This window comes from Aphidius gifuensis, linkage group LG3 (genome assembly GCF_014905175.1).
Source record: "Aphidius gifuensis isolate YNYX2018 linkage group LG3, ASM1490517v1, whole genome shotgun sequence".
NCBI lineage: Eukaryota > Metazoa > Arthropoda > Insecta > Hymenoptera > Braconidae > Aphidius > Aphidius gifuensis.
In genome coordinates, this window is record NC_057790.1 from 20,668,194 (window position 1) to 20,905,816 (window position 237,623).

General features: G+C 24.3%; 13 protein-coding genes across 38 annotated transcripts in view; 11 read left to right on the forward strand and 2 right to left on the reverse strand.

The window, feature by feature from the left end:
* The window catches only part of LOC122852683 (E3 ubiquitin-protein ligase MARCHF3-like), a 138,150-nt gene extending 130,655 nt beyond the window's left edge, over positions 1-7,495 (reverse strand). The window contains exon 1 of the mRNA XM_044152606.1: positions 7,380-7,495. The gene's annotated coding sequence lies outside the window, so the exon portion shown is untranslated. The remainder of the gene's footprint in view (positions 1-7,379) is intronic.
* LOC122852679 (maternal protein exuperantia) lies at positions 3,035-6,357 on the forward strand. 2 transcript variants are annotated; one of them, XM_044152602.1, is made up of 5 exons: positions 3,035-3,166; positions 4,569-4,875; positions 4,963-5,241; positions 5,336-5,665; positions 5,742-6,357. In XM_044152602.1, the coding sequence occupies exons 2-5, from the start codon at positions 4,585-4,587 to the stop codon at positions 6,039-6,041; spliced, it is 1,200 nt and encodes a 399-aa protein (XP_044008537.1). In that variant the 5' UTR covers positions 3,035-3,166; positions 4,569-4,584; the 3' UTR covers positions 6,042-6,357. The 2 variants fall into 2 exon arrangements, with proteins under 2 accessions (XP_044008537.1, XP_044008538.1); XM_044152603.1 differs by lacking the exon at positions 3,035-3,166 and adding an exon at positions 3,845-4,047.
* A 373-nt stretch (positions 7,496-7,868) lies between the features above and the next one.
* LOC122852678 (indole-3-acetaldehyde oxidase-like) lies at positions 7,869-12,927 on the forward strand. The gene is made up of 13 exons (XM_044152601.1): positions 7,869-7,970; positions 8,191-8,228; positions 8,568-8,620; positions 9,166-9,346; positions 9,643-9,774; positions 9,844-10,000; positions 10,302-10,506; positions 10,596-10,816; positions 11,265-11,367; positions 11,501-11,628; positions 12,089-12,211; positions 12,542-12,709; positions 12,793-12,927. Exons 1-13 carry the CDS (start codon positions 7,956-7,958, stop codon positions 12,811-12,813), a joined length of 1,545 nt encoding a protein of 514 aa, XP_044008536.1. The 5' UTR covers positions 7,869-7,955; the 3' UTR covers positions 12,814-12,927.
* LOC122851031 (xanthine dehydrogenase/oxidase-like) lies at positions 12,870-16,951 on the forward strand. The gene is made up of 15 exons (XM_044150080.1): positions 12,870-12,897; positions 12,948-13,063; positions 13,144-13,248; positions 13,337-13,429; positions 14,272-14,284; positions 14,346-14,651; positions 14,726-14,919; positions 15,029-15,187; positions 15,265-15,393; positions 15,488-15,618; positions 15,696-15,870; positions 16,149-16,223; positions 16,497-16,593; positions 16,671-16,781; positions 16,875-16,951. Exons 1-15 carry the CDS (start codon positions 12,870-12,872, stop codon positions 16,949-16,951), a joined length of 1,809 nt encoding a protein of 602 aa, XP_044006015.1.
* A 166-nt stretch (positions 16,952-17,117) lies between these two features.
* LOC122852677 (DENN domain-containing protein Crag) lies at positions 17,118-24,471 on the forward strand. Its single transcript, XM_044152600.1, is given in 13 exon segments — positions 17,118-17,642; positions 18,313-18,830; positions 18,896-20,029; positions 20,032-21,386; positions 21,447-21,702; positions 21,772-21,919; positions 22,016-22,219; positions 22,286-22,510; positions 22,722-22,817; positions 22,948-23,439; positions 23,510-23,920; positions 24,005-24,177; positions 24,289-24,471. Coding segments are annotated over 12 exon segments (4,965 nt in total). The 5' UTR covers positions 17,118-17,642; positions 18,313-18,496; the 3' UTR covers positions 24,426-24,471.
* A 2,202-nt stretch (positions 24,472-26,673) lies between these two features.
* On the forward strand, positions 26,674-95,576 carry LOC122852684 (plasma membrane calcium-transporting ATPase 3). Of its 22 annotated transcripts, none has more exons than XR_006373845.1 (16): positions 26,689-27,739; positions 47,489-47,652; positions 62,139-62,422; positions 62,519-62,725; positions 62,807-63,033; positions 63,115-63,250; positions 63,337-63,471; positions 64,449-64,484; positions 65,571-65,959; positions 66,078-67,608; positions 67,669-67,877; positions 68,039-68,190; positions 71,127-71,259; positions 74,077-74,145; positions 76,210-76,297; positions 91,674-91,784. XR_006373845.1 is itself a non-coding variant. In XM_044152617.1 (15 exons), exons 3-15 carry the CDS (start codon positions 62,266-62,268, stop codon positions 91,893-91,895), a joined length of 3,603 nt encoding a protein of 1,200 aa, XP_044008552.1. In that variant the 5' UTR covers positions 26,689-27,739; positions 47,489-47,652; positions 62,139-62,265; the 3' UTR covers positions 91,896-95,576. The 22 variants fall into 22 exon arrangements, 14 of the variants coding, with proteins under 14 accessions (XP_044008550.1, XP_044008552.1, XP_044008551.1 ...); XR_006373844.1 differs by lacking the exon at positions 91,674-91,784 and adding an exon at positions 79,152-79,218; XR_006373846.1 differs by lacking the exon at positions 91,674-91,784 and adding an exon at positions 77,908-77,927.
* A 6,937-nt stretch (positions 95,577-102,513) lies between these two features.
* LOC122852685 (ubiquitin carboxyl-terminal hydrolase 22) lies at positions 102,514-105,526 on the forward strand. Of its 3 annotated transcripts, none has more exons than XM_044152626.1 (6): positions 102,514-103,338; positions 103,894-104,026; positions 104,101-104,316; positions 104,390-105,145; positions 105,222-105,380; positions 105,457-105,526. In XM_044152626.1, exons 1-5 carry the CDS (start codon positions 103,219-103,221, stop codon positions 105,338-105,340), a joined length of 1,344 nt encoding a protein of 447 aa, XP_044008561.1. In that variant the 5' UTR covers positions 102,514-103,218; the 3' UTR covers positions 105,341-105,380; positions 105,457-105,526. The 3 variants fall into 3 exon arrangements, with proteins under 3 accessions (XP_044008561.1, XP_044008559.1, XP_044008558.1); XM_044152624.1 differs by having other exon boundaries at positions 102,515-103,338; positions 104,390-105,151; XM_044152623.1 differs by having other exon boundaries at positions 102,516-103,338; positions 104,390-105,380.
* A 1,079-nt stretch (positions 105,527-106,605) lies between these two features.
* Positions 106,606-107,693, forward strand: LOC122851032. The gene is made up of 3 exons (XM_044150081.1): positions 106,606-106,947; positions 107,019-107,407; positions 107,480-107,693. Exons 1-3 carry the CDS (start codon positions 106,663-106,665, stop codon positions 107,691-107,693), a joined length of 888 nt encoding a protein of 295 aa, XP_044006016.1. The 5' UTR covers positions 106,606-106,662.
* A 35-nt stretch (positions 107,694-107,728) lies between these two features.
* LOC122852686 lies at positions 107,729-108,686 on the forward strand. Of its 2 annotated transcripts, XM_044152627.1 has the most exons (4): positions 107,729-107,944; positions 108,009-108,221; positions 108,322-108,510; positions 108,577-108,686. In XM_044152627.1, the coding sequence occupies exons 2-4, from the start codon at positions 108,051-108,053 to the stop codon at positions 108,646-108,648; spliced, it is 432 nt and encodes a 143-aa protein (XP_044008562.1). In that variant the 5' UTR covers positions 107,729-107,944; positions 108,009-108,050; the 3' UTR covers positions 108,649-108,686. The 2 variants fall into 2 exon arrangements, with proteins under 2 accessions (XP_044008562.1, XP_044008563.1); XM_044152628.1 differs by lacking the exon at positions 107,729-107,944 and having other exon boundaries at positions 107,977-108,221.
* A 40-nt stretch (positions 108,687-108,726) lies between these two features.
* Positions 108,727-109,683, forward strand: LOC122852688 (adenylate kinase isoenzyme 6). The gene is made up of 3 exons (XM_044152630.1): positions 108,727-109,028; positions 109,092-109,243; positions 109,311-109,683. Exons 1-3 carry the CDS (start codon positions 108,986-108,988, stop codon positions 109,650-109,652), a joined length of 537 nt encoding a protein of 178 aa, XP_044008565.1. The 5' UTR covers positions 108,727-108,985; the 3' UTR covers positions 109,653-109,683.
* A 13-nt stretch (positions 109,684-109,696) lies between these two features.
* LOC122852687 (iron-sulfur cluster co-chaperone protein HscB) lies at positions 109,697-110,567 on the reverse strand. The gene is made up of 3 exons (XM_044152629.1): positions 110,237-110,567; positions 109,918-110,174; positions 109,697-109,848 (listed from the first exon to the last, which is right to left on the reverse strand). The coding sequence occupies exons 1-3, from the start codon at positions 110,525-110,527 to the stop codon at positions 109,719-109,721; spliced, it is 678 nt and encodes a 225-aa protein (XP_044008564.1). The 5' UTR covers positions 110,528-110,567; the 3' UTR covers positions 109,697-109,718.
* A 2,767-nt stretch (positions 110,568-113,334) lies between these two features.
* Positions 113,335-227,429, forward strand: LOC122851033 (rhomboid-related protein 3). Its single transcript, XM_044150082.1, has 10 exons — positions 113,335-113,487; positions 115,045-115,264; positions 115,351-115,374; positions 115,450-115,614; positions 191,215-191,327; positions 200,999-201,116; positions 216,785-216,927; positions 218,874-218,986; positions 227,176-227,335; positions 227,408-227,429. The coding sequence occupies exons 2-10, from the start codon at positions 115,088-115,090 to the stop codon at positions 227,427-227,429; spliced, it is 1,035 nt and encodes a 344-aa protein (XP_044006017.1). The 5' UTR covers positions 113,335-113,487; positions 115,045-115,087.
* LOC122852689 (lysophosphatidylserine lipase ABHD12-like) lies at positions 174,686-176,511 on the forward strand. Its single transcript, XM_044152631.1, has 7 exons — positions 174,686-174,837; positions 174,930-175,048; positions 175,195-175,300; positions 175,421-175,759; positions 175,868-176,147; positions 176,212-176,339; positions 176,409-176,511. Exons 1-7 carry the CDS (start codon positions 174,755-174,757, stop codon positions 176,452-176,454), a joined length of 1,101 nt encoding a protein of 366 aa, XP_044008566.1. The 5' UTR covers positions 174,686-174,754; the 3' UTR covers positions 176,455-176,511.
* Positions 227,430-237,623: the final 10,194 nt, after the last annotated feature.

Genomic DNA, 237,623 nt, shown 5'->3' on the forward strand with positions numbered 1-237,623 from the left:
TGCATATAAATGGCCTATAAAATCGTGCAAAATTTTCATTTTAAATTTATAAATTTTCAACAAATCTACGTGTCACTGAATAGAAATGTACAATCATTAATTATTCACTCACTCTTATTCATGTTAATCACATACGCATAAATATAAACAAATATATTTATTCATCTAATTACATTGTATTTTATTTCATTATCATTGAGAAATTATCATGAGTGATATACTCATACAAATCCTATACCATCCCTATATATAATCATGAAAAATATAAATAAATAAAAAAAATCCTAATCTTTTTTTTGTTTTTTTTTTTAACTAGATTAAAAAAAAATAAAATAACTTTACAAAAATATAACGACCTAATTTACAGAAAAGCCGTTTTTGCCCATTAAAATTCCCACAAGAATAATAAAAGCTTCTAGTTATTTCGAAGAATAAAATATTGTTCGTGCCTGCGGCAATTTTTTTTTTTTATAAAAAAAATAATAGCGAATAAAAAAAAAAGGTACTATTGCATCTACCATTGGTAATTATTGCCGAAAGGCATCAACATATAGTGAAAATAATTTCACTTTAAAACAACAAATCAAAATGAATTAGATCATAATTTCTACGAATTAATATCATTAACTAATTCTAGCCAAGCGAAAGATAAAAAGAAAAACAATTAAATCTAAAATGATTTGGTTGAAAAAATATTTACACTATTTTTATTACTAATTTTCAAACTCATATCTGTAATTGAACAATGACCTACATTTTGATAAACAAGATAATAAATCAATAAACACATGCAAGTAGACAAATATTTATCTACACATAAACATATTTATTTATAAATAAATACGACATACACAATTATAACGAGTTAGTGAGTACTGAGTATAAATTTTACAAAGTGTTTGAAATATACGTCATATTCTCGGAATCGTGTCAATTTGATTAATTGTTAATTAATGCCATCAATTATCACATGTATAAATAATTCATTTTAATAATAATAGTTATCATACTTTCGTAATCATATAGCTATTATTTTTTATTTTAAACAGTTGTCATTATTAATAATTGTTTCATGAAATTGGAAAAGAAAATAACTGCTTTTTTTATTTTTTATATAATAATTAGGTACTGATTTGGTTGTTTAACAATAAATAAATATCAGCAATGCTTGGCCCACAAAGAGAATTTTTTTTTAAATAGTCGTAGACTGTCTCTACTTGTTTGAAAAATTTTAGGAATATCTATCGATGCGTGTTTTCGTAAGAGAATTATTTTAAAAAAATACATTTCTTTTTTTCGCGATAAATAATGACCACGATAGTTATTAAAAGTACAGATTTTGTTATTAATAATAAATATATATATCAGCAATGTACCACATTGTGAATCAATTAAGTTAAAGTTTTGCGTTATCAATCTTGCAATGGATTAGTCTCTGTAATAAATATTGATTGTCATGTGGTATAGACTGTGTGATTAAAGACGAGAAGATATAACGATATATATATACCTTGTTGGAATATAGGAAAGGGACTAAATTAGGACAGAGAAATTTTGGTCCCGTGTGACCGAGGCTCAGGTTCATCTACACCCCTTAAGTAAGACAAACGATGCTTTCTCATGCTGCTTTGGCTTAGTTTTAAAATCATGCATCTTATTTTTTCCGTAAAGTTATTTTATTAAAAAAAATTTGTTAAATTGTTTTTTTTTTTTTATTCAAAGTTTTAACGTCAATTTATAAAATATAGATTTAAAAAAATAATTATAATAATAGCCTTGTAGATTTATTTATCTTTTTTGTGTGTGTGGTAAATAAAATTGAAAAATATTCTTTTAAGAAGTTATTTAAAATAAAAAAAAAAAGGACAGAATAAATTAAGAAGATATTTTTTTTCAACTCACAGAAATTTATTGTAGGTTTTATATATGTACTTTGAAAAAATTCATGAGCAGATTCTAGGGCTTTTCATGTATATGAGAGGATATTATGAAAACTGTCTAATGTTAAGTAGTACAGAGAGCCTTGTTGAAAATTTATATAATAAAAAAAAATATTATATAAAAATAAAATCTACTAACATAATAATATTGACTGTAATTTTGTTTTTTAATTATATATTTTTGATAAATAACATTCTGTCAGATTTAAAAACTACCGAGAGGAATAATAATTTTTAATAATAAAATATCATTTGACATACGTGTTCTTTATCATTTGATTTAAAACAAAAAAGCCAAAAACAAAATTCATTTTATAAAACGTTTGTGATACACAATAATATTAATTTCTATAAAAAAAAAAAAAAAAAAAAAAAGATGATATTTGAATGAGATTGCGGATTAAATATATTATGAAATTAAATTTGATATTTAATTAAATTTATATTTGATGACAGTTAAATAAACAGTTCTTTCAAAATAAATCAAATGTTAAAACTCAATGGGATTCTGATGAGTGAATATATCAAATAATAAAATGTTTATTTCTTTTTTTGATAGAGAAAATATGAGCTGTGCTTTTTCGATAAATAATTAATGAGCATTGATTATAATTATTATCTCCATTAACAGCTATATTTTTTATACTAACAAAATACTTTGTGATCTATTATATATCTATATATAGTTATGTATTAATTTTCATACGCATGTAAAATTATAAAAGTTCTCTCATTAAATACGCATATAAGTATTCAAATATTATTCACTCAATGTGCATACTCAAGTTTTTTGAATGAATTAAAATTTCAAAAGTACATACTGAATTTAATTTAATAATTTTTTTACTATATTATTAATAAGTAGGGGATTTAAAAAATGATATAGCAATGTAAAATAAATTATTTTTAATATTTATAATTGCCATTTTGCTAATTTTCAATGTAGAATTTTGTTAAAACAATTGAATCATTTTTTTATTTGACCCTTGATTAAATAAATAGAAATGAAAATTTATATAAAAACAAACAAACATCTTGTTTGTAATAAAATAAAAGAAATACCAAGTCTTTGACTGCCAGATTGTTTTTTTTTTAGTGCTTAGAGAAAAAAATACGTCAGTTTCAAAAGCTAGAAGTGAATTTGTGTCAAGAAAATAATACTCGTTTTATTTTTCAAATACACAAAGTAATAAAAAAACTCAAGAAAAATCTTATCAAGATTCAAGGTAAAAAAATTAATAATAATACATAACTAAATATGAAAAATTTTAAATAAAATTAATTGATAATTTTGTTTAAAAAATAAAATAAAAAATTTTATTAACAAATGTGGTTGGAAAATGACCGCAGCATGTTAATGGCTTTTTGTAAAAGCTTCATAAATGCTTTAACAACATGTAATAGGTAATGGCTTTTTAATGCAATATCCAACACAAATAATCAGTATTACTATTAAACGAAGATAATTTTATCCCTAATATTTATAATATTAATCACGTATTCTAAAAATAATAAAATAATCAACACTTTTCTCAATGAAAATTTTCATCGTTTTTAAAAAAGAAAAAATATCCGCCAAATATATATATTTTTAGTAGTGCCATCTACTTTCTGTATCATAAACTTGAAAATAATTAAAATTGCAAATACAAGCTTTTAAATATTTACAATCTCAACAATTCAACAAAAATAAATCAAATTGTTATTAACAAATAAAAATTATCACGATTTTCAGAGAAGCCGTGTTATATTTTACAAAAAAAAAAAAAAATAATAATAATAATTTAAATAAAGTTATCAACGAGCCAATGAGAAATTGACCAATAGGTAATTTTGAGTCAAAATATTCACGAATGTTAGTATAGTATTTTTATTTTTTTTTTCCCTTGCTTTGTCTTGCTTAGTTGCTTTGTCGGTTGGTGCCACACGCTGCCAACATCTTGCTGCTGTGATACGTAAATCCTTTGTTATCGTGTCCCTGGTTATAATTTAATTTTTATTTTTTCTTTATCAAACTACATTTGTTTGCTATCAAAGTTACGAGACAAATAAAGCGTACTTATCAACTTGTGTTCGACGAGTCACGACACCCTGGAGATCAATTTTGGTAAGTTGCATGAAGTGAAAATTTGTGGTATTACTTGGGGTGATATCGGCCTACTTTTAAATTAAATGTAGCCACATGTGTATTTATTATTATTATACGTTTGAGAAGAAAAAATAATAAAAATATAATAATAAATCAAATTTGCTAAATGTGATTTGATAACATCATCATCATCATCATCATCATAAAAAGAAAAGAAAAAAATAAAAAATGTCACTGAACTTTCGAGACTGATAATATTTTTGAATTATTATTTTTTTTCATTTTTAGTTTTAAAATGTAAATAACCTCGACATTTTCAGTATCTCTCGGTTTGTTTTTTTTTTTCATTTATTTTTATTTTTAATATCGTCAACAACACTTGAGTATTGTATTGTATTTTGTTGAAATGCATTATTATTTTTATTATTTTATTTAGCTCAGGGGCTTGTTTATGATGGGTCAAACAATTTTGTCTTATCTCTTGCATAAAAATTTCCAACTTTATTTTGATTAATATTTGTTTTTAATTTTATTTACAGAATATAAATTTAAATAATGGTATCTTCAATTATCAATGATGATGTTGATGAAACAATCAACATAAATGCATCAAAAATGGAGAAACTTGCACCAGGTAATTATGAAATTGTTGCCTGGGACATGGACACAAGTGGTAAAAGATTGTATGATGAAATTTGTCATATTGCTGGATATACACCAAGTACAACATTTCAACAATACATTTTGCCTTTTAATTATATGAATTATCCAGCTACCAAACGACACAATCTCAAAGTCATCACAAAAGGATATTATCGTATGTTAAAAAATGTAAAAACTCATCAGGTAAAAACAACAAACAAACTAATCTATTATCTAAATAATATTTTACATATTTCAAGTCTTAAATAAATGTAAATATAATTATTCCAGATATTAAAAACAAAGAGTACAATATTAGCATTAAAAGATTTCCTCACATGGTTGGTAAAAGTCAAGGGTGAATCAGATGGAATAATTCTTATTCATCATGAAGCAAGAAAAATTAATCCTGCAATTTTGATGAATACATTGACAAAATACAATCTTCTTGATGAATTTTGTCACATTGTCAAGGGTTTTGCTAATGGATTTGATATTACCAAAGCTAAATGTGACAATACCATTCGTTATTATTCAGTTCGTATATTGTCACGTGTTCTTCTCAATGAGGTAAAAAAAAAAAAAATAATCAAAATAATGAAATTTGTTTATTTGTTGTTAGTGTTTAATAATATTTATGTTATTAATTTTATTTTTGTATCAGAAAAAAGATACAAGCAGTGCTGATGTACGTGCAAGTATGTCGTATCGTATTCTTCATCATTTATCAAATGGAGAAGTAATTTGTCAATCAGAAATTATTGGTAATGATGTTGGTAAAACAAAAAAGAGAATATTTAAATTTATCAGTGAATTTATTCAACCAATTGATAATGAAAAAAATTCATTTGAAAGTCTCAAAGTAATTTTGGATCGTCAATTTAGTTTGAAGCCAATTTTCATCAATGAAAATACAACACGACGTGAACGTCGAAATATAACACCACTTCGTCGTTTACTTGCAGAGTCAAAAATTGATTATCAATTATTACAGGTAAAAAAAAATTTATATATTTTAATAATTAAATATTTATCTAGTTATATTTGTTTTGTTGTTTTGGTATTTTTAGAAAGCATGGAATGACAATGGACAAGTAAAAGGAGTTCGAGAATTGATTGAAAAAAATTTACTTGGACATGATGAAGAAAAAATAAATAATATATCGAAAATTATTGAGATATATTTTACGAGTGAAAAATTAAAAGGTGCAATTGAGACATTAACAAGTGAGATTACAAAGAAAGATAAAAAAAATGATGAAGCATTGGAAAAAATACTTAAGAAAATGTCAGGTTTGGCAATTGTTGATTCGCCAAAAGAAAGTGGAAACAAGATGTCAATTGATACTGGTAAACAAGAAATTATTTAAATAAGAAAAAATTAATATTCATCATCAAGATGACATTTCTTTTTTTCAATTAAGTAATAATTCTTCTTCTTTAAAATTTGATCAGCTAACAGTGAAAAAAAATTTATTAATTCTATATTATTTTTCTAATTTAAAAAAATAGAAAATGTTTTTTGCCTTACGTTATTATTTTTGTTTGTTAAATTTATTTTGATTTATCCAAAATTAAAATCAGTTAGCTTGAGTGATAAATCAATAAGTAAAAAAATAAATATGCTGGCATAAAAAATATTGTTGTTAAACTAAAAATTAAATAAAAATATCAGTTAAATTCTAATCAATTGATTTTATCACTATCATTCTAAATAACCTTACGCTTTTTTGTTATCTCTCTATAAATAAAAAAAACATGGAATTGTTTTTTTTTTATTTATTTATAAACTTGTATTTTTGCATATAGGTACAGTAATAATAAAAAATAAAACAAAAAAAAAAATGAACGTTATCAAACACAGCTCTAGGTGTACTCGACAATCAGAGACATTTATAAAAAAAATTCATATTTTCAAGAGATAACTGGTTGTTGTCAATCATAAACGACGCTTTTAACAAAGAAAATCAAATTGATAACGTTTTTTTTATTTTTTTAGTTGTGAAAATATTTACAATCTGTGATAAAAAAATTTTAAAAAAAAAACTAATTTTATCATCTCCATGGAAAAAAAAAAAAAAAAAAATAGTTTTATCAGCGAGTGATATAAACATTAAATAAATAATTATTTATTTATCTAAATAAACAAGTACGTCATTCGATTGTTAAAATAAATCCAATTAAAAAAAAAAAATAAATAGAATAAAAAAAAAAATTAGTTGGAGCAATAATCAATATGGCAGATGCTCAAAAAAAAAAAAAAAATTGGTAAATTTTTTTTTCTTAAATTATGATTAATTTATTAAATAATTATTTATATAAAAAACTACGCCATTTGATTGTTAAAATAATATATCCATTTGAGAAAAAAAAAAAAAAAATAGAATAAAAAAAAACCAAAAGTTGGAGTAATATAAAAAATAGCAAATGTTCAAAAAAATATTGGTAAATTTTTTTAGTCAATTTTTGTTTAAATTACATTTAATTTATTAAATAATTATTTATAAAAAATAACTACGCCATTTGATTGTTAAAATAATATATCCAATTAACAGAAAAAAAAAAAAAAAAATAGAATAAAAAAACAAATTATAAATTGGAGCAATAATCAAAATGGCAGATGTTAAAAAATTGGCAAATTTTTTTAGCCAATTTTTTGTTGCAAAATTATAATTAAATTATTAAGTTATCAATTAAATTTTTATTACCATTTAAGCGGGGACGTCTTCCTCTTCATTATCACATATAACAATCAATTACGTAATCAAAATAAACACACGATATTATTATTTTTAATTTTACTCGCGCCGCGCCGAACTTTTTCATACCGAGCGGATTAAGTGCAAAAAAACATGTGGCGCCTCACTTAATTTTGCGTTCACTTTGGTACAACACAATTGGCAATTTTAAAATGGCGGAAATATTTAGCCAAGTTTTCATTGGGCTGAATAAAAAATTAAAACTTATAAAAATAATATCACCAATCATACAAATTATAATTATTAATTAATTCTAAATAATCATTATCATGATTTGGCATAAAAAACAATGTCTTTCCTAAATATGACATTAAAAAAGAAAATAAAAAAAATGTAAACAAATAAAAAAAGTTGATAAACCAGATACAAGTAAAAAAAAAAAAAAAAAAAAGTAAAAAAACGACAAGGCCGTGTGGAAGGGACTTGTTATTATTATGTCTTGAACTTGTTTTGTGTCATTTTGTATCATGTCGACAGACTTAGTTACAGCACTTCTTTATTCAACTTCATACTTGTCTCATAACTATGTCATATAACTGTGTAAATAAAATTCAATTTAATCTCTAAAAAAAAAAAAGTATCCTGCGTTTTTTTTTTGCTTGTTGGGTGTTTATTTTTTTGTGAATTTTAATAATACAACAAACTGTTTTATTTATTTGTTGAAGCTGTTTTTAAATTGCAAATAAATTATTTATAAATATTCTTAGTGCATATAAATTTACAGTTATTATTTATTTATTAATAATTAATATTATTTCAGAAATTAAAAATGGATCATCATAGAAATCAAGATTCTCAGTGAGTAAACAATTTCATTTACAGTTAATACCAATTCGTATACATTAATATCTCTCATATTTCTAACAATTCATAGTTCAACTAAAATACCAGTATAATTTGCTTGATTTATCAACATTAAACCACCAAAATATAACAAACATTTGAACCACTAACTAACACATATCAAAACATAAAAAAAATATTATAAAACTCAATAAAACATGTTTTACTTTTGTTTATTTCATTTAAAAAATTTTTTAATCAACAATAAAATAAAAATGATACATTTAAGATAAAAAAACAAAGTATAAACTTTTAAAATGTTCATTAATTTTTAATAATTATTATTTTTTACAGTGATCCAAGTAAAAATACAATTGAATTTACTATCAACGATGTGGTTTATAAAGGTGAGTTATTAAAAATATTTAACAAAAAAAAAAAGCTAATAATTGAATTAAAAAAAATACAAGATAATATTAAAGCATAAAAATGATATTGCATTTTTGATGCACGTAATAAATGTTCATGTAGTTATTACTCTGTGTGAAATTCATGAGATAACGAGTTACGTGAGTAAAGACTACATTGGCAAAGAAAAAAAAAAATGTAGTATTAAATTACTCATCAATTTGTTGTTGAATTTTTATTTTTTGATTCATTAGTACAATATATCTTATTACAACAAATAAAATACATTACGAGGATCATTTATATCTATTTATCGATAAGATAATAGTTGAAAAAAAATATAATTACATTTTTTTTATTTTTATTTGATGATGTACTAATTGAATTATCTAACTTTAAATTGAATTTATTTCTATTATTATAATTAAAATAAATTATTTAATTAAAAAAAATTACTTGACAATAAATTAACATGTAGAATTTAAAAAATTATATTTAAATCAACAAAACAAATTAATTTATTTTGTTTTTTTTTAAATTTCAGTTGACGATAATTTAACACCACAAACATCACTCAATGTATTCATACGTGATCACGCGAATTTACGTGGTACAAAAGCAATGTGCCATGAGGGTGGATGTGGTGCATGTATTATTACAGCAAATATTAACGATGAAATTTTGGCGGTTAACTCATGTCTTGTACCTGTTATTATTTGCAATGGGTAAAGATCTTGTCACTAAAATGACAATACAATTTTCCTTAATACATTTTAAAATAATTTTCCTTACCGAAATTTACTCAAGGAAATAATTGACCAAAACTTTGGCAAGTTAATTGAGTACTGAACATTTACGATCAATTAAATTTACACTTTTAATTTGCCAACTTTAATTTTCAATTTTATTTAATTCTTTGATTCATTATAATTTTTCTCACGTTGTATTTTATTATTTTTTTTTTTATCTTTGCTTTATTTTCTTTCATTTATTTTTTAATTTAAAAAAAAAAAAAAAACAGATGGAAAATCACAACGATTGAAGGCTTGGGAAATAAAAAAAAAGGTTACCACAAAATTCAAGCTGTACTTGCTGAAATGAATGGATCACAGTGTGGATTTTGTTCACCTGGTATGGTTATGAATATGTACAGGTTTGTTAAACTTTAAAATTATTATTAATTATTGAAAAAAAGAAATAAAAAATTAAATTTAATAAATAGTCTGTTCCAGAAAAACAATTTAACAATGAAAGAAGTAGAAAATTCATTTGGTGGTAATATATGTCGTTGTACTGGTTATCGTTCAATATTGGATGGATTTAAAGGTCTTGCAATTGATGCTGAGCCTGATCTTGCTAAAAAAATTCAAGATATTGAGGTAATTTTCTTCATCATATTATTTACTTGATGTCAGAGTAAATTTTATATATATCTATAAAATATTATTAAAGTGGATTAAAATATTCACTGCATTGGTAATGAAAGAAAATATAAATCCGATTAAATTTACCAAAGAAAAAGGTAAAATTTTCTACATTGAAATAGATTATTTTATTAATTACTCTTATTTCAAGATGATAAATATATATAAAATGATTTTAAAAAAATTTTAATCCTATCGAAATATTAATTATTTATCATGTTGTCATCGATTGCATTTTCAAAGTTTATTTCAACAGGAACTGTACGAGCTTAAAAAATGTCCAAAGACTGACAAAGCTTGTAATAATAAATGCAAAAAGCTTAAATCACATAAAAAAAGTATTAACATGAAGTTTGGTAATACTAAATTCTACAAAACAACGAGTATTAATGAATTATTTTCAATTTTTAATGAAAATAAAAACTTGAGTTATATTTTAAATGGAGGAAATACTGCACATGGTATATAAACACAAATATTATTTAAATAATGAAAATCTTTTCTTTTATCTATCAAAAAATATAGTAACAATGTCTTGATATATTTACAGGTGTTTATCGAATAGAAAAACCAAATATGTATATTGACATCAATGACATAAATGATTTACATAATATTAAAAAAACCAATTCAAGTTTGACTCTTGGTGGTAATGTCACACTGACAATTGCCAAAAAGACTTTTATAAAATTTTCAAAGGATCAAGGCTTTCAACATCTTCAACATATGGCCAATCATGTTGACCTCATTGCAAGTGTACCTGTTCGTAATGTGAGTACATTTAAAATGTTTATATCATTTATTATTTAATATTTTTTAATTCAACCATTTTGCAAGCTCAAAAATAAATCATAAAAATTAATTAAAACTTTTTTTGTTTAACTTTAGTAAAATTATTATTGAATTTTTTTAGCTTGTTTTTATATTAATATTTTTATTAAATATGTTTTTTACATTTTAAAAATTAATTTTCATATTTTAATACATGAATAAATACTTATTTTCATAAAAATTCAATTATAAAAAAATTGTTTGTTAACAGAAGGAAAAACTATTTATATATATTCTTTGATATTCATTTTGTTGAAATAAAATTTATGAAAAATATTATTAAATACACAATATCGTGTTACACATTTGTTTGACATATATAAAATAATGGTAAAGTTGTTAACGAAATAAATGTAAACTAGCTCACATTGTGGTTGGTCAATTTTAGATTGGGACTTTGGCTGGAAATCTGATGATAAAGCACAAACACCACGAGTTCCCGTCGGATCTGTTTCTGATGCTAGAAACCGCTGGGGCAGAGCTACATATCCGTAAAATTTTTTATTTTTTTTCTACTCTTATTATCCTCTATTTTTTTTTTTTTTTCTTTTATTCTTTGATTATTCTAAAATATAATTATACTTTATTTTATTTTTTTTTTATTATTATTTTTAATTAAAACAGTAAATTCACCGTTGGAAAAAAATACTTTTAATTTAATTGATTTTTTAAAAATTAATATGAAACATAAAATAATATACAGCATTGTCATACCGGCATTAAAATCTGAGCATGAATATAGATCTTACAAGGTAAGTTATAGGATAGACAAGATTAATGTAATTATAGCTATGCGTATATGGTAAATGCAAAGCTTGGTATAACAGATGACCACAAATCAGTGTCTATATGGCGACAGTAATTACCTCTATTAACGATTTAATTTTTATTGCTAAATCCACAATATCTCAAAACAATAAATTAATTTCCATCAACATATATAATTAATATTCACAATAATAATTAATTTTAATATAATATTTTTTTAATAAACAAGCTAATGCTATTGTTTAAAAATTTATGGTAATTATTTATTGATTTTTTTTAAAGTAAAGTATTTAAAACCCTATTGCTTTTTACATACTGCCTCTTGCTATTTATTTATTTTAATAATTTTATTTAGCTTTTTTTGCATTTAAGAAGGAAATTCACACAATCTTTAAACTATAATTTTAAAAATAAAAAATTATAATTTATTTAAAATATATTTAGATAATGCCAAGATCACAAAATGCTCATGCCCATGTAAATGCTGGATTTCTTGTTAAATTAAATAACGAAGGTGTACTACTGGAGCGACCAAATTTAATATTCGGCGGTATTAAACATGACTTCGTAAGTATATACACACGATGAGTAGCAAAATTTCAATTGAATATAATTTTTAATTTAAATTTAAACGTATTTTTTTTTTTTGACCTCTCGTTTTTTGCTGTATTTTAATATCATATCTGTTTGTTGTGTACATTTGAAAAATATTAATAAAATACAGAGTGAAATACAAACGTATATATGTTTAAATTTATATTGCTAAAATAAAAAAAAATAGTGAATTTTATCGTTTGAAGATAAAACCTCGGTACACCTGGTCCACTATGAGCGAAACAATAAAATTGCTTAAAAGCATTAGTAATTTTATTTTTATTGTTTTTTAACTTTTTTCAGCAACATGCATTGGCAACTGAAATTTTTTTAACTGGCAAATGTATATTTGATGAAAATGTATTTAAAGAAGCAATAAAAGTGCTTGATTCTGAATTGAAACCTGATCATATTTTACCAGATTATTCACCCAAATTCAGAATGACTCTAGCAGAAGGATTATTTTACAAGGTAAACCAAACTACCCACAAAATAAAATCAATAAATTAAATAATAATAATAATGATTTATTTTAAATTAAAGTTTGTTCTCAGTTTAAAACCAAATTTATTTGATGAAAAATATCGTAGTGGTGGTTATTTATTGGAACGTGATATATCATCTGGAAAACATGATTATGATACAGATAAAAATATTTGGCCAGTTAACAAACCTCTTCCAAAAATTGAATCAATTTATCAAACATCAGGTGAAGCACAATATGTCAATGATTTACCATCACAACCAAATGAAGTTTTTTGTGCTTTTGTATATACTGAATATGCAAATGGTAAAATTGATAATATTGATGCAAAAAATGCACTGGTTCGTATAAACAATATTTAATTTAATTGAATTTTATATATATTATTTATGATGAATAAATAAATTTATTGTATCAACAGGAAATGAAAGGAGTCATTGCTTTTTTAACTGCAAAAGATGTACCGGGTAAAAATCTTGCAATTGATTCAAAAAATAAAGAAATGTTGATGAACTATGATGAAAAGGTAAGGAAATTTAAAAACTTTTTTTTACATTAAATAAATGTACTTTTACTTATTTATTTTTATGTTTCTTTGTTTTTTTTTTTTTAAGCTATTTGCTGAAAAAGATATTGAATATGCTGGCCAACCAATTGGAATTATTGTAGCAGAAACACATGAACTTGCAAATGAAGCTGTTAAAAAAGTAATTGTAAAATATTCAGATGTACTAAAAAAAAAACCAATAATAAGCATAAAAGATGTCATTGAATCGGGTGATAAAAGTAGAATAATAGAAGCAGCAAATTTTCCATCAAAAAAACAAGGTAAATATGATAAATGTAATCGAAAAAAAAGGAAAAAAAAATTAAATTTCATTGATTTTCAATAATTAATTATAAAATTAAATCAGGTAATAATGTACAACAAGTTATCAAGGGTGAATTTGAATGTGGCAGCCAGTATCATTATACAATGGAAACACAGTGTTGTGTTTGCATTCCAACAGAGGATGGAATGGACGTATATCCGGCGTCTCAGTGGGTAGACCTCACGCAAGTTTCGATAGCAAGCTGTCTTGGAATTCTAAACAACAGGTATATATTACATTGTTTTCAACAAACAATAAACATAAATATAGCCAAAAGCAACATTAACCATACAGCAAACTATATTTAACATACATATTAATAACCACAATATTAATCACTCATTTGCATGAAATTTGAAACTTGACCATGTACATTTTATAATAAAATTTTGATATTACAGCTAATAATAATAATAACAATTTAAAGTTCAATTGTTATTTAATTTATTTGATATTTATTATAAAATCTTTAATTACTATTTTGATTTTATACAAGAAATATTAATGAGATAAAAATTTACGAATAAATATACATATTGGCAAAATTTAGTTGATAATTTTCCATGTCATTTTGTACCATCTGGTGTGTATTACAAGTACAACGACAACTATTACCAAAATACTCTTAACAAGCAATTATTATCAATCAATATATTGATTTTATTTCATCATTACAGAATCAACATTTATGTACGAAGATTAGGGGGAGGATATGGAGCAAAGATTACACGTAATATTCATATTTCTACAGCATGTGCACTTGCTTGTTATATATTAAATCGACCAACACGTTTTATTATGTCGATAGAGAGTAATATGATGTGTATAGGAAAAAGATTTTCTGCAAAACAAGAATATAATGTTGGAGTTGATTCAAATGGTATAATACAATATTTAAATGCTAAAAATTGGCATAATGGTGGTGCAACATGGAATGATGGTGTTTCTGATGGTACAATTATGCATTATTATTCATGTTACAATAATGATACATGGAATTGTATTGGTTATCAAACGAAAACTGATATTCCACCAAACACATTTGCTCGTGCACCAGGTAAATTATTATTGTTAAATAATATTTTATTTTTTACTATAATAAAAAATAAATTTATACGTGAAACTTTGTAGGTTCAACTGAGGGTATCGCTATGATTGAAAATATAATGGATCATATATCGCGTATTGTTAAAATTGATCCAGTTGAAGTACGTCTCAACAACATGAATTCAATAGACAAAGAAGCACTAAGTACGATGATAGCAGATCTAAAAGTATCATCAAACTATGAAACTCGTCTACATGATATTAAACTTTTCAACAATGTAAGATAAAACAATGTGCTTGTTGTTGTTTTTTTGTTTTGATATAATGTTTGATAGCTTCAAATTTTATATTGATTTATGAACGTAATAAAAAAATAAAATTTTTCAGAATAATAGATGGAAAAAACGTGGTATTTCATTGATACCAATGAAGTATCCACTTGGACTTTGGGGACAATTTAATGCTTTTGTCTCAATATATGCACGTGATGGTACTGTTTCAATTACACATGGAGGAATCGAATGTGGTCAAGGTATACATACCAAGGTATATAAAATAATAACAATTTATAATATAAAATTTTATGATTACTTTGATATTATAATTTTTAAAAAATATTACAGGTTGCTCAGGTTGCAGCATATACACTTGGTATTGATCTTGACATGGTCAATGTCAAGCCAACAAATAATATGACATCTCCAAATAATTCTGTTACTGGTGGATCAATCACTTCAGAATCATCTTGCCATGTAATTTTTTTTATTATTCAATTAATTAATTATTTTTAATAGCTTAATTGGCAAGTATTAAATTTATCTATTTATATTTTTATTTTTACATAAGGCAACAATGATTGCATGTAAAGAAATACTATCAAGATTAACACCAATTAGAGAAAAATTAAATAATCCAACGTGGAAAGAATTAATATTTGCAGCTTATGAAGAAAATATTGATTTATCAGCAAAATGCATGTATGTAATTTTTATTGATAGATAGATACTTTTAACTAAGTTGTTTCATTCGATAATTAACATTTGAATATTCACAGGTTGCCCAATGATCCACATAAAGGCTATCCAATTTATGGTGCAACTGTAACCGAAGTTGAATTGGACATATTGACAGGCCAACACTTGATTAGACGAGTTGATTTATTAGAGGACACTGGAACAAGTTTAAATCCGGATATTGACCTTGGCCAAGTTGAGGGAGCTTTTTGTATGGTAATAATAAAAATAATATAAATAAAAAAATTATTAGTTATTAAAATCAATAATATACAAATATTGTTTAATTAATTTTTTTTTTTTTTTTTACTATTTTATTTTACAATTAATTATGAATTATTGCAAAATCAATAATACATATGAAAAAAAATAAAGCTTATTATTTTTCTTTTATAATAATAATGATAATAACAATGGAAATTTATTTATTAATTTATTATTATTCTCTTATTTTTCTTTTTATTAAAAGCTGTATTTTTTTATATTTATTTCAGGGTATTGGATATTGGACTTCGGAAGATATTATTTATGATCCAAAAACTGGTCTTTTAACAAACAATCGTACTTGGGTTTGTATATTTTGTTTATAAATAATAACATAAGGATTTTATATTTATTATGCTTGCCTTTTATATAAGCTTTTTTGAAAAAAAAACTAATAACTCGAAAAAGCATATTCTAATTATTTAAAAGAATATTTTAAAAATAATAAAAAACTTTTTTTTATATACAAAAAAATAGAATGTATATAATATCTAAAAGTTTTTATATATTTTTATGACATAATGATAATGAAAGATTAAATAAAAAATATATATGTATTTTACATTGTTGGTTTTCAGAATTATAAACCACCTGGGGCAAAAGATATTCCCGTCGATTTTCGTGTATCATTTCGTCGTAATGCACCAAACCCTTTGGGTGTACTTCGTTCAAAAGGTAATAAATTAATTAGTGTAAAAAAATATATAGTTATAATAAAGTTTGTAATAAATTTGAAAAATAATTTTTGCCAGCAACTGGCGAACCACCACTCTGCATGAGCTACAGTGTTGTCTTGGCAATTCGACATGCACTAGATTCAGCTCGTGATGATGCTGAAAATACCGACTCTTGGTATAACTTGGGTAGGTTACTTTATATCCAAATAAATCAATCAATTTATAAATTACAAATTTTTTTGAATGCATTTACTTATCCATTATTTTATTGCATTGCAGATGGTCCAGTAACAACCGAAAAAATTCTATTATCAAGTCTCACAACAAAGGACAATATGATATTAAAAAAAATATAACTAAAATTAATATACAATATATGACATTAAGAATACTACAACTAAAATTAATATACAATTATTGATTATTATTAATTACTGCATATGGATATATGGTGTATAATTTAATGGGAATAAAACTGGTAATGAGAGGGTCAAATCGTTATACTAATTTGCACTGTTTTTGTTAGAATTCGAATTTTCTATTCAAATTTTTCGAAAAAAAAAATTAATTAGATAATAGAATTAGCAAATGGGTTCAATGAGATATGAAAAATAAAAAAAGTGCGATTCATAGATTTAATTATGATGAATAAAATGATTGCAATAAAGATACATCGGAATATAAACTTGATGAATTATCATTTAAATTTTTACTAATGTAATTTTAGTACATGCCTTGGATATAGATTTTTAAACAGTCATGATGATTGACAATGAAAACCTACAGATTAAATGAACATTGACTTATTTTTTTTATGATCAACAATGATCAACATTAAAGCGGTAATAGACATCACTAACTACCCACCTGACACAAGCACACTGCGTAGTACATACAACAATAATAAAAACAATAAAAATGATAATAAATAATAATTATAATAATAACGTTAATTTATATATATGTATTAAAGTTCTGGCGCCGTCTACCATTTTGGTCACTCAGGAAAAACATGGCCGTCCAAGAGAAACATACGGTTTTTTCAATGTATTATTTTTTTTAACGTTACTGTTGATTTAAACAGTGTGTGGTTTTTAGTGATAATAAATAAATTGTGTAACCAAGTCAAGGAAACATTTTTTTAAATACTATTAAATTTCAAAGTATTGTTAATACTTGTTAGTTTTAATTGTGGAATTTATATTGTGTTTGACATCTAACCTATAACTTGTGAACTAATCATATTTTTTATTTTTTTTTTTTTTTGCTCATATTTTTTGTGTTGATTATTTACTGAGTCACAAATAACTTTCTATTCAATTCTTGCTTATTTATAATAATATACATAAAAAAAGAAAATAAAAAAACAGTTAATTGAATCTCTCGTTTAGTAGTTAATTGATATTGATAATATTTCATTTATTGGCTGTCAGTTTTTTTGACGTTTTAATCCACACAGTGCCTCTCATTAATATATACACACAATTGTCCAGCTTTATTTTACAATAATAATAATTTACTTAATGTTTTTTTACGTCTTAATAAATAAATAAAGTTTTCAATATAATATTAAATTAATTATTTAAAAATATACCTATATTATTTTTTTTTATTTGGTTACCAACTATTCAGGTTTGTCATTCAATAATTTATTCATTGTTAAACGTCATACTATTATGCATCATGAATTAAAAAAAAAATATATTTTATTTTACAGATTTCTCATATAAACACAAGTGCTCTTTAATATTTTAAAATAAAATGAAAAAAAAAAAACAATAACAAGTGTATTTAGACCATGTGTTTAGTGAACGAATAAATATATACTGTGAATATTATAAATTAAAAAATAAATAAGGTTATAAACAATTGAGATTGAATAGTAATAATTAAAAAAATTCATGACAATGGATGAAAGACGTGTTGCAGACTATTTTGTAGTTGCTGGTTTACCTGAACAAAATGATGATTCAGATTGTAATGATGAATCATCAAGTAAACTTGAAGACTGGTGTCAAGAGGGTACACATCTCAAGGACATGAATATACAAGCACCAATAACTGATTTAGCAATAATATTTCCAACATTGGGTGAAACATGTCCAGATGGTTATACACTATTGGAATATACTGTTAGTGGTTTTCCAGCAAATTTAAATCATGGAAGTATAAGAACAAATGAATGTTATATATGTTATCGAAGAAGTAGAGATAAACCACCTCTTGTTGATATTGGTAAGTATATTTAAAAAATAAATTAAATAATAATATTGTAATATATATAATTGTAAAAATTACAGGTATAATATTTGATGGTAAAGAAAGAATAATGAAAGATGCACAAATGATAAAAACAACACCAAATGGTCATATTGCAAATATAAATAATTCAACAGCATGTACATTTGTAACATATCGTCGTGCAAATGAAAAAATGCCATGTAATTCATTAGTTGTTACTGATATTTGTTTAATATTAACAAATAAAGGTGAAACAGCACCACAAGCATTTTGCACAATTAAAAAAAATTTAAATAAAGGTATGCTTGGTAGTAGTGTTTTTTTGTGCTATAAAAAATCAATGAATCGTACAAATTTAATATCATTTAAACCATCAATATTATATAAATATCCAATGACAGACTATAATACATTTGGTTTTCCAAATTCAGTTGCTATGTTTTGTTTACCAATGGGTGCAACTGTTGAATGTTGGCCAAAAATTGCTAGTAAACCAAAACCAGTTTTTTCAACATTTGTATTAACAGTTGATGATGCAGCACAAAAAATATATGGTTCAGCAATAACATTTTATGAAGAAATAATACCAGATAATAATAATAATTTAAATGATGATGATGATGACCATGATGATAAACAACATATTGATATTGATAATAAAAAAAATATTGAAGATAATGATGATGTTAATTGTGTTAAAGTTAATGATGATGATGATGCTGATGCTGATAATATAACTGAAAATAAACCACAAGTTAAAATGAAGTTATTTAAAAAATTTGGTATATTAAAAAAATTAAATTCTGCACAATTAGAAAAATTACAATATAATGATCCAGAAAGTCAATCATTAAATATTAGTAAATCAATATGTATATTATCACATTGGCCATTTTTTGATACATTTCAAAAATTTTTAGAATTTTTACATAGTTTGGTTGATGGTGAAGAACAAGAAATACCAATTGAAAAATATATATCATATTTTTTATGTGATATACCATTTCCAAGTCCACAAAGACCAAGAATACTTGTACAATTAAGTGAAACAGATAGATTAATATTAACACAACCAGAAGATTTAGCATTACCACGTTCTGGTGCTAGTTTTCGTCAATTATTATTTAATCTTGGTCCTGATAATTGTTTATTAATATTACATTACCACGTTCAGTTACGTCCTGATTTGCTGAATTTGTTCGAGCTGATGTATTAACAGCTGTTAGTGAAGCAATATCAATGATTTTATTTCCATTTAAATGGCAATGTCCATATGTACCACTTTGTCCACTTGGTCTTGCTGAAGTATTACATGCACCATTACCATTTTTAATTGGTGTTGATTCAAGATTTTTTGATTTATATGATCCACCATCAGATGTTAATTGTGTTAATTTAGATACAAATGATATTACATTATGTGAAGATAAAAAATATTTAAATATTAAATTATTACCTAAAAAACCAGCAAAATTATTAAAAAATCAATTGGAACATATTTATTATAAATTACATTCAATTAAAATACAACCAACACAATTATCATCAGATAAAAATGATGATAATAATACAACTAGTCTTGATAATGAATTACAACAACAAAAATCTAAATTACAAAATAAACATAAATCACAACGTGAAAAAAATCATGAAATTAGTCCAGATATTGAATTTCAACAAAAACGTAAACAACAAGGTTTTGAACTTGAAATACAAGATTCATTTTTACGTTTTATGGCAACAATATTAAAAGGTTATCGTTCATATTTATTACCAATAACAAAAGCACCAACTGTTGGTGCAACTGATCCAACAAGTTTATTTAATATACAAGCATTTTTAAGATCACGTGATAAAGCTAATGCTAAATTTTATAGTATGCTTGTTAGAACACAAATGTTTATTAGATTTATTGAAGAACGTAGTTTTGTATCTGATATGGATATGGCTGGTTTAGCATTTTTTGATGAATGTACTGAACGTATTGATGATGAAAATGTTACATTTTTAAAACTTGATGAATCACAACACAGTGAAAGAACTGTATTTATATTACCACCAGAACCAGAACAAAATCAACAGCCAATTATTTATAATACATTTAAATTAAATACTGAATTAATGAAACCACTTAAAAATAAGAATTTTAGAAATTCATCATTAAGTGCATTTAGTATTGTACCTGGTAGTCCAATGGCAAGAAGAACAAAACAAGAAATTGAATATGCTCAAAAAAGAGCACGTAAACAAGTAGGATTACCAGCAAGATGGGGAAAATATATGTTGAGTACATGTCACAGTTTGTGGTTTCTTCATTTACCAGCAATGTTACAAGTATCAAATCAACCAGCAGTTATTCTTCATCAATCATATGAGCTTCTTGTTAAAATGCAAAAACTTAAACTTGATCCAATGGAAGAGGTTTGTTACAGAGCTATGATGCAACTATGTGGTGTTTATGGTCAACCAGTATTAGCTGTAAAATTATTATTTCATATGAAACGTAGTGGTGTACAACCAAATGCCTTGACCTATGGATTTTATAATAAGGTAATTTAATCATAATTATTAATATTTATTAAATATATAATAATAATTTTATATAAATAGGCTGTTCTTGAAGCTACATGGCCATCTGATATGACAAATTCAAGTCAATTAATGTGGAATAAACTTCGTAATGTTATTGTTGGTGCTGCATTATTTAAAAAAGCAGGAAAAAAAATTGCAAGACGAAGATTAAGTTCAAATTCTGAAGTACTTAGTATTAATCGTTTTAAAAATACTGATTTAGAACATTTAGCTACATCAAGATCAAGTCTTGATAGTACACATTCACAAGATGCTGATACCATTAGTGGTGATTGTAAGTATTTCGAAATTTTAACATTAAAATTGTAATATAATTATTTATTTTTTTCTATTTTTTTCGTAGCATTAAAAGGTCGATCTATTCCTGATTTAGCAACATTTAATTTATTAGATATAAAACCAAAAATGTTACGTCAAGATAGTATTGTTAAAGATACAGCAATGCTTGATTTATTACAATCTGGACTTGATGATTCACCAGATGATTCAAGGTAGCTAAATTTTTTGTAAATAAAATCTTAACTATTTTTTTTATTTCGTTATTTATTTTTCGTTTTTTTTTTTTTTCGTTGATAATTTGATAAAAGATTGACACGTTGTCTTGAATCTCCATTAAAAAGTCCAGTAAGAACTCCAGTTACTGAAAATGATCCATTGGGTGCATTGATGAATGATGACACTCCAGTTGTATCACCATCTGATGAAAATGATTCAAATTGCTCAACAAGTACTCTGACTATTGTTAATAATACTGTTGGTGAAAGACCTGGTGGACCAGTTTTATTTAGAAGGTATACTTATCAATTTATAAAATCACAATGACATTTTGTTGATAAATATTTAATTTTTATAAATAGCAATGTCATGCCAAGAAGTGCAACATTTCATCAGGCAGTTGATGAAATTCCTCCAACTGTTAGCAGTCAATTGCAAAGAAGTGAAACAATGCCTCATTCAGTTGCTCAAACTGGTGATCAAGAAAAAGAACGTGATAAAACTGAATTTAGTAGTCTTTGGACAAATAAAGACAGTGTCACATCTAGCTTATCAAGTCTAGGCTCAAGTCTTAAGCTGAGTTTTGGGTGAGATATTATTATCATTAATTTTTTTATTAGTTTGTTGTTATTGCATTTTTTTATTTATTTATAATTTAGTAGACACTAATTTATTGTAATTTTCTTTTTTTTTTTTATATTCAATTGTGTGTGAATTGTGTTGTTGTTGTCGTTGTTGTTGTTGTTGTTGTTTTTTTTTGTTATTTTTTTGTTTGTTTGATTGCACGTTAATATGTAGACGATATTCAACTGGACGTCTTGCATTTAATAAAAATAAGGATTTAGTTTCATCCAATGTTTTTATTGAATCACTTAGTTTCTCAAATTACATCAGGTGTGTATTTAAAATTAAATTTTTTTCTTTTATTGAATTAGCTATGAGATTTAATTTTTAAAATTTTGAAAAATTAAAAAAAAAAAGTACTTTATAAAATAATAAATTAAACATAATTTTATAATTTTAGCTCTTCAAGTTTAACTAGTAAAAAATCAAATGAAATAATACTTGGTGGAATAAATAGTTTAAAATCAGCAGCAACAAGTGTTGCTAAAAAATTTGATGAAATAAAAGAAGCAATATCAGCAACAAGTACACCAGTTAAATTAAAAGAACGTGATCAACGTCTTGGACAATCACATGAATCACTTGATTCATTAACAGATGGATCACAACAAGATCGAAATGATTTTTCAAGTGATTTAACTCCTGATAAATTAAATACATTATATGACATTACTGAATGTATGTATCCAAAAGGTTCACGTGAATTTGAAGAACGTGTTGCTGTTGAACTTGTTCTATCAACTGCAAGTAGATGTCATAATTGTTATACAGTACTTTATGATGAAGAAATAATGGCTGGTTGGCAACCAGAAGAATCAAATTTAAATACAATTTGTCCATTTTGTGATAAACCATTTGTTCCATCATTGACTGTAACAATACTTGATTACAGGTAAGTTTTTAATTTTAAATTGATATTTTTTATTTGAATATTTATTTATATATTTTATTTAAATTCATAGATGTGATGAGGGTGATAAAATCAATGACCCATTGACTGGTGCACTGGTTGAGCTTCTTGATCAACCAAAAGAACTCTCTGAGCCAATTACTTTACCTTATTTAAATCCCATTGTACTTAGAAAAGAATTAGAATCAGTTTTGAGTGCAGAAGGTGATGTTTGTCTTACAAAACATCAATTTATTCAAAATCATGATATTATTTATTGGAATTTAATATGGTTTTATGAAAGAATAAATTTAAGTAGTCATTTACCAGAACTTTGGTTAAATAATGATAAAATTATGGAATCACATAATAATTTATGTTTAGTTGGTGTACGTACAATGTGGGATAATGAAAATTTATATAAAAATCATTTACCAATGTATTTACAATGGAAACAACAAGATAATAGTATTGAAGAAAGAACGTTAGTAAAAAAAATTAATTTAGTCTATTTATTATGTAATTTTATGTTAGTTGATATCTGATTGTTGAATAATTTATATTACAGATTGATGCAGAGTGTTATTTCAAATGTTCGTCATAATAGTTTATCAGAACCAATTAAAAGAGTGGCCTTAGAGAGAAATAATATTGTTCGTGTTAAAGAAGCACCATTTTCAATTTATCGTGATATTTTATTCTTGGCTTTTACTGTACTTGGAAGTGGCAATATCAATCTTGGTAATATATTTATTATTATTATTCAAAAACTAGATGATAAACAAAAAAAAAACAGAACATTATATATTCATTTGAAGTATATTTTTTTAATTTATTATAATATATACACAGGTGTATTTGATCGTCAATATACAACCGCTCTGGAGGGATTAACGGATAATGATGATAAATTATTATGTTGTACTGATGCACCACCATCTGCAATGACGTTATATTGTAGACAATATTTTAAACAATTGAGTATATAATAATTTTTAATTAATAATAATAATAATAATGCAGGGCAAATAAATTTGTTAACTAATTCAAGTGAGTTAGTATTTTTGAAAAAAAAAATTAATAATTATATTTACAACATTTTAAATGTTGATAAATATATATTTATTTTTTTGTTAAATATTATTGCCATATAATTTTCATTAATAAACAATATAAATTATAATAAAATAATAATTGTTGCTTAAAAAATTAAATACACTGTAAGTTAGTTTAAAAAAGAAAGAAAAAAAAAAAAACAAAAATGAGGTATTAGTTATTACGTGCAATAAGATAAGAATTATTAAGAAGAGAAATAGAAAAAAAAAAAAAATGTACAATATATTTTGGATTATTGCAGATAAATTTTTGTTTTGGTTTTTTTTTTTTTTTTTCATTTACCCTTATTTTGTGTTATTATGTGAATTTTTTTATAGTTAAATGAGAGGTTGAAGTTTATGATATTGTTATTTGATGCACAAGTGGGAATTGATTGTCTTCAAGGTTATCAAATATATTTATTTTTAAATTTATTGATGATATTTAAAATAATACTTTTATTTAAATTTTAAAAATAACATTAATAGTTATATACTTCCGTAAATTTTATTATTCAAGAATTTTAAAACAATGGCTTATGATGTAATTTTTCATTTCAATTTTCCAACATCATACATATTTTGTGTAAAAAAAAACAAATTACCTAGACAATTAACGTATAAACAATTATTTAAGTTACATAATTGAATATTTAATGAATAATGATGCTGATGATAAAAGAAAAAAAAAAAAAAAAAGGGAAAAAGTCAATCAATAGTCAAACATTTGATAAACTTTATCAGTCGCCAGATTATTTATTTATTATGTCAAGGTTTTTATTTTTTTTAAATATATTAAAGAAAAAAAGAAGATATTTGGAAAATTAAAAAAAATATTTGCCGTAGATATATTTTTTTTTTATATATAAAAATCTTAAATTCGTTTTTTATTTTCTTATCTTTGCTATGCCAGCAAAACCGCAGCTTCACAATCACTTTGCTCCCATGAACTTGATTTTGTTTGTTTATTCATACGATAATGATAAAGAGGTGAATTTTTATTTTTTTTTTTTCTCCACAAGATATTAATATATAATTTATTTATTTAATATATAATTATTATTAGTCTTTATGTATTTAAATTCATTCATGATCAAATAGTTTTAGCTTGAATAACAGTATTTTTCTTATCTCCACACAATTTACTAGCATATAATTTTGATGTCTTACTAATATAAAGAAATTTTCTTATAATATTGTAAAAAAAAAAAATACATACATGGTAAAAATTAAACATTTTTATGGCGATCAGAGAGAGAGTTACATAATCACAGTGTCATGCTGTTTTCTAGCGTGGATTAGCCCAGGCTGTCGCGCGTGAAATCGGGGTCGAGGTGGGATTTCGTCGATATGAAGATTTGCAAAATGCACAGAAATGTGTAGAAATAGAACAAATGCCAAAGAATTTTTTTCAAATGACATACGTGATGACTTTCATCACAAATCTTTCAACCGATGAAAAAAAAAATTATAAATTATAATTCCCCTCTTAAATTATAAAAATAATAATGCTCTTTTTTTTTTTAATTATTAAAAAACTAGCAATATAATAATAATAAGAATGAAAAATAATACATTAGTCTTGTGTCATTATAAGGGTCAATAAATGTGGTTTTAACAAGAGCGCTTGGGCAAGAAAATAATTTTTTAGAGCTTGTAAGTTTTGGGTCTTTATTGTGCCTAGTAGAGAAGGGCATATATATATATACTGAAAAAATAAAAAAAGCTTTCGACTTTAAAAAGGGCGTTAAGGGTAAAAAAAATAAAGAGATAGAGAGGGTATGATTGGGGGGTAGTTACAGCAACGCCATCTGTTAGTTTCAATTGTTTATTACATACGTTGAGCTTTTTTCAATGTGATCACTGAGCAGCCCCGCCTCGTTTGCTCGAAGCTTTTGTAGACCAAGAGTATTTCCATGTTCCACCTTTTGTATTTTCCCCAGCTTTTTCTCCCTCTCTCTTTCTCTCTATCTCTCCCTCTTCTATATATATGTATATCTATATTTTTCACTGGGTATATGAAAATTTATCTCTCTCTTACGCGTGCGCTTGTACTTGGTTATTTGCAATTTTTTTCTTTTTCTATTTTACCTCCTTCCCAAGCCCCCGTTTTCGTCATGACGTTCGCCGCGCCAACCTCAGCAGTATCTATTCTCAATGAGGAGAGTGCGCACGAGGCAAGAGGGAGAGCGCGGACCGGGTTCGTGGCGGTGATCGTATTTTAATAAAATAGAAAAAAATAAAAAAAAAAAAAACAAAATTTAAATAAAAAAAAAATTAATTTTTTTCTCGTCTCTACCTCCGAGAGATATAAAATATCTATATATACATATTTCTCATGTTGTTACATGCATCAAATTATTGTCTTTCTATTTGATAAATTTGTGCGTGTTTTTACAATTAAAAATTAAATAATAATAATAATAGTAATATGAAAATAAATTTATAAATAAATGGGAAAATAATGTAAAGGATAAAAAAGGATAACGAGGACAACAACGATCACGGTTATATATGAATACGGTCAACGACAATTAAAAATTTCGATAAAGAAAAAAAAAAATATAAAGAGTGTGTTTGTGTTAATGTAAAATATAACTCCAAGTGATTTTGTCAGTGTGTTTAATTATTGATTTGTGAATTTAAATAAAATTAAGTTTTAGAATAATAAGGATCAAGAGATTAAGACAATTTTGGGGCAACGTTGATAAGTGCCAAGTTATTTTCTCGTCCCGGTGGAAAAAATATCTCGGGGGAGTGGGCGCTGGCGCGTGTGTGACCGGGTTAACCAAAAGGGTAGAAATTTATAAAATATATAAATAGACTACTTTATTCTATATAAAATAATATTTATTAATTGTGTTTCTTTTTTTTTTTTTTTTTTTTTTCTTTAGTTATTTAATTTGTTATTAAGATTTTAATTGATTCGAAACAAAAATTTTGAAATAGTGAATATTTTAATTTGCTACATTTAGAATACGAAAAAAAAAACAAAAAAAAATATGTCTCGTTAAGCTATTGTTATTTGGATAATTATTAAATTTTTTTTTTATTTTATTTTTTTGATGTAAATTACATGATTTTTCATCTGAGACCGGCGCAAAAGCAAGTTACGCCAACGGCGACGACGACGGCAGTCGATGAAAGTGCAAAACGATTACGACCATATATACTTGGAAGTTTAACTAGCAACGCCTGGATATTGTAACGTGAGTAAATTGCCAATGAATTTACAGCTCATTTTTATTTTATCTATAAAAGAAAAAAAAAAAAAAAAAAGTTTTTTATCTATATATACACAAGCAAAGAGTACACATTCTTTTATTATTATGATATCAATTTTATTATGATGACTTGACATGAAATTAAAAAATATTCTATAATAATATGAGCAGTTATTATGACAAAAAAAAAAAAAAAACCGTCATTTTTTTTATTATAATAATGGGTAGGATAAAACGAAAAAAAAAAAAAAGAGTAATACATATATATCTCTTGTAAAAATGAGACGACTAAATATCCGCTGCCCACATGACTGATTTTTCGCGTGCGCGAGAATATCCCCACTTGAATTTTCTCATACATTGAATGTGATTGGAATTTTCATCTACACAGTCAATGTGTGTAATAATATATATTATATATAAATTTTATATATGTATTTATTGCAAGACTTGTGCTGCCACTGCATTGAGTTGAATTGAGTTTATCTTGTCTGATCACGCTCTGACTATTTTCCCTGATTTTAGCCTATATCTATAATATAATAAATTTAATATGATAATGTCAAAATTTATATATATCAAAAAGAAAAGAAAATTATATTATACATATATGTCTATCTAGTTATTTTAATATACATATATTTATTTATAAAGGATGTGCCAGCTCTCTCTTAGTTCCCGTTTTGCCGTTTCGTGCTTATCCCGATCAATACCCCACCGACCACCAAGCAAAATGTTGTATGCCCTTTGCTTTTACCACTAAATATACATACACATATACACATATAATACTTTTCCCCTCAAACCACTTATTGATAATTAGATAATCCCCCAAACTTTAAAAAAAAAAAGCTTTTAAAATAGTTGAATAATTATTTATTAAATACAAATAATACTAATACAAATACTAATACAATACTCTTGAAAATCGGTCATTGATACACATAACAACTTTCAAACTCAATATCAATATAAACTTCCTCTTTTTACATATACATATATACTTGTCTACGAATAAACTTGCTTATAAAATTTATATAAAAAAAAAAAAAAAGTAAAGAAAATTAGTAATAACGCTATATGGTATTAACTACCAAATGCGATAAGCCACACGCAATTCCTCAGAAATATAAACCTACTACTCATTTTAAAAGCTTTTTTTTTTTTGTTCCCATTTTTTAGTCTCTTTGTTAATTCTCTTGATGATGGTTTGTTATTATTATTTGGCTTATCATTTTTTTTTTTTTATAATATAAATTTTATTATTCATCGCGTGGCATTGACTTTGAATTTTCCTCAAGAGGAAATAAAAAAAAAAAAAAGGTATATCGACAATTTTGCTGTTGCTGCTTGAAAAGCAAAGTCGGTAGTCATAAATTTTTGCCCTTTTGCCATTTTTTTTTTTCTTTCACGGTAAACATATATACACAAAGACGAAAATCGAATGAGGAAAATAAAGAAAATAGGGATGAGAACAGACACGTGTGTTGTACAATATCTATGTATATATAAATATGTATATACATGTAAATATGTGAGTGTGTGTGTCATTAATGAGTCGGACAACTTCAAACGAATATATATGCGAGAGAGAAATGTACGTTGGGGAAAGCAATCATTTCACGATTCACACACTAATACACATAAATTGTCCTTGATAAAATATCCTCTTTTCACCCCCTGACCATCCACCTCCCACACATATAAACACTCATACAAATAAATATATAAATGTTGGATATTTTTTGATATAAAAGATCCACTCAGTAGGCGTGTCTTGAACAATCAATTTATTTCGAAAAGCTATCCGAGTATGAAAAATCGTTTGGGCCCATAACAATATAATAAATGTATAAATTTATTTATAATACATATTTGTCGTTTTTTTTTTTCTATTTTTAGATTTATTGTATTATAATGATTTTTATATGAAAATAAATTAATGATAATAGTATTATAATACTTTTAAAATTTATTATAATAAATAATTTAAATATTAAAAAATAAAAAGCAATTTGTAGATAAAAATTAATTAATTAATTGATTCATTAATTTGTTAATTATTAATCTATATTTTTTTTTATCATAGAGATTAAACTAATACTGCCAACTTTTGATACTTTTTATTCCTCCAATGCTTATCTTTCTATATTTTTTTCTCGAATACTTTAACAAACAAACGTTTATAAATTGTATAATAAACTGTCTAAGCATTTTTTCTAAGCAATCTATACATATACTCTAGATACTTTATTCATCACAGTAGTTTGACTTTACATACCAGACTGTATTTATATTTGCTGTTGGAAATATTTTTGTTAATGCGGTCAGAGTGAAAAAAAAAAAAAGGAAAAAAAATTGATAAATAAAAATAATAGCAGACATAAATACAATAGTTACGGGAATAGTTTATCGTGACCGTTGAAACAATCGATTTGTCGTGAAATTATTAAAATAAAAATTAATGTTTGGATATTTTATTTGTGTAGATATTTATTGTATATTAACTGATGAAAAAATTAAGCTTTATTTTTTCTTAGTTTTCAGATATATTTTTATACCTTAATTATCATTTAAAATTCTATCTAAATGATTATTTTTGTTAAAATTGCCACTAAGTTTAATGTGTATTATTTTGTCTCATTAAAAACAGATTAAAAAAAATAAAATAATATAAACTTATAAAAAAATAGACTTCTCTTTACCAGGGGGTAGTTTGACCACAATTTTTTTTTTGTCTTTGTAAGATAAAACTTTCACATATGTTTTTTTAAATAGCTATCTATACATATTAAATGTTTCCTAAATCGTTGAGACAATGAAACAATGTTATAAAGTCTTACAACGTTTTTTTTTTGTTATAAATTTTTTATTATAATTAACTTTCTCTTTGCATTTTTTATACTCAATTTATTTTCAATATATATTAACTTCGTAAATATATATATATTATTAACAACTCAACAAACTTATATATCGTCAATCATAATATTAAATATACATACTTTGTCATTTGACTATACACGCAATTTGTTAATATATTTTTAATGAATTCTTTTTATTACATTTTTTTTTTTATTTTATTTTTATGTTTGATAAGTGAATAAGTCATTGTTTTCTTATTTTTTTTTTTTATTATTTTTCTTTTTTTTAGAATATAAATTAATAATAATAATAATAATACTATTATATGAATTACAAAAGGGTGACTTGATGAAGGGTAGATATTTCATAAGTATTGAATTTTTTTAATTATTTATCAAGCTATGTATATCGTTATATTTAATAACACAAAATATTTATGAATATTGTAACTTATCATTTTTATTAAATTTTTTTTTTTTCATTTTTTTTTAAGCTATTTAATATTATTATTCAATTCAATTAATAATTAGTTATTTTTAGATATTATCAAGATAATTGCTTCTTTAAATATTTAAAAAATAAAAATGTATATTTAATATTATTCATTCTGGATTTTATTGACGTAACAAGTACTCTTGTTAAAACCTCGACTTAAATATTTTTTTTTTTTTTTTTCTTCTGGTTTTCAATGCCGGTGATTTGTATTTGCCTTTCGGCTAATGCACCGACATGCGGTTGTGGTTTATATACATGTATATAAAATTACAACTTAAATTCACTTTTACTTTGTGGTAAATGATTTGTACATGCGGACAATGACAAACTAGCTAAAAAAAATATTATGACAGGCAAAAAATTTATTCCAATTGTTATAAAAATAATAAAACACATTGTTTACATAAATAAAGTTTGTTGTATAACTGACAAAGAAGGGGCTACTATACAATTTTCTCTAAATTTTCATTTTAGAAAGTTCCAAGTATTTTTTTATACTCAATTTTTCAATGTTTTACATTAATTACAAGTATTTGCGAATTGCAATAAAAAAATCAAGGAAGATAAGCCGGTTTTTGTTGATGGAATTTTTTCGTTCTTAACAAAATAAGAGCTTATCTCCATGGCTACAGAATTTTGAAAGAAAAAAAAAGCCTAAATACGTGAACTTTGGCTCATCTTGGATTAATTTTTATAAGAAGCAATAAGTCTTCTTTGTAATAATTTTTGTTTATGCTTAAAACACGTTTCGCCGGTACCTAAATTTAGAGCTTTTTTTATGCTCAAGCTTTTTTGTTGAATTGTTGATAAAGTAATGAAATAATAATATAAATATATATTATAAAAAAAAATAAAATAATACCTTTGTATCAAGTGTTAGATATATTTTTATTTTTTTTCTGCCATTTGCAGATATTGGATTAATTTAAAGCTACGCGTCAGAGGGCGCTATCCTCGGTTCTAATTAGCTATTGCCCCTTCGCGCCCCATTTCCGAGGCCATCGTGGTTGAAAATAGAATAAAAATTCTCACGGTCGTCGTTAACGAAGGACAGGTGATTCATATATATTTTTTTTTTCTAAATTTTTTTTCATATACATTTTAGATATATATATTTTTTTTAATTTATGGTTTAATTTATTTATTTTCATTTTTTACACAAATTTTTTGACAGGACTATCAGTTTCATCGTGTATATAATTTTTCTTTAATATTATTATATTTTTTTTTTCTGTAATTCTACTTGTATTACGTGACCCTCGTCTTCTCAAGAGTGTCAGGCGATCTAGGACAAAGAAAAGGACAAAAGAAAATATATAGTATTAATAATCATAAATGAAAAAAAAATAGGGTTGAAAAAATAAAATAATATAAAATTAAAAAAGAAAAAAAAAACAATCAGCAACAATGTGTCCAGTTGAAAACACGAAAAATATTTAATAATATTACCTTATGACCTCTGGTATATTGATGTTTCATGATAACGAGGACCAAATAATTTTATTATCTTGATAAAAAACTTTTTATTATTATTGTTATTATATAAATATTATTATATTTTTTTTTTCAAGCTTACTTTTGAAATAAAATAAAAATATAAAACTTCGATCACTTTAATAGCAAAGTGATCTTTCCAAGTTTTTATGTCACTTGGGAATTTTAACTTTTGGCTTGGCAATTCTATGGCTTTTATATTTTTCATTTGTTAAAAAAATTATACATATTATCATTTGAAAATATTTGTTTTGTCTTGAAGTTTCGTGAATTATAATAGAAAAAAATTAAATAGTACTACTACTGTCTGAAGAGTCTGGATCGATGGATTCTTTTGGTTCGAGTTAAAATGGATGTAGGTCAGAGGTTCGCGTGGAGTGATCAACACACTATACTTACGTTTGTATATATGTTTATATTGCTAGTATTTTAGTTAGTATGAGAAATAGAGGATCAAGAAAAAATTATCTAGAACTGCAAAAAAAAGAAATCATAAACATAAAATCATAGTAAATAAAAAAAAAAAAATAATAGTAATAACATAATAATAAAATAGTATTAGTTAATTATTTAATCATTCATATATGTCTTTGTTTTTTATCATTCTGAATAATAACAAATATATACATTATATATACAAATCAAAAATCTGAATCAAAATAAAAAATAAATCATAATAACAATAATAAAATAGTAATAGTACCAGTAGAAATAAATTCAATTGTCAATGATCAAACAAATGATATACGAAATTTATAGTCAAAACAAACAATGAATATATATCTACAAAGTTTGTATCCAGTGACCGTTGTATAATACGACACAGTCTCGACAATATCATGTACAAGCATAAAACAAGTTTGTGTATATTTTCTGGTTATATATATTAAAACTACACAGTGTGACGTCAAAATCGATCTAGAGCAAAATAAAATAGGCCATTGGACCAAACAACAAATGCTAAAATTACACCCTAGAGTATTTTTACAGAGGGTTGAAAAAAAAAATATACATATACAAAAGTCATGTTGTCAAAACATAAAAATTTTCTTATAATATAACTAAAATATATTTATTATGGAAATGACTTTTATACTTTTTGTATATGATTTATATGAAAATAAAAAAAAAAATCTAAAATACATATATATTAACTAAATAAACAAACACATATAAAAAAAAATAATAATAATAATAAATAGAAAAAAAAGATAAAAATATAAAAATCACTTGACGTTAATGGTATTATAGAACCGCGCCCCTGACCCATATTATTGTACAGGGGATATACACCCAGAAAAAAAAAAAATAAAATAAATGATGGATAGAATGAGGGTTTGTGAGATGGTTGAAAAAAAAGAACAAAAAATGTATAGAAAAACATTGCAAATATTTCTTTTTTTTCTATATATGTTAAAGTAGCTTAACACGGGGGTGGAAGGTTGGAAGGTGGAAGTAGTGATTGTATATATATGGGCGAGGCGAGGTGCGCTTATACTACTTGCTCGTTTTCATTCGTTCTATTCGGGTCGAACTTCGTTTTCTAGTACGATCGGCTTGGCGACGGGATCGATGAGCTGTATTAAACATTTTTTTTTTTTGTTTTTTATACATTTCTAAACAAAATTTGATTGTTGAGCTTTTTAGATTAATCTATTGATTGTTTTTATTCATACGGAAAATTTATTTAATATATATATCTAAAACAAATAAGAAATTAATGATAGAGCTTTTTTTAAATATTGATGGAATATATCGTTGGTTTTTTTCTGGGCTATGATAAGCTCATATGCCGATGCCACGTGCGCCCCTTTATATATTGTACATGCGCGTGAGGCTGGCTATCGAGCGAGAGTTAATTATGGAAATATGTATCAACATCGCGAGAAAAAAAAAATAAATAAATAAAAAAAGCACACAGTATATACCTACATGTATTATTATTTTATTTTTATACTGAACACAAAAGAGTGTGACTATGTGTTCAGGTGTCGAAGTGTAAAACTCATAAAATAATGAAAAAATTTAAAAAAAAAAAATAAAAAAGCTTTGTTTTTTTTGTATAACGATATTTATTATTATTATTTAATTTTTTTTTGAGCTTTCGTTTAAAGTCTTGGGTAGTTTATGACCTTGAGTAATATTAATAAAATTTTTAAAAATATAAAATTTAATTATAATATAAAAATTAATAAATTTAAAAATTGATTATAAAGCTTTTTGTTTATGCTTAGTAGATTATTTTTGATAAATTGCTTTTATCAATTATTATTAATAATATTAAAATTTTTTTTTTGTTTTATTTTATTAATATATACCATACACCCCTGGTAAAATGAAAATGACTTCTAGGCTCGTCGACAGTGACGATATGATGACGTCAGACACGACGCAGTCGTTACGAGCTTGCGCCAACTCTTATCACCCTTCGTTATTCGGCCATCGCGACTATTACGTCATCGTTATAAAATGCGCGCGCATTAACTTAGAGATTTTTCCGATATAAAATAGTCAAATAATATATATATTTTGAACAAGAAAAAAATAAAATACTTGTAGATATTAAAGTAGCTCTAAAAAAATATTAATATTTTAATGAAAATATAGAAATTACTTTTGATTTGTTTCTTTTCTATTTAAAAAATACTCGTAATTATTTTACTGTCCTAATTTAACTAAAAATACCCAACTAATATAATTTACAAAAATATTTTTTAAAAAATTAATTGAAATTTCTCTTGAACATTTAATTTTCTTGGTTTTTTTTTAACGTGAATAATTTAAGAAAGTATTTGTTATTATCCTTTAAGAATTGGTTTTTTTTTTCATATATATATTTTTGTTCATCCCCTTGATATATTGTTGGCACAACTAGTCAGCAAAAAAAAACATGAAAAATATTGACAAGAGTAGAATTAAAAAAAAAAACAGTTCATTGCCCAAAGAAAAATCAATAAAATTTCATTGCTACATGAAATTTTTCAAGTGTGAATAAAGTTCACAAGTACAAGTAATAAACAAAAGTGTTTACAATTTTTGTTTAACAAGAAACTTGTATATTTTTCTGGATAATTTAAGAAATTTTTACCTGCATATAATTTAGGTTTTTAATGAAACTTTATTTTTCTTTCTATTGCCTTGTGTTTATTACTCTGACGTAAATGAGCATATATAAATTGTCATATAATAATATTGTGATAATTTTCTTAGACATGTCTCGGTATACTTCGGCGCCAATAGAATAATCACTTATCCATTTCGATGGAGCCGTCTCAATCTATTGTTTGTATGCGTGTATTCAAGACTGTGTGTACAAATTCATCTCGCATCCAAACAACTCTATTTTTCTAACGTAAAAAATGCATTTCGAAATAATCGATAACCACATACTCTTAGACAGAAAAATAGTAACTCGATATTTTATTTAAAAAAATACTAATAATGTATTTTAAGTGAGTTTCAAATGTTATATATTTTATATTACTTTATTTACATTGTGATTTTTTTCAAACAGAAACACAAAGCGTACGTAAAAATAACAAAATTATATTTACAAAATAAAACAATCTTAAAAGCAACTAGTCAAAATAATGTGGATAATGTAAATTTGACAATTTATGTTTATATTTTCATTAATACATATTACCTTATCTTTATTTTGTGTGTCATACACACACACATTAAATTTAATAGAGAAAAAAAAAATGTCATTGTTAAAACAAGAGTTTACTCATCGTAGAAAAAAAAATGTTTTTTTTTTCCTTTTATATATGATTCATAAGCAAGTTGATGCAGATGATAAATATATTCATAAATAAATAAACTTGTCAAGGTTTTTTTATAGATAATATAATAAAAAAAAAAAATTAATTATTTATTTTACAGTTTTTTTTATAAATAAACAAATATTGATTTTTAATTGAATAGTTTATTAAAAATAACAATAAAATAAACGAAAAAAATATTTATTTAAATAATACATTTATTGTTTTACATTAAAACTTATTTCTATATATAATTTTTATTCAACTTTATCTGTTTTATTTTTAAACTTCTCATATTTATTCAATTTTTTATATAAAAATAATTCATAAACGAAAAAAAAAACATTTATAAAACATTTTCAATAAATTATTAACATTGAAATTGTTAATTAATTAATTTATTTATTTATTTATTTTTTTTTTCATTTTCAAATTAATTATTTAAAACTACTCATTTATATTTTTACTTAAATTGACATACAGAGGATAAAAAATGACATGAGTCATAGCCCACAATAAAAAATCATCAATTTTTTAATTTTCTAACAAGATAATTGAATTTTATAATAAATATTAAATAAAATTTAGAAGTCAAAATATGTTTATTTTTCTTCTCAATAATTAAACTTATGTATAGCTTAAAAAAAAAAATATTCATACGAATGGTTTTGCATGTAAAAAAATAATCATTTATCAGTTGACCTAATCAAATTCACAATTCAGCTCTTCTATTCAAATTAAAAAAAAGAAAAAAAAGGGTTGAACACTTGGATAGATTTGCGTGTCAAAGTAAATTGCGGTCAAAACCAAAAAGTTGAAAAAAATAAAAAACAATAAAATATTGTTTCTATCAAAAGTTATTTAAAATAAATTTATTTATCAAACAATGATCCAACAATCGTTGTCTAATTTTCATCGATGAATATAAAACAATATATATTATATACAAAACTTAAACTAGTACGATCGTAAAGGTGTGATAAAAGCTACCACTTAAAATCCTCATAGTCATCAACAATGATTAATCTATTGTCTTGTCAAAGTATAATGTCATCATTGTCATTCAATTGTCTTCATCTATCGTAAATCTGCATCTTCTCGTTTAAGCTCACTCATCGTAGTTTATCATTAAACTTTCAATTAAATTTTTGTCTTCAACAAAAGTACATCCCTTATATTTTAATATCAAAGATTAAATTATTATTATAATATATATTTCTGGACTATTTGTATGTTGGCATGAGTGAGAAAACGGGGTCAAAGCTTTTCTCCCACTTGAAAATACTCAAAGATATATAACTAAATAAAGCGTCGTTGGAAAGTTGGTTAGTACTGCTGCTGCCGATGCAGTATTGCTATAGGCTTGCGCTCATGTCACTTTAAGACATATATATATTATTTTATATATATTATAATATATTATAACTACTACAGGGTTACAACTCAACAGTACAGCTGTTGTGTTTGATTGAGGTGAAAGAGCGACGAACCGTTATACAAAATGCTAAAGAAAAAAAAAATAAATAAGAAAAAAAAACAGATTGCAAATGTATTAGAGCGAAATAAATAAATGACAATAAGGCCAAGAACAAGACAATAAAAATTCTAATATAAAAATAAAAAGATATTATTATTATAATAAATAAATAATAACAAATTTACATGACGTTTTTATAATGGTAGCTTTAATAGAACTAAAAATATTTAAAATCTTCAAAGAATATTCTTTTTATTTTTTGATTTATATTTAAATTTTTTAAACTTTTTTTTCCTTGGATTATTAAAATAAATACAATAAGACCTTTGTACCTATGAACAAAATTAAACTTCCTAGAAATTCATCAATAAATTTTTATTATAATTTTAAATTGCATCAATGTTTTTTGTTGTAATAATTTTTTTATAAAACTGTCTTTTAAATATTGAATAAATTCTTTTTTAAAATAAATTCGATTTGATAATAAATCATAGATCAAAAGCCGAGAAAGAATGTTTTTTTTTTTTCTTTTTAAATTTAACCTGAGGCTGGTTAAATTTTATCATTTTATTCTACTTGAGTTTTTTATATTTTTATCATTGCCATAAAGCCATTTACTTTGATGAGTTTTTTTCTTATTTTTTTTTGCTTTTCTAAGTTTACGGAGTGACGAACAAGTAATCAGCAAATATTCAAGTTACCCACATGGTTAGTTTTGCTTACCTTGTCACATATAAATCAACCAATAATCACAGCTATTTTTTTTTTTTTTTTATTATTTTTCTTTCTAATATTATTTTTTTTATATATATTTGTATTTTTTTTTTTATATTCAGCTCTCTTGGGAGTCTCTAAAAATTCTTCACACGCCTGCTCATCTATTTTTACTAAAATACACGTGGGGGACGTTTCAATATACATGTTAAAATTTTGACTAGATTTAACTCAATACGATTATAATAATAAATAAATTTAAATTAAAAAAAAAATTGTATGAATATTAATATAAATAATTTAATGTTAAGTGTTATAAAAATAAAATTTATGATTATTTTATTATCGCTTTATTATTATTAGTAATGTTTTTTTTTTTATATATTTTTTTTTCTCATTTTTATTAGTTGTGATGAATGCATTTTTATATGTATAAATATAATGTTCGGCTGTTGCGCCGACGACCAGCCAGGAGACTGGCATGTTAAGTCTAATTTTAACTACTTGTGGAACACAGTGTGACTGGTATTTTTGAAGCATGCTGTATTAACAAAAAAAATAATAATAATATATATTTAGTAATAATAATATTAAAAATATACAAAATTTAATTTCAAAAACAAAAAAAAAAAAAAAAATTAACATAGAATAACAAATATAATTTTTATTTTCAAAATAAAGCTTGACTACTTGTTCTACTTAAAATATAGCATTAAAAAAAAAATATATATAAATATTATTCTTTAAGTATATTTAAAAAAAAAAATAAAATAAAAATTTATTTAATGATTTTCATTTATAATAATAAATTTTCATAAATTATTCTATTTTTATTTTTTATATGAATCTGATAAGAGACATAGATGTTACTTGCGGTTCAATGAAAATATAAAATATACTTGATAATAAAATGATGAATAAAGTTTTTAAATTTATTCTCTTAAAATATATATGTATATTTTTTGATTTTTTTTTTTTTTATTATTATTCTTCGTGTCAAACATACTCGCACTGGGATTCGCTCACAGTTGTAGTTTTGTACATGAGAGAATCCATCCGAGGACGACTTATTTTCGTTTACCTCCGTTATATCAATGTATTTAAATTGAGCTTTGCCTAGACTCTCGGTTTTCTTTTTGACTTCACTTGTATGTTGGCAACAAACTACACGCAAGTTTATCTAGAAAACTTCTTGGCAAGATTTTTTTTTTTCTTTTTTACCTTCAATTATATTATATTATGTGTATATATGACAAAATCATGCAGACACATATTGCATCATGATCTTCACTCTATCATGATCATCAAAAAACACCCGGATATTTTTTTTTTTTCACAAATACACATTCTTTTTCATTTTTACATAAATTTCTTTTTCATCTTATATATTGTTACGTCTTGGTATATTTTCAATTAATAATCAATAATAAATAATAATTTAATAAATTCAATAGATGTCGAACAAGCAATAAAATTTTTCTTTTCTTTTATTTTTTATTTTCACACGGAATTAAATTCAAATTTCGCATTTTTATAAAACAATTTATTTTTATAATTTTTATATAAATTTTGGTAAGCAGTTTACAAAGTCACCTCTGCAACGCGAGACGCCACATCCGTTGAAGTTGCTAAATTATTATTTATTAAATTGTTTAAACAATTTGAATATACTACTACCACTATGGGAACCATTGTATCTGATTGGTTCAAAAAGAAATGGTACCACTTTTCATCCCTACCTAATAACTAAATTTTTATGGGAATAATTTTATTTTTAATATTAAGGAGCGTCACTCTTGCGACAACTTTTCGTTCTATTCAAATCATTGAAACTAATTTAAAATTTAAAATTAAAATTAAAATTAAATCAATTACATCTGATAAAAATTAAATAAAATCAATTGAACTTTTACGTTTTAAATAAATAACATTTTTCGAGTGAATTTAAACTAATTAATTCTTGTGATAAATTATTATTTCCTGTGTTATTTAACCTTCCCTAATCCTATATAAAAATTATTGACTGTGACATTTCTCCGGGGTGTTGTTTTCTGTGCTTCGAGTTTATTTTACCGTTTGGATTATTCGAGACTACAAACATCAACAGGCGACCATCCAGATTGACACGCTCTCAACAATTGTTTCGGATTATTCTTACATCAAGGTACATCTACAATCATACACATTCCCTCCTAACCCGTTACCCTGTAGGGAATAACAAAATAAGAGGATTTTTAATTTTAACGTGAAATACCAAGTTGATTTATTTTAATTATTCTATGATTATTTGGTTATTTAATTTTGATTTTACATATTCTTTCTTTTTCTTGTTATTTCATAGTTAAATTTTAATTTTTCAACTTGGTACGTAACAAAATTGGTGTCAGAAGTGGGATTTTAGTAATGTGTAACGTAGATTTTTAAACTCAGTGCGGATTAAATTTTTTTTTGAGGTATAAAATATTTTGGGGTACACTATACACTTACATAATTTTTTTTTACATAAAGAAAATAAAAATATTCATATATATGTCTATAAATTTTATTAAATTTTTTTTTTCTTCGTCGCAGGAGTCACTAATTTTTTTATCAATATAAATATGTCTCTTTTATATTTTTACTTTTTACATGAACAAACAAACTTGAATTTTATATTAAATTGCGTCAAATTTTATATGCATTAATTTTTAAAAAAATATTTTATCGAATTGAATTTTTTTATCATTTCTTTTGTCCGTCGGAAATAATTCTGAGCGAAAATGTCATCATATCGGTCGGGGTCGGGATCGCCTTTCTCTCATATTTATGAAGTAATAGAACTACACGCTGAAGCAATGCTGGGGAGAAAAGTAGATGCGGAAAATATAAAAACGTTAATTACTGAATTACAAATATGTGCAAATGATTTTGTCCAAATTATTCCTACCCTTGGGGAGGTCGATTTAGAAAAAAATATTGATGGGATCGAATATTCAAATACTAAAGAAACTATTGAAAAATTAAAACAACATGTAGAATGTGGAGATCAAATGGTGAATATTACTGGTAAATTGAAAGTCGCGTCTGATCGTTTAATTTCTAATAATGATATTTTATATAAGGAAAATTTAAATTTAACGAAAAAATGGTGTGTTGAAAAAAAGAGAGTGATTGAATTAATTCAGGAAAATAAAATTTTAAGCGATAGAAATAGTACTTTGAATGAGGAAAAGAATGAGTGTCGTCAGCAAATTGAGAGATTAGAGAATGACCGTGAAACATTTAATTTTTATATGTCAAGTGAGAGAGAGAATGTTTTGAGTGAGACAATTAATCAGCTGCAACGTGAGAACGAGACCTTGAAAAAAGAATTGCAAATTAAAAATGACTGTCTTATTTCATTTACGGAAAATTTTAATCAAAAAAGTGGAGACAATTTTATTCCAGATTTTATTAATAATAATCGTGTAAATTCTAATTTAAAAATTGAACGCCCAAATTCACAATTAAATGGACCAATACATTCTGTAATAAATCATAACAATCAAACAGTAAAAATATTAGAGCCAGTTGAAACAAATATAGTCGGTAAATGTTCCTTACGAGACGCTCTAGACGTAATTCCTAATTATGACGGAAAAACAAATTCTATTCGCGGATTTATTAATAGTTGTCGATCAGCCTTAAAACTTCTAGATCCACAATGGACACAAGCTTTTATGCTTTCTATCAAAAATAAAATTACAGATCCTAAAATCAGTCTAATTGCTAACACAGAATTTTCATCTCTTGACGAGCTAGAAAGATTGCTCCGTACAGTTACATACACGGGAAAAAGTTTTGAGTCAGTTTGGAATGAATTATCTATCGTATTAATGAATGACAATGAGAATGTGGATGAGTATGGAAGTAGAGTACTAAAATTATATAATGATTTAATTGATTGTAATGAGGGTAACAATGATGGTTTTGGAACAATGAGTAAATCTAAAATTGAGGAAAAAAGTATACGTCAATTTATTAAAGGGTTATTGCCTGCGGTATGTTTGAGAGTTGAATGTAAAAATATAGACACTACAGATATTTTGAAAGTGTGGAAAGTTACTAAAAAAGTTTATAATGAATATATTGACAGTTTAAAGCTTAGAAAATTAAAAGAAATTAAAACCGTGCAAGCAAATAAAATCGAGAACCCGTCGGAAGTAGTCGTTGAATCAAATAATAATTTTTCGTGTAATTTTTCAAATCAAAGATACCATAATAATTTTTCAAAAAATAATAATAATAATTTTAATAACAATTTTAGTAATTATGAAGTAAACGAACCCATCGTTTTAAGTCAAAATATTAATTTAAATACGCAAAAAAATTCAAATGTAAATTTACCCGAGATCTTTGGTTCGAATCCAGTCGAGAACAATAATAATAATAATAATAATAATAATTCATACTATAATTCATATGAAAATTCAACAAATGATTATTTACAAAATTCCTACAATGATAATTATGATTTTTATAATTTTAATAATTCTTATGCGCCAATAAATGATTCAATTGATAATAAAAATTTAAATAAAAATGTTTATAATGATAATGGCTTTATGTCATATGATATTAATCAAGATGAAAAAGATTATAATAAAACAAATAATAATTTAGTTTGTGGTTTTTGCCAAAGACCAAATCATGATATGAATCATTGTTTTAAATTACAAAATGCTCAGAGAAAATGTCTTGAACGCCAAGCTCAAAAAAACGGGGATGGGCCGGTGGACCTAGAGGGAGGAAAACAAAAATGGCCAATACCTCAATCAGATCAAATAATACAGTCAAATTAATTTTAAAATCAGACGTAAATGAAATATATAATTCTATTACTGAAACTGAAAATAAATTAAATAAATTTGAAAATAATAATAATATAATTAATCCAATTCCATCAACGTCGAAAGATACTGTTGATAGTTATTATGAACCTATCGTGCGAACTGAAAAAGTAAAATTTAATACTAAACTTGATAATAAAGAAAATAATAATATTAATGAAATAAAAAGAGTAAATTTTATGGATGAAATATCTATATCGGAAGACTCATCGAATAATAATAATAATACTGAATTAAATGAAAATAAAGATTTAAATATTGCTACGCGAAGAATAAATATTACTATTGCAAAAGAAGTTAACGAAGAAATTAAATTTATTGAAGAAACTAATAATGAACGTAATCAAACAAAGATTTTCCGCGATAATGACGAAATATTTTTGTTTAATAATTTAAGTGATAATAAAAATAATGATGATCTAAATGATGAATATAATAATGAGTCTGATATTGACAAAGATTTTATTGATGATAATTTTAATGACGATTTTGTGTCGAAAAATAATGAAACTAGTTGTCTAAGTAATAATGAAATAAATGACGAAGTTACTGTCAAAAATAATAAAAATATATGCGTACACGCGAATAAAATCGAGAAAAATGTTAATAATGATTACGTTGATAAAAAAGTTTAATAATGATAAAATAATTTTGAAGTTAATGATAAAAAATAAATTGCGAAGATAATAATAATATTGAGTGTAATAATTAAACCGTATGGAAAAACCGATGATGTGTTAAATGAAATTGATTTAAATAAAATTAATGAAAATAATAAAAAGAATAAAATAAAAAATAATATGAGTCTGAAGAAATTAGATATTAAAGCGAATGAGTCCCAAGATGACCTAATGAAAACATATGATGAAAAATTAAAGTCAGATATAATGAAGTTTAAAAATAAAGTAATTGACAAAGGTAAATCAGAAATTAATATTGTAGAAAAATTTAAGGGGGATCGTAGACCGGATAGGGCGAGATTAAAATCGAATCTAAAATATTATAAACCTGGTAAAAATTTGTTGAAGGAAAAATTGCTAATAATTAATACACGAAAGAAATATAGATAAAAAAAATATAAAGAAAATAAAAAAAATAATTACAAAAAAATTTATAAACAAAAAAATTACTAATAATCGAAATAATTATTCCTAATAAAATTGAAAAATAAAATTTTATATATATATATGAATTGATAAATTTTTTTTTTACACAAAAACAAATACATACACACATATAAAATATATTTTTTTTTTATTGGGAAATACTAAAATCAGAAACAAAAGTATAAATAAATTTTTTTTTAATAACAAATTTGTTTTAATAACGGTGATAAAAATAAAATGGATTAAAATCGAATACTATTTTTATAAACTCAAATCTAATAATAAAATTTTTTTTTTGGAAAATAAATAAATATATAAAAAATTAAAGGGTAACAATCCTGATCCTGATTTCCCTTAATCCTAAAATAAATAAATAAAGTGCAGTTCATGGGGACCGGAAGATTTTATTGTGTTATAAATGGCAACGCCGCAATATTGCATTGAAGTAAATGGTAGCTGTCAGAAAATTAAAAAGAGAGAGCAGTGAAAGAAGAAAGCAATATCAAGTGATCAACATGCATGAGAAAAGAAATTGAGGGGAGAGGAGAGACAATACAAGCAGAGGCAACAGATTACAATGCAAGGACATCGTGGAGTACATCGAAGAAGAGGAATAAAATAAGTTATATTTTATAAATTTTTTTTTTATCTTTTACATTTTTTAACTGTTTATTTTAAATAATATAAATTTTTTTTTATGGGAAAATTAGTTAATTTTTGAACTTAGTATGGGGAAATTGAATAAATATTTTTTTACTTTTTGAAAATATTAACAATATTAAATTAAATCTAATTTTAACATTACATTTACTACAAAATAAATAAAGTTTACTGCAAAAAAAAATATATGAAAATTTACTAAAAAGAATAGTAAAATTTTACAAAGAAATTATGAAATTTTATAAAATCTTACAAAATTTTTTAAGAAAAGAATACAAAAAAAAATACAATAAAAACTCGTAAAAACAAAAACAAAATTATTAAATTTCACTTTGAATTTTTAATTACAATTTTCAATATTATAAAAAGGGGAATATTCGATAATTAATCAAAAATACAATATTTTAATAAATAATATTAATTAAAAATTATAAACAAAAAAGTAAACAAAACATAAAAAAAAATAATAAAAAACAATGATATAAAAATTTACAAAAAAATACAAAAAAAAAACAAACAGAAATATTATAATAATAAAAATTTTTAGCTTCAAAATTTGTAAGGGATTTTTCACGCACGCGTCGGTGGTTAATTAATTCCGTGTGGGCGGCTGATACACCAATAAATAATTCAATTTGAAATGAAAATAAAAATCAAAAAAAATAATAATAATAATCAATATAACAAAAAAAAAATCAAAAAAAAATAACAATAAAATTCATTCTACATCGCTGAAAAACCTTAGATAAGAAAAATATTAATAATCAATAAATTCTCAATAATTAAAGATAAAAACAATACTTCTTTTAAACAATAAACAAAAAAAAATAATAATAAATTTAATATTAAATAATTTTCAAGGTAAGATAAAAGAATGAAAGCTCAACAATATCACACGGAAATGAAACTTGAATAAAATAAAAAGTAGGTCACGCTCGACTCGCACGGAGTAATTCTAGCCGTCGATCGTCCGTAAGAGGTCTCGAATAGGAAGTAGAAAATTTTTTTTTTGGATTAATTTAATTTTTTTTTGGGGATTTAATATTTATAATTTTAAGTAAACGAAATGTAACAACGATTGATAAATTTTTCTTTTTTTTTATTCGCTGCTGTCGTTTTGCAGACAGACAACGACCTTTTTTGGGGGGGAATTGTTACGTCTTGGTATATTTTCAATTAATAATCAATAATAAATAATAATTTAATAAATTCAATAGATGCAGAGCAAGCAATAAAATTTTTCTTTTTTTATTTTTTTATTTTCACACGGAATTAAATTCAAATTTTGCGTTTTTATAAAACAAATTATTTTTTTCTTTTGCAAATTTTGGTAAGCAGTTTTCAAAGTCACCTGCAACGCGAGACGCCACATCCGTTGAAGTTGCTAAATAATTATTTATTAAATTGTTTAAACAATTTGAATATGCTGACTACCATGGGAACCATTGTATTTTATTGGTTCAAAATGGTACCACTTTTCATCCTACCTAATAATTAAATTTTTATGGGAATAATTTTATTTTTAATATTAAGGAGCGTCACTCTTGCGACAACTTTCGTTCTATTCAAATCATTGAAACTAAATTAAAAATTAAAAATTAAAATTAAAAATTAAATCAATTACATCTGATAAAATTAAATAAAATCAATTGAACTTTTACGTTTTAAATAAATAACATTTTCGAGTGAATTTAAATTAATTATTCTTGTGATAAATTATTATTTCCTGTGTTATTTAACCTTCCTAATCCTATATAAAAATTATTGACTGTGACATTTCTCCGGGGTGTTGTTTTCTGTGCTTCGAGTTTATTTTACCGTTTGGATTATTCAGACTACAAACATCAACAGGCGACCATCCAGATTGACACGCTCTCAACAATTGTTTCGGATTATTCTTACATCAAGGTACATCTACAATCATACATTCCCTCTAACCCGTTACCCTGTAGGGAATAACAAAATAAGAGGATTTTTAATTTTAACGTGAAATACCAAGTTGATTTATTTTAATTATTCTATGATTATTTGGTTATTTAATTTTGATTTTACATATTCTTTCTTTTTCTTGTTATTTCATAGTTAAATTTTAATTTTTCAACTTGGTACGTAACAATATTTTTTTTAAATTAAATTTAACTATGCATTGTATTAAAAAAAAATACATACATTTTTTAGATTTTCTATTTATATGCAAAAATATATTAAATAAAATTTATATATATATTTTTAATATTAATATATAAAATAATTTTTAAAAAATCATTTTTTTTCTCTTACATTTATTACAGATAAAATTGGGCAGTCGTCATTTGGCAAAGTGAAGGAAAAATAATAAATAAAATTTACGATTATCAATAATCTTTATGAAAGTTGTATAAAAAAATTTTGAAAACGCTACAAATAACGGATGCAAGCTGAAGAATATGCATTAGCTAAAACTCCCGATTGTCAGGTAAATACAGTAGGTAATTTTATACGAACAATATTATAAAATCTAGCTATACATAAATTAATAAAGAATTTAAAGTTGACATGCCAAGTTGAGTAAATATAGTCGTCACCTAAATATAAACAAACTTTACACACAACAAAAAAAAATAGAAACGAAGGGGGTAAGATAATAGAGGGGATAAATTTAGTATTATAACACAACTTTGTAAAGTCAAAAAAAAAAAAAAAAAATTAAGTTCATGTAAAAATATTTATATAGACGCATTTGTCTGGGCTTGCGCGCAATATTATTACGGACATAAAATATACACCAACATTATTATAAAATTGACTCTGACATATATGCACATATGTGTGAATAAAATAATAGTGCATGTATTATATCACGTGAACACGTGCCGATGAAAAGTATACCGATTCATTCAACTAAAACTTGAGTAATCAAACAAAATAATATTATTTATATTTTTCTATCCCTTTTGTATATAATTATCTTATTTTATTTATTTTCTTTTCATCTTGTTCGATTTATAAACTCGGCCTACATTCCAACTTGACTTCGATCGTCAATTTTATTAAGTAATAAAAATAATAATGAATAAAATATTATTGATAAATAATAATATAAAGTAAAGCAAAGTTTATAAAGGTGAAAAGTTATCATTTTATATTTAATTTAAAAATTATTTTAAAACATTATTAATAAATATAATTAAAAATTTAATTTGTAATATTTTTAATAATTTATAAATCAAATTAATTTTTGAGTATATAAATAGGTGGTGTAATTATTTTTAAAAGTAATAAAAATTAAAAATTTAACATTGAGTATTTTGTGAGCATAGTTGACTATCTTCTTACTCGTATTTTTTACCTGAAGCTATACTTGCTAAAATAGAGAGCTTATCTTTGAAATGAAAAAAAAAAACTTAGATTGTGAGCATATCATTTTTGATTTTTTATTTTAAGAATATTATTTTGAATACCAATGAATACTTGCTCGAGGCATATTGTCATGAATTTGTTCTCCAAGTTCACCAAGATATCCTGTTGAAAAAAAATATATAAATTTACCTGGAGCATATCTCTTAGGTATAATTTCAAACTTTTTTGAAAAAAAAAATAAAAAACATGAAGCTGAGAGCAATCGATGATGGCGAGAAGTAAAGTTTCACATCGACCTGGCCAATTTTTCTGGAACCTATGTAGGTCCTACTCCTCTTTTTTATCAGGCTATCTTTATAATTTAATTTTTTTTTTTTCTTTGCTTGCCTTTTTGGCATTTCAACCCTTATAGATTCTTTTTTTATTTTTTTTTTTATTTTATTTCACTCGTCGACACAACTGGTGAAACTCTGAGTCTGTCGTAATGGCCGAGTTACAGAACACCTCATTGTTCTGATGATTCAAGGTCAAACATCACTGTGTTCCAGATATTTTTTTTTTTTTTTTTTTTTTTTTTATATATAATTTTCATTTACTTTTTGTTCAAGTTTTAAAACCTTTTAACAAATCATCAAAACTTGATTGAAATTATAATCAAAAAAAAGAACATAAATAAAGTATTTTTTCTTTTTTTCTTTTTTGTATTAATGTTTATAAGATTTATATATATACTTATACTGTTTAATATATCTGTGGTCATCAAAATAGATAGGTAGTTATATCAAGATAAGATAAAAAAATAAAATAAAAGAGGGAAAAAGCGCAGTGGGTTGGCAAAACTGGTCGCGATGACGAGGTGCAGTATTCGATCAATACCGAACACATTTACCGTTGTCGTCCACCTTATTCAACTCCCATTTCCTGATACTAAATTTTTTTTTTTTTTTTATAAATATAAAGTTAGTTAAATATTTGTTTTATTTGTTGGAAATAAATCATTATCACCAAAATAGATAGACTGAATAAAATTAAGTTAAAGAATCATAAAAAATTCATGATAGTTTTGTCTCTATCTCATATAGTCTTCATAAAAATAAAATAAAAAAATAGAAATGCTTTTTGATTTTTATTATTTAATTTTACAATCAATATTTTTTTATCTAAATTGAGATTACTGTAAATTCACAATGAAAGGATTTTTTTTAACAATGAAAATTTTAGCTGTTTGATTGTAAAACATATTGATTATAAAAATTATTGAATAAAAAAAAAATTAAATTTGGCCGATAAGAGTATAAATAAACTTGAATGCGTCGACCCGGATCATTTACATCATCACTAAAAATTTACCAACTCGAACAAGCCATATATCGTTGCTTCGAATGTATCAACTCCCAAGTCGCCGTTATTCTCACTTTAAACGCACAATCAACGTTGGATGGATTTTAAACGACGCCAAAAATAATTTGCCTCGGCAAGCTCTCAACCACCAATACATATATAAAAAACATACAAATAATGTTTACTAGTCTAACAGCCAGGCGCTCACCCACAGAGCAGCCATTAGAAAATTTTTTTTTTTAAAAACATTTACTATACAAAAAAATAAAAGCAAGATTTGGAAAAAAAAAGTAACAAAAAAATATTAACTAACTTTTGAAATTTCCATTAAAGAACTTTATTTTTATTTTATTATAAAAATATTTATAAAATATAAAAACTAATTACGATTAGTTCATAATAATATTTGCCAAATTAATAACTTATATTTATGTTATAAGCTATGTAATATATTTTTTTATTTATGTTATAATTTGTGGTATTAGTTACTTTGGTACGTAAACTATTTATTCACCCAAAAAGAATAACAGTTTTCAAGGTGGGATAATTTAGCAAGGCAGTTTGTGTATTCTATTTTTAAATTAGTTTTTCCTCTCTCCCAGTATAACATAATTATATATATGATGATACCAAATAATAATCGCACAAGTAGCCAAAGTAGACACGTCTAATTCGCCAGATGTAATAAGTTAAACCCAGAAGAAAATTCTCATTGTCATTATTTATATATATATAAAACGAGGCACGTGTAAACATTTATGAAAATTATTATTTTTTTTATCCTTTAAAAATGTTTTTTTAATGTTTAATAAAAATATCATAAAAAAATATTATATAAAAATTGCTAAACTTGATTTTCATTTAATTTTTGCATGATAAAATATTTTTTAAGAATTTATTTATCAATTTTAAGAAAAATAAATATTATAGTACACATAAATATACAGTTGACTGTGTAACTTGATTAATATAATTAAGTATATGATATACCAATAAATAAATTTTAATTAATTTAATTAAATAATTTTATAGCAAATATATAACATGGAAAATTTAAATGTTTAGTTATTAAAATAATTTATAGCAAGGATATAAATGAAGATAGATTAGAAAAAAAAAATAGAGATAATAGATGAGAGAATAGAAAACAAAAAATATATATAAATAAATAATAAAATGAGAAATACATGTACGATCACGAGGGCGATTTGCGATATAGGTCTTCGAATCGTCTACGTGGCGCCTACGATTCGCCGATCGATAAAGCGACCAACCCACCCAGACACTTTTTCTCGCAAGTGAACCACGCCATTCTTCTCTCTCTACATCTGTATTACAAATTTCATTATTTTAAATATATTTAAATAAATATAAAAGAGTTGAAAAAAAAAACATAAAGTATACATCAGCTCTATTATAATTTTTTTTTAGATTTTTTTGTAAGTTTTTATGTCAATTTGTTGGATAATTTTTTTGTTATCTATTAATTTTTTTATTTATTATGGTTTTACTGTTTTTGTAATAAATAAATAAGTATCTATACATTTTATTTTTATATATTTTATAGCGATAATAATCTCGTCAACTGTCCAAATGATAAATAAATTTTCATACATGAAATAAAATTTTAGAGCCCTCAATTTTCTCTTACTGACTCATGACGTTCTACTTTGTAGAAAACTAATTTTTCTCTATCACAAAATTCACACAGTTAAAATAGATAAAATAAACAGCAAGAAAAAAAAAAAAATATTAACGAGATAATAAATGAAAGATAAAAAAAAATATATAAATGCAAATAAAATATACTAAAAATGTTAAACTGTTTTTTAATAAATGCATAATAGACACATGGTTAAATTGAAATTTGGTAATATAAATGAAACATAATTTTCGTATATCTATGAGACAATAAATTCTGTCAATCAACAACTTCCGATAGAAGAAGAAGAAGAAGAAATGAAAACATATGCATCAATATTGCCAAGTCGACTTGACATGTAACATTTTAATTGAATTTCCGTTTTTTTTTTTCATTTGATTATTTTAACAATTTAAATAAATAAATAGAAACAATACAATCACATATTTATAATTATATTATAAAAAAACAATACCAAAAATAATAAAAAAAAAAATACAACTATTATCTGGAATATTATTAAATAATTTTAATGTCTACAATGAGGTTTGTAGACATATGTATGATGAACCACAGATTCAGTTTCCGTTCATACGATCCAATCAAATACGTTGAAAGCCCATACGACTTCACTTCAATTTCAACTGACCGGAACTTAGGGGGGAACACTGGGAGGAATATAATTCAGGGGTTTTACTGATAGAAAAAAAGAGAGGGGGATGATAATATTGGGGTGGGAAAGGATATATTTATAAAGGCAAATATAGATTACACATAAAACCACTGATTTTATGTCTGCCTATATTTTTTTTTATTATTTCAAAAATACAAGATATATTATGTTCAATGTTTGTATAAATAAATTATACATGACAACTGTTTTTATTAATAGAATAAAATTTTTTGTAAAAAATAAATAATTAATAAATTTTTAAAATAAAAATTTGTTTTAATAAATAATTAATATGTTGAATAAATATTTATTTCTTTTTTTTATTAAATTTTTTCATTGAATTTTATTTTTCATTTATTAATTTAAATAATCGATATTTGTTATTCTAATTTTAATTGGTGTTGGAAAATTTAAAATTTGTAAATTTGCCAAAAGATAAAAAAAAAAAAAATTAAGATTTAAATGTAATTGGTCTCAGGTTCTTGAGTAGAAAATTTAAAATATTTATTTATTTTATTTTTTTCATTAAATCAGATAAAATTGCTGAATTATTCCAATGTGGATAAAAAAAAATATAGTCAAACAATAGAATAAAAATAAATATAAAAAAAGAGAAAAACTGTTGATAAAAATATATGTAAAAAATAAATGTATATTTTAGTGACAATTTTTATTTTCACTTTGTACACATATAAATCTTATGTGATACTGTGAAATGAAATATTTATGAATATGTTTTTTTATTTTTATATATTTTTTTGTAGATGTGTACAGGTGGATTGTGTACAGATGTATTTATATGCTAGTCTGGTTTGTCTGTCATTTCTTTTGATATTGGAATTCATGATATGAGTGATAGTAGTGTCATCAAACTCACCATGATCCCCCATTCAAAAGAAATTTTTTTTTTCATCATCACACATACAAAAAAAAATAAAAAAAAAGCTTGTAGCTTTTCGTTGAAAAAATAATGTATTCAAATTTCATTTATTCACAGTCTATTTTTATAAATAAAAAAATATTCAAGGTATATTGCTTAAAAATTTATAAAACTATTTTAGTTTTTTTTTTTTTTTATTTTCATAAAAATATTTAATCTCTATTTTTTAAAATCATTTTATAATAATAATTATATAATCGGATTATTTTTAAATCAATTGAGTTAATTATTTAATTTAAGCCAAATAAAAAAATCCTAAAATTTACTACTCTCTTTATTTTCTTGTCTCATTCTTGTTTGGTTTTTTATTTTTTTCAATGAATGGTTCAACTAGAGTGTGCGAGTTGATACCAGAAATTCCCCGATCAAATAAAACGGTTCTCGTATGCTGGTCCCACACAATTCAGTCACAATTTTAAGTTACTGAATTAACGGAAACAATGACATCACTATAATAAATGAAATTTTATTTAAAGAATTTATAAAAAAAATATATGTAATTATTATGGTAGTAAAAAATTTCAAAGTTAATAACAGGAAATAAATTATGTATCTTGATTATCAAGTTGATTATTATTTAGATTACATAGACGTCATTTAGAAAAAAAATTTTTAAGTTCAATTCAACTCGACCATTAAATCAATACAATCGCATAATAAAAACGTATCTAAAAATGGAACGATTATAAAATAAATTTGCGATAAAAAAACACTCGAGACTCGATAAATTGTGAGTCGATGAACTCGATATATAAATTATTTCTTTTCAATCAAAATAAAAGTTCAAAATGACTAAATAATAAATTATTAATGTTAATTAATATTAAATTATATTTAAAAAGTTAATAATAAATTTAAAAAAAAAATATATATATATATTATTAAAAAAAATATAAATAGTACATTTAAAAATTTATTTTTAAATTAATAGTAAAGTAATATAAAGACTAAAATTTATGTCTAAATAATAAAGAGACAAAAAAAAAAACTCATCAATTTTATATGATCAAATAAAATTTTTAATGAACCAGGAAGAGTCTAATTTTGATTGCCTGTTAGACTCTTGAAATTTATTTTCGTTGATTTTTTTTTGTCACAGTATTTATTGTAAACGATTTCGAGAGGTCGACACTCGAAACTCCCGGGTCCTTGTATTTATCGTCATAGTCGTTGTCGTTTTTTTTTTTTCGATCGAAATGAACTGCAAGCGCGTGCGCATAGTTGTTAGCTTTTATATATAAAAGTCCATCTCTCAGTGGTATTTTTTATATTTTTTACAATCATATATATATAAAATACAAAGATGTATAATGAAATTTTATATTGGTAAATCTTGCACAGCATCTATTTCATCAAGTACACCGACACATTCAAAATCAATTGAATGATTATTGCAATGTATGCGCCGGGTATACATGTGAGCAACATTACTATTTGAATAGTTTATCTATAGTATCTGATGTCCGATCGACAACGACGACTTTGTGAAGGACAAGGTGAAAAAACTCCTCGAAATCAAGAGAGATAAAAGTCGATGCTTACTATACCACTCAGTTTTTTGAAGGGTGAGATTTTTTGGCTTACGTAGTTGTCATCTATAATTTATGTGGTTACGATAAGCCCACGATCAATGTTTTTTTTTCCGCATACTTGAATCAAGTCAAAAAGTATTTATTGACAATTTTTTTCACGTTTATTATTTTTATATTTTATCCCTGTACTTTATACAATCAAAATTGGTTATCTAGGACCACACACTGTGGTGGCTTTTACTCAAGTCTGCCTCTTCTTATTTTCTGGATTGTAATTATAATTTTAATACAAGTCTCATTTCTATTAATTATGAGACTTCGTTAGATATATAATCTATAATGCTTTCACGATAATGAAGATTGACTGGGATTGATTAGGATGATGTCGTGTTTGGTGCTTCGAGCTTCTAGTCTCTTGTGTACATTACTTATATGATTGATCAACATTATATATTATTTATTATATATATAGATTAATATTAAATACAACAGCTCACAATTTATATCGTATCTTAAATCATTTATCTTAAACATACAATTTTTATTATTTTTTTTTTAATTGTGAGGAGTTTGTAAATGACAAAATAAGCCAGAGTTTCCATAAGAGATAACTGAAAAATTCACACGTTTATTGACATCCTATTGTTGCCATAATTTTGGCAAATTACTTGTTTATTTTTTGCTTTTACTAATTAGGTTTAATGAATGTGTGAGAAAAATTAAACGAATATTTTTATAATATGTAATAATATTATCATTAGGGGTAATATATTTTTCTTTAGTATTTTTTAATGCACAAGTGAATGATGAATCAAAATAAAAAAGTTATGAAAGTCTATTTCAATCAAAATACATAAATGTGGAAAAAAAAATTAATTTATTTTAAAAGTATCTTATATAACAGGTGTAATTTCAAAGACCAAAAGGCACATTACAGAAATAAAAACTCTAGGGACTTGTTATATCAACTTAAACTTGACTTAAACTTTTCTTTTAAATTTTTTTTTTTTTTTGTTATTTATATACATTGTTTCAAGTGCCGCAAAACTCTTGAGAAATAAATCATAACGTAACGAAAAAAATAAAATGAATGAAAAAAGATTTGAATATAATAAAAGTAGACTTGAAAAATTTCTCCCTCAGTGGTTTTTATTATGAAAATTTATAAATTAATTTTAACACTATTAATTTTTTGTGCTTTAATTATTTTTATTTAAATTAAAATCAATAGAAATAAAACCACACGACGTCCAATATCTTTATATATATTTTATATGAAATTCATGAACAATAAAAAGTTAGTGATTACCACCTCCTAGAGTTATATCGTCGTATTGGCGTCAACCCTTATTTTTTTTATCTTTTCACCACCTATTGTTTTCATGATACAAATGTGTTAATACACAAGTCTCATTGCACATTATAAACATAAACCCCGTTGTGTATTTATACTGTGCAATATTTTTAAACTTTCATTATTATCTAAAATCACAAAAACTATTTTTTTCAATTTATTTAAAAGAGTTAAATGGAATTTTTTTACTCGTCAATGGTATTTAAATGAATAAAGTTTTTAAATGATTTGACAAGATGATTTAGTACTCAACCAAGCAAATTACCAAAAAAGATGAAGAAAATAATAATTCTTAATATTAATTGGTTTTTTTAACATGGTGCTAAAAAAGGTTTTAGCATGTATAGAGCAATATCAGCAAGACAGGAAGAGCAAGTAGCTTGTGAAGTAATGGCTCGTGGATAATAAAAAAATAAGAAAATATGTGAGCGAATGAGGAGAATTTAAAGAGAGAAGAGAGGTAAAATAAGAATAAAAATATAGAAGTGGATGATATACGAATGAGAGGGTGGTGTGGTTGGTTGTCAGGAGGGAAAGACGAAAGCTGCGAAAGCTTCAAAAAGGGTAGTACAAGGGCGATATTGAAGCGCATGCGTTTGAGCCCTGGCCTTCCTGGCAGGCGCTCAAACGTAATGCCAGTCCTACTCAGGCCGTAGTGAAATAAACATCATTTTATATATATATATATTTTATGTTATAAAATTATCCAAGGAAGCAACCATCATCTACCACCCCCTTTCGAGCAACCGAATATAAAAATAAAAAAACTAAAAAAAAAAAAAAGAAATCAATAAATATACATTATTCAAAATGATTAATTAATTAAATTTTAAGTGTTATAAAAATATAACTTATAAAAAATGCATATACAAATTAAAAGATCAAAATATATTGTTATTAATAAATTAAAGTGGATTCAAAAAATTAAGCAATAGTAAAAAATGATTTTACGTATAGTTTGTAAAAACTAGTGTGTGATGTGTTAAAAAAAAAAAAAAATTAAAAAAATAATATAATAAAAGTGGGCCACAGTGGTAAACTTAAGTTTTAATTTTTTTTTTTTTTTTCCTCCTATTTTACTTGATTTTAAATTGTTATCAATGATTTATTATTTTAATAAAGTGTAACTATATTTATTAAGTAATTAAAAATTGTGTTGAAATTAAAAAAAAAAAAAAAAAAGTGGACAAGCATTAGTGAAATATAAAAATCTGGGCACCTCAAAAAAAAAAAATAAATTATGTTTTATGTAGTTATTAAAAATATTATTTACTTGTAGTGAAAATGAAATTAAATTGAAATTTGTTTATTAGTAAAAACTAGATAAAAAAATAATAGTTAATTAACATTATGTAAAAAGTGGTTATTGTGTTTTTAAATTTGTTGGTTTATTTATCATTGTTAAAAAAAAATTTACTTCATTAATATAATAAAATTAAGTGATCTTACACTAAATGCTTCGATCACGATACAAAACGTGAAAGTTAAGACGAGGAAAAACGGAGGGTGGAAGTGGGTGAAACCGGCGAGGTGGAATTGGCGGCGAAAGAAGAGAAAAAGATACGACACGGGTGGAAACATAAAAAATTGGTGTGTTTATATAATTTATTTATTTACTATTTAAAATTTACTACATATAGGAAGTATCCTTTTTTTTTTTACAATATGTAAAATATTTATTGTAAGAAAAAAAAATAGCTGGCGACGGTGAGAATATTATTCGAGGAGGGAGATTAGAAAGAGGAGGGTTGTCTCATTTTAAACAACTCACAGCGAGAGCAAAAGTTCCGGGAGTAAAAATAGAATCATCAGAGACATTTGAAAGACGTTAGAAATTTGATGATAAAAAAAAAATATATTATTTTCGGAGTGTAACAAAACATCAGTGTCAGGCAGTATATATATACTTTTTAGCAACGAATAATTTGACACGTACATGATGCTTTACATCCTCATATATAACATACAATTTTTTTACATTTTACCTACAATGTAATTATTATTTTACCTCGTTAAATAAATTACACAATTCTATTTTTTTTTTACAAATAAATTTTTAAAAAAAGTTACTTTAAAAATACTAATGAAAAATTATTAAATTTTTTATTTATTATAAAATATTTTCATATAAAAATTTAATTTATATTTATTGTTTTTGTAATTTATAATTTTTTCTATCTAACAAGTATTCATGGATTTCACGTTTGCCTGGGCTAAAGCTTTTTTCTAAAATATAAAGCGATATTTTAGGATTGCTTGATGAGCCAGTCACCACGACATACACCAGACCTCGTGGTACATATGATAATAATGACGATGACGTGTGTATCTCCCCGTTTTTGTCAGTGAAAAAAAAAAAAAAACAAATTTATACGAAAAGAGGAAGAGATGACGTGTTATATTTTTCACTATGTGCATCACTGTCTTGCCAACTTCTCGTCCTACACATTATTATAATGTTGATTTTTTATTATAACATAAAATTTTTTTGCATGACGATACTTTTCATCACTCACTTGAAACACTCAGTAAATGTCTTATATCCACATTTTTTGAATACTAAATTTTCTAATTATTTAAAAAATCATTTATCCATAAATAAATATAAATATTTCAACTTACAATATACGATAATCAATATTAATTAATTAAAATATACATAAAACAACTTTGTTATTATTAATATTTAAAAATATAAATGATTGTTTTATTATGACATTTATAAGATGATTCATAGTAATTAATCGATGGCCTTGCATATGCACACACACACTTTGTATTTTATTATTTAAATTTTATAAACATGTAATATTTAATTTTATATACAAATACCAATATGAATACTAAGTAAAATAATAATTGCATTATAATAATAGTAGCTTTGTGTATACTTATTGACGTATAAACATATACTGATTGATAATTTTTTATCTTGTTGGTTGAATAAATTTATAGAGGTAATTAATTTCAATGTTGGTTGATATATCAGGGTGAACACGGCAAACCTCGACAACGTTTGAGACATGTTTTGTGGGTTGATAAGAGATGGGTGAAAAGGGGAATAGTGATAGAGCTGAGGAAAAGAGCCAATGAGGTATATGACATACATGACATCAGTGATTATATCGTGTAAATCTTGTGACCACTTATGAGGTATCATTTAGAGGCCCATCAAAATCATGCTTAATTTAGTAACAATGCTGTCCATCTTAGCAATAGATTCACAATCCTTTAACCCCTATAAATATTTGTCTAATTTTATTATCAAATTATTATTGATATTCTATCATTATTTATAAATATAAATATTTTTCAATGTTAAATTAAAAGTTTAATAATAATTATAATATGTAAATGTAGTTGTGTATCTATACAAATCATATAATTATTTTCAGTTATTTTGCGTGCATTTAAAATTGTTGTGTAGTGGGTATAAAAATTAAAGACTCATTAGTCATTATTTTTTGAGTTATGTACATTCAAGAGTGTAACAATAATGATGAACAAGGAGTTAAATAAAAATTGACAGGTGGGTGGGTGGGTGAGTGGGAGCAAGGGAGATTGATCTCCGGAAAGATAGTTTTCCCTCGCCTGCCTTCTCTTCCTCCTCCTTCTTCAACACTATATAATCATTAAATACATATCGATGCAAAATAGTTTCTATTACACGTGATTTAATTTCTAAATATCAATAAACTCTCAAATTAAATAAATTACATTTAAATTTTTAAATTCATAGATTATTTATAAAAATTTTTTTTTTTTTATTGATTTGATGTATATCTATTTTTTTTTTTTTCATATATGTTTAGGTGAGGTTTTTTTTTTTTTTATTATTATTATTAGATTTAAAATGATTTCAGAGTCGATATGATGGTATTTGCTTCGTGCGTCACACTTCTGTTGTAGTCATCAGTTCTCCTTCTCCAATTTATCCAATAATTTTTCCTTTTTTTTTTTTTTCCTGTCATTTTTTTTCTTCAGTGTGCCCTTTCTATTTCCACTCCAACTAAACGAAATTCTAGTAGTCAAAAAATATTATTGTCAAGTGTTGAAAATTATTTTAATAAATAAAATTCTCATTGTGGAAACGCTAAAATTGAAGGTAATTATTTTAATGTCTCTCGTGGGAAGATATTATTTTTTTAAATTAATATTAACTCTATTATTATTCTTATAAATATATATATATTTTAAGCATTGTAATTGCTATTTATTCGAGTCAAGCAAACGTCATCCAATTGTGGCCCAGGGTCACCGGTTTTATACCCGGCTATAACACCCCAGCAATTTCATCAAACTCGAGAATTTTATCAGTGTGTTACCACGAATCTGGAATTAAAAAAAAAACATTTACCAACAATATAAAGAGTTTTTTTAACTCTATAAATTTATTAATAATTTAAAAAAATATTAACCATCAAAATATTCTATAATTTTATTATATCGAAAAACAAACAACAATATTTTATTGACAATAATTAAATTTATGAATTAAAACAACAATAAAACTTTTGTTTAAATAAATAATAATAATCAAATAATATTAATAAAAATATTAAGTATTTAAACAATAAATTTCGGTTACAAATTTATTATTCAATTCCTAAATTTACATTTTATTTATTTATTATTTTCTATTAATTATTTAAACCTTATTTTCAAATGTAAAAGATATTAATCATTCAAAAAAAAAAAAAAAACCAAAACTATCTAATCTAAAAAAAAAGAACACAACGTACATGATAAAATAATCAAGTTTTTTTTTTGAAATTTATCTATTGATAATGTTAGTCATAACTGGCTAGTTTGACGTATGTTATTAATCATTTTTATTTTATCTAAAAATAGAAACAACAAAAATGACAAATAAATATATATTTTCGTTAATGAAGCCATGTAAAATATAAAAAAATTTAAAATTTTCAAAAAAAATTTATCACCAGATAATAATAAATCATAAATGACTAACCTGATGACTCTTTTCATGATTTTTTGATCTTAAAATAAAAAAAACAATCATAAAAAAAATAAATATATTAAATATATTTTTTTCGTCCATTTCTTTGGAGTAATGTCTCTTGACCCAGTGACGTATTTGTAGTTCTTCCCCGCTCAACCAGATGGCAATAGAGATAGGTCATGCGTGTTGGTGTTAGCGTCAATGTAGGAGAAAGGGACACTCGGGGTGAGGAGGGTTTTTGTGTGTAGTTTCATTGGATTTGTCGTTGTTGTCGCATGAATAAATACCTGCACATAAATAAAAAAAAAACAAGGAGAGACAGGCCATTACGTGTATGTATTAAAAAAAAAAAACTAAATAATAAAAAGATTTATTAAATTAATTTAATTATAAATCAGATATATTATAGTTCATCGCATATGTGTGTTAATATACAAATAAATTGTATAATTGTGTGTGATTGCGAACTTGAATTATCAAATTGCCGGTAAAAAAAAAAAAAACACATGCAAAAATATCATTTTATTTACTTGTGTGATTCATCATTTATTATTTAAACATTTTCTTTTTTTTTTCTAAATTTATAAACTTGATTTTGATTATTGTTATTATTTATTTTGAAACAATTGTTATTATTATTTTAGACTTTCACTTGAGGTAAACAATAATAGATATGACCGTTATATTTATGTGTTGTTATTATTATTATTGTTATTATTGACAAGGGTGTGAATAATTATCTGAGCGTTGAACCGTTTATGAATCACTTGAGTGTATATTTTTTTTTATTTTTAATTTTTTGTCATTCATATTTGGTGATGATGATTATTATTTTTTGATTATTAAATATATTTTTGTAGGTATTGATTAGATAGAATTATTGTATAGTTAAATTGACAATTGTTGTTAATTTTTCAATTCATTGAAAGTTTATTTTTTTTTTAATTTTTATATTTTTCAAAGTATACATAACCTGTAAATGACCACGCAGACACAGAGAGATATATAAATTTGATAACGGTTATGCCGGTTTGTTAAACGTTAGAATATTGACCTAGAAAATATTTATTAACAAGAAAATCAAATAATAATTTGATGATAAATTATCATGATTTTTATTATTTAAAATATTAATAATTGTATTTGTTTGTTTATAGCTGGTGGAACTCTGACCTTTTGGAGCTCAAAGGAGTGCCTAAATTGGGCATTAATTGAAGTTTAAAAAAAATAAAATAAAATTCATATTGACTTGGTGCAATTAGAATTTAAAAAAAACGAAAGGAGATGGCGACGATAGATGGGCGGCCTGCCCAATATGGCATCACCTTAAAACAACTTCGAGAGCTTATGGAACATCGTGGTCGTGAAGGTGTTGGTAAAATTCAGGGCTATGGTGGTGTACAGGAAATATGTAAAAAATTATATACCTCACCCAGTGATGGTAAGGCTTTTTTAAAAATTTATTTAATAGATCTATAAGCAACTATTCATCACAACATTAATGAACATTAAATAAAATGATTTATAAATATTTTAGGCCTCAGTGGGTCATCAGCGGATATGGAACACAGGCGTGAAACATTTGGATCAAATTCAATACCTCCAAAACCACCAAAAACATTTGTACAATTAGTGTGGGAAGCTATACAAGATGTTACTTTAATCATTCTTATAATTGCAGCTGTTGTTTCATTAGGTCTTAGTCTTTATAAACCTCCAGCAAGTGAACATAATGAAAGTGGTGGTATGTTATGTTGTTGATATGTTTTACAATAATATTTTTAAATGATTGAACTAGCTAAATATGTATTTATTTTTAATTTAGCTCATTTGGATGAAGATGAAACAAAATATGGCTGGATTGAGGGTCTTGCTATTTTAGTTTCTGTTATTGTTGTTGTATTAGTAACAGCATTCAATGATTATTCAAAAGAAAGACAATTTCGTGGTCTTCAAAATAGGATAGAAGGAGAACATAAATTTTCAGTTATTCGACAAGGAGAAGTTAAACAAATATCTGTATCTGATATTGTTGTTGGTGATATTTGTCAGGTATATAATTAATTGAAATTAATAATATATTGTTTTTATATAGTACATGTTTTTTAAAATATAATTGTTATATTTTTACAGGTCAAATATGGTGACTTGTTGCCAGCAGATGGTATTCTCATACAGAGTAACGATCTCAAGGTTGATGAATCCAGTTTGACTGGTGAATCAGATCATGTCAAAAAAGGAGAAGCTTTTGATCCCATGGTGTTATCTGGTATGTTTATTATTATTACTTTTAATTGCATAATGATTTTTTTATTCAATATGTATTTGACTAATGATATTTATGATATTATTTAGGTACTCATGTGATGGAAGGCTCTGGAAAAATGTTAGTTGCTGCTGTTGGTGTTAATTCACAAGCTGGTATTATTTTCACTTTATTGGGTGCTGCTGTTGATCAACAAGAACAGGAAATTAAAAAAATGAAAAAAGGTATGTAATAAGACTTTATTGACAGGTAAATTTTTTATTATTTTTATCAGGTTTGATGATATTTATTTACTACTCACTGAAAATAATTGAATCCAATTTTTTCATAATTATATAAAAATTTATAAGCGTTTTTTATTCTCAGTGAGCAATATTGCTAGTTAATTTATTTATAATATGATTTTTATAAATCATTTTATTGAAGAAACATACATTTTATTAATGGTTGCATGGATGTTTTTTTTTTTATTTGAAAAATATTTAATAATTGACTCACAAATTGTTTGATTATTACAACAATTGTCGCATGATTTATTATAACTAGAGTTTTTGTTTATTATTTTTTTTTTTTTCAACAATATCACGTGAATTTTTTTGAGAAATAATTATATAATAGATCATTGCCTGTTTGTCTAATTTCACCAATTTTTATAAATTGTTTATTTAAATCTGGAAGACAAAATTGAATGATTTTCCTTTAATTTCCTTGATTAATTCCAGTCAATACAATTATTATTTTATATATTTAGACACATTATGTTTTTATATATTTGCACAAACATTATTTTTATTATTTTATACAAAAATCATTGTGACAAAAATTATTATTCTAATTTTTTTTTTGACAAAAAATATATCAACATGAAGTCTTTCATTTGATTAAAATTTCAAAACAGTTTAGAAGATACTCGTTGATATTAATTATAGCTTTTTTTTTTTTTTTACTTTACAATAACTTAATCGGACAATTTAATTATCTTCTAGGCTGTTAATCAAAATTAATCATTCTATAAATATTGGTTTTTTGTTAAGCTATATTAAATTTTGCTAAATTAATTTTTAAATATAAATTTTACATAACAACATGCAATGTTGTAAATGAAACAAAATATGAAAAAATATATAACAAAACGTTGGAAACAATTAATTCAAAACAACGTCGCTAATTGATTTTTTTTGCATGTGTTTTTATTGTCTAGAGGCTAAAAAGCAGAGGAAGAAGAAATCTCTATCAGGTGATTGAATAAAATTTTTTTTATATATTTTTTTTCAAATAATAATAATTATTTCTTCTTTTTGACTCTTTAAATAATATGAGGAAAAATAATTTTCTATTTTAATTATTATATTTTTTTTTTTTCTATATATTTTATTTTATTTACAATTTCAAAAACCAGTTTGGTTTATTCTTTCTTTCACCTGAATAATAATATGGGCATAGTATATTTATTTTTCAATCAACTTTCTTTTATACGGTTATATTAGAAAAAATAAATAAATAATCAATGACAAGCTTATTAGCTTCTTACGTGATGAAAAAATAAATAAAAATTGTCTCTTCAATGTAGTATGTCTAGGTCATTAAATGACCATCAATTTATTGAAATACAATTTATTTAATTAATAGTCAAACAAAACCAATTTATTATAAAACCACACATGTATGGCAAATTCATTTATTCACATTATTACATTATTATTAATTTATTGCAACAATCCATTTCTCCTTGCCCAACTCTTTTTAATTTTATAAATATTTTACTTGCCATTGAATGTAATTCATAAGTCATAATTAGTGGTTTCTTGTTTTTCTTTTTTTCTTTGCACAATAACATTGATAAAATTTTACCCCATTTTATATAGATTTAAAAAAAAAAAATTAATCAAATTCCTAATATGCATCTGATTGAATTCCTGTTTGCTCATAGATGATGCCATGTTTTAGTTGATTTAAAAAATTAAATATCATATCTAACATTATTTGTCTAATAATATTTTTCTTTTTATACAAAAATTAATTTAATTATAAGCTAAAATAACTATAAAATTATTACTTTAAGTTTCTTTATTTTCTTTTTTTTTTCAATTAATAATTTTCCTCATAAATTTTTTTTTTTTATATTTTATTTATTTCTTTTAATAAAATCATTCAATTACAATATTTTTTTTTTTCATAAATGAAAGTTTAAAAAAAATAAAAAATATTGTAATTAAAAATGATTTTATCTAGTTTTAATAATAATGATGATAAACAAAAACAAATATTTATTTTTTTTTGTGTGTTAAATTAAAAAAAAAAAAAATGAATAAACCAAAAAAAGGTGAAGAAGCTGGTGAAATAACAAGCAACAGTCATGGAGGAAGTGGTGTACAACATGAATTTACGGATAATCATCGTGGACAATCTGAAGGTGGTGGTGGTGGTGGTGGACATAGTGATGAAAAAAAAGAAAAAAGTGTATTACAAGCAAAATTAACAAAACTTGCAATACAAATTGGCTATGCTGGTTCAATGATAGCATTTTTAACAGTTATTGTTTTAATTGTACATTTTGTTATAAAAACATTTGTATTGGAAAAAAAACAATTCGATCCAGTTTATGTCAATGATTTTGTTAAGTTCTTCATTATTGGTGTAACAGTGCTTGTTGTTGCTGTACCAGAAGGTCTTCCTCTAGCTGTTACTCTGTCACTTGCTTATTCAGTCAAGGTTAATATAAATTACTTGAGTTATTTTTCATATAAATGTATAGATAAATATAGGTATATTTTTTATTAATTATTATTGTTTTATATTTATGTTTTTTTTTTTTTTTTAAAATCTATAGAAAATGATGAAAGATAACAATTTAGTACGACATTTGGATGCTTGTGAAACAATGGGTAATGCAACAGCAATTTGTTCTGATAAAACAGGCACATTAACAACAAATCGTATGACTGTTGTACAAACATATTTATGTGAAAAATTAAGTAAAACAGTACCACCATTCTCTGATGTACCAAATAATATTGGAAACTTATTAATTCAGGCAATATCTGTTAATTCATCATATACATCGAGAATAATGCCAGGACAAGATCCATCTGAATTACCAATGCAAGTTGGTAATAAAACTGAATGTGCCTTACTTGGACTTGTATTGGCATTTGGCCAAAATTATCAAACAATAAGAGATGATATACCTGAAGAAACATTTACACGTGTTTATACATTTAACAGTGTACGTAAAAGTATGTCAACAGTTATACCAAAACAAGGTGGTGGTTATAGATTATTTACAAAAGGTGCATCTGAAATAATAATGAAAAGATGTGCATTTATTTATGGACGTGATGGACATTTGGAAAAATTTACACGTGATATGCAAGATCGTTTAGTTAAAAATGTTATTGAACCAATGGCATGTGATGGTTTACGTACAATATCAATAGCATATCGTGATTTTGTACCAGGTAAAGCTGAAATAAATCAAGTACATTGTGATGGTGAACCAAATTGGGATGATGAAGAAAATATTGTTGCTAATTTAACATGTCTTGGTATTGTTGGTATTGAAGATCCAGTTAGACCAGAAGTACCAGATGCAATACGTAAATGTCAAAAAGCTGGTATAACAGTACGTATGGTTACTGGTGATAATATTAATACAGCACGTTCAATTGCTGTTAAATGTGGTATATTAAAACCAAATGATGAATTTCTTATTCTTGAGGGTAAAGAATTTAATAGACGTGTTAGAGATGCTAATGGTGAAGTACAACAACATTTACTTGATAAAGTATGGCCAAAATTACGTGTACTTGCACGTTCATCACCAACAGATAAATATACACTTGTTAAAGGTATGATTGATAGTAATGTAACAGCAAGTCGTGAAGTTGTTGCTGTTACTGGTGATGGTACAAATGATGGTCCAGCATTAAAAAAGGCTGATGTTGGTTTTGCAATGGGTATTGCTGGTACTGATGTTGCAAAAGAAGCTTCCGATATAATATTAACTGATGATAATTTTTCATCAATTGTCAAGGCTGTTATGTGGGGAAGAAATGTTTATGATAGTATTGCCAAATTTTTACAATTTCAATTGACAGTTAATGTTGTTGCTGTTATTGTTGCATTTTTTGGTGCATGTATTATACAAGATTCACCATTAAAAGCTGTACAAATGTTGTGGGTTAATTTAATTATGGATACATTAGCATCACTTGCATTAGCAACTGAATTACCAACACCTGATTTATTATTACGTAAACCACATGGACGTACGAAACCACTTATATCAAGGACAATGATGAAAAATATACTTGGTCAAGCAGTATATCAATTGACTGTTATTTTTGGTCTTCTTTTTGTTGGTAAGTTTTATATTTTATAATATTATATTTTTATTTTTATTAATTTACATTATTTATTAGGTGACAAATTTCTTGATATCCCAACTGGTGTTAAATCAACATCAAAAATACCAAATCAACATTTTACAATAATATTCAATACATTCGTTATGATGACTATGTTTAACGAATTGAATGCCCGTAAAATTCATGGTCAACGTAATGTCTTCCAGGGAGTATTCACAAATCCTATCTTCTATACAATTTGGATTGGAACATGCTTATCACAAGTAAGACATTTTTTTTATTTATATTTATTTTCATTTGATTTGTTTTCTTGATAATTTAAATTTTATTTATATTCAACAGTTATTCAACTAATAACTATCAGTCAATAATTAATTATATCATATATTATCATTTAATTTAATATTTAATTTATTTCATTAAGGTTGTCATCATTCAATTTGGTGGAATGGCATTCAGCACAGCACCATTGAGTGTAGAACAATGGTTATGGTGTATCTTCTTTGGAGTTGGTACATTGCTGTGGGGACAAATTGTTACAACTTTTCCAACGAGAAGTATTCCCAAAATACTTTCGTAAGTAAATTTATTTTATTACTATAATTATAATCCCCATAGTATGTTGATTGTTATCATTAGAAATACATATTGATGCGTACATATTTTTTTTTATTCGTAATCATTTTGCCAAATCAGCATATTGGTTTTTTTTTTTTCGAAACTTTTCTAATGATTTATTTCAGGAAAATTTTTACAGTTTATTATTTTTATTTATTTATTTTTCATTTCATCAGTAGTTACTGGTATTTTTTTTAAAATCAATAAATCATTAATGAGCATTGATTGATGGTAAAATAAATAAGTAATGATAAAAATAATAAATAAAAGTATTTAAACTGTTTGTTAATGTGTCGAAATATGAAAATTAGTCACTCATAGCTTTCGTATTTCCCTCTTTTAGTACCTCGTAGTAGAAAAAATAAATAAATATAGGCCTAATGCATGATAGATTTATCTTAAAACCACGCTAACTAATCATTTTCCCAAAGTAATATATTTATAAAAAAAAAAATTGGGTTTTTTTTTAGTGACAATTTAGGACTGTCTTGTCATTCCTTGGTCTGTTTTCACAATATTTCTATTCCTTATATAAATTTTGTGTTAAATTGGAGCCCAGCTATTTTATTCTGATGATGATAAAAATAAATTCATGTAAATCCCCTTCTTCTTTACGTTATCTTGAGATACACACATAAATATAAAACCTAAAAGCATCAGCATAAAATATATGAGCTCCATTTTTCAAATCACCCTCAATTTCCCTTTTTTTTTTTTACTTTTTCATTCCATTCCTTTGGTGCCTGAACGTTTTAGTTAACACTGAATGTTGCATGTATACATCCATTCAAACGAAAAATAAAAAAAGAAAAGAAAATTGATATAATAATAATAAAAATAAAATTCATATATACTACGTACTTGTTTGTATATTTTTTTTTAAATACTGACGTCACGTCATGTCAGTATTCTGAACCGCACAATCGAACTAGAACAAGTATATAATGCGGCAAAAAAAAGTAAAAAAAATAATAAATATAATAAAACAAGATTAAATATACATACATATATAAATCTGTATGCAAAAAAAAAAAAAAAAAAAAAAATGCAGTTATTTGTTTTATTGAATAATCGTGATGCTTTCCAAGTGAAAACTGAATGTTTTGAGGCATCAAACGTGCGCGTTATTGAATTTAAAAAATAGAAAAAAAAAGGCACAATCATGGTGAATCTCATTTATTGATTTGAAACAAAGTTAACTTTACCCTTGTCTCGTGCGATTTCTATTATTTTTGTTATTATTATTTATTTTTTTCAATTTATTTTCCCCTATTTTTTACGTATGAGAAACAATTTATTATCATTTTATAATCATTATTTTTCACCCCTACTCGTGGTTATTTTTTTTTTTTTATTTAAACAAAAAATATTAATGTTTCTTCAAGAGATTAATCTTTTATGTATGTATTAGCGAGACAATAAATATGATACTCGATCTTCCGAGGAAATTAACAAAATGTTGGAGTGTAACTGCTACCGTATTATTAATGACAATTTTTTTTTCTTTTTTTTTTTACAATCGAAATCATTGTACTGAATGAGTCAACATTATTGATTTAATGTGTGTTCATAACTTGTTGAATTTATCGATAATGAATATATTGACAAGACAAGACATTGACCAGTGTCTTTTAATTTTCCTCTTCTAACTTAATCTTCCCCTCAATTAATCCTTAATGATCCATGATTTTTCTTTTTATTTTCTTCTCAAATTGGCTATTTCTCAATTGAAAAATGTGGAAAAAATAATATATGTATAATTAATAAATCAAACGACAAGTACTTAGGAAAATTCTTATTAAAAAAACTAATCGTTAATTAATAATAATTAAAATACGGTGATGGGTAGTTTTATAAATCTTTTTTTCTAATTGATAATCATTGACTGGATAAAAAAAAATATCATTTCAATGATGACAAGTTAATAATTAATGCTTATTTATTATTTAATAATTTATTTTTTTTTCAGTAGAAGTTGCTAGCAACATGTAATAAATCAAATGCCATCCCCAAAAAAAATACTAACTCAGGATATTTAAAAGAATAATTTTAATCGCATGAATAATTAGTGAAAAAAAAAACAAATTAAACTAACAAATTTTTTCGTATTGTCTTTTGTGTTCGTTTTTTTCTTAAATTTAAAAATAACATTAAATAATTAATATTGATACACTAATAAACACTCTAATATACTTGATGATAAATCAGCAACATAAGCAATCATAAACACGTTAAGCTTTTTTTTTTTTATAATTAATATTAATTTATAAACGTATTATGAATCGGATAAATTAATTTAGTTATAATTACCCTTTTCCTTCCCAATCATTCATCAAATCAATATCAATATCATCTCATTCATTCAATCGATTTGATCATAAATATATTATTGACATTGCTCATAACATAACATATATTATCTCGAAAACGTGTCGACCAACATTTGTCCAATCGTTTTATTTAACTAATCTATATTTATTTAGTTTTTTTAATTTCTAATTTTTTTCTATCAAATTGTATTATTGTCTTGGTTTTATTTTTTTCTTCTATCCATTTTTTGTGTTTGTAATATTAACAGTATTCCTTGACTAACATTTTTTGTTTTTTTTTTTTAAATAACATTAATTATATTAACAAAAAAAAATAATAATAATAAGTCGAGTCAACTATAGGCTTACTAATAATGAGGAAAACGAAAGGGGGAAATATATTAATTGAGTGCAGTACATAGAGAAAAACCGGATATATTTTTTTTGTTTTTTTTTTTTTAATAACTAAAATAATTATTACGAAATGAATAAAAAAAAAAAAAACAAAAATTCAAAATCAACAAAGATTTGAGTTAACACAGCAATCGAGTTATGAAGAAGTGGTTTAATGTTTTTTAAAAACAGATGGGGTCGCGGCCAGCCGGATGATATCGGTGCTATCAATCTAGGAGACGAGAAATTCGACCCAGACTCGGATAAAAAGCCGCGCGCAGGACAAATTCTATGGATCCGTGGTCTGACACGGCTACAGACTCAGGTAACTATCCTCATCTCACTCTCATAATCATCACTCAAAATTAACATTATCAGTTCCTATCACAAATGGTACATACACCATGAGTCTTAATTAGAAAAAGAAAAAGTTTTTTTTTTTATTCCAGCAAAAAACAAAAGAGAAAAAAATCATAATTTATATAATTAATTATTGAATAATACAATAATTAATTTAATTAATTAATTTTTTTATCTTTTGTTTATTTTATTTTATTTTTTTAATTAATAACTTTTTCTTTTTGGGAAAATTCAATGTAGAGTACGCGTTTTACGATTTATTTATAATCGATATAACAAAATGCGTACATTTCCAATTAAACCACTTACTATCCCTTATTTTATTTTATTTTTTTATCTTTTCAGTTTTGTCCTATTTATAAGTGCGTGGATTTTACAATAATTTTATTAATAAAATTTCAACAATGATAATTGTAATTATCATATTTATAAAATTATTTTATGATATTTAAAAAAATATCCACGCACTTGTATTACCTATTATTACATCGCGTATATACAATTAGTCAATAAATTTTTATTTCAATATAAATACGATATTATTTAGGTCAGTGGCACTTACAATTCCATCATTCCATCATCCATATTTATGCGGTTAGAAACAAAAAATTATAAATCAATAATAGTAATTTAATTTTTTATTTAATTAAAAAATAATTACACTATAACTTTTTATAATTAAAATAATAATTCAATTATTGACAATATAAAATTTGATTTTGAAAAAAACCAGAAGGGAGATGATCCTGCGGAAAGTTCGGTTTTTATATCGTGAATTTAGTATATTGTTTTTTGTTTATTTTATTTTTATAAATTCAATAATTACTTTGTTAATTACGTGGGTAAATTAGCAATATCCAAGACCTTTTTTTTTTTTATCATTGATAAACAAAACATGATACCATTTTGGTCCTTCATAAACCTCAATGATCAAAATCATCACAATATTTATTCCTTTATTGAAACAATAACGCAAAAAATATAAAATCCATTATACTCCAAATCAATTTCAATTCAATTCACAATTTTTTTTAATTACTTTTATTTAAAAAAAAATTAAAAGTAAAACAAATATATTAAATTTTTAATTTGTTTTTATTTGTTTTTTTTTTATTTTAATTTACTTTTGACACATTTTTAATTGAGAATAATTAATAAAAAAATACGTAAAATATTTTTTTTTTTTTTTTTTGATAATAACATTTGACATGAAATAAAATCAATCTATTTTATATGAAATATAAAAAAATACAAATCGGTGACCTATTTTTTATAACGTATGATATTTTTTTTATTTATTTTATTTGAAAAAAAAAAAAAAAAAAAAAATGACGTATGTAGTAGCCCCAGTTAGTGATTGTACAGATTTATTTATACCCCGTAGTATAAAATAAAAATAATTTCAATATAAATCATAGATAAAAAAAAAAAAAGTATATAAATTCGTAAAAATAATAATAATTAATAAATCAAATAATTTTTTTGATTTGTTGGTTTTTAAAAAAAACAAATTGATTCATTGTGACCAAGTTTATTTTAAATAAAATGGTCCACGCAGTCCTCGGTATTAATAATCAATGAAAATCATCATCAAATGACTTGACATGATAAAAAATTTTAAAAACTATCATTTAACAATCATTAGAATATTTATTTATTTATTTATTTTCCTTATATTCAAATTATAATCGTGATAATGTTACAATTTTTTAACTTGACTATTTTATACACTAAGTGATGTCTCTATCAATCACCAACTATTTGTCTATTGTCTATTTTTTTTATCTATTTTTTTTTTTCAATTATATAAATCTTTAGTAAATGTCTTTCTTATCTTTATCATTCTGTTTTTACACAAAAATTTTTTATAAACACAACAAAAACTGTGCGTTTGCGCAAGCACCATTACACATCTCTGTTAAATATTTTTTTTTTATCACTCTCTTTCTCTCTCCCTCCCTCTATATTACTATTATTATTTTTTTAAATCTCATAGTTAATGCAGTTTTCCCTCGTTATTATCAGCCAGCAGCCATTGCACAATAACGAAAAAAAAAAAACCAAAAAAATTAAATACAATATTACATAAAAAATAATAGTAAAACGCGAAAACACATACAACAAACGAAAAAATTAAATATTGTTAAAAAATCGTTAAATTTGTAACAATAATTATTAGGTAAAACCGTATACATCGTTTGGCACAAAAAACAAATAAATAATAGTAATAAAATTCATTGTTTGTTTATAAACAAATTTAAAAAAAAAAAAAAAAAAATATCACATGAACATGAAATTGAATTTAATCTAGTGGTTCATCTCTTTGATATATCAAAGATGACCAACATGTTGTGACTTTCGATTAACTTGCCAGATAAATTTATAATTTGATCATTTATCGATTTATCTGTCAAGCAAGTATAGACGTAATTTATATCATGCGCACTGTTTCATAGCAAACAAATCATTACAATAACGTTATATATAATTAAACGAAAAATGTGTTCTCACTCATCTTTGGTACACAAATTTTTTTTTTTTTTTATTAATCCTTGTCTTACAATTATATCTGTATACAATCACGTATTTTTTTTTCTCACTATCGTCAATGATGAGGTATAAATTATTTTAATAATTAATAATAATTAGGGGATTTTTTTTTGTTCATTATCTTTTTTTAAAAAAAAAATAATTGAATCGTTGTCATTTTGAGGATTAATCACTAATGATTATAAAAATTAAAAGTAATCAATGTAAAACTGAATGTGTAACCTACTTTCAGACGAGCAATAGATCTTTGGTGCAGAATGTATCGGTGACAAGCAGATCCCCCTCTCAGGATTACTATATGGTTAGTTCCTCAAAAACCATTATCCGCATTGTTTGACCGTCTTTCATAATATGATTGTTTTTTAAATATTTTTTTTATATTGATTTATGCCTCAATATTATTTTCATATTTTATTTTGCCAGTTTATTTTTTCTTTTACAATTTTATTTTTATTATTTATTACCGTGTGGTTTTGACATTCCACGTGTTTTTTTTTTTTTTCTAATTTTTTATTACCTTTTTCTTTTTTGAAAAAATTTATATTACAAATTCTTAACTAGTCATTTTTTTTTTTCAACTTTGAGTGCCAATAGCACGGAATTTTGTTGTATTGATTTTTCAATTTTTTATTCTCGTTGAATGCTACAATTCGATGCAAAATGATTTTTTTTTTTTTTTTTTTAAATTTATGATTTATTAATTAAAATGTCAATTTAAAATATAAATCCTTTTTTTTAATTTTTTTATTATTTTCGCTCGAGACAATGTAAATTATTTAATATAAAAAAAAAATTTTCGTTTTATTTAAATATTTTTTTGAGTATTTAATTTTCATTAAAAAAAATTAAAAATTTTATTATTTGTTGGCTAGAATTGTGCTTCAACGTGATTAACAATTTTATAATTTTCATAAATAATAAATTATGACAAAAATTAAAAAAAAAAAACAATTTAATTTTTTTGCTATTCAAGTAATGCCGCATGTATGCTCCAAGTGCATTGCTGCAATTTAAAAGAGAAAAAAAAAAAAAAAAAAAAAGGTACGGCTAGTACGTGTGTTTTCTGTTTTTGATGGTATTAATTATCATCAATAAATTATTACAAATCAATGTCCGCTTTCTATCGTAACTTATTATTTAATATAATTTTTTTTCTTCTATTTTCAATTTTTATTAATTTTCAAATTTTATTTATATTTATTTCATGCCTAAGCAACTTGAATATTATCCCATAATCGTTAACACAAATTTTGGTGTTGCTCAAATTGTCAATGATTTCATAATTTTTATAATTGAAAAAAAATAATAATAAGATACGATAAATATTATGTCGCGTGTACGTATGTGCAAATGCACGTAAAATGTCATTTTTATTTTTTTTTTATTTAATTGTTGTTGTGTTTATTTTTTAATTAATTGATTTTTTTTTTTTTAAATCAGCAATATTTTACAAACGTGCATACGTACATGTTTTATGTGTGTGCAAGTGTGCGTGTTATCGTAATTTTGTGTGCTATTTAATAATGATAAGAAAAATAAGAAAAAAAAATATATCTTCGTATTTTTTTTTGAAGGCTCATACAATGGTCAATATTAAACCATTAACTCAACAATTAATTAAACAAATATTTTTTTTATCTATTTTTTTTTAACTGGAAAAGTAAGTTGATCATTTCAAATTTTTCAAATCATTTTTCATGCCTTGTTTTTTCTTTATTATTTTAACTATTTTATTTTTTAAAATTAAAAAAAAAAACGAAATTATGTGTAATGCAAAAATCATCTATTTTAATGAAAAATAATTGTTTATTTTTTAAATTTTAATTTTGTTACTTTATATTTTCGCCTTTTCAATCGAAAAAAAAAATACCAATTAAAAGATATGATTCTTTTTATTTCGTAAATCGATTGCAATATCAAAAGGATATATCAAAAGCTTTCACTGTTAAAAAAAAAAAAAAAAATATAACAAAGAACATATTGTTCAAGTTTATTTATTTTTTTTTATTCCGTTTCAATTTTATTTTCTATGCTTTTTTCAACTTTTTCAATAAAATTTACAAATGAATAAACTCAATTTTGCTGATATACAATCTATGAAGAGAAACGTACGAAAAGGCAAAGTAATAAAATCAAAAAAATCATTAAAATTGAATATTGATAAACGTAAAATGAAAAATAGCTGTGATATATATTACAGGGTTTCGATGTTTATGGCAACAAAATAATCAAGAAAAAATAAAGACAATTTATAGATATACATATATATTGTTAATAAAAATATATATATATATCCATTCATAAGAAAATTATTAATAGAATAAAAAAAAAACAACGACTGATGGTATAATTTATGATTTGTTAGCCAGCGGAACCCATTCGGGAGACCGAGGTATAACAGTGCGGCAGTTAAACCGGCCGCCGCTACACTATTCCTGTCGGAGTACAAACAAGTACGTAGTTCACGTAGAACGCATAATCTTAATGATTTTTAAAAATTAATAAGCGTTCAAAAATAATAAATGGCATACGTATCGGACGAAGCAAATAAAGCTCTATCAATTAACAAAAAAAACAAAAATTTACATCAATCAACTAATTACCAATTTAATTCTATTCAAATAAGATATTGAAAATTATTTTAAAAATATAAATTACAGCATCTTGTACGTATGCCATTTATTCACGATTTGCATTTGGAATTTTGATGGAATTTGTTCGAATGATAACCGTGCATCGTTGAAAATGAAGTTGTGATAATAATGACATGTGTTTTATATATTTTTTTTTTAGCTGAGTTCAATTTTTTATATCGTGATTAAAAAAAAAAAAAAAAAAGAAAAATGTTATAGTAATAACTCGTTGCACCGATGTACTAAATATTTTTATTTTTTTTATAAATATTTATATATTTTTTTTTTTTGGATTGCGAGGGTGGAGTAATCGGTGGATGTATTAATTAATTTTTTATAACAAATTAAATAAGATAACTGTTGATGATTTTAGCAGTATTAAAAAAATAAAAAAAAACGTCTACCAGCCACCCCCGCATAGTAGTTATTAAATTTAGCTGTATGGTTTTAAGTGTGTGCTGCGTGTTATAATACTGTATGACGTAATATACACATTTATACGATTTTTACAAATTCAACAACGATAACAATTATTATGTTTGTATATATTATTATACAGTATGGCAAATACGTTTCATAATACTTTTACACTCACCATCAATTTACTTGAATTATTTTTAAATTTTTTTTTAAAATTATAAATCACATTTAGTTAATTATTTAAATTATACAGAAACACGTGCATTTATTATTCACTAATTAAACACATTAAATTATTATTTAAAAAAATATATATACCTATATTTTTTTTTTATATTACTAATATGACACTCTGTCATGCACTTTTAACTCTATTTTAATTTTCAAATATTTTCAACTTTTTTTCAACTTGAATTTTCTTGATTTTCCTCAATACGACTTTTTAATAATTTTTAAAATTTCATAACATCAACACAAATAATTATAAATAACAACTAACGTGTGATTTTTCATTTTTTTTTTTTGTTTGGCTGTTTTAACGTGTTTTTTTTTTTTTAAATTCAAATTCAGTTAATTGAAATTATTTTTATTGTTTGCAATTTTATTTATTATATGCTTTAAAGTGTTTCAAGCATTTTTATTTTTAAATATCGTTTTTATAAACGCATTGCAATGTTTAGAATTAATTTTATAATTGTTGGCACATTATTTATTATCGTCGTAATTATATTTTTAAATCAATGTGACAGGTAAAAAAAATTTTGCCAAATTAAAACCAATATAGAATTAAAAATTGGTATATATTTAAAAAAAAAAAAATATAATACTGCACAAATTTAAATAATAAAATATAAAGTTTAAAATTACAACACGTTACAATACGTGACAATTTTAAGAATGTATATGTTGAAAGCTTTATGCATTTATATTTATTTGGCACTTGTTTAAATATTTATCATGCAACATCAAAAATAGACTAAATATAATTGAAATATTTTTTTTATTTCAAGGTAAATACGGAACATTAATATTGCACACACGCGTGACTTGAAAAAGATGAAAAAAAAAAAAACAATAAGCTTATAAATAAAAACAAAAACAACCCCAAATGATTCGGCTACATAATCCTTAATTATTTTGGCTGATTCACTCGCGTAGTAGTAATTAACTGTAATTAATATTTTTTTGGTTAACAAAAAAAAGGAAATTATTGTTCAGCACGAAGCCATGAAAATGATTTTTTTTTTATAATTATTATCCTCGCTATTATTCAGTTATATCTGTTTTTTTTTTCTTTCTAATTTTACATATTTCAATGTTTCACTCATTTCAATGTGATGTCTGTTAACAGTCATGCAAATATCTTTCTAAAAAAATTAAAATAATAATTACAGTGATCAATGCAATACTTGACTTGTATTATTCATTTATTTTTATTTTTTTTTGACTTTTAAAAATTTATTTATTGAAGTCATTCAATGCTATTTTCACTATCGTCCTCCTCTCTGTCTCTGTCTGACTTTACATTGCCATTGATTCTCATCCTGTTGTAAATTTGTCAATTTCCGTTTAACACTTGCTGATTAATCAAAAAAAAAAATAGCTCAGGAAATACATTTTGAACGGTTTTAATTCGAAGGACTGTCGCGGACCATTCGTATAATCAACTTGAATTTATATTATCTCAATTTTATATTTGTGATGAGATTCAGTCAGTTTTTGACAAGAGAGGAAGGAATCTAAAAAATAAATTTAACAAAAAATAATAATGACAATAATTGTCATATATTATACAAAAATTATCTGCTAAAAATAAATTTTGAAAAATATATTAAATAATAATATTATCATTAATGAAAATTATTATTCTCGTATTTTTTTTTCTATCAAATACGACTCTTTGAATTAATAATAACAATAATAAAAAAAAAACAACCGTGTCCACATCATGTATCACCTCATCTAAAATAACAGTAGGTAAATAAAAAATTCATATCGTTCGTCAAGAAATTTTTTTTCCTTGTGTAAAAGATGGAATGAAAAGAAAGATGAATAAATTGCCAAATAACAACAAATGAAAAGATAAAAAAATAAAATAAATAAAGGGAAAGTAAGGGATAAAAATATACTTATATATATAATTTTTTTTTTTTTTTTTGTTTTGAATAAAAAAAGAAAAAGTGTCTTGTGTGTGTTATCGTTGGCTTGAGCCACTTCGTCTCCTTATAGAACGCCATATTCCCTATTTTTACAGCTTCGAGTAATCAGAGCATTCAAATCTACACTGGAAGATTTGGAGGAACGTCGTTCTGTACATAGTTTACACAGTTTACACAGTATGAGAAGTTCACGAAGTCATACTGGTCCCAGGCCACTATCTGATTTTACATTTATTGATGAAGATTCATCAAATCCAATGATCAACGCATTAAAATATGGTAGACATCATCAAACAACAGAACAGGATTATGATAATAAAACAACAAATTTATCATCAAACAACAGTCCAGCATCACCATTATTGCTGAATGTACCTGGTTCTGGAACCTCACATAATAATCATCATCGTTATGCAAATAATAATCGTAACTCGTCCAATAATGCCTTAGAAAATTTATCCTCAAATACAAATAATGCATCGAGCAGAAATTCCAATTCTGCCATACCAAGTTCACCATCATTGGGTCCAAATGATCGTTTATTAACACCTGATATGCCCAAATTGGTTCATGAAACCAGTATTTAATATGTTGGCTGTACTTTTACATAATTTTTTTTTTTTTTTTTTTTAATTCGCATGTTCTTTTATATCATCATCATCATACAATTTACAAAAAGAAATATAAGAAAGAACAAAAAAGATACAAAAGAACAAATATAATATATTCACTTCAGTTCATCTTTCAAATATCTCTATTTTTTCTCTGTGTATTTAAATGTTTTATGTCTGCATTTTTTTAAAAAATCAATACATGAGAATATTATTTCTCACTGCTCATTCCATTGACTTGTTTGGTATTTCTTCTATTGTGTGAAGGTGATTGGTGCTTTGTGGATTGAACAAATCTTTGAAATAAATATATATAAAGAAAAAAATAATTGAATGATTTAATTAATTCTTTACTATTTATTGTTGTTTTTTTTTTTTTTTATCTAATAAATTCAATTCAACACCTTATCTTTTTCACTTTCTCTCTTCTCTTGTACTTATGTCGAATTGTTCACGACAAAATTTATTTCTCTGTATTTGTTTAAACTCTTATAATCCATTTGTATATTTTTTGTTTTTCCTTGAATCAATCTGTGACAAATTAAATGGTGCTAAACGGACATTAAAATACTCTTCAATAAATTTTATAAATTAAAATAATTAGCTTCTTGTTACAATCCATGGGACCAGAATATAAACAATATTTCTTCATCTTTATTTTCTACATCATCCTTTTTTTTTTTTTTTGATTAAGTACTTAATTCAAATTTCAATAACACTGTCTTGAAATATTGACAGTGTTTTTTGTTTCATCATTAATATTCTTTTACAATGAATCATTGTGAAAATATTATCGAGAGACAATATACAACATGACTAACAATTTGAAAATTATATATTATTATCATTTTTTTTTTTTTATTAAAATAAATTTAAATTAACCAAAAGAATCATGATAAAATTGATAATACTATCTAACATAATTCTCGTTCGAAATAGCCTATTGTCTATTTTTTTTTTTCTTACATAATAATCTGTTAACATTATCTGTCTGCATGGTCTGTCTGCTTGTATGTCTGTTAATCCCTTCATTCACCCTGGTAAATTTTACATGCATTTACAACAAAAACAAAAAGACTAATTATATAAAAACACAAATCAATTGAAAAATTATTTAAAAAAATTAAATTTGTTTGTTTTTATTCACTATTTTTCTTATAATAATATATATCCTTTTTTAGAAATTAAAATACACAATCATTGAAATTATTATTAATAATATATGCGCATAAAAATAATGTACTTATATATATTAATTTTTTCATCTTCCAAAAACGTCATAAATTAATAATAATCAGCAAATATAAAAAAATTAAATAGTCTTTTAAAGAGACTTATCTAACAAATACTCATTATTTTCAATAATTTTGTGTACTTCATTTGTATGTTTGTATTTTTATTTTTTTTTGAATTATAATTGTTCATTTATTGACCGAAAATGGAACTGCTCGATACGCATTTGCAGACAAATTATGAGGACTTTATGGCTATTAAATAAAAACGAGAATAACTGATTTTAGTAAATCGAAAATAAAAGAAAATTAAATCATGTTTAATTCTTTATGCACTTTTTTTTTTTTAGTTTTTTTTTTGATTAATTAATACTTTCATTATTTTTATTATTATGTTTATTATTGTATTGCCAATCAATTAGTTATTTAATTAATACTATGAATTTATTATTATTGTTTATCATTTTAATTAATTTTTATTTTTTTTTTCTTACACTTTATTATTGAAGCACATTGTCTTATGATTCGTTCAAGATCAACATATACATTTCTGTAAAAAAAAAATGGAAAAAAAAAAAACATTGTAAGAATAATGCGTATGGAATATTTCTAGTTAATTTTAATTTGTATTGTTTGCTTATTTTACATTTTGTTTGTCTTTTGTTTTTGAATTACATAAATATTATTTCAACGAGACTATGTTAGCATTAAGATTTGTGAAAATTATCTTTATTTTCCTTCTTTTTTGTATCATTTTTTTTTTGTTTTTTCGCGTGTTTTATTATTATTATTTTTAGCTAAGGAAATACTGACACATACACAATCACAAACAGGTGCATCTTGAATTTATTTGACATTATTTTATATTTAAAATTGCAGCATACTCTAAACGCGTTCCCATTTTCTAGGCCTAATTTTATTTTATATTATCTTTTTTTTTTTTTCTTAATTATTTTTTTCTTTTTTTGTGTATTAAAGATGTAGTTACTCAAGAGCAAAAATTGGACTTGTTCCATTTTGAATACTTGCCAAAGACAGAAGATTGTTTTAATATTTAAAAAAAAAAAAAATATTATAATGATGGTTTTTCATTAGAAATCTATAGTATAAATAAAAATTCATAAAGAAAGTGGAAACGCGTTGGTATCGAATGCCAAATTTATTATTACTATTATTTAATGTCTAGTTAAAAATAATTGAAAATAAATAAGACCAAATAACTGGAGGAAACGTAAGAAAAATAATAAAAATAAAATTTAATATACAAAAAAATAATAAAATATATATAAAGTTATCTCGTTGTTGTTCGAGACATACGTTTATAATTAATTTTTTAAATATTATCTCTTATTGCACAATTGAAAATAAAATGTACTTATAAGTTTAATTTAAAATTTTCCAAGATCACTGTGTTCATAGCGGCACACACGACGTCTTAGCAAAAAATTTAAAAAATCTTGAAAATATTGAATTTTTTTATATTGAGATATGAAAATCATTTGATAATCAAAAACGAGAGGTAATTAAATTTTTTTTTTTGTTTTCTTTATTCATTGATAATTGTTAAGTGATTAGATTCTTTTTTCTACTTTTTTTTTGTCAATAAAATAATAGATGATATAAAATCAAATAAATATTAAATTTATAATTTTTTTTTTTGATGGTTTTTTTGTTTTCTATTTAAAGTTCATTATTTATTATTAATACATGTTTATTTGTGACTCATAATCATGAGTTTATTAAAAAAATAAAAAAACAAAAATACGAATTATTATTATTATTATTTTAGTTAACTGTTATTAGTCCGAATATCTATTACTGCCACTGTTACGTTAATGTCCGAAATACCATTAAATAAAAATCAATATATTTATTATAATAGTAATGATAATAATGATGCTATTAAAATAATAACTTATATTAAATAAAATTACACGTATTTTGGTCTGATAATAATTTCATAAATTTTTGCGTTGATAATAATTAAATAATAATAATAATTAAGAGTTGTATTTATAATTTATAGCATGTTGATAACGTACACCCTCTTGCTGATAAATAATAACATTTTTTCAATAAATAAATTTTAAAAATAATACAATGTTATTCTTTACAAATATAAATATAATATAAAAACAATTTTTCTTTATTTTTATTTTTTCATCCTAATGAATTCCCAATAGTTAAATAATGTATATAAATTAACTTTTTTTAAAAATGCATTTATTTTCAATATTAGCTTCAAATATAACAATATTATTAACAAGAAAAAAATGAAGATAGCATTTCAATAAATTACGAAAATGGAAAAATTAAAAAAACTTATTATTAATTTAAATAAACCAATAAAAATTGTTAGAAGAAAAAAATTATTATTTAATTGTTTTCTTTTCTTTTTTTTTCATGTTTAATTGAGAATTATTTTTCTTTGATAGTAAAATCCAAATATAAATACATTTACAGAAATTAAAATGAATTATTATTGCGAATTAAATATTAATATTAAAGATAAAATTAAAATGCAAAAACGGGTTGAGTAATTTCATTAAATAATTATTACTAATTTCTTTCAATGAATCGTTATGAAAAATAATGATAATAATTGTTCGTTACAAAATTTAATAATAAAATATAATTAGTGAAAAAGTTGATAATGTTTTTCATTGTTTTTCTTTCGTCGCCATGAAATTTAATGATAAAATAATATATTTATAAATTAAGCATGAAATAAAAAAAAAAAAATGAACAAATTGACATAAAAAAAAATAACTGTTTAACGGTATAATATTACGTAATAAAAAATATCGTTAGGTTGTTATTGAACTAGCAAATATCTAGGCTACAAACTATTGATTTAAAATAAAAATGGTACATATAAAATTTAAGACACGTTATTGTAATGTTATACGACAAAAAAAAAAAAAAAAAAAAAAAAAAAAACAAGAAAAATCGAAAGCAATCACAAATATAGAAACTAATAAATAATTTAAATAAAAATTATAATAATTAAATGAAAAATTTTAAAGTTAATAACAATAATCAAAGAAAAAAAATAAAATATGTATATAAATACTAAATAATAAACATATACAAGATAAATTAGATCGAAAAAAAAAAAATAACGTTTTATTTAAATTAAATAAATTTGTGTCAAGCTTTTTTCGGTTTATTCAAATTATTCTGCACCCTCTTTGCTAATTAATTAAGTATTAATAATGAGAAAAAATTCATCTGATCGAAAATAAAATTATAATAATTCAACAATAGTATTAGGTATTATTTATAATATTTTTATAGGGGCATGAGAGTAAAATGGACACCTCAAAAATGAAATTATATTTATATATTTTTTGCAATGATCATTAATAATCATTAGAAGATTATTTATTTATTTTTTTTTGTCGTTTCTAATTGTGTGTCCATTTAGCCCCAGCTTTATATTTTACTCTACGTTCCTATCGAGGGCTGCTTTTAAAATAATTATGAATCAATGATTAAATTATAAAAACGCTATTATTATCTAGTAATACAATGAGAATAGAAAAAGATAAATTCATTTCTCATAATAATCTCATTCTCAAAAAAGCTCCACACACCAGACAATAAAAGGGGTAGAGAAAAAGAGTGGATGAATACTTGCTCGGCCTCAGACTGAACCTTGACGATTCATTGATCGGCCATAGCCTGTTTATTATTAATAATATCGACAGAATGAAAGTAAAAAAAAGAAAAAAAAAAAAAGAACATATACGCGTCCGGCTTGACGAAACATTTATTCTACAAATAGATTCTAAAAAAAAAAATAATTAATATCATCGCACATGTGTGTAAGCTTTTGCCCATTTAACAATTTTATTTTTTGATTGTTTAAATTATTTCTAATTGTTTTATATTTATTTTAATTCTCTGTGATCCTTCTCACTATTCCTTTTACAAAAAAAAAAAAAAAACACACTGATTGCTTTCATCTCTATTATAATACCAATTTAATTTAATTCATTACCTTAAAACCTACACTGTATGCCAATCTGACACTTAATCATCCTAAGCGTTTTGTTTAACTCAATATTTTAATAACTAATTACCAATTTATTTTTGTATGTATGCTCAAGTCAAATTATAAAAAAAAATTTGTCATAAAATATCGTTTATTAATTAAATATATAACTAATTGTTTTATTTTTTTTATTACTATTATTCTAATAATAATAACATGTATATATTTATAAAAAAAAATATTAATTATTTGATCGTTCGTTCGTACGCTCATTCTAACGTGGACACTCCCTTCTTTTTACACTTCAACTATATTTACGCTATTATATTATTATCATTATTCATTTTACTCCATAATATGATAACCCTTGTAATTTTTCATATTATTATACATATATATATATATGTGTGTATATTTATAATACGTATTTACAAATATTTGAAAGAAAAATGTATCTATAAAGGTACTAGTTTATTCTACAGAAGGGTACATCATCTGTTGGCCTATTTACTTGGCGTGCACTACGTGGATAGTTCATTTGTCCAACATATTATACGAACTCTCATGAGACCTCTTTTACATCTCTCTGGGTTCATTTGAAAGACGATACTATGGCTCGTATGAACGCTCTAGTTCAGGCAATTTATCCTTGATAAAAAAAAGAAAAAAGAAAAAACATTTTAAAAGAAATATTGGATCGTGGGAAGATAAAAAAGTATGGGTTTAGGTCGCCAGATCGATGGATTTTACATATATAGAATTTTTATTTTCTCACTATCTTGTGATACGATTTATACGGTATATTTACAATTTAAGAATTGAGGAATGTTGATTAGTTATAATTACATTCGTAGAAATACCTCTTCAAATTTTCGATTCGTCGAGTAATTTGGAAAAATGAAATTAAACATTTGTATTAGGGAAATATAATGATTAAAGAGGTATTTCATAGTGTTTGTAACTTACCTCCTCTAAGTTATAATCTCTTATTAATTCTATTATTTTCTAAAATTTTTGCAAGAAAAAATAAACATTTGTATTAGGGAAATATAATGATCAAAGAGGTATTTCATAGTGTTTGTAACTTACCTCCTCTAAGTTATGATCTCTTATTAATTCTATTATTTTTTAAAATTTTTGCAAGAAAAAATAAACATTTGTATTAGGGAAATATGATGATCAAAGAAGTATTTCATAGTGTTTGTAACTTACCTCCTCTAAGTTATGATCTCTTATTAATTCTATTATTTTTTAAAATTTTTGCAAGAAAAAATAAACATTTGTATTAAAGAAATATAATGATCAAAGAGGTATTTCGTAGTGTTTGTAACTTACCTCCTCTAAGTTATGATCTCTTATTCATTCTATTATTTTCTAAAATTTTTGCAAGAAAAAATAAACATTTGTATTAGGGAAATATGATGATCAAAGAGGTATTTCATAGTGTTTGTAACTTACCTCCTCTAAGTTATGATCTCTTATTAATTCTATTATTTTCTAAAATTTTTGCAAGAAAAAATAAACATTTGTATGAGGGAAATATGATGATCAAAGAGGTATTTCATAGTGTTTGTAACTTACCTCCTCTAAGTTATGATCTCTTATTAATTCTATTATTTTTTAAAATTTTTGCAAGAAAAAATAAACATTTGTATTAGGGAAATATAATGATCAAAGAGGTATTTCGTAGTGTTTGTAACTTACCTCCTCTAAGTTATGATCTCTTATTAATTCTATTATGTTCTAAAATTTTTGCAAGAAAAAATAAACATTTGTATTAGGGAAATATGATGATCAAAGAGGTATTCCATAGTGTTTGTAACTTACCTCCTCTAAGTTATGATCTCTTATTAATTCTATTATTTTCTAAAATTTTTGCAAGAAAAAATAAACATTTGTATTAGGGAAATATGATGATCAAAGAGGTATTTCATAGTGTTTGTAACTTACCTCCTCTAAGTTATGATCTCTTATTAATTCTATTATTTTCTAAAATTTTTGCAAGAAAAAATAAACATTTGTATTAGGGAAATATGATGATCAAAGAGGTATTTCATAGTGTTTGTAACTTACCTCCTCTAAGTTATGATCTCTTATTAATTCTATTATGTTCTAAAATTTTTGCAAGAAAAAATAAACATTTGTATTAGGGAAATATAATGATCAAAGAGGTATTTCATAGTGTTTGTAACTTACCTCCTCTAAGTTATGATCTCTTATTAATTCTATTATTTTTTAAAATTTTTGCAAGAAAAAATAAACATTTGTATTAGGGAAATATAATGATCAAAGAGGTATTTCATAGTGTTTGTAACTTACCTTCTCTAAGTTATGATATCTTATTAATTCTATTATTTTTCAAAATTTTTGCAAGAAAAAATAAACATTTGTATTAGGGAAATATAATGATCAAAGAGGTATTTCATAGTGTTTGTAACTTACCTCCTCTAAGTTATGATCTCTTATTAATTCTATTATTTTCTAAAATTTTTGCAAGAAAAAATAAACATTTGTATTATAGGGAGTAATATTCGAATAAACATTTGTAAGAGGTATTTCGTGTGTTTCGTTAAATTACTATTATATTTTTGCTATTTTTTAGAAATGGCCGAATAATTTCTCAAGGAAATTGCCGAATCGTATTAAGTATATAGGATCACTAAACAGGTACTTTTTCAACATCCATCAATCTGGTATATTTATAAATAATGTTCTGTTAGAATGAAATACATAAAACTAAACCTATATTTTAGCTTCGAGTACTTATTGGTAACGTTAATTATAGCATATTGATCAATGCAATAATCAAATATTGGTTTATACAGTATTTTATCTATGCACATATATATATAAATCCAAAAAACCGAATTTAAAAAAAAACAAACATTAACTAATATTTTCATACTTAAATGTACCATTTTATCTTTTTTTATTTTATCTATCAAATTAACTATATTTTTTTTTTTTTTTGTTTATTCTAATTATTCATTATATATGATTTGAAGTTTTTCATTTCAATTTATTTTATTGTTGATATGTTGCTTCTTATTAAAAATATTAATTATTGTTTTTTTTTTTCAAAGATATTCTCATCTATGTAACTATTTTTATTATCATTTTATATTTAGTTTACTCTCTATATATATTTATAATCTAATTCTTATATTTTGTATTATTTTCAGATATTATTATTATTCTTTTTATTATTTCTAATCACAACTTATATTATTATTATTTAATCTCTTGCTCATGCCACATCCTGTTGTAACCATTATATTACCCTTTACTCTTGAAGGTGATAGGTGGCGAGTTGCAGGAACGTTTGATACCGGTACCCTACAGCAAGAGCTCGACAGACCAAGCTGTAAGCGCTCCTCTCTTGCTCTCTTCTACTACTACTTCTGTTTCTTCTTCTTCATTTTAATATTTAAACAATCATCATCATCATCATCGTCATCATCGTCATCATTTTAAAGTATCTTAACTGTCTTTAAATTGTTTTTTATTCACGCTTTTTATTTATATATTTTTTTTATACATCTGAAACACTGCTCAGCTAATCATCAGTTTGGTTTTTCTCTTTTTTATTTTCATCTTTTCATATCACTTGTTTGTTTAAAAAATTTTTTTATTCTGTTGATAATTTAGTTTGTTCAACTTGTCATCACTATGTTCTATTTTATATTTTTATTTTCTCTTGTTTTCTTATCGTGCTCTTATCACTCTGTGTTTATTTATAAACAATTTTTTTTTTTCTTTCTTTTTCATACTTTCTGTATTCTATTGTTGTATTATGCCATTCACACATTTTACCTCTGGCTTTAATTTTTCTTTTTTTTTTTTTTTGTAGAAAACTTGTTATATTTGTCCCTTAGGAAAAAAAACACATACACATACATGTTATTAGTTTTTATATTTTTTTTAACAATGCTTTAACTTCGTGCTGATTTTAAAAATACTAAATATTATTAATTTCAAATTTTTGCAATTATAAATTTAATTACTTTTTTTTTAAAAAAATAATTTTAATTGTAAAAAATAAATTTTTTTATATTCATATTAAAATGATTTTAGTGCTTGCTGCTTATGTGTTTAATATATATTAGTTTAAAAATAGTTACAAATTTTTTTTCTTTTATTATAATAAAATTGTTCGTTAAAATAAAAACGAATTTTACTGGGATAAAGAAAAATTCAGAAACAAAGCAGTCCTCGTGAGTTTTTCGATAATAAATAATTAGTAATTACTATCGAAATCAATAAAAACAATAGATAGGAATTTTATTTATTATTTTTTTATTAACGTTATTTAAATTACCTATTTTATTTTTTTTGTATTTTTTTTTTATGCATTTTATAAATGTCAGTTTTAACGAGACGCTCGTCAATAAACAAGATTACATTGCCAAGATATTAAATGGCTTCTGGAAAAATGTCTACATGCCACCTTGTCACATGCAATAAATCAATTACCATATCTAAAAATATACTTTGCATTCACCTACATGCATGATATAAATATATTTATTTATATTTATCATTCTTGTATGCATCCTGTCAAATTAATTTAAAAAAAAGAAAGTACATATATATATTTCTAAATAACCCAGCACTTTTGCTGAATTATAATTGACGGATGCTTTGCCAGATAAGACAACAAATAATTTTACTTAAAAAAAAAAAGCTCAAAAAGTAACTTAACAATTAACATCGTAAGTAAGTATTAAAAAAATAAAAGAAAAATGTTTTTCATTCGAAAAAATCCTATTTTAATTACATTCTAGTTGCTGAATATTCACAAATTATGATGATAATAATTTTTCAATTTTTTAATGAATAAATTATCATCAAAATTGCGTGATATAAGTACTTGGCTTTCAGCTTACTTTTTATATATTTTGACATTTTATAATGTAATAGTTTTTATAAATATTTTCTATATATTTATTTAGTGTCTATTATGATATTTTATATACAAAAATCAATTAATAATAAGGTGATGGTGGTGGTGGTGATGGTGATGGTAATGATCGTGATTATCATGATGATATTGACGATGATGATTTTTTAACTATTAACAAAATTTTATAGCTTTATTCACCAGCTTATAATTATAAAATTTTAAAATTAATTATTATTGTTATAATGTTAAGTCCAACAATGCATGTTGCATCCTTTATTTTGTGAAAACAAACCAAATGCTTGTTAGTTAAAAATTGTTGAATATATGTTTGTTATATAATTACTAATTAAAAAAGAGCTTAATTTTTTTTTTATATATTTTAAGTCTAGATGCTTTTGTTTTTATTAATATTAAAAAAATTTCCGGCTGCTTTATTTTATGCTTCTGTTAACAATATGCTGATTGGAATGAATTTTTGGTTTATTAATGATGATATTATAAAATGCTTTTGATGTTTTAAAAATGAAATTTATATATTGATAAATAATTGAAAATTAAAATCATGAAAAATGTTTTATGTATTTCATTTTTTTCAAAGTTAATATTAACATTATTTTCACTATTTTTAGTTGTTAATTCAAACTAGAAGTGTTTATTTTGTCGATAATTAAAATTTCTATGTAAATTTAATATTGAAATGTGATCGTTACTCGGAGTTTGTTCATGAAAAATGCTGTTAGCTTTAAAAATATGTCAAGTAAATTTATTAATCAAGTAAATATTTAAAAAGTTGAATATAAAGACTTCTGAATATAAATGTTTAAATTTGTTGTTTAATTTTCAAATTAGTTATACTTCAATATATAAATTTAATAACTAATTTAATGTTTATTTTAAAAATTGAAATTTTCAGGTTTTTTTTTTTTTATTCGTATTACTGTGAGATAAATATTTCATTTATTTTTTATTTTAATATTTTTCAACGGTAACTCGTAAATTCCGGTAATGGCTTGAATAATTTTATATTTTTTTTAAATTCATATTTTTATTACCTTTACTGAACCGTGAATCATGCATGAAACTTTCGCGATTCGCATAAATTTTGTGTCTCTAATTTTCTATGTTTTATGTATGTGTTTTTAAATTTATGTACACACCAACACACAATTCCACATTGTCAACGTGAAATAACTTGATGAAAAAAATATTCTCAATTTACTTTTGTTACTCATACATATAATTTTTAATAATCTCACACTATTTCGCGTTAATTTACATAACAATATCTTTTATTTTTTTTCGTTTTCAAATTTTTTATTATAAAAAAAAAAGCAATACTCGAAAAAATTATTACATCAAAAACGAGACTACATTGTTATAATATTTCTTCGGGTGTGTAGTTTTTGCATGACCAGTAGCATGGAAACCGAAAAAAAAAAAATACAAAAATACTTTACAAAAACTTACTGTACAAAAATTTAAAAAGAAATAAAAAATCCATACGAATAAATATTTTATTTTTTTTATTTTTTGATATACTTAATGTATCGTGGAATAATGTGTTTAAAAAAATCAACAATGTTAATGAGGTGAGCTTTTTTTTTTTTTTTTTCTTTTCTGCACCCTTATCACAGTGTTCCTATTTAATCCCACCATGGCCTGCTTCATAAACCAATTCGTTGCTCGTTGCAATGTACTTTAATAATCCGAAAAAAAAAAAAAAAGGAATGGGCTTTTTCTGGGATATATTTGTTTAAAAAAAAAAAAATAAAAAAAGCATATATATATTATATAAACAAAAATATATATATGTAATATTTATGTTGTTGATTAATATAAATGAACAGACTAATCTTATCTTAATTATATTTCAGATCCGTGTAGTGAACGCATTTCGGCAGGGCCTAGACTCACGTTATGGCGAACAAAGCACCTTGGCATTTGCAGAGGTACTCCGAAAGCAATCATCACTTAGTAAACGACATTCACAAACAAGCAGCATTGATTACGCGGACAACTTGCCAGATGATTTAACTGTTCCTGAAATTGATGTTGAAAGACTTTCTAGTCATAGTCACACAGAGACTGCAGTCTAATGTTATTTATCAGTCAACTCATATTACGAGTTTATTTCAGCAACAACCAACAACAACAACATCATTAACAATAACAACAACAGCGTACAAATAAAATTAATTAAAAAAATATATTAATAATAATGAATCAACAACTCAATCAAGAGTTATTAAACTATTAGTGAACAACATTGACACAACGATTGCAACACAAATAATCATCGTCATCATTATCAACCTCATCATCATCATCATCATCATCTTCATAATTTGTGTTTTGCTTATAATGTGAAAAAATTAAAAAAAAATTATTAATTAATATAATTATAATATTAATAATATATAAAATTAAAGTGCAGTTGTTTTATGCCAGATGCAATGCTGTTTGTTCTTATATTGTGCGCGGAAACTTTATTTAATATAAAATTTAAAAAAAAATAAAAAAAAGAAAAATAATAAATATATAAATTAAATAAATTATATATTATATATAAATATAGATATAATGTTAACGGATAATTATGCAAAAAAAAATTCTCAACGGGTGTGCGGAAAATTGCGGATGATAAATAATTTTTTTTTGTGCGGTGGTCCTTTGATTAATAATTAAAAAATTAAAACCAAAGAATAAAAATTTTAAAAAGTTACAAAAATATAAATATTATTATTAGCTCTGTATCTGTCTCTCATTTTTTTTTCTCTCGTGAAGGAAATATGAACAAATGATTAAGGATAGATAAAATTTAAAAAAAAATAAATTTGATTAATAATAATGGGTATGTACAGAATGATATATATTTGTTGGATGAGAAAAGGGAAAGGGAGGCGGAAGAGGCCCACCGGATCAATTTGAAAATATAAAAAAAAAAAAATTACGAATCAATCGTACATTAACACATCAACACTCGCGTTTTTATAAAAATAAATTTTTTAAACAATGTGTGATTCGTTTTTTTTTTTTTTAACACACACCTGAAGATCGTTTCTCAAATTCCGAAAAAAAAAACAAATAATTATTATTAAATAATAATAAATTAATTAATTTAAAAAAAAAAAAAAAACGCACCACTGCCTTCCCAATTTTGCCATATTGTTGTCATGATTTTTATTTTATTTTATATATTTTAAAATATTGTTAAACGTAAATTTATATGAAAAGAAAAAAAACACAAAAAAAAAAAACTCCTCCAAATTTCATAATTATACTAGTCGGATATATTTTAATTTATCAATATTAATTGTCATTATTATTATTGTTTTTTTATTAATAAATTAACTTGGTATATTTTCTTTGTTTCAAAATTTTCACAGCTCATTGTTTTCTTTTTTTTTTCATTTCAAACACAATGTTGTTTATATCGTTAATTTATTCGATAGTTTATGACTCGTTAGATATTAAAAGCACGCGATTTTATATACTCGAAATGAAAAAAAAAAATGATAAATTAAATATATTTACATCGCGAAATCTTGTTAATTAAAAATTCAGTAATTTGCCATACATCTCGGCGTGTCTCCTTCCGCCAAATAATCTCTTTCTCTTTCACTCTCTCGCTATTGATCTACACATTATTATAAAAAACATATATATATATCTTTCAATCGCTTCTTATATCTTTCCCTCGATTCTCGTTTGTTAAACTAAAAAAAATTCAAAAGAGTATAATGAAATAAATTGGAAAAATAAAAATTATATCCACCTGCCTATATATATCGTCGCGAGATCGAAGCTACACCGTTACGTGACTTAAGGAATATCTAGTCATTTAGTTTGTATCAAATGTACTTCCGCGAATAACTTTGCACTGGGGGTGCCTTACCGCGAATGAAAAAATAAATAAATAAATTGTCTCTATAATTAAACATAGATAAAACAAAATGAAAGAAATAAAAAATTAATATATTCCGTCATTAGTGGGGAAGGGGCGGGGGGAATAATTAATAAAACAATGACGAAATAAAATGAACTTTAAACAAAATAATAAAAAAATAATAATAATAAATAAAATACCAAAAAAAAAAAAAAGGAAAAAACATTTAATTATAACGGCGTGTCTACTCGTTAATTGTATTGTAATACATTCAGTAAATAAATGAAATTTAAAAAAAATTATAATTATAAATATAATAATGATGAAAAAATGATTTATTCGCCGCCGGACCGCTGTTAATATTACGCTTAGGATAATATAAATCCAAAAATATTGTACAAGTCCAAGCGTCACGGCGACGTTATAATTCGTATGATTGGTGATTTAAATATTAATTCATTTATTATAATAGAATTGTGTCCGAGTAACTCTAGTGTGAACAACAAAAAAAATATATATATTAAAAAATTGCAAGTAAAATAAATAATAACAATTCATATTATTATTAATTTAAAATTACTCATACACAAACAAAAAAAAATCACGTGTATATACTTGCGATTAAAATATATGAAAAAAAAATAAAAAATGTAAACGAGAAGTTTAAACATCTACACATACATATTATTACACATTATTACACGAGGTATCTAGAATTTAAGAACAATCTGATGTGAAATAATAAATAATAATAAAATAAATAAACAAAAATTTAAAAAAAAAAACATGATCGAAAATTGTTAAATGAACGTAATTATGAATTTAAATATGGTACTGGATACCTTGGATTATAAGCGAGTGTGTGAAAGACAAAAGTAGAAAAAATAATAATAATAATTTATAATAATAATAGTTATAATAATAATAATTTTAAAAATATTATAAAACCGCGTGCTAAGCGCGCGGATGCGGCGAGGGTGCGAGGAGTAAGTAGTTATATTGATCCCACTCGAGATTTAAAAAAAAAAAAAAAAACATTTTGTTATTATTCAAATAATAAACAATACTAAATAGTAATATTAATAATAATAATATAATAAATAGAATCAAATTAAATCATTGAATAACATACAAGACAACATTGCTTGGTGTCAAAGACACTCAGTCATTATATATACTTTACAATATTAAATATCTAAATTAAATAAAAATAATTCATGGGATTATATAAATATATAAATAAATAATATAAATAAATTTTAAAATTCAGATCACGCATTTGTCATGTGTCACTAAGTTTTTAGTAAAAAATAAAAGTAATAAAAATTGTCGCGTCCTCGTTGCGCCTCGCTATCTTGTTATACGACTTTAGTCGAATTAGTTTCTCGTGTGAAACTCTTAAAAAAAAAAAAATAATAATAAATTAAATGATATTAAGATAAATGATAATTTAAGAAGAAAAAAAATTATGAAAATTAATTTAATGATAAATATTATAAAAATTAAAAAAGAGAAAAAAATAATAAATATTTAAAAAAAAAAATTTAAAAAAAAAAAACAAAAACATTAGATATTTTAACTTTTAACGATGGCCATTTAAAATAGTGGAATTTAATCGTGTGAAATTTAAATTGGAAAAATATAAAAATTAGATTAACAAAAAAATAAATAAAATGAATTTTTAAAAATTATTATAAATTTGTGGAGTAAATCTGCATCAAAATAAATGATTATAAAAAAAAAAATTTATCCGGTTATAAATATTTAAAACTTCCTTATTTTCTGAGGGGGTAACTACTTAAACTGCCGGGATGATATGCATGCGATTAATTAAATAATTTATATAGTTATATGAAAAATAAAAAAATTGTAACTAAAAAAAAAAAAAAAATAAAAGCAAAAAAAAAAACCAATAACATACACGATTGTTCAACATTTCGATTTACCCATTGTTTACAGAAAATTTAAAAAACAAAATAAATTAAGTCATTAAATTTAGGAAGACAAATGAAAAAAAAAATAATTATCATTATTAATGAATGTTATTGAATGCATTGTGTGTGAGTATAAATAAATTATATAAAAAAAAAACTAAAATAATTTGTAGATCACTCTGGATATATCCACGTTGAAATTATCATATATAAATACAATAATTACTATATTATTATATTCGCCAAAAATCAACGAATTGATCGTTTAATTTGATCGTCAGATCGAGCTTCGTCCCTTTTTTTTTTTTTTTTGCTATTATAAATAATCATTATGAAAGCGCAACTTGGCCTGTTCAATTTCAAGTTCGAAGAATGAAAAATAATAAAAGATTTATAAATCAAGTATAAAAGAAAGGATAAATAAAAAAAAAATGAAAAAAAAAAAACAAATTACTAATAATAATAATAATAATAATACTAATATTAAAAATAATAAAAACAAACATAAAAATAAACATAATAAAAAACATAATAATAATTATAATATAAATAATAATAATTAATAATTAATAATAATAATAATAATGTCCAATTTTCAACCAGGTGTTGAAAAAAAAAACATTGACATAATTGTTACAATTGAAATAACGTCAAGTATATAGTTAATTATTTAATAAAAAAAAAAAAAAAAAAAAAAATTAAAAAACGATACGTCATCGTTAACGTGTTATTCACTGATGTTATTGTTATATTTCGTATATTTAAATTATTGATATTATTAAATATAATTCATCGTCGTTCATCGATACCATCCGCTTCCTAATATTTTATCACCCATTTTAATCTTTAGCGCACTCAATTGCAAAATTAATTTTATACTTGCATGCACGAGTCGACATGCTAATATCCAGCTGGTCGAACGAACGAACTGGCAAATATTATAAATAAAATTTAAATAAATAAATAATTAAGAAAATATATTTAAAAAATTATCTCAACAATGGAAAAGATTAAATATCATAATAGTTAGATTGAATGAATTAAATTTATTTATTTTTATGTTTAAAAAAAATTAGCACTGGGGAATTGAGGGATGTTTTTTTTTTTTTCAATAAAAATTAATTCCGCCCGAGATACTTGTCACTCGGTTCCTCGGGTATTATTATACTAAAATTACTATTGAAAAAAAATAAAAATAAAACATTTTAAAAAGGAATAAAAAATATAAATATATGAATATGTCTTATTATTTTTTTGCTGTCGGACAGTAAGTACTCCTTCGAAATGAAATAATAAATTAAAATAATAAAAGGATCACTCGCCGGAAATATAAATTCAATGGATTTAAAAAAATATATATAAATTTGGCGAGAAGAAAAAAAGCCATTGTTTCATCAAGATAAATAAGAAATATATTATTCACCATTATGTGTCTTGTGACTCGGTGATCGAACTAGTAAATTATTATCGAAAACAAAAATAAAAAAATTGTTAAAGAATTAAAAAAATGAAGATATGAAGTTATTAAAAAAAAAAAGAATTAATTAACAAAACAGATAAAATAAATTACTACAATGTAAGTATTTATATTATGTAAGATGAAAAAAAGAAAAATAATGATAAAAAATATATTAATTCAATTATTAATAAGATGATCCATCACTTGAAAATTAAAGCGTGATTATACAAATAATAATCACAGCTGCTTCTGTTGTTATATACTAATAATTACTTGTGACTATTTCCACTGCTTAAAATATTTAAATACCATTAGAATGATTAATTATAAAAATATTCTATACTTCGCAATATACATTACTTTATATATTATAAAATTAAAAAGATAATAATAATAAAAAGAAGATAAAAATAATTAAAAGAGTGCTGTTAAAATTTTACCAATGTAAACATAAAACATGAAGAAAAACACAAAAAAATATATTAAAATTTAATTCAATTTTTAATAAATAAAAATTGTTTTAATAATAAACTCTCGAGCATCATAAAACGATGTAATATATATCATAAATTTTCGTCAGGTTAATTTAATAACTATTGAATGAAAAAATAAATCTGTCTCTTCTATCGGTTATTTCCGATATATAAATAATATTTATATAAATTTGTAGAATTCGTTCGTTCGGTCGCTGATTGTTTTATTACGTTGACAATTAAATTAATTGAATTTAAAAAAAAAAATAATAGAAAAACACAAATTCATATAGCAATAGTTTCGTCTGTCTCGCCGCGGTTGGGACCAAATGTCTGCTATATTACTATTATTTATTATTTTTCTTTATTTTGTTTTTATTTTCATTTTTTATTAACATTTTAATATTCAATAATTAATTGTAACAATATTTCATCTATTCATCTAAAAAGTGTATCCATTAATTTAATAATAACATTATGAAGATGACCGATAAATAATAATAATTAAAAAATGATAATAAAATATAAAATTTGAAATGAATAAGATACACCTGACATATTGACATCTGACATCACTGATGCTTCCATCATCTCGAGATTGTTACGGATAACAATAAAATGAATAAACGAAAAAATTATAAAAATAAGAGTAATTAAATCAACAAGAAAGATTTCAAATATGAAAAAAAAAAATAAAATACAAACAAAATAAAACATTCTATTTTCACTGTATCCTGAAAATCTGTACTTCATCCCAAAAAAAAAAACAAAAATTCATTATTGATTAAGTAGGAATTATTAATATTCGATTCACCAGAGGTGAGCTGTGCTAATAGCCATATGAAATACTTGATAACAATGATAATTTAATAAATAAAAGAGTTATTAAAAAAATAAATAAAAAAATAGAAAAAAATTTATTAATGCATTAAACAAAATAATTGTGTACAAATATATAATTTTTTTGGATATTGAATCATTGATTGAAACATTTAATTTAGCATTATTTTAAATAAACAATTATATTATATGTATACATATTTAATGTATATGTATATTATAAATATATATCTTTGAACAGAAAAAAAATAACAGGGATATATTATTATAATGTAAATAATTTATTTATTTATTTTTGTTTATACCAGTTATTAAATTATGTTGACATTTTGCTTATTTATTTTATTTTTTTGATTATTATTTATTGGCTGCATGTCTGTCCGATTGCCAATCCATCTAATGTATAAAAAAATATCGTAGAAATTATCTATTGTCCCTTCTTGACAGTAACTTTCTTCTTTATATGAAAAAAAAATTTTTTTTTTGATCTAAAATTATTAATTATCATCAGGACAGCTAATGAATTTTAAAACAATTTTTTGTAATATAAAATAATGCAGTTTAAAGATTTGAAGTATAAATTTTACTTTTATTTTTTTTCAATGTAATTATGTTAAATGAAAAATAGCAAATTCCCTGAGCGTCTGACTATTCGTTGAGCTCTTCTCCTTACAGCATATAATTTCGTAAGAAAAAAATCTAAATTAATTGTTTTTATTTTTCAGTGGTTTTATAAAAATTAACTAACCTCATATTTAATAATAAAAATGATTATTAAAATTATAAAAGTCCATGTAAAAAAATAATTTTGTTAAAATCATATTTTTCTGTCGTTATTGTTATTAATTAATGTAACATAAAAAAATTCAAATTTATTGATATTTTAATGATATAGAGTAAGAAGCATTATGATAATAAAAAAAAATCAAGATTATTTATAATAATTAAAATGATTAATATCAATGTTTAAAAAAAATTAAAAAATAGGGCAGATATATATAAAATCACGCAATGAAAAACAGTAAAAAAAAAATATTATATTATTTTAATTTAATGATGAAATGATGGTGACAATCGGCAGATTATTTAATTAATTATATTGCAAAATTTAAATATTATTTTTGCCGTTTTATAAAGTTAAATAAAAAAAAAAAAAAGTGTTAGTAAAATTTATGTTAAAAATTGTCTGTCCTTGTTTCATGGATGCCCGTTAATTTTTAATAAAATTTTATCAAGATAATAAAAAAAAATATATATTAAATAATTGTTCCTTCCATTTTTGTTTTTTATTATTATTGTTAATTGTTGTTGTTTAAATGTTGGTTGCATTAAGCACAAGTTGCAGCGCACGACATAGCACTTTTTCAATTATTTATATATAAAAATATAAATAACTCGTTATCTTTAAATGAAAATTAAAAATTAAATTAATTAATTGATTATAAGAAAGTATGAAAATGTGAAAAAGCCATTTATCATAAATGAATGAGATACATAATAAATTTACTGAAAAAAAAAAACAATAATATTAAGAAAATTTTTAAAATGCCATATTGCTCATTTAATTAATCTCGTTCATTTAATTAATTTTCGTTCAGGTCTACACTTGAGACTTTTAGCATTATCACGAATGAATAAATAAATAAATATCTTCCTGAAAAGATAAAAGTAAAGCATCTCCTCATTTATGCACGGCTTTATATATAGTTATTTTGTCAAACAAGATACCGAAAATAAATCAATTTACACGTACACTAAATCAATATAATGTAGATAAAAAAATTATATATATACATATTAATAATAATAATAATAATAGCAATAGATTCAAGTGTTGTTATCATACTTGAGCTCAAGACACTTTGCTTTAAATAGATAACAGTGTTTGATAAATTTAAGCCAACACAAAGTTTTTGAAAAAAAAAAAAATAATTCACTGTGTATTCAAACATTTTTTTACTGTTTCAAATTCAAACTGATGAATTTAATAATGCATATGTTGTTTAAATTATTGAAAAAATACTATAAGTCAATAGTATAATGATGCTAATTATAGAACTTAAAAGATTAATAAATAAAATTGAAAAAAAAACATTTAACAGTTTAAAAGTAAATGAAAAAAAAAATCTTGTTTATCAATGAGAATGAAATTTTTTTCACGTTTGTAATTAACATTCAGCAAATAGTTAATGATTATAATAATGAAAAAAAAAAAAATATGAAGAAATAAAAACAGTTAAAAATTATATGAATCGTAATCAACGATGCCAAGGGCTCGATCTTGCCTATGTTCTACACTGCCCCCACATACCTGACAAAATTAAAAATATATACTAATTAATAAAAATTAGAGCAAATTTTTATTTACGATCTATGACAAGGCTGGGTCATATTTTAAAATTGTACCATTAATATTCTATCGACAAAAGTAATTCATCCAGTTTTGTAATTCCATTAATTTTTTTCCCTTAATTAATATCTTATTTAATCATATTAAAATCATATTAAAAAAATAAACAACAATAACAGTTGCATTGTAATATTAATTTGCAATAATAATCAAAATTAATTTTATCGATTAAAATTTGATGTGACACATGATATTGAATGTATAACATATTACTTATATATCAAATCATTTGAAAAAAAATTAAACTGGAGAAAACATCTAAATTATTATTATTAATTATTATTATTATCATTATTCATTATTATTATTATTATTATTAATTGTTTAAATTAAAATTAAATTTTCACAAATTTGTTAATAATATGTTCGTCTATTGTAATTACAAAAAGAAAAAAAAATTAAATAAATAAATAAATAATTACCCAATAGTGATAATATAAAAAATAATAATTTCTACATAATAGAAGCAAGAAAAAAAAAAAAAATGTGCTGTGTGCTTTTCACAAAAAAAAAAAAAATATAAATTAAAATAATATAGTAATAATAATAATTACAATAATAATAAAAAAAGATACATAAAATTAAACCAGAATAAAAGGAGAAAAAATATACAATAATACGTAATAATAATTCAGCATTTTGTAGAGTTTAAAAAATTTTATTATTTAATAATGTAAATAAAAAAAATAATAAAGTTGTCTTTCAGTCTAATAAAATATTTAAAAAATGAAAAAAATGAAAAAAATCAATTAATATAGTTAATTATTGTTGAATATTTGATGAAAGACAACTTGAAAATCACAAAACATATTATCATAATTTTATTTTAGCTAATCAGTTTATTATCGCAGCTCACTCTGTCCTGTTATTCTCGTTCATATATATACTCAACAGGTGGAGAAAAAAAAAATAGATAAATAAATAAACATAATATTAATAACAATACACAAAAAATTTAACATTTTGGTGCTTTTTATCTTCAACTTCCTCAAAACGTCCTTAGCTTTATTCAGATAAAAATTTAAGTTATGTAATATGATGTATGAATATGTATATAATTATATGAAAAAAAAAAAAAAAGTATCGATTAAAAAAATCAATATAATTATAATAATAATTGATAATATATGGTTAATGATTAATATTAATTTTAAAACTATATTTTTCTATTAAAATTGCTTCAGTTAATTTACAGGTCAGCAATGAAAAGAATCAATTAAATTTAAAGTAAGTAATTTTTATATTATATTTATATTATATTTATTCTAAAAAATTTAAAAATTGCTTCTACTCACACCTTCTTTGAGCAGCATCATAATATTAATTTTTATAATTAAAATAATAAACTATTTTTTAATTTTTTCATTAGACGCAAAGAAAAAAAAAAATTCAAATATTCTCGTTCTTAAATGCAATCGAGATATTCGATTAATTGACATAATCGATTCTCGCCTAACTTCAAGTAATCATGTACTTTAAAAAATACAATATATATTTTTTTTTGTTAATTATCTTAATATCTTGTCATTAATCATGCAACACTAATTAATTTCACGATTAATAAAATATAAATAAACAAACATAAGAGATTATTATTTATGTGTTTGTTATATTAAACAAACGTGATTGGTTGTTGGTTCTATAAATAAAAGGTGGGGAAAATTTGGCAAAATATTATTGGCCAACGAGCAGATGTTTAGGGAACCTGGTGAGAGAATAACTTTCGCCGGCGCTGTTGCAGTGACCGGCTGATGTCCGTGAGCACGCTTGGTCATTAAAACGTGGGGCAACGTGGGACAAAAAGTAAAAAAAAAAAATACATACAATCATCTCCAGAGCGTCTTAAAGTGTCCCTTGCTTATTTATTTATCAACAATTATTAAATAAACAATTTTAAATTAACAAAAATAGTGACATTTATCAGCCAAAAAATAAAATCTCAAAGTAACAAATTACAAAACAAGTTTATCAATAATAAAATAATAATAATAGTTTAAAATTAAAAAACATTAATTAATTTAAATATAAACAATAATTATAAATTTATTTTTTACAAAAAAAAATAAAATAAAAATATAAAAATTAATTTATTCATTATTTTATGTCAACGATACGCGTGTTTATAAATATTTGTTGTTTTTTTTTTTATTGTTATTTTTAATCAAGGCCAATATGCAAATTCTACCTCTATGTACAAATAATAAAATTATATTTTAAATTAATAAAATAGTAAAGTATATAATATTAATAATAAAAAACAATTAGTGATGATGATAAAAATATAAAAATTAAAAAATATAGTTAAAATAACAAATTGTAGTATTAATTACGTGTGAAAAGTGTGAAAAGTTTTATTGTGACAATTGAGAAAACACGATTAATAAAACTCGTGTATTTCTTTAAATTGTCAAACTGAAATGAGTGACCATGGCTGTATACACTTAAATAATTTTAAAGCTGCCAAAGGAATACAACCTTATAAAGTAATACATTCATTTTTTGTAACAAGTACATCTGCTGAAGCAAGAATAAGAAAGGTATGCAAATTGCTTGACATTTTAAAATAATATTATTATATTTAGCATTTAAATTTTAATATATAATTTATAAATTTTTTATCAAATTATTTATAATGATAATTAATAAACTGGTTAATTATTTAGTGTAATTATTGATAAATATTTTATTTATAAATTTAATAGGTTATATGACAAAGTAAAGTGTTTATTTTGTTGATACTTTATATTAATTATTGGAACAAGGTTTCTAATGATAATTTTAATTGAAAAATTATCAAAGGTACTTGTTTAAATGACACCCTGTATTTGCATATACACTAGTTAACCCTTCAATATACGTGACATTGCTTACATTTGCAATTCATTCATGCTGACAGGTTCGGATGTCATAAATTCTGGACCCTGTATATTTTTAATCCTCAAAATATACTAAATATTTATATATAACAAAAAAAAAAACAATTATTAAATACAGCTTTAAGTTATTTTAAAATGAAAAATTATCATTAAATTTTATTTATAATTATTTGTTTGTTTGTTTGTTTTAATTGTTTTTTTTTTTTTATTTTTTAGGCTGTTAGCTGTTTATGCCACACATGTGGTACTTACAAAGATCGTTTACATTCTTGTTTACATTGTATATTTTTTGGCTGTTATGGTAATGGACATATACAAGAACATGCTAAAACAAAGAAACATTTTTTAGGTAAATTAATTTTATAATAAAAAAAAATATTCAGTAATGTTAAAAATGATTAATAAAATTATTTATTATTTCAGCTGTTGATTTGAGTTATGGAAATATACTGTGTTTTCAATGTGGTGATTATGTTTATGACAGAGAATTATTAACAGTTGCAAAAGCACAATGGAGTGAATCAGCAAAATCACTTAGTCTTGGTGAATTTTATCGAGCATGGGAACCAACACCAGTTGAAGCTGAACTATTAAGAAAACATCCAAGAAGAAGACGAGTAGTAGAAAATTCAACAATTGGTATTTATTTATTTGTTTATAAATAATCTAATTATGTTATTGTTGTCGATATAATTTATCATTTTAATTACAGGCTTACGAGGTCTTATTAATTTAGGAAGTACATGTTTTATGAATTGTATTGTACAAGCATTAACTCATACACCATTATTGAGAGATTATTTTTTGGCTGATCGTCATCAATGTCCACAACCAAGTCGTTGTTTAGTTTGTGAAGTATCAAATTTATTTCAAGAATTTTATTCTGGTAGTAAAGCACCATTAACATTACATAAATTATTACATTTAATATGGACACATGCACGTCATTTAGCTGGTTATGAACAACAAGATGCACATGAATTTTTTATAGCAACTCTTGATGTATTACATAGACATTGTGAAGCAGCACCAATTTTAGTTAAAGATAATCCACATCATTGTAATTGTATTATTGATCAAATATTTACTGGTGGTTTACAAAGTGATGTTGTTTGTCAATCATGTAATGGTGTATCAACAACAATTGATCCATTTTGGGATATATCATTAGATCTTGGTCCAACAGCTGGTGCAAATGTTAATGATACAAATGAACCACCAACATCATTACTTGATTGTTTAGAACGTTTTACAAGAGCTGAACATCTTGGATCAAGTGCTAAAATTAAATGTAGTAAATGTCAAACTTATCAAGAAAGTACAAAACAATTAACAATGAAACAATTACCAATTGTTGCTAGTTTTCATTTAAAACGTTTTGAACATTCAAGTATACAGGATAAAAAAATATCAACATTTATATCATTTCCTGAACAACTTGATATGACACCATTTATGTCACATAAACGTAATGGTAGTACCAATAATAATAATACTAAAAATATTAATGATAAACAAACTAATGGTGATGATACATCATTTAGTGATAATAGATATTCATTATTTGCGGTTATTAATCATGAGGGTTCACTTGAAACTGGACATTATACTGCATTTATTAGACAACAAAGAGATCAATGGTTTAAATGTGATGATCATTTAATAACAAGAGCAAGACTCAAAGATGTCTTGACCAGTGAAGGGTTAGTTTTTATTTTTAATTATCTATTTTTTTATTAAACATATTATTAATTTTAATTATTATCTTTTTCTTTACAGATATCTTTTGTTTTATCACAAACAAATTTTAGAGTATGGCCGAACTAGTAAAGTTTAAAATATTTATTTTGTCAGTATCAATGATTAATTATTGAATAATTTTTTTTTAGTCTGATTAACAGAACTGACTCATTGTATGTTTGTTGAAACTATTTGATTTTTTTTTTCGTGTGTGCGTGTGTGGATGTATGTTATTTTATTATTTAACGAAAAAAAACAAAATAGGCTTTTTCTATCTTACAGAAAAACAAGCATCAGTTTTTTATTAAATTGACTGATGAAATATTTTTTTAATGATGTCAACAATTGGTGATTACAAGAGGTTTTTTTTTTTTCTTTTTTTTTTAAATTTTTTATTTAATTTTCAAGTATTCAGATGACATAATTATATTGTTATCTTGATATAATCCAATAATGCAAAATGATAAACATTGCGGTGAATAAAAAATTATCATGTTAATTATTAATACGTAAATAAATCTTACCATATTTTTTTAAATTAATTAACTTTTTTTTTTTTTTAAATATTTGTAGATAGTATTGTAATGACATTTAAAAAAAAAAAAAAAAAACCAACAAATTATTTGCCAATACTCTAATATTTTTCTTGAAATAATAATTTTTTAAGATTAGCTCAATTTTTTGATAATAAATAAATTCCTATCTTTTGTAAATTGATCATTTATTATTGTATAATCACATCCTAAATATTATTTTACAATTTTGGTTAATCAAGGATACAGTTTTCTTTCTATAAACTATGAACTTGATACTATCTTTTTTCTTTTTACTCCTCCAATTAAAGACTGTAAAAAAAAGGTGTTAATTTATATATTTTAATTATAATATAACATTGAATTGAACAGATAATCAAATCATTTTTTCGTAAGAAAAATGAGAAAGAAAAAAAAAACTAATGAATAAATAACAAATGAACATAATATTATTACATCAGATAATAATAATTATCTAATTAATATGTGATTTAATTCGCTTGACTGTTAAATAATAAATTAATATTTCAATTTATTTTTATAGTACAAATAAATTTATTACAATTTCAAGCACCTATATGATATATAAATAAATAAATATTTAATTTAAGTATGTTATTAATTAAAATACATTCAAATCAAAGGTGAAAATATATTTATGTAGGTTAATAAATATCATGTTGATTTGTTTTGATAAAATTACAGATGGGCCATGTCAAAAATTAAAAAATTCCCTGACAATGATGAATTGGATCGTTCATTTAAATTAACACTTGGTCTTACTGAGGCATATTTAAAAAAATCAAAAAACATTGAACTAGTTGAAATAATATTAAAATGGCTTGATAGATTGTCACATTTAAAACATCATCGATATTTAAGAAATCAATATTTAAATGAATTATTTAGACAATTAAAAAGTGGTAGTATCAGTGATATTTTTTTAAAACCACCACCAAGAACTGATCTTCCTTTATTGACATATCAAAATAATACAGTAATATTTATTTAAATAATAAAAAATATAATGTCAATATATTAATTTTATTAATTTTATTATTTTTTTAGATTAAAAAAAATTTATCTGACAATTTAATTTGTCGAAAATGTGGAAAAACACCTGGTATAGATAAAGAAATTGAATCATTTTTTAAGAAAAAATTATCATCATGTAGTCATGAATCTGAATCATCAATAACAAATAATGAAATTTCATCTGGCAGGACTCTTCAATTGTATGAAAAAAATATATCATATGAACAATCTGATTTAGAATCAAATATACAAGAATATCATTGTAATCATCATCAAAAATTTTTGAAAGATATCAAAATACAAACTGATTATTTGGATAAAAAAGTTTTTAAATTTCAACATGTTCATGATAGCGATGAATTGAATCAACTGAAAATGATTTTAAAACATAAATGTGATGAAATTGATGAGCTTAAATCTAGGTGAGTTAATTAAAATATAATAATTTGAATTTGAAAAAAGATAAAAAGAATTATCATTTGGTTTTATTGCAGACTAGTTGAGGTACAAAAAATTCATGAAAATTCAGAAAAATCACACAGAGATATATTTCAACAGTGTAAAAATACAATGAATGAAGAATTTAATAAATTTAAAAATAATTTACAAGAGGAACAATTTAAAAATACTCAATTGAATAAAAAATTAATGGAAATATCACAAGAATTAAAAATAACAACTCGTCATAAAGTTAGATTAATTATTTAAAATATTTTTTTATATTATTTTTATCATACTTTTATTTATTTTACAATTAGAATGAAGAGTTAGAATCAATTCAAGAACATTATAAACAATTATTAATTGACAAGGATAAAGAGTTGTGTTTAAAAAATGAAGAAATTGATAAAAAAAATGATGAATTAAAACAAAGAGATTTAATAAAACGAGAAGAAATATTACACTTGAATAGTAAAATTTTAGAACTTGAAGATAAATTAAAAACAAAAATTGAAGATGTATTTATTAATTAATTAATTTAAATATTTAATTGATAATAAAATTTTTTAATTTTTTTTTTAGAAAAATAAACTTGAAAATTTACTGAGTGAACAATATACAACAATGAAAGATGAATTTTTAAAAATAAGAAATGAAATGGAAGCTGCAAATGTTGTACAAAATAAATTACTTATTGAAAAAATAAGTTTATTAAAAAAATCATTATTAAAAATGGAAAAATCAAAGCAAAAAATTTATTTTGAATGTCAACAAAAAATATTTGAAATACAAAAGGTAATAAATTGTTATTAATTATAATAAATTTATCATTGAATTATTTATTTATTGACTCATTAGATAATTAATATATTATTTTTATTATATTTTTATCAAGAGTAAAGACATAGAAATTAAAACAATGCAACTTCAATTACAAGGACATAAAAATGAACTATCAACATCAATGAGTACAGAAAAACAATGTGAACTTGATAGTATTCTTAATTTATTAGAAGAACGATATAAATGTCTTTTAGCATCAAGTGAAGCAAATGTTGACAATCAACGTCAAAAATATCTCCAGGTATTTTAATATCAAATTAAAATAAATATTAACAATTTTTTATATAATGATTTTTTTAATTTTTAGAAAATGAAAAGCTTTGAAGATCAACTTGCTCGTTTGAAAAATAATTTAATGGAAAATGAAACTTACTTTTAGATATTTTTTAACATAAAATATAGATTATAAAATATTTAATAATATTAAGTAATTAAATAAATAATAGCTTTTGAAATTATTACCTATTTTTTTAACATGTCGTCATTCAGAAATTGAATAATAATAATAATAACTCATGTCTCATTCTAACCTGTATTTGTGTGTGTTAAATAATTGACTTTATAAAAACAACACGAGCACGTAAACTTGCACGTTGTTATAAACAAAAAGATATAATAAATTAAACAAGTAATTTAAATTTATTTATAATAAATAAATAAATAGTGACCAAGTGAACATATATTTATCAAAAGTTTAATAATAATATATCAACAAGATGCAAAGTACAAAAAGAACAGCTCCAAATATATTAATAACAGGTATAAATAATAATAATTTAATTAATATTAAATAATTACTAATTAATTTTGCAACATTATTAGGTACTCCAGGAGTTGGTAAAAGTACAATGGCTAAATTATTAGCTGAACGAACAAAAATAGCATGGAGAGATGTCAGTAAAATAGCTATTGAAAAAAAATGTCTTGAAGATTATGATGAAGTTTATAAATGTCCAGTTCTTGATGAAGACAAAGTAATAAAAAAAAATTAAATCTATTTTAAATAAATTAAAATCTAATATTAATTTTTAATTTTTTTAGTTATTAGATAGCATGGAAGATGACATGAGTAAAGGTGGTAATATTGTTGATTATCACAGTGCTGATTTATTTCCTGAAAGATGGTTTGATATTGTATTTGTTTTACGTACAACAAATAAAATATTATATGATCGTTTAACATCACGTGGTTATCAAGGTAAAAAACTTGAAGATAATATTGATTGTGAAATATTTCAAACAATTCTTGAAGATGCTAAAGCATCATACAAAGAAGAAATTGTTCATGAATTACAAAGTAATACACCTGATGAAATTCAAGATAATGTTAATAGAGTTTGTCAATGGATTGAACAATGGATAAATGACAATAATGTATCATAAAATTAATAATAAAATTTCTTTATAATTTCAATATATACATGTTTTAATATTTTTTTTTTTTAATTATTAATCAACAATGCCTAAATCTTGTTTTGTTTTTTTTAATACTTTATCCAATGTTGCATAGTAATTCATTTTAACAAGTAATGACTTTGCTTTTTCAAGATCATCATTATTAAAAGCATTAGAAATATCTCTGAAAGGTAAAATAAGTATTGTTTAATTTATCGAAATTATTGGTGATTATTATAATTAAAATATTTACTTTGATAGTTCATCTAAAACAGCTGTTATTTCTTGAATTAATTTTATGATTTTATCTTTGTCATTTGATGCTGCTTCAACTTCTTCACTTTTTTCCATTATTTCCATGAGAAATTCAGGCTTCAAATCTTTTGTTGTATCAGATATTGTGAGATTATTTAATTTTAATAAATATATACCTCTGTCAAGTGGATGTTTTAGAGTTGCAAATGCTTTTGATATTAGTGATGATAAATTTGCAGAGTATTCTTGTTCTTTCTAAAAATTAAATTAATTAATACAATGATTTATTTTTTTTGTAATTTAATTAGTATAATTACCTCTGTTCTTCTTCCAAAACGATCTGGATGAAGTATATTTTGTAATTGTGTATATTTTTTATGTAATTCTTTACTTTCTATGTCGTAATTTTTTTTAACACCTAATATTTCAAAGTAATCTAAATTTTCTGGTGGTTTTTGTAGTGTTTTACATTTTTGACAAAATAATTCAGACTTGTATGGATAATCACACTGCCAACATTTATTTGGTGTTTCACTACTGTATAATGATATTTTTTGAATTGTTTTTGTAATAAGAAAATCATTTTTTTTACAAGAAATTAGATGCATTTTTTGGCAATAATTATAACCCCAAATTGTATTTTTATGATTTTTTAATATAATTTTTGTTATTATTGGAATCAATGTTGTTCTCATTTTGAATAATTTATATACCTCTTTTTTTATTTAAAAATACAAACAAAATAATTAACAATATAATAATTACAATCAACAAATAGTTTTTTTTTTTTATTCTAAAAAATTTTAATATTTTTGTTTTGTTGTTATTTTTAGAAATTCAAGTTTTCTAACATACCGACAAATTTTTTTTTTTTTGCTTCAAGCTTTATTTTATTTCCGCTAGATCGCAGTAAATTGACTTTTTAATTTTGCACTGGTTTCTAAATTTCAAAATTTCTAATCTTCTAATATTTCAAAACATCGCTAATTCATAAATACTCAAAGCTAAACAACTATATTTTCAAAGCCACAATAGAACTCCATTTATTCCGAATAAAATAATTGTGTTTATTGAATAGAAAAAATTTGCAATTATTTTTGAATTTTTAATTTTTTTACGCGCCAAAAAAAAACGAAAAAAAAAAACAATAACTGATGATGTCATTTTGTTTTTTTTTTTTTTTAATGTTCATTGTGATTTGGAAGAAAAAGGACACGACATTTTACGCTCTCGTTATTTTATAATTTTTGGACAATTTATAATCTCGAATCAATTAAAAAAATATAATCAATCGAAAGCTAAAACAATGAAGATTACGAGTGTGTATAAATTTTTAACAATCGGAGTAAATTTTTTATTTATTCATAAATTTAGTAATTGTTCGTTGAGTAAAATCAGTGCCGCGTCTTGCATCTCATTTTTTCATCACGTACGTATTAATTAATTAATATCATTATTATTATTATTATTAAATTTATTTTAATTCTATTTTTTTAATTAATTCTAACAATTTGAATAATAATTAGCATCAGTTTATTAATTATTAATTATAAATTTTACTCATTTTTTATTGCAAAAAAATTATTGAAATGTGTGTGTGTGGGGGGGTTTTGTGCCGTGTGCAAATGATGAGTCATCATTCACCATTTTTGTTTTTTGGTAAAAAAAAAAAAAACAAGTACATATATTTTTGCTGGTGAATAAAGATGGCGACAAAATAAAAATATTTTTTTTTTTATTTCTATTTTTTTTTTCTTTTTTCCAAGGACTCATTTTTTTTTTTTTTTTTTTTCGTTGATCGAGTTTTCTCCGGTGATTTCAATGCGATTTTAATCAATTCGTGATAATTTAACAAATAAAATATAAATGTGTTAATTATTATTGATAATTTTATTTTATAAAAATTATTTTTTTTTTTTATTTAATTAATATTCATTTCAATAACTTCGATGAATATAAAAAAAAAAAAAAACAATTTTATTAGAGGTAAGATGTTTTTTTTTTTTTTTTGAAATAATACCAAAAATTTAATAATTAGAATTTTAAAAAATAATTAATATTATTTATGAGTAGACGCTATAAAGTATTATTTATTTTTATAATTTTTTTTTTGTCATATACTCATTTTTATAATGCAAATTACCTGGAGTTATTAAATTTACTCATTTTTGATTCGAGAAGCTTATCGACAACGTTCACCCTTGCAAGTGAAATAGAAATTTATTATTTAAACTGTCATTGATTTATCTACCTTTTTAACCACCATAATTATTTTTTTTGTCTGTAGTTATTTAAGAGCCAGGCAACTAAATAAATCCCTGATAAAAATTACAACACTTTCGTGAGCTTCTTAATTGCTAAAATAACTATTATTTTTTTCCAATAAAAAAATCATTTATCCACCTGCATTTTAATTATAAAAATCACGACAATTATTTATCTGCCTGACTACTATTATTTTATAATAAAAATTTATCAATCGAATAATTAAAAATTAAATCATCTCGATAAGAAGTAGAGAAAAAAAAATGCAGAAAGATAAAAATAGGGGAAATGATAAATGAGAAAAAAGAAAAAAAAAAGAAAAAAATCATTTGCTTGTGTATATTGTATAGTATCAATGATAAGTTGTATTAGTGAGGGGTTTGTTACCCTAGGTTTTAACATTGAGGGGTGAAATTGCGGAAGTTGGGTGCGAGGGTGGTTAAGTATTGCCTCGTCAGTGTAGTCGTATGACGCCAACCGGTTACGTCGCTCGTATCGCTAAAATCCGCCATTCATTACATTTTCCACGTGGTTATATTATGCGTGCGCTTTTTTCATTAATTTACATTATTTTTTAAACTATTTTTATATGTCAATACAAGTTATCTATATAAACATAAATGTGTATTAATATTTATTTCAAACTAAAATAATATATAAACTTTTAATCTCACACTTTTCCGTCCGTTTTGTGTGCCTTTGTAAGTGTTTCAATATTTTAATAAACTGTCAAACTTTTTATAAATAATACAAACTGAATACTGGTATTATTTTATCTATAAATAATAAAATAATATTACTATTTTAAAAATGATTTAGATAAATATTGAGAGGTGAAGAATCAATAGTACATTTTTTTCTTTTTCTATTGTTTTCGTTGACAATAGAGTTTATTTTTTTTTTTCGATAAACAAAACACACAGACACATGGATAAATAAATAATATTAAAATTAAAAAAAAAGAATAATCGGTATTCTATATATTTAAAAATGTTTATTATTAATTTGATGATTATTTGACAAATTGGATTGCAGTGATTGTAAATAATAAAAATGTGTTTATCTAAAATACAATTATTGTGATTTAAATTAGTAATTAATAATTTAATTCAATTTGTTCTTGATTAACAAAAGGATTATGTGACGACAATGTAAATATACTCGTCAGACCATGTGTTGTTTAATTAAATAAAAATTTAAGGTGTTTCTTTTTTTGTTAGACAAAAAAAAAATTAAATAGTTTTGTGATAGTGGTTATGCTGGTATTATCACGCTCGGTTGGATCCCTCGCTTGGCTAACAAAGTAAGTCAAAGAACACCATCAAGTGTTTTTTTTTTTTTTTAAATGCCCTGCACCTTGTGTGCATACATGTATATATAAAAAAGCAATGGTGCAATGAAGCAGGTGAAAAACCACTGGGGTCATTACAAACTCATGGGAATATTAAAAAACAAAAAAGTTTTATCTAAAAAAAAACTCTGTGCAATTAAATTTTATATACAAAAATAAAATATAAATAAATTTTTACAAAGTATGTTGTAACTTTTAAATCGCGTGACTAACAAATGAACTAAAAAAAAACAAAAAAAAAACATTATCGAACGGTTATAATCAGATCTAGGTCGTATACATATTTACACTTATTTTATCAATTTTTTTAAACTAAAATAAGTAACTAAAAAAATAAATATTATAACGAAAAACATCTAAATAATTTTAACGATAGAAATAATAATAATATAAAATGAGCAATTGGCTTTGGTATATGTCAGCCTCGATACAAATTTAATTCTACGATGGTACATTGGATTTAAGGGTCGTCGCCCTTCGCGTCTTGAGTTTGTGTCTAGCTTAGCTTCATTGGCATTAAATATATACACACATAAACTCATACACACACTCACAGACATGTATAAAATGATATTGGTTGTGATGAGGGTGAAAAGAGACATTGCACCCCTTGGGTTTACTTCATGCACTAGGGGACAAAACTAAAAAATTCGTATATTTTCTTCTAAAAGGTATATATATGTATAAGAGGGGAAACATTGTGGTATATATATTTTTAGTGTATATATATGTCTCGAGATGAGTCGTATGTATGTATGAAGAAATTTTGTGGTGTACTCTGCAATAGGGTAGCAATGTAACACGTGTGTTTGTAACGTGCAAGAACCGACCAACCGATCGACCGACCCACCGACCAAGGGGGAGTCAATGAGAGGGGTTGAAAAGTCTCGGCAAGGGCGCCAATGTCTCGGTAGACTTATAAATATATATATTTTTTTTTTTTCGATTTTGTATGGCTCGCTTTACTATTTTTTTTTTGACGGGGGGTCAAGAGCGAAATACAACTATGTATTTTTTGTCGTCTTTGCATTGCATTACGTGTATTGCTGCTGTGTATGTATGTTATTTTACATATGTACTATGGATTTCATACATTGACTTGTGTATGTATTTATATATAACTGATGAAACTATATAGTTCCTGTGTACAAGAATCACCCCGGTATCTATCGTCATGGTAACGCATATATACTTCTTCTTTGGATGCTTTGATCTGCTACGCACATTTTTATACAAAATTATTTTTTGTCATTTTTTTTTTTCATTGAAATATATATTTACTTATCTCCAAAAAATTATATATTAATTTAAAAGTCTATATTCTTTTATGTAATTATAAAAATTTAATTATATTATATTTTTTATCAATATTTTCTGAATTATTAAAAAAGAAAATGAGCTGATTGAATTTTAATTGAAATTTTAATGAAAAATTTGAGATTTATATAATGAAAATAATAATTGATTGTAATGGTGAAATGATTGATTAATTAATTAATTTTTTAATAGGAAAAAAATGCAGAAAAAAATTGGCCGGTGACGAGCTGCAGTGATGCTGTTGGCTCAAGGTACTTCAATAGCGACGATCGCCGGCGTCGTCGAAGAAGAGGAATATGCCAACAGTGAAACAAACAGTGGTCGTTATGCTGGTTACTTAACTGATCACACAGATTTAGGATCAGATATTGATATTGACGAATCTGAATACAGACGTCAATTACTCAATGACGTAAGTCTATCATTATATACACAATTAATTGATATAAATTTAGCAATTAAATTAACGCAATCGATATATGTATTTTTAATTTCTAGAAATGGCGAATGTTGTTTGATCGAGTGAGTATAAATAAATAGCTATTAAAATACATATTTTTAAATGATAAATTAATTAATAAATTTAAATTTGGTCAGTTTGATCCTGAAGGTTTTGGTGAAATTCCTCGAAATGATTTTCTTCAAGCACTAACAAGTGCCGAATGGATTAATGAAATTCCAGCAAATAAACGAGACATATTGTTAACTAGAGTAAAGGAGTCTCATCTAAACTCTGTTACATTTCAAGATTTCGTCAATGTGGTAAGTCAAACTAATCTATTCATAATAAAGAAAAAAAAAAAAAAAACATTTAATAATAATACCAACAACAAAAGACATAAAAGAAAAATAAAAATCAGGTGATACGCTATTTTACGATGGTCAAATTTCGAAAAAAACTAAACCACAAAAAATAATCCTTAAATATGTCTCATCTATTCTCTATTATAACCTGTGGTTTTTCATTATTATTATTATTATTTATCTTCTATATTTACACACGGAAATTTTTGCTATTCTCAAAGGAGTGTTTACATAGTGAATTTTCTAACCCTGCCCCTTTTTTTTTTTTTTTTCATTTTAAATCCTTCTGTCTAATATACATTCCAAAAAAATATTTTTTGCTCTAGCTTCATTCGGGTATGTATTGTTAATCGCTTATTTGTCAAAAACTTTAAATATCCGCATCAGTTTAGAGTTGGATTTTCGGCACAGTACAATAGAAAACAAAAAAATAAATATATATTTTCATAAAGCAATCCAGTAGCCAAAGAATATACCGAGTGGAAAAACTTGGTCCAGATAAATATCTCAACAATAATAATCCTCCAGTGGGTATACATATTTTATTTTATTTTCTATTCATCATTGGTTATTGTGGTAAAGAGGCGCGGGGGTGACGTTTGTTAAAAAAAAAAAAATAAAAAAAACGACGACGACGACATCCATTGAAAGAGAAAAAATATATTTTGGAATTTTTTTTTTTATTTTTTGGTTTGCTTTTTTTCCGCTTAGTAAGTTTGCCCCTTTTTTGCGGATATATATATTTTTTTTTCGACTAAATTCTTACATGCGGGTTTAAAAAGATTTTGATGAAAATAAAAGATGGACATTATGTATAGAAAAGAGATCAAAGATATAATAAATATATATAAGCAGTAAAGACTTTGAGTGGCGGAAAATTGGTCAGATGTATTTTGTCATGCTCGATCAAAGCTTTGTAAAATTTTCAAAGATATATTCATTTTTTTTTAACAGTTGAATGGTTTGATATTTGGTCAATTGATAATTTGACAATACTCAGTTACTAAATAGGGCGTGAGATGATAATAATAATATAAATTTACGAATTACATATTATGTTATTTTTTTTTTTGATATAATAGCATTAGATTATCTGAGACTAATCGTACTTGATGGCTCGTCAATCGTTATGAGAACTGCACGTTTATTATAAAATTTAGTGTATTTATATAAAATTATACATATTGTATCTAGCTACATACATAGACATATGTAAGAATTATTTCTTTATTGAAAATACTGTAAACCAAATGGTCCATTTAACGATCAGTAGTCATATAACGCAACTGTTCAACTTTTATGTGTCCATTTGGCGCATTTTCTATGGACACAAAGATCGTTATCCTCAATCTTATTTATTTTTATTTTTTTTCATCTTTATGTCCCTAGTTTTTGCCTCATATAATTTCGTCACCCAATAGGACAAATTTTCGATGGTCAATCAATGAAAATTCAACCGTTAAAAAAATAAATAATAAAATGGTTTTTTTTTTTCTTTTTTTTCTATTCACGAGTCGGCATTTTTATATTAGATGAAATAAAAAATGTAGACTGACAATTATGGACAAAATAAAAATACACCATAGGCAACCACAATGTCAATGTAACATTAAATTACAGGGTTTTGTAAATATTTTTATTGATGACGATAAACTGTGTTAGAAATTTTTTTTTTATTTCTTTCATCTTGTCATACTGTGTCTTTTTTTATTGTTAAAAAAAATTATTCTTTTATTAAATAATTGTGTGTATGTTACAATGTGATGCTCGTTTTTTGAACATCAATTGTATATACCGAAACAAATTTACTTGAAATGTTTTTTTTTTTATTCTTTAAAATATATCTAAACAGATATTTTCTGTAATTTATTATTAATTACATTTGTGGTATGAGATATAAATATAAAATAAAGTAATATTACCACTGTCAAATGATAATAATCATAGAAACTTTTTTTTATTCTGATTAAATATATATATTGATATTATTTCGTTTGGAATTTTTTTTTTCATCTTTAAATTGGCCAATTTCGGGGGGAAGGAAATAGGAAAATAAAATAAAATAAAAAAGCGGTCTAAGTACAGAGTAATTGACAGATTTATATGTAGAGGTATTTTTTGGTTGGTTTGAAAGAAAATAATCCAAAAACCCGATTAACAATGGATTTGTAAAGCGCGTAATAGGAGGACTTATTGGTTGGTTAGTTTTATAACATTTTACTCTTTACTCGTTCAAGCTTCTATGTATACAAACCCACCTGATTTACTATACAGATATATATTTTGAAAAAAAAAAGGAACAACAATATAATCACAGGGTTATTGTAGAAAAAATTTTCTCGTTCTGCTAGACTGATTGCAATCATCACCAAAAAATTTGATCAATCGAAAATTTGTTTTTTTACCACTGCATCGTGATAGTGGTTAGTAATAAATAAATCAATTTCCAATACTCATTCAAAAAGGGAAAAAAACTATAATAATATTGTATAGCAAAAAAAATATAATATTTTTATAAGTATGTTATTTGAGTTTAAATGAAAATTGGATTGTTACAGTGTTTATTTGATGATATTATTACATTCTTCATGAAGTTAATATTATTGTTGATAAATAAAAAAATATAATATATTTATTGGCTTGTTGAAAAATATATAAATATACAAAGTAGATTATTATATATATTTGAAACGATGGCTTGTTTTCTACCTGACTGATCAGGGCGGTCTACCATCGGTTACAAAATAAAATAAGAAAAATATATATTACAGTGGCGGCATAAAAACGAATAAAGACGATTTAAAGTATAGTGATTAGCAATTAGCCCGGAACTCAACAGGAAAAAAAAAAAAAAAACAATTTGTAATTGGAGTCGGTCATTTTGTCGTTGTTTGTCTAGATGCCGAAATAAAACGCACGTGGATTATGAAAAAGACTATATACAAACTGTCAGTTTTTAAAATAGTAACATGTTGAAAAATTTCTATATATGTAACACATTAATATTGATACTTTTTTTTTTGTTAAAAATATTATTTTGGGGCGGGTAAAAGTACATGCCACTTACCACCATTATCGTCGGTGGTCCATTCGTCGAAACTTTCTTCTTTTTTTTTAACTATTTTTATTTATTTTATAATTTTTTTTTTATCTTGTTATTTATTTAATTTTTTTTTTTTTTGACTCAATGCTCTCCGCCTTGCTCACTTTTGCTTTTATTTTTTTTTTATTCTTCACTCTATTATGTATGGATGGTTGTTATGAGTGAGAGGCTGTATGACGGTTCACACGAGTGTCTTGGTCCCACGAATGAAACACCTCAAACTAAATTTCCATACTCGACACACCATTCCGCGTTTTCTCCTCCCACGTTTTTTATCATGCAAGATACATTTAATCCTCACACCCCTTGTGATGTATTTTTCTCAGTGTATATTATTCTTTTTTTTTAAATATTTTTTAACCATTGTCGCATTACTCATATATAAATTTACTGAAACGCCTATTATTATGTTTTATTATAATCATATTCTCACATATAATATTGCTTTTATCTTGAACATTTGAAAAAATCTTTTGAGGATAATATTAAAAACTTGTATCATATTGGATATAATTAATTATTAGTATTGATTTTTTATTAAAAAAAATTAACAATAGTGTATTTTTTTTAATTTAAAAATAATTTTTTTGTCTTAAAATATTTGATTAAATTAAATTTAAAAAACCATAACAATTCAGAAGCTAAAAATTACCAAAAATTGTATCACAGCATGAGGTCTAATACCAGATCATGAGCGAGAAAAGATTGTAGAAATAATAAAGTAAAAAAATATATAAATTAAAAATTTTATCAGTCGTGAAGAAAAATGAGATGGTATGTTTAAAAATTGTAGTCACTAAAAGCATTTTAAAATACGCAGGATTCAATCTATTTGGATCGATGCTTGGTGTATACGATCGTTGAATGATCATATCTTCAAAATAGTCGGACGTTGTAACAGAGCATACAACAGTCGAAAAGATAAATATATAAATATATAAAAAAGAAAGCAAAAAAAAGGGATAAGAGGTGGTCAAAAATGTTAAGGATTTTTTTGTGGATATATATTTAACAGTGTGTATATTTGTGAATTTGTATATATGTTTTTTTCTTTTTTATATATTTGTGTTGTGGAGTGAGAAAGTCAGAGAGACGTCCACCTGAGTTTGACATATTTCACCTCGTCCCTGGTTCTTGTCTTCTTTGTTTTTATCTTATCGTTTTTCAAATGGGACGCCATACCAGACGCGACAACGTCGTTGTCTTTCGAATTAAAAGCTCGATAGGCTTACAAAGTCCCAAAATACAGTCAACAATATATTTCGTGGAAAAAAAAACATAAAAAAAAAACCAATGAAATAACATTTAAGTTTTTTTTTCTCTCGGTGGCACGATCATCCTCTAGCTCATTTAAAAAAGAGAAAAAAAAAAATCAAAATAATCATCTTATCTTAGTCAAGCATTGACCTTTAAAACGGCTCTTAATTAGGGGATAATAGAAACAAAACACGTCGAATCATGAAACACTTGAGATAAAAAAGAATTCGTTTATATAAAAAAAAAAAAAAAAACACCCATAGCAATAATAAAAAAGATAAATTATAATATATATATATTTAAAAATGAGTTGAAGTATAATAAAACGAAACAAATAAAATAAAATACTTTGCATACCTTATATGATCCCCGTGTGATTTATCAATAATGCAAGTGTGTGTTTGTCTTTTAAAAATAATAATAGAAAATAAAAAGCAGCAACAAGTAGACATGTAGAATCATTTCCATACGAGGCAACTTGACGTGAAAGATGATAGTCGGTAATAATACAACAAAGTTATGAAAAAAAATAAAAATGAAAGGGATAAAACACATTGATAAAAATATAATATATATTTACAATGTCGATATATCGATGGCAATAATGAATACCTATATGTCTGTAGATTATTTGGTGTCTTATATAGAGACGTTGTAACATGGATATTATATTAAAAAATAAAAATAAAATAAAAGACACATGCTGATTAACGATGCCCAAGAGCCAATGGTCAGTTAAAGAGTCAAAAAGCATTTTTTTCTGTTGTCTCTTGTATATGTATAAATGCATATAGACACGCATTTATATATATATATATATACGTGTGAGTTTTAGTATTTTTTATTTTTTTTTTTATTTTATTTAATCCCTTTTTTATTTTATTTTTTGACAACACACAAACTGGCGCCGTACGGACGAGAAATCGTCTTCTCGCCCAAGTGTATTATAAAAAGTCTTATTGGAATCTGTATACTATGGTGCATATGGAGAAGCAATCGGCTCGTTATCTCTGGATCGCAATCGTCCCACCGACCGCGAACACAACACGCGGCTCCTCGCCAAGTTTAGTCATTTTTTTTTTTTTTATTTTTTGTTTTCTATACTCCCTTTATCCTTATTACAAACACGCCCCGAAGGAGCCAAAATCAAGACCACTCGTAACGATGTGATTTTATATTTATATTCTTGTTTTATTTTATTTATTTTTTATTTTAATATTCGTTTTTGCAATTTTTATACTCCTATACTGATCAAAAGTGTTTAGTTTTAATTTTATTCTAAAAATTCCAAAATCTATATATAAATTTCATTAAAATTTTTTATAACAAGAATTTCGCGGTGCCTTTTTTTTTATCTGAATTTTTTTTTGATAAATATTTTAGTTAATTAATATTTAATATGTGTATACCGATTGAAGGTTTTTATAGTATCGTAATTCAACCCTTAGTATCTGCGTTATCAACCCTCTTATTTTGTGGCACCATCTGTACACTTGTTACAGCAACGCGATTGTAAGCATTAAATTTTGTATAGATATAAATCTGTCTTGTGGCGCTTACTATCGGTAAAATATAAAACTATTATATTTAATAAATTCACCCTTATTTTGTATCATCCCTTAGCTATTATCATTCTCTTTTTATTTTTTCCACATTCATTTAAATGGAATTCTACAGGTGTTTTTTTTTTTTCTTCTTTTTTAATTATTCAACCAAATGGCATTTTTTGTCATCTGGTTTGTGTGTTCACGTGTTTTTATATGTTGCAAATGTATTTCATAAAAAAAACCTTTTTGGATTGTTAATTTATATATACACCACCTTTTATATCTTTTTGACTCTCCCGGGGCCTCTTTGGCACGCACCGATAGAGCCATCCATCGGGCCCAAACGAGTCCAGTCCGACCACCCTCGCTGTTATTATATATACAGTCGAAACCGAAAAAAAAAAGAGCAAATCGTTGTTAAAAAAAAAAATAAATATATATTTATATCTATATATATTATAATATATATAAAGAAAAAAAGCTAAAGGTAAAGCCGCCCAAATGGAACTAGCAAAATTGAGCGCCTGTTGTTCTCTTGGCATATTTTTCTCGCCTAATAATAATGAGGATATCTGAAAAACCATTTAGATATATATATATAATATTTTTGTTTGATGTGACGGGTGTAAGCGCGTGACTGAACTTTTATTTATTTATTTTCTATTATTATTAATATTATAATTATTATTTGAAAATTGTCAAGAAAGGTAGTTTTATAATATAAAAGGACATGGCAATAAACCAGGTCGGACAGGTAAAAAGCAATGTGTGTATGTGTGTTTATAAAAAAAAAAAAAGACCAAAGGAATATAAAAATAATAAAGATAAATTTATATATAGATATAATGCTTTTGATGCCCGTGAAACGACTCGTTACCAATGCTCTCTTTTAACTCACTGAAATCTACTAGGTCATGCACATGTATATACACTCAATTTTTTTTTTCATTTTTATCTTTTTTTCAATGCAACTCGTTGCAATAAAAATAATGAGCATATGCACATTCAGCAATGTTAAAGCATATTCATCGTTTGGCCTGTGATGTTAGTTGTATATGTGAAAAAATAAAAAAAATAATTTAAAAACACAAGAAAGCAAAATAAAAAATATATTTAAGGTATACTTTGACAATATCAAATGAAAATATAAAGTTTTTTTTTTTAATCATTATTAATTTTATCTTGTTAATTTTCTTTGAGGTTTGTTAGTTTGTTTGTATGTGTGAGTGCATGTTTTTTAAAGTCATTGGTATATTTGTGGACCATCTGTTGGTCGGTGGTTACCGCGACAAAACAAACAGTTTGCCAATTAACGTTTTGTGATTTTTGGTCTCGGCTGCACGTTTGCCATTATTTGGACCACCCTCTTGAATAAAAGCTCTTTGCATATATAGATTTTACAAAGAGAAACAAAGACTAAGAATGATTGAGTTTAATGGGATATATATATATATATAAAAAATAAATAAAAAGTTTGAACAAACGAATTAAGTTTTAGATCTTGTCTTGGTATTACATTTTTTTTATTTTTATTTTTATTTTACTTGATCACTGATCTGTATATATAGTTTTCATGTTTGTATTATTCATTTAGAAATATTGTCTTTTGCTTCTTCTCTTGTGGTCTTTATTTAGACAACTAAAAACCACACGACTTCTTGTTTCACATTGAAATTCCAAATATCTTTCTCCAAGAGCTCATTTAATTTGCCGAAACTACTGAAGTTTGGCTGGAATTTAATAGATGTTTTTATTGGCACGATTTTCGTGCATTTTGTATTTAGTTGAGGAATTTTTATATGCACATTTAGTTATTGCCTTTTTGACAGTTTCAAAGTATAGACATAAAATTCAAGGTTTTTTTTTTTTATATTATTTTTGCACAATAATCTAATTTATAAAAAAAAATTTTAGGAATTTTGTTTTTTTCTATTAAAAAAAAAATATTATTATAGTTAAATAATAAAAATACAAAATTGATTAAGAAAAAAATAACATTTAAAAATTTAAAGAATTTTTTATGAAATTTAAAATTTAAATTCTTTCATTTTTTTATTTCTTGCCCAATTTTTTTTCTTCCATTTTTCACGCTTATAAATTGAAATAGCTGACATCATTGAAAGACAATTTTCCCAAGGTTTTTTTTTTTTTTCTTCTTCCATGAGCTCAAACAAGGAAGAACCATATTTATTACTGTTTTTTTATTTTTTATTTTTTTTTCTTCTATCTTACCAAGTGTTCAATGGATTTAACAGACACTTTGCCGCTGGGAAAGTTGAAGGGTGTCTTTCTCGTCCAGTGTCGGTAAGCGAAAAAAAAAAACAGAAAAAAAAAAAAATGCCAGAGAGTAGAAAATATAAAGATAGAAATAAAAAACCAAGAGCTCACCAGGATCAGCGAAACAAAGTTGAGACACCAGTAGTAGCCCTCATTGTGCCAATCGTGTCTTGGTCATTGTGCGATTTTTTTGGTGACGTGACCGCGGGTGGCAGGTACAAATTAACAATAGAAATTTAAAAAATAAAAAAGAGGCGGTATTGGTCTTAAAAATATACCACCTTGTAACATGGGAAAATACCAGCCACGTCAGGGACTTTGACTATTTAAAAAGAAAATGAGTGTGGAAATCAGTTTAACTTATTCTAGATCACGAATCGGTTGTTATAGATGGTTTTTACATTCCAAAAGAATTTTTATTTATTTTTTTTTATTTCCCTCGTTCGTTCGTTCGTTCGTTTTTTTTTTCTCACCAATCACATTTGCGGGGGTCAGTTTTTGTGAATTTTGTTTACTTTATTTTTTTTTTTAATAGGGATAGAAAAAGAATAAAAAAAAGGTAAATTGAATAGACAAAAAATATCAAGTTTTTACCTGCATGTGGAATGGAATTTTTTCGTACGTGTTTAGTACAACAGAGTTTGTATATATACAAAAACGTGGTATTTTTGACTGCATGGGGATGTCATTTTTTTTAACAACAGAAGAACATTACAAACATATAAATTCGGTGTATAAAAGGGCTTTTACTATGTAGTATATATGTTACACCTGACCCAATCGGATAACTGGTATATATATGAGAAATCGTGAGAATGACCAGAATGCCAAGCGTGCTTGTTGCTTGTTCTTGAGGATTAACAATATTAAAGAGTATATACTTAAAAAAAATTTAAGATATATAAAGTCTCGTCGTATTATATATACACACACACAAACATATTAGGTGCAAACATATGTAATTATATTTGTATGAGGGTATAGTAAAGTTTGTTGATGGCCATTGGACAAATTGTGTACAATGATAATAACAATTTTCTTCATTTGTTTTATTTATATATTTATTTATACACATTACTATTGAGTATACAGCTGGTGTACTTGTGGTTTTATGATACATTGTTTATATTTACCACTTGAAAGGAAAATAATATATTGTGTATACATCTGGTGGTTGTATAATCCCTGTCTTTAATCCTCTGTAGACATTGCTCTTGATAATCCCCCATTTTAAATCTCATTTTTAACACTCTAAAATATATTGTTTTACAAGATTTGATGTGTATATTATTTTTTTTTTTATTTAGTTTTTTAATTTACACATTGGGTTGAATAATATTATTACATGCTTTTCCACATAAATATATTTTATACAAATTGGAAAAATTTGTTAAAAAGTTTTTATAAAATATTTTCGTAGGGTATAAAATTTGTTTTAAAAAATAAATTTTATTATTTGATTTTATCGTATATCTATTCACCTTTACAAAAATTTTTATACAATAAAGTTTTAAATAAAAATTCAACAATTATAATTAAACAAAATATATTCATTAAAAATTTTAAAAAATAATATATAATTTGATTAATAAAAAATAATAAACTCAGCAAAAATTTATTTACTCTAAAATAGAAAAAGAAAATTATTCATAACATCAAAAGCTCCAATATTTAGATAGCCAATTTTATTTTTTGTTTGAATATCATCTTTTGAGAGTGTACATAATATGTGCATTTGAAAATATTGAATTTAACTGCAGCTGCAAAAATTATTACAAGAGTCTTTTTTTTCGATATATTTTATAAAAATAACCGGCTGTTACCAATTTTTCTTTTAAGGGTTTCAAACAACTCAATTTTTTTTTTCATATTTTTTTTCTTTTACAGTAATATAATATATAGATATTCACCCCTTCTGAAGAGATCAAAAATCGGACACAATGTCTGATCAAGCATATAAATCTAGCTCGATATATATAAATATATATTCATTCATATATATATTTTCTTTTTATAACTCGTGCGGCAAACAAAAATCAATATAAAATATACGAGAGGGTTTTTTTTTGAAAAAAGAAAGATGATGTGCATGATCGTTGTCATTGATTTCTCGCGTACAGAATTGGAGACGTCATAAGACCCCTTTTTGCATTTGTGACAATATGTATAAGTGAAAATCAAGGGTATTGATGCCACACGCAGAGGATGAGACACGACGTCTCAGCCAGGTGCATCGAAAAATCGATGCTTTAAAGGGTTGTTATTATTATTATTTTTTCTATTCACCATAAAAAAGGGTGGTGGTAAGAAGACACCACGTGCAAGAAAAATTATGCCTCACGTGGGTGGTTACGTTATGCATGTACAATTCAAAGGGAAGAAGTTTTTGCGATTAGAGGAAAGAAAAAAAAATACATATATATTTTTTAAGGGTCACTTTCTCTTTCGACCAATATTCCCCTAAAAAAAGTATATAATATATTAGCTCTCTGTGCTTGCCAGATGGTTTTTTTTTTTTCAAAAACGAAAAACAAATTTTTTGAAGGTAAAAAACTTAAGTACTTATATCTATATTGATTGATTTTATATAAAACAGCTTGTTAATAAAAATTTTTTCAATAAATATATGCGTATATAATTTAAAAATTAAATTTTGTTTTTTTTTTTTTTTTAAATGTAGGTTACATAAAATTTTTAGTTAGATAGATGAAAATCATTTGAACAAGGGTTTTTATTGTTAAGTTTATATGGTTTTTTTATTTATTTATATTGTAGAGATTAGAAAGCCATGCCGCCAATGTTTAAGCGAATAAATAATAAAAAAAAATAAAATTGTACTGTACAAACAATGCGGCTTCCCCCCAGATGTTTCCGGTTTCTTATTTCACCGGATAGTCTGCCCGGACGCGTGCCCCTGTTTCCTGCCATATTCACCCTCCACCCTCTCTCATCATAACTCAATTTTTAACTCACTGTCTCATTCCACCTTTACCTACTCAACAATATTTTTACCCCCCTCAAGTGTATACATACAAAACGTTCGTTCACCGCCCCGAAACAGTGCCTCTGCGATTTCACCATCATCATCATCATCAAGATGTAAATTATTACCCGACAAAAATAACAGAAAAATAAATAAAAATATATGTTTATACAAAAACGCATATAATTTATAAAAGATAATCTCAAATACGCCCTTAAATTTTTTTTCGATGAAAGACCATTTATTTACTTTTAAAGATGCACTGATTTTTAAATGAAATATTAGTGTGTCACATAATCAGTGGATCATCTAAACAAAATATTTTTAAATTTAAAAAATTCCTATTCGATCTTCTAAAAATTAGTTTGTTTTTTAAATCAGTTCTTCCAAAGTTTAGGCGATTTCTTATCAACCCCTTGAATATATTCTTGTTCAATAATTATTGCAATAAAATTTCCTAAATATATTCCACAATAGTTTGATTAATTTTACGTTTAACTTTTTTAAAAAATGACTGGTCCATTTCGAGCTGAAGCATTTAAAAAAATTAAAACTATAAAAATCCACTTGTCGACGATTAGAAGATAATAATTTATAAGTTTTTTTTGAAACTAAAAAAATAATATGACGATGTACTCAGCGCAGCCGATGAATGTTGTTGATGTTGATGATGATGATGATGATCTGATGTGTTTAACGAGGTCGCTTGGGGGCGGAAGGAAGCAGCTGGATATCGCGAAGCAAACAAGCACGAAACATGTTAGTCGCGTGCCGTTGCAGGAAATGCCAACTACACGAGTAAAGTATCCTCTTGCCCCTCAATAAACATGCTATATATCTATATACATACACTCACTTTTGCATCTCAAGGGCCCTCCTGGATGTACGCCCCCGCGTACAAGTATATTCTCTCGTTTGCAGTCTCTCTTTCTCTCTTTATATACTCCACTTGGTGTGTATACTATATACATATATAGTTTTGTAAAAAGGTTCTTGGTCTTGTTTAACGTGTCCATTATTACACAGCCATATAGGAACATCATCTCGGGCACGCGCCCTCAGGCTCCACGTCCAACACTCCAGTCCAGGTGGCTGTCGACAGTTTATATATATTTTTTATTTATTTATTATTTATTTATTTCCTTTTTTTTTTTTTTTTTGAAAAGTTATATATACTCTAGACTAGACATGACTCTTATATTTATATACATCTATTTACTCAAATCTCAGTCGGCAGTATTTTGTTCTATTTTTTTTTTTGCTCTGTTTGATCATCGAATTGTGATACAATAATGTGTTAATTTAAAATGATAACTAAATATAAAATTTGTCGGTCTCAATGATATTATATTATGTCGGTTTTACAAAAAAAAAAATTTACAGGTTTTTTTTTTAGATGAGATTATTTTAGGCTATCATGATTACATATTTATATTAATATTTTTTAATAAAGTTGAATGTGTTAGTGAAGTCAAAGTTAATGTCAAATTGTTGTAAAATTATAATCGCAATATAAATTTTATTAATATCAAATTTCAAAAATTAAAAGGTCGATGTATTTTCAGTCAAAATGAAATGCCATTTTTTTTTTTTACTTTATTTAAATAAAAATTAATGAAAATTAAATTTCTGGCTATATAATATTGTATTCTGATAATTGTTATCAATTTCACAATCGGTTTTTCCAATGAGAGAAAATTTATAAATAAAAATTCTTGTTTATAAAATTTATTTTCCTAGGATAAATATTTTATCATAGTTAATTTTTTTTTTTCAATTATAAAATTACCGGTATAATTAATATAAAAATTCATGGAATTATTTTTTTTAAATACACAAAGTATTTCTAAATAAATAATAATTAAAATTTTTATATAAAATAAATATATATTTCAATATAAAAATTTAATCATAAATTCAATTTCAATTATCTTTTTTTTTATACAAAATAAAATTTTTATATATTTACATTATATATTAATTAATTAAATTACTAACATGTCTAGTGAATATAATTTAATTAATTTAATTAGAGACTTGTATATACTATATGAAGCTGATAATGGTTCATCATTATACAATGATGATAATGATGATGAAAATGATAAAGATCAATTGCAAGTTTGGGTATTTTGAGTCAAAGAGAGTGTGCAGTGAATATATATATGTAATGCGGATATAGTTGCATAAGTATACTACCTCTGTTTACTCAAGGTGATATGCAGAGATGACATATGCATTATAAATTAGTACACATATTTAAGGGCGTGAAGAATATATTGGGGTGGAAAAAAGGGGTAACAGAGGACAATGCTGATTACGTTTAACAGCCGCGTGCTTAACAGGTGTTATGAAACGCACAGCGCACTGCACTGTCTACATGAACGTGCTGTGTTTATTTGTGTAATACATTTTATAAGCACCATACTGTCCACTATAGTGTGAAGAAACGAATATATAGTTTCTTTTAAGTTTTACTATACTATTTTTAATGACGAATTTGATGTATGTCACACCAGTTTATATTCTGTCTAGCTTTTTTCATTTATAGCATTGAATTTATTGTCATTGTCTTTCTTGTTCACTTGGCATAATATTACAAATCTACTCATGCATGTGCCATCAAGTTCAGCAGCATGTTATATATATGATTACACTAACCTATAATTTATATCGGCTTATATATATGTGTATATGTTTCTCGAGAAACCGAGTAAGCCACAACAATTGATTGTCATAATTATATCGCTAAAATTGGTATCATGCACCATAAAGTTTAGAACATATGCATATACTTGTCATCAGCTTGTATGTATACAAATTTTTTTAAGGTTTATAAAGTTATTTTTATTCAAAATTAAATTAAATTTTTTTATTAAATATTTAAATTCAGGGTTTATTGATTTGAATGTTCAATATGGTTTTGCTTGATGATGTTATTAATATTTTAACGGTGTAAATGTTGAGGTTAATCAAAATAATATTTATACGTTTATAATTATACTCAAATTTCAATTGATTTTTAACTTTTTTTAATTATTAAATATCGATTAAAGTGTTTTAAATTTACAATATTTCATATTCGAAATTTGATGATTTTAATAGTAGTTATTCGAATACAATAGTTTGTAAAATATCATGCGTTTGATTTTATTTTTTTAATCAAAAGAGCATCAAAAAATGGGGTATAACTAAATTGAAAAAAAATAAATAAATAAATAAAAGATATTGAATAGGTATCAAGATATTAATCGGCGTGAAAATCATGATCGAAATTCATCAGCTTGGAAGAACAAATTTCTTTATACAAGCAAACATTCTCGATGAATGGCAAAGACGGCTGCGAATGATGAGCTGATGTTGCACTCGAGATATCCGATCGCATCGATATAATCGATACAGCTATTAAACCATGCTGCTGAGTGTTTTCATTCTCTTTTCTTAAATTTTTTATTCATTCTATCCTTACATACATTTTTTATATTTTTTTGGTTTTTTATTATTATTTTTTTTTTTTGCCCAATTTTTAAACACTCTGAAGTATATTTTTTTTTTCAAAAATATATTATATATTATACGTTGTACAGCCGGTCGGCTCTACTCAGCTTATTTTTATTTATTTTTTATTATTATTATTTTGTTTTCCTGATCCTAAAAGAGACTGGCGAGTCAGCGGGGGCGCGGAAAAACGATTAGTTTTTAATTTAGCGCCGGGTCCAGTATGGTCGCGTGAAATTGTTGCCGCCCATCAGCCGGACTATACATATATATACATATTATATTTCACACACAAATACACACACACATAATAAACATCGAGGGTGTTATTCTTTAACTTACAGAAGCAACACAGTTGAAGGATTCGCTCCGGGTGTCGCAGCGGGACTTTTAGAATTTTTTTTCGGTCATGTGGCTAAAATCATGACATTGTTATTATTATGTTTTATTTTATTTTTAAATTGAGCTATAACATTCAAAACACAATAACAAAACATATATAAATAATGCCCATTGTGTATATATTTTTAAATTAATTATATCAACTCTAGTTATTTTTAAATTTTTTTTTTCTATTTTAAAATTATTTTTTTTTTTCTGTAAATATATATCTAAACAATTTATCAAGATGATAGTAATCACGTGCATCAATTTGAAAATTTACCAGGACATGTCTTAATTTTATAAAACCATCCTGATTTTTTAAAACTTAATTTACCCAAAATCCAAATAAATAAATTCTATAAGACAACCAAATATTTGTAAAATAAAAAAGTAAATGATTTAGATTTTAAAAACTGATATACAGGGACATAGGAGGGGTAAAGTTTTAGGGTAGAGATTAAATGTCATGATTTGATTTTCTCAAAATATATATATAGTAATTTTATTGTTTAAAAAAATAAAAAGAATAGAAATTTGTCTATCGAGATGAGATTTGAGATGAATGCAATAGGATTGATTGAAATCGTTGGAACGTGATGACCACGACAATATCTAATAATGTGCAAGGTATATTCCTACTTTCTCCTTAGATATAATATAATATAGGCACGTGCCTTCATCTTGTTTTAATATATAAAAAAAAATAAAAAATATATAAAATAATGCCGAGGGCGGTTACTCCAAGAGTCAACAGATATCTCGTTTCATCTCTTCACGACTTGCCACCTCAAATAATTTTCAACACACACATCTCACTTAATAATTATCATAAAATATATTACACCACACACAAAATATGTCACTGCATAATATAAATATTTTAATTTTTTTTTTAGATTAAAAAAAAACATTAACATGTTGAAGATAGTTTTTTATAATTTTACAAAAATTAAATCATTTTTTTTTTTTTACTTCTTCTTCTCAAGACAAGCAGTTAAAAATTTAAAATAAAAAAAAAAGTTAATATGCAAGCATGAATTTTACAAACAGGGGGTTAGTCAAGGAATTTAAAAAAGTATAAAAAAATTTTTATAAATATATTTTGCGTAAAATTTGGGGTTTCATGTATAAGTTGAGATGATGGGAGCACGAGCGTGTGGTTAATAATTGAGAAACGACAGATATATTGAGTATAAAGACTCAACAGACTGGTATATATAAGTCATCACCATATGGAAGATGAACTCGTGCGACTACCTGTAATTTGCATTCATCAAAGCACACACAGGTGTGCTTATATATTTATAAAAAAATTCAGTCTTAATTTTTTTGCATTATTTAAAAAAAAAAAGAAAAAAAAGTATATATTTGTTTTTTATTTTTAAATTCCAAAGATGAATTTTTTTTATTTTTTTATTCAAATTATTTTATTTTTCTTTTATTATATATTCAAATTATTCCATTTTTTTTTTTCTTTGAATCGTTAAAATATTTTTGGATTTAATTGGAAACTAAAATTATATTTTTTTTTTCATTCTATCCAATCCATTTAAAATAAGGTATTTTTTTTATTTATTATAATGATTATTTTTTAATTTTTTTTTTGTTTGTTGAGGATGATGATGATGATGACTGTGATGATAATGGTGAAATACTGGTTGATAATTATATTGTGAGGGGAGAGAAGGTGGAGTAGGCTTGTATATTTGAACATGTGCTTTACTTGTATAAGACAGGTTAACCCTGGACACTAGTTTAATGTATATACAAGGGGAATAGGCGTGATACACAGTGTAGACTGACGCAAATATAATGGCTGAACAGACGGTAATTTGGTATTTGGTAGATGGCAACGGAAGCTTTGGGGAGGACCACCGAGTCCGAGCGATTATCCTCAAGCAGAGCCGCAATGTTGGAGGCATTCACATCTCTCTTTCTCTCTCTTATTCGATCTATATTTTCATGCTTGTCTTTCTCTTCTCTCTATATATGTATATGTTTCTCTGTTGAATTACTACATGTATCATATACACATATGGATATACTGCAACTCGTTATATAGCCATCGTGACGAGGATCAAGGTCTTGTGTTCTCGAGTATTGCCTTCAAAACACATATTTCACCACTTTATTATAACTTTATAACCTGCCCGGTATATGGTTACCTTTATACATATATATATATATTTATTCAAGGGGGTAATAAGTTGGTGAATATAGTTGAGATTGGAAGCAATTTAATGAAAGCAAATTTCCATAACACGTATATGTATATGGATCAAACACTATCTTGAATATTTTCAAAATTTAAAAATGAAATATAATTTTTTATTTGTTTATTATTATATAATAAATTAAAAATAATATTAAATAGCTTTAACATTTATATTTATATTTAAATAAATTTTATGATTTTTCAAAAAATATATATATACTTTAATCTTGAATAATAATAATTTCAATTATTCAGTTGATAAATTTTGTTTATAATATTTAAAAAAAAAACACATGATATATATCAAAATAAAATTTAAATAAAAATCTATATAAAATCTAACTAGATATATATAATTTTTATCGCATCCATGATTTAACAAATGAAATATATATTCTAGAGCATATTTTTCAACTTTTATATGTATACACACATCAGATGAATATCCCCATATGGTTTTGGATTAATTCCGAGCAGAGATTATATTCGTTTTTAAAGCGTCTGAGAGGAAAAATATTTGAACTGGTCGGTGGTCGTCGTGGTGGTCGTGTCTGGCGGATAGTCGGTAGCATAGGTGTGGTCGACCTCCCTCATTCCCACCCTTTGGGGGCCTTTTATTTTCTTTTTTTTCTTTTTTAATTCAAAAATATATTTTTTTTTCTTTTTTATCTCCCCTCTTTTACCTCTTAAATTTTATTTTATCCTCCTCTTACTTTTCCTCTCTCATCCGTCTTTATATATATATTGGATCTGCGTATAAAACTTGGAGGTATCCAAGAGCTCATTTATAACGCTCACCTGGCAAACGCACAAAGAAACTGCCTTCTTTTTATCCGCGCTCGTGCTCGCGCCTGCTTGATCTTTAATGTCTTATATCACCTTCTTCTTCTTCATCTTGTTCGTCTTATTCTATATATATTTTTTTTTTTTTTTCATTTTCATTATTATATTTTGAAGAAAAAATAAAAAAAGTATTTCGTTTTTGACTCGTTATATTCTTTTCTTGTGTTCTTGATGGATACCCAAAATATTTTATTATTATCATTGTTATTTTAATTTATTTATTTTTTATTTTTTTCATATTTATTTATATTATTTCTTTTCACTCATCTGTGTCCAACGGTCATCAAACTCAAATCGACAAATTTACGCATTCAAAAACGACTGCGTATATAATCATGATTTTTTTTTCATTTCAATGCTTTGTTTCGCTTATTGTTGGTTTGTACTACTGAATTATATATTTTTTTTTATTTGCTCTGAAATTTGTTTTGTGTGTTGTGCGTTCTCCTTCAGTTAAAATTAAAAGAAAAATGAATGAAAAAAAAAAAATAAATTAATTTGAGTCGAGTAAGACTTATTAAATAACAAAAGAATCAGTAAAGAATATAAAGACAGAATAAGAAGTTATGAAAGTCGAAAGAAAAAAATAAAATATATATATAAAAAGGTAGTATAAAAAAGTTTGAGTGAGATCAAAAATATGCTGAAGAATGAGTGAGATATCAAGTCTCCAACTGTTCAGTATGAAAGTCATACAAATCGGTGTGGTTGTATATCGAGAAAAAAATAAAATTAAAAAAAAAAATGAGAGGGACGAAGGGATGAATAACATAAAAAAAAAAGGAGGAGAAACGAATTTATTTTTCTATTGAGATGGATCTTTCGTGCTCTATGCAAAATCACCTTAGAATAACGTCGTTGGTTCATTCGTGTGAATGTTTTTTTATATATACATAAGATTTTTTTTTTTTTTCTTTCCGTCAACGCCCTCGAACCGGTAAAATTACGTTTAAAGCACACCACTGTCCCGGCGACGATTTCTTGGGAGCATTGATCGTGACTCATGATAAGCGAAATGGAAGCCTTCTTATTTGAAATAAATATATATCTACCCTTGGAACCCGCACATGCAACCACCATACAAACTATTAAAAAAACCCCCAAGATCGCGAGAAAGATCTATAAAAGATTTTTTTATAAATACACATAACCATCCTTCTCACGACATTATTTATTTTATTTTTTTTTCATTTAAATATATTTGTTTTTTTATTTTTTATCTCTTATTTAAAACACTGATTATCGAAGTGGCTTATTTATGAATCAATTTATATTCACCTCACCTTTTTTTTTTTTTATTTGCTTGTCACACGATTTATTTTTTATTTTCAAGGGTAGCTATATTTTTTTTTTTTCTTTTATAAATAAGTAAATTTATTGCTGCATACGAGTGTAGTCTAATTTTATTCTAATATATATTTTTAAATAATTTATATATGATACAAATAATACGTATGAAAAAAAAAAAATAAATAATAATAATATATTTAAAGTGAGCTTTGTGTGTGATGAATGCGCATTAGGTGCAACTACATGGCGCTACGTAGAATCGATTATATACTTGTTTAGAAATGAGAGCAAAGGGACAACATAAGTGGCGAGTCCGGTCGATTATCTCATGAAGGGTAATTTGCTATTGCTCTATTGGATAATTCAATAGAGGCGCCAACGTCATTCCGTACCAGTCTGTGTACTCAGCTTTTATTAAAATAATTATTTTTTTATTTTTTTATTATGCGCATATTACATCAATTGAATTTACTCAGTGACAATTTACTCATTAAAATTGATTTTTAAATTATTATCACTACGTTCTAAAAAATAAATATTTAGAGTACATCGGTGCCCGGTGGTAAAGAAAATAAGACTTGTTCGTTCACCATATATCCAAATCGACAACCAAATTATTTTAAATTCAGTGGTGATTATGGTCCTTTAAATAGAAAAATGCAAGTAGTTAAATCATCCAATACTAGAGACAAAAAGTACCATTGGCTAGTTAACCCATCGGGCATCAGGTTGCTTCAATTTTTCATAATTTTATATTTAGCTGATGATTATAAGCCTTTTTTTTTTTATAAATACATAGTGATGGCATATATATATTTTTTTTCTTTAAAGTTATACATGGATTATATACAGTGCACTCAACGTTATGAAAAAAAAAAATAATAAATAAATAACTGCGTATATAGCAACACTTGAGTTGATTCAATGCAACTGCACTTTGTATGCACGCGTCATTGCGAACCGGCCAAGCGACTCCAGGTGGTAGCGCGTGCTGTTGTCTCGACAGGTGGTGGGCACGTTCAAAAAACTCGTTCGTGTCTGGCAATATCTTCACTCTTTTCTAACTAACAATAACATCCTTCAATAACTCTCGTATTCTCAATCGAGTCTAATTTGTCTGGGTTTTTGGTGAGCCTTCAGCATTTCACCGCATATAACCTTTTTTTTTTTTTTGTTATATCGAGTGAAGGCTGTGCTCCATAAAATCTATCTATTTTTTTTTCCTTTAACATATAAATAAGCTTATAAAAAATATAAAAATATAAACACAATAATAATGGTATTAAAAATATATTTAAAAAATAGAATCCAAGAGATAAATAAAAAAAAAAAATTGAAATATAAACGAAAATAAAAATAAAATAAAACAAAAAAAAATAAAGTATCTATTCAGACGTTTTAGGGGGCATATAAATTGATGATTAAATATCAAGCCACAATAGCTATCAATATACATTTATTGTTTAGTAAAATTATCGATATAAACAGGAGGTTAAAGTCAAGAACTTTTGTTGTAACCATCTGCCACACATTTCAAAACAATTGATGACATATTTGATGGTAAATTCACATGTAAAAATAATCCATGTGAATGTGTGTATATATATAAATAAAAATTGTTTTGATATATGTGAATAAATGCTGAATTGTTAACTCGTAAAAGGCCACCTTGGAAGTTTCAATATTTTCAGTCGAGTGATTCTCGATGGAATTTCATCAAGTTTTTTATGTCTTTTGATTCTGGTTGCAAGGGCCTCCCAACATGCAATGTCCAGGTGGGGTATTTTATTTTCAATCCAAGTATTGTCCTTAAATATATATCAAAAAAAAAAAAAAAAAATTCTCATTTATTCATTCAAAAGCAATATACTCATTTAATTTTTTTTTTATTTTCAATTGTATCCCTAATTTTTAAACCGAGAATAAATATAAATAATCACACAACAGGAAGTACATTTTTATGTATTTTTTATTTTTATTATTTCTAAACAACAAGACATGAGTGGCATGTATTTAAAACATACAAAAAATATATATATAATTAAATGACAAAACAGGAGAATTTATATAAAATTGACGAGGAGTGAATTTATTTTTTAAAAATATTTTTTAAGAAGCATATCTTTTGTTCCCACGAATGTCCCCCAATAGAATTTTATGCAAAACGTATTTTATTTATTTATATATTTTTATATCTTTCTATATATTCAAGAAGTTTATTTTTATTTTATTTTACAATTTATACTTTTATTTTATATATCTTGGTACTTTTTGCTCGATCGATTATTTTTTATTTTTTCTCTTTCACCTTTATCATCTTTATTCTTTAACATGGACATACAATTATCGGTAATTAAGATCCACGTATATACCATTGCATCGATTATTATTTATTTTTTTGTTTTTATTTTTCAATTGCGGCTACTGGCAAAAACAACATATCTCATAAAGTGTGCATCACGCATCCTTAATTTTCATGTTTTATAAATTTTTAAATATAATTTTTTTTTTTAATTATTATTATTCGCATTCATTTATATTTTTTTTCCATTGATTACATCTTTTTTCGAAAAAAAAAGAGAAAATATCTTGATGAAAAAAAAAAACTCGAAATTTTTTTTGGATATATATATAAAATAAAAAAATAGATGTTTGATAATAATAATAATAATAATAATAATAAATGAAAAAATTCATGTTCAATATCCGCAGTTGAAAAGTGTACACCCACATGTGTATATATATATTATAATCATACGTATATGTGTCGACATCAGCAAGGTATTTCTTATTTCAACGTTACGATAAGGAAAAAAGCGAATAAGGGTTTTATGTCTCTACACTCCTTGAATTAGATTCGATACCCTAGCTCAAAAAAAAACAAAAAAAAAAAACATAGGTATATATAAAAAAAAAAAAAAGAGAGAGAAAGGTTCGGTGCTTTTGTCCAGCCATTCCAGCGGCGAATGATCGTGACTTGAATACCTATCAAGAATGAGAGTGAAAAAAGCTGATAAAAAAAAAAAAAAACATGAATTGCATTGAAATAACAAGAAGCAAAAGTATGCAGAAAAAAAAACCATTTTCAGTGTAAAAAAAAAGCGAAAAATAATACAACGAAAAGTAATCAAAACAAAAAAAAAATCTAGAAAAAAATTGCAAGTGATAATAGGGGTAGCAATAAGTGCGACAATTCTGGTAAATTATAGATGTAAATTTATTGAGTAAAGTGTTGAATACCATATTGACAAAGACAATGATATTATCATTATTATATTATATTGAAAATACATGATTACAATTTGGCTTAAAAAAAAAAAAAACAAATGTGTACGTGTGTGTGTGGGTGTATTTAGTATATAGCTATATATCTCGAGAAGACACTGTGAATTATGGCAAAACCAGGGGGTGTAATTTAGATCTGTACGTTGCTAATACATAGAACAAGGTGTATGCTATTATACACACATATGCATTAAGCACATATATTTCGCCTCATCTATAACCAAGACTTGTAGATGTTGCACTGGTTATATGCAATGCCGAGCCGCCATCAAAATCCAACAATGATAATAGCCATTGTAAGGCAGCTTGTTAACGTGGTACGTGAGCTAGCTCACCATCAGTGTAAAGCGAGTTGACCCTGGTGCAGTATATACAACTCACCCCTTCGTACCATCTCCTTGTCATTCTTATTCTCTTTATATATATATCGTCGTCGTTGTTGTTGTTGTTGTTGTTGTTGTCATACATATAGATGTATGTTTATTCACATACATAAATGTGTATATATATATATATTTTACTGCTGTATACTGCAGTGGTTAAAGGGGTAACTTGTACCTGCGGCTGATTTATACGGGAATTGGGGTGTCGAGAATTAGCGCCTCTGTTGTCTGTGCACTTTAAATTGCTTTTGCTATTTCTATATGCTTCTCTTTCCATTTTACAATATAAATCAATACACCTTTTTTTTCTTCTTCTTTTTCTTCTATTAAATATATTCATTACACCACTGATTTAAATGATATCGTTTTGGTTGTATAATAATGTAATATAAAGAAAAAATAAATTAACTTTATTTTTAAATGATATCATTTATATAATAGACTACAAATATTTTATTGATAATTATACTGCAGTACATGTAATCATTGCTTTTTGTTTTTTTTTTTTAATTTTAATGTTGAATAATATCATTTAAATCAATGTATAACAATACCAAAATTTATATGTTTACAAACAAAATACATGCACACACACTCTGACATATTATGCTTAATAATATTCGTGATAAATCTAGTATAATTATACGCTTGTCAGATCAACGTTTACGTAGCGTATACATGACAAATGAAATAACAAGCTTGACACAATTGTTTACCAAAATTATTATTAAATTTAACATGTAAATTAAAATATTATGTTTTAATATATAAAATATGAAATATATATATCACACATTTAAAAAGCACAATACAAATGATAATAAAAATTTAAACCAATATAATTGTGATTAAAACGGAAGTGCAATGATTCAGTGTTAAATTTAAATTAAACGGATACTTTTATACTCAAAATGAAACCTTCTATACATATATATATACTAGTGACTTTTCCGGCCACCATTGCCGGACATCCGGTGTGCCTGACCGAATAGTAATTCGTAATATATACACCTACTTGTTATTTTATTTTTTTTTTCCTGCAAAAAAATAAAATTATATAAATGTAATATAAAAAAAAAAACCTGGCATACAATTCAAATGTTCAATACAAAGTATATTTTCGGGTTTATTATTAATTCATATATTATATTGATTTTATTTTTTTTTATTGAAATATTTTATATATATTGTTTGAATACACTTTTGTTGTCAACAATGTGAATTATTTTTTATTGTTGATTGAAATATGTATCAATTGAAAATTCGCATATGTCGTTGATGGTCACGCAGCATACAAACGCATGTCAACATAATTGAGATATGAAACATTGTTGGCGCAAATATATTCGGTTTGCCACATCGAGAAACCCAAAATTGCGTGAAGCCTTGTTGCTGCACTTCCGTTAACCGGATGTGCAATAATGATGTCATGTATTTAGATGCATATATACTTGTATTAAATATTTATATGTAATGAAAAAAATAATTAAATTTAATTAATTAAAATATAAAACATTACAATATAGTTATCATGATCTAAAAAAATTCAGGTCAAATTAAACTTGATAAATAAAAAAAATATAAGGTAAAAGCTTGATTGCATAGAAAGCTTCAATTATAGAAATTATTTTATCATCAGTGAATAATTTCTTGAGTGCATGGCAAGGCTCTTGGATAATAAAATTATTTTTTAAATTAATATTTCAAGTGTCGATTTTCAATTTAAAAAATAGTATGAATTGAAATAAATTTATTAATATAATTTTTTCATATAAATACATTTTGATTTTTTGTTAAATTGAGTCCATAGTTTTTTTTTTTTTTTATCTTGTAAATTTACTCAGAGTTAGTATTTACCTCATGACCAATTATTGTTACAGTAAACTTCTTTCAATATTAAAGATTCAAAACACAAGAAAATAATAATAAAATTAATTTAATAATATTGAGGATCAACTGATGTAATGACACCCAAAATGTTCATTATTGGCCATAAAAAAACTCTAGAATAATAATTACTTCGCCACCATGACAATGAGTTCATAAAAAATTCATATTTGTAACAATAAAGATGATGGTTTTCATGAATAACATCAACTTCAATATACACGTTTTTTTCCATAAATTTTAACTGGGCATCAGTAAGATTATGTATTTCAATTGAACAACTTTTGTCTTTATCACCAATATATTTATATCCAGGTGTCTTAAGCGGTGAATGAAATATGTCTAGCATATCAAAATATGTCATGATAAGTTGGTCGTATCTAAACAAAGGTGTTTTTACATATAATGAACATTTTTTAATAGTATGTTGTTCAGTAGGTGTAAATATTGTTATTGTTTTATCAGTATTAGGTGCTTTTCTTGTTATTTTTTTTACTGATGGTTGAAACATGTTGAACTTTGTATCGTGATAATTAAGATAAAAATCATAATGAACATAAAATTTTAAACTGTCAGGTGATTTATGAGAATAATCAATCAATATAGGCTCCACTAAAGTCGATGCAACTACTCGCATTTTTCTATTTAAAGCACCATAACCACCATATTTAAAATAATCTGCTCGTCGATTTGGATATATGGTAAATGAACAAGTCCCATCTCCACCACCAATATACTCTATATAATTATTTTTCGATAATGACGCCTTACTGTTCGATGCATTGTAGTATGTAACTACGTCATAAAATTTTTCATCATCATTTTCAACTTGCAATTTACAAAATTTTATTTTTGGATCTAGCCAAGTCTCAAATTGAACAGTTATAGACTCTTCTGTTATATTTTTGCTGGTCAATTGATTTTCTGTATATCAATCAAGATAAAAAATTAATAAATATTAATTATGATAAAATTTTGTGAAATAAAAAAAGTTTACCTGCTATAATACTGTTGAATCGAACACTCAGTAAAATACACACAAAAAGAGAAATATCCCCGAACGAATTGGCCATTGTCTTGAAAAATTTTTAACTTGATGAACAATGACAAAGTTATGAGGTATTTATATACATTTTAATCTTCGTTTGGTGGGAGATTTTCTAGGCCAAGATTTGATCATAAGGTTTAGTAGATATTAGAATTTAATGTGATTCAAAGTCCATCTATAAATGTCCCACTATAAATTTATATAACAACTGTTTAGCAAAGAGCCAGTTTAAAGCTGATAAAATTATCATTAACAAAATGTTGGAAATAACAAAAGCTTCATAACGCACTAAAAATAACATGATATTTTATTTTTTATTTTAGTTTCTAGTTTTCAAGTGACCTCATTTAATTTCATGCATGATAACTTGTTAACAAATGTTTTTGATTTATAATGAATTGAAAAAATATATTGAGTGGAAATCGTGCAAAATGATGTGATATAAATAAATATACAAACAAGTAATTATCATTTTTTTAAATTCATATATAATTATTTTTATTTAAAAAATAGAACATAAACATTTTTTAATATTATCAAGCATTTAAAACAAAAAAAAGATTAATTTTTAAAGCGAAAAAGAAAAATAATAAGATTAATTTAATAATATTGGGGATCAACTGATGTAATTACACTCAAAATATTCATTATTGGCCATAAAAAAACTCTAGAATAAAAATTACTTTGCCACCATGACAAAGAGTTCATAAAAAATTCATATTTGTAACAATAAAGATGATGGTTTTCATGAATAACATCAACTTCAATACGCACGCTTTTTTCCATAAATTTTAACTGGGCATCAGTTAAATTATGTATTTCAATTGAACAACTGTTGTCTTTATCACCAATATATTTATATCCAGGTGTCTTAAGTGGTGAATGAACTACGTCTAGCTTGTCAAAATATGTCATGATGAGTTTGTCGTCTTCAAACAAAGGTGTTTTCACATATAACGAGCATTTTTTAATAGTATGTTGTTCAGTAGGAGTAAATATTGTTATTGTTTTATCAGTATTAGGTGCTTTTCTTGTAATTTTTTTTACTGATTGTTTGAACGAGCCGAGTTCTACATCGTGATAATTTAGACAAAAAGCAATAATAAAATCGCAAATCGAAACAGCATTATGCCCGATGAGACAACCACTTAATGGCATATTTTTGTCTCTAGTATTATATGATTCAACTACTCGCATTTTTCTATTTAAAGCACCATAACCACCATATTTAAAAAAATATGCTTGTCGATTTGGATATATGGTGAATGAACAGCTTCCATCATCACCACCAATATATTCTATATAATTGTTTATAGATGATATGACTTTACTATTTGATGCATCATAATATTTAACTACGTCATGAAATTTTCCATCATTATTTGCAACTTGCAATTTACAAGAGCTTATTTTTTTACCAAACCAATTCTCAAACTGGACAGTTATAGATTCTTCTGTTATATTTTTGCTGGTCAATTGATTTTCTGTATAGAAATAAAAATTAAAAATTAAATATAATTAGTCAATAAATATTATTTATAATAAAGTTTTGAGCAATAAAAAAAAGTTTACCTGCTATAGTGCTGTTGAATCGAACACTCAGCAAAATACACACAAATAGAATAATATCCCGCGAAGAATTGATCATTTTTAAAAATAATTTTTTTACCTAGTGAACAATGTATAAGGCACAAGATATGTTCCAGGTATTTATACATCTTAATTTTACTTTGGTGGGAGATACTTTAGGTCAAACTTTGATTATAACTTTTGATAAAAAAATAAAAAATTTATTAAAGAACAAACTTAAAAGAAAAAAAAAACGAAATTTGAATCGAATGTGTTTCAAAGTCCATTGATACTCCACTATCAATTTGAGAACGTGATCACTGAGTGTGAAAAATAATATCGTATGATTTTTTATATTATTGTCATATTTTTTTTTTTTAAATTTCGGTCACCTCATTTTCGGTCAAGTGTGATAACGTGTTTTCAAAAAATAACTTTAAAATCATCAAAAAAATACTGATAAAATCTACAAAGTTGTATCAACTTTTATCGTACATTATTATATTTTTTTTTCTTTTATTATTTAACAATTATTTGCCAAATAAACATAACAATTACAATTATATTTTGTTAATTTTTTTACTAACATTTTATTCACTTAAAAACGAGCGTAATAAAAATATATAAAAATAAAATTTTCAACTATATCTTATTCTATTTGACGTAGAAAAATCAAGAAAATAAATAAATAAATTAAGTGTAATAATGTCTGTCATGTATTTACATAACATAAAAAACAAAAAAATAATTTTATATAAATTTCAAGTATATATACTCATTTATTTAAAAGTTTTATTACATCCACGTTACTGAGGTGTAAAAGCTTGATTCAATGCATGAGAAAGTAATCTTTTTTTTTTTGTATTTTTACGATAGTTGATTTTCGTTTTTATTCTTCGTGTGTTTGTATGATTTTTATTATTCCAGTAAGTTTGGTTTTTGCGTTTTTCATTTCTTTAAATTTTTTTTATTTCTCTTCGTTTTGTGCACAGTGAGCTGAAGATTGCGATATGAATAACAGAATAATATTCAAAGACACATATATATATTTAAACGTAAAAATTTTTCAGAATACAAGATAGAATCTTGAATAAGTCGAATAAATTGCTTTAAATATCTCAAGTTTAACATGAAATAATACTTGATTTATAAATGAAAATTTTTATATTTTTTAAATTTAAATAATATTCAATTTTAATAGTTTTAAAAAATTTATTATTTTTCAACTTTTCCATTTTATTTTATTTTTTTTTTAACTGCAGTTTTCTATTTTTTATCTCAAAATTATATAATGTTTTGTTAACTTTTATATCTTTTTTTATTTTTAATTTAAAACATTATTGCAAGTGACACTTGTTTTGTACATCATGATGTTTATCAAAACTTTTCAAAGAGAAAGAGAGATAGAAATAAAGCTAATAATTGAAAAGCATATAATATTTACGGTAAATGACAAGTTGTCTGTCTTGTTTCCTCTCTCTCTCTTCTTTCCATAAATATATAAATATATTTTTCTTGGCAAGAGTTATATGCCTGTCTATGTGTACCATAAAACATCAACCAAACTTTTTGATGGTTGAATTACGATGTGGTGATGCAAGGTCGTTTAATTTAAGATATCTATATGTACTTGTGCACGCAAATTTTCTCTATATACACGTTGTATCATCTGAAGACTGAATCCATCGGCTTTTAGTTGAAACAGACTCTTGTTAATCCAACTCTTACTTGACAAATACACATAGTAAATATATACACCACCCTATCTGTATCCATACATAAACATATGATTCTCAAAGCCATATAAAATATAAACTTCGTGTCTAAAATATACATATCATACATGTACATGCGTATAACATAACATTTATAAAAAAATAAAAATACAAAAAACCTCAAAAAAAAAAAGGGATGTAGCTAAAATATATATGCCTACGTTGGTTTTACTTTCCCAATCCACTTAAACACACTGATGGGGTTGTATAGATGAATTGTACAACAGGGATATATTCTATATATATATATGTATATTAGACAGACTAATTTTTCATAGGCTTGCAATGCTAAAGCCCCGATAATCCCTCGATGAAAAAGCGACGAGATCAGTCCTGGCTTCTTTGCCCTTTCGCCACGATATATACTTTCAATATTTTTTTTTTTATACCATATATAAATGCTAGGTCATGTTTCATTTTTTTTCTTCTTTTTTATTCTAGATCTTCTTATTGCTATTAGCATTATTTTATTATTAAATTATTAGCTGTTTTTTAAATAGGGGATAAGTGTGCCTATACGCCTATGTACTTTTTTTTTATATGTATAATATATTTTTATTTTTATGTTAAATAATATGTAGGTTGTTATTTTGTATCAATTTTATATTCCTTTTGATGATCGTTGAAGATTGAGGTAAAAGCACTCACAACTAAATATCCAATATAATTTTCACTAAATAATTTAATGAATGTATCATTTTTATTAAATATCAAAGAGCTTTTTTTTTTTTTTACCTTTTTAACTACTTATAAAATTTATTAAATTCAACATACAAATATCAAAAGAAAAGTAATATAAATAAATGTAAATAAAGTCGCATGTATATAGATTTTTTTTCATCTACATTTAATACACTCTAAGCTTTTTTATTTTTTTACTTTATATTCTGATTTTAAACGTTGAAAAATGATGAAAATAATAATAGTGATAATAAAAATATAAAAAAAACCTCGTTGAATATAGAAACAGATAGTATAAGCTTTCTTTTTTATACTCATGAAAAAGATGAGATATATAAGATATCACTTTCTTTCATAGAGTCTCGTAGATTCTTGGCAAAAATTGCGATAAGAATTGATGGTACTCATAACTTGTGGGGTGCACTATCAGGTTTTTTTTTTTTTCCATTCTTTTATCTTTTTTGTATAGTTGACTGAGAAGTGTCGTTTTTGCACTTGAACATTTTGACTACTATTCAAGCCTCATATATATTTTACCAGCCATCATATCATTTTTATCGATTTTTACGTTTATTATATATTTTTTTTTTATATATACATTTTATATTTATGCATCGGCCAAATGATGATAGAGATAATCATAAAGAATAAAGGAAAAAAAAAAAAAACCACATCGTTCGATAAATGCGTATATATGTATATGAGAAAAACATATATATCGGTAAAAAAAAAAAAATATTAAAATGAAAATGAAACAACGTAAAAGTGGTTGAATAAAATATCGATAAATTTGCATTGCAACATTATAAATCTAAACTGGGCGCCGGCGGCAAGTCCATTTTGGATTTGTTCGGTTAAAAAGTCGCGAGGTAAATCCTACACGCGTGTATATGTTTTTTTTATGCATCCATATATATATAAAAGATGATAACATCCGAGACACGCGAACACTAGACAGCCAATCGATCGATCGATCGATTCATTGATACTACCCATGCAATTGTGGTTAAATTTTATTTATATACACTCTACTTGACTGTCTATATTCTGATGAGGATGACCATGAAATTATGTATACACTCAGTCCCACACTAAATATACTGCATCCTGTCATGAATCTTTACTTTTTTAAATTGAAATTTTACATTTTAGAAAATTAAAAAAGTACGGAGTCATCTAATATACCTTCCTTAAAACGGAACGACTCAACTAATACTTCTCTAAAATTTACCGACTCAACTTAATACTTCTCTAAATGTGACCGACTTCATTAATATTTTTTCTGAAATTGACCGACTTTACTAATATTCTTTCTAAAATTGACTGACTCAACTTAATACTTCTCTAAAACTGACCGACCTAACTAATATTTTCTCTAAAATTGATCGACTCAAATTAAGACTTCCCTAAAATTGACCGACTCAACTTGATACTTCTCTAAAACTGACCGACCTAACTAATATTTTCTCTAAAATTGATCGACTCAACTATTATTTTTTCTTAGATTGACCGTCTCAATTACAATTCAAAATATATATATACCTATATATATTAATTATTAATATCAAACTTTCTCACGATATAGAATATGTTTTTTCATTTCATATAATTCTATATAAATTTATTTTTCCAATAATTTACACTTATAGATAATATGTATAACTCTCTACGATACTACTTTAATACTTTTTTTTTACGATCAATCTCATCGTTGAAAATCCAATATTTTCTAATTACAACTTTTCAACGTATTTCTCTATTAATTGCAAGACTTCAATATTAGCTGTGAGTTATACAGCATCTGTCTTATGTGCAATTTAATATTTTCATTAATTATTATTTATTAAATTCAGCATTATTATTTTTAATTTTATTTCATCAAAATAAAATCTTGACAACAATAACTAAAAAGTATAATTTCGAAATCACTTAAATTAAAATTAATTCCAATCAATAACTAAATTCAATAAATTTTAATAAATAATTTTTTTCTTTTTAAATTTATGCGTCAATATTTAATTAATTATTACATAGCGAAAATTCAATTATTCAAACATTTTCAATTATAACTGAAATGCAACTTATTTATTGTGTTTAAGAAAAAAAATATAAAATAATAAAAGGTCAGTGTCAAGAGAAAAAGAGAATAAATAAATATACATACAGTGTAAATTTATCTAATGATGATTGATGCTTATTAGTTTAATAAAGTTTATAATGTTACAAGTTAATCCTCAACATTTGTTACAATAACAATCTTGGTTATATATTTGTGTGTGTGTAGGTTGGTTAGTTGGTTGGTTGAAATAAATTTCATATCCTCAATAATATTCTACCGCAGCTTAATAGGGTATTATCTTCATTGAAACAAACCAAATGAAAATGAGAACATGAGATGACATGAAACACGAGATGTTATATCTTGTCTCATTTCACACTTTGTCTCTTTGTCTTAGCAATGAGTATATGCTTTAAGTTAATGTGATGGTATTAATCTGTAAAATATATAGTAGGAGTATAATCATACATACACAAAATATATTTACTTAAGTGTGTGTGTATATGGTCATACTGAAAAAAAAAATACAGGAAAATAAAATGAAATAAAAAAAAAAGAGATTTGCGTTCGCGTGGGTCGAATCAGAACCGGCATGATTCACGTTTTTCGCGGTGACTTTGGCTCTCCTGTAAAATATATTTACGTGTTTATATGAAATACGCATATGAATGTGTACATAAGTATGTGCAAGTATGTGTCTGGCTATGTAAAAACGTGTACATACCTACACGTGTGAAATAAAAAAATAAAAAAAATTGAAAAACGGGTAATTTAAGCATTTTTAATATTATTCAAAGCTCGTTTTCATTGAGAGTGCCAAAAATCAAATATGAAATTTGTTTTTTATTTTTTTTTTCTTCAATATATTATGTATATACATATTTTATTGATTTCCAAGTATACATTCTTCAAATATAAATATGACAAATCTCTATATATATATACAAGTTTACCGTAAAAGCAAATTTAAATTTACACGCGATATGAAAATATAATTTTTTTTCTATCTAATATATTATCTAATGAAAAAAAAAATATGTCGTTACATTATTATTCAATTATTGACACAGTAAAAAAAAAAATTTATTAATAATTTAAGTATTAATGTATCAATAATAAATAAAATTATAAAATTTTTTTTTTTTTTCGATTCAATAGATTATTATTATCGTCATTATTACCTGCTCATTTTTTACAAGAATCACGTCACTTGGTATAAGAAAAATATAGAAAAAGGATGTAAAAAAAAAAAAAAAAATTCTGTCTGTATCCGGTGTGACTTTTATTACAAATTTTTGTCGATCTCACGCCCTCATACATTTTACGCGGCAGACTTGCTTTTTGCAAGTATATAGACAATGGGATGCGTGGGTTGACGGTGCCCCGTTGGCGTATGCCCGACGATCATTCGTATATAAGACTCCTTGGATATATACACATATATATAAACCCTCGCATTAAATTAAATATCCTCGTGGCCATCGTGTTAAAGCGATTACTTCCGGTCTAAAACAAAAAAGAAAAAATAGTAGTCGCATATAATCCCAGTCACGTTATCAAGCATCAACTTTAATATATTAAATTCACAAATATAATCAAACACACATGTATTATAATATATAAAATTAATGTTGATTGGATTGAAAAAAAAAAAAACAAAGGGAAATAATATAATTTTTCATAAATATTATTTTGTATGTGTGTATTTATTTTGCCAAAAGTAAATTAGTTCATCAAGGATGCACTGTTTTTTATTTTTTGAATTAAGATAATATTTAATTTGTTGTTAAAAGTATATTTGGCATATTCCATGTGTAACATACAGTCGCGTGTATCACGTTAACTAAATTGCATTTTGAAATAACTTTAATATGTATATGTATATGGTGTAACCCATTAACGAGCGGTCGGTTGCTCGGAAGCATATCCACATTCCGAGCCGGAATTCCGTGGGCACGAATCCGAATCTCCGCCTCACTCAAATATTTTACATACACATATATTTTACATGTGTATGTACTTTATATTTTTATTACTAACTCTCTTTCTCTCTGTGGTTATCACACACAAATGATAATTGAAAAATTAAAAATAAAAAATGTATGCTTTCTTCATCCCTTAAATTTTACTTGGCCCATTGACTTTTGTAAAAATTTAAATTATATATTTGCTTCTGGGTAAATTTACTTTTGAAATTTTTCATATATTAACAAACTTTTTAGAATTTTCATATTTGTATAGTGTTAATTAAAATATCCATTCATCTTTTTTTTTTTAATTTATTTTATATCGTTGTTCATACAGTCATGAAATTTTCACAATAAAATTCTTGGAAAATTCAATGTTTGAATAAGAAAAAAATATAATTGTATTGTTTAATTGATAAAAATTTAATTACATATGAAATATCAATTTAATTTATATATTAGAAAAACAATTAAAGTGTTTTATTTAACAATAACATACATACATATATTAAATTGCATAAACATTGTAACATGTCTAACATGTAATCTATAAAAATGTGTATGTATACACATACTTTTATAAATTTAAAAATATACAAATGTTATTTTGAAATAATATGACTCATAGTTTGTATGTTATTGTTATTATGATTTTTAAATTTTTTATTTCTTCGGCTCACTGACCCCTTTTTCAAGTTGCTTTAAAGATAAGAGGAGTAAACTTTGCCACGTTTGAGTTTGTCCGAGATGTGGAGGGTAGAGAAAGTTATAGAGTATTAAAAAAGAAAAAAAATAAACTAAGGGTAAGGGTGAGGTCATTGGGGCCTTCGGGAAATCGAGAAAAAGCATCCCAAGTGCCTGTATATACGACTGAATAGTATTGAGAAATAAAAAAATAAAAAGGTGAAGCAAAGGGCTAAGCGAATAACATATAAAAAGTATACAGATGAGCCCCGAAGGCGATATCTTGACTCTTCAAAATCGTTCCCATGATGATCAAGAAAAGAGGTAAAATTCGAATCGCAGCTACTCGTGAATGTTACTTGAAACGATCACAAAACGAAATGGACATTTTCTTTTTTGGCACGTGCAAACGATTTTCACACAATTTTTTTTATTTTTTTTTTTTTTTTCTAACTGTCTTTATATTACAACTATATATACACTTCATACCATCACGCTTGATTTTTTTACTTTTTTATTTTATATATTTTCAAACACTTTATACAAAAATATATATTTTTTTTTTTAAAAATAAAGTATAGATCCATGTTTCTTGTCGCATCGGTGTCATCAAATAGTTACTGTTTAAACTTGACAAGAATAAGCAAAATACTTTTTAGTCATCAAATTGTTGTTCACATAGATAAAGCACATAGTGTACCAAAAGAAAAACATGAATATATGTATGAGAGAAAAATTTAAAGCTGAAAATGATCCTATTTTTAGAAGGATGAGTTTTGAATGAATGAAAACAAGGCGTTGGCACTGATATAGTCGATTTGTATATCGAGATATATTTATTCATGTCTTGTACAATATATATATGATAAAGTGACGAGTCACATATACATCAGACTTCAGTACAATAACTTCAAATACACACTAAGCAAATATCAGCATGCACTCAAGTCAAATATCAATCAATAATTCTCAAGGATATATTTATTTATCATCTGATAAACTTCATCATCATATGTACATTTGATATTCCAATACTGATTTTACAAGTGTATTATATATTAATACTTGATGCATCATTATCAAATATCATCTTAGTAATAAAAATTCCCAACCAGTATTTTTTTATAATTAAGTGGTACATTGACTCAAAGATAGGCTAAACTTTTATTAGTTAAAACGATGAATTACAATTAAATTTTTATGTATATATTATAACTTGTCATTTAATTTTGGACTTGAGATGTTAAACATTTGATATTAGTCTCTTGATACCAATTCGTAATTTAATTTTACTTGTTACTAATTTATTTCTTAATGTTGTAACTCAATTTACGTTGAATATAAATTATCAACAAACTTTAAACTATGCTTAACAAATAATTTAGTTGTGTTGAATTAATATACAGTCAATAATTAAATGTATTATCATCAATACACAATTTGACAAGCTTCATTGGATAAATATATTTCGTATATAAACTTGAATTTATAATACAACTCATCCATTAAATTATCAAGACAGCTGTGTTTTGTGATTACAATATATATACCGCAAAAGTTACACTTGAATTATTTAAATTCAGCTGTCATTTTTTTTTTTATTTGTCTCTAGCCAATCACTGTAACAGAAAAAAAAATAAATCTAATCAATTTTTTATGAATTTATTTGTTGATGATTTGTATGTTAATCTATTGCACATTAATTAGTTTATCTCATTATAAATATATAAATATTTGTTAACCACAAAATAACACCTCATTCTACCTTTTCAAATATTATATATATCTCTATCTAAAACTGGCGTCTGTCGACTCAGCTTTTTCGTCCAACTATATACAAATGCGAGACACGATGAAGCGCCAGCTATAAATTTTTTTTTTTTTTTTTATATTCCCCGTGAGAACATAATAATTTTTTTTTTTTTTCCTTTCTCTCACCATCAGAACAAAAAAATAAAAAAAGTTTCTCACTTGTTTTTTTTGTTCTTTTTTAAATCCTTCGCGGCCACCCGCACATCAACCATATAACTATACGAAAAAAAAAAAAAAAAAACAATTTCAAAATTTTGTGATATAGCGTGTATATTTTAGCTCGTATTTAAATATACAATTTTTTTTAATCCTCCGAGTGTCTCTCCATATATACCTGTATGCAAGTGTGTTGTGTCTCTGATCGCGGATAAAAGACACGCGCCCAGTCTGAACCAACACCCACACAATGACATACCGCGTGCGCCTCCACACCTCCTTATATATTTTTTCATTATAATTATTATTATTTTTAACGCACTTATCGTTTTATTTTTCTTACTCGTCTCTTTGAATCAACGAAATAAAATAAATAAATAAAAAGGTATACAGAGAAATCAAAAAAAAAAAAAAAAGTAACATTGGCTGCATTGAAAATGGGATCGTTATACCACGGGGGCCGTCACCGCCCATCGGGATCCAACCATGAGAAAGAGAAGAAGAACACTTGGTAGAGAATTAAAAAATAAATAAGAATATACTTATATATAGAAATAATAAAATAAATAAAAAAAAAAAAAGTACTAGATGAACGCGAAGAGCCTGAGAATACCACCTACGCTTTTAACCCTTTGTTCAGTACCGACTTATTGCTTTTGCTTTTATTTGGAATAATAATGAATAAATATGTGTATAAATATATGCATATGAATATCTAAATATGACGATTGGATGCAGTATCGACAACCCACACGTGGACACACACATGATCACATTAAAATATAACAAAGTTGCTGTATGTTTGTTGTTGGACTTTAACATCAAAATAAAAATATGTATGTATACATTGCAATCCAATCCATTTGACAAATAAAAAAAGTTTAAAAAATATATATTAAAAATAATAATGGTAAAATAAACAACAGATAAATAAATGAATTGAATCGGAGAAGACATAAAATTGAAACAATTCGATTGCTCCTTATGCTTTGTTATTTTATATATTTATTTATTGAGTTGTTTTTTTTTTTGTTTTTTTATATTTTTTTTTTTCATCTGTTCCACTTTGTTGCCATGGGAAAATAAAATGTCTTGAGAATGAATGTATATAATTCGAATTTGTACGGGTCTGTTCGCTAAATTCTCTTGGATCAGTTGGCGGGCCAACTTTTTCACTCTGCAGGATCGGTCAAGCCTGAAATCGTCTTTGCGTTCATCATGACCCCCCCAGAGAGAGATATGCTTGAATTCATTTTATTTTGGAAATAATTCCGCATGGCTTCTGCAATGTTTTTCTTTTTTTTTTTTTTAAAAAAAGTTATATAATTGCGATAAACAATATATACATAATATCAAACGAATATATGATTCATAAAATATTTTTTCTCAAGTTCCACTTTAGATATAAGCATACACGTTTGTTAGTTTTTTTAACTCGTTTTTTATATGTTTATTTTTTTTAACAAACATTGTCTTAACAAGTCAGTTTTTAAGACACAGGAAGTTTACCAACTCACGATATCATTTTCATTTTTCAACATATACCCAAATGATTTGTCATATTTTTTCCCACGCTTCTTAAACTTTTAATATATTATTATTAAAAATAATAAATATATTAATTAGATGAATATTGATTAAAAAAATTTAAATACATACATGAATAAAATTGCCAACATGCTATAATATAAATTAGTTAGTTTATTTTAAGACTGCCAGTGTATTTTATATTTGGATTCAATGGTTTCTGAGTTGTCTAAAGTTTGATACTCACTGCTTAATATTGTATATTTAAGGTATAATCTATCCAATGAAATATTCACTATAAGTCTATTTGCATTACAGTGTTCAATAGAAATAGGGTAACTAAATACTTTGAAAATTTATAACCAAAATCAAATATCAAAATATTCACGAACGTGTCAGTTTGCAGAGTATTGACTGTACATATATTTGAATCTGTAATATTCTGTATGTTTAAAACTTTGATAGAATCAAATATTTGTATCTATATATAGTATTAATCGATAAATAGTCTGTTTATATGTGTGAAAATATACACAATACACATATACACTTGTATATTATATTGAGGTATGCGAGGCTAATTGCCAAATTGGTCAAGCCCTCTCGGCAGAATCACGATGGGCCAAACTAATTACTTTATCCCTTAATCTTGCTGGTATGGTAGCTTATTTAATGGCCAAGATGCTTCCAAATCGAGCTGTTTCCCATCAACAGGAGCACGCAGTTTCTTTATTTTTTATTTTTATTATTTTTTTTTTTCTCAAGTGCCTCTTTGTTTTATTTTTTTTTTACTTTTTTTTTTATTTCATTCTTTCATCATCGGCACCATATGCAAAAGTCTGCAGTACTACACCTGAGGCTTATGTCTAATAATCTTTCGTCGCACAAGAAGCAATATAGTAGTTTTTGCCTTGAGGCTAAAATTTAGTCGATTTCAACCCAAGAAAAATTACGAGCCCGCAAATGAAATCCCAACCGTTGCAAAGGTGCTTGGTATCCGTATTTTTATCATCCCCATTCTCCATCCCTTTGTTTTTTTTTTTTTTATTTTTTTAATTTTATTTTTCTTTCTTTAACAAACCTTTTTACATTTCTTCTCTTGAAATTTCGACCAGAATTTTTTTTATTTGGAGGGAGGCAACTGATATACGAGTGTCCGTCTACCGGAAACGAATTTTTACCTTTTTTTTCTTTATTTTTTTACTTTTCTTCTCATGACTCATACTCACTTCCTCTTCTTTGGAATACCATAAATATATCAATATTCTTTTTATTATAATAATTTTATTCCCAATATATTACCAATAAAATCAATAAATTTTTTTTCCTAAAAATACATATTAAATTTATAAGAAATTTATAATTAAAAAAATTAAAATTACAAGCAAATTATCAGTCATATATATTTATTATTTTTTTGCTTCACCAAATATATATATGAAGAAATTTTATTTGAAAAAAAGGTGAAAACGTCAAGTAAAAAAAAAATAAAAAGCTCATGTTTGAAAGTTTGTCGTTGAACTTTGGTAAGAGTCATTTACCTCAGTTCTGCAGATGAACTGCACGGTAGCTTGCGTGTGCACATCGTCATACGACTTTTTGGTGATGGGACAAAAAGACACTTAACATTATGTAAAGCACTGCAACGTTGTAATGGCAAATCGAGTTTGAACTTGCGTATACAGTATATGACTTGTACGTGCATATAAAAATAAAAAAAAATAAAAAATCACATAACTTTTTTAAAATAATGCAAAAGAAAAATAACAATAACAAGATTCATATTCGTATAAATATGTAGAGGTTAAAGTTTTTAGGTTTCTTTTGTTGCATTACAGATATATGTGAATGTATATTCTTGTATGTTCAAAAAAAAAAAAAATTATAAAAAAATTTTTTACATTACAAAGTTCAATTCGACCCCGACAACCCTTTTGTATTTTTTAAAACTTGACTTTCTTTGGTTTTATATAACCGCAGGGTAAAATAAATGATCCTATCGGCGCCGATAATTACACCTTGGAGACTTCACCTTTATGGTCATTGACCAGCATATTTTTTTATCCATCTTTTTTTTTTCTTTATCATACATAAAAACAGAGATAAATAGTGATCGCCTCGAGGTGATGAGAATATACTCAATGAGGAAATAGTAACAAACTATTCTTCAATCTGCAGTTAGAAAATTCATATGTACAGATTTATAATATTCTCATGGTATACATGATGTTTGATAGTTATATACTTGATTTCTGTGATGCATTTAAATGCCAGAAATACCATGCTGTCACTCGTTGTATCAACTGAAAAAAATAATACACACACTAGCACGTAATGTTGAAAACTGTGAACATAAAATCACTCATGCTTTATATGTATAAATACAAAAACTCCACACACATCACACATTTAAGCTCAATTTTTTATTCTCTCTATTCAGTTTTTTTTTTTATTACTATCTTTATTTATTTTTTTTTTATCTGTATTTGTTGTTTTTTTTTTTTATATATTTCTCTTTTGTGTCTGTCTCGAACGATCCGACCAAGTGCAATACACAATAGCTAAACTATTTATATAAATTCATATCTATATGTAAATATACATGCATCAAAACATCCACAAGGCATGTTATTCGCAGGTGTTGGATGTGAAATCTACTTTGCACTTCTTTTGTATCTTGACACTCACTGGCATTCATCATTAATTTAAACTCGGTAATAATAATAAAAAATAGTATATTAATTTATAAAGGATAATTAAATTTAATAATTAACTTGTTGTTTGATGAAATATATATACAATTTATATTCAACTATTTTGATAGATAGTTTTTGAAATTAGAATATCTTAATTTACAAATAAATTAATATTAAACATGGAAAAGCAAATATATATATTTATGTTTATTAATAGTATATTGTTATTTCAAAAGTTTTGCAATTCAAGCATGACAAAAGTGACAATGAGTTTTCAAGTTTTGTCGGTGAAAGGAAATTCATTGGGGAAGGTCAGTTCGTTGAAGCTTGATTGGATATAAATTATTTTGTCGGTAAAATTTACAAGTTTACCATGATTTTCATTGTGTGAACCGTATTCCATGAGAAAATACATAATAATTTTAATAATAAAATGACGTTGATGATGATGACAAATTAAATATTGGCATGGTAATTTTCACATCTTAAAAGTTTTCAATATTAAATCATATAAGTATACTTTAATATTTTCAATATAATTTTTCTGTGTTATACTGTCACAATATGGAAAAATTTATCTAATAAAAATTTTTAATATCCTTTGTAACATGAAAAAAAATAAAATAAAATTGAGAAATATTTTCATATATTTTTAGCTAAAAATTTTTATATATTAAAAAAAAAAAATTGATTTAAATTTCAATATTAATTAAAATTTAAAGAATGTCAATATGAAAAAAATTCATTTAAAGCTCTATATCGATTGATGATACTTTCAATAGAATTAATAAACTTTTAAATACGTAAAACAAGCGCGGAAATAGTTGAGGGTGCCAAACCGCAAGTCCTTTAAATTACCAGCCAAATTATATTCAACAGAATTATTATATAGAAGGCTATCAAAATCGTCATCTCTCAATATATATATAATATTCACAAGTGAACTAGTTTAATTTAGTTTGCTTGAACTGTTATAATATCAAAAGCACCATTAGTTTATTAAATTAAAGTTCAAAGAAAATCCGGCTTATTAAAAAATATACACTGCAGTAGAGTTGAATAAAAATTGAAATTTTCAAATCAAAAAATAAAATAAACAAAAGAATTTACATGGCAAAACTTTACATGTTTATTTTTTGTTTATCTTTATTTTATTTTTTTTGGTTTTATTTCTTTTTTGTTCACGTATTAATCTGGTTCCTTGATGTAAGCCTCGGTTCATATCGTTTCCTGACTGAGATCACTACCACAATTTTTCATGTATACAGTGTATCCAAGGTAATTACGAAATTGCCTCTTTGAAGAGCTCCGACTGTGCTCCCAATTTTTCTCAACCCACTAAACTAAATAACTAGTACTTTAAGCAGTATTCAATGTCTCATTTACACTGAAAAACATAATTTATTTTATTTTTTTTAAATTACTCGTTATACATATTAAAAATAAATATCATAATTTTATTACTTTCAAAGATAGTGCTCAATATTTTATATTAAATTATAAATAATAATTTTTTATTATCAATTAAAATTACATGCTATATATTGATGAAAATATTGTTAAACTAATGCGAATCAATTTAGTGGTAAGTGTTATTTAAAAAAAACAAAAAAAAATTGTTATATACGGGATAGGTCGTGAAGATTTTATACCAAAAAATGAACTTGATTCACATTGTGCAGATTAATTCATCTCCCGCATGGATACCATGATGGCTTATGGTAGTATAACCATAACAGGACGAACGATTATTTTTGCGGGGATCGCTCCGTCATCGCGGAAGGCGGCTTCTCTGATGTCTTGATGGTGGCAAAAAAAAAAAAAAACAGATGCGCATAAAATGATAAAAAATAAAAAATAATAATGATAATAATAATAGCAAATAAACAAAAATAACTGCAGTGAATTAAAAAATATATTTCGAATATTTTAAATCATTTTAATCTATGCGACCTCGTCAAGGTCCCTCGTTGCAAAATAATAATATAATTTTTTTTTTTTTTTTCATATACCATCAACATACTTTTGATTCTTTATCAAAGTCTAGTAATAATTTTTTTTTCTTTTTTTATATATTTAAGTCAAAAACGAAGATCGAGAAATTGACTTAGGGAAATAAAGAGAAAAAAAGTTATATCGGCAAGTTCGTGATAAATGTACCCAACTGAAAACTGCAAAGAGAAATGACTTCTACTTTTCATTTAATGCATTCTCTTCTCAAAGATTCTACAATCATTTATTTTTTAACCTGTCTACTTTTAACGTTTATTTTATTTTTTTTTATTTTCTTCCATTATAAGCCATTCAAGAATTGCTAAATTGTCAGAAGCTTTTTTTTTTTTTTTTCGCGAACTAGCACTCAAGAATACAGTAAAAGGCAATAGAATATTCACTTGGTAAGCATAAAATGTCTCGAGTCTTTTTGATACACCAAAGCTTTAAATATACACACAAAATATATACATGTACATTATATACATTTTATACTGTGTGGCTAATTAAAAAAGAAGCTCTTTTTTCAAGAGTTAAATATTACAAAATATAAATGATAGTAGCAAGTATATTAAGTAGAAAAAAGAAGAGAAATTATGCCCAGTGGGGAAAATACTAATTACGTGATTTACAAGCAACGAGCCGAGACTGGCTACTTGCTCGTTGTGGACGCTGCACCTTACCACGTTGTAAATTCAAAATATAAAAAAAAAAAAAAATATATACATTCATACTTTGCATGTGAATAACATAACAATAATAATAGAAAAAGAAAAATATTATTTTTTTCATTTACCAACACTGCTATATCATCATCACCATCATCATCTTCTTCTTCTTCTTCTCTTTGACTTTTTGAAACGCTCAATGCACGTGCTATCTGAGTTAACGAAAACAACTTTTTTTGTAATTAGGTTTATTAAAATGTTACGCGTTCTAGTTTTGCGTGTGAGTATTATTATTATTATCATCATCATCATCGTCGTCATCATCAACAACATCATCATTATCTGTAGTTTAATATTAGACACAAACAAAAAAAAAAAACCTGCCCAACATTATAGAATCATTATCATCTAAATATGAAAATCCTTTGAAGATTATTATTATATTTTACAACACGGAAAAAAATTTACACGAAATTTTACTACGGTCCCACAATATTCAAGAAACATCGGTCAACTAATACATTTTTTACATTAAATATTACGAAAAAAAACAATGTTGTGATTAAAAAATTGCAATGGACCATAGCAATATTTGAGATTTCGATTTTTTACTTTGTATAAAATAAAAACTGCAACGTAACATGGAATCTTTACAAATTTAAATTCAAAAAATTATTATGCTTCTTTTCTAATACTACAATGTACCATAGTAATTTTTAAAGGTTTTTATTTTTGCTTGAGCACAGCGTCGAACTTGCTGTGCATATTGTAGATTTTACAATAGTTATGTTAAAAAAATTCGAATGTCTTCATCTAAAAATTACAATGCACCATAGCAATTCTTTATCTACTACTTGCCGCGATGCTCGTTGTTACCGACTGCAGTATTCAAAAGCCTATGTTAATATGGGCTCAGCGAAAATTCTAATGGGCCATAGTAAAAAAATTAAATTACTGCGCGGCCGTTATTCTGCGCATTGGAAATTCCAGATGATTTTTAGCTTCGTCTGCCTTTGTCGATAATCGATTCTTTCTATCAGACGTGCACAGACATGAAATAAAATTTAACGGCGAAATGTGTAATGTGTTTTATTCAAAGTCAGCCAGTGTTACTTTTATTGAAGTTATCAAGCGATTTTAAAAATATATTTTCTTTAATTTACAAGTGAAATTTTAATTTTATTTAAAAAAAAATATAAATAATATTCCTATAGAATAGCGTAATATGATTGATAAAAAGTTAATAATACAGTTAACAATACAAAGAAAATAAAAAGTTATTAGGATGAACTCTTTGATGCATATAAATTAATCGACTCAAATGATACTGAATTAAGTTTTATTCCACACCACAAAATTGTTGAGTATACATCAGTTATAACGTCAGAAATTTTAACATCTCAAGGTTTTTCTTTTATACCAAAAAGTTGGATGTAAAAATATTATTATTATAAATTATTCTATAATAAATTATCGTCTGAACGTTATCTGTGTATTTATTTATTTTTATTCTATTATGGTTACCATGTATTTACCCCGCACCGCCCCCTCCCGCTTGTGGGAGGGGGGCGGTGCGGGGTAAAAAATTTTTAACTATTGTAAAATTTGCTATTGCCTATTTTAATTTTTATTATGTTTTAAACAAATTTTTCGAGTGTACATATTTTTTTTTTAATTTTCTACATTGTAAAATTTACGATTTGTCTCATTAAATATTAATATTCACTTCTTTAAAATTTGCATCGTCAATTTCCAATATTTAGTATTGGCTTTGTTCGTTTTCATATGGCTATTTTAAAAATTACTATGGTACAAGGGTAAAAGTCCAAATTGCCGTTAGGCGGTGCTCATCGAGAAAAATTGCTATGGCCCATATCAAATTCTAATATATTTCCCCCACGTTTCCAGATTGCTGTGGGCCATCGTAAAAATCGCGGTGTTTTTTTAGTAAAAAAAAAAGAAAAAATCTATCCGTGAAGGTATATCACTTGTAAGTAAAATGTAATTATAATAATAATATTACTGTATTCATTTTAAGTAAGGTTTTAGTATATTGTTAACTCTAATTTTACCATACATGTATATATTTTGATAAAAGCACAAAACTAATGAAGCACGCACTGAAGCTTATATATAACTTATGTACAAATTTATATATTTCAAAGTCATTTTGTAAATCCAAAGTTTATCATTCGAGAATATTTAATGATTTTAGCTTGTTTCAATTTTATATATTTAAATTTACATTATAATATTAACAAATATATATACCCACTGGGCTTACAAACTTAATTAACATAATTAATTGTGAATGAAATGAATTACATTGATATTAGTATATTTTTTTTTAAATGAATTTTTAAAAGAGAAAAAAAAAATTTATTTGTACATAGAAAAATAATGGCAAATGAGTAGTAGTGAATGAGTATTTGTTATGCCGTTATGCTCTGTCTCGTATAATTTTTTTTCTCCACTCTTATGAACACACGCATATATAGCCACAGATAGTCACACAACAATAACTTGTGCCACTCTGTGGCTGCGGGTCAGCAAGCTCCCTCGGGTATAAAAAAAAAAAAGATGATTCCTTTTTTTATTATTATTATTGTTGCTATTATTATTTGTCTTTTCTTTAGTTTTTCTCTCCACATTTTCTCTTTATATACTGGCTATATATTTTTTTTTCATTTTTTAAACGTCACACAGCTGTACAGTCGTTATAACTCGGATGTGCTTTACCACAAATGAATATGTAAAATGTCTCTTTACTATATATTATTACCTATTTATTTTAATTTTTCATGAAAAAAAAAATAAGCCACAAAATAATCATGAAATATAAAGAAAAAAAATATATACAAAGTGTATTTTTTTTATAAAAATAAATTATATAATTTATGATAATTAAATAGTTTTTTTTTCTTGATTAAAATTCGCACTAGTTTTTTTTTATTACCGAGTGAAATAAGTGTGAATAAAATTTATATACATAGAAGATTAAAAATATGATTGAGTTTTGTTGATAATATTTATATATATTTCCAATAATGTGGAATAAATTTCCCTAGAGATTTTATGTAAATCAGAGTATTGAGATGATGATGGAGTTTTTTTTTTTTCTTCAAGTACGATGATCTCGTCATATGATATGGTCTAAAGCCACGTGCCGCATACAACTTGAGAGTCATATTTACGCTTTCATGTTTGCCCTCACTGATTACTGTTCAGCAACTCTATGTAACCACACAATATATCTCTTTTTTTTTTTTTTGCTCTGTCGTATGTGTATATTTACAAGAGCCTAGTCAAGTTGTATACCCTCCACACGTCTTTTTTTCTATTCCCTTTTCTCGTACATTTTTTTTTTTTTCCATTTCAATATAAAATTTCTAATGAAAAAGAAAAAAAAAAGTGTAATCATCGTATGAATACGACATGTGTGAGTTTAAAAATTTAAATGCTTTTTTTAAGCTCAATCAAATGTGGGTAAATAGATATTTCATATACTCACTGCAGCTTTTTTTTAAATATCAAACAATTTTTTTTATTTTTCATTTATATATTTTAATAAACAAATTTTCTTTTATAAATCATTTATAATATGTAAGAAAAGTTTTTTTTTGTTTAAAACTTCTCAGTAGCAGAAGCAAAGGGTTTTTTTTTTTTTTTCGTTATCAAAGTGGACCACGCAAATTGCAAATGAAAGCTCACTTCTACTAAAAACATACACAAACTTGCTTTTCTATTTTTTTTTTTTTTCTTTATAACATGGACATGACATTTTATTATTTTTTTTTTAAATATATATAAATATTTTTCTATCAGGGGGATATTTAAAATATCAAAACAAAAAATTTTTTTACATTTAAAATCACCAATGTTTGATTTAAAAAAAAAAAAATTAAATTAAAAAAAAACAAATGAAAAAATATTTTTTTTGTTAAATTGAAAATGGAAAATTGTTGTGTTTCATAATAGTCTGTATTTTTCAATAGCTTTTACATAGTGGCCCTTTTTTATTTTCTCGATTATTTTATTATTTTGTTTTTTCAAAAACTTTTTATATAAAATCCTTTAAAAACACAAATACATATTGACTAAAAACCACTCACAGTTTATATATTGGATTAAATTTAACGTAGCATCGAATGTGCATGACCTCGTAAATAGTTATGAGTATAACACACTGAAGATATCACATTTACATTGAAAATTTTATGATTACTCGTTCTAAATTTACGTTAAAATACACAATCGATTGTAAAACAGTTGATTATATTTACAAAAGTATCTTCTAGAGATGCACACGAGACGAGACGAGACGAGATTCGATCGAGTCTCGTCTCGGTCTCGAAAAATGACGAAAACAACAGTCTCGTCTCGGTCTCGTCTCGGCTGCAAAAATCAGAGTCTCGTCTCGGTCTCGTCTCGCGTAAAAAAAATCAGAGTCTCGTCTAGTCTCGGCTGTATAAATAAAAAGTGAACAAAAGTAAATTTTTTTTTTTATTATCAATACAACATTTTTAAATATATACATTCTTGTAATATATGTATGCATATAAAATATTTTTTTTTCTTTTATATTTTTTTATAACGTAAGAGTACTTTATTAGTTTTTTTTCAATTATTAATTAACAATAAATATTGCATTTATTCTAACTCAAAAAGTACGTATCAATTGTACTGAACCACAAACAAGAAAATATATAAAATGAATATAAATTAAATAAATAAATTAAGTTTAAATTAAAAAAAAAATGCTTAGTTATACTTTGATTTAACATATATAATTAAGATGTTCTTTATTTATTTCATACGTTTAAATTAAAATATAATTTACCATTATTTTTTTAAGTTGAGCTGGATTTCAATTCAATTTTTATTCATTTTATATATTTTTTCGTTCGTTTATAGTTATTATATAGATGCAATGTGTATATAAGAACTTAATACCAAAAAAGGCACCACAAAAAAAAATTAAAGAAACCAAATTTGATATTATTGACGACACGGCGAGACTCTCGCGAGTCTCGCGAATCTCGAGTAATGCTAGTATCGTCTCGGTCTCGTCTCGCCTGAAAAATTTTCAGTCTCGTCTCGGTCTCGTCTCGAGTTCGCGAGACGAGACGAGAAAGTGCCGAGACTGGTCTCGTCTCGTGTGCATCTCTAGTATCTTCATATATATTGATTTGTCGATATATTATATCGATTGATGTTACATCGTCATGTGAATTTGTAAATAGTTTACTTAATTATAAATTTGCATTTATTATCGATGAAATTATCAAACCGTATGCATGTACTTAATCCAAATGAACATAACGCTAAATCCATAGATTTATTTTTGGCCACTTGAAAATAATAACAGAGTAATTCAATGATACTTGATTCATATTTAAAATTCATCATTAATTTTATGATTATTTACAAATTGTTATCATTTTTTAAAATTACTAATTATTTGTTTTTTAAAAAACTAATTAATTATAATTAAAAATTAATAATTCATTATTAATTTATAATAATTATTCGTGAAAGCATTTAAATTTCATTTTTTTAATTTACAATTTTTATTATTACAATATATAAATTTGTAATTTTATCAAGTTAAATGGTTTTTTTTTTATTTTTATAATGTTATGGTCTATTGTTTTTATTCATGAATATATAAAGTCAATTTTATATCCATTATAAATGTCATTTTAGTAGAATTATTGTAAATATAAAATTTCATAAAATTATTTTTTTTTATTCTATTTTATTTTTTATTATTAAAATAAATTATACAACAGTTTATTATTATTGTTTAATTAATTTTTATTATCATTATTATTTGCATGAATAATTTTTGGTTTATATTGATTTGAAGTTTAAGAAGATAATCCTATGAATATGTTGTTATTACGTTGAATCGAGAAAGAGGATTTTCTGGATCGTAAATGCGTTAAAGTTTTGTGTAGCTACTATTTTCATCGATAATAGGAAAATAGAATTATTTACGCCTATTAGAATAATGCTTATTTTCAAACCACTAAAAAATATAAATATAAAAAAATATTATTGCCCAATTTAAATTTTATTATGGTATATAAAAATATTTTTAAAATTTCATATAAAATATTGATTTTACCGATAAAATTTTAAATATATATAAATTGATTTTCAATATTTCATTTACTCTGAATATTTAATAAAAAAAAAAATATTATATTGTAATTTATTTTAAATTTTTCATCAATAAATATTAAGTAGTAAAAAATATACCATTATGATCTATATATTGTTATTAAAATTTCAATAATTGTCACAATATATTTGCCATTTAAAATAACAAATAAAATCAATAAAAGCATATAATATCGTACCTATACAATTTAATGTCTGTGTACTAAAATTCAATAATAAAAATTCATTACCCTGTTAAATAATTTCATGTATTTAAAAAACGAAAAAAAAAAACATCCCAATAATTATAAATTTATATTAAGACACTTTAAGTTCATTTGAATCGTTTAAAAATTGAATCGAAAAAAAAAAACATCTAGGCCTTTTTTTACTATTAACAAATCAAAAATTGTTGAAAAAATTTTATTAAAGCTATTATTTTATTAATGCAATGATATAATATTTTTAAACTTTGAATTTATTTTTATTTATATTTATTTTTGAATCATCCTATAAATATTAAAAGCATAATAAATTTAAAAATAAATAAAGTATATAATTTTTATTATTAAAACCAAGGTTTATTGTCTACTGTTTGAAATAAATTCATAAATAAAACTGTCAGACTGTTGTATTATTATTGTCACATATTATGAAAATACATGAATGACTACTGAATGATAGTAGGTCAATATTTTATCAGTTTATAAGTGGACTTTTTTTTTTCTTCTTTCATCACCCACGTGTTGTAAACACTGTACTAAAGTCACATGCAACTTCCATAATATAAATTGTGCACAATATGTGTGTCTTGATTGTTTTCTTTTCCTTTTTTTTTATGACGTTTTTTTATTCTGAAACTGCATGACTCATAAAATCATGAGCATCATTTCAACTTCATTCATGATTTTTCATTTATTTTATAATTTTTTTTTTTCTCCACTCCACTTACTTCTCATCTCACATTATACACATCTTTGTCTTGTCATATATAAATTTAAATATTATACATAATTTATACTCATACTTTCTCACTCTTAATATTATTATTATTTTATTTTATTTACTTTTTACAATGTAACATAAGAGCGATGACTTTTGTAATTGTGTGAGCAAGTCAGCATCCTACACAAAATTTCCGGCGCCTACGATTAACTATTATTTCAAAAATTAATTAATAAAAATTTTATTCATATATTAATGTAATTGTTTCCGGTGTTTAGTCAATATTAAAATTAAAAAATTAAACTAATAAACTAGTCAAACTACAAAATACAAATATTCATTTTTTATCATGATAAATTTATGGAGAAAAAAAAAATTTGCAACTATTTATTAATAATAAATAAAGAAAATAAATAAATAATTTTTTTATTTTATTTTTATAAATACTCTTGGGAATATTTTTCATAAAATTGTTATTTTTTCTTATTTATTCTTGAAGTGATGTGAGCGATCATGGAAAATCGTCAACTCCTAATGGAACTTTGTCATTCATATATAACATAAAGAAAGAAAAAAGATGAATTTTTATGACAAACACGTACGAGGCGTTATATATATATAAATTCTGTTCTGTTATTTACTGGCTTCCTTCCTTCCTTCCGGTTTTTTTCGTTGGTTAAAAAGAATAATATATGAATAAAAAACTAAAGTGCAAAAACAAAAAGAGAAAAAAAAACAACTTTTCATCAGGCCGCCAACACGTCAGACAATGATTGATCAAATGGATCATGGTAAATGATTGATTTGTTAAAAAAAAAAAAAAATCATATGTCAATATTTTGTTGATATGTGACTTATTTTAAAAGTAATTTATATAAAATATTTATTTATAAATAAATTGTTTTCATTATGATTTTTCAAAAACTTGACATCATTTTTTTCGTAAAAATTATAATTTTTATTTAAAGAAATTATTTACATTATTATTTTATAAAAACAACAATTTATTATTTAGTATTTTTGGGAGAAAAAAATAAAAAAATAGTTACGAAACAAACATTTGAAAATGAAATTGAAAGCTGCGGTGACAAATCGATGCCCATTTGATTGTATTTGTCGCTGACGGATGTCGGCCAACTGCTGTTGGTGTCACTTTTGCAATATGTTAAAGTAGAAACTAAAATGTCAATGACAAGCTACAAATAGTACATATACATGGTAAAGAAATAACATGCTTATACGATAGATATATATATGTGCATTACACAAATCGAATGTAACCGTAGGATATGTGATCTCATGTTAAATGATGACCTCTGCAATTTGTGCTTAAATTTGTTCTATACTGATATTGATGCACCAAACATCGATCCATATATACACCAAGATAACTATCATCATGAACACAATATATTTCTGTATATAGATAAATAAATATCCATTTAGTTGATTTTTTTTTCTGATACAATTCTTTTGTTGATACAATATAAACATTTCAATTTTATATTTTCAAGTAAATAAAAGTTTTTTTTTTTTTATTCTCAATTTCTTATCATCATACTTTTTTGCACAAATAAATATACCATATATTTTTTTAACATTAAAATAATTGTTATTTAAATAAATAATAAATTTTTTATATATTTTTATATAATATAAAATATATTTTTAAAAATTGAAGCAAAAAAAATGTATTTTTAAATTAAATTAAAAACAGAAAAAAATTTGTGTCGAGTTGAAAAATATATTGTGGTCAAAAATGAGAAAAAGAAAATAATTTTGTGCGTGAGAAAAATTCCATTGCAAAAAGGACACACACACTCGACAGTCGCGACTTTGTATTTATTGGTCTAGACTTTGAGATCGGTGTATATTCGAAGGCAGAAGGAGAAATAAAAATATAAAAAATATAGAAAGACAACGTGCGAGTTGTATATAAAAAAATAAAAAAAATAACAACAATAATAATAAGGATAAAAGGAGGACAGACACGCGAGTTAACGGGCGCGTGCTTACAGACATTTGGCACAAAAAAAAATATTAAAAAAAAAATTCACATAGGTATATAAATTCAAAGTGAAAATATATACACTATCTGCACTGCAGACTTTTTTTTAGTCATAAAAAAAAAACAAAATAAACATTTTTTTTTTTTAGAAAAAACAATTATTTTAACATACCATGTTTATAAATAAATAGATAAATTTTTTATTTATAAATTTTTTTATATATCTTTGATTTAAAACATTATTTATATTTAGAAAAAAATAACCAAAAATATAAATGACTTTTAGGAATAAAATCAATTCATTTGACCTAGTTTTAATGATAATATTATTATAGGATAATTGAAGTGCCATTAGATGAAATTAATTTAAATTCTCGTTGACCCAAACTCAATTATCGATCGATAAAATTGTACAGTGGGTGTTTATAATAAATTTATAGATTACATTAATATAATTGCATATTTATTTATATGTAGATAAATATATATTACATCAAATAAATTTAGCTCGCGTGTTCACAATCCCTATCAAGCTCTATATAAACTTTTTATTTTTATCTTTTTTCCATTTTGACTTTCAATTGTATTAGTAAAATCTATACACTATTATTGAGATATATTATCATTTTTCATTTTCATCTTTTCATTTGGGAAAATCCCTCTACGAAATTCAAGTTTTAACGATTTAAAAATTCGACAAAAAAATACATTTAAAAATCATAATAAAATAATAAAAATAGTCACATTAAAATTCACATCATCTATGGCAATAATAGAAAAGAAAGAAAAAACACATAATTAAATATTTTTTATCTACACAAATATAACTTGACAAACTCAATAACAATAAATAAATTAATTTTCATAATTAAATTTTCACAAGATAAAATAAAAATAATATTTGTTTTCAAAGAAAAAAGAAAAAAAAAAAAAATATTAAGAGTAAATAATTGATCCAATTTATGAGTCTGTCGTTGTGAGAGTGATTTTCATTTCATCTCAGAAAACATTATTATCGGCTAGCATCGACCAACTCTATTACGCCAACTTCGATTATAACTTTGGTGTACATAAAGTTTTCAAGAAGTTTGAGTGGGCCAATTGTGGTGAAGAAAACTCAAAGTGTTATATAGCTTTTATATAAATATTATTATATAAATTTATAAATGTGTATGTAAAAATTTATTTAAAAATCATGCGCAATATTTGTTTCAAACTGCAAAATGTGCAACCTACCACAAAGCACATTTTCTTCCTAATATTATATTTTGTTTTATTTTTTTATTTTCACTCAATTTTATTGCATATATATTTACCAAGTATATACTTGAAATAAATTTTGCAGATGTCAGATAAATCTCAAGCAAGACAAACTGCCACTTGTAATTTACATTTTTAAAATTATTATTCCAAATATAAATATTATTAATTAAATTTGTCTATTTTTTTCTTTTCATATTTTAATATTCTTTGTTATTATAATTCGAGTATGAAAAATGATAATAAATTATGTTTTAATTAATCAACAAACTTGAAAGATAATCAATCGAAATATTAAATTGCAAAAAAAAAAAAAAGCTATTATCAATTTATTTATTGTAGTTTTTCTTTGTTAGATGTATTGCCAGGGTATTAAAAAGTTTGAGAAATGAATAAAAGAAGATGGTTAGACTAAAAAAAAAAAAGTCCAAAAAATATATATATAATAATAATAATAAAATTTGACGTTGAGTGTGTGGTATGTCCTCTGGGTCGTGTCCAAGTCTTTGCCCGTCTGCTCGGTCTTTCGTTGTCGTTGTCGACGTCGACGTCGACGACGTTGGTACCTCCATCACTTTCTACGTTAACCAGTGGCAGTGATGGTGGTGTGGTGGTGGATATGCTACTGGAAAAAGCTCGTCGTCGAGCTCCACACGTGACACGAGTACCAACTTGGTACATCGTCCTGGGAATCGTAATTCACTCGAGAATTCTTAAAATGTTTCTTTCAATTCCAACCAAGTCAATTCCCTCTGAGCAGGAAAAATAAAAATAAACAAATAAAAATTGAAATAAAAAATAAATGAAAATGAAATAAGGTTAGAAAAAAATAACGAAAAAATTGTACAGTTAGACGATTGAACATTTTCATCTAATGTGATCTTGTGTTAATTTTTTTTTTTTTTAAACTAAAACATTTCGATAGAAAAATAATAATTAAAAAAAATATTTAATTAACAATTTATAGTATTTTTATTCGTTGGCAAAAAATAATAGTCAATGGAAAAAATTAAATAAACCATTCACGAACTTTGTGTGTGATTAACTTATGCTTCTTAAAAAAGCTTTATTTTTTTTAAATTTTTGTCTCTAATGAAATAAAAAAAATAGCAAAAATTAAAAAACAAAAAAAATATCAGTTAAACCAACAGCATGAGAAAAATATGTATTTTTTTAATTTTTATTTCAAACTTTTAAATTGATATAATTGACATGAACAAACAATTAAAATAATGAAATTTTAAATTATTATTTATATTTTTTAAATTTAATATTGTTACACATATTATTTTTTAAAATATAAAAATAATAAACTTAATCTTGTTAAATTTTATGATTCTAAAAAATTCATAGCTGTGAAAAATTGTTTTTATTTTTTAATTTAAACTTTATTATTTTAAAGAAAAATTATATAGAGAAGTTTAAGTATATCCTTGGTGTGCATAGAAAGATATGAAGAATATGAGATATTATAAATTACAAACGGTCGGCCATAACGAATCGCCAAAAAGCCGGTTTTGCTGACTCTTTCTCACACTCTTTTATGAACACGCGACAAAAGCTCACCGAGCTTTTAATACCCACAAGCGTATAGTTGAAAAATTTTCCAACAAAAACGAAAAAGATGCAGAAAAAAATATATTTTTCTTCCTTTATTTTATTATTTATATTTATTTTTATTTTTTTATTCACTTATTTTCTTGTCTGAGAGATGAGAACGGAAACGGCTGACATATACATATTTTTTTTTTTTTTTTTAATTATTATTATACACTTTTACTATGCGTATACGTGTAATTTTCAAGTAAATCTTTTTTTTCTTCGAAAAATTAATTTGTAATAAAAATAATAATTACGAGGTTTTATTTTTTTAAATTTATTTATAATTAGTTTAAAATTAACGTGGTTATTATGAAAAATTTCATGCAATTAGGTCAATTAATTATTCATTTGACAATATATAACTTTGATGTTTTTAAATATCATTTTATAATAAATTACACTAATAATATAATTCAAAAATTTAATTAAATTAAAAATAAATATTTTTATAATAAAATTAAAATAATATTTATTTAAATGAATGAAAAAAAAACAAATAAAACTGATTCATTGAATATATATTTAATAAATCGTTATAAATTATTTGCATAAAATTTAAAACAAGTAAAATTCTTGGGTGAAGTGTGTTCTATTCTTGAGGAAAATACGACAGGAAATAACTGAGACGAAAGTGCACGTTGAGTATGCAAATGGATGTTAAAGAAATAAGGAAAGATGTGTATAAGTGAGGGCCAATGCCAAATCCCGAGGTGACACTTGGCACCATCACTATATAACTCTGTTGAATTTAAAATGTATATACTCTATAGTTGATATATTTGTAAATTTATATGTGTACATAAAAATTAAAAATATATATTCATTATAATGTGTGGGTGGTTGGATATTAATATTGCATTGAATTTAAGAGACTTCTTGTCTTCATCCTGGGTCAAGAGTATAAAAACAACAAAGAATTTATAAGCGCCACGCATATATATATACACATATAAATTTTATGTATTAATTTATATATATATATATATATATGTATTGTAATATATTATTGTATGTGATGCCAAGTGTAAATAACAAGACAAAACATACAGTGGCTTTATGACTCATCTACATCATCCAATACTCGCCCAAAACTTGTTGAAGGTTATTCTTGACTTGCTGTATGTATCATCATGACTTTGATGATGGTACCTCTTTTTTATTTATTTATTTATTATTCTTTTTTTCCTCTTTTATCTCTTTCATCTTTTACAACACAACCTTATTCTCTCTATGTACATACACTTGACTAAAAATAAAATATATATTTGACTCAATCATTGAGTTCAACAAATAAACTTGACCCTTTTTTTTTTTAATTGAATTATAAATTTTTTGAAAATTTGATTATTTGTTAATTAAATTAATTAAATTATTATTTTTTCATTTAAAATTTCATGTAAATTAATTAATTTTTTTTTTTTTATTTAATTAAATTTATTATTTATTATTTTTTGATTAGTTTTTCATGTAATTATTATGATTATTGTTATAATTTTAATTTAGAAAATGAACAAGTTGTATGACTTTATACCACATCAAAATATACACAAACAATATTCTCTTCAATTTGAAATATATATATGATATGTATATAATTTTAACAACGTCAACAACAGCAATAACTTTTTATAACGTTAAACAAGCTTGTTAATTGATAAACCGAGTTTACGATTAGCCACAAACTTTGTGTACAATGTAAACCCATGTAATTCACTTGAACTTTATGGTATATTAATTTGTGCACAAATATATATATTTAATTTTGTGTTATAAATACACAAAATTATGACAACTTCATTGCATTTAATATTTGAGATATAACTTTTTGAGTACATACATTTGACTCTTAAGCTTGTCAAATGAATTTATCCATATAATATATAAATTTAAATATATACGCAAAACTTTCATGTTTTTTTTTTTTTTTCGTTTATGTTAAATATATATTTTTTAACCCACTTGTATTTTTTTTTTTTTTTTTTAAATAGAACAAACTTTCTAACAACACATTTATAAATATATGTGTCAGACAAAGTTTGGTTTTTTTTTTTTTTTTATGTATAAATATATATATTTTATTCATTTATTTTTTGCAAAATGGCAAATGAAACTAATGAAAAAATTTTAAAAGTTTATTTTAGTTTAATAAAAAGGGAAATAATAATTTTATTGGTTTATTGTTGAGAGTGATAATAGAAAGAGAAAAGAAATGAAAAAAAAAAAAAAAAAGATTGTAGAGATAATTCAAGATTCTTCACAAGACAATGAGGTTATTATGAAAAGTGAGTTTTGTATGAAGAGTAAATAGAGTTAAATTTTATCTCAGAATAAATTGTGAAAAGACAAAATTTTACAGCGAATGACTTTGAGTAGTTGAGAGTAGTGGTAATATTCAACTTGATTCCGCCTATTTTCATTCTGAATGATAACTTGAAATAAAATATTATATTATATCAACCAAAATGGTATTAATTCCTCAAATCTTACCGATAACAAATGTCTTAATTATTGCTCTTCAACGGAGATCAATTCAATTGCCAAAAATTGTTGAGAAAACTGATCGAAATTTTTTGGTGATAATCAACAAAGTAGTGGGCCAATTGAAAGACGATAATATATTTTTTAAGATTTATCTAAAACTTGTTTAGTTGATGTGATAATTTTCATTGTTTGCACAATAAAATTTACACTTTTAAATGACAAAATTTATTGAGTAACACAATAATTATTGTGGTACTGAAAACAAATTGTTGATAAATACTATAAAAATTGTTAAGCAGAAATCGTAACAATTTGTAATAAAATATAGTAAAAATTATTTAGCCCAGTTAAATTTGTATATAAACCATCAAAAAATATTATTAAATATTATAAAATTAAAATTAAAATACTAGAAAAATTATTGTCTTGTATAATAATATTTTTTGTGGCCAGTATGTCAAATACAATATGGCTTTTTATAAACAATTTTAGTCAAAAACAGTAACACTATGATATTTTACGACTCATTTATTTAATTGTCTAACAAATTTTATTAATTTTCAACTCTATGATCTTCCACATTGTAATAATTTCTTATCAATTTTACAAGTATCAACAAAACTAGCAAAAAATGGAAAAAAAAAAAATACAATTATCATAAATGTATATTTATTCTATCATTTTGTTTATGTCTGAATGTCAAGTGTCATTGTCAACTTTTTTTTTCTTCATGTTACAAATATAATTTATATTTTTTTTATCTCATAAATTACAGACAGACGTTATTTCTTCACGATACTTTTGATTAAGTAATAGACTGAATAATTTAAATACATTAGTGATAAAATACGTAATAATAAATAGTTTCAACTATAGCCGATATGTTGTCAATGTCACTAGTGTCTCACACACGTATTCCCTCTTACATGTTTATTTTATTTTTTTCAATTTCATAGTATTAAGTTTTGTGTGGTCACTGGTCAGTTGACGTGTACAAGTCAATCGCTATATATATATATACACCATCAACAAATTAGAATAATCAATCACAATGAAGTCAAAATATTATTACATAATATTTATATTTTTATTAATTTTAACATCTATTACTTTGGATATTTTATATACAAAAATGTAAAAAAAATAAACTTAAACTTTCACTTATTTCCATTATCATTATTTTAAAAATTTTTAACCATTTTATATTGTTATTATTATTTTTTTAGAATCACGTTTTGTGTTATTACAAGTTTAGTTGTTTTCTATCTTGTTTGTGCGACGATTATTCCATTTTTTATTCGTTATTCACGTTCAGTACAAAAACAAATAGTTTTTCTCAATAAAAGTAAGTGAATTATGAATTATTTATGTCACAATATACTCAAGTAATAAGTGGAATTATTTCAAGATTGATCGCAATCATGATGTAATAAATTTTTTTTTTTATTTATTTACTTGTATTTTTATTATTATTATTGTTTTATTTCTCAGTTCCTTTTCCAATAAATATTGACCTGAAGAAGCCAGAGACACTTGGTATTAATGGAGCTAGAAATTTTTATTTACATACCAATGAAAATGTTAAAGTTGGAGTTTGGTAAATTGACCTTTTGATTAAATATATAATTTTTTTTTTTAATCAAGTGTTTTTTAAGTGTTGAATGTAATTTATTTAATTATCTTTTAACTGATTAATTTTTGTTTTTTTTAATTTTAGGCAACTTTTACCTCAATTATATTTAAATGAAAATAAAATTATTGATGATGATTATTTTGATAATGTATTGAGTAACACAAGTATTCCAATAATTGTATATTTGCATGGTATATTTTCAAATCGAGCACTTGATCATAGAATTGGATTGTATAAATTATTACAAAAAATGAATTACCATGTTATTACATTTGATTATCGTTGTTTTGGTGACAGTGATTGTGCTGATCTAAGTGAAATTGGAGTTGTTGAAGATAGTCAATATGTTTTACAATGGATTATGGAAAAAGTAAAAAATAATTCAACTCCAATATTTGTCTGGGGCCATTCACTTGGATCTGGGTATAATGATTCATTAATTTTTTATATAATATAAAGTTTTTTTTTATGTTTTTTTATTCTTGTTTTACTTGATTAAAAAATATATTTTTTTCATTTTATTATTTTTAGAATATCACTTCATACATTGGCTCAACTTACTGCTAAAAATATACATATTTCCGGTCTTTTTTTGGAATCACCATTTACTAATATTGCTGATGTATATAGAGGAACAATTTTTTATAAATTATTTAGCTTTTTACCATGGTTTTATTGGTCAGTTATTGAACCAGTTGATAAACAAAATTTAAAATTTCAGTCTGATAAATATATCGGAGTTATTAAGTGTCCAATTATTGTAATACATGCTGAAGATGATGAAATTGTACCTTTTAAACTTGGTGAAAAGGTTTGAATTATTTAATTTAATTTTTGTGTGTTTTTCTAAACAGAATAATTTTTTTTTTAATTAGCTGTACAACACGGGCTTGCAGTTGCATGGAATGAGTACAAATAACTTGCAAATGATCAGTATAAAAAGTACATTCAATTGTGGCCATAAAAATATTTATAAATACGAAAAATTACCTGAAATAATTGAGTAAGAAGTTTATTATTATTAGAAAAAAAAATTAATTAATTTATAATCATTAACATTTATTTATTTCAGAAATTTTATAACCAAATGTTCGCCTGCAGTCAAATTAGATAAATAAAATCAACAACAAATCCGCAATTTACTCAAGTTTAAAAAAAAAAAAAAATGAATGAAATTTAAATATAAAACCAACCAGGATAAAAATGTTATATCAAGAGAATTAATTTATATAAATTTCAACAAATTTAGTGTTTTATATGACTAAAAAAAAAAATAAAGTAAAATAAAAAAAATTTAATATTTCCGTAACTATAAATAAAAATGTATACACGTGTTTTATATTTTAAAATATTTTTTATATTTATAAAATTTTTTTTAATCATTGACTAATTACAAATTTCAAATATTTAATATACAAGCTGTTTAATAAATTATTAATTTTCTTAACATGTTATTTTTTTGATATTTTGAAAAAAATATTGGGGGAAAAATAAATTGCTTATTCTTTCGATACTCATTGAGGCACATGACGTGTTGGGCAGTTTTAATAGCTTCATCGTAATAGCTTTTTCATTTCAGAACCTTACAAAAGTCTGATAAAAAAAAAATCCAATACTCCCTTTCATTTTCTTCCATATCGTACAAATTTTTTTCCTTTCTTTTATTATTATTTTTTTTTTTCTTGATTTCTATATATTTGTACTTTTTCCCAACACTTTTCATATATATTTTTTTTCATATTTTTATTTTCTTTAATATCCTGTGTGGAAAATGATGCATCGTACAATAGCAGACACATTGCCAGACGGTACACTCAGCTATTTATAGAAACTATATCTGTATGCGTTGTATACTATTTTAAAAAAATAAAAAATTAAATAAAAAACAACACTTGATGGTCGTCTCGTCGGTTTCACGCGCACAATTGCGACGCCAAAGTGACGGAGCCGACGAATTTGGCACACCTCCAAATTTTTTTTACCTTTTTTATTTTTTTACAACCCTAAAAAACTACCCTACACATACATAAATACATATCAATACAATATTTTTTGTATATTTATTAAATTTTGCAACATTGCATTGTAAATATATCAATGATGAAAAATATAAACAAAAAATAAATGTATACATCAAAATAAGATAAATATATTTGAAAAATTAAAAATTCATAATATGAAAATTAATAATATAAATTAATTAAATATGTAAATATAAATATATTTTATATATATACAAAATATGCATATGACAGAACAAAATTGATATTTACACTCGATTGAATGTTATGAGATTATTTGCATAATTTGTATACAACAATTACTGGCAAATAACAGAGAATTAAATATCGTATGGAATAGTAAATGTGGGTGTGTTATGTGCAATGTGAATAGGGGTTAATAAAAATAAATGAATAAATAAAATTTTGATATAAACTCGTGTGCTATTGTCATTTTTGGGATAAAAAAAATAATAATACTAGGGGTTGAATTTATATTTAGTAAATTGCTGAAATTTCATGAAACGCAAATAATAAATATAAACAAATTTGGAGGGAGGAAAAAAAAATTATTGCTTGTAAATAATATAGTAAATTGACCACTAATACATTGAAAAAAAAAAATACTGTGATTTTCCCTTAATATTTTGCATGTTTGCATTTCTATATGCTATTTTTATTTTTTTCTTTTTCACAACTTTTTTATACGTATTATTATTATTATTCAAAGTTACTATCCGTGTGTTTTACATTCACATTGTCTTTTTATATTTTTGTAATACCATGCGTGGTATATATAATATACATGTATATATCCTTTTATATATATTTTTTTTCATTTTTTCATGAATATTTTTCATGTCTTTTTTGCATGCTCACGTTTTACCAAACAATTTCCAATTGCTTTGTCAAAAAGTTCATCCTCTGCTAAAAATGGCTACTGATTTACAGGCTCGAGGCACTCGAGTGTAGATTTATTGCCCGAAAGCTTGGACAGAATAAAAAAAAAAATTAAATGAAATGTAAATAAACAAAAAAAATCAGTCCTCCGTTAGGGAGATAAATTTTTTTATTTTTTTGTTTTTTATCTAGTGCGTTTGTTTCCGCAAATGGTGAGTGGTGAAGGGTGGCAAATAGGTATATTCACAAATGAGAACAAAAGCAATATAGAATAGATGAGACAAAAAATATTTCAAACTCTCGTTGCTCGTTAAAACGTGTGCTCAATTCACTAACTCTTCCATGCAGCACTAAACAAGAAATATATTGTTTTTTTTTTTATATACACATTTAATATACACATATTTTATTTATAAAACAATAAAATGATATAATTATATGTGACATAATAAATATACAAATATATTAAAAGAATAAACAATTTTATATATCATTGAACACAGTATTATGAATACTACATCATTTTTTTTTAATACAAAAATGAAATATATAAACAGTTTACAAAAATATATGAAAATATAAATTTTTAAATGAAAAAGAAATAGGGACAAAAACTTAATATTATTTTGAATAATTTATTGTTACATGTATTATATATTATTTTATGAAGTTTATGTTTAAAATGAATGTTAAGTTATCTTTGCAATTAGATTGGTGCAGGTGATACTGATGGGCATAAGGGAAGAAAGAGGTATGAAAGTTGCAAATTAATTGGGAAGTCAGTGGTAAAAGTTAATTTCGTATATTTGAAAGGGCCTTTTGGTGTCAGAGAGTAGTTGAGAGAAAGAGAAAGAGTGTATATACATATAGAGAGGCTTTCGAGTCGTTTGGCTCAGGTGGTGGGTATATATATATATATGTACATTTTGTAAAGCTTGGATAGTAGCAAATGTAACGAGTCGTAGAACTGGTGTGCAAGTTTTCCTACTGAAAATTGCGGCAACTTGGATATATTCAATGTGGCTATATATATGCATAAATTTTAAATATATAGCAAAAATTTTCAGCGAGGTAAAACAAAGTACGTACAACCTAGAAATATATATAGTTTGATGAAAAAAAAAAAAAATGAATTGAAAAACCATAATGAAACCAAATGAAAGCGTTCAATTTGATTTTACTACTTGTATAAAGTATGCACATGAAAAAAAAAATATACATGAAAAATTGTTGAGATAATTTTAGCCAAAAATAAGTAACAAAAAAATGATTGTGATAAATAATAAAACTTGATGAAGAATATTATTTAATAATAAAAATTTTGAATATATTTAACGCAGTTTTTTTTGTGTAAAATATAGTCAAGCAACATTTACAAAAATATATCAAAGGATTTATTTTAGTTGTCTCGTGACAATGGTTTTTTAGGGCGCGGCATTTTTAAACTTTACTTAGTTGGCCGAGCCCTTTACTTGTATCTTTTTTATTTTATTTTTTTATCATGAATTTCATTTTATTTATTTCTATGTTTGGTTCGTTTGGTCATTTCAGAATCATGTCTCTAACATATAAACGTGTATTTAAAATAAAACTAAATAAAAATTAAATTACGAGAATATAAATAATAAATATGAATTCAAAATAAAAAAAAATAAAATCTTGCGATTAAATAAAATATAAATATAGAGTATTTTTCATCTGGGTTTTTATGGATATAAAAAAATTAATGTACATACTTTTTGTACTGTTGAATAATTAAAACTGTCAAGTGTTGATTTTTTTTTTAATTGCTTTTTTTTTTTTTTTGTATTTTATTTTTATACAGGGATTGTTGAAAAAGACCAATGTATCTGAACGAACAAGTACACAGCTCTTCTGATCTGCAACAGGTAGCATTTGCCTGTTCGCCACTGTGTGTCTTGTTATATCTATATATATAATCACACATTTCATATACACTCCACTTTTTTACATAAACTTATTTCTCTAAAACATGAAAAAATTCATACTTTTTTTCACCACTTGCTTTTTCAATTATTCATTTATTATAACGTTTTTCTATTCAAAGAAAAGCTAATAGTTATAATTTTCATTCTTTACAAACGAGCTTTTATTTTATTAAAAAAAAAAAAAACACATTTTGAAAAAAAGAATAATACAAATACTAAACTGTATTAAACAAAATATTTTTTTGACATTTAAAAGTTAAATAAAAAAAAATTCAATTTTCCAGTCTGTAAAAGACTGTTAAAAATTGTAAAAATGTACATGAAATTGTGGCTCTGGGAATTTGAATGAAAGTCCTTCTCATAAATTTCAATTTTTCTTTTACTTTTTCTCTCTACTTTTTGAGTATATATAACGACTGACGCTTTTTTATTTAAAAAAGAAAAAAAAAAAACAATTTAAAGAGAGAAAAAAAATTAATACATATCTAATAAAAGTGAGAGAGAATCATTGGGGGTTTGTAAATAGTCTCGGTCAAAGAAATGAGAGAAAAGAATAAAAAAAAAAATTGCAAAAGATATACGCAGTGTGGTATTCTATTCAAAAAAACACACGGCAAAGAAAACTAGATATGAAGTACCATAAATCCTTTTTATAAAGCATATATATATAAAAAAAATAAAATATAATTTTAATTAAAAAACACAAGGATACTAGTCTATTTTGTTTATCATATATTTTTTTATTTTTAATATTATTTTTTTTACATTTGTTTATTACATTTCATTTTTCAACTTGTGTTGCATCAGCTCTTTTTTTTTTTCTCTGTACATTATTATTATATTTATTTGTCATTATAATAATTATTATTTTCAAAATACATGTCTTCATATTTTTTTAATTAGTCTTATTACTTGACGTTCATATTTTTCTTATCATTCTATTGAATCATAGCTTCAATGTGCAAAATAAAAGAAATAAACAAAACTGTTTTTTATATAGTTTTTTTTTTCTTAATTAATTAGATGTCTTTTTTTTTTCTTAATTAATATTTTCGAGTGTCTTTGATATTTGTAAACAATAAATTGATGAGATGCAATTGTTTGATAATAAGACTCACTTAAATGAAAAGTTTTAAATAAAAAAACTGTCTTGAAAATTTTTATGTTGAGCTTTTAATTAGTTTTATAATTCTGTCCAAGAATTAATTTCTATTAATAATAATAATAATTTCTGTATAATTAATGTTGATTCACAGTATAGTGCATTTACAATTCTTTTGATTGTCGAATAAAAGCTTTAATTTTATTTCCTTTAAAAGAAATAATATGAAAATATATTGATAAAATAAATTTAATGATTGTTGTGCTGCTATTATTGATTATTTGAACTACATTTGACATCATTATTCTACTGATGAGTCAAAGATACCTTTTTTTTCTTTTTTATACAATATTATTATTATCATGTCTGTCGAAAGTTCAATTTATAAAAAAAACAAGTCAAGTGTCGTTGAATTTTTTATTCAGTTATTGACACAGTAAAAAAATATTAATCAATGTTAAATTTATATCAATAAATGTAAATTATAATGTTTAAATTTGAATATAATAACTTGAGTGATATTTAATGGCATTAAAAAATGTTATTTTTATTGAAATTTCAATATTGTAAAAATAAATTCATATCGATATTGAAATATATTAATTAATCAAATGCAACCTTATTATCTATCAGTCACTCATACTTAAATAATTAAATTTTTTTTTTTCTTTTTTATTCCATTTAATCAGTGTAATTTAAATAATTTTCATGTATTTTTGATTTTTCAATCAAGTGTCAGTCCAAGTAACTAACAGGGTAATAAAAAGAAAAAAAAATTCAATTCAATGAAAAGTTTAAAATAATAAAAAAAAAATTATTTAAAATTGCTTGAAGTATTTTTAATAAAAATACATACAAAGACACTTAAACTAATTGAACTATTGTCACTGTAAATCCAATCTAATCAACTTCATTAACTTTTGACACAATTCACAAAAGGTCAATACTTGAAACTTTATTTAATTTTTTTTTTTTCCAACTTTTTATTTCACAATTTAATTACAATAAATGTAAGTTGTGCACTTGTACATTTAATTTTTTTTTTTTTAATTTTATTATTGTTTACATTGTTTTATTCTTTTGTTTTTTGTTTTATCGAGTAACAATATACCGAAGCAAATTGAACCTTATTTTATCTAAATTATCAATTTCCGTTCATGAACGAGGTGCATGATTGAATCAAAGGTCTTGATTTTACATTGTAAAAACAAAATTCATTATATATTTTTTTTAAAATTATATTGTATATGAATTTTATTATGCGTGTATATTACCAAAATAATTATTTATTTTTCAAATCAATTATCAACTAATAAGCTTTTTGGCAGTCACAGAAATGACGAGCTTTTTTTGGCTTTAATTTTTTTTATTCTCCAGGTTGTTATTAATTTTAATGATAACTGTTTTATTTTATATAAAGAAAAACATGTCCCAGGTAGACATTAGATGTCAATTTAATAGACAACACATACAAAAAATTAGTATCATTATTTGTGATTTTAAAAAACATTTTTATTGAAAAAAAATATGAAAAACGTGAACTCATTATTTTTGTATTTTTAAAAAATAAATTTTCATTATTTATTATTTAAAGATATTATTTTTATTATACTTTTATATATACATTTAAATTGCATTATTACTTGCTTCCAATATCTCATCAGAATTAATCATCTTATATTTTCAATAATTCCATAAAAAAATATAAAAAAAAAACTTTATCAATTTTTTTATTTCTTCTCACTCTTTTCCTTCTTTTTATTATTTTTTTTTCCAATATAATGAAGATTTTTACAGTATTTTAAAAACGAATTGAGCTGTAGAAATATATATAATAAAATTAAAAAAAAAAGGGTATATAATATAATTGGGAAAACAAGAGAATGAGTGTGGACAAGTTTAAGAGCTGGGAGCTTTCTTATTAATTATTTTTTTAATGTTTTTTTTTTGTTTTTGATTGACTCCTTTAAACGTGTATGATTGATTTTCTTGAAGCAGCTCTTCGATGTCTATAATTTGACTTTGCCGCCCTATTTTGGACCACCGTGCGACTAATTTTACTCATCTCGTTTATTCTTTTATCGTTTCGCCGCCCTCACTCGTTTTGCCTCTTTAAAGTAATGCCGAAACTAGCTGGAACCGGTGTCGTTCATTTGGCTCACCTTTTTATATTACTTTTACATTTTTTTTTTTTTACGTAATTTTTTTACTAATTTATCTCAATTCAGAAACTCCCAAATTGGTATTTCTAACCACCTGATCAAATATATAAACACAAATTAATGTCGATATTTTTTTTTTAATAAAAATAAAAAACTAAATGACAAAAAAGATAATAAAAATTACTCAATCATAATATTCAATTTGTTATTAAAAAAAAATATGTTTTTTTTTAAATTAATTTACATGTATTGTGTGTTATTTAATAAAATAGAAAATAATTTTCAAGTAAAATCATAGTTGTTTGTTTTTTTAATGTTAAATCATAAAAAAATCTTTTGTAAAAGTTTTTAGATTTTTTTTTTTTTCATGTTTTAACTTTTTAAATACGAATTCTATTCGAATTTAGATTACGATTCGTCGTGCACCATTGTCCCATGAAATTATTATGGATATCCAGCACACTTTCGTAAACTCCTGCCAGACTCTTTTACATATTTTTTTTTTTTATTTTATTATTCTCTTCCAAAAACTTTATATAAGAAAATTTTTATATAGGTACTTGCATTTACTTTTGTTCTTCTTTTGAAAAGTTTGGAAAATTTTTTTTTTTTATTTTTAACTATATAAATAAATATATATATAATTATTTGTTTTAACAACAATTTAATGAGTCATTTTTTCTATTTTTTCAATGATTAATTTATAATTGGTATGCACTTGTTTAAAATATATACATATATGTATTTTTAACGAGTTAAATTATTCATTTAACACTAGCTAAAATGCTTTTCCAATTTTACCTTCCGAATAAATCAAGTGGTTAAATGCAAATTTCACTACAGAAAACACAAATAAACCGTAAAACGATTGATGATTAAAAATTCAATCGGTCAACCAGTAACAATCAAAATTTATATTTTTAACTACATGCAAATGTAATTTTCCATTTCATAAAAAAAATAGTTAAAAGATAAAAATATATATTTTTATTAAATCATTAAAATTTGTACTTAAAAATATTTTCTATTTCTTTTTTGAATAAAAAAAAAAAGCTCTCAATAAATACTGATCGATTCTTTTTTTTTTTTCTTCAATTAAATATAACTTCAAAAATAGATTGTAAATCATCTTGGAATTTTCACTGGTATATTCTTCGTAATTCCCACTATATATTCACACAAAAAATAAAAAAAGATTTACTAAATTTAAAAATATATATCAAATATTTATCCTCAAGTAAATATTTATTTTATAATCATTTACAAATTATCGTTTATAAATTGTAATAGTTTAAAAAAAAAAAAAACAGTATATACATAACTAATAAATATAGATATATATTAAAGTAATTTTTACTTTGTAAATTTTTTCACAAGAGTTAGTCTATAGCATTAAGACATAACGGTTTGTCATTTAAACCCCAGTCACGCTCTAACAAGGCGTCACATCTTGATAGAATCTTCACCTTGATCACTACATGTATAAAAAAAAAAAAAAACTAAAATTTCCTCAAGTTTTCAACGACTCTATCTATCCATCTATACCCCCTTAGTATACATATCTCTATATCACCAACTTGTTACCAATGAAACTGAGTTTGAGTATCTAATTACCTCACGTACATCAGCTTCATGTCATCGTATTTCAATGAAAATTCAATAAAGACTATACAATATAAATTGACAATGAAAATTCAAAAGACACTGAGATAACGATGACATCACTTGATTATTATTATATAATATTATACAAGAGTAACAGATTGTATTTTATTACAACGTTGCCCTACAAGGGTGTTTTAAAAAAACAACAATTTCAAAGTAAAAAAAAAAATGTATAAGTATATTTATTTAATAGCAAAACAACCCTTGATTTAACTTTGAAATTTGAATATTTTTTTTAAATAAAAATAATAAATTTAATTGAAAATAATTATTTAGTTTTATAGCTAAATTAATTGTTTTTATTATATCAATTACATTGACGAGAGTATAACAGCTAAAATACATGATATTAAGTATTAAATCTTAAATTATGTGGATCAAAGCTATTTAATTGAAGATATATATAATAAAATAGTACAACAATGTCTTGAATATCAGATGCTCATAAGCGATCTAGATCCAAGACACAATAAAGTTGTGAGTACAACTTGAATTCCAAAGTCCAGATGAAGGTGAAAGAGGAATTTGTACAACAATTTTATGTATGTATATGTTTAAATTGGTATATGGTATAATTCAATGAACAACGGGTCTCGACTTATACCAACGCAATGGGGTTATATAATAAGGGGCTTCACTTGCGACAGACGCGACAGTGCAATAACCCACCTTGGGTTTTGTTATATACTAATCCTCATATATATATACTATTATAATATATACATATACCTTAATAAATTATATTTCACCAACTTTTATATTATTATTATTTTAATTAACATGACTTTGATATTTATAATTAATATCTTTCTTTTTTTATGTCAAAATTTTTCTGTATATAATATAATAATTTTATGTATAAAATATTTAGTTTTATTTGTTTAAGTAAAATGTTAGAATTAAGAAATTAATTTGTTGAAATTCTTTGGTTATTTATGAATTGTCTTTTACATAAATATATTTTTTTATTTTATTATTAGTACGTGATATTTTATCGACAAAATAATTCTCATTTTATATAAATAACAAAACAGATGATATTTTATTTAAAGTTCTAAGAGTATTATCAAGATATTTATTTATATTTTCTTTGATTGACGAGATTATTCATAGAATATTTGATGAATTTTAATGTAATTAGAATATCAAGAATCATTTTAAGAAACTGTCATGATGAAAATAGGAATATTGGTTATATTCAAAAGTTCAGTAGTCATAAAATATTAATGTAACAAAGTAACAAACTTTTCGAACATTGTATCGAATATTGCATACATATAAATTTATTATAAATACAATTCTATATATGTATACCAAATATGTATGAAATATTTAAAATATATATGGTATATATATGTGTGTTGAGTAAATGCTTGTTACAGCTTATTTTCTATTCTCTTTATGTGTGTGAATGCACAAAGTGCAACTGTGTGTTGGGTCAAAGAGATTTTCAACAGCCAATGTATATAGTTGTGCTGTAATATGTGTAAAAGTATATATAGCTTGTGAGATTCAACCCTATAAATTTATCTTTGTGTGGGTCTCTTTGAGATTTTACCTTAATAGCTTATATTACACCCGATCGCCAGACGTTATGAATAATATGACGAGAGTTTCATAAAAGAAACATATAAATTATTAAGTATATATACTTTTTTTATTTTCTGTTTAAATAAATAATTGTAAAATATTAAATTTTAACTTGCCAACAAATTGTGATTTTAAAAAAGACAATTTTAAAATTAAATTTTTAAATTATTTTTTCTTGAATTTTTAAAGCTCATGTTATTATTTTAATTTTTTTGTTCTTTTTAAATTTATGAAATTCGAAAAAAAAAATACTATTTTTTTATTGTTTGACTTATTGCGTGTGTTAATGTGCTATCAAAAAAAATTTTTTTTTTCACTTTTATAACAAGAATAGCACTGGTTTTTTAATATTTGAAAAAAATAATTTTTACTTAATTTTTGTCCTATATTATACGCATGTATATATCGAATAATCTCAACCGACAATCTACACGTTGTATTGGGCAGTTCTTTTTCCGGTATGTTGAACAATCTCCCCTGTTACACGTCTCACGGTTAAGAAACTTGAAAACAAAATTTATAGTAATATCGTGTATCTACAATACAAATTACAAAGTACAATATATGAAATAAAAAATAACAAAAGATTAACAAAAATATATATATAAATTTATATCAAAAATACATCATATTAAAAATTAAAATAACAACATTGTCGTTTAACTTACCAAAAGGGAGCTTAACCGTCATTTTTTATTTTATTAATTACAAAAGGGCTTGAATGTTTTTTTGAATATAGTCCTGGTCTGTCTCTACTTCCTTGACAAATTTTAGAAATATCTACTGATGCGTTTCCGTAGGAGAATTTTTTAAAAATAGATTTGAAATTTTGTCGATCGAATAAATTTCTTGGTAATCAAAAAACGAAAAAAAATGAAACTACTTTTAAAAAATATAGCACAATAATATGTATATATAATTAAATATTAAACAATCAATTACTAACCACGATTATTAATTTGATCATTATTATTACTTTTAATTTTTAATTTTCCGCATCAAAATATTAAACTTGCAATCTAACAGAAATTCATCGATTATACTCAATTGATATTAATTCATACGAATTTATTCGATAGCCAATTAAACGCTTGATAGGATACATAATCAACAATCCAATATGAAATTTTATATTTTTTTTATTTTCCTGAAATAATAATCCACACTATAATACCCAAAAAATCCATGCAAATTGTATCAACAAAATTTGTATATTTTACAATTCATTAAATTCAATTGGAAAATTTTGATGATCATACCAAAATTATATAATAATTTAAAGCACATTAAATATTAAATATTAATTAAAAAAATTATATAAATTTACAATATTAAAAAAATATTTTCATTTTGAAATAATAACAAAAGTTTAATGATCCAAATTATTAACTATGTATAAAATTACAGAGTCTATACCTAAGCAAAAAAAAAAAAAAAAAGGAAAAAAAGAGTTTTATATAAAATTCATAAAGTATTTATCCTCACTGTGTATACTATTATTATAATTATAATTTTTTTCTTTTTTATTATCAGTAGTTTTTCACCCTGAAGGTAGCTTTGACGTGCAATTTGTAAAGTTTCGTGTTTGATATCTGTTCTAAATCAGTTTATTGACTGTTGAGTTCAAGATCAACGGCCATCTTTCAAAGATAAAAATAATAAATGACTGACAAAAAAATTTTTATAACCCAAAAAATATAACATATATATATTTAGCCAAGTTTCATACATACAAAAGGAAAAAAAAAAATACTCTAGAAAACGCGAACAAGGCATTAGAATATGGATTTATAAAAAAAAAAAAAAATAAATAAAAAGGAAATGTGAATGCAATTGAATGAGGTAGAATTGTTTGTAAATGAAAACCAATAAACATTCCAGGCATGAATGGAATTCAATTCAATTTTGGTGAGAACGATCATCGTTGAATCTATATCACTTGTATGTATTCATGTATATATATGTGTAAACACATACATTAAAGATCACACACTGGCATGTACATATATTTAAACACAAATATATATATGATCAACATTGAATGTTTGAACCAACGATGGTATAAACTGGATGTACTGCAAATTTTCTGCTAGTAGGCATTGTTGGCCATTAACATTTGCCCAAGAGAACTTGCATCAGCAACCGTACATAATCGAGCAAAATTATCTATTTTGTATTTGTAACCTCATCGTATATGCTTCTTTCTACATCACTCTACACTGTACCTTTTTATTCTTCCTCTTTTCATGCATCCAACACCACCACCACCACTACTCGTATATACTAATTCGAGTAATGGCATGGATTAAATTAAATCCCTTTATACACCAATGACCATTATATTCCATTGCACTGATTATTTTTCACTGTACACATTTACTCTGATTAACAATTTTTTTTTTTTTTTCTCTTTTGTTTTAAATTTTTAATTCACAAATTTGCATTAATCACATCATTTTATAAAATTTGCATCATTTAACTTGATTTAATATGTATTTATTTTTTCATTTATAAATACATTTTTTTTAAATTTTTTATTATTAATTTATTATTTTTAAGAAATAGCTTATATAATATTAAAAAAATTTTTTAACTTTAATTTTCTCAATATATAGTAAATTAAATTAAATATTTTATATATTCAAAATATCGTTTTTTATTTTTCTATTCACTTCTATCTATGGATTTTTTTTTCTTGTATATTGAATGTCGGCAAATGACGAGTATGACGAGTTATATGTAAATAGTTTTTTTATTTTATTTATTTTTTATTTTTTCATTCGTTGTGGTATTTCGTAACGAACCACGTGCACAACAATATATATTCCCATCACACAATTTTCGTTGTTACATACAAATATAAATACATATATATGTGTATATTGTTACCTGTATGAGTACCAAGTGAAGTACATGTGCGCGATTTGATGGCATACACCCGCCGCCCGCTTACTCCAAACGAAAATGCGTTATTCGTGCACAGAATATTTCTTCGAGTGGAATCATCCAAGCAGAAGCTCCAACCGTGAGGAAGAGATTGTAATCCACGAGTTATCTCACACTCGAAATGTACCAATTGTAAATGTATATGTATGTATATAAAACTGCAAAATCCCGTTTCGATTCGATTTCATTCTCATTTTCATTTATTACATTTTTTATATTTTTTTCTTTTCATCTTCTGTTTTTTGTTTGAAATTGGTTCAACTAGCTCTCTATACTGAATAAAGAAAACTCTAAAAAAAATTATCTTTGTGTTATTTTAAAGCAGAATTATCGTATTTTTATAAATAAAAATAAATTAATTTACCAAAAACACAAGTACATATATAAAAATCATTATTTGTCAATACAAGTTTTCATTTTTTATTATATGTTATATTATTTATTTGTTACTTTCGAGTATACAATAATAATTTTAAATTTACTCAAAGATATATATATGGAGAGTCGAAATAATGCCTTGTTCGATTTACTGTAATGTAACACGCAGATGCTCCCTTGGGTATCGATCTGTGTCGAGAATAGAAATATATATCCTCCAAGTATTTCTACAACCCCACAGTGGACTCGTAAAATTCGCGAAAGTCAAAGATTTACTCTTTAGAATCGGCCGTTTCATTGCCAATAAACCGAGCGAAGGTAACGAAAATAAAAAAAGTAAATGGAATAAAAAAATAAAATAGAATAAAGGGTGTGGAAAAATAAAATAAAAGTAAAAAAGAATGAAAACAGAGGGTTTCTAAGGTAGTGGAATGAAAATCTTATCACGAGAAAAACGACGAGAAACGAACCGTTAAGAAAGTGGAAATGCGTGTTTTTCTATTGAGCTTTTTAAAAGTATATACAGTAATTTTTTTTTTTTTCACATACAAACTCTCTTATGTACTTTGAGACTAAACGAGCGACACAATAGCACTACTTTAAACGTTTAAGAATGCACATGAAATTTGTGAAAATTAAATTAATTTTTTTTTTTATATTTTTTTTTGTTGTCATAGTAAAAAAATTGTAAATTTAAAATTAATACTTTAAACTCAATTTTTTTTCTATATATCAAGAGATAAAATTTTGTAAAATTATCAAGTAATTTGTCTATATTTATATTATTATTATTATTTTTTTTTTTTGCAACTCTTAATCAGCGAGTTTATTGTAGACTTCTCTAGCAAAACCACAAACTTGGTAAATAAGTTTTCTCGAGGTTGAAGTAGAAGATGTAAAAGTGGAATGACAGGGGGATGAATCTGTACTGTATATATAGGCATTTATTCAGTCGAGTTCACTACGAGTTTTTGGCACATTTGCTTAACTATGTTAACAGATCAAAAGTCTTTACTTTCTAACATTTTTCCACTCTCGTCTCATCACTAAATTTCAACAATTTATACTCTTGTACAATTTCAAAATATACTTGAACTATAATTTTGCTGTATTGTCAGATATCAACAATTAACCCCGTTTGTAAATCTAATACTTTAATTATAATTTTATATTTTATTATTTCCAGATGAGTGGAAAGAGAACGAGAAGTTTCAAGTGTGCTGTTCATCATCGTGACAGAGAAGTTAGCTCAGAAAATGATTTTCATTTATTAATTCATGAACCACCCCTTTTCCACAAGTAAGCTCAACAATATATTTATTTAAAAATTATTTTATTTTTTCAAATTGATGTAAATCTCCATTTATTTGTTTACAATTTTGAATTTAATATAAAATTATAACTTATCAAGTTTAGTTGACATATTCAAGTCTATGTATAGTCTAGTTTTATATAATAAAATAACTGTTAGAGTAGCTGGTGCACAAGAGATAAGACCAGACAAATAAAATATCTTGTATATATATGCAATATAAAATATTATTTAGGTGTGATATTCTAAGCAGGTAGTAGACGAGTGAAGTAAATAAAAATAAAAAATATAACATCGTGGGGGCAAAATAATAAACATAAAAAAAAAAAAAAAAACAAGATAAAGGCCATAGAAGGTGGCATGATGCATTTGCAAAAAGACGTTACCAGACTCGGATGCAGCTTATGCTATACATAAAGTCTTCGTCTTTTACTCGATAGAAGCTTTTTATTTTTTTTATTTTAAAATTCTGTCTATAATACGACTGTCTATCCATGGACATTTTTTTTTTTCTTTTTTATATTATTTTTTCATCCCCTTGGGTTGTGCCGCATGCGTCTATAAATGCAACCAGACTATGTAAATTTTTGTCAGAGTAAGTTTAAGAAAATGTTAAAGTAACCACGCGAATACCATGAAAACCCAAATGGATAAAGAAGGGTTGAAACGACCAAAGTAAAATACATATGACTCTATTTTTTTTTTTATGTCTATATCCGACGCACTGATGTGCAATTTTTACTTTCAAATATATCCATTACTATTTTTATTTATTTTTAAAAAGATTGGAAAAACGACACACCCAATAAATTATTTTATAATATTATTATACGTTTTTTTTCTTTTGCTGTAATGAATTTTTTATTAGCGATTAAACTTAATTATTATTTTTTTTTTCAATAAACATTTTTATATTGCAAAAGAAAGCTAGTTTTATTTGAAATTTTGTGAAGGTTTTTGCGACTATTTTAATTAATGACTCTTTTTTAATACGAAGAAAAGGTAAATTATTATATAGGGTATAAAAATAAACATTTACATTTGAAAATTATATTTTTAAATCAATAATATGATGCAAGTTTAATTTTTCTTGAATAATTTATTTTAATCGATCTATTTTTATACTGATACATGGTTTTTTTTTTGATTATTTTTTCATCACCGCATGTGTTTAACAATTTGAGACTTGAATTATTAACATATACACTCTTTGGGTATCATATATTTTAGAGTGGTTGTAAATTTTTACGAGTATGTATACATAGCTCCGTCAACGCCAAAACTTTTTTTTTAATTTTTTTTTCCATCAATTTATAAATTTTACTTTTTTTTTTTTTGCGTCTCGTCAAATAGACGTGTGTTTGTATTTTGAATTTTTTTTAACTTTATTCAGTAGTGATGTATTCCACCACTTTGACACAACAAGCCAATAAATGAAATTGAAATTGAAAAAAAAAAAAAATGTAATAATATATCTATAAAAAAATATAAAGCTTCGGGGGTGGTCGGTACAGACATTCCAGATTGGGCTTTTCACTGTTTTTTTTTTTTTTTTTCATCTTTTTGGGTGTATATATATCTCAATAATAAACCAACTCACATACATATGTGTTATACATTGAATATCATGAATTCCTTGAGTTGTCAAATGCAAGAATAACGACGACAACAATCATTTTGTATACAGTAGCGGCTTGACTTTGATATACCACGACGACCATCTCTTTGCAATGAATTATATTGTGTTGAATTTTTTTATGTTTATATTTTTTCATTGTAAAAATAAAATCTAGCTAAAATAGTCATCCTTATATGCAGGTCATTCTGTATATTTTTCTCTCTTTATTTTTATACTTTTCTTTTATCAAAGAGGAACACACGCAAAGGCTCGTCTCTTTAAAAAAATAAAAATAGAAGAAAGAGGAAAAATAAATGAAAATAAATAGAATAAAATATCTATAAAAATAGAAAATAGAAAAGAAGAAAATATATATATACGAAGGACACTAGTTTTTTTTTTTTTTCACGCTGAATAACTGCAAGGCAAATTGGGAGATCTTTTACAAGTTCTCATCCTTCTTTTGACTGTGTATATTTACCGTCTTCCATCTTCACACATAAAAATACATTTAAAAAATTTTTTACTTCTTTAAAATACAAATGCTACTGGAGTCTATTCGAGTAGTCACGTACAAAACTTACCTTACTACCCTTAACGACTTTCACCGTCAGCCTTGGCGAGCCTTGGCATTTTGCCTATACCTTTACAACTTACGATATACATATCTCTATCTTTTGCAACTTGCCTGTAAAAGTGTGACACTCACAACCCTCTTTCTTTCTCTCACCCCTAATTTTGTGCTTTACTTTTTCCTTATTTTTTTTTTTTACACGCAAACAAGACTTATCCTCTACTTTAACTACGATTTTCATCCAACTTTGAATTAAAGGTTAAATTTAACTCTGTAATTTCAAGGTTTATTTGTCATTCAAATATCATTGTAACTTGAGATTAATTAAAAAACTAATTAACTTGTGTTATTTATTTTTTAAATTACATTTATTATTTATATTTTATATAAACCAGGGATAAAACAAAACAACAAAATATTATATACAAGTTTAGATATAAATTTTAAAATAAACAAATAGATAAATTATACCATTAATAAATTTAACTTGATAATATTTATGAGCTTTTTTTAACTGTAAAAAAAAGTTATTTTAAATAAAAAATAAAAGTCTTATTATATTTATTAAAAGGTGAAGATTTTTTGGTATTTTTATTATATTTTTGTCGGCAATTTCATTGGTCAATTATGAGGTCACTTTGATTCAAATTGTCTGACTCACGCTCATATATTTTTTTCTTCTTTTTTTTTGTATTTTTGGGGCTAATAAAAGGCATATTGAATTTGATGAATAATGGGTCAGTTATAGAGTGACGCTTGCTTGTATTTATATCCACCCTCAAATACAGGGTTTTATTTTTTTTCTATTTTCTGCTGCTTATGCACTCTCGTGTGTAGACATATTGTTATACATTATAAGAAATCAGACAGAGTCTTGAAGTTAATGGGGGCATGAAAAAGGCCTTGACACGTTGGGGACATCAGAGGGGTGAAATTTATTTGGTAAGGAAATTCTCTCCTACTGGGTTTAATGTGTTTCAAAAAAAATAAATATGAAATTCACCACCTGGGCCCTTTTAGGCTTATGCACACGGTGTTTTATTTGTCAATCTCATTTTTTTTTTTTTTTTTTTTTGGGGTGCATGGGTCAGTGGTCAAGTCTCATGGAAATTATAAAATAACATAAAAATATAATTGAATAATTTTTTTTTTAAATAAAAAAAATTATCTCACTTTTAAAATACATTAATCAATTTATTTAAAATAAAAAAAGTAGTTAAAATTAAAATATTAATTAATTAATTAATTACACTAATAATAATTTAATAAATGAAAAAAAAAATTATATATCAACACTTTTTATTGAATCTAACACACTAAAATTTTAATAGTAAAAAAAAAATGATATGGAAAATTTATAAATAAATTTTAAAAAATGATGAAAAAAAATATATATATATTTAAATATTGAGTAACAAGGATCGTTCTTCTCAACGTCTCGCGGCAGAGTGCGAAATGTTTCTTTGAAGTTGGTGCATCATGAGAGCGAGTATCATTGTACAAAGTATAAAATTTTATTGGCTGTTGTTGCTCTCCCACTTGACTCATCTGTTGGCTTTATCCAATGGAGTTGCTCAAATGCTTTCCCACTCTAAATAAACGCGTGTGTGCCACCCACGCCCGCTCCAGAATTCGTGTAGCTGGGGAGACACAGTCTCTGCTCGGTCAGTCACTCGATCACTCATCAGTGTGCCCGTGGCGCCCTGTGAGAAGGGACGTCTACGAGTTTATTAAATTCATTTATTCGTTTAATAAAAAAACAAAAATATATATCAAAATTTTCTCGTGTGTTGTTTGTGTCAATTTTAACATCTCGAAATAATTAATTGTTTATGAAAATCAACTACAATCAACAATTAAATTAATAAAAATAAAAAAGAATTTACGTGTTTTGTTTTTTTTTTTTTTTTCTCATTTACTGTTTTACTCAAAGTTCTTTTGTTTTTTTTTTATTTTTTTTTTGTCAATCGTCTTTTAAGCAGTTTGTGTTATTGTGTTTGTCAATTGTTTTTTTTTTTTTTTTCTCAATAATATATTTATGATTTAATTAAAGAAAAAAAATTACATCTTCTTTTTGTTTTTTTATTTATTTTTTGACAAAATGGCGTTAATTGTCAATGTGTAAAAAAAAAAAATAAGCGAGTGTTAAAATTATAAGCATTATTACATTGAGTAATAATTAAAAATTGAAAAAAAAAAAAATAGTTTTGAGGTGTAAAACGCAACAATGTGTATAACAACACCATTAAGTGCAACAAAAATATTAAAGGATACGGCTTGCGGACCAGCTAGAACAATTGCAACTAGTATATTGCCGGTTCGTGGTTTATCTAATGGTGCTACAATAACAACGACACTTAGAAATAATGGAGAGCATGGAAGACCTGGACACACGTCAATCATGTAAATATTATTCAATCAAAAACCATATATAGAAATAAAATTATCAGCCAATAAAAAAAAAAAAAAAAAGTATACAAATAATTTTCTAGTGTTGATCATATTTTTTTTTTTTTTTTTTTTGTCGAATCATATTGAGTTAACGGGTTATGATGATGATTGTATAAAAGTGTTGCAAATTTATCACGAATAGATGGCGTCTATTACCATGAGGGATCGTGTTAAAAGCACGTGCTGTTGTGTTTTTCTAACATTCAACTTTTATCTTTACTTATGTGTTTTTTGCCGACAAGAATTCTTGATTTTTTTTTTTTTTTAGTTGTTTATTTATTTTTTTGTTTTTTTTTTTTAACCCCAGCAACTTTGTGCATACTCTATTTTTGGAGTACCGGGAACACGATATATATTTTCACTCTGTACATATGTACATGTACATACAATTTAAAAGAAAATAATAATAAAAAATATATAAATAAAAAATATACGCGATGAGAAGGTTTTGTCTTGGGAATGAAAATATGAATAGCCAAATGCGGTGACACACCATCGATTTGTATGTACCGTTACGAATTGTAATGCTTCGCTTGATTGCTCATTTTTTTTTTTTTTTTTTTTTTCACTTTTTGTTTCATGCTATCTAGAACATTGGGAATTTAATTTTTTTCATTATTTAATATTCTGCAATATCAAGTCAATTGTCAAGGGCATGCTTTTTTTTTTATTAATTTGTTTCTTTTTTTTTTTTACACTTGACATATTATCTTTGTTATAATGGATATTGTTGAAATGTGAAACTTAAATTTATTTAGTATTTAAATAGATATTTTCAATAAAATTTAATGACAGTGACATTTTGTCAGTCATTTTTTTTGTGCTTTATTTTAACTCGTAAAAATATTTCAATAAAATTGAATGACAAAACTTTATCAATATGAATTGACCAAAGAGTTTGCCATCGTCTTTATCGCAAATTGAAATTGCGGTATTGAAAAATCCTGAGAAAAAAAAACAAATAATGATAAAAAAAAAAAATTTTCTACTTTTCAAGAAGCATCTCACGACGACACTCAATTTAAATATTATCATCTTTTTTTTTATTTTTTTATATATTTCTTTCAATACACACCAAGCGCAAAGAAAAACAAAAAAATAAACAAGAATTTTTACGTAACATATAAATTCAATTAAATTAAACTAAAAAACTTTTTTATTTAATTTAAAAATTGTCATTAATTGAAAAATAAAATTTACCATCAAGCCACAAATTTACACCCATTGCATTTAATTATTTTAAACAACGTTACTCATTTTTATGATGAAAAAAAAAAAAATTAAAAAAAGAGTAAATTATTTTCATTGTTATATACTGGTAAAATTTTAATCAATGATTAATTAAATTTTCATTATATATTCTCATATAAAAAAAATTATCTCATTGTTTTTAGTTTCACAAATAATTTCAAACAAAAGCACAATGAATATATAAAAAAAAATAATTTAAAAAATAAAATCCATCGATTTACTTGTGATAATGAATCGAGATATATAATGTGAACAAAAAAAATGAAAAAAAAAATCTATCTCAATCAGTGAATAATATAAAAATCAATAAAATTAAATTATCTAACAATGATAAAAAAAATTCAGCGTTGATTCGTACATGTCCACCACAATGCTGGCTTTTCCTTACAATAGTATTTGAATTTATATATTTAAATGTATGTGTACAATTGGAATATATATATACACACACTATTGAAGTTGAAGGGAAAGACCAAGGTAGTTTGAAAGGATGACAAGTTGGCACCTAACAAGTGACAATTACCGGCGCTAACGAGCTCAGGGGGCTGACTTTAGTTTAAGGCGATAGTAAAATATATATAGACAACTAGTTTCTGGGACTGCTGTTACATATAGATTGAGTTCTAGTTGCAGTACTAGCAGCATCCGCCTTCAACCACTGTCAAGTTCCAACTCAATAGTATATACTTGATGCTCGTTTTGGATTTTCTAAGCATCAGACAAATCTTCTTAAAAAATGACAAACTTGTCTTATCGTTAAAAAACATTTTTCATTATTTCTTTAAAAACTTTTACTCATTCTTTTTTATTTTTCAATTTTCTTATAAGAGTTCTCATTATATTTTGAGTTATCATTTTTTTTAAAAAATATAATTATATGTACGGAGAATAAATATATATTTGTTTTGTCGAGTTAAATATAGTTGAATCATCATCAAACATCTTTGTATTATAAGCCGCTGGAATTCGACGAATATCGTGGTTTTGTTTGGTAAAATAATGACAACCACAAGTCTTAAAGCCACACTCGCTGCAAAGCCCCTTATGTTTTTTACTCTTTATTTTTTCTCTTCAACAGTTTTGCTACTGCAACTATTATAATATTATATACTGTATTTGTATATATATATAATATTTACGACAGGAAAAAGCTATGATATACAGTCGTATGGTGAACCACCACGCATCCAGTCTACCATCATACTCATCTGTAGCTCACTAATCCTTTATCTCTCTTTTCGTGTAATCCAAACACTAATTGCTACTCTCAAACATACAGCTCAAATTTATGCTGAGCTTTTCACACATATTAATATCATAAATTATTACACGTACATGTAGAAAATTTGATATTATATACACAGAAAAAATAGCAAAAAAATTGAATAAAAAAATGGCAAACTGAAAATATATATAAATGTTATTTAAAAAAAAAAAAATAGCGTACTTGTTATTATAAGTTTCAATTGTTAGTTTTGAAAATAATTTTCATTTTTTTTTTTTTTTTTCAACTTTTGTTTTTAATAAAAAATATACAAGTAAAAATTATTATTTTTCATTTTTTTAAAAATTCATTTCGCAATGAATTAAGGGTTTTTTTTAACGAGGTAAATTTATTCATTCATATCTGACCTCATTTTCACAGATAAAAAAAAATATATTCGAGGAAAAAAAAAGCTGGTTATTGTATATTTACATGTAGATGACCCTGAGACACGCATAAAAAATAATTATATTAAAATTAAAATTTGTTAATAATCCTGAAAATTAAATTATAAAAAAAAAAAAATTGAAATATATAATTAACAAAAAAATAAATTGATTAAATCAAATGTCAGTAAAATTTTCAATTTAAATTTCATAAAACACTGATGCATAACTGTAACATGTCGAATATTCTAAAATGCATTAAATTTTTTACATTTAATTTTCATTTTATTCGTACAAATTACTATGCAATTCAGTCAATTAAACGACATATCAAAAACCTGTCTCCTTGTTACACGAAAAAAATATAAAAAAAACTCTCTATAACATTATAAATATTTTTTTTTTTTCTTTTATTATTCACCAAATATATATTCGTGACGAAAAAATATATTGCGTGTTGATAGGTGGGTCATGAATTTAATTATAAAAAATAAAACTATATCTTAATATTTTTATGTTATTTAAGTAACTCAATGAGCACAAATAAATATTAAATAATTAAAAAAAAAAAACATTATTAACTTGAAACTTAAACTGGCAATTAAAAAGAAAAAAAAACAATAAAAATTGATAATACAGTTTTATTATCATTTCATTGTTTTTTATTTTGTTTTTTTTCTTCATAAATAATTAATTAATTTATTGATCTAAATTTTTGTTAATAATATACAAAACAAACATAATTTAATTATTAATTTTTAAAGTATATATTAAAAGTTATTTGTGTTGAATTCTATGCAATGTTTTGTTACTGGTTGTGAGGGTAAAAACATACCGTGTATAATGTGTACATGTATGTACACATAAAAATAAAATACCTGTGTGTTGATAATGTGGTTTTGCAATGAGGATGATGGTGGTAGTAGTAGTGGGGTTGGTCAGAAGAGAGAATCGATAAGAGCATGTTTCGTTGCGACTTGTGGACATCGAAAAAGTTAAAGGTGGCTTTGTCGAAGGGTAGTTTAATTTATATAGTTAGTTTTGTGCGTCGCGACGGCTTCCTGGATACCTTATATTATTTATAAAAGGATAAAAAAGCTTTCTCCAATAATTTTGTATTTAAAAATAATTCATAAAATATATCTTAATCAATATACTGCAGCAGTATTACATGTGAACAGGGATTTAAAGTGTAAAGACAAGATACAATATTTCAACCCCTTTTTTCTTTGATTGCAAATAAATGTTTGTTTTATGTTATTATCTTATGTACACATATACATTTTTTTTATAATATAAATACAACAATTCTGACCAGTATGGGAAGACAAGAGACAATGAAATTATTATCTCTTTTCGCGCTTATAAAATGAAATAACCCGACTGTCTGACTGGCGCTATTGTTTCAACGTTCACCTTATACTCTTTTCATATTTTTTTTTCTATGCGACCAGGAAAATTAAAAAGCAAAAAAAAAGACGACGACGACGTTTAACTATATACTCTACCTAAATTAAATTTTTTTTTTATTCTTTATTTTTTCCAGTTGAACCTGGAAAAAAAAAAAAAAAATCTTATAAGTGTGTATACTCAAAAGAACCGATCTTTTGTATGTATATTTTTTTTTTAACTCTTTTTTTTTTTAATTTAGAAAAAAAGAAAAATAAGCACATAAAAATAACAAGTTTGACACAACTTAACTTTCTTTGCTACCTTGTTATATAACATGAAGCAAATTAATTATCAAAAATTTTTTTCTTAATTATTATTTCAAGTTTTTTAAATTAATTTATTTTATGTTTTTTATTGATCAATCATAAATGAATTGAATTATATTTTTACTAAAGATAATTAACAATAAATTATTGACATTACCCATGAACTACGTACATTGCAATTAATTTACTTTAAATTTTTAAATACTTTAAACATCATATGTAAATTAAATATGCAAATAAATTTTTATTAATTATTGATACATTAATTGCTTGTTAAATAATTAATACATATTTAATAATTCATAATTTATTAGCAATTTAAATTATCTATTTAATTCATGTATCATCATTCAAATAATTATAATAATTGTAAATTTTTATTTTGTATTTTTCAAGGATGGTTCGTATGATTGGCGATGAATTTCTTACTGAAGAAAGGGACCGTAAATATTACGCAGATCACTACACATGTTGTCCACCGCCACTCTTCATTATCCTCATTACACTTGTCGAGGTAAGTGTTTTTTAATATTTAAATATTCATTTGAAAAAAAAAAAAAAAAAAACTACTTTATTATTCATATTATTTATCCTAAAAAAATAATATCAAATATAAATTTTTTTGACAAATAAAATTTCGTTATTATTTAACATAATAATAATAACAATAAATAAATGTCAAAATGATTTATTATATTATGTAAATTTAGTAAAATAATAATATTAATTTGTTGTAATAATAACTGAACCTTGAACGAGTTATATTACAGATTCTGTTACATTTGTCTCAAATTAATTTTCAATTTAAATAAAATAACAATAGTTATTATAATTTATTAATCATTAATTAATTTGGAAATATAATTTATCATTTAAATTACTCAATACGATATTGTTTGAATTTTGTCATCTATCAAACACCCTCTATTTTATTTTATTCATAATTATTTTTAATTTACATTTTAATTCTATTTGCAATATTCATTGAAATATTTACAACAGTATTTTATTAATCTACAAAAATATTTACAAAACACAAAAAATTCAAATACAAAGGTCACTGATAATTACGCACTTTGAAAAGAAAAAAAGAAAATTATTATTTTTCTATTCTGATATTTTTAATTGTCCTATTGTACGTGAAAAAAATTTGTTTTTGTTTATTTTTTTTTTTTATCTATTATTGATTTGTCTAGTGAACCACCATAGCTTTTTGTATTAACAAAAAAAAAGCTCTTTTTATATCTCCAATGAATGTAGCTTAAATAATGAAAGCATTGTTATAAAAGAATTGAAAAAAAAAAGAAAAAACAATATATAGTTTCATTTTATTGATAGTGACCAATGGCTACTTTTATTCAATAAAATGAGAATGTAAAAGGGTTATACGATATACATTGATGATCAAGACAAAGAAAATTTTACCACACAAGAAAATTGTTATTTGGTCAATAATATATATCGAATAATAATCTGATGTTTATATTTTTTTAGTATATCGATTTATATACGTAATATAGTAATTTTTATCTCTGACCCTTAATACACCGCAAAGTTTAAAAGTATTATACAGAATAAAAATACAGAAAATAATAGAAGCAAATTGGTTTTTTTTTTTTGTCGTTGCTATTTTTGGCTAAAATTGTTTGAAAAGCCACATTGCATTTGACATACTGGCCACAAAAAATATTATTATACAAGACAATAATTTTTCTAGTATTTTAATTTTAATTTTATATAATATTTAATAATATTTTTTGATGGTTTATATACAAATTTAACTGGGCTAAATAATTTTTACTATATTTTATTACAAATTGTTACAATTTCTGCTTAACAATTTTTATAGTATTTATCAACAATTTGTTTTCAGTACCATAATAATTATTGTGTTACTCAATAAATTTTGTCATTTAGAAGTGTAAATTTTATTGTGCAAACAATGAAAATTATCACATCAACTAAACAAGTTTTAGATAAATCTTAAAAAATATATTATCGTCTTTCAATTGGCCCACTACTTTGTTGATTATCACCAAAAAATTTCGATCAGTTTTCTCAACAATTTATTTTGAATTATATGATTTTACACTGTGTCGTTTTGCAGATTGTACATATAGTAATGTATATGACATGATTATACTCTGCTTATCTCTCTTGATTTTGTCAATTTATTTTCCATTGAAACGAAAAGGGACAAGATAACAACTGATAGAACTTCTCATCGGGATATTACCCAAGACGCGTTACTTCGTATCATTTTCTCTTCTTCCTTTTGTATATCTTGTACACTTGTATTTGTCTTATATATACATACACATATATCTGTTGTATATACTCGTGGACTTTTTCCTCAGGGATATTTTCATGTTTCATTCTATCTTAACTAATTCCCAAAGCTCTCTATTTCACTTAAATACATACACACAGATATACATTTATATAGTACAAATGTATAGTTAAGTGGACATCAGAGTTATATAGAAATATATATAGATGTACTATTCTCTCAGTAGATATATATATGTTTATAATATTCTATTCCCCGCGTGTTCGCATATTCAAACTAGTTGTCGACTGAACTAACCTCGTTATCCAGAAATGACATTAGGATACTCTCTCTTTCCTTGCTTCGTTACTGCATCGTATTATCAACCCTCCCTTTTACCCCTTAACTACTTAGCTTGGAAGTTTCCATCTTTTCCTCATTTTGGCTCAGCTCCATTTTAAATATTATCTATTTTCATGTATATTATAATCAAAAATATATTGTCTTTCTTATAATTTTATTATTTTAAATATATGTATTACAATTTTCAATTTACATCAAACTATAATATATTTATAATTAATTAATATTTAAAAAAAAAAAAAAGCTAAATAAAATCGTAAAAAGACAAATAAATTTAGTCGTGTCATTTTAGCAATCTAGATCTTTTTGCAAAGATTATTAAAACCTTTGAGATAAAATATATACAGGTAAACTTAGGGTTATAAGAGATAGAGAGAGTAAGATTGATTAAAAAAAAAAAAAGGATACAAGAAATAAAAATATATATAAAATGAGAATGAGTAAGACGAGAGAGAGAAAAAAGGATAGTAAATACGCGGGACGAGCACCTGCTACCGGCTGCCATAAAAGTTTCAGGGCCGGCACACGACGAACCTCGTTACCAAGACGCACGTACATGTTACGTTTTTTTTTTCGCTAAAAAAATGAAAATAAAAAAATAAATTTTAGCACACACACACAAGTAGAAGTTGATGTGCATATATATCTGTAAAAAAGTATATAAAAGTTCAGACAATAATACAACAGACTGAGTCATGTATGACTGACAATAGTGCATGTTCATGTATTTGTATATGTAAATATAGATTGACATTGCATATATATGTGTATGTAAGTTTAGATAGATACATATGAAACAGGTAGAGTGATGGGTTATATCGTTGAATACTCACTCGCAGTGTCAAAGTGAGTAAAAGAGATGAAAATTATTGTGAGGTTTTTTTTTTTTTTGCGAGAAATCGATTTTACGCTAAAGCTCTCTTTCTCTCTCTCCTTTCCCTTGGCCACACACGACCCCTCAGGGAATGACAGTAGACAACGAGAGATGCGTGTTGCACGGTGACTTTGTGAAATCATCATTTATTACCAAATGTCTGAAAACACAATAGCCAACCCTCATTTTATTTAAAAATATATTTTTGTATAATTTTTAAATAAAATTATTTCAAGGTAATATAATATGTATATTAAAAAAATTAAATATTTATATTATGAATTTATTTATAATATCATACTTTTTTATTTATTAAATATTTGTTACTCGTTTTTTTTTACTTTTTGGTAAAATTTAAACATCATACAAAATTAATCTCAGGTTTATTATATTTTCGCATTTTTTTAATATAGTTAATATTTTCTAATCAAATAAGTGCATAGTATGTATAGTGAATAAAGTATATTTATTATAAGCACAATTCCATCGTCCTTGCGTGTGTGTTCATCGACCAAAACGAAATTATAATTTCAGAGTATCTCTACAATTTTTCCCCACTCTTGCATGAATACTTTCCTTCCTATATATACGCCTCATAATTATCGACTTGTTCGTTTCCTTTCATATCCACACATTTAAATTTACACACTCAAGAAAATAAAAAAATTAATAAATTCTCTATACATATATGCACAAAATTTATGCATTTATATATGCATGAGAATCGAGGACTAAAAATACTCTTTGAAATGTTCACATTTTACTAGGTTCAATATAGAAGAAGGGCTTTTTATCTGGATAACTCCAGTTAACTTGTCTTATTTTACGCAAATGACGACATATATTATAACAACGCTTTTCTCTGCTTTTTCACAAATAACATAAAAAAAAAAAGAAAAATAAATTTGCATGAAGTTGGATCGTTTGATCGGATATCAAATTTTCAAAGTTTCAAATCATCTAAATTATCTACCCACACACATGTATATATCTCATATGTTAATGTATCAATTTGACAATATCATCCCTTATAAGTCTGGCGCAGATGATAATAAAAAAAATTTGTTTTTTCTTATCACTTTGTTCAAGTGAATGACATTGTATCAGCATGGATTATCGACATTTTCATTATAGCCAATCATTGATATATTTTTTTCATTCTTGTCCTCGCTTCAGTCATCTCATATTTAACATTCATCTATCTATAATTTTATATAGCCCACACACAGATTGACAGAGAATTTAACTGACAAATACAATGACTAGAAATTTGATAGGGGCAACGACCAAGCGAATTATTTGTCAGTGATATAACTCAACGATTAATGAGCCAAATGACTATGTCACTTGCAAATAAATATACACTGCTAATTATTTCTTTAATATTTTAATCTGTATTTTTAAGCAACACGCAAATTATACTATTAAATAATTTATACCTAATTATTTCATTATTTAAACTTGACAAATTTTAAAAAATATATTTAATTTAATTAAAAATATAATGAAAAAAATAACATTTAAATAATAAAATTACTTTTTATATTTTTTTCTTTTATTTATTTATTTTTTCATTTTATTTTTAAATAAAGATATATATGTCTGGTACTATTGTGTGTAGAGAGTATACTTTATAAAGCCAAATTGAAATTTTTTATTCATGAATTTGAGGTAGTATACATTTGCTTTAACATCCCTTAAATAAATCCTGAATTTTATTGACTAATCTGAGTGAGCACACTGATGGTATATATGTACAAGTATAAATTGTACAATTTCTGCTGATGCCCCTTTGGCAATATCCTTTATCAAACCACCAATATCGTGAAATACATATATGAGCAATTATAATTATCACATACGATGGTCTACAATGGTTCCGGCTACTCGTATACTAATTATCAACTCAAATTGCACAATGTTTAACTTGGCTCATCGATGACTATATCCTTCATTTATTTCCATCGGAATTACACTATATCACCACGATATTATACCTCTACTTGATCAAACATTTTACATCAAATTTAAAGTTTAAAGAAAATGCATTATATCTGTTAACAATAATTAATTTTTTTGTTTTTCTAAATTTTTTTATATACATTTAAGTGGTTCAAATAATTTTTAACTCTGTTTCTCATTTATATTTATTTATTTTTTTTTTTCATTCATTTATTTATTTATTCGCAGCAACGAAAGAAAAAAAAAAAAGGATTATACAGGCACATATTGCCGCTGGGCACTCGCCACCTGCGCCCAAGAACGCGCTTATTATGCGCCAAGAATGCGCCGCCGATGCGCGTGTCTCTCAATTCTTTTATTTTATTTTTTTTCATCATATATATATCTTATTTTTTACTTCTTTATATTCTTGCTTTCTTATTCGTGTATATATATAAGTATACAGTATCCAGTGCTGATGGAAACTGGATCAGTCTGTGCTTTTGCTTTTTTATTATTTATTTTAGTGAGGTATTTTTTGGAGGCAATATTATAAACCTGATGTACAGTAGTAGTATACATAGAGATTAAAAAAAAGGCAGATAAAAAAAAAAAAAAAATCATATTCTTTTGGCTTTATATGCGCAACGTGGGCTTATATATTCGCTGAACACGCCCGCTCCACTATACTTTGGCATCTTTCCAATTTCGATAATCTTGTGGGTGATGTGGTGTTGTGGGGGCACCGTTATATTGGCCTCGTTACTCACTGTTGAATCCATGGAAAAACCTTGATTACAAAACACACGTTAATTTTACCTTTTCTCTCTTTTAAAAATTATTTATTTCATTTTTAATCCAAATGGGTTTATTTATTTTATTACATATCATTTGAAATTTGATTTACTTAAAAGTGAATTTCAATTTTTTACATAATAATATATATTTAATTTAAAAAGCTGCTATATATTAAAGTTAATAATTAATTAATTAAGTATTGTTGTGTTTATGGTGAAAATGTGTTTGATGTAATTTTCCCAATGTGGTCATTGGTGTTTTAACTAGACCACAAACACTTTTGTTGGCTTATCTAAAATGTTACAAGTGAGTTTGTTGTCTGTTCCATGTATATATGTATATTTTGAGAAAAGAGAGACAAGGTAAATTTATAAGAGAAACAAAAGAGTAAAACAACAATTTTCAGGGTGTTGCAACTACCCGTAGGGAACCAAAGGCTAATAGAGTATTTTCATCTTTGTATATATATGTATTTATATGTACTACAAAATAATAGACAAAATACAAAATTCTACGGGTATATTTGATAACACTATCGTTAAACATAAAATGCGGGTGTTCTATTTACTATTACAACAATTCGAAATAAACAGAATTGTATTATAATATTATAGAAAATAATAATAATTCTATTTTGTTATAATAACAAAATTCAAAATAAAAATGTAATAAAATACTAAAATTAAATCCTCTTGTGAATTTTTTTTTTTATTCTTTGGAGTAAATGAATGAGAGAGAGGAAGTGTAGATGTTGGTGTCGAGTTTCTAGGGGAGTTGTATGTGATTAAGCGAGATCCTCCAGATGCGAAATATTGAGTATTTTTTTTTTTTTATTATTATACTGGACACAAGAACATGATTATGACAGTGAAAAATACTCAAATTATATTTACTTTATTTATTTTATTTATTTGTTCAGAGTTTTTTATGCTTCGTTGAAGATATAATTAATTATTTGCCTGAGTTTGATGGCTTTTACAAGATTTTTAATATTATTATGATTTTTATTTATTTTATATTATTTTCTATGTCTTTATCGTTATTTTCTTATCATTTTCATTTTCTTGTTTCATGTTTTTACTTGAAATGATGAAAAGAAATAGCGTCTTTATATATCAACTGGAAAATGACAACTACTCAAAGTAAAAATATCATTTAAAATTATTATTCAGAATATTATGAATGCCAGTTATAAAATATTTCATATCAAACAATTTAATTTTATCATTTTTATTAAATTATTTATTAGTTATTTTTTAATTTTAATGTTAACACATTTTTATATTTGATCGTGTCGGTCGACAGAAAAGAATCAAGCAAAAACAGGCATAGGCAGGCAGAAACTTATTTCTTATATATACTGTAACGTTTTTTTTTTATTATATAGTTATATACATAAATTCATTCATATATATTTCGTTCTTTTTCAGTATTTTCAGCTACTACTCTTTCTGTTTTTAATTTTTATTTAACTTTATTATTATTAACTGTCAATTTTTAAAAAATTTTATTTTGCTTTCGAAACTTTGTTTTTTTTTTTTTTGCGTAATATAGTATTCTCTTTTGATCATCCATATGGATCTTTTTTTAAAAAAGAAAAGTTTAGTAATATTCGTCAATGCCTGCGTATATGTATTTATATTTTATATATTCGTTTATCGAGTTTCATAAAAGTATGTTCACAGAGCCAATTTCACGCAAAAATAGTAACTTTTATAAACACATTCACCATCAATATATCACCCCTTATAAAAACAAAAAAAAATTTGTCAATTTGCCTTGAGGGCGTTCATATATGTTCGCCATTTTCATTAAATAAATTCCAATTTTTTTGATGGTAAAAAATGAGTAAACAAAGGCAATGAAATATTGAAAATTTCAATCTATAAACAAAACATTATTAAACTATTATTTTTATTATTTTAAAAATAATTTTATTTTTTAAAAATCAAATATAGATAAAAAAATATTCAATAACTTGTAATTAATTTATTTTTCAATCAATCATTTATTTATCAAGTACAAATTCAGAGTAATATAAAAAAAAAATTAAAAAGCTCCTTTTTAAGTCGACAACCAAAGGACAGGCTTAACCTCATCCACAAGGGGGTTTGAAAAATAAACAAGATCAAGTTAAATAAAAAAAAAAAAACAAGGTAACTAAGAGATCAGCAGGTGAAAAAAAACGAATGAACGATAGATAGCAATGTATAAAGTTGTGTGTACACTAGGTAAAAAATATAAAAGAGTAAAACTACTGCTGCTTTTGCGCAGATTTTTTTAAGCTCAAATGTATTTATATGTAGGATTGTAGATATATATATGCATACACAGATAAAAGAAGCTTTTTTTTTTAGCTATATAATCTTATCCCACTGCGTTTGCTGGACCTTTGCCCAGGGGTTTAAGTTTTGCCCGTTATTTCATCCCCTTGGTGAGGACAGTAAATTCGTTGTAAAGTGAGAGATCAAGAATTCTCCATCTCTTTTTTATATATATATATATATTTTTTTTTTCCTGCACATACATTTATATCTTGTCTTTTTCTCTCACCTGATTTTTTCTATGTTGAACTCTAGTAAAAGCTCTAAAAGATAGAGAGAAAAAAAAAATAAATAAACCAAAGTTACTAGTACATCCAGATGGAATTATTTGACCTAAGAAAATGTATAGCGGTATTTTGTTGAGGTCAAGCAGTCACTTAAAACACCAGATAAAGTTTTGTAAACTACCCTTTTTTGTTTTATTATTATTATCATTAAATAATACTTGAAAAAAAAATTTATAAATTAAGAAAATATGGGTACAAAATTTTGAGTATACAAGACACAAACTGATGAATTAATTTAAATGTATTTTAGTTTTTTATTCAATATTGATTTGTACAGTTTAAAAAAAAATTATTATGAATTTCTAAAATAAAATTGGAGAAATGAGGAAAAAGCTTTGCACGCGAACAAACTGATGATGTACTCGAAATGATAAGAGACGAGATTATCCTCGTCGTGCTTTACTCAAAATTTGAAAAAAAAATTCAAATACGTTTTTTTTTTTTATATAGGTATATTTATGCCCTATATACATATTTTTTTATTTTTTAAATGCAATTGATTTATAGATTTATATTTCAATTTATATAAAACTTTTAAAAGCTTTTTGATAAAAATATAAAAGTTTATTGTTTCTTTTATTTTTTTTTATACATTTTTAATATTTCCTTGATTTTGAATGATTTTTTTATTTGAGTTTTATTCTATTTTCAAATAACATAATGCTAGATGATTTTACGATTGAATAGAAAATTATTTATTGATTAATAAAAGTTAGAGAGTATTTATTTTTATTTTTATCTATGATTGTTATAATATATTTTTTATTTTTTTGGTAGATTAAAGCTGACTATATAGTGCACTCGAATAAATTCACAGTATCGAAAATACATTATTACTGATTTATGTGTATATTTCAGTAAATCCTAAAACCAACTGATTTATATTTAAAAAAAAAAAAAAAATGATTTTTAGTTTTTAAATAACTTCATAAATTTTCTTTTCTCAACACCGGATTAACTTGGAGTATTATTATTAGTATTTTTTTCATTTTTGGTTTCTTACACGGAGAAAAATTTTCACTCAATATTACTATGGTGCCACATTACCATAGAACCATATTATGATTATTAAAAAATTTACTGTCATTTCAACAAAAAAAAACAATTGTAGTATTGAAATTAAAATGTACCAACGATTTTATTGCTGTTTTTTTTTATTCCCCGATGAAAATTACAACGCATAGAGAAATTTTTACAGAAACCAAATTTAAAAATTTAATAGTCTTAAAAATTACATTGCACTACATAGCAGAAAATATTTTTTTGCTTTTGTTTATTTTTAAAATTTTAATTTTGTTGTTATGGACAAAATTAAATGATCCTCTGAAAATTTACAATGTACCATAGTAAATTTTATAATAACTTTCTTTATTTTAAGTTGCATATATTTTTAGTGATTGCAAATACCTGTATTTTATGATACCAAATACGGCAAAAGATTTATTGATGTATTTACCATTCAATACCGTATCAATAATCTTATTAAAATACGGTATCATGAAATTTCGATTAATACCGTATTTACAACTGAGAGATGTTACTCATGGTATTGAAAAATAAAAATATATGAATATAACTGATTTTATTGTATAAATAAAAATATATAATGAAATTATAGATGATAAATAAATTTAAATAAATTCAGTAAATAAATTATATAGCAAAATTAAAATATAAAAAAAATATTCGTCCTTAAAAATAAGTTTTTAAATAAAAAGTTAGTATTATTGGAAGAAGTATTTATATTAATAAATTTTCATTACACTTAAAAGTTTCTTTTGTTATTAATCGGCTTTAAAATAATAATGTCATGTGGAATGTGCAATATAATAAAACAGCTGAGCATGACATTTGTATAAAACAAAATATCAAATAATTATTTGTTCAAAAGTTTATAATCTTAAAAATACTTTTGCTGGTACCAAAATAAATGCACGTATTCACCTATATTGTAAAAATACTCGTATCAAAACACTGTATTTTACGGTATTTACATGGAAAAATCGGTAAAGGCATATTATGATAATACCGGTAAAATATAAAATATATCAGTCGACATCACTAATTTAAAATTACATGGACCATAGCAAAATTGATGAAGGACTCAGAAATCAACTGCCTTTAAAGTCGACTGCGCAGTGACTTTGCTTATTTTTCAATTGTTAATGTAAAATTCAATTAATAAAGCAGCGGATGTATGAGTATCCCAATGTTATGGGGTTCAAATCCTGGGCTTGAAATATTTTGTTCAATATTTGAGCGTTTATAAATAAATTTTGCGTTTGCCCATCGCAAGAATTTACTACTATGGTACACCGCGAAGGTCGCACGGCCAGTATGGCGTTTTCAATGAAAACTATGGTCTGTCTCAATATTTAATATGATGCTCTTATGGTTCCAGCTTACTGTAACACAACGCAAAAATTGCTATGGTATTATATTAAAAAAAAATGTAAATTTTTCTCCGTGTATTTTGCTTGATGACACGCGCCTTTTATAAATTATTATTTTGACGGCTGATTTGACCCTCAGTATTCAACACCAACAGATGCTCTGATTTTCTCAACAAAAAAAAAAACATGTTCTTTTTCAATAAAACGTCAATACATGTATTTTTTTTTCTCCAATAATTATAAAACCAAATTGATATAAATTTGCTAGATTTAATAGCACTACCTGTGTTGAAATTTAATGATCCAATAAGACTGATGATTATAATAAAATTTTAATTGAACAGTAATGTAATCCTTCTCATTTTCAATCAGATAAATTATTATATTTGAAAACAATATTTAATTTTCAGTTGTTATTGTGTTAATTAAAAATTTTAAAATAATAATTACTTGAATGAATTTAATGACCATGTGAATATATTAAATTACCAAATTAATCCTTTGTAAATAGCTCAAATAATACTTGTCTGAGTAATAAATTATTTAAAAATTAATTTTTTATAATTTACAATCAATGATTCAACATGATTTATAAAAACTTTTTATTTTTAAATTTAAATCCAGATGAAATCAATTAAATCATGAATTCTTTTAAATAATTTAACTTGATTTAATTTACATAATATTTAAATAGATTTAAAATATATATTAAAAGCGTTTAAAATTCATAAGAATATATATTGTACATAGAAAAAATTAAACTTTATAAATCAATTGAATCGTCAAAATAATATAGACGATAAATGTTTAATATCATATTTATATTTAATTAAATTTAAAAGACATTTACTGTTGATCATTTAATGAATATCATCTTGCTAATTTTAATTTATACAACAATTTAAAATTCACACTTGTTTGAGTATTCAATGGTTAACCTCAAACATATATATACTTATAGTTAACCATTTGTCGCGGTGTACCACAAGTAGGATAAATATAAATTTGATTTTACGTTTAGATAACCAAGAATGCTACCGCGTGTTCTATTTTTAAACATACCACACGTATATATATACTTGTTTTATATATTTTATATATTTTATTTATATTTTTATATATATTTTTATTTCATTTTTACATTGTAATATATGTATTCACATACATTACCAACAAGTACGTGAATATGTATATGGAACAAGTAATGTGCTGTTAAAAAATAAAAAGAATAAAAAAAAATTAAAAATAATACAACCCCCAAATGATAAATTCACAAATTCACACGCTCTTGAATATGTTGAGTCAGGCACGTGTTTGTTAAAAAATAAAAATAGACTGACTTTTCAACTCACCAAGTGGAAAATCGTGTTTTACACATGAAAAATTTGTTGTTAATAAAAAAAATAAAATATAATAAATTTATACTATTATTTTATTATTATTTTTATTTTTGGTATTGAAAATAAATTATATATTATGCAATTTAAAATAATAATCTAATAAATGTAAAATGAATTTTTTTTTTTTTGTTTAAATTTAATTTTTAGCCACCATACATTCAAAAGCTTTTTAAAAATAGATTTTATTATTTATTTTTTTTTTTTTCGAATAAAATGATAAAATATTCAAATATTTTTCTTGCAATGATGTATAAATGCTTTTTAAATTCTTTTGTTATTTACAGTTGAATAATTTATTTCAAAAAGTGTATATAATAATTATTTTAATAGGATTTTAAAATAACATTGTATCATTTTTTAAATTTTAGCTAAGTAGTTTTTATTTTTTTTCTGTTATTTCACTCGTTTAACAGTTTAATCCATTTTTTTTTTTTTTTTCATCAACATTCAATTCTTAAAAGAAATACCAGCTCAAAAAAAATTCTCATGTAATACTTGAGCTATTTTAAATGAATCCTCAAATTTAAAAAAATAAATACGAGTGTATGTAAAAAATTTTTGCACAAAAGAAATGAAAATTGTTAAAAAGTATTTTTGTTTTTTCACATTTAATATTTGTTTTTATTTGATTTTTTATACAAAGAAAATTCTGTATATCTCATTTACGCTGTAGAAAAAAATCTGAGCATATAAAAAATTTTATAAAGTAATTTTTTTTACAAGTTAAAAATTCAAAAACTCAGTCACTTTTGTATGGAATAATTTTACAACTCTTTATAAGAAAAAATAAATATATAAATTTTTTGTATGGCTGTCGTCATGATGTCGATCATGAAATTAACATATTCGCGTTAGTTTTTCGATGGAAAATTTAAAAAAAAAAAGAAAAAAATAAATAAAACTTGACAGTGTAGTTTCTTTCCCAACACGTAGACGAAAGCCAAAGGGAGTTAACGTGAAACCCAGGTACCATATAAACTCACCGCATACAAATTTACACAGTCTCTAGATCACGTTACACTTTAAGATATAGATATAAATTTTCTACATGAGAAATATCATGTATTCATGCATTATCCACATCCAACCTTTGAGGCCAAAAATTTACCAACATATATCTACAAAATTTCAATCATAATGAAAGTTAAATTTCACATAGACTCTGTTTATCATGTCGCAATTAATTTTCAATATCAATATCATCACAATCCAATTATTAAAAAACTTAATTACAACTTGTGCATAAATTCTTCAGTGAAAATATTTCTCTGAGTTTTTTTTTTTACTAAAAATAATATGGAAAATAATTTCGTGTATAAAGCTCTAATTAATAATAATAATAATAATTTATGAAAATTCAATTATTTTTTTAAATAAAACTTAATAAATTAACATAAAATATAATAAATTAAATATTTATAATAATTTTACAAACTTGTTTTGACATTTAACTTTTTTTTTTTTAATTATATATAAAACTTTGAAAATAAATTTCTTCTCATATGTATATACAACTTATTCTCAAGAGATTTTATTTAACTAAACCAAAGCTTGTTAATCTCAATTCGAGTTACAGATTATAAATAATTTCATCAGTATATATATTTTTGAATATAATATTATTTAATGTAACAAGTATATAAATTTATTCCCTTGTCTGACCATACATAACTTTGCACTACTTGTTACAATGTTTGCATATCATTCAAAAATAAAATAACTTTGTTTCTATATATCAAATAATACTATTTTCAAACAATTGTAAAATTGTATTTTATTTATTTATATTTTCATTATGTCTACGAGATCATGTATCAAAAGTTTTCAAATTGTTAAAAAAAATATCAAAAATAGCTGGATGTTTTTTTTTTCTTTTTTTTATATTCTATCAAAAAATAAAAATACAATGTTTTTGAAATAAAATATCAAGTAAATATAAACATATTTTTTTTTTGTGAATTTATAAATAACAAAAAAAAAAATGATATAAAAATGTCAAGTGACACATGAACTCACTGTCCAAAGTTTTTCTTATCTTTTCCTGTCAAGAAAAAGTAAAAAAAAAAAAAAATTCAATTGGCTACGATATAAAAATAAAATACATAAAGCACAAAGAAATTTTTTTATTTTTTTTTATAACCGGTTGATATGAAAAGAGTTGAGAAAAGATGCAAATTGGTGACAAGGTTGACAATTGAAAAGTACATCTACATTGTGAAAAGTTATAGAGTCAATGAAGAATAACATATGTTGAATTTCTTTTTTATTTTTTTCATTTTTTATCTAAAAGTTTTAAAAATAAAAATTTATAGATAGATAGATGAACACATCACTTTCAGAGATTTTATTTCTTTTCGGTGTCAAGAGAAGTAAAACAAAGAGTATGAATAAATGAGTATTGAAAGTAAATCAATTCTGCAGCTGATTCAATAAAAAGTTTATCAGTCGGACTGAAAGTATTTAATAAAAATAGAAAAAGCATCGTTCAATGATTATTTTTAAATTAAATAAAAGTTTTTATTATTAAATTTCATTAATAATATATATTCTATAATTGACGTCAAAAGATTTTCATGTATATAAGTGTGATAATGACAGGAAATAATATATAACGCTTCAAAACATTTTACGTTTAGTAAATTTACTTTCATCGTGATATACAAAGTCTGGGTTTACAAATAAATTTATAAAACTTGCTGTTTAATTAGGAAAATAGTATGTGTATATATTGTCGGTACAAATATATATTCTAGGACATTATGTCATTTGTTGTTTGACTTTTAAGCTTCATGACAAGACACAAACAATTTTAAAACAATTCACACAAAATTGACATATATTGTCACAAAGCAAAGTTCATCTTGTTATTCTGATTTTTATTATCTCTCTAAAACAAGTGAAAAATAATTTTTATTTTTATAAATGCTAATTTTTTATCCCAAAAAGTCTTAATTTTTTCACATTTGAAACAGTTTTTTTTTTTTTTTTCAGAAAATTCTTTTTATATAAAACATGCGGTGAAGAGCTTTTTTTTTTTTACACTTTTATCCATTAAAAAATAAATTTACATCAGAATGTAAAATAATTTGTAAAATCATTTTTAAAAGATATATAAAATTCTAATAAAAAAAAAAATATATTAAAAAAATTTTTTTATATTCTTATATATAAAATAGAAAAGATAATATAATTTTGCGTTAAAAAAAATTATTACTTTTTCAATTATTTTACATGGAATTACGTTGCTGAGGTTTTAAATTTTTTTTTTTACTTTCTCATAAATAATACAGTGGTTGTTTATGATTATAAATAATTTTTTTTTTTTACATTTTATTGTCACCCAAGTTAAATTGACTGTATACATTGTTATGAAATTGTCAAACTAATTTACGACAGTTAAAGTGATTTGCACTTTATGGTAATGAATTTTCGACCTTTTAAAGTTTTAAAATTAAAAAATAATATATAAATGACAATATTAAATGATTGAAAAACATTAATAATAAATGTATATTTTATTTAATATTTTTCAGTTGGGTTTTTTCACATATTACACAGTTGCAATGGGTGAAGTTAATCCATCTGGACCAGTACCAATTGACAGTGTCTTCATATACAGACCAGATAAACGTCTTGAACTTTGGAGGTTTGCATTCTACATGTTTCTTCATGCTGGGTAAGTGAAATATTAAAATAAAAATTAAAAAACCAACAAAATTATAATATAAACTTGTAAACTAAAATTTAACTTGAAACTTTTCATCCAAAACAATAAAATTTATATACATATATACACAAGTTTACTTTGATAAAATTCATAACAAGTATGCAAGAGACAAACTTGTTTAGCATCACGCAAAATTAAAATCTTTGTTTGCATCTTATTATTATTGTGTATATGAATTTTATACTTTTAAAAAATATATATACATATAAAGATGAAAATTTTTGTTGTTGTTGAGCTTAACAGTAAGGATTAGATGCTTACAATGTTTATTGAAATTATTCATGGGGTATATGGCAGAGTATAGATAAGAAAAAAAAATATATACTAAATTCTCAGCTCTCATATTTTTTTTTCCATTGTATTTTTAACTTTTTCACTTATATTTTTTGCTGATGTGTGTTGTCATGTGCGTGTGTACAGGTCACCCCTGTCTGCTGATAACAATGATAATACCAAGCATGAATTTCATGCTCTGCCATTTTTCAAATATTTCTACAATTTTTTATTATCATCAACTTGTCAGACAGTGAATTATTATGATTCTGATATTATACAAATTATGTTAAATTAAAATTTAAAAAAGTAAAATAATTTTTTAATTGGTTATTTTAAGCTATCATATTATAACAATGAAAGTTTTAAATGAATAATTAATAAACCAGAAAGATTTTTATATTAAATAAAAAATTGGCATTATAATTCATGAAAAAAAAATATATTTTTAGATGGCTTATCATATTGTAATTTCACTAAATTTTTTTTCGATATTCCTCATGTGGTACTCGATATTGCTATCGTTTTTTCTATAGATATATATCTTCTTGAATAATAAATTTTAATAATTTCACAATGTCATTGGGGCCAACTGGTTGAATATAAGAAAAATTTTTCACTTTGTACACCAACTGATGCGTTGAAAAACAGTTGAAAAATCAATATATAAATTCAATAAAATTTTTAAATAAGTATAAATTATTTTGATAATATTTATTATATTAAAAATAAATATTAATTTTAACAAATCATTTTTTTAAAATACCACAGCTGTGTAAACTTTTTTAAACCACAACAAAGCAAAAAAAAATTATTAACATTTTTGGCAATACATTTTCAAACTTCATCTAGTTTCGTAATATTTCATTTTTTTTTTTTTTAAATAGTTTATAGCTTTTGTATAAATTTTTTTTTTTTAATTTTACTTTTTCATCGTTATATGCGTATACTCAGCTTTCGAGCTTTTTTCTTTTTTTGACGTTTATATTAATCGTCTCCTTCAAAAAGTTTTTTTTCTTCTTTTCCTCTTGGTTGTTTTTTTTTCTTTTTTCTTTTCCCAAGACGACGGTCCATCTGAACAACAGAAACGATAAGGACCTCTCTTGAATTATTTTTTTTTTCTTCCATGTTTATATTCTTTCTCATCATATATTCTTACCTCCATATTTATTGCAGCAAGTACAAGCTTTTCTACTTCAAGAAAAAAATAAAGAAAAAAAAAATAAATTAATATGACTCAACACACTAATTGCACCAAGACGACAGACACGAATATAAATTATTCAAAAATTTTTATCCGGGTGAAAGTACATCCTTCCGAGTTTAAAAGTTTTTAATTTCCTTGTCCGCATACTCAACTTAATAAACTACAATCCAATGTAAACGTACACATGATAAAAGCGACTGCCAGAATAAATATAAAACAAAAAAAAAAAAATTAAATATTAATTTATGTTTTTAATTACACCGACAATTATATTTTTTCATTTTTTAAATTTTCTTTTATAATTTTTTATTTATTATTATTATTGTTATTAAATTTGTTTGGTTTTTTTTTTTAAAAATATTATTATATAATTTTTTATTTAAGTTTATATTACTAATTTTGTTTTGTATTTTAGATGGCTACACCTGCTTTTTAACCTGGGGGTACAGGTGGTCGTTGGACTTCCCCTTGAAATGGTTCATGGAAGCCTGAGGATTGGTGCTGTCTACATGGCTGGAGTTTTAGCTGGTAAGTTTACAATTATTATTACAGCATCAGCAAAAAAAAAAATCTATAAATTTTTATAATAAAAAAAAATAAGCCATCATTTAAAAAGTAAATTCTTTTGTATAACAAAAAATACAAAATATTATTTTTTAAAATTTAAAAGATAAGAAAAAAAAAAATCTAACAAGCTAAATAAACAACTAAATATGTAAAATGAAAATTTATCATCAAGTTAATACGGTTTTCAAAATCATTTTAAATAAATTATCATAAATTATATTATTCTGGACAATTAAATTTGATAATAATTCAACTTGACAACGTGAATATAAATAAAATTATTTAAACTATATAAATATATTTAAATAAATCAGTATACTGTTGAATTATAAATGGCTCATTTAATAAAAGCGTGTCCACTAAATGCACTCCAGTTTGAGAAACGTCGTGGTTATTATATATTTACTATTAACATTAAACATTCATTTGCATAAATCCGATTGAAAGCAACTCACTGTAAATTAGTGTTTGTTAAAGTAAAAAAGCTCAAGCAATATGAATCGATTATTTTGATTTGAATCCATTTTCTATCCTGTGGTAGAAAAGTTTTCAAAAAAAATATAAGTACATAAGCTCCAAAAACATGGTTTTAAATTTATATCTCTATGGGCAAATATATAACTTTGTGGATTATATATTTGGTAGTTTAAATATTTTAAACATTTATTTATGTATCAACAGTTATACTGTACTCATAGTTGTCTAACTTTTTGAATTAATTAATCATACCTGCATGTATATAGAATAAAATCAAACAAAATTTTTAAAACTAAAATTTTTAATTACTGCAATTTATTAGCTTTTAAATTGGTTTGATATATTTTTAAAATCGATTGATGTGAAAGAAAAATAATGTAAAAATATAACAAGATCCTGAGGGACATACCAACAACGTTGACACTTGAATGTCTCTTTCTTTTTTTTATCTTGTGATGTTGTCTCTCCCTCAGGACGAGATTACTTTGTATGCATTGCTACCGCAAAATTATTCCAATGGTTTTTATTTATATTTTTTTTCCTATTATGCATCTTTTCCTTATACATATTCTCAACAACAACCTAGCTTATGATGCTTTTTCTCAGCTTATTTTATTTATATTTATTTTCTGTCTAATGTTGAAAATATATTTTACTCTTTCTCACCTATATATATGCATACAAAAAATAAATATCTTTTTGTTTTTATAATTAAAAATACATAAAAAATTGTTTTATTTATTTTTTATATTTACAAAAATATTTTATACACTTGATAGCTTTTGGATTATTTATATATACTGTGGAGTTATTTTATACCACTGTCAAAAGAGGATAAAAAAAAAGCTCGAGATATGTTTTTAAAAATAAAATAAAAGTCTGATGGAAGAAAAGACTGCAGGGCGGACTATCGCACTACTATTTCTACTGATGCGCTATGTTGTCTATTCAAGCATGAGGACATCGTCCTACTTTATTTGTCCTTTTTTCTTTGGTTGTCATCGTCGTCGAACATGTTGACTATTTGTCGACGTAAAACCTGGACAAGTGAAGCCATCCGAATGTACAAATCTATTCGTTCAATGTTATCCTCTTGACTTTTTACCCACAGTAAAATAAATATTTAAAGAAAAAAAAATATATAAAAAGCATTTATAAAAATAATGATCCGTATTTGTAAATATTTTTTTAATATCTAAATTATTAATATTATTAAACACAATTTAATAAAATTATATTTAAAAGTTTTATGATATTTTTTTTTAGTAATTTTCATTGACAAATAATTAATGATGAAATTAAAAAAACATGCTTTAATAATTATTATAAAATCTAATTAATAATCACAATAAATATTTGTCTTATTTAATTTTTTATTTCAAATTTAATAATAGATAATAAATTTACAAAAAAAAATAATCATTTGAATAATAAGAAAGTTGATTCATTATGTAATTTACGTGATAATACCAAACGTATGTGAGATTTCATTGTTCTCGAAAATTGCATATCATTAAAAGTGACTTATATATCTTAATCCTCAGCATTTCTTCATTTATATTTTATTCTCTTTCTCTCTTTATTCACCATCAATTCAAAACCAAGTTCAAATAAGTCCGTTTTATATCCGAGAAAACTGCAGTTTGGTTTTGTGAGAGTTGTGATGAAGTAGTCAAAACTTTTGAAATTTTGCTCTAATCAGTTTGCCAGTGTGCTCTTCATTAGATAGACGAAATTAATTTTTCTTTTTTAATTTTTATATTATTTTTAATTTCTTTCAATAAATGCAAAGCTTCTAATTTATATTTTTGTCATATTAAAATTTTTTTTAATTAAATCTTGTTATTACAATGAATTAATTCACTATTATTATTAAATTTTAATAATCAATTAATTGTATTGTTTATTTATTAAGGTATATAAAATCACTGAATAATTTATGGTAATATAATTTAATTTACCATATGGAAATTATGGTTTTGTACCTTTGAAAGTTATTGAATTTAATATATTTTAGGTATTAAACTCTCTCTCGTGGTAAATAGTATATATTCAAACCTCAAAATTTCCACCAATGGAAAATATATTTTCTTAAATTGCGGTAGATGTACAACAAATGTTGAATTTCAACGAATATCGATTCACAATGTTGAATTCCATCAACATATATATATCTCGAGCATACATTCATTCACTTTTCAATGCGCATATCTATGGTACACCTAATATACATGATATATATCATATGTTAAATTTTAACATACTTTAAATTTTCATGTGGCTTTCAAATAAATTCTACTTGTATTATAATAATTATTATACATATTTAAATTCATCAAATAACAACGCGATGATTATAATTTCATTTGATCTTCATTTAATCCGTCAGGTGATTTAAAAATATTCAAATGAATTATTTATTTTAATTTTTAATTAAATACCTTGTAAAATTTTCATTTAACAAAGCTAATATTTGGTTTATAAATTCTCTTGATTGACAATATTTTATGTATTAAAATTTTTTAGTTTTTTCATGTATTTTATGAAATTTTAATATTCAAAATACCAATATGTCGTTTAATTTAATTTTTTTTATTTTACAAATCCACGTTATACATAGTGTATGTGAAAAAAATTTGTAAATTACTGCTCAATAAAATCACAGTCAAACAGAATGTTATAAAAATATCAATATTCTATTTTACAGTATGAGAGTTTTTATTATTTTATACATAACAGTGCTTACACGATAAAGATATAATATACAATGACAAAGAATTGCTTTTGTCATATGTATAATAAAAAAAAAAATAATAAAATTGCTCAAAATATCGATGAGTATTCACAAGAATGCAAAAAATCTTGTCCTCCAGTGCATATATCCAATTGTTATATTGATGTTTTTGAAAATAAAAAATCTATCAAATTTATTCAATCGAATATTCTTTTCTGAATATTCTACTAAAACTTTTTGCAGTATAAAAATAAAAAAAAACAATTTTAATCATATACATAAAAATTGCAAAATAAAAACAATAGTAAAAAATTTTCTACTTGTTAAAAAGAAAATTTTCCAACAATTTAACATTTGTGCACAAATAGATTTAATAGATACATTTTTTTTTTAAATTAAACCATTGACCTACTAACGTGATTACTTGACATAATATTTATTATTTTTTTTTAACGATTCAATGACAATGTCTTCTTCAAATGAAAGAAATTTTTTTACCATTGCTGGTCTAAATATTCAGCTTAAAATATAATTTTTTTTAATACTAAGAGTACTATATTCAAGCTAAATTCTAGCGTCGCGTGCACCGCGTGCATACCTGCCCATTATAGTGCATATACACGTACGTTATCACCGTGCGACTTGTTCCAAGTCACGAGTTGCGCTCTCGTTTCCTACGCCGCCGACAACAGTATATTTCTGATTTTTTTTTTATTGTTATTTTCTTTTACTCCTTAATCTCTTTCTCCCTCTTTCTCACTATGTATATTTTTTAATTTGTTTTTTTCTTTTTCTTATTTTTTCATTATTATATTCATCTTATTTAATCTTTTTTTTTTTTTTTGCATTTAATTTTGTTTTTTTATTATATATGTGTGTATATTTTTGACATGCATCTACACATATGCAGTTGCATTTTAGCGCAAAAGTTTGCGTGGTAAAAAATAAAAATAGTAAACAACAACAAAGTAGAGGAAGCAATTCATTTGATCAAAGTGAATGATTTCACAATGTTTGAATAAAAGCTAAAAGTGGATAAATGAAAAATTGTAGAGTGCTTTTGGTGTACGTTTTTTAACATGCATATATAATATTATATGTATATGTGTGTTTTAGAGAATATACTTTTAAGCATTCAAACAAAAAAAAAAAATGAAAACTCACTGTGAGGGATTTTCTTTTCACTGTTATTTTATTATTATCATTTTCGTTTTTTTTGCAAATCTTTTATGAATCACATTTTACTTAATGCACTCAAAATCCGTATGTATATGTAAACTCAAAATTTATTTTAGAATAGAAAAGAAAATTTAAACCGTCAAATTGATTTGAATAAAAAATATATTTTATATTATTTACTTTCCAAAAAAAAAATTTTTATATTCAAATAAAATTTCACAATGCTTTCACAATTTTTTATTTTATTTTTCTCAAGCTAAAGATTTATGTGTACAATAACTTGTTTTTTTTTTTTAGCCAATTAACTTACATACTCCACTTTTATTACATTCAATATAAAAAAATTTTCATCTTATTCAATTATATTTTGCTTTAAATTATTATTTTTTTTTATTTTTGTATTTTATAAAATTTATTAGTAAAGATTTTTTTTTTTTCCATTCAAAAACTTTATAATGAATGAAAATATTTTAAATAATAGAAAAAAACGTATATTTTTTATTATTATATATTGATTTGATTTTTATTTAATATTTAATGTTTCATTTTTGACTGTAAAATTTACATTTAATTTTTTTAATTAATTGTTTACATTAAAAAAAAATATTTTGTATAAGTTTTACAGTAATATTTTAGTTTATAAAGTTACTAATTAGTATTACCTATTTAAAATTTATTTTGATAAACGTCATGAGCTCAAATACACAAAACTAACGAGTGAGACATTTCTAAAACCAACCAATTAGGAAAATTAATTAACGTTAACCGGACGTTTGGTGAGGATTTTCAATTAATATATATATGTTTGCAATGTTGAAACGCATTGTGGCTTTTCATTTATACATATATGTATAAACAAATATATACAAATATAATAATCTGTGGTTGTATGCACCAATGAGAGCGTCATCGACCGAGTTTCACTTATCCGACAAATCCTTTTCACTTAACATCTATCCTTTTCTATATATATTATTCTTTTATCTGCACATTTTCAAATCTTTTCAATTTATATACTTAACTATTTAAATATTTATACACACTGTAAAAAAAAAAATATAATTCTAAAGTCAATATAAAGTCGTGAATTATTTATTCTTTAGATAAATATAAAAAAAAATAATTTGACAGATATTAAATCAGTTTTGCATAAATTCTAAAGTATATAAAATATAATTAATTAATTTACATAACAATTTTTAATCAATTATATAATTTAAAAAAAAAAAAACAATAATGATTCTATTAAAAACAAGCTGCAAAATTGGTTTTAAAAAATGTCATTTTGACTTGGGGTTAACATCAAGATTCTTCACATTATGCATTGTCTCATTGAGTCATACACCCTTCATATATTATACAAAGACAAAATACACAATATGTATCGAAATATATATATAAAATCAACATATATATTTGAATCGCAGTCAGTGCTCCAACTGCGAGCACTGGTATGTATTGATGCATACATATGATTATTGTTATAAGAACGTATGTGAACTTGGCTAAGGCAAAACACAAACAACAACATCACCACTACCACTAAAAACAACAACAAGAAAACACAACGTCAATCCCGTAATTATCTAATACCTTAGTCTAGGAGTGGCAGCAAGCAAAGATGGAATGTCGAGTTTGGTTTTGTCCTTGCGTGGGAACAGAGCAAATGCGAATAAGGCATAAATGTATATAAACATACATACATATATTATTATAAATATAATTTTACAAGTAGACAGACAAAATCTAGCCACGTACATACAAATATATATCATGAATCTTCATATATATTTTATACTTGAAAAATTTTATTACAACGTATGTTAAAAAAAAAAATTAAATAATAGAAAAAAATATTTAACGAGTTTAATAAAAAGTATATTTTATGAGTTATTTGGGTCAAGCATTAATGGATATTAGACGCGTCGGAAATGTCGTGATTGTATTGGCATAAGGGACAAGCTGTTTAACATGTAAGTCAATGTGCATTTATAGGATTTGTGTAGGTATTGGTTAGTTGATGTTGAATCATACAATATATGTGTGTATATACATTATACATCTAAAGATTTCACGAGCAAAGGGAACGTGCAAATACATCCACTTCTCCAATAATTCAATCGACGTCGAGTTAGATCAGGAGGTCAACACCTTCACAACATCCTACAACTAAAATCTTGTTTATATTTATTTATTTACACCCATCCTTAATCACAAAAATATTTTTACAATCAAAAAATTATATATATTATTTTTTGTTTATCATTTTTTTAACAACAAAATATTACAATTGATTTTCTAGTCACGAAAACAAAAAAAAAACAATGTCAATGTCATTTAGATTGAGAGCTTTTTGAACATGACTTTCCCCCAATACTATTATCGTATTAAATACACCCAACATACCCAAATGTTCATTTTTCTTTTTTTTCCTGTTTCAAATTTTATTTGCTTTTTTTTTTTTTTAGCTCTCTTTTTTTTTTATATATATTTATTGCATTTGCCCGTCGGTGAGGCGAAGATCCTTTCTCATTGTTATTCAGTTCACGCACCGATACAAAGTATCTGGATAATAAACAAGTAATGAACAACAGTCAAGAGAAAAACACCCAGTAATATAACATCACAGTGGGTGAAATAGAGAGAATTAAATTTCAACAAAACTCATTTATGTTTCCTGGATGGTATTTCCTGTCTATCCATATACATTTTTTTTTTTTTTTTTTAAATAAAAATAACATCAAATTTATCAGGCTAACACTTTAACAATATTTTTATTATTACATTAAATTATAAAATTAATAAAACTCAAATAAAAACAAAAAAAAAAAGAAATTTATTTCTAAAAAATATTAAATTTGCAATAATTTATTAATACTCTGTTAACTATTAATTATGAAAATTTTTCTATGGAAGACTGATCAAGATTCAAGTTGATGGAAATGTCGAAAATATATTTTTATTGTTTGATATTTATTTGTATGTAAATGCACAATATAATAGTTTAAATGTGAGCATTAATAATCAATGCACCAGTAGACATCAGAAGCCTCTTAGTTGTTTCTCGTAACTCTATGCATTATTGCATACTGAATCAACGTGAATATATCTTCTCATTGCGCATTGCACCACATCTTTTGGTGGCTATCATTAATATACATTTTATATATATGTATGCACCAAAGATGATGCTAGTCGGTTTGTAAATGCAAGAGGGTGGTTTTGTAATATATATGTATTTTGAGAAATAAAGGGTTGAAGAGAGAGGGCATATACAAAGGGCTGAGAAATACAAAATGGATAGTAATTCTAAAAGGTTTATGGCTGATGTGGCCAGTGTGAGCATATTGTGGTTTTTCAATGTAACATCATAGTCATATTTCTATCTTGTTCTATCACAATGAAATTTACCAAGTTTAAAATTTTACTTTGATAAATTTAAGCAGGTGAAAAGAACACCCCGCAAGCTTTGTCAAACAATTTCAAGTTACGGTTTATATAACAACTAGCAAGAATGTTGTAATGTATATCAAATAACTTGTATAAGTATAACTTGAATATATTATATATTTTCAAGTAAATTTACTTTAAAAAATAAATTTATTAAAACAAAAGCTTTTTTTTTTTTCTATTTAATTTTGTAAATTATTTGCTAATTTAAAAATTAATTTAACCTAGACGTTTTATAATTAAAAATTTAACAAGTAGATTTTGTATAATAATTATTATTAATTTATAAATTTTTAAAAAAATTTTTCAGGTTCACTTGGTACATCAGTATTTGATACAGACGTTTATCTAGTCGGTGCAAGTGGTGGTGTTTATGCACTTTTAGCTGCTCATCTTGCAAATGTATTATTAAATTACAATAACATGGAGTTTGGAATTGTTCGACTTATTGGTATCTTTATTATTGGTAAGTTAATATTCCATAATACATATTATATTACATTGTTATATCAGATAATTTTAATTTTTTAATTTGTAAAAAGTTTATATCAACTATCTTCTTGATCTTTTGAAACATAATGTACATGTATATTATAACTTTATCTTATCGAATATACAGCTATTATTATATAAATATATATGCAGTCGATTTAACTCGTATTTTACTGTACCAATATGTTTTCACATTGTGTAACTTTGAAAAGCTCAAAACCAATCGAACGCGTTGAATCGTCGAATATAACCAGAGCCACATCGTTGCACAAACACAACCCTCAACCCTTTATCCTTCAATTTTCTTCATCCCTTTTCTCTTATCAATTTTATACGTACAACACACTCTCCCTCTCTCTCTCTCTCTTTTTATCTCTCTTGTATTTATCTCAAAAATTCGACCAGCTTTTCTGCATCAAACTTTATTTTTGTCGATAAATTTAGCAGATAGTTTTATCAAAGTTTTAAATTAATTTTATAATCAATTTATCTATACATTTAACTTGAATTAAAATACTCGTTTATTTTATTTATTAAATACTTTTTTTATAATTCAATTTTCACATCATTTTTTAAATTAAAAAATTAAAATATAATTTTTTTTTTTTCAATTTATAAAAAATAATAACATAATCTATTATGTTTAAAAAAAAAAAAGGAAAATTAATTTCCTGGTTAATAAGAGTTTAAAAAGAAAATAAAAAAAATTAATTATTTATATATTGTATCAATTTATTTTTAAGTGCTATTGTGTTTGATCGACCCGGTGGGATTTTTTAATTAAAAGATACAGAGAGCTGACCGAGTAATTTTCAGTACTGTATGCATATCTTTTGAATATAACGTGTGTCGTTTGAGTTGTATGTATATGCAAGAGTTGTTGGATGAAAAAAAAGAAAATAAATATTAAAAAAAAAAAAAAAACCAGGTCTCTGATGGCTTGGCTGGCGCCTATAAAACGACCAAGTAAAACAAAAAATGTGACTGGACAGTTTTTTCTGTAAATGTATTTATTTTAGTATATGTGTTTACGTTAGTGATACTGGTTGGGTATTTTAGATTTTTACTTTTGATACAAGGGTGGTGGACAAACATGTAGGCGAGAGTGAGGTGTCGTTTGGACCGGATATACGACGTACCAGGGTATAAATCGAGCGCGGAACGCGTCACCAAGCGCAATGTCCGGCTTGTAATGGAAAAAGATATGATCTTTGGGTCATGGAAGGCCAACTCGAAATATATTTTCTAAAAAAAAAAAGGGAGCAAAAGTGACATCCACTTCTCATCACCCTCGAAAATATATATATATTTAAATTTTTTTTCACCTCTATCTTTAACATTTTTTTTTTGTCAATTGTTCTTTTGCTAAAATAAAAAATATATAGAATTTTTTAAAATAAAATAATTTTTCATTTTTTAAAATTAATATTTACATAAATTTAAAATTAAATTCTATCAATTGCATTAAAGTTTTTTATTACTTTAAATCTTTAAAGTTTTAACAAAGACACTTGGTTTTACTTTATCACATTGAATTTCTTTGAAATTTTATTTAATTACATTTTTTTTTTAAATTCTTTTTATATATGACAAAATATTACAGTTGAAATTTTTTATTGATAGTCTTATGAACACATATATGTGTATATTATTTTAACGATTTAACGAGATCGTTATTTAAACATTTAAAAATTTATGTGTCTCTTGCTATCACACCCCAACAAATTTAATTGCTCAATAAAATTTGTTTAAAGAATTAAATAAATGTCAAAAATATATTCTTGAATAAAATAAAAAAAAAAAAAAAATTATATATTCTCACGATACTAAATTTTATCGATAAATATTCATATCTGAAAATTTATAGTGAATATTAATTATCATTGAATGTCATCATATGCCAGCTTATAAATTTTATTTATTTATTATTAAATCTGTTATAATAATTAAGTCTAATTTTATTTAAAAAGAATAGTCTTTTAATTCATTTGATAATTTGAATAAATAAAAAATACATCTCTCTTATTTTTAAATTTAATAAAATTAGTATATTTTTATCGAAAATTTACAATATAGGTAGTAAAAAAGATAAAAAACAAAATTAAATAGAGAGAAATAGCAAATGAACGACGGGGTTGTATCTACTATCTTCGATTTCCCCGGGCATTTGTCTCACCAATAGAGTCGTTTCTTTTGTCTTTTTGTGGTGGTTTTGTTGGCAAGCTGAGCATTGAGAAGACCCCAAGGCGAAACTCAAGCAAACGATTATCGACTTCCCTTTTTCTCTTCTCAATCGTCTCTTTACTCTTTCTCTCTGTACTCACCTACTTTATCCGTAATTCGCAAGGGGTTTATATTACCTTATATATCGCTCGATCGAGCCGATTTGTTCTTCGTCTAGGTCTTTTCTCTTTCCATGAATATAGCTACATCCCTCTTTTTCATCTTGATATACCTCATACCATATACTAAAAACTATCCACTAAGTCTCGTTTCATTATCGCTTTTCTTCTTATATATATACCAATTTTTTTTCAACAATAAAATATTGCCGATATATAAAAAAAGACAAGACAAGACAATGATTGTTTTATTATTAATTATAAAAAATAAATACATACAATAATAATAATTTATTCAATTTGTTGGCAAGCAGATAGGCCAATTTACGATAGATATGCTGCTGAACAAATGGGACCACTTCTTTAACACATTTAACTGGTGTCTTGCTTTTCTTAAGGATTACATGAACAAGGTTTGCAGGTGTTTATGCTGCATGTACAATATTTGCTGTTATGTATAACTTAATGCATCCAGATTATCCATGACGTGAGGTTAGCTTTGCGTACGGTGTACCAAGAAATACGTAACGCGAAGCTGATTATTCAATTGTTATGATGTCAATTGAAAATTGTATTAATCATCTTCAGTGTCCTGATAATTTAATTAAAATGGAACATGTATTATGATGATGATTATTATTATGCCAAAAATATATATTAAATAAAAATGAATATTAATGATGGACAAAATTAAAGAGAAGAAGAAATATAAACAAAAAAATGGGGAATGAGAATAAAAATTTGAAATAATATTAAAAATGATAATACTTACCAAAGAGACAAATCCAAGGACAAATGGCGATTGACGATAGGAAAAAATAAATAATAATACTAAAGAGATTAAAGTTGTAGATTTAAAAAAAAATATACAATAAAAGAATCGAAGAATTTTGTTGTATCTGTAGTTGATGAGAAAATGAAATATTGTTGTACATTGTGAATATTTTGATGGACAAGTTGAAGTGAAATTGTTGGTATATGCTTAACTTGTCTGCGGCAGGCTGGTCCGGTCGACTTACAAGCATCATACTGGCATCGAAAAATAAAATAAAAATATATATACAATGTAATTTAATGAAACATATAACATTGTATATACTATGTAACTTCATTCAGCAACCATATTTTCTCAACACTGAAATGAAATAAATAAAATATAAAAACACTCATCTCAACCAACAGTCGAAATATAATTTTTATTATTTCAAAAATAATAATAATAGTAATGTAATATTTAGTTGATATAATGTATAGAAATTCGTAAATACCAATTGTATAAATTCAATAGGTAATTATTTTCATTTTGTTTTTTACCAAAAAAAGAAAAACAAAAAAAAAAAATATTGTTTAAAAAATTAGTATAAACTAAAGCAGGCTAAAAAAAAAAAAAATTGTACGAGAAAATTACATATATATTTTTCTCAAGTGCGTGCATAAAATTTCGAAAAAAAAAAATGAAAAAAAAAATTGTACTTGTGTATGTCGATAGTCGAAACGATAATGCTCGTTTAAAAAAAAAAAGAAAAGAAAAAAAAAAAAAAGACTGAATCTTTCATGTTAATTTAATTAATTGTTCAAAATAATTATTTATTCATTATGAAATAATGAATAAATAAAACACCTACATAATATTGTATTTTGTTTTTATGTTTATTTAAAGAAAAAAGAAAAGTGGTTTTTTTTTATATAAATGACGAGTGATTTATATTTTCAAGTACACTTGCACACATTGTAAATAATATTGTAAAATAATGAATCAAAAAAATAAGATACAAAAAGGTTAGAAATTATTAAAAATAAATAAGTATAAAAATAATGGGAGTAATTGTAATGTTGGTTTCGTAATATCATCCAACAAATCATCGTCGCGTAGCGAATAAGTTGGCGATCCTTCTCGTTTTGATTATTTATTTATTTTTATATATTATTTTTTTTTTCTACAGTCTCATGTGTTACACAAATATATTTATTATTATATATACGACAATTGTAACGGTATTATTAACGGGCACCAATGTGCACAATGATATGAATATTCATTTTGCTGAAAGCATCACAGTCATATATTATTATTTTTTTTATTATTAGCTTTTTGTTTTCTTTTTTTTTTATATTTTTCTTAATTGTAAACCTACAGTTCCGTGACAAAAGCCACAATTATTATATATACGTAATGAGAAATATATAAAACAAAAAAAATAAATGAAAAATATTGTTTCGTGGCTTTTAAAGTTTGATTTATAACAAAAATCTAGAAACTAAAACAACAAGTTAATATTATTTCAAAAAAAAACAACAGACATTACACTAAAAAACTTTGCTCACTAATCATTTGTATTTTTTTTTTTTTTTCTTCTTCATAAAAATATTGTTATTATGTAATGTATATAGACCATTAAATTATTTGTCATTGTTTATGTTTAGTTATTTATTAAATACTGAGTCACAAATATACTAAATTTATTGTGTTAAATAATAGTCGACAGTTATGTTCAATTTTTTTTTATTAATTTAAAAAAAAAGATATATATAAAAACAGAAACAATTACATTCCGTATGTCCATGAAAAAATTATATATATATATCAAAGATTGTAAAAATATATTTAGAAAAAAAAAAATTATAATTTATTAAATAAATTCATGAAGAATAAAAATTAATAAATTAATAATGAATAAATGAAAAAATAAAAATGTAAAAACTCGATAAATGAACTCAAGTGTAATTGTAATTATTTAAAATGTCTCTCCATCTTTTTTTTTTTTTTTTAATTCAATGTCATTTTGAATGTGCTGTTTAACTAAAAAATAATAAAGTGTGCAGGTATTATTTAACTATTTTTTTTCTCATAGACTGATTGAAGTTAAAAAAAAATGAAATGTTTTAAAATTAAACTACTGTAAAATACAAGTTGTTAAAATGTTAAGAGTGATGAATGATTCTAGTCAATTACAATGAGAGTTTAAATATGCATTTTATATTTATTTAAAATTCAGTACTTGTGAAATTAAAATTGTTACGACTAATGTAATTAACTAAAAATCAATATTACAAAAATTTAAATGAAAAAGTAAGATATTTAAAATTACACAAAAATACAGTAAATGAGATAGTTGAATTAAAAAAAAAAAATATATAGGTATATTTAAAGAGATTTGTAATAGATTTTTAATGATAATGAGAATAAAATTGGTTAAAAAACGGAAGAGAATTGTTAAGTACAAGTTCCGATGATAGCTAAGGGTAATGTTTCTTCTGAGTAATTACGCGTAAATAATTAAATCAGTACAACACTTAAAACAAAAGTAAAAGTTGCTTTAAAATACGTGGCTTGCTTCGAGTTTGTTGTAATTTTCTTCTTACTTCACAACTACCACTTCAAATTTTATACTTGTATATATCTTCAGGCCGATTTTATCAAGCGCAAAGAAGTTGCAAACCTTAAACTCTCTCGTACAACTTTGTTAATATACAATTCTTTCTGAATAAAAAAAATAAACAAATTCAATAATTATTAAATGCTTGAATTATAAAATACAATTAAAATAATAAAAGTGATAATTTAAAAACAAGCAGCTAATGTCAATAAAAAAAATTTTTATATTTTATTTATGTTTTATTATTTTTTATTGTAAAATAAAAATCATAAATTTTGACAATTTTTTCGTTTCTTTTGCTTACATTAATTAAATTAAAATTATGTTGGTTTGTATTATTATTATTGGTGCATAATTTAAGCTCTAAGTAGATGAAAAAAATACAAATAATATTTTGGTTGTGTAAATGAGATATAATTTATATAAAATAATGATATTTGTGGTTTTTTTTTTAATTGTTTTGTAAATTAAACATACTGCTACGTGACAATATCTGTGATTATTATAACATGGTAGTTATCGAATCTTTTCACGTACACAGTTGACTCAATCAACGTTCAGCTAAACATCTCATCAACACGCTGCCAACCAATTTCAATACTTTAACACAACATTAACAATAATTATGTTATTTTTTGCTGAAAAAAAATATAATTTACTGATGGAAAATAAGATGAGAGAGACAAAAATAATATTGATTAAAAATTAAAGTAATTTTTAATTGCAATACTTTGTAATAAATTAATTCGAAAAAAACATAATGAAGTATTTATTATTTGATAAATAATGAGTTTTTATAATTAAATTGTTAATGAACTAAAAAAATAACGTTTGAAATTTAATTTTATTATTTTCTACTATCAGTGAACAATCACGGCAAAACAATATGACAGTTTGAAATAAATTTTAACGATGAAAAAAAAGAAATCATTTATTTTTTTTATTCTATTGTTTCAATAAATTTTTTATATTTTTCATTCGTCAGTCAATTGCATTGCCTATACGAGAAAATATTTTTACCAGTCAAATTTCATATTTATTTTATATTTTTCCTTTTGTCTTCAAAATTTATGAGATTTTTATTTGCTTTTTGTGTTTGCCCTTTTTTTATTTGTTATTTTTTCGAAATTTTTATTTCACGTTATTACTGTCGTCTAGCTTTGTCGTTGTTGGTCATGTTGAACTTTTTTTTTTTAAACAAAAGTTGATTCCCAGGTGTTGCACTAGTTCACCACTGCATTTTTTATTTTTTTTTTTTATCAATGAGACTATAAAGAAACAGAAACAAAATAAATAACTATAAATTGTAGATCTATACTTGTGAGAATGGACGATACATTAATTCAATTGACTTGTAAATTTTATAAATTAATCTATTAATCATCTATTTATAAAAAAAAAAAAACGAAATACATATTCACATTTTTATTGCGATATTTTCGCGGGCCAGAATTGTGGAGTTTCCATTAAAATGTACATAAATGTACATATACATATATATATGCATAAAAATAAGAGAATAAAAAGCTATGTTATGTAAACAAACAATAAATTTGAAAATAACGATATATGGTCACTCAAAATATTAATTTAACATTCATATTTGTCCACAAGCCAAAGAACTGGGGCTAGTTGAAAATTAATTATTAAATAGAAAATAATAATAATCATAAAGTGATGATAATGATAAACAACTCATGCTTACAAAACAAAGATGCAGTAAAAAATAAATGATGTCTTTGTCAAATATATACAATACGACGCAAGTTATTATTAGGATACCATTATTACAACACTGAAGTATTGAATAAATAAATATGAAAAAAAAGAAAGAACAGGTTTAAATTATTAATAATCATTGTCGTTATTATCATTTAAATCTTGCATGATTTTGGTATTTATCACTAAACAATAAAAATGTTTAATAAATAAAAGAAAAATTCGAGATCAGTCAAATACCTCTTCTGTAATTCTATATTCCTGATACAGAATTTATTTTATTTTTTTTTAATTATCGGTAAAATTTTAAATTATTAGGCAAACATGAAATGGAAGAAGTGAACTTACCGAAACATTAAATACCTCTTCGGTTATTCTATGTTCCCGTTACAAATCTTTATTTTTTTCAAATTGAAATTTCTAGAAATATAAATATAAAAAGGAAATTATAACTGAAGGGATAAGCTACAAAAACTATGGAATACCTCTTTGATCATTATATTTCCCTGATACAAATGTTTATTTTTTGTTGTAAAAATTTTAGAAAATATTTGAATAATTAGGAAATTATAACATAGAGGAAGTAAGTTACAAAAACTATGAAATACCTCTTTGATCATTATATTTCTCTGATACAAATGTTTATTTTTTTATGCAAAAATTTTAGAAAATAATAGAATTAATAAGAGATCATAACTTAGAGGAGGTAAGTTACAAAAACTATGAAATACCTCTTTGATCATTATATTTCCCTAATACAAATGTTTATTTTTTCTTGCAAAAATTTTAGAAAATATTTTAATTAATAAGAGATCATAACTTAGAGGAGGTAAGTTACAAAAACTATGAAATACCTCTTTGATCATTATAGCTTCCTAATACAAATATTTATTTTTTCTTGTAAAAATTTTAGAAAATGATAGAATTATTAAGAGATCATAACTTAGAGGAGGTAAGTTTCAAAAACATTGAAATACCTCTTTGATCATTATATTTCCCTAATACAAGTGTTTATTTTTTCTTGCGAAAATTTTGAAAAATATTTTAATTAATAAGAAATCATAACTTAGAGGAGGTAAGTTACAAAAACTATGAAATACCTCTTTGATCATTATATTTCCCTAATACAAATGTTTATTTTTTCTTGCAAAATTTTTAGAAAATTTTTTTTTTATTATTAAGAAATTATAGCTAAGAGAAGGTAAGCTATGGAAAATATAAAATACCTCTTAGCTTATTCTATATTCCTGATAACAGAGAAATATTTTTTTTCTCGTTTTTTCTTATTTTTTTTGAGGGAATAAATTTTTTTTTTAAATATTAGGAAAACAGGAAGAACAGGAGGTCAACTAGAAATGAAATCAAATACCTCTTGCTTTATTCTATGTTCCTGTTAAAAAAGAAGTTTTTTTTTCTCATTTTTTCTTATTTCTTTTAACGATATAAATTTTTTTAGTTAAATATTAGGAAAACAGGAAGGACAAGAGGTGAAGTAAAAATTAAACCAAATACCTCTATGCCTGTTTTACAATTCTAATACAAGACTGTAATTTTTTCTAATCATTTTAAGTGTGTTTACCCTATAGTTCCTAAGAAAAATAATAGATGGCGCTGAACTTGTTAACTCAAAAAATACCTCTTTGCCTGTTCTATAACCCTGATAAAACAGCCCTCTTCTACCTTTGATATTTAAGTATGTTAACCCTATAGTTCCTAAGAAAAATAATAGATGGCGCTGAACTTGTTAACTCAAAAAACACCTCTTTGCCTGTTCTATAACCCTGATAAAACAGCCTTCCTCTATCTTTGATATTTTAATGTGTTAACCCTATAGTTCCTAAGAAAAATAATAGATGGCGCTGAACTTGTTAACTCAAAAAATACCTCTTTGCCTGTTCTATAACCCTGATAAAACAGCCTTCCTCTATCTTTGATATTTTAATGTGTTTACCCTATAGTTCCTAAGAAAAATAATAGATGGCGCTGAACTTGTTAACTCAAAAAATACCTCTTTGTCTGTTCTATAACCCTGATAAAACAGCCCTCTTCTACCTTCGATATTTAAGTATGTTAACCCTATAGTTCCTAATAAAAATAATAGATGGCGCTGAACTTGTTAACTCAAAAAACACCTCTTTGCCTGTTCTATAACCCTGATAAAACAGCCTTCCTCTATCTTTGATATTTTAATGTGTTAACCCTATAGTTCCTAAGAAAAATAATAGATGGCGCTGAACTTGTTAACTCAAAAAATACCTCTTTGCCTGTTCTATAACCCTGATAAAACAGCCCTCTTCTACCTTTGATATTTCAGTGTGTTTACCCTATAATTCCTAATAAAAATAATAGATGGCGCTGAACTTGTTAACTCAAAAAACACCTCTTTGCCTGTTCTATAACCCTGATAAAACAGCCTTCCTCTATCTTTGATATTTTAATGTGTTAACCCTATAGTTCCTAAGAAAAATAATAGATGGCGCTGAACTTGTTAACTCAAAAAATACCTCTTTGTCTGTTCTATAACCCTGATAAAACAGCCCTCTTCTACCTTCGATATTTAAGTATGTTAACCCTATAGTTCCTAAGAAAAATAATAGATGGCGCTGAACTTGTTAACTCAAAAAATACCTCTTTGCCTGTTCTATAACCCTGATAAAACAGCCCTCATCTACCTTTGATATTTCAGTGTGTTTACCCTATAATTCCTAATAAAAATAATAGATGGCGCTGAACTTGTTAACTCAAAAAACACCTCTTTGCCTGTTCTATAACCCTGATAAAACAGCCTTCCTCTATCTTTGATATTTAAGTGTGTTTACCTTATAGTT

Coding starts and splice junctions, on each gene's coding strand:
- LOC122852679 (XM_044152602.1), top strand. CDS start 4,585: ATGGTATCTTCAATTATCAATGATGATGTTGATGAAACAATCAACATA. Junction 5,242..5,335: donor CACGTGTTCTTCTCAATGAG/GTAAAAAAAAAA, acceptor TTTTTGTATCAG/AAAAAAGATACAAGCAGTGC. Junction 5,666..5,741: donor TTGATTATCAATTATTACAG/GTAAAAAAAAAT, acceptor TGGTATTTTTAG/AAAGCATGGAATGACAATGG.
- LOC122852678 (XM_044152601.1), top strand. Junction 9,347..9,642: donor CCTGTTATTATTTGCAATGG/GTAAAGATCTTG, acceptor AAAAAAAAACAG/ATGGAAAATCACAACGATTG. Junction 12,710..12,792: donor CAGAAGGATTATTTTACAAG/GTAAACCAAACT, acceptor GTTTGTTCTCAG/TTTAAAACCAAATTTATTTG.
- LOC122851031 (XM_044150080.1), top strand. CDS start 12,870: ATGATTATGATACAGATAAAAATATTTG. Junction 14,652..14,725: donor CACATTTGCTCGTGCACCAG/GTAAATTATTAT, acceptor GAAACTTTGTAG/GTTCAACTGAGGGTATCGCT. Junction 15,188..15,264: donor GTCAAGGTATACATACCAAG/GTATATAAAATA, acceptor AAAATATTACAG/GTTGCTCAGGTTGCAGCATA.
- LOC122852684 (XM_044152607.1), top strand. CDS start 62,266: ATGGCGACGATAGATGGGCGGCCTGCCCAATATGGCATCACCTTAAAA. Junction 62,726..62,806: donor TGAACATAATGAAAGTGGTG/GTATGTTATGTT, acceptor TTTTTAATTTAG/CTCATTTGGATGAAGATGAA. Junction 67,878..68,038: donor TTGGAACATGCTTATCACAA/GTAAGACATTTT, acceptor TATTTCATTAAG/GTTGTCATCATTCAATTTGG.
- LOC122852685 (XM_044152623.1), top strand. CDS start 103,219: ATGAGTGACCATGGCTGTATACACTTAAATAATTTTAAAGCTGCCAAA. Junction 104,317..104,389: donor AGTAGAAAATTCAACAATTG/GTATTTATTTAT, acceptor TTTTAATTACAG/GCTTACGAGGTCTTATTAAT. Junction 105,381..105,456: donor GATGTCTTGACCAGTGAAGG/GTTAGTTTTTAT, acceptor TTTTCTTTACAG/ATATCTTTTGTTTTATCACA.
- LOC122851032 (XM_044150081.1), top strand. CDS start 106,663: ATGTCAAAAATTAAAAAATTCCCTGACAATGATGAATTGGATCGTTCA. Junction 106,948..107,018: donor TGACATATCAAAATAATACA/GTAATATTTATT, acceptor TTATTTTTTTAG/ATTAAAAAAAATTTATCTGA. Junction 107,408..107,479: donor ATTGATGAGCTTAAATCTAG/GTGAGTTAATTA, acceptor GTTTTATTGCAG/ACTAGTTGAGGTACAAAAAA.
- LOC122852686 (XM_044152627.1), top strand. CDS start 108,051: ATGAAAGATGAATTTTTAAAAATAAGAAATGAAATGGAAGCTGCAAAT. Junction 108,222..108,321: donor AAATATTTGAAATACAAAAG/GTAATAAATTGT, acceptor ATTTTTATCAAG/AGTAAAGACATAGAAATTAA. Junction 108,511..108,576: donor AACGTCAAAAATATCTCCAG/GTATTTTAATAT, acceptor TTTAATTTTTAG/AAAATGAAAAGCTTTGAAGA.
- LOC122852688 (XM_044152630.1), top strand. CDS start 108,986: ATGCAAAGTACAAAAAGAACAGCTCCAAATATATTAATAACAG. Junction 109,029..109,091: donor TCCAAATATATTAATAACAG/GTATAAATAATA, acceptor CAACATTATTAG/GTACTCCAGGAGTTGGTAAA. Junction 109,244..109,310: donor CAGTTCTTGATGAAGACAAA/GTAATAAAAAAA, acceptor TAATTTTTTTAG/TTATTAGATAGCATGGAAGA.
- LOC122852687 (XM_044152629.1), bottom strand. CDS start 110,527: ATGCATCTAATTTCTTGTAAAAAAAATGATTTTCTTATTACAAAAACA. Junction 110,175..110,236: donor GTTTTGGAAGAAGAACAGAG/GTAATTATACTA, acceptor TTTAATTTTTAG/AAAGAACAAGAATACTCTGC. Junction 109,849..109,917: donor GTTTTAGATGAACTATCAAA/GTAAATATTTTA, acceptor TTTACCTTTCAG/AGATATTTCTAATGCTTTTA.
- LOC122851033 (XM_044150082.1), top strand. CDS start 115,088: ATGCTGTTGGCTCAAGGTACTTCAATAGCGACGATCGCCGGCGTCGTC. Junction 115,615..191,214: donor TTCAAGATTTCGTCAATGTG/GTAAGTCAAACT, acceptor TATTATTTCCAG/ATGAGTGGAAAGAGAACGAG. Junction 191,328..200,998: donor GAACCACCCCTTTTCCACAA/GTAAGCTCAACA, acceptor GTATTTTTCAAG/GATGGTTCGTATGATTGGCG.
- LOC122852689 (XM_044152631.1), top strand. CDS start 174,755: ATGAAGTCAAAATATTATTACATAATATTTATATTTTTATTAATTTTA. Junction 174,838..174,929: donor GATATTTTATATACAAAAAT/GTAAAAAAAATA, acceptor TTATTTTTTTAG/AATCACGTTTTGTGTTATTA. Junction 176,148..176,211: donor CTTTTAAACTTGGTGAAAAG/GTTTGAATTATT, acceptor TTTTTTAATTAG/CTGTACAACACGGGCTTGCA.